Source organism: Prionailurus viverrinus, chromosome D3, assembly GCF_022837055.1.
Source record: "Prionailurus viverrinus isolate Anna chromosome D3, UM_Priviv_1.0, whole genome shotgun sequence".
NCBI lineage: Eukaryota > Metazoa > Chordata > Mammalia > Carnivora > Felidae > Prionailurus > Prionailurus viverrinus.
The window spans coordinates 36725669-37014026 of NC_062572.1; the positions used below are offsets into that span (position 1 = coordinate 36725669).

The window sequence follows — 288358 nt, forward strand, 5'->3', positions numbered from 1 at the left end:
TCAAACTCCCAGCAGGAAGTGACCCCTATTGCTTTTTATTCACAATTCACTGGCAGAGACCACACCCAACTTTGACCGGGGTGGGAAGAGTGATTTTTATTATGTGCTCAGGAGGACACGGAATATTCATGAAGAGCTCTCATGACTAACACAACCACACTCACATCTACCTCAGTTTTTATTAGCAATACCTTGCGGGCACTGCCCGGGCGTCTAGCTCACAAGTCAACAGGCACGGACCCAAGACAAGACAGGGTAGATGAGGCTGCTGCCATCGCTCGAATGCCCTGAGAGTCTTCTAGTGAGCCGGAGTTAAAGTGACTCCTTCTACAAGACGCCATAGAAGACGGAAGGCTGGGGGAGCCCTTATTCTGAGAGCACCACATGGGGTGGACGGCCATGTCCTGAGGGTCAGGATGGATGAACTCCTTTCCTCCCTTTGGTTTTCTTTCCAGTGAAGTTTAGCGTGGTATCGCATTAGATACAAACACCAGTTCAATGCGCAAGAGTCATTGAAAATAATTTTGAATCTATCTTGGAAAACCCCAAAGGAACATGCACGCATAACCTTGACAGTTCTTAAAGTTCTTCTCACTTTCTTCCCTTTCCTCACCTTTTCTACCTGGAGAAACCTTATGGATATTTGAAGACTCTTACCGAAGGGATGGGGAGGTGGTCCTCCTAGGCCATCCCCCCTCCCCCTCCACCCAGGCAGAATTAATTCCTTTTAGGTGTTCATTCTACACTTACACATGCTATTACAACCCTTATATTGTGTTAGAATGTGACGTTTATACAGTCATCTTATTTCACAAAACCTAGTGCCAGGCACTATTCTAAGTGCTGAACAAGCATTATCTTGTTTACTCCTCATAACTTACCTAGTAGGTGATTACTACTATTCATTTTCTTTCTCAGAGGAAGAAACAGGCTCAGAGGGCACAGGTAACTTTCCCGAGGGTGTCTGGTTAGAAGGTAATGGAGGAGGATTTGAGCCAAGGAAACTGGATGCCCTTGACCTGGTCATGAACCTCTTGGGAGCATGTATGTCGCATTTATGCTTGTATTCCAGCAGGCCTAGCCCAGTCCTGGGTCATTAAGACTGTTGTATTTTTTAATGTTTACTTTATTTTTGAGAGAGTGTGCGAGCAGGCGGCAGAGAGATGGGGGGGGGCAGAGGATCTGAAGCAGGCTCCGTGCTGACAGCAGCGAGCCTGATGCAGGGCTTGAACTCACCAACTGTGAGATCATGACCTGTGCCAAAATTGGATGCTAAACCGACTGAGCCCCCCAGGCGCCCCCTTAAGACTGTTTTTTATTATTATTTTTTAACTTTTAAAAAATGTTTTTATTTTCGAGACAGAGAGAGACAGAGCATGAGCGGGAGAGGGGCAGAGAAGAGAGGGAGACATTGAATCGGAAGCAGGGTCCAGGCTCTGAGCTGTCAGCACAGAGCCCAACGTGGGGCTCGAACTCACGGACCGTGAGATCATGACCTGAGCTGAAGTCGGATGCTTAACCGATTGAGCCACCCAAGAGCCCCAAGACCGTTTTTTAAATGAACGAGCATAATATTCAAACTTGATGGACCATAACTTATTAGCCTGTTTCCAAATTTTGCTGTATAATTTGTGCTGCCATGAAATGTATTTTACAAATACATTGATTTCATTGAGGTTATCTGGGGGGTAAATGCACCGAGGTGAAATGACTCAGGAAGTATAAACAGTTTTATAGGTAATTGTTTATTGCTTAATCATTCTCCAGAAATTCGGAAACTAGAATTATAATTCCACCAGCTGTTTTTAGGTGCGCCTATTTCATCAGCGTATCGGATGAAATCAGACCTTTGTTTTTATTTTAATCGTTTCAAAGTGTATTTATAGCGGACCTATGTGGGCCGTGGTTGCTGAGTGATGAATTGTTCCAGGATTACTAGGGATTATGAAGCTTGGACTCCTGGAGCCATGCTGAAGTGTATTAGCTCTCTGGGAAGTTACAGAAGCTTCTGTCATTGGAATGGAGTGGCTTCTTTCGATCTAATGGATGGAATTTGGCCTAGGAAAAACAAAGTTGGCTCGCTTTGTGTTCCTATCCCATCCTTGTATTTTAGAAAGACAGCGTGTAAGTAGGGGAGAGGGGTGGAGGGAGGGAGGGAGAGAATCTTAAGCAGGATCCATGCTCAGTGTAGAGCCCGAAGCAGGGCTCAATCCCACTGCCCTGGGATCATGACCTGAGCCAAAATCCAAAGTGGAGGCTCAACAGACTGAGCCACCCAGCCACCCTCTATCCCATTCTCTTAGATTAGGTTGTTCAGCACCTGTAACTGCCTCCCCAGCCCTCCCCTCCCATCCCCATGTCTGGGGTCCTCAGTTGTCTCTCTACAGAGCCGAGCCACTTTTATTCATTGACAAATGATCGATAATAGCTCAGAAGTGCCAACTTCCTTCTGAAGGATCAGAACTTAAAAACAAAATGCAGTGCAACCAAATGGGAATATGAACCTTGCTGTGTGATTCTGTGCCCTGAAGGGATGGGAACCAAGAGGGAAGACCGGTTCTTCTGGTTCTCCCTGGCCCAAGGCCATTGGCGGGCCTGCTGGCCCAGCCTGAGAGGCAGCAGAATGCACATGGGCCTCCTTCGGTTTTTATCTGAACAACTGGGGTATATCCCGGAGTCTGGCAGTGGGGCCCTGCAGAATCCTCAGCAGCAGATTCTAAAGCCCAGTTCTTGACGAGCAGCATATGGTGATCGCGGCGGTGGAATCGCTAATAATAACAGAAGCAGAATAACTGGACAAACCACTATCCAGGCTTCTCTGGGTCAACACAACTGCCTTTTACCAGGAAGCCTTCCAGCCTTGCCCTGTTTTTATCCTTACGTCACAGTAACCTTCTAAAAAGTAACTCTTCTGCTTTAATATCTTCCAATGGATTTTTTCCCCCACCTAGTGGAAAATCTTAACCCTTTCCGGTGGATCACGGGGCCTCTCCCAGGCTCCCTGGTCTCTCCCTCTTGTTTTGGCCACAATGGCCGCCTTTCGCTTCCTGAAACACACCGGGTCCATGCCCACTCCTCATCCCCACTTTGCACCGGCCCCTCTGCCCGGCAGACAGCCCAACAGCTTCTTCTTGCTCGGGCCTCTGCTCAAACGGTATCACCCCAGAGAAGCCTTTCCATTACGTTCCATCACACTCACACCTGCGGGTTCACATCACTGGAACAGCAGCTCTGCACAAGGAGACACCTGTCTTCTTCTGCTCACATCTGGCGTTCGCAACTCCGAGCAGAATATCTTGCACACGGAGCACCTTGATCCTTACAGGCTTGGGAAGTAGGTATTATTGTTGCTCTTTTTCAAATGAGTCTTCGAGAGACGGCCTAAGGTTGCACTGCTTTAAGTGTTCAAACCAAAATTCAAATCCAGACTTTTTCCACTCCCAGGGCCATCTTGATTCTAGTGACCCAGGATGTAGGAAAGACTCAGCGCTCTCAGATTCACTCGAACAGCCAACCGGCTCGCTTATGACACTCAGCCTGACTTCTTGCTAAACTGGTTTCCAGGGCCCATGGCATTCAAGGAAAGACGTGGAAAGGACTGAATGCAAATGGAAGGAAAGCGAGACGAGCAGAATGTGTACTGGTGGCCTCGTGCAACAACTACGCGTCAAAGTTAAAGGCGCCCACGTGCCTCCATTATGTAAGTTGACTGATTCGAGTCTTAATTATGCACGGACTCTGTCCTTTTGGCAACCGGGGAATGCTTCAGGTTGCTTCGAATGACCAAACCGTTTCCTTTTAGAAATAGGCATGTTAGCATCAGCTGATAGGAGTGAATAAACAACATGTGGTCCATCCATACAATGTGCGATACAATGGAACAGTGTCCAAGTGTGAAATGAATGAAGGCCTGATAACACCCTACAGTGTGTATGCAGCTCAGGAACACTATGCTGATTGAAAGGAGCAGGCAGAAAGGGCCACATGTTGCGTGACTCCATTTACATGAAAGATCCTCGACAGGCAAGTCCAGAGAGACTGAGAACAGATTCGTGGGTGCCAAGGGCTGGGGGCCCTGCCTGCCAAATGCCTATTTCCTTTCTGGGGGGCTCCAAATGTTCTGGGATTAGACCACGCGGGTGGCTGCACAACGCTGTGAATGTACTGAATGTCACCGAATCAGTCGTACACTCCAGAACGGTTAAAATGGTAGATTTTGTGTTAGGTGTATTGTACAATTTAAAAATAATCCGTGCGTTAGAAAGTGATAAGCTGTACTTCTCAACTACTTTTTGAGCAAAAGAAATATGCTGAACTCTGGCAAGTTTAATTCAAAAGAGGCCGAAACACAAATGTACTAAATAAAAATTAGAATTGTGGAAAGCACAGGTCTTCTTGTTAAAAGCCCAGGTCGAGGGCAACTTGATGAGAAGTAGCCAGGCTGGTCGTGACCCCGCGGGCAGGGCATGCTCAGTGTGTGAGGGCTGCTAGCTGGGCTCCAGGAATCTGCTTCTGGCTCTTTCCTCAGGACATAAAAGCAAATGGCACATTGAGGATGGCTCCTGGAGACATAAACGGACACTTCCTGCGGGGCCGGCCCCTGATGCTACCTGCTCTCCTTTCAGAGCCCAGCATTACCCACTTAGCTGCCTCCACATTCATTTGGACAGGAGCATAGAACAGGATTTCATCTGCTTACTGTCTTGCCTTCGCAGGAGCTGGCGTGCTTCCACAACAAACGGACTCAAGAATCCATACGCGCAACTATTAGAGAATCGGATGGTCGGAGAAGTTCCAAACTGGCTTTCAAGGCACTGGCACCTCAAGGCTCTGGATTGTGACTGCACTTGACGCTTTGCTTACTCCGGGGTCGGCTTCCAGCCTCTTAAGCGTGTCATTGCCCTAGTCGGATGTAGTTATTACACTACTTCACAGCTCTGCTCCCACTGTTCATCCACCCAACAACCTCTCCTGCCTTCACGCTGAAATCCTGCCCTTCCTCGAGGTCCAACTCAAGCCCTACTTTATTTAGGATTTACACCATAGCATTTAAATTTTTTTTCTTTTTTTATGTTTATTTATTTTTGAGAAAAAGAGAGAGAGAGTGAGGGAGGGGTAGAAAGAGAAGCAGATAGAGGACCTCAAGTGGGCTCTACACTGACAGCAGAGAGCCGGATGCGGATCTCGAACTCATGAACTGTGAGATCATGACTCGGGTCGAAGTCGGAAGCTCAACCAACTGAGCCACCCAGGCGCCCCTACACCACAACATTTTAGCATTTTGGTGCAATGCTTTGAAGTTTTATCTCCTCCAACCAGATAGCACGTTCTCTGTGATGACCAGACCTCTCCTTTTAACTCTGGGCTGCCCTGCGGTCGTATACAGCCTTCACTGTCTGCCAGGCACCTTCCCCTCTATCCTGCTAACCCCCTGGTTCTCCTTTGCTGGGTAAATGTGTCACCGATTGGCTCAGGGCAACACGTGTGAGTTTCAGGAGACATAGATTTATCACTCCTGGGGCTTTTTGCTGGAGCTACCGGGAAGAGATCTTCTTTCTCCAGGAGTTGGGAAACTCTTCCGGGGGAGTCGCCGGGGACCCTTGCAGCTGGCTCTTGGGGTAAAGCCGTACAGAGGGGAGCAGAGCCAGGAGACAGAGCAGACCCCTGATGGCACCGTTGGAGGCTCTGGCTTGTGACTGCACCCAATGCTAGCTAGCACTTTCCCAGTTATGAGTACCAACAACTCCCCCTCTTCCTGCTGGGTGGTTGCTTCCAACTGGAGAAAACGCTAATGCACCTTCCAGCATTTACTGTGGGCACAGGGTAGGCACGAAAGTAATGTTTGTTTGCAGCAGAATATTTTTTTGCATTGAAATGGTTATTGTGGTAAAAGACACATAACATTCGCCATTTTGATCCCTTGAAGTGTAGAGCTCAGTGGCACTAAGTACATTCAGATTGTTGTGCAACCATCACCACGATCTGTTTCTGGAACTTCATCTTCCCAAACAGAAACTGTACCCATGAAACAGTAAGTCCCTGTTCTTTCCTCTCCCCAACCCCTGGTAACCTTTATTTTACTTTTGGTAACGTTACTATGTAATGTGATTACTCCAGGTATTTCGTATAAGGGGAGTCATACACTATTTATTACTTTTGTGACTGGCTTATTTCACTTCACGGCCTTGAGATTCGCGCAGGTGGCAGGAGGCATGTGCCACAGTTTCCTTCCTTTCTAAGGCTGAACAGCAGCCCGGGGTATGTGCAGACCACATCTTGTTTACCATTCATTCACCGATTTGGCATCCCGGCTGTTTTCCACCGTTTGGCTTTGTGGATAATGCTGCTATGAGCAGGGGAGGACAGATATCTGTTCAGGTCCCAGCTTTCAGTTCTTCTGGGCCTACGGCCACAACCGCGGGATCGTAGATCATCTTGCTGAACTTCAGGAACCGCCGTTTTCCACAGTGGCTGCACCATTCTGTATCCCCAGCAATACTGCACCAGGGTTCCAGCGTCCCCACGTCCTCACCAACGGTTGGTATTTTCCATTCGGGGGGGGAAATATTTAGCTTAAAGATGGAACTTTGGTCACATGGGAACACAACTTACTCTGTTGGCCAGTCTAGAGAACAGCACTGTCGGGTCAACGGAACACCGAGGCCAGAAGCTTCGGCCTGACGTAGTTCTTACCCTCTTTGGGAGCATCACATCACCACCTTGCAGACCCCTAGTGGGTCGCACACTGACAGGCTGGGCTACATCTCATGAGGCAACATCATCCTGGTGAGTCGCCACCCCCGCTTTCTCAAGTTGGGGAGAGGCAGAGAGGCCGGGCACCTTCCGGCTCGTGGGTAAGTTTCCTCACACCCGCCACCATATTTTCAACAAGAACGAAGGTGCCTTTCATCAACCTCAGGGCACTCTTACGGGGAACAGGGAAGATGCGGCGTATCACGCACGTGCCGTGTGTCCCCAGGGAGATGTGCTGGCCGCTGTTGCCTTTTTTACATGACCTCCCCTCCCCCTCCTTCCCCTGGCTCCGGAAAACTGTCAGCTTGAGCCCTTAGGAAGGGATGGAGGGCATGTGAAACACGAGGTCCCGGAACAGGCTGCCATCTTGTAAAGGCTTTATTTGCACTTCATCATTGTCTCACACAGACTCCGAGGCACGATCCTTTGATCCAGATTGGTACCCTTTTCGTAGTGCTTTTCCTTAAACAAGAAAATCTGGGGCAAACACCGTATACTGCCAGTTCATCTTTAACAATAATTTAAAAATGCCACTGCCGTTGTGTCTCAATGCAAGAGGACAACGATAAAAGTACAGTACGAGGGATTCACAACGTGTTACGGTGGGACAGAGGACTCACACTTACGCGATGGTTGAGACCACACAGCAGTGTATGTACATGCACCCCAGTGCTTCGAACCCGAAGACGTGCAAGTCGAGTAGAGTATGTGGATTATACAGCGAATTCGGTAAGCCCAGCTGAGGACTCTGTACCTTTGCAAAAATGCTGACGTGTACCCCCTCCTGTAGAGAGGATATCTGTCTCGTCGACTGGCTTCATGGCTTTTTCACTACAAAAAGTTCACTGAATCACACAGTCTGAAGCATTTCAAAAATTCTTAAAAAACAAGAACACTGACAAAACAATATTAACTTAAAACACTCTAATTCAACGTGGAAAGAAACCAAACCGAAATGTAACAGTGCAAATTTAACAGAGAGGCAGTCAGTATTGAGAGCAAGGGTGTTCAGAATCTCTTAAAATGTACACCTTTAAAACTTTTATTTTTTTAAATTTATTTATATCTCACCTAGCTTTGTTTGTTTGTTTGTTTGTTTAATATACTGTGTGTAAAAAAGATGGAGACAAAAATAGTTTTCTGAGCTATGAAAAAAATTAAGTTATTACAGGCACGTTTACGGTTTCGTTCTAGAAACATCTCAGGTTCACAGGTTGGACATTCAGCAGCTGTGTGTGTTTTAAGAAACATTCTTTGACCTTGGGAAAGCTGGATCTCTCCTTGTGGGCGGAGCTTGGTTGATGACGACGGTGTGGTTACGCAAATCGCGGGGAATCGGTCCCCAAGAACCCATGCAAACTTGCACTCTCGTCATAGGTGTGACTTCTCCCCGGGCGGCTCCTCTTCTCCGAGCTCCTCCAAGGAGGCTGGGTCTCCGGGTGACTGAGCCGCTGAGGCAGTGGGGGAATGTGAGGCCCAACGGGACGGAGGGCGACGGTTTGCTGGTCTCTCGGGCCTGGAGAAGCAGGGTTCTAGGGATGGAGCTAGTGCGGAACAAGGTAGTTCCTTCAAAGCCGAGAAAGAAAAAGACACGGTTACTCAGGCTGACAACGCCTTGCTGGGACAACTCTCCCCACACACTTCTCAACAGACTCGGTTACATGCAACGGACCAGGGGTAACTTCAAAATGTTCTAGTGTGCCGGGAGAGAATAACTTTAAATGGCAAGTGAAAAGTTCCACACGGATGATCAACGACACAGTAATGGGAACATACCAAATTATGATCAAAATATGGCGACGCCGTGAGATGGGTATGTTTACGCAGCATCTTCAGAATTGGGCTGGAGCCTCTGGACGGTGGGGAAAGCCACAGGCCACCTGGTCATAGCCTGACCCAGCTGACCCCATCCTTTTGGACCCCCCCCCCCCGAATGATCTATTAGCCACAGTGACCTGGCCCTAAGAGGCCAGCCTCCCTGTGCTTTGGTCTGTCGGAGGCCCGTGAAGAGACAGATGATTTATCCAGCTATGTTAACAACGAGACTCACCTCGACGTGAACTCTGCTAGTGTTTATTCCCAATAGACTGGCAGTGGGTTCAACAAACCCCCATGGAAAAAAAGGCTGCGGGCAGAAATTTTAACTTCGGTCTGGTTTTCTCTAATGGCTGTTCCTTGCTGCAGCACTTAAAAAAGTGGCATCAGAGCGTGCTTGTGCTTCTGTCACAGGCATCCTACGCCCTCGGAGAACAGTTCCTGCAGGACACGCCCAACCATGGTGCGAACCCCCTATACCACTTCCTCTCCAGGGCTGCTCTTCCTTTTCTGGTGTTAACGAACGTGGAGCTACTTGTCCCCAGTCTGCAGGACAGGAGACACGGGTGCCCAAACTTGGAACATGCTGGCGCACGGAAAGGTGGTGCGGTGTGCAGAGACAGTGAGTCCCACAGGGTGGAACCCGTCCGCCCCCGTGACACTCACCCAAGAAAAAGCTGAGATGGCAAACCACTGCGATGAAGAATGACAGAGAACACAGACTCTCAGAGCCGGTCAGGAAAGGCGTCGGAGGGGTGACAGAGATGAGACAAGCAAGGGCAGAGGCCAGGATGAGGAAGGTTAATCCACGGAGCAGGGGAGTGACAGTGGGGAAGAGACTGGTGGGCGATGTGGATGGGCGACGTGAGGAGGAGGGGGAGCACCGGCCTGGTGCTCCTGGAAGAGCGATGGAGTGAGGTGGTCCCTGCCTCCCTGTGGGCTCGGCAGAAAATGGCGTTAACCTTGGCGACTACTCCTAGACGTTTCCTGCCTCTTTGTGACCGCGAGCGTTATAGGACAGGATGGGGAAGCCTTGATTAACAAAGCACTGTGCTGATGGGAGCCATGACAACCAGAAAGACCTCGCCCACGAAACGGCCTGAAATAGCTGAAATGCAAACTAGGCAGGGTGAGCTGTCCTCACCTCACCTCAGCCCTGTGCACGGGGGTGGGGGGTGGGGGGATGCATGGCTTGGGAGATCTGCCACTGATTTGTCTTTTGGTGTCTCTGCTCCCGGCATTGTAAGAGTTGTGTGTGGGAGTGTGTGTTGTGTACTGTTTGCACTGTGTGTGTTGTTTAGCGTCTAAGTGTATTGGGTGTGTATGCTGTATGCGCGGCATCGTGTTGTGTAGGTGTGTTGTGTTGTACTGCTGTATATGCGTGCACATTGTGTATGTGTGTGTTGTACGTGTATGGACGTATGCTGTGTATATGTGTCGTGTGGCATCTTGTATATAGGAGCGTCGTGTGCTGTGTATGGGTAGGAGTGTGTTGGGTGTGTTACACGTAGGGGCAGCGTTGGGTGTGTTACACGTGTTGAATCCTGGTGTGGCTGCTGCTATAGGGTTCTTCCAACACCCCTGCAGCCTGGAGGGCTTTTTATTAGACGGCGTGACACGACTTTTTCACTAGCATCTGGCTGCAAGCCCCTACAGGAAGAAACGTGTGACCACGAGTTCAGGGGAATGAACTTTGTCTTTCGTAACACGCCAGCACATGCAAGCAAACAATCCTGTCCTTCTCAGGGGGGCCCCTGCAACGGGCGATGTGACCTTTTATCTTTGGAGCATGCTTTTAGTCTTTGAGGGGGCCAGCTGCACTTTTGGATTTAGCAGTCCGAGCGCTCGAGTGGCCCTGAAGGCAACTCTGTGAGACTGTTCTTTGGAGCAAGCGATGGCTTTGTCGTTGAGTCATCCGACAAATATTAATTGAGCGCTTGCTATGTCACCTACGGTGACCACCTGGAAGGACAAGATACGTTTGGATTTATTCCTTCTGAGGTGGTTGTAGAAAAACAGGGCAACGCCTCATCGCGTTATGGTCACCCCTCGTTTTGGCATCTGGTGGTATATGTGTGCCTGCAAAATACCAGTGAGCAGATGCAGGCCGAGTGGGAAAATACGTGGCTCCCAGACCCCCGCAGGCTAGGCCTCTGTGACGGAGACAGTGCCCTCTCCAGCCAGGATCCCTGTACCCCTGGAAGCATACTGGCTGCAAACTGCACAGGACAGCAGAAATCTCAGCAGCATCCCTGTAACCGTCCTGCACAGTGAGCAGTCGGCACTCCGTGAGCAAATGGGAAGGTCTACGCCTGCCAGTCTGTCCCTGAAGATGAACGCCAGGCCGGCGCAGGCGGTGGGCTCTACGGACAGGGAAGATCTACCTGGCATGATCTGGCCTTGCTTCTGAGTGTCAGATACCAACCCCGAGTTACACAAGTGACCTTTCCAGACGGTGTGCAGCGAAGGTAGAAAGCACTTACGGCGTGTGGCAGGCAGGGCTAGAGTCCCCAGGGGGCAGTTAGTAAGACAGTTTGGTTCTGGACGGAACAGACAGAGAAAAGAAAAGAAAAGCAAGTAGGTTGGAAAGTATTTTTTAAAAAAAGAAGAACAGTAAAGGTTTCAAGTCAACAAGCCCAGTGGCAGTTCCAGGGACGGCTACGAGGAGACACGCGAGGGCCGCAGAAGCGGACAGGTGCACGCCCGGTTACGCACGTCTCTCTCTGCATGGGTCTAGTCGGTCCAGAGCGCAGAGGGACCCTCACCATGGAACAGCAACAGACCTCTCCCTCCTTTCTGCTCTTCCCTGATTTGCCCTTCAGCATTTCAGACACCCATTGGTGTGCCGAGAGAGAGAAATCACACGACTGCTGTATTTGAAACAGAACATTAACGGCTGTTTGTTTTAGTCACAATGATCATGTGACCACTGCTCACACTGAAGATTTCCTCTGGTATGTTCCACTAGACACGGGAGGGAAGAACAGCACTGCATTTCCAGATTATTCTTTTCCTTCACAGAGAATGCTTCTCTGCAAGGTAGAACTGGAGCCATGGTTTCAAGGGAAAAAGAGGACAAATAGAGGTGCCTGGGTGGCCCAGTCGGTTGGGCGTCCGACTTCGGCTCAAGTCATGATCTAACAGCTCTAACGTCAGACTCTGTGCTGACAGCTTAAAGCCTGGAGCCTGCTTTGGATTCTGTGTCTCCCTCTCTCTTTGCCCCTCCCCTGCTCACGCTCTGTCTGTCTCTCCTTCTCTCCCAAAAGATAAATCCACATTAAAAAAACTGTTTAAAAAATCAATTAAAAAAGAGGGAAAACGGAGACATGGGGTGGAAGCAAGAAAAGACGGGGAGATTTCCCATCATGCCTCCGGCCAGGGATGCCCACATCCTCCCCGTCCCTTGTGCAGGCGTCTGAGGGAACATTCAGGGAAGGGTCCACAGAGCGGGGCACTCAGGGCAGGCTGGCAATCAGCATTAGTCCTGGTGATTTGGAAATGAAAGCCCGGAACTACTTACTACATAAAGGGGTTTCCAATGGGCTGAATACAGTAAGTCAAGTCAGACAAGGACTAATTCCACTGGAATCTAGAACACACAAAATTCCAACCGAAAAGGGAAAAGAGCCTGCAAACATTTAATCTCTGCCAGTGAGTGTTCCACACAGGTTCTGAATCCCCGAAAATGTGCTGTGCTCCCTACCAATTGGCCAATCACCTGTTTGCAGCAAGCTCAGCCAGGGAGAAGAAAATCTAAATGGGAACTTGAGACACGACCAGAGGGGCAAGGGGCGGGCATAGCTCTGTGCTGATAAAACCATTTTCGTGCCTTAGAACTGTGATTTACCCATGAAGCAGTTGTCCTTTTATTATCATAGACGGCTTGGAGCATTCACTGCAACTCAGAGCCCTTTTCGGTTCTTAAAAATTAATTTCTAGTTACTAATATTACTGGGCACTGCAGACATATCCAGTTAATGCTCTGGGACAGAGCCTAATTTCAACTGATTCCTCCAGAGCCCTAAGAAGGTAGGACATTCCCACAAATAAACTCTCTGCAGTAGTGAGTCAGAGTCACTTACCTGAGGGCCCTGGAGGGTTGGGGGTTAACAGAAGCCCACAGCAGACACAATTTCTCACCCGAGAACACTCAACCATGGTATTTGTTCTTGTCAATACTATCACCTATCAATACAACAACTATCACAGAGCCTCATATGTTTGAAACATGGCCGATATGCTATCAATATTGAGTTGAATGAAAGGCATTGCCATTTCTGTAGGTCGCTGGCAATTTGACATGGTTTGACCTACCTCAGATTTAAACTCTGCATTCTGGGTTGAATACTCCTTGGTGGGTTAGACTGGGAACCATCCTTCTCCCCCAGAGGGAAATGTGGGGCTATAGGTGATACAGGAGATACACCTGCCCCTTCTCCTCGCCTGGGAAGCCAGGGCTGCCTGGGCTGTGGCAGCAGAGCAGTGGGGTAGCCCAGGGAGCGTATTTCTCTCCCCTCAGACCCATGCCGTCTGCAGGGGCTGCCTTGCTTGGAGAACGGGTATGCGTATCTGGATTCCACGCCTTGGAGTCCGTCCATCCAGGCTGGTGGTGAGTGAGCCTCACCCTCAAGTCTACACGTGGGCTCACTGGCCGAACAGTGTCTCACTGAGGGTGGAGAGCACGTGCTTCCTCACGGCATGAGGCTGGCACCCTCACCCTTCCAGTCCCAACATCACCGTCAGGTTTTGTTTTGTTTTGCTCATTCTTGAAGTGGAAACGAGGTGGAAATGAGGATTGTTTTTTTTTTAACGTGGTTTGGTACAGACATACTATATGTGGACATGCATTGGAACAAAATTCAGGGGTGCCCGGGTGGCTCAGTAAGTGTCTGACTCTTGATTTTGGCTCAGGTCATGATCTCACAATTCGGGAGTTTGAGCCCCACGTCGGGCTCTGCGCTGAGCGTGAAGCCTGCTTGGGATTCTCTCTCCCTCCGCCCCTCTCCCGCCGTCTCTCCCTACACACTCTCTCTCTCAAAATAAATAAAATGAACTTAAGTAAAAAAAGAACAAAACTCAGGGGCATCTGGGTGGCTCAGTCGGTTAAGTATCCGGCTTCAGCTCAGGTCATGATCTCGCGGTTTGTGGGTTCAAGCCCCGCGTCGGGCTCTGTGCCCGACAGCTCAGAGTCTGGAGCCTACTTTGGATTCTGTGCCTCCCCCTCTCTCTGCCCCTCCCCTGCTTGTGCTCTGTCTCTGTCTCTCTCAAAAATAAATAAACATTAAAAAAATGTTTTAAAAAAGAACAAAATTCAAGGTCGACTGATTGGTGAGTGTTAAGGGAGATGTAATAATAATCACGTAATAGTAACAGCTGACAATATGTGTGTGGTCATATATAACATGACGATAATAAGTGAGGCAAAGGGGAATAGTAACAATCACATTGTCTGAAGACAGGATTTTGATCATATCTGTCTGTCTCACCTGGTTACTGCTAGGGAGATTCGTGGTTGCAGAGGGTACGGAATTTGGGGGGGCACAGAGGACTGCTATTCTGTACTGAAGCCAGCACTGGAACCCAGACATTCTCATACGTTCCTGCTGAAGGACGTTCTAGCATCCATGCCACCACACCCGCTCCGGCACACCTCTTGTGTTACCGTGGCTAAAGATCTGGATGGAGCACACACTTCACACACACACCTTTCTAGGACACAAATTCACAGAGAAAGAGGGCGAATTATAACCCCCCCGCTCCACCCCGTGAAAAGCCCAGATGGACAGATGAGCATCCATCACTTAGACCAGGGGAGAGAACCTGAATCAAACCCTGAGCTATGTCTTTAAGAGAAGTTCATTTTAACTGTCCTCAGAAGATCGCTGAGGACAATAATATGAACTTTTCTTTAGAAGTGGCTCGGGGCCTGTGTTTCTGCCTATTCCAGTCTCCCATAAACTCTGTATCTTGCGAGCTCACAAGAGCCTGTTATGGACAAAGATTCTTGAAGTCAGATGACCTAGCACAATCCCCGGTTTACATGTGTTTTCCTGACATTTAAACAGAAGAGCTAGTAGGGTGAGGGTTGGAATACTCAGCCTCATTACCTCGATGGACCCTGGTTCAGCTTTGACCGTGTCTCCCATGTGGCTGTCACTGTTAAGACCTGGGGGCCCATGGGGGGCCTGTCTCCTCTCCTCCTTTAAGGCATGCTCCAACAGCTTCTTGTGGAGGATCCGGGCTACGTTCTCGGTGAGTGTGTAGCCAGGGGGAGCGGATAAGTCCTGCCTCAAGGGCGTGCCCTCTCCCCCGTCCTCCCTCCACGTCTCTGAGCCAGCCCCGATGGGGCTCGGGGACCGTCCCCGGGAATCAGGGCCGGTGTCCTGGCCTGGGCCCAGCTCTGGCCGAGGTTCTGCTGAGCGAGACCGACTGCCAGCCCGCGTCCCCTTCTGGAAGGGGTCCTGCACCACAGGGCTGTGGTCGATGATGTTGAAGAGGCTGGAGAGGCCATCGTTGATGGCTGTGTGCACGGGGCTCTCCCTTGTGGTGGTGGAGCGGGCCCAGGCTGACCCGCTGCACCCTTTCTGGGCCAGCCCCAGGGAGGTCCTGCTATTTGGCTGCTCAGCTTTGGGGAGGGGCTTCCTCTGCAGCTTGGGAGACCCGTACTTGGGGGAACAGCATGTGCGTTCGAACTTGGCCTGCACCTTCTCGATGGCGGGGGCCACCTGCCTGCTCCTAAGGCCGCGGGAAGGAGACGACGCGGGCGTGGCACCACCCCCCGCCTTTGGCGTGAGACACTTGTGGGGGCTGCTGGTGATGGCGCTGCCACGCAGGGCTTCAGTCTGCAGGCCGATGTTGATGGTCTGGACGGTCTGTGTCCCTGTCGTCCGGGACCCGTTGGTCTGGCAGGCCATGTCCTTGAGAGGAGGCTTGGGGGGACCAGAGCATATGGCGTTCCTGACGGAGAAGGCCACCTCCTTCATGTCATCACTCATGTTCTTGGAAATCTGTAGGCCGTGCAGGGGGGACGCAAAACCCAGGGGGGCGCAGAGGGCACTCTCGAGGGGGCGCAGCCCTCCCTCCACGAAGTCTCGGGGGTGTCTGGAGGGGGCGCAAGGCCACCTGCTAAGCACATGTTCTGAGGGGCCCCCCTTTGAGTCTCCAGTGCCCCCCCTGGCTCTGCTTGTGGGAAACGGGCACTCGGGCTCCAAGTGGCCCTTGCCCTCGCCGCCTGCCACCGCGATGCTGTCCATCCTCCGGACCGCGGGTGGGCTATGCAGTACCCGCAGCCCGGCCTGCTCGGTGCACACGTGGCTCCTCAGAGGCTGTTTCCGGCAGTGCTCGGGGCTGGTCATGGTGTCTGTGGTCATGGTGACGCTTGTGGTGAGGTACCAGGAGGAGTCGGGGAAAGACTCGGCACCGGCCTCGTCCCCTGCCCGCCCCCCCTCGGTCCTGTCTGCCCAGGGCTCCGGGGGCCTCTCGTCCCAGCTCTTGCTGTTGAACTCCTCGATGTACTTCAGGTCGTCAGGAGACAGGGGCGGGGTGACGTCCTCCTTGCTGCCAGCAGCCGGCAGGCCCTTCTCCGGCAGGAAGGGAGAGACGTCCATCAGACGCTGGAATTCGGACATGGAGGACACGGACACAGCCCTGGGAAAAGGGGGAGAGAAGAGGGCATCAGCTGACCCGCCACCCCCTGACCCCGTGCGACAGGCGACACACGACACACGCGTCCTGCCCACCAGACAGGTGCCTGTTGTGCGTCAGTCTCCACCACCCGAACAACTGGGACACCTTCTAGCTGCTTTCCTGAGCTGCCCCCTGTGGATGTTTAACGGACTCTTTGTGGCTCTGGAGTTGTTCCAGAAGCCTTGTGTTAGTCAGAATTTAATACAGGTGACCCTCAAATACTATGGGAACAAGTGGGAGGCTGGGCTCCAGGGAAGTCAGAGCTAAGCTCCAAACCCACTTTGGAATGGTTTCATTTTGGCCTGTGGATGCTCCACAGGAAGAGGGAAACCTGGCTGATGAGTGCCTTCAATTTCTAACCTACCAGGAGTTTCCAGAATTCTAGGCATTGTGGCAGGTGCTCGTGGTAGGACAGGAACACAGCCCCGTCCTGATCCCACACCAGCTAATGGCATACGGGCAGGGGGTGGACACCACAACATCAGAGCTATAATCCCAAGTCCTGCTCACCCACCGGCCTCATCCTCTACTGGATGTGCTTCTCGGGAAGCACGGGGGACCCTGCAACAACACGGAGGTTAGGGGATCCGGCCCTCACGCAGTCAACATCCCACATATAACTTTGGACTTTCCCAAAACCTAAGTACTGATAGCCTACTGTCGAACGGAAGCCTTCTCGATAAACAGTCGATTAACACATACTTTGTGTATGTATTAAAGGCTGTATTCTTATAATAAAGGAAACTAGAGAAGAGAAGATGGTATTAAGAAAACCATGAGGGGGCGCCTGGGTGGTTCAGTCGGTTAAGCGTCTGACTTCAGCTCAGGTCACGATCTCGCCGTCTGTGAGTTCGAGCCTGCACCAGGCTCTGTGCTGGCAGCTCGGAGCCTGGAGCTTCAGATTCTGTGTTTCCCTCTCTCTGCCCCACCCCCGCTCACGCCTCTGTCTCTCTCTCTCTTTCTCTCAAAAGTAAATAAACTTAAAAAAAAAAAAGAGAAAAGAAAACCATGAGGAAGAGAAAATACATTCACAGTAGTATACTGTCTTTACTGGAAAAAATCCACAACTAAGTGGAGCCGTGTAGTTCCATCCGTGTTGTTCAAGGCTCAACTGTACCAAGCGTAATCTGCAGAGGCCAAACGGAAGATGTGGAAGGAAGCAGGGAAGTGGAAGGTGGGACAGATGTGCACATAATTTGCAAATACCGCTTCAAACAGAAATTCCATCTGGTCCTGTCCAAATCTACCAACAGGGTTCAGTTGTCCCTTCCCTGTCTGCTCCCTCCGTTAGGGCCAAGCCTACTTTTTGTTCTTGTTCCCTTCCGTATTCCTGGACAAGAGGAAGACTCCCTCGGACACACAGACACACGCCAGGAGGGTAAGGACAGGTGAGTTAAAGGAACAGCCGGTTTGGGATAAGTGCGGCCTGATCGATGTGGATTTGGATGTAGATGCCTCAATATATCAGCCCTTTCATTCTGTATATTTCTATTTGGTATGAATTTACCGACCGCCACCTGTATGCCCGGGCAGGCCCTGTTTGAAGTGCTGGGGATTCCAAAATGCTAAGACAGGAGGTTGCTAGAGTGCTCAGGCAGCTTGTCAACCCCCTACCCCCACCCCCCAGGGCAAAGAAGTGGTGGCCAGGAAGGAGGCTTGGGACTGGCTGTGCCTGCCAGCTCAGGCCTGGACCCCCTGGTTGGAAATCCCTCCTGATGGGGTAGAGGGGAGGGAAGAAGTCTGCAGATTCACTGCCTCTGCAGCTAGACCACTTTCTCATGGGACATACTCCTATCTGCACACCACGAACAGAAGTTTAAATCCCTAGGGTTCTAGACCAGCACAGGTGCTGCCCAACGGGTCCCAGGTGGAGAGTACGTGGGCCACCCCACTGCAAAATCCATGCATGATGGGGAGGCCAGAGTTGGGGTCTATGTACCACAAGGACTGGCCCACAGAACATGTAAAGCTCTGGGTGGCTTTGCCCTCACCCTGGGGTCACATGCTCTTGGGGTCGCCACCCTGGGGTAAAAGAACAGGCTACAAATGATAGCAGTAGGTCTTCTACCTTGTTATTTCTCACCAGACGCAAAAGTGGGTGGTATTTTTTTTGTGTGTGAGAAATAATCTATAAACTCTCCCATGGCCCTGTGAATAACAGAAAGCTGGCTATACCTAGCATTGAAACTAAAAAGAAACAAGAGGGGATGGGTTGATTTATCACTAGGGGTACTAAGCTTTCCGGTAAGTGTGACTTCCCTCTTGTTGCCTCCGGTCAGGTCAAGGAGCTGCTGAATTAATAATGAGCTTTAGAACGCTTCTCACTGCCGGCCGGAAGTACTCTATAGGCACTGAAACCCCAATCCTTTCTGCATTTCTCGGACATGGCTTGTCTAGCCCCCAATTTCTGCCCATAAAGGAACTACCCTCAGAGTTAAGTCAGTGGCACCTGTGTGGGGACTTTTTGCCTCAAGGGTTTGGATGGATATCGTGGAACAGAGGTGATGTGGCTGGAGAAAGGGGCCGCACCAGCCTTAGCAGAGGGCAAGGTGAAACAGATATAAAACGAGAACACATCTGGAATACACGCCAGTGCGTGAAGGCGCACAGAACAAAGTATGGAGGGAAGACACGAAACCGCTAGAAGCAAGAGGGAAAAGGGGAGGATGGGGAGGACACATGGACTTTCTTACCTCGGACATTTTGATGTGTAAGTTTTAATAATATCTCTGGTGCTGTGCTATTTAAGTTTTAATTTAAGGTTAACTTTTTCAAGCATGCATGACTTTTGAAATTAACAACAGCAATTAAGCTAAAAAAAATAAGAGGGGAGCCTGGCTGGCTCAGTAGGAAGAGCATGCGACTCTTGATCTCGGGGTCACGAGTTCAAGCCCCATGCTGGGTGTAGAGATGACTAAACAAAAAAAAAAGTTTTAGGGACACCTATGTGGCTCAGTCGGTTAAGCATCCGACTTCAGCTCAGGTCATGATCTCACGGTCTGTGAGTTCAAGCCCTGTGTCGGGCTCTGTGCTGACAACTCGGAGCCTGGAGCCTGCTTGGGATTCCGTGTCTCCTTCTCTCTCTGCGCCCCGTCCCTACCCACCCCCCACCCCCCATGCTCTCTCCCTCTCTGAAAAATGAATAAACCTTAAAAAAAATTAAAAAAAAAACACTTAAAAAATAAGATAAAATCTAAGAGCTCCTGGGCAGGGAGGAGCTCTGTGAAGGTAGCTGAACTTTGTTGACTCTTAAGTCTGTGCCAGGCATTGCTTTCCGTATAGTAACACATTTAAGCTGTAAAGAAATTGAAACACCTCCTGTTTACAGATGAAGAAACTGAGGCACAAGGCAGTTACCTAACGCACCCCAGGGCACAGAGCCAGTGAGAGGCAGGAGTGCATGTGAAACCAGGCTCTCACTCTCGAATGCGGCCCTGGACTGTCCGAGAATGACCGGATGAGACAGAGCCTGAAGGACAGAAAGGCACCTCCGTGGTCTTGGATGGTTTGGGATGAACTGATACAGGGCAAAATGCGAAGGAGGCAATAATTCATGGACTCGAAGTTTACAGGAAAACCAGGGATGAGGATATCTGGAAACTGCGAACTGCCCTGGGGAGAAGTTTCCTGTGGTGGAAATAGCATGTATTCATCTATAAAGAAAAAGCGCGTGTGTGGGGCTGGGGGCAGGGGCTGTGTACGGGAAATCTTTGTACTTTCCGCACAGTTGTGTATTTTTAATGTTTAAAAATAAACAAGTTTTGCTTGGATGTGTTGTTTCAGATACATCCTATCACCTGTATGACCTAAAATATATCATAACTAACGTCAGCAAATCACTTACTTTGTATTTACTTCAAAGTTCACTGTTGGGAAATATCTTTTTTCTTTTTTCTTTTTTCTTTTTTTAAGTAGGCTCCACACCCAGCAAAGAGCCCAATAATGAGGGGCTTGAACTCATGACCCTGAGATCAAGACCTGAGCTGAGATCAAGTGTCGGACGCTTAACCAACTGAGCCACCCAGGCGCCCCAACGGCCAGGAAGTATCTTAATAAATCCTCCTGGGAGAGCTTCAAGTGCACGGTATATAAAATGTCTCACAGCACATCAAGAGGGAGTCTTTCCAGACTAAATGACAAGAGAGGGGTTTCTGTGGACTTTTCCAAACCCACTGAACACAACATTCCTTTCTATACACAACGCACACCTGTAACGGTTCTCACCATGACACTAACGCCCACACAAGTACAGCATGTCTCTGGCTTTTCCGTGGTGAATGATAGAAAAGAACCATATTGATGAAATCAACAATAATAAAGCCACTACTTATTCGGAAGTCTTACTTTAAGTCATTTTGAAGACCTTGTTATCACGACTGCAGTGACAAGAGAGAGTTTGAAGACCAAGAGGTTTTCATTCCAGTAGCCTAACTACTGTTTTCATCAAGCTTTCTTACCTTTGAAGATTTCCCTTGTGATTTTCTTCTTCCTATAAAGAAGAAATAAGATCGTCTGAATCAGTTAATACTGGCTGCCTAGGCACCTTCGATGTGCTAAATTTCGGTCGGGAGAGCCACTGCCCCCCCAGCCCTTCAAGGTACGACAATAAAACCAGAACCCACAGGGTGATGAAGGATTGGAGCTCCTGCAGTCCAGGGAGGAGCCCGTGTGTTGAGAAAAACTGGCTTTAAACTTCACCATGAAGGAAGTGGCTCTTCTGCGCTTCCTCAAAGGACTTCTAACTACGTAAATTTCAAAGCTGGCTTTTGTAATGACCTGAATACATCTGAATGTGTGTGTGTGTGTGTGTGTGTGTGTGTGTGTGTGTGAGAGAGAGAGAGAGAGAGAGAGAGAGAGAGAGGAGGAGGTGGGCGAAGGGAAGATCGGGCCCCAAGAGAGGAAGTTAGGAGACGATGTCCCTTGGGCTAAGCCTCACTGTAGAAGTTGATGCAACCTCCTTAGGCGTGAGCACTTTCTTGATTGTGAGCGTGGCCATTCGGAATGAGAGGTGAACTTACAACGACTCCCACTTTGTACCCATCAATGTGGGGCCGCGGTCACTCTGGAGCTGGGACAGGGCAGGCTCCCGACCCTGGTCTGCTTTCTCTCTGCTGTGTGGCTGCACTGTGGGGGTTGCTGACAGATCAAACAGGGTGGCATATTGGTGATGTCATGCCACCTGACTACATACCGCTGAGAAGGTACTTGACCTCACAGACACCTGACTCACAGTGTAACTGACCCACATTTCAACACTACTTGACGAGAACTCTTTGAAGTCTGTTAAGTGTTTGGGACAGGTTCAATGACAGGTACAGCAACTCTTAAACTGACCCACACGTACTAATTCCTAAAATCAAACCCGGTTTTAAAACCTAGGTTTTGAAAAGGGGTAACCAGAAAAACCTGATGCTGCACCGGGGAAATTTCAGCCCAGTGCTTACCTCATAGATTTGCTGATCTAATTGACGCATGGCTTCTAAGTGTTGGATTTTTCTTCCCCTTTGCACAGAGCAAGAATTTATAGTATGTCATTGTTTAGTGACACTCACTAGTTCCCAATGTGAGTGCTTTCTTTAGAACAGATTTTACTGTTACCAGCAAGTTTAGAATCAGAAGGCTGCTATGATTTAAAGAGAGGCTGAAGACCTATAGTTCCCAGATTGAACTGTCTCCTCCTGTGTTTCACTGTACCTGCTCACGTGGGACACCTTTCATTCACAGAGGACACAGTCCTGCACATTCAAACCCGAGACGCGGTGGCAGAGTGCACGTGACCACAGCACATGCTCGGAGCCTGGGGTCAGGATCACCAAGCCAAGCTCTTGGTATTGTGAACGTTTCCTGTGTACTCAACTCAGAGGCTGCGATGTGCAAAGCCCTGGAGCCTGCAGACCCCACGGCCAGGTTTCCTGACAACCCCGGGGTCCTGCAGCAGTTAACCGGACCCCAAATCCCAAGCCGACCTGGGGGAGGCAGTTCCTGAACTCCCGCTGGGGCCCGCGGGCCGGAGGCTCCTCTGGCTCGTCATCCAGGGACAAGGCGTCCAAGTAGAGATTTTCCCGTGCTGAACACCTGTCCGATTCCTTCAGCTTGGACAGCGGCCGGTCTTCAAACGGGGTAGAGTCTGTGTCTGCGCAGGGCCACATCCCCAAGGGGCGGGGCATACGGGGGCTTCCCGGGTGGGCAAAGGGGCGGATGTTGCCTTCTTTTGGATCACAGAGGAAGCTGCCACTTCTCCGGGGGCTGTTTTCTTTCTGCAACTTGAGCGTTTTAAAGATGAAAGCAGTTAGCCTCACCTTTCCCTCTGTTGCTCTCCCTAAGACCACTGCTTCTCCCCAATTTGGAATTACATTTGGGGCCACTGGAAAGACTATGAGAAGTATATGTTCTTAAAGGTCTGACCCTAATTCCAAAAGTAACACGACATTACAGATGCTTTTATTTAAAAAAAAAAAATCACAATTTTATCCGGACTGGAAAATCTGCATTAACTATACACACAAGCCAACTCCTTCTGACGAGAATATATATATTCCTATGTGTAACTTGGAGTACTGGATATAACTTGGCGAACTGCTCACGGAAATTATACATTTATTTAAAACATTGAACACTGTTAAGTGACATATTTAGAACTCCCTTTATACCTTCAGAACTTAAGGCACACTCAATGGAAAACCATCAGTGGCAGCAAATTTCTGAGGGTGAATTTGATTTTCCTAACCAGCAGGTTTCCTAATTATAATACTGTCATTTAGGATGGGTCCCCGATGTCACCTAAGTGATCGAACTGGGTTGTAACCACTGGGTGTCAAAAGCAACTTCCACTTTGCTTGAGAGGGTTAAAGCTTAGCTATAAAGTCGATTAAAGATCGGATCTGACTGAAAACAAGAAAAATATGTCACATACTTTAGAGCCATACTTTTTTTTTGCCTGACTTGAGAAACTCGGGAACCCCCGGAGTTAGGGAGGTCTGAGTTGGAGCCATTGTCCTGTGCCTTGCTGGTTTCCTCAGCTCAGTGTCGTCATCTGTGAAATGGGGACAGCACGGCTTCCTGCTGTGGAGGGGCCACAAGAAAGGCGAGCCCACCAGGGGCCAGGCCCATTGGACAGCTCAATGCTTGTCAGCAAGACGACCACCACTGACCTCGCTCGGGCCTGGCGCACTGATACACGTCTTGCCTGTTTCTGGCATTAGAACGAACAACCTGGAGCCATTTAGGAAGGGAGTCAATGTGAATTCACAGCGACAGGCAGAGAAATGGTGTGCAGAAATGGTGCTCACTCCCTGGAGAAGCCCTAACGGACGGCTCCCCCCCGGACTCTCTGGAGCTTTCCTCACCGCCTTCCTTCCAAAACAGCGCAGAAAGCGTAACTGAGGCCTGAGGATATTTCCACCCACGTGTCTCTGCCGGGGTCTTTGCTGGGTGACCTGCTCACACGCTCTAGCACGTTGGCTGCTGTTCTGAACAAGAAAACTATCTGAAGGGCGAAAGTGACATTCGGATTTTCCGAAGAAGAAAGATTTCCAGTCCTCAAGTAGGGTGCCAGGAAGTTCCAAAACTCCCTTGGAAGCATTAATTTTTTTTTTTTAACAGCCCATTTCACCAGCTACACCTCTGGGTCCTCACTGAAGCCTTCATCCATGAGCAGGAGGTATGTGTGGCTTCTGCATCGTCAGGAACAAAGTCACGTGCGAGAATGGGGACAAGGGGACTCTTCCTCATTTTTAGTAATTTCTGAGGCGGTGGATTATCTTCAGTTTCTGAGAAAGATGGAGATGCACATAGCCAGAGCTTAAATTCTAAGAGTCTGAGGCCGGGTCACAGCTGAATTAGCGAACAAGCCAATCGCTCTGGGTTTCAGCTACGCCCCTGTGCTCTCAACCCCAAGACACAATTCTTCTCAGTTCTCTTAAAGATGCTAGCGTTTTCTTTAAAAACAAAAAACAAGAACAAAAAAACCCCAAAACCCAAAAACAAAAAAAAAAAACACCCAAAACCAAAAAACAAACAAACAAAACAACAAAAAAGGAAAGCTTTTTTTTTTTTTTTAAATTCATCTAACGCATGTCAGCGCAATTGAGTTTCAACACGTGATCATCCCTAAGCTATTCTGGGTGAGAATTAAAACACAAGAATCACATTCGAAGCTGTAAATGTGCTCCGCGGGTGTGTGTGAAGGGGAGGAAAGAATGACTAAGGAGGAGAGCTCTGAACCAGCACATTTCTAACTCAGCAAAGTGGGAATTCAAAAATAAACCCAGGCGGCCAGAAGCAATGTATACTAAAGCTGGGAAGTGTTAGGTTTCCTAAAAATGATCTGGAATGGGTTTAGCGGGAGGTATCTGCTGTAAGATGCCTCTGGGGTGTTGTAATAGAATAATGGGTCCTTAAAAGGATCGGGTTTCTAGGAGAGTCATTTCAAACCAGCCATCAGCACCTACTGTACTTAGAATCCTGCAGCAGGACAACTTTTAGTGCAAATAGAAAACGGAAAAGCTTTGTATTTCAAGTAATACAGGAAACAATAAACCTTCCAAGGTGTCACCTTCCCCAAACGGTCAAAGGAAAAAAAGGTCACTTTGTGAGCAGGTTTTAAAAGAATGGCCTTTCAGGGTGTAGAAGCCGCTGATTTAAGGAAGTTACTGGAAGGAGAACGGAACGACACAGGGTCCTTCCTTTAGGTCTTTAGTACAGCGGCGGGTCCTATATCATCTGCGTGTTAACTGGGAACTTAATTCTAAGGAGAAATGTAGTGTGACTCCATAAAAGTTAACTATCACCCAGTCAAATCTGGACCGGGACAGGAGACGTTGATAAGATAGATGATATGTGTTATATGACCTTAACCACATTCCCACAGTCATCCATCATATAAAATGCCTCATGTGGCACAGAAATTATGTCGGAATTTAATGACACCGGACGAGTATGAAGCATGTGTTCTGAAAGTGGAAAATGGATTTAGTGTCACTTCCTTCACCAACTGTGTTAGGGTGATCACAGTCAAGGTTACGTGGCTCACCAAGTAGTCAAATGTCAAGAGCATACGTTATGAAGAATGTTCACTTCTATTTCTTGTTCATCTATGGAATGCGGGGCTAAACATTCAATGAATGATAAACAAAACTTCCACGCATACACACACTTCAGTCACTTTCCTCTTTTACGGAGAACGCCTATAACTGCTTTATCTAATTCTCAGGATTGGGCACCAAGGTTTATAAAATTGTCTTTTAAAATGCTGACTATTTGTGGGAAAAGGCCAGATTTATTTTTGAAAGCCACAACCGCATATCTGAACCATCATTCACTGGCAACAAATCCTCTTCTAAAAACAGCAGTGAGATCATTGTACAAAGCCGGTGGGAGCCACCACACAGATTTCAGGAACAGATGACTGCCTGGAACCCATGTGTCTTGCATCCATTACGTTCAGAGACGTTAACCTTGAGGACTGAAGTTCTGAGGCTGTCGGCTTGGTAGGACTGCTGCGGTCTCGACACGGAATACGGACATGAGTCGGAAATGGGGTTCAGCAAGCACATGCCCGCTTTTATCTTTCAAAATACAGTTTCTTAAAATGGGGCACCTGCACTACTCTGGTCACGAACTCTTCAAAAGCTCAATATCATCAGATGTCTTACTATATTTTCCCTCACTAGGAATTCTTCCTTCCTCCAGGTAAAACCCTAACAGCTTGTTTAAATGATAGCCAGGGTGTGACTTCTAAAAAGCAGCAATGCCAAGACCAAGGAGCCCATAGCTCACAGCCAAAGGGGACCCCAGAGGGGCCATGGCAGGGATCGTGACGGCCTTACTGTGGTACAGGTGGGACACAGTGAGTGCTCCTTGAGGGAAGGCCAAGAGGGAACCTCTCCGGTAACAAGGTGCCTGGAGTTACAGAGATCCTGGTTAGCTGAAGCTGGATGTGATAAATCAATGACCATTTTGCAAGAATACATGCTATTTTTGCTCTTGCCATTTCCACCTAACAGCTGATCCATTCAGGAGAGCACAGGCACACAGGGGATTTAATGCAGAAGATTCTTCTCAAATGATGCATTTCTAGGCCAAACAGGAAGTGGTCACCTTTCCTTTGATAGAATTTGGGGAATTTTGAAAGGAGCCACATCAGATATCAGTATGGTGGCTCAGTTGTGTGCGTAATCAGATCTGGGAGGAACTGTTGCTCCTTTTTCTCTGCACTGTGCTTTCTTCTCAACGCTTTTTAAAAATTTTTTAAAAAATAGTTTTATTTATTTTTGAGATAGAGAGAGACAGAGTGCAAGCGGGGGAGGGACAGAGAGAGAGGGAGACACAGAATCCGTAGCAGGCTCCAGGCCCTGAGCTATCAGCACAGAGCCCAACGCGGGGGCTGAACCCACAAACCATGAGATAATGACCTGAGCCGAAGTCAGGTGCTCAACCGACTGAGCCACCAAGGTGCGCCTCTTCTCAACGCTTTCTGAGCCAAGGGCTCCTGGTTTGTTTGTTTTTTTTTTTAGCTCGTTCACCTTCTCTCCCTCCCGGACAGTATACAGAAACTAACCCTGGCCATTGCACCTGCATAACACAGGTACCACATCTTGGAATGATAAGAGCACAGTTTTCAAAAGGCTCCCACATAAATGCCAGCAGTATGGGTATTTGTAATAGAGTAATGTTATTTTTCCTGAACTTGGCTTCCTATTGATTAATACGTTTCCTTGAGGCTTCATAAATTTATAAGTGTGCCTGGCTGGAATAAATAAAAAAAAAAATACACATATGCTATGTAAAACTCCATCCAGGGAAGAATTCCAAGCCTTCATCAGTTTAATGAGAAAATTTAATTTGTGCATCACTCAGGCATGACCCCAACTATGCAAACCGTCCTAAGTCTGACGCAATGTAGACTTATTTTCTATCATCTGCAAGGTAGAAAAACAACTCCCCATCCCCCGCTGAATTCATCTGGGTGTTGGAATCATTTGTTTAGCTGAAGGCAATGAACTACCAGCTCCCTCTCTGACTACGGTCCTACCTGATCCCAGCTCAGCAAGATCCACAGCAGGTGCAAACAGCCTGGTTTCCAACTTAATTCAGCAATTTCTTTCCTAATGGACAGCAATTCCATTCAAGTTGGAGCAGTGACTGTGACCACATCTTTAGTGGCCAACTTCAAAGGTAGTTTGCACCTTGCAGGAATCACCTAGTAAGACCTGAAATAACCTCATCTTTCAAGTTTAGTCTTTAACTTCTTTTAAAATGCCACCCACCCCGCCCCCGCCCCCAGCCCTGACCACAGACCTCCCACACGTATACACACAAGGAAGTTACCCACAAGCTTTGCGATGAGATCTGTGTACTAGCAGGGCCCAGTCTGGATCTCCCACACTAGAAATTCTGCTATTTTTTCCTCTTCCTTTGGAAGCCCGTGGAACATCCTGATGTAGTAAGGACCTCGCAATAGGCTGATCTATTTTTTTCCCCTAAGTGCTCCGATTTCCAGGTCAGTTTAGTTGTCTGTACCCTCTTCCCTGTTCGCGCTCCCTTACCTGTTCTATTCTCCACAAGAGCTCCTTCTTCTGCCTCTCCCACTCCTGCCGGTCTCGGTCTAGACGGTCGAGAAGCTCCACCTTCTCCCGGTTCCAGTTCTTCTCGCTGTGATGGATCTGCCAACGCAGGTCCATAACCAGGCCGTGACTGTCGGCGAGGAGCTTCTGGTGCGTCTCCCTCTCCTTCTTGAAGGCCCCTTTGCTGTCGGCGGAAGAGCCTGGTTCTCCCAAGTTCTTCTCCGTCTTCTCTTCCAGCTGGGAAGGAGAAAAGACTTAGACCTTAATCCCTGGCCAGTCTTGTATTAACAGGGGAAGAACATCTCAGCACGTTTGCATATTGTCCCTGGAGACATGTTTCAGCCCAGATCTGACCAGTCTCGTGGAAAAAACAATTTTCAGTTTTAAAGTCCTAGTTAGGAGCATTTGACAGAGTCACACGGAATGTAAAGCAGTGAGTCTGCTTAGCTTCCTCTCATCTGCTTCTCAGCTCCACTTCCTGACTCGGTTACCACCCTATCTTGTCTTCCTTCTGCAGAGTTCCTGGAGGGCAGGTACATGTCCCTAAGTCCTCAGCCCCTGTATGGACACTGGTGATGGAGTAGCAGTGGGACCTACCAGTTCACAATAAATATCCGTTAAACAGCCATGAGATTAAATACCAAAAACAAACAATCAAAGAAACTTCCATCTAGGGGCGCCTGGGTGGCTCAGTCGGTCGAACGTCCAGCTTCGCCTCGGGTCATGATCTCGCGGTTCGTGGGTTCGAGCCCCGCATCAGGCTCTGTGCTGACAGCTTGGAGCCTGGAGCCTGTTTCGGATTCTGTGTCTCCCTCCCTCTCTGCCCCTCCCCCTGCTCGCACTATCTCACTCCCTCAAAATAAATGAACATTAAAAAAAAAAAAAAAACTTCCATCTAGACATATCATATTCAGACTGCTCAACACCAAACAGGAAACCTTGGAGGCAGACAGAAAAACATACCACACCCAGAGGTACACAGACACGAATGACAGCTGACCTCTCCTCTGAAACTATTTGAGTCAGAGGATGATGGAACAACATCTTTAAAGGACTGAAGGGGGAAAGGGTCAACCTCGACGGACTTCAAAGCTCAGCAACAATATCTTTCAAAACTAAAGCAAAGATGCTTTTTAAACAAATTAAAATAAAAAAAATCATTGCCAGCAGACCCGTGTTTCAAGAAATGATGGAGGAAGTTTTCAGGCAGAAGGATTACGATACTAAGAGACACTCTTACTTATACACACAAAAAATGAAGAACACTGGAAATGACAGAAGTACAAATAAAAACTCATGTTTCCCCTATTTAAAAACATTTTTAAATGTTTATTTTTGAGAGAGAGAGACAGACAGAGAGAGAGAGAGAGAGAGAGAGAGAGAGAAAACGAGTGGAGGAGGGGCAGAAAGAGAGGGAGACAGAATCTGAAGCAGGCTCCATGCTCTCAGTGCAAAGCCCACGAACCGTGAGATCATGACCCAAGCCGAAGTCGGATGCTCAACCGACTGAGCCACCCAGGTGCTCCCAAACTCATGTTCCCCTTTTTAAAAATCTATTTATTTATTTTTGAGAGACAGAGAGAGAGAGAGAGAGACAGAGCACAAGTGGGGTAGGGGCAGAGAGAGAATGAGACACAGAATTCCAAGCAGGCTCCAGGCTCCGAGCCGTCAGCACAGAGCCCGACGCGGGGCTCGAGCTCACAAACTGTGGGATCGTGACCTGAGCTGAAGTCGGACGCTCAACCGACTGAGCCACCCAGGCGCCCCTTAATTGCTTTAAGGTGTTACTGAGTGCCTAAAGCAAAAACAGTTGCAACGTGATGTGTGTTTACAGACCGTGTAGAAGTAAACTGGGGCAACAACAGCAGAGGGCAGGAGGAAGGAACTGGAAGTTTACTGTTGCTGCAGAACATGATACATTTTAGCCAAAGATTAGCCAACATACAGATGCACGTTTTCCCCATTCCGGTTCGGCAGACCCCCGGATTTTATGGATGGAACCATGTTACTCTATTCAATTCTACTGGGCTTCTAATCCATCCTCCTCCTTGAAGTCAGGACAATCTTTGGCAGAGGTAAATCCAAAATGCTTCACTTCCGTGATACAGTCGGGATTTCTGTTTCAATCTTTTGCACATTCTTCCTCTCCCTCATAACCTGACTAGGTGCGGCTCCTCAGATGGACTATGCTCCTTTCTTCGTTGTGCCTTTTTTTGTCTGAAACATCCTTTCTCTCTTTTCCCCTGTACCCACTCTTATTCATCTTCCAAGACTCATGCTAAGCAGCAGCACTTTCATGAACACCCCCTCCCTGAAACCTCAGGCTGAGGTGTGGGCTCTGCATCCCCCTCCCTCCCCCTGGCAATGCCGTGTATAGGCCTCGTGGGACACTTATCACACTATTACAAATTGCCGCCCTTGTCTGGGTCTCCCACTGCACTGACGGCCCCTTCAAGAAACATCTTATTTGATGGCATCTAGAACAAGGTCTGAGTTGGGAGTTAAGTGAAGGAATCACAGACTTGGGCATTGACACCACATGGCCTTCACGGAGAGAAAATACTTAGCTTTTGATAGAATTCACTTGTTTTGCTTTTAAGTAGAAGAGAGTAAAGACGGGGGGGGGGGGATTATAAGTGAACCATCCTCGGTCTGCATTCACTGCTTCCTGGGCTGCAATTGTGTCAGAACCTTCTTCAACGATTTGGGCGGAAGATGAATCTTCACCTAGTGCCTGCCACCTTGCTTCTGGGTTTGAAGTCCTATTTTTATTTCTCAGTGTTATTGACTTTTCCCGAGGCTTTATGTGTAGCACACGTGTGGGTGGCTGCCAGGTTTCTCTAAAACAAAGACGAAATATTTTGAAATCGGCTCATCTCAAAGATTAGGCCTCCTTTCTTTAGCTACACCTACACTTACATCTTTGAAAATATTTAGCTTTCTCCCCCACAAACATATTTTAAAATAGGCTTAAAGAGCATCCTTACTCATTTTTCCTCCACTGCGGACGCTCCAGGCTGTGCACGAAGATAAACAGAGCATCTAGTAAGACTCTCCTACCGGGCAAGTAGACAGGATTCATAACTGGGTCGGCAGCTCCGCCAGCCTGGCCTGGTGCTTCGGTTTTGCTATGCTTTGCTGCTTCCTCTGCAGAGAAGGCTGTGTCTCTGCTCTACCTAGGGCTATGAACCTGATAGCGATGCTCCCTTGGGCCAGCTGGCAATGCAGTTGAACTTGTGGGTACCAGGGAAGCTGTTTGCTTTTGACATGACAGGCCCTTTCATCTCTTATCAAGGCCATTTGGAAGATGTCTCCATTCTGGGAAAATTTCTTTGTCTTTCACGACCTGGCCAATTCATATAAAATTTTAATTAGTTTAAGATCTGCCTCAAAACAGGGCCTAGAAAGTAGATTATCAAAGATGCACAGATTTCCTCCCATGATGATCAAGGGGCTGGAAGAGATCTGGAGAAACAACCTGAGCGAGCAGACTCTGGGCAGGAGGTGACATTGCTTTTAAGCATTTCCAGGGAGAAAACACTTAAGAAAAGAATGTTTCTGGAGAAGTCTGACCTTAACAACCATGGCCCTGGTCTAAAGTCTCCAAAGAGTCTCTGCTCTGTTGGGAGGGTGCAGGAAGGACCCTGTTCTCTCCACTCGAGCACTGAAGGCTCCATGATCTGAGACCCGACACTTCCTCTGGGCCTCCATTTCCTCCAGGGGAGATAAGGACACGGAAACTGATCAGACCTCCAGGGCACGTAGTGGAAGGTCTACAAGCTCTTTTCAGTATTTGGAGAAATCTAAAGGAATGCACATGTTTTCCTTTTCCAGAGATAACTAAGCCACAATCTGCATTTTCTTTGTTCCTGTCTGAACTGTGTCAGCGTGTTCTGATCACCACTTCACATTGGGCCATCCTTCGACGGGGCTAAGTACCGCCTCGTTCAGTGCAGAATGGGAAAATAAATGCTACTGGCCAAAGGCGTTCAGTGGAGACTGTGTTTCCTTCTCGGGAGAGGGACTGGGAAGGGGGACGAAGGTGTCTCGGAAAGGCTGGGAATTAAAAGAAAAACAAACCTTTTTTTAATGTTTATTTTTGAGAGACAGAGAGAGACAGAGCGTGAGTGGGGAAGGGCAGCAAGGGGGGGGGGGGGGGGAGACACAGAATCTGAAGCAGGCTCCAGGCTGCCAGCTGTCAGCACAGAACCCAGAAACTGCAAGATCATGACCTGAGTCGAAGTTGGATGCTTAACGGATTGAACCACCCAGACGCCCCAAGGCTGGGAATTTTAAGGAGCGAGCGAGCGAAAAGAGCGAGCTGGCAGCTGTTCCAGGCTTTCACCTCGGAGTCGATGATCTCTTTGGACAAGAATCACCCTGGATCCGAGGTACTGTGCCTTCTCCCCACCGGGCCCAGACAACGGAGGCCCCACAGTTGGGGCAGGGGAGACCCCGCGGGCAGGTACCTGTTCCAGGCGGCACTTGAGCGCCGCCCACTGCACGTCCCAGGCGGCCTTGTCGCTGGCGTACTGCTGCTGCAGCCGCCGCCGCGCATGCTCGTCCTCCCGCAGCTCCGCGTGCAGGTCCTCCAGCAGGGTCTTGAGCGCACCAAACAGCTGCTGGTTTTCCACCACCTGCAGGGGGGAACATGGAGTCGGGTCTGCCAGTTCGTGCCAGGGTTTTCTTTAGGTCCGAAGAAGAGGGGAGCCTAGCATCAACGGGGTGCCGGGCTGTGTCCAAGGGGGCTGTTGCGGTGGGTGTATGTAGAGCAGGTGCAAAGTCTGCACGGTTAGTGGGACGCAGCCAGGGGGTCCCCCTGCTGCCAGCTGTCAGGCTCCTGGGCCTAAGACTCCTAAAGGCCTGTCGGAATAGGAGGGAGGCTGGCACTCAGGCTGGTCCTCCAGGCCCAGAAGCAGAAGGGAGGAAGCTGCAGGAGGCCACGGGGAACCCGGAAGCCGGGGCTGCGAGGACGCTACATGTGACTTCAGACGTCCAAAGCTGTGACTGGGGATGCAGCTCTAGCAAGATCTGAACACTCACCGACATATTCCGTCATTTTAATACCAGCCACTGAACCAGAAGGGAATAAAAAAATAGGCTCTGTGTCTCTTATAAGCACAGCGTGGTCATACTGTGTGGCTCGTATGGATCAGTATGGCCATGTGGGGAAGGGCATGCTGAGCTTTCATAAACAAAGCCAAAAGTGAACGCTTAACTTGTTCGTGAAGGCTTCCTCATGGTCCTCTGAGATAGAATCACTGTGCCCCTCCTTTCTGCTGCACCAACAGCATGAATAACCATGGCACCTACTTGTTTTCTCGTGCAGCCCCTGATCACTCCACCGCCACGGTAAAGTACACGGGTGGCGGGCGGGAGATAAAACTTTACCCACTCCTGATTTCCAGTGTTTCACACAGTGCTCAGCCTGTGGGAAGTACGCAAACAGGTCTCATAAATGAAAATGGGATTTTTATCCCTAATCTGCTTACACCTAACTTAGAGATTTTATATTTTCTAAAATCCACCCTGCCCTTTGGAGGCACTTTTCAAAACCATGCTGGCTATCTTAGTACATTTTGGCACGGACACTATACCAGAAAGGTTTGTCTAAGTGCATTAAATCCCGAATCAATTATGGTACCTGGATGATAAAAGCCCCATGAGCTCATCTCTTTCAGTTGGGCAGAAAACACTTAGTGCATCGTGAGCTTCCAGACTGTCTCCGGGCCATCTTGTTTGGTGCATTTATGAGGCAGGTAGAATTAAAGCTCTCTCAGTTCTGTCTGGATGCAGACCGTCTCGACTTTGGGAACACAGGACCCCTTATTCTCAGAGCAAATCCCCCCTGCTTGATAAACCTCTCATGCCAAGGGCAGCAGGACACTCACTACTCCCAGCTCTCCTGCATCACGTGGAGAGTCCGTCGTGATTCTAAAACTAGTTAATCCCCTAAACACATGTGCACATAGATAAAAATGGTCAGCCACATTTGGGAAGAATTTAAGATACTTTGGCTATATGTTTGGATTTAAATGAAGTTGAGTTAGAAAAGAGAAACTCCTGGGGTTCCTGGGTGGCTCAGTTGGTTATGTCTCTGACTTGGGCTCAGGTCATGATCTCGCGGGTTGTGAGTTCGAGCCCTGCATCGGGCTCTGTGCTGACAGCTCAGAGCCTGGAGCCTTCTTTGGATTGTCTCCCTCTCTGCCCCTCCCCCGCTCTCTCTCTCTCTCTCTCTCTCTCTCACTCTCTCTCTGTCTCAAAAATAAAATAAAAACATTAAAAAAAAAGAGAAACTCCTTAACATTAGCAAATTTATTACTGAAAACTCCCCAGTTCTCCCTGTAAGTTGTCTGAAGTTATATGTGGTAGACTTTCAATTGGGTAGAAAGGCCTATTTGTTACCATTTATTGCTCTTTCATTTTTCTCTCTTTGAACACCAGGTTTTACTTTAGTAGCCCTGAGACTGAAGCCATGAAGGGTACAGTTCAGTTAACATTTTCAAGATTCAGCAACTAGAGAACCTTCTAAAAATCCTACACATTCCTTCCAACCACCTGAATGTAAGAAAATTATTACTATACTCAGCGAGATGCTCAGGATATATGTACAACTATAATAAATAACTATAATAAATCAACTTGACACCAAAAGTACTTAAAAATTATGTAAGCACAGGTGAGTGAGAAGAGGTATTGCAATTTTTTTTTTCAGAAATACACATCCTTCGGAGTACAGAATTTGTTTGAAAAAATTTACTTATATTTTATGGTAGATTCGTTTGGGATTTTCATCTTTGGAATTTAAGTTTAAAAAATATATACATTACTACTTTTGGGCTCCCGGTGGCTCAGTCAGTTGAGTGTCTGACTCTTGATTTTAGCTCAGGTCTTGATCCCAGGGTCATGGGATCGAGCTCCACATGGAACTCCACACTCAGCGTGGAGCCTGCTTGGGATTCTCTGTCTCTTTCTCGCTTTCCTTCTGCCCCTCTCCTCTACTCATGGCTTGCTCGCTCTCTCTCAAAAAAACAATCACTACTTTTTAAGTCTAAGCATTTTAAGCATAAACTAATGGTAAGAGGTTTGATCCAGTCTGAGTAGTCATCTCATGCTCGTGGAAGAAAAAGCAGAAAACTATATATTCAATTCTTATATGTAATGGATAGCCCCCTACAAACCCCACTTTGTGAATGTAGCCAGCCGGTAGGGTTCTTAGCCCCACACTAAATGCCTCTGACAACATTAGGACCAGAACTTTGTGGTCCTCGAAAGCAGGAGGTCACATTAATAGTCCTTTTGCAGACTGAAATTTTGGTTCCTCTAGAAATAAGTACTTGCTGCCATTAGCAAATATCAGATTAAATAAAATTAAGCCTTAATGTTTTCATGCACATTTGGGTCAGAGTGATCAACATAATGTGCTGTTATACCAGTATAATATTAATCATCATGGCAGGAGTTCAAAAACTGCTTTGGGATGAAGGTGGCCAAAGGGAGCAGGAGAGTCCACAGGATCAATGTCATTGATACTCGTTATTATAATCACCCAGGAGCAGCATGTGATATGGCAAGAAGCCAGACTAGCTCTCAGCCATTGGTGCACAACGCCAATGATTGATGTCCAAGAAAAAACTTCTGAAGACCCAGATGGGCCTGATGCTTATCAACTTTTCACAACAAAAACAAACAAAAACCCCAAGCCCCAAACCCAGTAATGAAGAGTAATTCTAATTGCTTCTAATGGGTCAGAGGGTGTGCTAAGATCGGGTATGCTGATCATTCACCTGCATGATGTTATTACTTGCTTCTTGCATCAGTGCTAGGTGCGTACCGTCACGTTCCCTGTTACAGAGGAGGAACCAGAACACGCAGCAGCTAAGGAACTGCCAGGCTCTCTTTGCTAGGAAGTGCAGAACACAGACTGCAATCCAGGTCTGTCCCACCCAAAGCTGGACAAACCGAGCCAAGATACTTAAATTCTGACATTATATTCTACCCAGGTTTTTGTTGTTGTTGTTGTTGTTGTTTTTTGAAACGTTGCCTAAGAGAGCCACTTAATCTCTAGGAGCAATTTCCATCCTCCATATCAAAGGTAATAATATTAGTGAGCCATCCTGAAAGAATGCTTTAAAGTTACTTGTGTTACTTTTTCTCCCCGCGGTGGCCCTTGCTGGGCAATGTTTTGGGTAAAAAGATGATCCTAATCAGGTTAAGAATGGAATCAAGATTCTCTGGTCCGTTTAGAGGTCTTTGGGTGAAAGTCTTCCTGGATACAGACTTTTTGGAAACTTCTGTGCCAGGGGCCCAATTACACAACCTTTTAGCTTATATATCTGTTAAGCCTAGGCCAATTTCAATGAAAAAGGCCAATTTTTCAATCTCTTCAAGATCAGCTTGTTGGCTTTCTTACAAAAAAGCAGGAATAAGATGGCTCCACCATTTCCTTTTCCTTAGGCTAAGGGCATTTGAGCCCTTCCAAGTTCATCTCTTTTGGGCAAGCCTTACCATAATTCCAAAATTGGGATCAGGAGCTGGACTGTGCTATAAAGTGTTAAACTTTATACCAGGTTCAAGGTTGGGCTTCAGCTAATTAAGGCTGCCACCCAAATATACAATAAGCATTAATGGAAAGCGAAGAGGAAGTTTCTGAGAAAGGTAACACACCAAGATATTTGTGATGCAATGCCAGCTATTTGATAAAATCGTTCCTGCGTAAGATTTCTAAGATCTGTGTTTCATAATTCTGTGAAAGAGCTAAGCTACCATCAGCCACTTTGCCTGTATCAGAGCCATTAATGCTGGAGATGAGTGTAATCTAACACTGGAACAGATACATTGTTCTGTTCTGTTGACCTGCTGCTGAGGGCCCACCCACAGAATGCCAGATGGCCTCCACTTCCTATTCATTTAGGCTCCTAGACATAGGCAGGGAGTTCCAGAATGCTGTGGTAGCTGCCCTTGACCCCCAACACAGGGAGGCATAGGTCCTATTTCATAATTACAAAGAGGGACACCTCATACACTATTCAATAAAGTAACCCCTCTACCGGCAAGAGTCCCAAGACAAGTCCTTTACTGTTTGATCAGACAGAAAGGATACATGTACACATCCAACAACATTTTACTATTAATAAGCCATTTGTCGTCCTTACTTCCATTGTTCCATTTGGATTATTTTTAAGATTCTTTTCTAAAACTACCATCCTCCCACAGATGAAAGAGAAGGCGTCACTGAAGACTGGCCACAAAAACATAATCTCTGATGGAGGGTTACAGAGATGAGAAATTCATGTTTGTACAAAAAAGTCGTTTGTCCTTTGGCTGAGAATATGCAGGTGATCCGGGCCACGTGGGCTCTGTGCTGCAGGTCACTGTAATTTTCAGAGAGGTTCCCAAGAATAAATGTGGGTTTGTGAAGGAACCGATGGACATGTATTCAGTAAGTTATAAACCCAGAGTTATCAGCCAAAGGCTTCAAAGAAACCGGGGCAGGTCTGATGAACATCAAGTGGCCAGATGGGAAGAAATCACTTAGTAGCGAGGTTTAGGGTTTGTTGCACACGTAGAAAAGTATGTCATAAACTGCTGACCATGGCTAACACTGGGGGGGGGGGGGATGGGGACTGAGAGAGTCCTTTCCTGAGTATCCTTCAGCATTTGTGGCTCTTCCCCTCCTGCATCTGTGCTATTTGCACAGGAACAGAAACAAACAAAAACACACAGCAAACATGAATTATGTTTCATAATTATAAGCTCTGGTCTGGTTCTTTTTTGTTGTTGTTTTTAATTTATTTACTCTTGAGAGAGAGCAAGCAAGTAGGGGGAGGGGCAGAGAGAGAGGGGGACAGAGGATCCGAAGCAGGCCCAACAGCAGACAGCAGAGAGCCCAACATGGGGCTCGAACCCACGAACCATGAGATCATGACCTGAGCTGAAGGCAGATGTTTAACCGACGGAGCCACCCAGGTGCCCCTAGTCTGGTTCTTTTTATAGAGTTGCTTATCTCCTAGGTGAGGTTATACAGTTGCAAAGTCCACAGAATAAACCATGGTACAACATACAAAATTGAAAGGTAAACGTGATTTAGGCTCAAGAGGAGAGCTTCCTTATTAAAAAAAAAAGCGGGGGAGGGGGGTGCGTCTGGGTGGCTCAATCGGTGTGTGTCCGACTTCAGCTCAGGTCATGATCTTGCAGTTTGTGAGTTCAAGTCCCGCGTTGGGCTCTGTGCTGACAGCTCAGAGCCTGGAGCCTGCTTCAGATTCTGTGTCTCCCTCTCTCTCTGCCCCTCCCCTGCTTGTGTTCTCTCTCTCTATCTCAAAAATGAATAAATGTAAAAAAAAAAAAAAAGAGCAGATCACAGTCTGACATACAGGCCCTGTCTGGCACAGGTGCTCTTTTGGGAAGTTTCTGCATCTTGGGCAAAACAGAAAAGTGGGTACCTAGGTGAGTCGAAGTCTGGGAGGCCCAGGGAGCCAAAGGCACTGACTTTTACTTAGGATGGCTCTTGAAGGCCCTAGGCTCCAAATGAGTCCTGGACCAGTGAGTGACAAAGGTCCAGGGAAACAGATTCTACTTGGTCCTAAAGCTGGGTCCCAAGGGAGGCTCTTCAGTGACCAGCTGTCGTTGGAGACCAACATGAAACATAATTTCATCAGATCTTGCTCTGAGTTTTAAATCAGGTTCTCTATATTTATACTTAGATGTTTTTTTTAAGTTTGTTTATTTTGAGAGAGAGAGAGAGAGAGAGACAGAGAGAGAGAGAGGCAAGGAAGGGCAGAGAGAGAGAATCCCAAGCAGGCTCTGCACTGTCAGCACACGAACTCATGAACCGAAAGATCATGACCCGAGCCGAAATCAAGAGTCGGATGCTCAACCAACTGAGCTACCCAGACGCCCCTGTACTTAGATGTTTTAATAAAGAATATTATGCCACATCCCTGGAAGAAAAAGTGACTTCTCTTTGAATAAATTAATCCAATTCACAGGCGATTACCTATTAGAACCACATAATTCTGCCACTGTTAATCCCCTTGCATTTAAAATCTTGATTTGGGGAATTACTAGTAGATGAAGCCTTAGGTCTCTAAAGCTTAACATAGTGGCAAGCTTCCTGGAACTAGGTGAGAGCTATCCAATAAGCTCTTGCATGTTTTCCAGTTCTTCCAGAAGGCCAGGCGAGCTAAAAGTGCTTTCTGTTCTCGAGGACAATCGGGTTCCTGCTACTAGATCACTACTCGTGTGACTACAAGATCAGTTAACAGGGAACATTCACACAGCTGAGTATTTTCCAACATGATAATTAAAAACATTTTTTTTAACGTTTATTTATTTTATTTCTGAGAGACAGACACAGAGTGCGAGAGGGAGATGGGCACAGAGAGAGGGAGACACAGAATCTGAAGCAGGCTCCAGGCTCTAAGCTGTCAGCACAGAGCCTGACACAGGGCTCAAACTCACGAACACTGAGATCACGACCCGAGCTGAAGTCAGCCGCTTAACCGACTGAGCCACCCAGGCGCCCCAACCTGGTAATTTTTTATGAACTATTCCCAAAGTTGACTCGATACATTTTACCTCTTTGGACACGATGCATTTTGCCATTTACTGCGTGCAACTGTGAGAATGTTCACTACGACCCAGAGCGAAGACCGAGGCCTGGGAAATTGCCTTCCTTGGGAATATAGCCTTGGGAAAGGAGTCAGGCCACGTTCCCCGTTCTGATTATCACCTTGGCAGGATCTCAGGGTTTCTGCAAAGGGCGCGGCTCTCTGAGACACGTGTTCTTTTTCTTGCAGGCAGGCTGTCCAGCTAATACCCATGCCACGAAAGGGAGGCAGACCCGCTAACTGAGAATGTTCACTCCCAGGCAATCAGCTGTCATACAGTAGAGCTCATTAATCTTCTGTCCTCGGATGGACGGCATTGTGCACTTAACTGCTATGGACAGACGGGTCCATTAAAGGCAGTCCTGATACTGCCCGTTGGCACCCTACCCCGCAGGCCCCCCGTGTGCTTCTAGCGCAAACTGTACAAAGTGATGAGCTCTTGCAAGGGGAAGAGCTAGGAAATCAGCTTGGGAAGGACGAGGCAAAGCGAGATGACACTGAAGTACACTGAACGTGAGGTTCCAGCTGAGTGACTCTGCATTATTTTCCACCCAAGGGTAAAATTTTCCATGAGAATTGTTTCGAAAACCAGATGTGTTACATTTTTTTCCCTTTTCCTAACCATTTGGATGCACGCGTGGGAAACACCCAACGCGCGATCTCAGATGCGGCAGGTTTATGGCTAAGTAGTAATCAACAGATGTATTTGGGCTAATCACAGATACTTTATAGAACGGACTGACAACATCTCTTTTAAAAATAATACAAGTGGTAGGTTTTAAAGGATTATTCGCAAAGGAGTATTTTATTTTCTAAACAAATCAATTGCTGGAAAAACTCACTCCATGAGCTAAAATCTCCCCAGGGACACTGGCATAACGACAAACTTCCTAATAATTGTAATTAAACGTTCATCTGAAAGTATAATCTCTTTCTCGAGTCATAGTGTTCAGGGAAAATGAAGGACGGATGGGTGTGCATAGAAAACAGCTCTTCAGTTGTGAAAATCTGATTTGACTGTGGAGAGAAAGCCGACGCAGGGAAACACACATATCCCTCAGGACTGTGCTCAGACATCACTACTTTTCCTCATTTGGATTTGAGCCAAAGATCTGATGCCAGCCCTCTCCCACTTGACCCCTCTGTGGCTCTGGGCTGAGGGAGGAGCCGCAGCTGTGGAGTCCAGTGCACAGGGAGTGCCCACAAATGTCAGCGGCTGAGTGGTGACAGCCACACCCGGGGTAACTGCTGTGCTCTGGGTCCACCCGTCCCTGCCCCTCACCCCAGAGCCAGGGGTCTAGGGCGTGGGGCTTTGGGTTCTGCCCTGCAGAACTGTCAAAGAAGCAACACGGGGTCAGAAAGGACTCAGTCCAGAAAGCCTGGGGGCGAAAAATCTTTAACGCTGGATGCCTCCTAGGGTCTCAACACTCTAAACCCAACACACATGCTGTTTTGTACAGAAGCGTGAAAAATCTGGGTGGCAGGAACAGTACCTTTTGGTTTATTAAGCAGGGGCTGTCTGCTTAATAATTAACAGACGTGGCATTTGGCAATATTTAAATTATTTCACATTATACACTGAAATCCCACCTCACTTTAATGTGCTTTCATTTTTTTTTAAATTCATTTATTTATTTTGACAGAGAGAAAGAGAAAGCATGAGTAGGGGAGGGCAGAGAGAGAGGGAGAGAGAGAGAGAGAGAATCCCAAGCAGGCTCCCCATTGTCAGTGCAGAGCCTGATGCGGGGCTTTATCTCACAAACTGCGAGATCATGACCTGAACTGAAATCAAGAGTCAGATGCTTCAATGACTGAGCCACCCAGGCGTCTGTCCCCATGCTTTCATTTTTTTAAGTCTCATCAAATATTTTTACTTCAAGTGGCCCAAAAGGAACTTAAAACACTTTATACATGTTTAGGAGTAAAAAAAAAAACTTTCTCTTTCCTCCTTATGCATCATGTTGCCACGTGAGTGATGTTTCTGATGCCTATTCAGCTAAACCTCAACAAGAAAAGCCCTGTACATTCTGGCCACGAGGAGGGCGCTGCACTCAGTACTGTCTCTTCCTGGGAAGAATGGTCAACCTCTGTAAAGCCACAGATCACTCTACACACAGCTCAATATTTCCCCCTTTTCTCCTTCTCAGGGACGTTTGCTGACCTCTCCAACTGATCTGATCCTACTATACTCCTTGTGTATACATGTACGCCTAACAAACTAACGGGCTGACCCTGAAATAAAAGACTTAATGATAAAATTTCTAGCACGAATGCAGCTACCAGGCGATCACAGGCAGCCAGAGGAGTTTCCTGCTCCCTGGAACACCAGCACATGAAAAAAGATGACACACACATAGACTGGCAGTCTCCTCTCCCACGTGTGGGTAGAGTGAGGGGCTGGGACCTCGGCACCCACCTGCTTGTGGAGCTGCCCCCCATGCGCAGGCTGCAGCCGCGATCCGTGGTCACCAATCTGCACAGGGGAGTGTGGAGAATGCTCTCCCATCGAAAAGCCGCAGCCTGGACCATTGTCGTCCCGGTCTGGGCTGTCCCCCTTCGGGTCTCCCTGCTCTCCAAGCTCACCAAGCCTGGGGAGGGTCTCTGGATGCTCACTCTGAAAACAGCAGGAGACAATAATCACAGCTCCACCCAAATCCTTTGCTGTGCAGCCTGGTTTTTATTGTTTGAGGATAATTCTCCACTTTATGGCTTATCAAGTCTTGACTTCTTAGCCTTTTCCCAAATGTGCTCATTTAGCCCATTTCATGAACTCACTGGCCACCTTCTTCATTTATTTATTTATTTTTTAAATGTTTATGTATTTATTTTTGAGGGGGGGTGGGGCAGAGAGAGAGAGAGACAGAGAATTCCTAATAGGCTGTTAGCACAGAGCCGGATGCAGGGCTCAAACCCACAAACCATGAGATCATGACCTGGGCTGGATGGTCAACTGAGCCACCCGGGTGCCCCAACCCTCTTCCTTTGAACAGCACATAACGGGTGCCCAATTGGTCAGCAAAGATTGGAAATTTTACTCTAAGTTATTTTGGCAATGACAAATTCTATGATTTATAAATGATTACTCATTAAAGTTATGGTTTTACAAACTAGAGGAGGAACTCCAAAGGACTGATCAGAAGGAGACTTTACAACTACTTCTAGGTTTTGCTTAATGATGGTTTTCTCGGTCATGGCTCTTTGGAAGCAGGTTGAATTGATTTTGGAAGACTTTCTTCCCTCCTGGAGGAGAGAGAATCCAAGTATCTTCCCCTTCCTAGGATGACTGCAAACTATATACACTGCTCACTAAAGTAAAAGCAGACAAAAAGTTCCTGGGAGTCTAAAGGAAACCGACACTTATGATGCCTTGAAGCCCCTGACACAGGAGTCATGGGTGCGCATGCTCAGAACCTCAGTGGTCCCAGCCCTGCACGCATCAGAAGGCAAGGCTGGAAGGAGCCTGCAGAGCTCGAGGTCACACTGGCTTAATCAATAAGACCAATCAGAAAGGAAGTGGCTCTGTCCTTGTCCTGGGATGAATCTGGGAATATGGAGGCACAGGAGGGAGCAGGCACGTGCCCAGATTCTGAGGGCAGCAAAAATCTGGCCCATCTGGAGCTTATAAAACGGCATTGGCAGGACGGGCTCTAGCATTTAGGAACAAAAACCAAAATGGAAAGAAGAGAGAAAGATTTAGAGCTAGGTTGGACAAACCAGCAAGGCGGAACGAGAGATGGGAAGGGACTCCAGGTGACAATGTCCATGAATCCATAGATGAGCGGCAAAAGAAATGGCAGCAAAACTGTGCTGCGCGATGGAGCCATAGACCAGGACTCTGAAAACAAGGTCAAGGGGCGCCTGGGTGGCTCAGTTGGTTAAGCGTCCGACTTCCGCTCAGGTCATGATCTCGCGGTTTGTGAGTTTGAGCCCCGCATCAGGCTTTATGCTGACAGCTCAGAGCCTGGAGCCGCCTTCGGATTCTGTGTCTCCCTCTCTCTGCCCTTCCCCACTCGTGCTGTCTCTATTTTATTAAAAAAAAAACAAAAAAAACAAAAACGAGGTCAAAGGACAGCATGGGATTCTTGGTCTAACGTATAACTCGACAACCTGTTGCATTTCCATGGCCTGCAGTGGACTTGATAAAATAACGTGAAATGGCAGAGGGTGACTCTGTATGTAGAAGGCAGAGGGACAGCAGTGCCTGGGGGGCAAGAACAAAACGGACGCAAATAAAACGAACGCTCTGGGCAGAGGTACCTCCGTGAAATCCTCGCCTTCCTCCTCCATCTGTTTCCCTTGCCGCCAGAGCTTCAGCAGCCACCTGAGTTTGACGTAGAAAAGGAAAATGTTCTGCTTCAAGGAACGGAGCTCCTGCTGCATCAGATTTCTCTCATCACTCCAGGTTCGCTCATGGAGGGTGTTTTGCAAAGCCAGGCTGTGCATTTCTAGCTCTTTCCACCTCAAGGCGTAGAGGTGCTCCTCCTCCATCTTGAATGGAAAAAAGGAGAGAGTGTGACAGTGGCTCTTCCCACCTGCCACCCGAGCCAAACCAAAAGTCTTTGCAAACTGCCGTTCAATCCTTACCATGTTGCACCTGGGACGTGAAACACGGAAACTCCTTGAGACGTGTACTAGTTATAAAAACCTCAAGGGTTTTCCGATTCAGAAGCAAACCCTATATTTCAAAGTAAGGGGTTATAATCAATTTTCATTGTCAAGTCTCTCGGGGTGTTTTTAGTGGTCTCTAAACTTCAGGAAAATGGTTTTTCGGATGTACTACCTGCAGCTGATTTCCATGCAGATTCCATGTGCCCTCTGGATGTGGGCTTGCACACAAAGGCACGCTGGGATTGTAAAGGGGGAGTAGGTGGAGATCCTTCCCCTTGGCTTCCTGAGCCTTCTGGCGTGCACACCCCCAGCAGAAGGTGGAGACCGCCAAGCTGACGGAGAGGCCCGCAGAGAGCAGGCGGGCGAGGCAGGTCGGGGAGCAGGGATTTCTCTAGATGTGAGGTCCTCTGCTGCATACAGTGGTGGGCAAACAAGAATCTGAAAACCTGCTGCCACACTTAGGACTTCACGTTCCTATCAGTTATGAGTGACCCTTAGGGAAAGAAAGCATTGCTGAAAAGGAAGTGTTTCCCTTTGCTATGCTAAGTTCCTGCTTTTCAGCATGGGTACAGGCACGTTACAAGCAATAAACCATCATTATGTCGATAATGACTAAGTCAAGGGGTGTGAATAAAATCTTATTGCACAGATTGGGGCACAAGAATAATATCAATAGTAGCTAAAGTGACAGACGGGATGAAAGCTTTCTGTTCCACAGTCCGAAAAACAAGCTTTAGGATGCCAGCCTTGTTTTGAGCTGTCCTCTCCCGCTTTAACACGCCCCCTGGGCCAAAGATCAAGGCAGTGAGTTTTGTTTTGTCTCACTTTCCTAAAGTGCTAGATTCGTGCGCAGAAACCGTGGGGATGCGACAACGGCTGCCTGAGGTCCACGCCTGTGTGTCCCATGTGTCTTCAGTGGCTTAAAGCCACTGAAGAGAAGCAGCTCTGGGAAGGTCCCGGGTCTGCGCACAGACTTGCGTGGCCAGTCATTGTACTGGATTTTTTTTGCACTCAAGCTGTGATAACACAAAATAGTGGTGATTTAATTCACCACCTTGGCAGCCTCAGAGTCCTCCCTCCCAAGGGTTCTCTGCCCCGTGGGCACAAGAGCAGGACAGAGCGGGGAGAGGGGCAGCCTCCCACACTGGACATTCACCGTTTGCAGTGTTATCTCAGGCCATCGACCGACTGGGGAGGCTTCAGCACCCTGGGCCGCAAAGCGAAGCTAACTCGGGATGTGCAGAGCACCTAGCTCAGGGCAGGTACGCCAGAGGTTCTAGAGTGTTAGTCAATGGAGGCCGGTGGGGGCGGCTGGGCGGGGGGGCTGCTCTGTCTGCTATTCTGCAGCCTCCTGCCAACGTTCCTTCTCAGACTCTGACTTCCCCAACGTCCTGGCTGCCTCTGCCTGTCTCATGAAGCCAAGCACTTCTCAAGTCTCAGGGTCGGTCCTCTGCCCTCAGGACACGTTAGGAAATACTGTCCCTTTCCCTCTGAACAAGCCTGGATGACCTCTCACCCCCTCCAAGCTGCAACACACTCCTCTACCCTGAATCCAAGTATGAGGCACACCCGGGGCCCTGGCCATTTTGCTATTAGCATCTCCAGGATGGACTCACTTCTCAAACATGATTTTTGGTGCAGTTAAAAAAAATTTAAAAAAAGGGAAAGTAAGTTATTTAGGAAATAAATGCCCGTGTCTGCTAATCCTTTCTCTTAGCAACTCTGGTAACGGATTTAACAGATAAAGGATGATTAGCCAGGTTATTCTAAAATAGAAGAGTTAATGAGGCCGCAGCTCAATTAATGGCAGGTTTTTGAAGACAACCGTTTAGGGTGAGCTGCTCAAGTTTCTACCAGAAAGCTTACCACATCGAGAAAGCTTACAAATCTGTGGGGCAACAAAAGTTATGGACACACTTTTCATGTCCAGATGCATGAAGGCCCTTATTTGATTTTCCTTTGCTGGCCGTGGCTGCAGGAAAAGGTAGATTCGATGTTCGGAAGAACTTCCCGCAGACCACAGCGTAAATACAGGCAAAGCACGTTCTAGAAGAGAAAGGCAGACAGTTCTCTTCATGAGACGTCTGAGGGGCCGCTCAGTGGCGGATCCTCCAGCCCCGTGAGTCCAGGAGCCTGTGCACGACAGCTTTCTCTCAAATACATCCTGCCATCTGCCTCCAGGGGCTGCGCAGTCAAGAGACCTGGTTGTGCTGAAATCGCGTTACATATTTACCTTACGAATCCTGTCTGTAAATTTCTCTGTCTCCTCTTGATGCAGTCTGGCCGCCTGTGCAAGCTGACCCTGCAGCTCTTCTAGCGATATACTCTGTTCAGGTAAAACAGGGGGGCCCCTGAGCTGATCAGTGGGATAAAGGAAGGGGTTTAGTGGACGCGAGGACTCTGCCTGACGTGAAGACGCAGGACAGACATCTGCACAAACCGGGGACACACACGGAGCGACACAGCACGTGCGGGCGCTGCAGCAGGGGAGTGAGTCTGGGGCAGCTCCCCCAAGATCCTGCCCTGGGCTCTTGTGTCGTCTGTGACGGAAGCCGGGATGCCCTCATCTCTCTCCTGGGAGACAGGTGCGTCGCGGTGCCTGTGACCCGAACTTCGACCACCATGGTACCCACCAACCAGGCTGAGACCCAATTAGTCTCTGCTACCACAGCAGCTTTTCAAAATGCCGGGACGGTCAGAGCTGGCAACTCTGATCGAGTCAAACGTGACCACCTCACATGAGTCGGTCTCTGGGATTCACTGCCCGGGTTCGTTCTAAGCTGCATAATTGATTTGCTCATACGCTTTCTTAGTAGAGATTTTCGTGCTCAGTCCAGAATGCCTTTTTCTTTCCTGGGCAGCGGTAGGCTGGATGCTCAGGATAACTGGGGTGGGGGTGCCCAGAAACACCGTCTCAGCCATTTCAGTTGCACACAGTGCCTACAAGGAACTGCACAAAGTTATGCTTATTACATTTTAGGTTAAAAATAGTCAAAGGAATCTTTTTTTTCATGCTTCTCATTGGTAATGTCTACCTACTGGTACATGCTTCTCATTGGTAATGTCTACCTACTGGTACAGCCTACCTACTGGTACAAATGGCAACGATAGAGAAATCAAAGCTACGATTTTTGAAAGAAACTGTATTTTTTTTTTTTTAGAGATGAAACAGTTACATTAAAATCAGTGGGGGGGTTAGCTATGATCTTGTATTAACCTGGGTTGACCATGTGCCTCCAGATAGTGCGTGTGTGTGTGGAAGCCAGCAACAGAACATAAACTTTCCTTTCCTTGGGGATTCCTAGGCCACTGGGTGACAATCAGTTCAAAGCCTAATCTTGGTGAGGCTGGCTCTCATTATGGTTATGTGAGGGAGACATCATGCTGGTCGATAAGCTTCCCTCTACCAGCAGGCAGATGTCTCTCCAGTTGAGCCTCACACAATGTGCAGCCCTTTGGAGCCCTGGTTCATTGCTTTCTCTGCCTGTGTTGGACCCAAGGCCCTGTGTCCTGTCCCCATGCAGCTATTAAAACCCAAGGCTCTGGCTTACCAATCAATTCTGGCAACTATCCCCCTAACAAGCTCACCCAAAAGCCAGAGACTGCTCTAATGTTCTCTTCCGAAATCAGTTCCACCCCTTGAAGATTTCCCCAAATTTCTTGGGAATTCAGCTACATATTTAAAACGGCATTTTTGGGGCGCCTGGGTGGCGCAGTCGGTTAAGCGTCCGACTTCAGCCAGGTCACGATCTCGCGGTCCGTGAGTTCGAGCCCCGCGTCGGGCTCTGGACTGATGGCTCGGAGCCTGGAGCCTGTTTCCGATTCTGTGTCTCCCTCTCTCTCTGCCCCTCCCCCGTTCATGCTCTGTCTCTCTCTGTCCCAAAAATAAATAAAAACGTTGAAAAAAAAATAATAAAACGGCATTTTATTCTTTATGCAGCACTTAAAAATTTTTTTTTAATGTTTATTTAAAACTCTCTTGAGAGAGAAAGAGAGAGAGGCAAAGCACGAGTGAGTGAGGAGCAGAGAGAGAGGGAGACACAGAATCTGAGCAGGCTCCAGGCTCTGAGCTGTCAGCACAGAGCCTGACGTGGGGCTCAAACTCACAAGCCGTGAGACCATGACCTGAGCCGAAGTTGGACGCTTAACTGACCGAGCCACCCAGGCGCCCCTACTTTATGCAGCACTTTATTCAACAAATATTTACTGAGCACCTATAGTGCTTGGCAGTGTACTGAGGATTTAGGAGTAAATAAAGCTGCCCCAAATCTCTGCCCTCATGGGGTATCCCTTCTGACAGTTTAGGTATTTTGCACAGGACTGCTTTCAGGTGACCCAGGCTACTCTCCTCCCAGCTTTACTTTTCAGTTACTCATTAGTCTGTACATTTAAAATGTAAAAATCCTCCATGTTTTGATACATCTAATACTAGCCTGAAGCTCAATATTATTAGATGTTGAAATAGGCATCCTAATCAACCCTTTTAAGAAAATCAAGTATCTGTTAGTTTAGTTTCTATAGTATTAAACCAAACTAGTTAGTTTGGTTTTAATCTTAATAAGTCATGTACAGGGGCTCCTGGGTGGCTCAGTTGGTTAAGCGTCCGACTTGAGCTCAAGTCATGATCTCACCATTCCCGAGTTTGAGCCCTGCGTTGGTCTCTGTGCTGAACGCTCAGAGCCTGGAGCCTGTTTTGGATTCTGTGTCTCCCTCTCTGTCTCTGCCCCTCCCCACTCATGCTCTGTCTCTCTCTCTCTCAAAAATAAACATTAAAAAAATTTTTAATAAATAATGTACATAAACTTTTGTTTGTTTGTTTATTTATTTATTTATTTTTTAGAGAGAGAGAGAGAGAGTAGGGAAGGGGCAGAGAGAGAATCCCAAGCAAGTTCTACACTATCAGCACAGAGTCCGATGTGGGGTTCGAACTCATGAACTGTGCACTTATGACCTGAGCCGAAATCAAGAGTCAGACGCTTAACCAACTGAGCCACCCAGTTGCCCCTACACTGTTTTTATTTCAAACAAATATATGAGCCTCATACTTCAGCATTGTTTGATTAAAAATGCGTCCCTCTGTTGGAGCCGCATCTTTGAAGTGTCACAGAAAAGGACCCGTGATGTCCTATGACATTGTTTCTCTGGGGCACCTGGTTTACCTACAGTGGCTCTGTGTCATCTGTGGAGTATGGTCAACAACGGAAACTCCGTCCTCTTCGTCTATTAGGAGTTTTATTTTTCTTTACTGTCCATTTTTGCTAATGGAATCTTAAAACTCCTACTGACAGCTAACTGTTCCTAGCTGGGATGCTGTCACTCCAAATTACAAAAAACAAAGCACAAACATGCTCTGGTCAAAGTTTCGGTCCAGAATTATTCTACCGTCACATGACTGCATCCAGCCACATACATTTGGAGGAAGTGTTCACATAACACCTAGATCTCTAGAAAATAAATACTTCATCACCCAGTTCCCAAAGTGTTCATTCTAAAACCTGTCCTTTGCCCACTTACCTAAGGTCCTGATTATACATCCAACAAATCTGTCTGGAGCTCTCTGTGAAGGCAGTCTTTTGAAACAAATACCACCCTCACTTGGTGCCAAGGCTATGGAGACGTATCAACCTTGACATCACAGCTACTACCTTCCCTGGCAGTGTTCTGAAACCCACCGCCCACACTTTCCCCCAGATGGCTGAGTCCACACCAATGTATACTGCTCATCTCCTGGACGTCTTTAGAGAAAGTGGCTTATAAATCACTTTCCACACTTAAGAAGATACTTGCATTATCTCGAAGCAAAAAAAAAAAAAAGTAGGAATGCTTCTCATTATAGAGACTTTAATACTAGCAATGCTACTTAAATATTAGGACTCTATTCCACCTCTACCACGAGGACTTCATTTTATGGTGAGTTCCATTTTGTTTTGGCCAGTTTTGTTACTGCTTCTTCCAAAAGCCATAGATGAAGTCAGCACATGTGTGCATATACTTGGCGTAAGACCCCATGTCATTTTATCCATTATGGCTGGTATTTCACAGCTGGGGCATAAGGGGTCACAAATGCTTCATGTGTGTCATTGACTAAGGGATCAAAGGAGGAGTTGGGGAAGAGAGCCCTTTGAGATTCCTGCTCTAGAAACTCAATCCTCTGGGCCACGGGCTTGGTTTCATTTATATCTGAAATGTGACCAGTGCCCATGCTCGGCCACTTCTCATTCAGAACTATTTTTAAGGCGCCCCACACATTCCGAGCTGCATATTCTATACATTGTTCTCTCTTAACAAGTGGGACTCTCTCAGCAGGTTTGTCGGGAGCCACAGGGAGCAAAGTCAGGGGATAAATCTGGTGCGCAGTGGGAGAACCGAGCTAACATGTACTGAGATGAATAGGTATGAGAGGAACATCTGTCCTTCTGAGCTGTGAATTTTGGCGTGCCTGCATGAATGGGTTAGTGGGTATTAGTGGGTTCTGGCTTCAGCTTTCTCTGCCTGTGATCGTTTTAAGAGTGCTGGGTGTGGATGTTCCCGTCCCCTCCTAAGACTAGAGTGTGCACCATCTGCGAGGCAGGCCTTCTATTTGTTGTCACCTAGTGACAGACTCGTCATGTCCTGAAATGCAACAGTGTGAGAATATAGCTTTTCTTTTTCTCCTTCTTGGGGTTACTGCTGCTGCCGGTGGTAGTTCTGGTAGTAGGTGATTCAACCCGGCCCAAATACCCACATCTGCCTAAATAAGAATGCGTCTTCTCTTCTCTAACCCCAAATATGAAAATCTACAAGGCAAATAACATGGAAGGCATTTCACAAGTGGAGCTTGAGGAATGGATCCATTTTTTAAAAAACTTCAGCTTAAACACAGAAAGTTTCTGCCCCCCACCCCCTGCCTTTTTTAAGCTATTGATAGCAGGTATCCGATCAGCTCCCCACCCCCAAAGAGCTAAAGGAAATTCATGCAAGTATAGTAGTAATCGGCTTGCACAGACGGTAATTTCAAAGGTGACGTAAGAGGAAGTGAGACAACTCCTCGAGGCACGCCGGCCTCAGTCTTGGCCTCGTTCTAGACAGAGGCCTGTGTCTGGGTTCGCCTTTTCTGCACTTATGGGGGCATTGTGCACTGTCACACTGATGGCCTGCATGAGTCTTCACCGGGAGATGCTTCTGGGTGGGTCGGGCTGCCCTGCTCACGGACAGGAGCTCTGTGTACCGTTTCATGACAGCCTCACGGGAAAGAGGTTGCGGGCCACGGATCGGGGGATGTTTTCATTAGAAGGCTTTTAAGAGTTCTACGTCTAGCATTGTCCACTGTACAATTCTTTAGCCCAGTGTCATATTCGAAGACCAAACTAAGCAGTCTGTTAGGGTGACATCCACCCCAGGGACACAGCAGCTCTCTCAAGACCCCGACTCTACAGACAGTCTATGTTGGGTTCCTCTCATAAAAGGAAAAATGACAGAGCTATCAAAGTGGTCATAGAATAGGTTTTATCTTTTAAAAAAATACTTTAAAATATAATGTGTTTGCACATATATAACTGAATTTTCCGTCTGAAATGCCTTAGTGAATAGTCAGAACAAAGGATGCTCAAGTCCCGATTAATACTATTCCCCCTTCTGGGAAATGATGCTGCCTGGGCCTTGCCTTTCACGATGAGCTTTTTCCCTTTGTCATCAAAATTTATAAAATGAAAGGAAACTGGACAGATGTGTAAAGGAGGCAACGTACCATGCATGGCAAGAGAACTAGGTGTGCCGTCACTCACCCCAGCGATCTGGGTTTCAGAACATCCTCCACAGGAGATGGAGCTCTTCTGAGCAGTGCCCCCCCATGTCAGGGTGGGGAGAGAACTGAACCAGGCCTGAGGAGTCCCTTCGGGACCCGCCCCACCTTGAGCACCAAATACCCGGGGACTTCCTGGCAAGCCACCTCACTCTCAGACCTCGATTTTCTCACGCTCAGAATGAGGCCCTTAGCCTGAAGATCCGACATTCCCTCCTGAGCTCTATCGTGCAGGGATCCTAAGTCACCACGTGGCACCAGCTAACTCTGCTAATCTGTCTCTCACGGAGGTTTATTTTCGCACAACACTCAGTTTGATTCAACACAGTATTTTCCTCTCCCCGACGTTGCTGGTTTCCAAAGCTACACAATGCCGTGTGTGTGTATGGCAGGCAATGGGGAAGCTTCTTGACGCCCCGGCATTAAGCAACATTTCCTCAGAGTTTAACTAAGCAAGGCGGCGTGTGACGTGCCTTGAATGTTAAATGAGGAGGAAGCTGCAGTTATCCTCAAACAGCGATCAGAGAGAGCGCGGGGCTGCCTTGTTTAGCCGGAGCTATGCTGGTACAGCACCAGGAAGCAGCCAGTAAAAAATCTGCACTCCGGGGGGGGGGGGGGCAGAGGACACTGGAAACACAACTAGGGCAGCTGTGACACCCCTTCCCACCTGGCCATCTTCAGTGGCAGGGCATATTACCCTCTTTATCCATAGCCACACTTTACATTTACAGAGCGTCCAGTGCTTTTCGGGGTACTTTCTCAATAGCTCATCGGCTCTGAGAATCTACGAGTAATCACGTGAGTCAGGGGGAACAGTATTTCTCCTCCCATTTCACAGATGAGAAAACAAGAGGCTGAGACTTGCTTGAGAAAGAGCTAGTAACGGACAAAGCTGGGCTTGAGCCCAGGGATCCTGATGCCCGTGCCAGACTGGATTCCAGCACAGCGTGACCTCCCTGCTAGAAAGAGCTAGTGGTACAGTGTTAACTGCGGACTAGGAAATGTGTCTTCCTGAGGGTTCCATCCTGGAGAGGAATCATTCAGTTCTTCTGAAATGTACACAATTGTGAGGTTGCTACTGCCCAAGCAAAGCAGCATTCTCAGATAAAGACCCTGTGTGGGGCACAGGCCGATCAAAGGGGCTTACCGTGAAAGTTGCAGAGTTATAAGACACAACAATCACTAAATCTGTATTTGGGGAAACCCCCAAATAGGTGGTGTTTGCTTTCACTTTTGGTATAAAACCTAGGGACATCTTACCTGCAATTTTGGAATGAAACACACTAGAAATGATATGCTGCGATATATGCCCAACTCCAGGCCCAAAGACAGTGTCCAGAAAACGTTTTCTAAATTACAGATGCTCGTTCTTCCAGCCGGGAAGGCCCGGGGTACCTGTGATCGTCTGTGGAGGCTCCGCACAGCACACTGGGCTCCTGCTTGTTTTCTGGGAGCTTGGCCCTGACGTGTGCTCGGCCCTCAGCATGCGGGCTGCCTCCTTGTCACAGCTCGGTGTGACTCATAGTTACATTCTTCCCTCTGGGGCAAGGACCCGGATGCTGCCTTCTCGGACAAGCTGGGCCTCTGCCAAATAATATAAGGATGGTGGGACTACACAGGCTATTTCCGAAAACTGTTTTTGTTTTCATGGAAGCCTTTCAAGGGCAGTTTAAATGTGTTACCGTACGCCCAAATCAATGAGGGTAGGGATGTGACTTACTCTTACAGGACAGGGGAAAAGCCCAGACCAGAGATACGTGAGCTCAGCTCTGGGTAAGCCAGCAGCCCCGTGCGCCGACCTGTGATGTCAGGACCCACAGCTACCCAAGGCGCTGGCTGCAAGCTGAGCTCAAGGGCACAGGTGCTGCTCTACCCCAAGTGCCTCTGTGCGCATCCCTTCGTAGTCAAATGCCTGACTCTTTTGCTGAGTGAGCTTCAGTGTGCTTCCAGGAGTGAGTCCCCTGTCTTTGTCACCTCTGCTGTTTGGGAGCCACCGGGATGTCTTAGAGCTGAGCAGTAACATCCCTGCTGGGGCTGGGAAATGAAGCCTCTTGAGCTAGACCTTTCCTAACGTGGAGCAGGATGCTCTATTCCTGCAATCACCCACCCTGACCAGCAGTACCGGAGCCAGCCGAGTCATTCCTCGGGGACACCTGTCTCTCTGTCCTGGGTGGAATTACTTGGCAGGAAGAGCTTTCACCAACAGGACGGCTGACAACTGTTTCGCACAATGGAGCATCTAGGGTGTCTGGGAGCTTTGTTGACAAGAGGTTACCATGGCAACAGAGCCTGCTGAAGAGCCCCCAGGCCGGGAGCACACTCCCTGCTTCTGCTCACCGGCTGGAGCACTGTCACCAGAAACTACAGGACAGGCCACATGAGACACAGGGAAGGACAGTTTCCTCCACACCAGCAAACACAGTGCTTGGTTTTCATGCCTGCTTTTTCTACTGTTTGACACAAAGCTACGGAACACTCACCAATCAGTCTCCTATGTTTTGCTAAAGCTCCCGGCGCCCGTGGGCGGGACGATGGCCGTCGGACCCGGGTGCTGGCAGTCTGCTGGCATTCACCCTGTGCAGACCCTTGTCTTCCATTTGCATGCAATGGTTTGAGTACCCGGGAGTCCTGCCTCATTCCATCTCAGCCCACCACATCCCCTAAGGGCCTTGGACCCAGGGAGGAAACATCACACAGCCAGCCACACAGCAAAAGGAGGGGCGGGAGGGCAGGGGGTGCTGACCTCTAGACTGAAGTAGCTCTGGCCTGCCTGCTGGCAGCTCCCAGCGTCCCCATCAGCCCGGCGATGCAGCTGTTCCGGCTCTTCCCCGCGTTCCTGACCCGGCTGCCACTCCGGCTGACCTCTCAGTTTGGACTGCTAGGTGCATGGGAGGGATTTGGTTTGCTTTGGTTTGGTTTTGAATTTTAAATAAACAACAAAGGGGAAGGGTGTGGTGGTGGGGGGGGGGGCAGGGAGTGGGGCTCGAGAAAACAAAAGTGGGCAAGGCAGACAACTGAAACCACCACCAGACGAGGAAAAGCATGAACAGACACAGCGCCGTACAAGAGTGACGAGGACAGAGCCAAAATGGGGATGCGCAAGACGATGGGCGAGAGATCTGGAAAGCAAAAAGAGAATACAGAGGGGAGAAGAAGGCAGAACACTGGTTATGAGGCGCATGCAATGGGGATGCGTGAATCAGACTGAACTGCAAGCACACACCCACGAAGGATACGGAAACAAGGCTCCTCCTTCCTCGCTTGTGGTCGAGCAGCAAAAGCCATAATCCAGGAGGCAGCTGGGTCATGCACCCAAGGGCGATGCATAGGAAAGCAGTCCTTGGAAGGCCACGCCACTCCGCCATACCCTCGGCTCACGGAGGGCAGCGACTTTCTCCATCAGAGCCATCCTTCTCCCGGGGGCCGGCTCCTCTCCCCACTCTGGCTCATCTTCCAGCAGGAGCCGCTGGGCCTGGCTGCCTAGGGCTTTGCAGAACTGTACTGTGTCCCTCCAGCAATCAACCCAAGCAGGGATGCAAACGCTCCTGAGTGAGTCTGCTAAGTATCCTGACTGTGAAATGAGTTTGTACTTTGTTTTTAACTCCTCTGCTTCTTCATCGGGACAGCCGGTCGTTTGAGACACCAAAAAAAAGGAGAAAGGACGGACTGCGTCGATCCCTATCGCTTCCATTGGGGTGAGCCTTGTGTCATGAAGGAGGGCCTCTAAGCCAAGAGCAGCGGCGCAGGTTAAAAAAGAAAAAAAAAAAAAGAGCGGAAAAAGGAAAAAGAAACAAGGAAATCAAAGAAAACTCAAAAAAAAAAAAAAAAAAAAGAAAAGAAACCCAGCCAATAGAAAGGATTTGGTTGACACTTGAGGCTTTAGTACAATGCAGGTTTGAAATCATAACCAAGCAGCCGTGAGCAGAATGAGTTCAAGTGCAGCAATGCCAGCGAGAAGGAGGAAGAGCAAAACGGAGCAGGGAGGCAGAGCCAGGAGCCCCCTTACCTGCAGGTCCGGGACCAGCTCCTTGCCCAGGTTCCCGACGGGGGAGTCCCGGGATACAGAGGTCACAGTGGAGAGAAAGCTGGAAGACTCCGTGAGGTGGGGCAGGGGGGACAGGCCCTCCAGGCGCTCCCTCAGGCCGTCCCCGATCCGGTTCACCTGCTCCAGGAAGGCCTGCAGCTCCTTCCTGAAAGCCTTCATCCTCGAGTTGATGGTCCCCAGCAGCGGGGGCTCCTTCTTGCCCCCCTCGCCCGTCTCCCCTGCCCCCTGGACGCCAGACCCCGGTGAGGCCTCGCCACCGCCCTGCGGCCCCACGTCGTCCCCGAAGCCGGCGGTGTCTGTGATGAGGCGCTCCACGGTCCGCTCGAGGCGCTCGGCCTCGTGCTTTATGCTCGCCAGGCACTCGGTGTCCTCCCTGGCCCTCAGGAGCTCGGCTGGACACGGATCGCTCGCCTCCGACGGCTTCCCGCTGCCAAAGCCCGACGTCTTCTCGCACATGTCCTCTGAGTCGCTCTCGCCGCCGATAGGGCCTTCCCGTTTGGGCTGGGGCTGGCGGCCTTCCTCCCCGTCGCTCTCCTTTTTGCCCTGGTCGCTGTCCGCGTCACTGTCCCGGGGGCTTGGGGCACGCAGGCCCAGGTGGGCGGCCAGGTCGTAGCGCTGCACGTTGGACAGGAGCACCCGGTTCTCATACTGCAGTTTCAGCACCTTCCCGCTCAGCTCGTTGATCTGCAGCCGGGCTGACTTCAGCTCCTCCTGCAGAGGTGCCCCGCTGCCCACGCCCTTGCCCGTGCCGTCCGCCAGCCACCCGGGCTCCGGCCGGGGCTCAAACTTGACCTTGCTCAGCTCATGGGTCAGCTGCCGGTTGTGGTCTTCGATCTCGGATATGGACCTCCGGAGCAGCTCCGCTTCCTCCTGCACAAACTGCAGGTGCCTGCGGAGCTCCGTCGAGGACTCCAGGGAGTCGCCGAAGGGTGAGGTAGGAATGCTTGGGGCGTGGTCCCGGCCCGCACCCTCTCGCTCATACTGGACCCGCAGGTCCTCCATTTCTGCTTTGAGGCCTCGGTTCTCCACCTCCAGCTCCACGATCTTGCGGCCTAAGATGTTGGCTTCTTCCTCAACCAACTTGAGTCGCAGCTTCAGCTCGGCCTCCCTGGTGCTGGGCGGCCCGCCCGCCTCCCCCGTGGGGAGAGGGCTGTCCACGTCACCGTAGACGGCCTTGTACTTCTGGAGCTCCTGTTCCAGCTCGTCCTTCTCCCTCCCCAGCTTGGCCATCTTCTTACGCATCAGGGAGCCTTCCTCTTTGGCAAACTGAAGCTGGCACTTCAAATCGGCACTGTCATCCTGCCAGGAGAGAACAGCCCGAGAGAAGGGTTATTTGAAAATACCAAATGTTCGTGTTTTTGATGATTTCCCTTGCACCTCGCCCCCGACGCGCACACAAACACAAAACAACCATCTTTCTGTCAGTGCGTCGAGTTACAGGTAGAAGGAGCCGACAAAGCCGAGGTGAGCCCAGGCCTTCACGTAGGGGACACCGCAAAGGCCTTCGGTCTGTTGCTTTCTCACAGCAACCAAAGAAACCAAACGATTCATTTGGGGGGAAACATGCACACGGAATCCATCACACAGGTGATGAGTGAAGAGGGCAGAAAACGGAATGAAACCCAGTGTCTGTTAGCAGCACAAAGGTTCGTCCTTCTTTTGTGGGTCCAATCTGACTAATCGCGAGCACCGGTGAGAGAGGCCAGAACCCCCCACTAAGCCCCGTGTAGCAGACAGGCTTCGGTAGCTACTTCCACGTGTCGCCACTCACTTCCTCCACAGTGTGGACCTCCCTCATCTACAGTGGCCAGCAATCCACAGGTATTACCAGGACAGAGAGGTCCTAGTCAGAGCCCTGCATTCTATGGATTTGCTGAGACCCTGAGACGTGGCAATTCAGCTCTACTCCTGCCCTCGTCTCCCCACCCCCACCATATCACAAGGATGACAGAAGGATGACAACACAGGATGATAGGCAGGAGGCGGTTCTGGAAGTCGAGGTGTGGAGCAAGTACCACGTGGTTAGGATGAATCGTGGTTGCAGACCTAACACCTGGGTTACTCACAACCTTTCACCAGGCAAGGGCAACGTCCGAACTTTTGTTCTGTTCCGCTCCCTTCACTTGCTGTAACACAGCAGGAAATTAAACTCAGAAACCCAAGGGTGGAGTTAAGTGTTCCAAAACTGGAGAAGTGGTTCTCACTGGTAGCAGATTCTGGAGGGTCCCTGAAGCAGACTCTCTGCTGCTGAAAGCCCTCACTGTGTGGTTGAGGTCCAGAAGGCACGTTTTGAACCATTTGGAAAGTTGATTGTGCCTTCTCAATGCAGATCTCAATGCCTCGGAACTACATGAGCTCTGATACAGGCCTGCACAAATGTTTTACTAGGCACGTCCAGCGAATGGGAAAAATGACCAATTTCATGAATCATTCCCGTTTGGCTACCAGAAGTTTCAAAAGACTGCCGTGGGGGCAAAGACTTCAGCAAAGGCTTCCCCATCACCCTGAGAGTCTCAACAACATGGTCCATGGTAGCCATACTCCATCCGCCCCAGGGGAGGGAGAGTCATCAAACCAATCTCTAGAATACGTCAACCCTCTTGGGGAGAACGCACTTTTAGATCACTGTTTTGTGCTCAAATCGTCTAGTGGAGTTAGATGCAGCTTTCACACTCCTTCTCTGCCATGTTCTTGCCACACGCTCACCCTTGGGCAGTAAGATACAGAAATAGCCACATTGGTGCCTCCTGTCTTCCTTTTACCCTGCCTAGATCCCTCCTCCTGCACCCCAAGATCATGGAAGGAAAAAAAAAAACCCTGATGCGACAGGGAAGACTCAGGAAAAATCTAAGGCCAATCTGTGAGCCAGTGCCATATGGAGAGCAGGCCCTGGTGCTACCTGGGTGCCTTTGGAGGGACAGGCTCTCACTGCCACCCTTTGAGCAAAGGGTAAATCAGTCCTGCCAGAAGTGGGTTCCACTTCTGCCCCTTCTGTCCATGACACCGTGGGCTGATCACAGAGCCCTGGTGAATCTGTCTCCTTATGCCTAAAGCAAGATCCCCACTCAATGACAAGGTCATTGTGAAGGTCAAACGGGATAACGTACTGCACAAATTGTACATGGTAAATCTCCACAGTAGCACCCTGAAATTACCTTTCCTCTTTGTCTGAAGAGTAATTAATATTGGAAAAAGGGGTCAGTAACTCTGGCTTTTGTCTTCTTTGTGCATTAGGAGAATGATACAAATGTCACTGACAGGAGAGTACGGTATTTGTGCTCTAAGAACCCAATACACTAAGGATTTGGTTTGGTTTTGGTCAAGCAGACATAAAAAGGGTTTTTGTGACCAACTGGTAATAAAGCTGTCTGCCCACTCATACTGAGCAAAATGGATTATCATCACCGCTGGGGTAACAAGAGATCTATTTTAAAGGGCCTGCATAGAACACATAGGCTGTAAAAGACATTGTTTTTAATTCTAATACTAAGGATAAAAGCATGCTTATTTGTGGATTCATTCATTCTTTCAGTGAATATTGAGAATCTACTCTGCACCAGAAACGGGCATGTTACTTTTAAATGACCCCAGCTTCTTAAAACTTTTGAAAGCAGATCAAAAGCACCCTTTCAATTATTTGATAAACATAGATTTGCAAGAAATCTATGCATCCAAATACACAGAGAGGTCTCTGCTGTTCACATGAAGGAATGGAGTTTTAATACGCAAACGCACATACCAGTGGAGACAGATGGTCAACGCTTTGTAAATGGTTTAGTTTGGGAGTGAAAGCCTAGGATAGGAAGGCATCGCAGTGCCCTCAGCCCCAGCATTAACTTGGTAGCCAGTGTGTGTCCTTTGCCCTTAAATGATCCCATCTCCATCTTGAACCAGAGAAATTCACCTTTTGTGCCTGAAAGCGGCAGCTGATATCATGGAAGAGAGTGTCACCAGCCTCAAGGGAACCCCACCATCTGCCCACCTTGAGCCTGGGCAGACCCAAGGAGGGGCAAGACCCCCTGCTGTGACCCATGCCCTGCCGCCACTTCTGTGGAAACCTGCAGCTGGTGAGGCCTCGGTACGGTGGAGGCCAGGCCTGAAACGTGGGGATAAGGGGCAAGGTGACCTGCACAGCTCAGGAAGTTTTTGTCTCAGACCAAAATCTGAAAGTCTCACGTGATCTTCCCTGAGGGTCTCCCCCCAAAAGTTGAACCGAGAAACTGAGGAAAGGGGTAAGATCTCTGAGAGGCGCACGCAACCCGGGTCTTCCCCAGGGGTTCGGAAATGCTCAACTCTAAATGCTTAGTGTAGAAAGTCCCAGAGAGCCTTCACATCACCTCGATTTCTGGAAACCTTAAACCTCACACCCCCTTTCCCCTGCCCACCATGACCCACAAATCTGACTGAAACCAAAACCATTCCCCTCCTTCTTCTTGAACCTAGACCCCAGTCAGTTAAAGAAGAAGATTCTATGACATACCCTAAGGAGGGTCTGATTGGTAGATTACCTGATTGATAAAGTATCCAAAAAAAATCTTCTTGTTCCTTAAAGACAGAAACTACACACACACACACACACACACACACACACACACACACACACCCCAGGAATTCTAACACGATTAAAGCATGCTGCCATTTCTACCCAACGCCCATGCACTACCAGGCCTGCGACCGATGCCAAAGCAGTTTTCCAAAGAAAGACAATCTCTGAAGCCAAGGGAGTGTGTGTATTTAGCAAAAGGGTCAGACTTGCTCCCTCGGGTCCAGGCGGCTGGAGCTAGGCGCTGCGCCTGCCGGTTCCCATTGAGGGGGGGAGGGGGGAGCAGGGAGCTGGGCTTCACCTCTTCTGGGGGCACGGAGCCACTCCTTCTCATAAGATGGGGAATCACAGCCTCAGCTAGAGCAGCAGGAGGCTGGGTCCCCCCCCATCTTATCTCATAACCATACACTTTCTAAGACTCTGCCAGCATTCTGGGGGAGGGGTCTAGGCTGAATCCTAAGCTGAAGGATATCAAGCTCTGGTTTCAAGAGATCATCAGATAGCTCCAGGAACGCAGTATGAGAGCAGAAGGTCCAGTCACGCTTTCCACACGACACAGGTCCTGTGGCAGGCAGAGAAGGCAAGCACGGGACGGAGGGGAAGACACACACAGGACCACCACCACCACCAGCAGCAGCAGCAGCTGGAAAGGCCTTGTCAAGCAACAAAAATATATCGCTCTGGGTATATATTCTTTGGCTTGCAAGTCTGACGTCTAGCCAGCACCCCAAGCGCTGACTACTCACGTTCCTACCTTGCGCCGGGGTGCCGGTTTCCTTTGAGTTTTGGCTGCAGACCTGCAGTTTCCAAGGCGCTCGGTTCCACCGCTCTGCTGGACAGAAACTCCTTTCTCAATGGTACCGCGGGCGGAGGGGGAACGTAACGCATTCCCGGTGCCCGGAATATTTCTCAGACACTCCTGAGAGGCAGTGACGGCCATTCACAGCCTGGGTTACCCACAGGTGAAGGCAGTGCTATGTTCCGTAGCAGGGAAGCTGTTACCCTTTGAAGGGAGATCTTCCCTGCTCAAGAGCCAGGGAGCTGAAGCACACTCAAGGCCCGGGACACTCCAAGCCCCCAGCACAGGGACTGCAGATTTTACTTTCCCTGTTACTAGTGGATGCCAAAGTGAGGTCAGGGGAGGAGAGAGGGCAGGAGAGAAAGGTTAATCTTTGGCATTCCTGCTGTTCACACGGCCCAGTCCTCTGTGAAGGACATTCTGGGCATCAGTGAGTTTGGATAATGGCAAAACCAAAGGGGATCAAGAGTGGAGTTCACGGGGCAGGTCAACGGAGCTCTCAGTTACCCGGACTTCTTGAGTCTCTCTAATTACTACTTGCTCCGATCACTCGGGGAGCTGATGCCCCACGAATGCCTTTGTTCTCTCCAACACCTCATACTAGAGGCATTTCTTTTTTTCAAAAAAAAGGGAGGAATCCAGTAAAGCCTGTGTTGAGAAGCGCTCAGAAAATTCTGCAGGACACAAACCGTGTACAAAGAAAGGGCTACGTTTTTACCATCTTCTGGCGAGAACATCTCACTTTCAGTAAGGACAGTTTAAGATACTGTTCAGCTTACCCGTTAAACAACAACAACAAACAAAAAAGCCAATGTTCAAAACAATGCCTTATGAATGAACGAGCCAACACCTCACTAGCTGACCTATTTTACTCTGTGAATGACTGATGGCCAAAATACGTTTTACCAGTTGCGGATGCTGCCAGAGAGCCCTGAATTACACAAAATTATGTTTTGCACAGAGCCAGTCTGCTCTTGTCTTTCTTGAAGAAGTCACCAGCTTATCAGTGTGAGAAACAAAAAAGGAGGAGTTGGTGGTTTATAAAGAACATTTTCACCCCATGGAGGTTTTGAGTAAGTCCAAATTTGTTGGCAGGTAACGTTTCTTTGAATATTTTAAAGGCAATGTTCTCACGCTTTTGAGACCATTCAAAATGAGGTGACAGCCCCTCGAGGAGGTGTAACATTAGAATGATACTTCTGCTTACCTGGTTCAAGGTTTTCTTTTCTTTGTACGTTTCCCGGCTGCCTCTTCTTTTCAGGGAACTCTGAAATAGATCCAAGGGACATTCTGTTACGGGGAGGTCACGTGCAGGAGCTGGACTAGGCACACGCTGTCCCCACTGGTAGGGGACACACACAATGGATGGAGGTCCTTTTTTTCCCACGGGAATCAAGGAACCACTCAGAGTCAATGTTTATTTACTTGTTTTTTAAATATTTATTTTTGAGAGAGAGTGCAAGCAGGGGAGGGGCAGAGAGAGAGGGAGACAGAATCCAAAGCAGGCTCCAGTCTTTATTTATTTCTGTAAATCTTTATTTATTTTTGAGAGACAGAGAGAGAGTGCGAGGCAAGGAGAAAGTGCAAGCAGGGGAGGGGCAGAGAGAGAGGGAAACAGAATCCGAAGCAGGCTCCAGGCTCTGAGCTGACAGCACAGAGCCCTGCGTGGGGCTCGAACTCACAGACAGTGAACTCATGACCTGAGCCAAAGTCGGAGGCTTAACCGACGGATCCACCCAGGCGCCCCTCAGAGTCACTGTTTAAATGCTGTAGAAGAAGCCTGGCAAGGTCTCTGAACCCTAATGATTGTGTTTGGAATATTCTTCAATTATTCAGTTTAATTAAAAAGGAAGGGTGGTTTGGACGATTTGTAACAGTGGGAAGGAGAGAGGAGAGAGGTAGGTAGTTTGGGAAATAGACACATGGTATTTCTGGAGCTGCCCTGCCTTCCTAATTAGGCTTTGTTGGGGCTAATATCAAAGTTAAACGCTGTTTCCTGAGTGCCTAAGGGTAAATGGCCAGATAACAAAGTGGTAGGAAGGAAGAGAAGGGTGGTGCAGGTTTATGGAGAACACCTAATCTAGGATGCAACAGTCTTCAGCCACAGCCCCCTCCAATTCATGATTAACCCTACATCTTTAAGGTCTTGTAAGGCCATAACTTATTCATGTGAAGTGGCCTTGGTCGTGTCCTTCAGTGGGCTGGGTCCCTGCCTAGTTTCACATACAATGCAGTACACCTATGCCTGCTTTCGGCAAGATATGTGTCTGAAATACTAAAATAAAGTATGCTAAAATAAAGTATGAATACCGCAGGACTGGCGGGAAGAGCCAGAAACATCCTAGGGGGAGATAGAGGGATGTGAAACCTGAAAAGATGAATGGAATCCTGAGACAAGCCAGGAGAAGGCAGTTTGGAAAGCTAAAGACTTGGGGGCTTTCATTCAGACCCTGGTAAGCCTGCGACTGGGAAGGAGTCTCCCTGCCCTCCTTGAGGCGTGGACCTGGATGCTTGGATCATCTGGGAGTTCATCTCAAGGGTGCTCAGAGCCTCTTTGCTTCATTCCTTTGCTGCAACCCACCTGCCAAAATAGCCTAGGAAGGAGGCTCTCACACAAGTCACTTACATCACAGTCAGACCTACGGTAATGAACTCAGTTCTGTTTGCATTCAAAGTGCCCTCACTCACAGAAGGCCAGGCAGTGCCCCTCACTGGATGAAATTTATCAAACAATTAAAATTCCAGCCCCTTAGCCTCTTAGGAGGCTGGAGGCCAGAGGCCTAAAGGGGGGGGGAAAAAAAGGTAATTGAGAGAAGGGTGAGAAAGTTACAGAATCAGCAGGGAGTGTGGGCACTCCCTGGTCAACCAAGGCGGATGTGTGGAAGCTTATTTCTAAATCCCAGCTGCAGAAGCAGCTTTACTTCCTTTAGCCTTTTTGGTAAAGGCAGGGTCAAACTACAAAGAGAACCAGCTTTCTCCAACAGGTTATGTGAAGCCCGTCTTAGGGCTTGAGATTTACCACCCATAGTATGTAGGCTTTCCAAGATTCTTCATGCTGAAGTGAAGAGTTTCTTTGATTTGAATGAGCTGAGCGAGATGAACACTTCTGGCGATTTACTACAGAGGAGAGTTCCAATAAAGAAGCAGGGAGAGAAACCATTCCCAAGGCTTCAATTTCTAGGATCTAATTCCAGGACCGAGGTCAGCGCGGTGAGCCCGTGGCTCTTCGAGTCACCCTGTACCACATCACCTTCTTCCTATGAGTGCAAAGCACATTCTGCACACAATGAAAGAAAAGTATCTGGAGGTGAGATGAAAGCTAGAAGTGGAGACAGAATAATTATGGTGTTGCATTTCAGTGGGGGAGGAAGGAGCACCTTCTGTGTGAGCCCTCCCGCGGGGAGGCAGCCAGTGGGGAGTCTGGACACAGATTCCTCCCACCAGCCTGATGGGTCTTTCCCCTCGCTGAGCCCTGAGTACAACTACCTGAGTCCCGTGATCCTTCTAGAGAATCATGGAACAGGTGGGGGGCCATGGGATCCCCAACACGGATCCCAGTTAAAGGGAGAACTACAATGAAAAACAATGCAAAGATTAAAATTAACCAGAAATTGGCAGGACCTAGATGAAAGAAACCAAACAATTTTGGTGACAGATGTAAAGGAATGCTTGATGCTGATGAGAAGACCCTATTTGATAGAGATGTCACATTTCTCCCACATCATTGTTTAGTACGATGGCGTTTTAACCAAATTCCTCTCTTTCCATATATTTACTGCAATGTGTATAAAAATATAATATACAAACATATATACACGAAAAGTATGAGTGTGTGTATATACACACGCATATGCACACACACACACATATTCACACACACACACACTACTGTGTATACGTGAAGGAGGTAAGAGTGGAAAAAGACTTGACAAAATGACTCAAAAATTCATCTAGAACAGGGGTTGGCAATCTAAAGCCCTCGGGATAAACCAACCCACAGTGTGTTTTGTAAATGAGTTTCACTGGAGCACAGCCTTGTTTATTACCTCTTCTCCTGCTTTGCGCTACAAAAGCAGAGCTGAGTAGCAGTGACAAACCATATGGCCTGCAGAACCTGCAACATTTACTATCTGGCCCTTTTCCGAGAGTGTGCTGACCTCTGACCTAGAAAAATACATTGGTAAAAACAGCCAAGAACACTGAAAAGGAAGAATAATGACAGTAAGTTTGCACCCTCAGATGTAGAAATACAATATAACGGTTTGGAGCTGGTACCAAAAGTCAGATGAACAAAACAAAACAGCTCAGAGCAAAACAGCTCAGAAATAAAGTTGAGAGTATATGAGATTTTGGAAGTTGATACAAGTAGCATTGTATTAATGTTTATTTTATCTTTTGAGAGAGAGACAGGGCACAAGTGGGGGAGGAGCAGAGGGAGAGGGAGACACAGAACCTGAAGCAGGCTCCAGGCTGTGAGCTGTCAGCACAGAGCCCCACACGGGCCTTGAACCCATGAACCGTGTGATCGTGACCTGAGCCAAAGTCGGATGCTCAACCGCTCAACCGACTGAGCCACCCAGGCGCCCAGATACGGGTAGCATTTTAAAAGTGGGTGAAAGAACAGGCTATTTAGTATATGTTGGAAGAACAGCTGGCTAACACAGGGGGAAAAATCAACACCATGTATCAAAAAAAAAAAATTCCAGATGAGTTAAATATCTAGATGTACGAATTCATAAAGGAACTAGGAAGAAAAGAGATGAATTTCTGTTTGTTTTGGGAGTATATCCTTTATACACAAAAGCCAAAACATCCAAGGGAAAGACTGAGTGGATTGGTAAGATATAAAATGTTTATATATCAAAAGAAACCATTTACAGTATTAAAAAGCAAGTGGCAAAATGGGGGGAAAAAAGATGTTTCTAGCACAAGGCAGACAAAAGACAATATTTTGTAAGAATGGAAAACCACTTTAATTAAAAAAATAAGTGGCCAACAAACACATGATTACTAGCAATTGAAATAAAGTACCATTTTTTTCACGTAGAGGCTTACAGACCAAAAGACGTATGACCCCCCCAGTGTTAGCAAGGGTCCACAGAGGAAGGCACTTCATCCAGATCGGTGAGAGTGGGGACTCCCCAGCATGTCAGGTGGGCAACTCAGCCTGGTAAATGGACACACTGTGACCCAGGGATTCCACCTCTGAAAGTGACTAAGTGACGAAGTCCTGATGACTAAGTCCCTCACTCACCCAGCATGAATCCAGTATCTACTATGTTGCCTTGTCTGGGCAGCAGGGTAACAAGACTTTTTTTTTTTTTTCCTTAAGTTTATTTATTTTGAGAGAGGGAGAGAGACAGGGAGAGAGCTCGAGGGAGGAGCAGAGAGAGAGAGAGAATCCCAAGCAGGCTCTGCACAAACAGTGCAGAGCCTGACGCAGGGCTTGAACCCACAAACCATGAGATCATGACCTGAGCCTAAATCAAGAGTTGGACGCTTAACCGACTGAGCCACCCAGGTGCCCCACAAGTGTTTGTTTTTAAGGAGCTTACATGAGAGTGTGAGGAGTCAGACGATAAGAAAGTAAACAAGAACAAAACAATTTCTAAGGAAATTGGTCTAAGGAAACATGCAGAGATACGTGGGAAGGTTTATGGGTAAGAATGCTTATCACACTACCCTTGAAAACAGCAAATGAATGCTGCGGAGGGTATTAAAATGATGTTCTTGAGGGGCACCTGGGTGGCTCAGTCGGTTAAGCGTCCGACTTCAGCCAGGTCACGATCTCGCCGTCCATGAGTTCGAGCCCCGCATCGGGCTCTGGGCTGATGGCTCAGAGCCTGGAGCCTGTTTCCGATTCTGTGTCTCCCTCTCTCTCTGCCCTTCCCCCATTCATGCTCTGTCTCTCTCTGTCCCAAAAATAAATAAACGTTGAAAAAAAAAATTAAAAAAAAAAAGATGTTTTTGAAGAAAAAGAGGAAACACGATGCATTAAAAGAAAAAACGCAGGTTACAAACAGCATGTATTTTGTGATTTCAATTTACATCTAATAAAATATAAATATACGTATGTATTACATATGTATGTTAGAAACGCAGACCGGAGAAGCATATATCTCATGTTAAACAGCCTTCATCGTCAGGTGACAGAATTCTGAGGGATACTAATTTTCTTTTCTTGTGGCTTTTTATAGTCTCCAAATTACTTATGGTGAGTATTATTTCCTTCATAATTAACAAGAAAAACCCAGGAAATTATTAAAGAGGTCAGAGAAAAGAGGCTGTCACCGATCTCCGATGTAGGATTACAGTGGTGCCTCATCAGACGTTATTTGCCAGCTTCCTGGATCTCTCTTTGTATGCTGACATTTTTTTTATTAGCCTGATGTTTCAGGTATAACACACACACACACACACACACACACACACACACGTGTGTATAACCTGTATGTACATTGGCTAAAAAGACCAGGAAACCTCCTGAGGAGTCAGGGAACTGGTCAGGCACCCCATTGCACTGCAGGTTACTGGCATATGGCTCCCTCACAAGCTGTCATGCAGTCACCAGGGCCCCGGCCTGGGGTACAGTGTCCTCCTGGGCTCACTGCTGTGAGTCTCAACCAGGGCTGAGGGCTAAGTGCTTTGTATATTGGCCAAGAGACCCTAGGTATAGAATGATATCTGTGGACATTATTCATGGCCAGTGCATTCCTCTAGATGACTCAGAGATCCAGTGGAGAATCTCTTCCAAGAAACCATAAGGAAAAGAGGAAAATGTTGCCCATCAAATAAACTGAGCCCAGAATGGGGGACTTGCCTGCTGATTCATTCTACTCTTTCTTTTTAGTCTGGCCAAGTGCCAGCAAATCAACTCTCAATTCCTACTGAAAAGGAAAAAAATCTGAGTTTCTAACTCCAAATTGAAATCCATCTAAGCCTGATGCATTTGCTGAGTATTGAAAATGATTAAATAAAATATGAAGTTAGGCAACTGCTTAATGCTTCCTATTTTAAGTTAGCCAGTTGCTTCCAGGCAATTTTGGAAAAAAAGAACAAGCTCTCAATTGCTAAAATGTTTCAGAGACAGACTTGGGGCTTAAAATTTAGATTGGTAACAAAATGGAGACAAAAATTCGGATGCTGTGAATTTTGACCGAGGATGGGAAAGAGGGGACAGATGAAGGCAGCTGACTTTCAGAATTCTTACAGATCCTTCATTATTTAGAAAGTTGTCTGGGTTTTTTGGGCTGATTTACAGCACACATGGTTTTAAAATCAGAATAAGATGGGGCGCCTGGGTGGCTCAGTCGGTTAAGCGTCCGACTTCGGCTCAGGTCATGATCTCGCGGTCCGTGAGTTCGAGCCCCGCGTCAGGCTCTGTGCTGACAGCTCAGAGCCTGGAGCCTGTTTCCGATTCTGTGTCTCCCTCTCTCTCTGACCCTCCCCGCTCATGCTCTGTCTGTCTCTATCTCAAAAATAAATAAACGTTAAAAAAATTAAAAAAAAAATCAGAATAAGAAAATGAAGATGCATACACCTTATTTCTTTTCAGGAGGAAGTTACCAGGATTCTTTCACCCACATTAAAGTCCTCATTTAAGTGTTAGGAGATGGGAAAGATGAGTTACTAGCTTCTTCTTTGGCCAGAAGCACCAGGTCCGCGCTGGTGGATACTTTTTTACTTTTCCTACTCTCCACTTGCCCCTTAGACGGCCCCCCACCCCGCGACTCCCACCTCAGGGAGACTGGCTCCTGTCACACCATGGAACCACGGTACTCAGCCGAAGTCTGTGGCACCACCCTTACACGGCAGGGCCCTGGAAACACAGCTCCCCTGCCTTCACACCCCCCTTGGCCACAACTGGAAGGAAACCCTTCCTCCTTGGCTCTCTTTGGAAGAATAATGGTGATATTAACAATTACCGTTTGTTAGGCATATGCTCATGTCAAAGGCAATGCTAAACTCTTTCTTTCAGCATCTGATGTAAGCTCATCCTCACGAAAGCCTTGAGAGGATACACGGTTATCACTGATTAACAGATGAGAAAACACAGTCAGAAGTTAGGTGACGTTTCAAGGTGCCCCAAACTCAGAGATGGGGCTCCAACCTGGCCCTGAGTCCACCCCCCTCGTTCACAGTCACAGCACTGAGACCCTAGGAGCTGCCTTCTGGGCCTCTGACAGCTCAATCTCCCAATTTGTGCTGCTTTCCTTTCTATTTTCTTGAGATTTTTGAGCCCCAAACTGCTGACTCTTCTTGCACAAAGAGTCTCTCCCTTTTTAGCAAAAGAGCACAAAGAACTATTACCGGAATGGTTGCAAATTGCTATGCTCACGAGGTACTTCATGGCCATGAAATATGTGTTGGCACTGGTAATTTCTGAGGATCTGAGGCTGCAGACGGCACGGGTCCTTATATGGAAAAGGCAGAAACTATTATCAGAGGACAAAATACCACAAAGTAAATGAGGAGAAGAGGAAAATATATTGAGATGCTTTGGCCGAAGAGAAATCCAGCCATTAAAGTCAGAGCTGGTTGGGATCCCCGCACCCAAGGGGAAGAGGAGGAAGGCCAAGGGGACAACAGCCCAGCCACAGGCCACACCGTCCAGGCTACGAGGCCCACCTGGGAGGGACAGAGACCGCCCGCACACCCAGGCTACCAAACGCACTTTCTCCTGGGAAGAGAATGTGGCAACACAAATGACAGGCTGCTGCTGTTGCACGTTTGGGACACGTGACACGCATTTGCTTTGCAAATACGATGCATTTTAAACCTTAGAGACATTTATCTTGAGTCCTGGTAATTGGAAAATGGTGGCTAAAACATACAACACAGTAGTCTCAGACAAACACCACAAAATAAAAAGGGAAGAAGATAATGCAACAGTGTACATTATCATTAACATGTAAACCAAAAAATGGAAAATCATGGCCAGCGTAAGACCAAGATTGATGCCTGCACAAGAAATAAAGTATCCTTCCCCCAAATTATAGGAATCCTGACTTACAGTGTGCACATACACCCAGGCACTCAGCAACAACCAAACAGGACGTGAAATACCGAATTGGAGTCTACATTTCAGAAGCTTCTACCGACTCACTTAGTAGGTGACAAATAAATGGCTCTTAGGCACTCATAACAGTTGAAAATCTATAAAAACGTATGTTGTTTGCCAATCAGAACCGAAGATAAGGTTTGCGTCTTATAAATACTAATCTGTTCCTGGCTCCCACTGGTCTGGAAAAAATATACTTAGTCCACTGAGAGAGGCAAATTATTTCCCAGTTTAACAAAAGAATACAAAAAAGTGAGAAGTACTTTGAAAAACAAAACAAAGCCAGGGTGCCTGGCTGGTTTGGCCTGTAGAGCATGTGACTCTTGATCTTGGGGTCCTAAGTGTGAGCCCCACACTGAGGCTCATAAAGCTTTCATAGAGCTTACTTAATAAAAAAGGCCAAAAAATAAATACATATATACAAATCAATGATAATGTTGCCCCTTTTTGGAGAAAATTAATCACTCATTTTTTTTCAGGAGCATGTAACATAAGAAAATATTTAGGACTTTGTTTATCTTTCAAACAAAAGAGCACATGAATAAAGTTCTGAGTTACTTGTGATACTATTTCCTAATCATCAGCCATAAAACCCTTTGGATCTTCTAAATGGACTCTGAGTATTGTTCTAATAATAAAGTGTGCGATTATACTATTAAAATTTAGGCACACATTTGTCAAAACTCAGTGACTATAAACTTAAGATCTGTGCATTTCAATACACATAAATTACTGCAAAGTATAAGTAAAAATTAAGTTCTAGTTAACAATGTACATTTAAGGAAAGTGAATTGGTGCCTCCATTTTCAAATATGTAAAAAAAAAAATAAGAGGGGTTAACAGATTAAATCGATGGGTAAACAGATATAGGATAAATCAAATATAGTAAAATGTTAATACAGAATTTACATGGTGAGTATACAGGCGTTCACTATAAAATTGTTGAAGCTTTACTGTATGTTTGAAACTTTTCGTAGTGTTGGAAAGAAAAAAACATTCTGCGCATACATTTCCAATTTCACTGAAAACAAGTTAATACGATATTGGCTAGCCATGAAAATTTATGGTCACTAAAAATTTTTCATGACGTGAGAAATGTTTCATAAAATGCCAATTGAGCTGCAGGATAAAAAAAACAAATTTAATATCTCACCACGATTACTTTTGTCTTTGACATATTTAGAAGCAAATACACTAAAATGCTAATAGGTCTTAGCAATGGGCAGCAGCATCATGGGTGACTTTGTGTTTTTCCTTACAGGTTTTTTTTTATTTCCCTGTAACATTCAAAATTCATATATATTATGTTTTTCAAATCAGAAAAGTTATATTTTAAGGATAAGAGAACTGACCCATAATACAAACACAAATCGGAAAAGTTACATTTTAAGGATAAGAGAATTGACCCCTAATACAAACACACCCACTAAACCTGTGTTGATTTGGCTGGGCTCCCCCTTCGGATGTACCTTTGGCCCTCAAGTGAGAAAGAAAAGAAATTAAGCTAAGGGATTAGCTCCCAGGCAGGATTAGCTGTGTCCTGCTGGAGATCATCAAATAGATTTTCACACAGAGGACAAAGGAGGGCCTAATGGACATCTGGGGACAGCAAATGAATCTGAGATTCTAATCACCTTCCCCAGCTGAAGGCTTCCTCTTGGAGAGGCTCCCCGACCAGGCGGAGGCTGACCTGCTGACCCACGTCTGTCCTGGAGCCCTGTTATCTGAGGAGCTCGGCTCCATTAATCATCCGCCAAAGGCTCTGAAATCTCAAAAGCATCCCTGGGCTGGCATTCTGCACGAAGCCAATCCTTTCCCGTTGGTTAAATCATCTGCAATTCTCATCTCCAAACCAGAGCAATTTGGATTTCCACCTCTAACACCAAGGCACGGTCTTGAGTGACTTAAGGGGAGAGTGGAGATGCCTGCCCCACAATTTCATGACTTCTATGGAGCCGAAGCTCTCTCCGTTCCCTGTTAGCCTGCACCACCATTCAGGGGACTGCAGAAGATTCAGTCAGGCGACAGTAAGTGAGCTGCAGGGTGGGGGCAGGATGCCACTTGCTTTTGCAGCAGGAGAAATCCCTAGGGCCCCAGGAGCTGTGGGGACACTGTTGGAAGGCGCAGGCCAGCCCTGCTTTCTGAGGTGGGCCAGCCAGTAAGCACACGGAAAGAAACACGCTTCCAACAGGATGTAATCTGGGAGGAACGTCACAGCAGGAATACTGGCCCTGGGCTAAGGACTGGCACAGAGCAGAGCAGAGGGCAGGCCCTGGGCAGCACAGCCCTGGGTTCAGGTGAGTCACGCTTTCATCATCTGTGGTGCTGTCATCTGTAAACACACGGGAAAGAAGCTTGACGCCCAAACCATGGGTATTTCTGCTAGCATATCACGTGGATGAGACAGAACACCTGCAAAGGCCCCGCTTCAGTCCACCGGGCCCCAGGCTCTGACAGGGACGGTGGCCATGTCACAGAGCCCGAGGACAGAATGGGCTGTTATGTGGACTCGTAACAGCATTTTGTTCAGATGGCTCCTCCCGGGGCCGTATATAAATCCATTTGCACAGTCAAGCCAGATCCTAATGGCTTCTGAGTCGACAGAGGACAAGAGGGTTACTCAGGAAGCACCGTCTGCCTGCAAGCTTGTCCTGCCTCCTGCTCTGATGCAGCTGCAGGGCCACTGCCCGCTGGGGACATCACTCATCTCTGACAAGCCTGAGGGCCTGCTCCTGACCCCTGCCTGTCCCGGGATAAGAGCAGATCTCCCTGGTCTCTCCAACCTTCAGATCCTCTGATTTCTCCTGTTCAGCAAAATCACTCCCACTGACAGCAGCCTGGGCTGGGAAGAGCGTGGAGGAGGAAGGGACATCATATGTGCCCACAGCACATGCCCACAGCACATGCCCACCTTACTGCTCACACTCTCCAGGATGGACAGCAGGAATGGTGGTACCTCACTTCCCAGAGGAAAGTGATGCTGGCAAAGGCTACCTGATGCGCCCAAGGCTGTAGGGCAAGGAGGCTATGCCTCACTTTGGGGTGTTCTCTCTGAAGCGCACGGATGAGGCCACTGACGGCTCAGCGACTTGGGGCTTTGCCCAAAAGCCATCTGTTCAGATGTCTCTGGCCCTCTGGGGGCACCACAGCAAGTTCGTGCACTTGGTGTCGCAGCACCAAGTTTCCATCCACCTTACGCCTCCAAACCTTCTGCAGGTTTCCAGAAGGAAAGCCGCGGTGAAGCGCCGGCCCCTCTACTCCCGCCTTCTGTGCTCCTGCCTTGGCTCGGGGACACATGCTTGGCCAATGCTGCACAACTACCTGGGGCGCCACAGCGCTTCAGAAAACCAGCTGACGTCCACAGAAAGACCAAGTAGCCTGAAAATGGGAAAATGCTGGTGGAGAGGCCTTTTCTCATCCCAGCAGACGTCCACTAACTTTTTCTGCACGCCACACAGCTCACGCTTCTGCAGGGCTTTGGTCACACGTCTCTCTACTCCACCATTTCACCCTGACTCTCCTTGTAGAGATTTTATGTCTTCCTTTTATCGCCTGGAGTACTCGCACCTGAGAGATCTCAGAGTTGAGTGTGCAATTTCAATTGGTTTTAAAAAGCTTTCATAGTTTGGCTTTAAGAGAAACTTCGAGGGGTGCCTGGGTAGCTCAGTCGGTTAAGCAACGGACTTTGGCTCAGGTCATGATCTCACAGCTTGTGGGTTTGAGCCCCTCATCGGGTTCTGTGATGGCAGCTCAGAGCCTGGAGCCTGCTTCGGATTCTGTGTCTCCCTCTCTCTCTGCCCCTCCCCTGCTTGGGCTCTCTCTCTCTCAAAAATAAATAAACATTAAAACATTTTAACAGAATAAGAGAAACTTTGAAAATTCACATAAGACTTTTGTGTTCCAAAATTGGTCCACACCTTCGTGAATTTTTAGTTTTCCAGCAAGCATGTGAAAACACGTATGTTATGTGTGTAAAAGGAAAGGTGAGTTAAGCATGGGCATTCATGGACAAATCTAGGTGCATCACTCATAGACTGTGACCCTGTACTCGTTTCTTGAGCTCTTGGTACCTCAACTTCCCTATTTAAAAGCGGTAATAATATTAATACCTATTTTATATAAAGGTTTCTCGTAAGGACTACGTGAAACAACATGCTTAGTAAGTGACAACCGTGAAAAACAAACATTAGCTAAACCCCTATGATTCTTTTCTTGACCAATATTTTCAATGGCTAATCATCTTTTTTTCCCCTCAGAGTAGAGAGTAAAAGCCATTATTACTCACTCCAGCTTTCTTCTGTCTGCAGGAGCAAGCCAATGTTCGCAAAACTGTCTTTTTCACTTTACAAGAGAAATGTGCTTGAAGTGTGAACTTTTTCAACTGTGTGCTTTCTGTATATTCTTTTTTTGCATGTGTAATGGAAATTGGATATCTCAGAACTTTAAATTCTATCACAGGTCACATAAAATCTGTTGTGAAATATCTTGCTATTGTCCGTTACCAAGTCACAGAGGAAATTTTAACTGAAAAAGAAATTCTCTCTGGGGGCGCCTGGGTGGCTCAGGTGGTTCAGCATCCAACTCTTGATTTAGGCTCGGGTGATGATCCCAGGGGTGTGGGATCGAGCCCCCATGTCAGGCTCCGTGCTGAACTGAGTATGGTGCCTGCTTAAGATTCTCTCTCTCTCTAAAGTAGAAGAGGGTGAAGAAGAAGAAGAAGAAGAAGAAGAAGAAGAAGAAGAAGGGAAGAAATTCTCTCTCCCATGGAGTGGACGTTACTTCTATCATTTCAGGGAGGTGAGTAGGTCAGATTTTCCACAGTGCACTTACGCACGCCAAGAGACACTGGCAAAGGTACATAGGATGAGTCGAACCACGAGGAGAAAAGTGAGGACACCTGCTCTCCCTCACCGTCACATCCTATCAGAGACTCCGTCTCAAAGGGAGGCCTCCTTTTGTTGACTGACAAGGTTTTTCACTGACATATTAACACAAAGTGAATAATAAGGTTGAGGGAGATCAGCTGAGCCGAGGGACAAGTGACAGCACGAAGCAGGGGACAGGGAAGTAAAGAGAAAAAGGATTATGAAAGCTCTACCACACGACAGCTTCTGTCTGTGGTTTCAGACGGAAACCGAGAAGCACCTAGAGTGTGAAATGAAATGTTCTGGAAAGACCTCCTTGTTGGTCATGGCATCAGCCAGATAGATGCGCAAATACAGAAATCTCATCTGGATATAATCAGACATCCAGTTGGGAAAAAATGAGAAAAGAGAGATTGTGCACTTTCCAGGCCCTCAGGGCAGGTCGGACCCCCGTGTCCTGCTCTGGCCCCATGTGGGAGTCCTGCTGGCCTGCCGCCTGTCTGTGCTGCGAGGGGCCCTCCCCCTGGTGTGGTTCTTTTCTTGGACGCTGTCTCCCTCCTTCTTATTTCTAACCCCCCGATAATGTCTGGGTTTCGGTTCTCTGTTTTCTTCCACAAAACTGAAAACGGACACAAGGCCTGGTCACAAGATCTCCTTCACTCTGGGCAGATATTGTACATGTTGTTAAAAATTGGGACGTTTTGAATAGGCCTAATTGTGAACTCACATTCTAGGGTAGAGATGTTCTTCGTGCAGTTAGCAGGTTATTTCAGGCTACATAGAATGTAGAAGGCCCTAGCTACAAAAAAATAATTAAGAATCACACTGATAAGGAGGAGAAAGTATACACGGAGACTGAATTCTAAGGGAGCACAGGAGCAGTGACAGCGGTGACAGGCGGGCGTAGACACAGCCTGTAAAGCCCTGCGGTGGGACAGGCTTTCCGTGCACATCCGGCTTAACCTCCTGTGTCATCTGTTTTATGCATGGTCGTCTCCACTTTTCACCTGTCTTGAGAGCCTCAGACCTTGTGTCTGTTACTCACGCATAAGTGGTGATACCAAGTGGTATTCTTCTCCCATACCCTGTACCCCATCTGCTGATACCTTCTCATTCCTCCATCTCGGCTGCCAGTATTGCTCTAGTCTTCGTCCCTGCGGGGGGTTCGGGCAGCCCCCGTATCTGTCAAGAACAGAAGCTGCGCGTTTTCATCCACCCCTCTTCTCTCCTTACCCCACAACTGTAACATCCCATCCATTGCACATAATCTCTCATATTTGTCCTTCTCTCCTGCAGCTAAGAGAAGACTAGATCACCTTGGCCATTCTGTAGGCAGTCTCCTTGGTGGTGATGCCCCCCTCTTAAGCCATGCTCAACTAGTTAGAAATGTTTTCTTGGGCTGGGGGGGGGGGGCACAGCAGTATTTCCATCTTGTTTACACTTGTGCATTTGCCAGGTGGCTGCCTCGGGGGAGGGGACCACAAGCTTTGTGTCTGCAGCCGCCACAGGCACGAGGGCAGATCTAACTACCAACATTACACAACACAGCACCAGAGATGCTGTTCAGGCAGCAAATGGGCGTCATTCACTGATGTGGCCTTACCCTTTCTCTTTGAACATCTCAGCCTACAGACAGGTACCTTTTAAAAACACTAATTATCACGGATGTAAATGGATATTTGCACAGTAATGTTTACTGCATCATTATTCCCAACGGCCAAGAGATGCAAACGATCCAGGAGCTGAATGGATAAACAAAATATGCTATGATCCCACCATGGAATATTAATCAGCCACAAAAAGAAAGGACATTTGTGTGATACGTGGATGAGTCTTGGAAACAGGGTCGGTGAAATAAGCCAGATGAAAGAAAAAGGAAAAATATTGCGTGATTCCACTTATATGGGATCCCTAGATTATAGGCAAATTCGTAGACAGAAAGCAGAATAAAGGTTACCAGGGGCTCGGTGAGGAGGGAACGAGGAGTTACGGCTTACTGGATGCAGAGTTTCCGTTTGGGATGATGGAAAGTTCTGGAAATAATGGTGACCGTTGTATAACATTGTGGATGTCTCTAATGGCACAATTATACACTTAATAAGAATAAAAATGGTAAATTTTACATTATGTATATTTCAGCACAGTAAACATATATGTATCTGTACCTAAAATGGTCTAAGAGCCATTAACAAAGCACTCCAAATAAACCTCTATGGATTGTTATAGCTTATACTTCGATGTCACTATAAGATCCCATGATTTATCTCACTTTCCATGTGTACAATACTATAGATTCTCCCTCTCCTTTTATGGCCAAGAAGCTAAGATTCACTAGTACTGTTTTTAATCTGTAAAATACACATTCAGATGGATTCAAACTGTTTATAAATGTTTTGAAGGCAGCTTTTAAACAGTGACCAAAGCTTTAGCAAGTTGTTTTCTCAAGAGGCCTTGCTTTTTTTTTTTTTTTTTTTTTTAGCAATGGCACATTTAAAAACTTTATTATATCACCAAAGGTAATTTTTCCTCTATTGGCATTTTAAGTCCATACATTTCAACCAACTATTACATGCATGTTCACTTCATAAGAAATACAGGACTTAATTTCTCTGCAATCACAACTTATTTGTGGGGGAAAAAATCTAAAATTTACCAGAATATTTGGATTTTTTTTTTTCATAGAGATAGAAAATCTTAAAACTTGTTGGAAGCGATGCAGGAGTACCTTCCACAATACTTTATGTCTGTTTTCTGCATATACACTCAGAAAAACATTGCTTCTTGTGGAAACGTGGGAGGAAAAAGGAACGGAAGGAGAAAGCCGTTGGAAAGACTGGAGGTAAGACCGAGGGATGAGACCAGGGAAAAGGGAAAGCATTATGTTCTGTTCCTAGATAAGAGTTCTAGCTGAACAGTTTCCTCATCAGCCCCTGTGTCAACTGAGAGGTCAGGACCCTGACACTTGCTTTCCGGTGGGTCAGCAGGGCGACAAAACACCCCACAAAGGATTGCCAACCACCGCGTCAGGTAGGTTAGCAGACATGCTGCTTGATTCTGTATCTAACAACTTGTTCCAAGATAGCCAAACACCTTATATTCGAGATCTGTCCTCCTCACAACGCCTCAGTGGGGTCGGTGGTCTTATGTGCATTTTGTAGGTGAGGGAGAGAAAGTAATTCACCTGCCCCCACAGGTGGGACTTGAACCCAGTCTCTCCACAGAGCTGAGCTGCCTCTCTGCTGAGGGGGCTCGGGAGGGGAGGGGTCGGAGCCCCTGGCAGGCAGCTCCCCTCCCTGCTGACTGTGCTCACATTCCAGGTGGACTTGTGAGGTTGGCCCACGTCCCAGAAGAGAATGTGACAAAAAATAGTGTTGTGCCTGTGATAGTTTGGGGGCCCCAAAGGGGGCGAGGTGGGGGCTAAGTACCCCTTGCCCCACCAGAGTCGCTTCATGTTTATCTGTCCTTCATCATGGGAGCCGAGCTGGCCTCTGAGGACTCAGGGCCCCTACAAGCTCAAGCCCTTCAGGGCCCCCTACAGAAGTTGGAACCCCAAAGACCTTCCTGTCAATCGGGACACCCACAGCTCCCCACTGTGTCTCCCACTGCTCCCTCCTCATGCCAGGGCACCCTGCAAGACCCGGCTCTAGGGTTCTCTGGGTTACTGGTGGGCACAGAAAACCTATTAGAATAACAGTTTCTCATTTATGGACACTACTCTCCTCTAGAAATTTAGGCCAGTTACCAGCTTTTCTAAACACCCTGGGTTTGAGAGGACAGCCTTCTTTTAAGGATCTCACCACGGTGTTCTGCTTTTTAAACCTCCTGCCTTTCCAGGAAACCGCTTCCACATTGTGACAGATGAGAACCTCTCAAACTGCCCCCCCCCACCCCGATCAGAAGGGTCGCAGAGGGTCCTGGGGGTGGGGGAAGCGGTCTCATATGCACTAAGGGCACAGAAAGAACCCATCCTCCTGTGCGTTCTTGGCTGCATGGAAGAAATCATAAGCGACTCGTGAACCTCAGGGAGTGTGTGTTCCAGCAATCCGTGGGGTCAACAGTATTCTTTCAGCATTCCTCCTGTGCCGCCAGAGACCAGAGAGGGCCTGTGGATGGGGACAAGTACCGAGCTCCAGGAAGAATCCTGAAAACATCACAATTTTTTTTTCTGCCTGGAGGAGAAGCAGCATTGTCTTTTAGCCCTTTTACCACACAGATGAGCTTTACAGAGCGGGCGCTCAGCAGCCTGTCAGGAGGAGTTTAAAAGCACTCGATGTAATACGTGTGTGTGATCTACTTAAGTCTTTCCACTCAAAGTCAATTCTCCTCCCAGACGGATCACAAATGCAGAATTACAAAACAGTAACAGCGCCCCTTAATACACTCTCCAGACCTCTCGGCCTTTTATTCTCCTGTTCCTCCGTTATTACTATCCTGGACTGGTATTCTGGAGGAGGCATTTCAACTGTATTTCACTGCCTGCAGCAAGTGGAGAAAAAGAGGAATCTACAATGTTGGTATATTCAGCCCTCTTCATCTCCGTTTTGAAAACCCTGCATCTGGTTCCCCGGGCTATCAGCACAATCTGCAATAATTGTTTTGTCTCTTTGCGTCACTTAAGATTGTCTACCTGTTATGTGATCACAAACACCTAATAACCAAGAATTTACAATTCATGCAGGTCCCTGGCTCCCGAGAGATGAAAGCGTGCCCAATACAAAATAGGCATCAACAATTTGCAGAAAAACTTCCACTGGGCAAAGTAACCCAATCGTAGCTCAAGTAAGACCGGACTTCTACAGATTTAGCAAGTCTTAGGAGTTTAACTAGCATCTTAAGGCAGAGTGCCAAGCTCATCACAGATGAGATTAATCAACCTGAAAAACGTATCCACTGTCTTTAGCTCAAATCGTACAGATGAAGAAAAACCCAGGTGATGGGCACCGCTGTAATCTACGGAAAAAAGAAAACGTCATGTGAAATTATCTTCACCTAGAAAATGTAAAGTGAGCCACGGTTAGGTAACTGGGAAAATCTCTCCGGTGTTTTCTGGCATCACTCTTGAGGGAAGGCTTAGCAGAGTGGGTGCCACCATGCAAATTATGAGTCACCACTGAAAAGACTTCCTTTTACCTTTCTTGGATGAAAAGCTGACGAACCAGTCTTTACACCCTTGTTTAGCCAATTCCATAGTTATAAAACCAGTTCAAAAAAGAACATCTCTATCAAACGAACAGGTGCATTTTATTAATAACACTAAAACCATAAAAGTAGAAAATGACAGTATTTAATACAACAAAAACACATTCCTTTTAAAGAACTATGGCACTTTATCAGACTGCCTGTATTAGAAGACAGTATTCCACTGAGCTATTGTGATATATAAGAAGTCTATATTTGATCTTCATTGGTATTTGGTCTTTCTTGGAATTTCCTAAATGATTAGAGCAATAAAGATGGTCTTGACATTCATAATAAACTCCTGTCAACCTGAGTTGGTGTTAATGAGGTGACTTTTGGAAAGCTCCTAGATCACCTAAGGATGGGGGCCGATCACTAGAAGAACCACCTAGATAATCGGAGAACTTTCGGTCCCATCCCCAGCCCTTCAGGAAGGAGAGAGGGCTGGAGACGGCCAGTGATGGAATCAACCATGCCTACATAATGAAGCCTCTGTAAAAACCCAAAAGGATGGGGTTTGGAAGGCTTCCACGTGGGTGAACATGCGGACAGAGCATGGATGCTCCTTGTCCCCCCATGTACCTCGCCATTCATAAAGTATGTGTGATCTAGTAAGTAAGAGATTTCCCTGAGTTCTGTGAGCCGCTCTGGCAAACTAATCACACCTAAGGAGGTCGTCGGTGGAAGCTCTGCTCTATTGAGGGATGGTCACAAGCACAGGTGGCAACTTTGACTTGCAACTGGCGTCTAAAGAGGGCAGAGGGCAGTCTCGTGGGACCGTAGGACCGGATGTGTTCTCCAGGTAGACAGTCGGAGCTGAGTCAGTTGCTTGGTGGTATGGGAAAAAAAACCCCACATGTCCGAACTGGTATCAGAATCAGAGCCTCACAAACCGCTTCAAAAATGCCAACAACCTCTTTTTACTCGATGTGTGTCTCCAAACATACCTCTGTGTTCTGCAATGTTTCCTGGGTTGGAACCTGAAGGCCTAACTGTTTCCCGTCACACGCCCTCGGGACTTCCAAGATCCTCCATGGGCAGTACCGCACTTCACCTGTTCCCAGGTGTCCCTGTTCCCTGGCCTTCTCTAGGTTTGTTACTGACCTGTATTTCCTGTGAATCACTTGCTACAAAGTCTACTGGGGGTTTTTACTGGTCACTGGGACACACATCTTTACTCTTACGGTGCCCGTTGGCTATTGGGGCATCCTCAGGGAGAGAGTCCCGGGGACATGAAAGGTTTCCAGGGACATAAAACTTTCCCTGTAGAAGGGAAAACTTCAAACAGTAAATAAGTGGAGTTAACCATTATGGGTGATCATGAGGTTCTAGACTCCCGGAAGTTTGGAGTCTAGTAGGAGAGCACGAAGATGGCCCACAGGCCTCAGGAGTGGGAAAGCTAGCATTTCTAATTCGCAGTTACTCTTTTAGAAAACATATCGTACTTGTCCTGCCTTCTTTTTTTTTTTTTTTTAATTTTTTTTTTCAACGTTTATTTATTTTTGGGACAGAGAGAGACAGAGCATGAACAGGGGAAGGGCAGAGAGAGAGGGAGACACAGAATCAGAAACAGGCTCCAGGTTCTGAGCCATCAGCCCAGCCAACCCCGACGCAGGGCTCGAACTCACAGACCGTGAGATCGTGACCTGGCTGAAGTCAGACGCTTAACCGACTGCGCCACCCAGGCGCCCCTGTCCTGCCTTCTTAAATGAAACTTACAGAATACAGGCCAACCTTGTCCTCCTATCTGGGGCTCTGTTACCAACTTTTGTGGGGACCCCGCCGTGGGTTCTCTGGCTGACTATACCCTAAGGCCAACACCATCCCCTCAATTATTAGGGCGTCAGTGGAGCCTTTCGTTCACCCCGCTCCGGCCTGTCCCTGCGGGTGTCAAATCAGCTGGGGGCTGGGGTACTGACCTCGGCCATTACAAGCAGTGGGAAATCCAGCTAATATCAGGACAAAGGGCTCCAAGAGGAGAGCTTGCCCACTAAATGTATCCCTTGGCATTCCAACAGCTCCTTTGGGGCTTCAGGCCTTTCCTTTTCTTTCTTTTTTTTTTTTTTTAAAGCACTCTGGGATTTGTGACCATGTTCCAGATGTGTAAAGCTGACAGCACCTGAATTTCAGGTAAAGAAATTCTCATCATTCACAGTTTATCTTTTCTCCCTCTCCTGTTGTCTCTGAATGTTTCTTTTCTCCAAAAAGTTTGCCTGTGTCCTTCTGTATTGCTGACACTCTACAGAATGAGAACCTCAATCTCTTGCCGTTGATATATACAATTCTTTTTCATGGCAAGTTACAGCTGAAATCTCAGTGTTCCCTAATGGAACTGTGACAAGGGCCAGAAGTCACCAAACTGCCTTACGACCTCCCGAAAGCCTGGTGACCCTACAAAAGGGACCACAGCACTCAGGTGCTAAAGCCTGAGCATCCCACCCCCCGGGACAGAGCTGTCTGCTCTCGCTCCTTGCCTGCTCATTTCTAATTCTGAATACAAGTCTAACAGAACAGATGAAAAGAGTCATATTTGTGTGAGGTTTTATGAGTTGCTGTATGACCTCTACCTCAAGCCCTGTTCCACGCACAACTCCCTGTGAGCGCACTTTCTGTGGACTTTAGAGGACTGTCTTCTCTGCAGAAGTGGTAGTGTGTCTTTCAAAGGTGTCTTAGGCATTAAAAATAGTCATGACCCATCACAAAATAGGTCAGGTCATCCTGGGGGCCCCAGAGAGATGTCCTGGAATTCTAAGCAGCCATGTTGGCGTCGGGAGGATTTTCTGGGACAGAGCTGGTCCCAGGAAAAGTGAGGAGAAGGGCAGGATGTGCCCATCAAACGTCCTTGGTGGAAACGAAGCCTTGCTCAGCTGCAATTCTTCCATCAAGGGTAACAATCGCACTTGCTGCAAGCATCAGGGCTGCAGAAATTTCTTGGCCACCACCCACCACTTCCTAAATTTGAGTTTGATAAGCAAGGTAATCAAGGACTGTAGACTAGTTTTTCTGGCCCATGTGATACTTTTCGTCTCAAATAAATCCTGGTTTACAAAACAACAATAATGACAAAAACCAAAGCCCCAGGAGCACTTGCAATCCTGGGTTGGGGTCAGAAGGGTCAGAGGCCTGAGTCCTGGCCCTTGTTGTGTGACGTCAGGCAAGTCCCTTGGCATTCCCGAGCCACGCCCTCCCGCAGGTAGACCAGTTGGCTTTAAGACAGCACGAAGGTTGAGTGGGGAGTGGCCTATGGCGCGGGAGCATCTAGTGTTGCTCAAATGTGCTGTATCCTTCTCCAGCAACCTCCACATAAAGCTACCTAGGGCCTCTAAAGTAATGTTTTCAGTGACTTTCAAGTGAAGTGCTTCCCTCCCCAGTAGGAGCAAACGGTGAACTGGTTACTCAAAGCCAAGGGAGGGAGATTTTTTGATACTGTCATGTGGAAAGGACCAAAGAGCTGGGGCAGAATTAGGGAGAGTTGGGTTTTTATTTTTCACATGAGCTCCCCCTGCAAACTTTTTTCTTCCCACCAAAAAAGCCCAAAAAACGAAACCCCGTTTCCATAAATACTCCTACGCTTGGCACATCAGAGGGACGGAAGCACAGAGAAATGAAGAAAAAGAGAGCATGGAAGATATAGAGACCCGGCGGGGAGGGGGAGGCAATATCCAGTAGCGGGCATCTTGCAGAACTACACGCACCTGTGTTATAGCAGTTGGCAAGGGTAGTGGCTGCGGCTACAGGAATACATACCAAGGAAGGAATATGTAACCATTCTCGATTTAAAATGTTACAAAATGATTTGGTTTACTTTTCCCTCTGACATCATTGGTATTTTATTATTGAGCACTTGATAGATTTACTTCGATTGTTCCAGGTAAGCCTGTCTCATTATTCTAGTAGGTTACGAAGCCAAGGGCAAGGCCTGAGTCATCTACTGCCTCATATTCCCAACAGCACCTGGTGGAATGCTACACACTCAGGAGACATTTTATAGGTGACTGTTTAAAAATAAGAGAGAAAGGAAGTGGGGGAGACTTTTTTTTTTCAAATAGTTGCTTCTCATGGTCTGTAGGAAAAGCAATAGAATTTTCAGGTTTGAAAGAAGAATTCCTATATATTTTAAGTTTTAAAAATACATAGGCAAATTAAAGGCTGTGAAATGGTTCTTTCTTAAACAGATGCAGATTTTAAAACTCCTCTCAGATTTCACCTATAACAAACATCGTGATGCTTAGGTGTTTATATCATTAGAAGACCGTCTCCACGGGTCTCTCACATTTCCACACGTCTTGCTGGATGTACCAAGGATGCAAGGCTTGGACCAGTCCTTACCTGGACCGTTTCCCAGGACTGTGCTTGCAGGAAGCAACCTCGAAGGATGAAGTTGCATCTTTCTCTGCAACAAAGAGGTGTGCTTACCGCTGCTATGAAAGTGCCCCCCGCACGCCGCGCAGTGTTCCCCAGCTGCAACACAAGCCCACTGTGTGCACAGCATCTATCTGGGCCCTCTGGGTCCTGCCCCTTGCACTTGAGGGCAAGGGGGGGCCGGGCCGCTGATGCTGCCTGATGCAGCCTGACTAAGAAAGTCCTCTCTGACACAGGAGTCTCGTGTCTTCCATCAGTATCCCTGGAACAGGAACAGGCCAGCTTAGCTACTTGTAACTTTGGTAAAAGCAAAATGCAGATCTGTCAGTATCTTATTTCAAATAATGTTGGAGTGTCTCCAGTTGACTTTACAGTTGAATAAAGGAAAACTGGGTTAGAAGGCCACATGTTTATAACGATGGAATTTAGCATCTGATACATATACAGATATTTAGTATGTGATACATATACACATAGGTATTTTTTTTAATGTTTACTTATTTTTGAGAAAGAGAGAGAGAGAGAGACAGAGAGCGAGCATGAGTGGGGGGAGAGCATAAAGAGAGGGAGACACACAATCCGAGGCAGGCTCCAGGCTCTGAGCTGTTAGCACAGGGCCCGACACCGGGCTCAAACCCACAGACTGTGAGATCATGACCCGAGCTGAAGTCAGGTGCTAAATGGACTGCGCCACCCAGGCGCCCCTAGTATCCGATATTTTTTAAAGTGATTTTAACATTTTGTAGAAACTGTCCAGCCTACCTTGGGTTCTGCTACATCCGGTTCTGTGTGTGCACAGAAACTCCTGTCTGGGACATGCACATCTACCCAGCGAGGCATCCTTGCCTGACCAGTTGCATCTGGCTTATCTGACTCGACTTTCATCTCTTCTTGAGCCCCCCCCCCCCCCGCCCCCATGGCAATGCTGAAGGCAAATGATTTTGTAGCCTAGGAGTCAACAGTAAAAACTGAAGTGCAACCAGCCTCTGCCTCTGGCCTGGGACCACCCTTCCTCCCCATAGCAGTAGGTCAGGATGGCCATGTTGGGTATGGCGATGCTACATACCTTTGGCTGCTTGCCATCTGTGTTCTAAGACCTCCCACATCCTGGTCGTCTATGGCCCAGCTTATCCCTCACTCACGGTTTACTGAGCACTGCACGAAGCCCAGCGCCTCCTCACCTCCTCCCTCTAGCGTCAGGGGCTATGTGCTTCCTCAGATAGCCTACATGCCCAGCAAGAGGGTGCCTGCACCCCAGCAGCACTTTCACAACACTTGATCGGTGAGTGGATCAACTTGTCATCCTTTCTACATCTCTACATTGGCGACACTGTTCTTCAATATGCCGTTGGGTTTAAAAAGTGGGAAAGCAAGCAGCAAGTAAGATTTTTAAACAGCCCAAGAAACTCAGAAGTGCACTGTGTGTGTGACATAGAAACGACAGCACATCTGAGACTGGAAACATCCCCACTCTTTGCTCAATTTGCTATTCTGGGTGCTTTCCTCGGAGACAGAGAGCCAGATCTGAAAATTTCCTCCGAATCAAAGGTGGGAAAATAAGTACCAGTTGCTAAAGTAAGCCATAAAACTTAAAAACTGATTCTCTATTTCAAAGCTACCAACTATCAGCTCTCTTTCAGTTATTATGTAACTAGAACACGAAAGCTTAAATGTTAGAAAAGTTTAACCAACTCTACAAAGCTACCATTCAGTACTTCTCATTCGCAAGTGATCTTTATGAAGCCATGATATTTACACATCTTGCTCAGAATCAAAGTACAGACAGTCCCCGACTTATGATGGCTTGACTTAACGACTTTTCAACTTTATGATGGTGAGAAAGCGCTATGCCTTTGGTAGGAACTGTACTTTGAATTTGCAATGTGTGCCTTTTCCTGGGCTAGCGATGTGGGATGATCCTCTCCTGTGTGCTGGGCGGTGGCAGTAACACAGTGCCTGGTCAGCCACGCGGTCATGTGAGTGAATGACCAGCATGCAGCCATTGTTGGTCACTTCCAGCATAGTATTCAATCAATTACATGGCATGCTCAATACTTGTTATAAAATTGGCTTTGTGTTAGATGATTTTGCCCAATGGTAGACTCGTATAAGTGTCCTGAGCGCATACAAGGTAGGCTGGGCTACACTGTGACATTTAGTAGGTTGGGTGTATTAAATGCATTTGCAATTTATGATATTTTTACCTTATGATGGGTTTATTAGGACACAGCACATCGTACGTGTAGAAAATACTGGAGGATGTTTAATTTTATCTCGCTCTCCAACTCAACCCTGACCTCGGCGTCTTTTCCCAAATCAGCCCCCTCCTCTCTGTTGACAAGATGTCCCAGAGATTCAAAGCACTGGAATCCTCTCAAGCTCTCCCCTTCGCTTCCTTTTGGTCTTACAGGTTCATTCACAAGCCTCCTATGAAGATACCTCCACTTTTATCATTCCTCCTCATCTTCAGCTTCACCACCCTCACAGCCAATTGACCCAGGTCAATGAAACGATTTTCCAAAGAGAATCCCACTGACTCCGTCTGTCCCAACTCAAAGCATTTCTAATCTAATACAGTCTCAACATGACAACGACCAAAAAAAAAAAAAAAAAAAAAAGGATATTTTTCATTGTGACGTCTCCCTCTTCTAAAAAAGCTGACGGCTCTCTTGAGCCAGCAGCCAACCTCACTTGTGCTGCGCCTCCCCCGTATCTCACCCCAACACCTACCCCAGCCTGCTGTGGATCTATGGGATTCAGAACAATGAGAAACTTTGTCCTTGACTGCTTAGGGGCATGTAGCAAAACCCCCAAGAACAAAAAGCAATTGTTTTTTACTGTTCATTTATCGGAAGGAAGCATCAAAAACAGCATCGCGGTGAGAAAACATGATGCAAAATTTAAGCTACCTCGCTACAAACCAACATCAACCTATTCTGGAAGGACTGGGATGGCCAACTTTTGAGACAGCCCAGAACAGCAGCAACAGCATTACCAGTATCCCCAGAAACACAGATAAAATATCACGTGACACTCTTGGGTGGCCACTGAAAGAGGCATGTTTAACGTCTCTGCACACAAAACTCAAAACAGAGAAGCAAGCAGCTGGTAGAACACCCCTCTGGAGCCTCCTTTTGACAAAACACACACAAGCTACGGCCAAACATGTCAAAAATTCCTTACAAACATTCAAGTCCAAGTGCAGAGTCAGCAGCAGCTTGAGCCTTACAACCTTTTTGTTACACAAATATTCTCTTCTCCAGAGAATCCAGACACACACAACCCATGAACTGAGAAACATGCACTTGGAGCATGAAAACGCTCAATCACACGTCCATACCCACTTGACCTGCTCTGGGTCTGGTGCATGGAGCATCCGCATAGCCAGCCCTCCCAGAGCCCGGAGGGACGGCGTGGGGACCCTCAGGGCAGACCTGGCCAAGGGGCCCGCTGTGCAGTGATGTGGCACCCCCGTCCCCCCCCCACAGCTGTTTCCCACGACTTTCTCCCGCTCCACGTCTCATATGTCAACATACAAAGAGAAGGTTGCAGGCCTCAACCCCAGCAAAGCCACAGTTGACTACCTTGTGGCTCCCCAAAATAAGTGAAGTTTTACAGGCAAGTCGCTTCACTGTAATGAAGATAAAGTACTTTAATTAGCCAAGAACCTCTCAAGTCAGACGGGTAATCTGATTATAGCTGCAATGCATTCTGAAGGCATGTTAATAATCTCTTACTGACTCCTCCCACGCCTAGAAAAAATGTTCTCAAACCTTTCGCAGAGCAGTGTCCTCTGGATTCATTCATTTGGGGTCCAAGTTCGTAACCCCATGGAAGAGCTGGTGGCACTGTAGAGCTCCCCCCTGTCCTCCATGTGATTAGAGGACAGACACTCCCTTCCTCACCCAGCCGGCCAGCCAGAAGATGAGTACATGCGGCCCCTGGCACTGGGTGCCCAGCCCCTCGCCAGGGCCACAAAGAGCGGCAGGTGGGACCCCGCCTGGGAGGAGGGCACGCTCCAGGTCTGGGCTCGCTCCAGGCCGGTCTGGCTTTGGCAGTCAGATGCACAGCCAAACAGCTGACAACAGCTTTAATATTCCCTATAGATTACCAGAAACAGATTCAAAATATATTTTTGTGTCAGCAAATCTTTACTTCAAACATCAGAACAGGCTGAAGAGGTAGGGATCATTGTCTCTATTTTATAGCTGCCAACGCTGAATTTCAAACAGTCAAGCAACCTGCCCAAGTCACATAGTTATGAAGTGACGGAGGAGGATCCGATGTCTGAATGGCGCTCTACTCGGGCTCCCCAGCACCACATGCTGAGTTCTAGCGGAAGACATCGTTCCCATGGGTATTTAGCAGGTGGCAAAAGCCTTTACTGGCTCACAGACCTGTCGCCATGGCACCTGCCTTGGCCCAGGCTGCTCTGCCCATTTAGATCACTGCAAACAGTGTCCGGACCACCCTCTCTCTTCCTGTGTCACTCCGCTGCCAGTTAGCTTCCAAAGATATGGTTCTGATAGTATCATGCCCCTTAGGAAGCCCTCCTGTGGCGCCCCACTGCCTTCAGAATAACATCCTACACTCTGAGCCCAGACAATAGATTCATGTGGTCTGTCCTTAGCCAGCTTGTCCTGTCCAGTCTCACCTCTGGCCACTCTGTATGCCACACCCCTTTGTGGTCTCACGTGGTCTGACTCTCCACTTCTCCTTCCAGTGCTTCCTTACTGTGATGTGACTTAATTACTGGTAGGGGCTGCAGCCTGGACCACTGCATTTGGCACATCAGCTATTTGTGCTATGGCACATCAGCTATCTTCTCATGGCTCTTCAATGCCTTTATGAAATAAGTTTGGAGATGCTGCACGGGAGAGAATGTCCCAGAAATGGAAAACGCTGCTGGATGATCAAAAGCTCCACCTTTTGCTGCTGCCAAATAAATAAGGTAAGTGGCCAAATATCTCAGAAGGTCATCTGAGGCAAGTCCAGGGTCGCCATTTATAACAGGACTAAAAGTAGAGATGAAGCATGACATTGTGAGGGTGGCATCACATGCTACTGGGGCTAACAGAGGACACTTTGCTTGTCCTTGCGCGTGAGAAAGTGCTTTGAAAGAACTAAACAGCCCCTGAGAAGGAGCTATGATCACCTGTGACGTCTGGCCGTAAGATGCAAGGATCTATGTCGATCCCAGTTTACGAACCATTTGGCTTCCCTCGTCACCAAAAGTCTTGCACTGAGTACAGTGATTCCATCCCAAAGACAGAAGTGACTGACCCTGACCTGATGTAAAAAGAATAAAATTCTGGAGGTTCCTGGGGGGCTCAGTCAGTTAAGCGTCCGACTCTTGGTTTCAGCTCAGGTCGTGATCTCATGGTTCAGGGAATCAAGCCCCACTTCGGGCTCCATGCTGACAGTGTGGAGCCTGCTTGGGATTCTCTGTCTCCCTCTCCCTGTGTCCAACTCCTGCTCGTGCTCTCTCTCAAAATAAATTAAAAAAAAATTTTTTTTTAATCTGAAGAATCTATACCAGTATATCAGTAAACTTCCCTAGTTCTAACAGAAATATATGTTATATATATTATATATTTTCATATATCTTATATGTTTATCAAAACACATGTATGAAAGGCATAGATCTCATGCATTAGCATCTGAAAATGTAAACTAGCTCTATCGTTCTGTAGCTCTGAATTTTTATTCATCCTCAGTTATAAAATAAGTTTCCATCAGCGATTTTCGTCTTCTTTCTCTTGCTTATGTTTGGTTTCATCAAGCTTGTTAAGATTTTTGTTTAATATTTTCTCCATTTGGGGGTTTAGTTTATTCATTATACGTATTGTACCCAAGTCATAAACTATGTCACTAACTGTCAATAAAAAGCAACCAGAAACCATGGGGACTCTTAAGGGACTTGAGTAGAAATGTTTATAGTTCCAAAAAAATTATGTTCTATCCACTTACTGTGTCTGAGCCAACAGTTAATCTGCTGGTGATGCCAAGAAGGTCCTGCGCTCTCAGCTGGGAGGAAAAGGAGCTGTGACCTGCCTGCTTGGGGGTGCCATGCCAAGGAACCTCGCCCTCCACAGGTCCTCACCCTCGACTGGCTGGTCTCGGCCGCTCTGCTTTCGTTTGCATGCAGCTAGGAATTCATGCATGCGTGCACAGCAAATACTCATTAGAGTTTCACTATGTGTTAAATAACACCCAGTGTGATAGAGGCAAAAATGAATAAGACAGCACCTGCCTTCAAGGAGCTTAGGGTCCAGCAGAGATATTGAGACCAATGCCCAAAGAAGAACAAAACAGGGCAGAATGTGATGATGGCTCACATTCTGAGAGCACTCGCTTCCAGCTGGGATCCAGGAGCCTCCTCCGGTAGGGACTGGAGGGGAGAAGGCCCCACAGAGGTAGCCAAATACAGAAGCTGCAGTCCTGGAGGAGACGTGTGCAGGGGGTGTGTGACACACGTGATGGAGTGTGGTCACAAGGGCTCTTGGGAAGAGGGTGGGAGACAAGGGTGGAAAAATCTTGGGCCAAGGGGGCCTAATGCCAGGCTAAGAAGTTTACTTCACTTGCCAGAAAGCAAGTCCTCAGTGACTTGGGAGCTTGCAGGTGACTACTGTGGGAACCGTTTAGGAAGACCTTTGTGCAGCTTTGTGCAGAACTCAGTGGAGGGGCAGGAGGAAGGCAGGGCCCATCACGGGACAATTTAACAGTTTGGGCGTGAGGCTCAGACAATGGAGCAAAAGGGGCAGAACCAGGGACGCTGGGGTTCTGAGGGTTTTGCTTTGGGAACTGTAGACCAGGGGTACCACCGGCACGATAGGGAAGTGAGGAAGGGGGGCTGGCGTGTGGATGATGTCCAACTGGCTCTCCCGGCAACCTGAGGGAGGCCCCTCTCTCCCTCAGCAGAACCTTGGGAGAGGAACATGAGGGAGAGGCGGTGAGGAGCAGAGGCCCAGGACAGTGCTGCTCTCTCCAGGAGCCATTTACGGAAAAAATACAATAAAATGAATTATTAAAAAGAAAAGAAAACAGAAAATGCAAGCCCTGTGGTTCCGTGCCTAGATGTCACGGCAATGTGGAATTCCTACAAGGATTTCTAAGGGCTTTCTCTCAATTTCTGTGTCTGTTCCAGTGTTGTGAATTGAACGGTGTCTCCCAAGAAGATATGTTGAAGCCTTAATCCCTACTGCCGGTGAGTGTGTCCTTATTTGGAAATAGGGTCTTTATAGGTACCATCAAGCTAAGATGTATTCATCTGGACAAGGGTGGGCCTTAGTACAACACTGCTGTCCTCGTCGGAAGAGAAGAGACAGAGACAGACGCACAGAGGGAAGGGGCCCTGGTAACATCAGAGGCAGAGATTGCAGTGTGGTAGCCGTAAGCCCAGAAATGCCCAGGAACACGAGAAGTGAAGAGGGAGACAGGGAATAGATTCTCCTCTAGAGCCTGAAGAGAGAGTATGGTCCTGCCAACACCTTGATGTAACACTTCTAGACTCCAGGTCTGTGAGAGAATCCATTTCTGGTTTTGAAGCTGTCCAATTTATGGCGCTTGGTGATGGCAGCCCAGGGAAACCCGGAAGTACCTGGGTGGACTGGCCGGCACCGGAGACCTGCTGGGGAAGGTCTGGGGCTCTGGACCTCGTCAGTCCAGAAGGCTGGCCGTCCTCCCAGACTCCCACTGGAAAGAGCCAAGCCATTATGGATGCTCGGGAACAATGGGCTTCGTGATTGCAAATGTGGCCCGAGTCACAAGGCCCAGTGTTAGTGGAAAGAAAGAAACAAGCAAGTCCACATCCCAAAGCTAAATCTTAAACAGCCTCCCCTGTTCATTCAGCTTTTGTCTCCTTTCTCTGAAAGCAGAAAAATATCCTTGTTTGCATTTACAGTAAGTCTCATTAGGACAGACTTTTCCCATGGGAAGCCCAAAGAAGTCAGCCCAATTAAAAAAAAAAAATCCCATTGAAGGTACACTGCATTCTCAGGTCTTTATTCATTACTATTGGATACAATGAGATAATTATCTGTGTACTCATCCCACGTCAATAACCTGCACTTATCACTTCAGGGGCTCTGGGTTTGGCCACAGTGAAGATTCCACTCTTCGGCGAGTGAGCAAGTGCAGGGAACCTTCCCACTGGGTCTGCAGATCCCTAAGGTGTGGACACCTTGAGAAAAAGCTTCTTTCATGAGAAGGAAAACCAACGAATTTATTCCCAACCTTATTTTCCCTCCAATCAGGACAAGGAATCCTGTGGGAAGGCACCTGCTTTAACATGTCCAGGTTTTTCTGGATTGAAATTGCGTGTGATCCCCCTTTCCACCCCTCACCCCCGAATAACAACTCCGTGTATATATCCAAGGCAGTCCACACATGTCACCTCCAGTCCTCACCATAACCTGGCTAGGTAGGCGTGAATGACCCCAATTAGAGAAGAAAATGTCGACCTCCCAGAAAAACATCATCTCCACTGGAGACATGGGGAGAAAGAGGTCAAGAAAACACCTGCCAATGCGTGAAATAGATAAAAGGGAGAGTAGACCGATCATGAGGAGTACTGAGTAACGTGTAGAACTGCTCAATCACTATACTGTACATTCGGAACTAATACAATACCCTATGTTAATTATACCTCAATTTAAAAGAAAAAAACACCTGTCAGGTGGGAAAACCAATGCTGTGACCCCCTAAGTTCCACACAGTGTGTTGTTCCATTACTTGTGACACACGTGCTGACCCCCCGTCTTTATTTCTTCAGAACACAGACACGTAGAAGTATTTAATACAAGATAGTGCTGCCAGATCTGATCCTGAGAGGGCTACCGGTTTCCTCCAGACAGAACTCTTCTGACTAACAGGGCCATAGGGGACACTAGTCTTTTGCAACCTGTAAATGTGTGAAATGCTCCCCCCACCATGGCAGCGGTTCTCAGGGAGGAGCAGAAAAGTCCGAGTCTGCCGAACTGTTTGTTCACAAGCATCCACACGCACCCACACCTGTTCAGGATTCATTGATCAGAAGGGGAATGTGTGCAGTTGGCTAAACTCCCTGATGATTCTGGGACACGTCCCACTCTAAGTCGAGACTGACTACCCTAAGAAACAACCCAACAAAAGATGCTGGAACAATGTGTTACCCATGAGGGGTAAGGGGAGGCGGGGGGGGGGGGGTTGTGTGGGGAGGACGAAAAAGGCTCCCTCATTCACACCCTACCAAACAAGATAAATCCCATTTGGATCAAGAGCTTAATTGCGAATGTTGGCAAACCTATAAAATCATACGAAAATATGTTCATGACCATGACCTACCCGGTACCATGAAGAAAAAGACTGATAAGTTTAGCCACATTAAAATGTAAACGTCTGTTCAAAAGACATTAACTACACGATGTGGTGAGCATTGCGTAATGTATAGAATTGTTGAATTGACATGTTGTATGCCTGAAATGAATATAATGTTGTATGGTAGCTATATATACTTCAATTAAAAAAAAAGATGAAAAAAAAATTGAAAAAGATGCACCACAAACCAGAAGAAGACATCTTGCAGCGTCTGCAAACTAAAGCCCCAAGAATTTATCACCTCATTCAGAAGACTGGCAAAAATTTTAAGTCTGACCGTAAAAGAGTTGACACGGATATAGAACAAACAAAATTCTCGTAAGCTGCTAGTTACACATAAGTTGTTACAATCACTTTGCTAAGCCATTTGGCATAACCTGGTAAAACTCAACTCATGCAGAGGACCTGAACAGACATTTGTCCCAAGAAGAGATGCAAATGGCCAATAGGCACATGGAAAGATGCTCAACATCACCCGCCACTAGGGAAATGCAAGTCAAAACCACAAGGAGACACCTCTTCACACCCGTTAGGATGGACACTATACAAAGATTACACAATAACAAGTGTTGGTAAGGACGCCTAGAAATTGGAACTCTTGTGAATTGCTGATGGGTAAAATGGTGCAGCCACTGTGGAGAAAAGAACAGTAGATCCTCAAAATATTAAAAACAGAATTGCCATGTGATCCAGAAATCCACAGAAGTGAAAGTGGGCCTTGAATTGACACCTGTATACCCATGGTCACAGCATTATTCACAACAGCCAAGAAGTGGAAGCAATCCGAGTGTCTGATGGATGAATGGATGAACAGAGTGTAACATATACATACAGTGGGATGTTTTTCAGCCTTAACAAGAATAAAATTCTGATACATGATAGAACATGGATGAACCTTGAGGACATCATGCTAAGTGAAATAAGCCAGGTAGGAAAGGATAAATTCCGTATGATCCCACATGTATGAGAGACCTAGAGCAGTCAAATTCATAAAGACAGACAGAAGAATGGTGGTTACCAGGGGCTGGGGGAAGGCAAAATGGGGAGTCACCGTTTGACGGACACAGAGTTTCAGTTTCGCAAGATGAAAAATGTTTTGAAGATGGATGGTGGTGATGGCTGTGCAATGTGAGTAAATTTAATGCCACTGAACTGTATACCTAAAAATAGTTTCAGTGATAAATTTTGTGTATATGTTACCAAAATTTTTAAAAATGAAAAAAACAAATTGGGGGCGCCTGGGTAGCTCAGTCAGTTAAGCGCAGACTTTGGCTCAGGTCATGATCTCGCCATTCACGAGTTCGAGCCCGGCGTCAGGCTCTGTGCTGACAGCTCAGAGCCTGGATCCTGCTTCAGATCCTGTATCTCTTTCTCTCTGCCCCTCCCCGCTCATGCTCTGTCTCTCAAAAACCAATAAATGTTAAAAAAATTAAAAAACAGCAAATTGAACACGTGCACACCTTATAGCCCAGCACACCTACTCCTAAGAATACTTAGTAGAGAAGTTACAGTGCTTGGGAACCAGGGCACAGCAAGGCATGTGCACAGAAACATAGCTTTGTAATAAAAACAACCTGGAAGCAACCAAACAACCAAAAAGGCAAAGATAAGAGATCCTCACAATGGAATGATGGAAAGCAGTAACAATGCGTGCACTCCAGCTACACACATGAGCACAGCTGACTATCAAAAGAGTATGTCAAGTGACATCGTATGTCACAGAAGAAGATCTACAGGGCTACTTCACTCCTTTGCTTATTCAAAATAAGCAAAATTACATGACACACATGTTTGGGACACATACACAGTCGGCAAAATACAAAGAAAAGCAAGGAAAAAATCAACACAATCCACGATGATGTTGAGGCGACGGTGGGAGATAGTCGTACGTGGATTTTCAAACCCACTGGTAATGTTCTATTGCCTAAGATGGGCATTCTTCTTCCATTCTGCTTTAAATTGGACATATGTTTCAAATTTACATATAAAAATGTTAGAACGTATAAATACACTTATGTACATATCCATAGAAATACATTGTGTTTATATATAATGTACATGCTTCAAATACGTTACGTTTATATATAACATAGTTCATAATTGTTTCAAAAATCATCTAAAAAATTAAGATCAATGTTTATAACTGAGAGGCTCCAAGTCTCAAACCCTCTCAAATATTAGGAGGCATGAAGGATTCATTCCTCTTATCCTTCATGTGCAGCCTGGGCCGGTGCCCACGGGTCACAATATCAGCAGAGAACCCCAGACAACTGCTAGACAATCTCAGTGCCCCCAGACTTCCCATGCACAGGCTTCTCATTGACATCAGAACAAGAAATCATGGGGCTGGGTTAGGGGATGAGGAACTCTTACCAATGGATCCTCGCAACAGATGGAAGGAACAGAAAACAACACGGGGGTGACCCGGCCTTTAACAAAGGGGGCCTGGAGCTATTCACAAAACCTGACAGATATCACGCCATGGTTCAAATGGGACATAGACATATTAGAATTCATACACTCCAACCAAAGTATCCAGACTTGTTAAAGGAAAAAATAAAACAGAAAGAAGGAATGTGTCAAAGACTAAAAGATACAGAAATATGGGATTCAGCCCTAAGCAGCGAGCGGCAGGAGCCAGAACAAGGAATGGAAACCAGGAGAACTATTTATCTCAGAATTTCCACATAAATCTTCTGGTGTGTGTGAACTGGGTTAATTCGCAATAAAAATCAGGCTCTAAGAGGATGAAAAAATATATATGTATAGTGTCCCTGAGAGAAGGAAATCAGGAGCTACCGAAGTTAAAAGAGCTTGCAAATACCAACGATACTTCAATCAAAAAGGAACTTCTGGAAAAAGTATTATTGCTTGTGTCACTGGAGGAAAATGTGAGCTAGCAGAATGGTATAATGGAAAAAGAATACCAGACAGGAAACCGGAGATCTGATAGGCAACTACCCACACCCAGCACATGGCAGAAAAAGTACTAATCTAACAACTCTGGGTAAGAGTCCCAGCTCTGCCACTTGCTAGCTATGTGGTGTAGGGCAGGTCTGGTAGCCACTCTGAACTTCAGTTTTCTTATTATAGTGGGAACACAAAAATGCCCACTTCAATGCCTATGTCATCTAAGATTAGACAAGAACTTGGGAGCATTTAATACCCAGGGGTACAGAATAAATGCTATGCCCCAGGCCTCAGTTTCCCAAGTATGCAACTACAAGAAAGAAGAAATGAGCTCTAATCTCATCGGCTCTATAATTTTGTTTCTCTACTGTGGTAGGCAGAATAATTCTCCTCCTCCCCCCAAACGTCCACTTCCTTACTCCAGGGGATCTGTGACTGTCTGAAGCCGTATGGCAGAAGGTAATTAAGGTTGCTAATCAGCTGACTTTAAAATAGGAAGATTATCCTGAATTATCCAGGTGGGCCCAGTGTAATCAGAGGGACCTTAAAAATGGAAAAGGGAGGCAGGAGAGAGAATCAGAGATGATCTCATCCTGCCATTGCTGGGTTTGAAGATGGAAGAAGAGGGTTTAGGCCGAGCAAGGCGGATGCGCCCAGAAGCTAAGAAAGGCAAGGAAACGGATTCTCTCTTCACGCCTCTAGGAAGCAATGTAGCCCTGCAAAATCTTCACTTTTAGCCAGCCAGGCTAAACTTCTGACTTATGAACTACAGTGCTGGGAGGTAATGAATTTGCATTGTTTTTAAGTCACTCAGTTTGGGGTAATTTGCTACCTCAGCCATAGGAAACTGATAACACCTGTCTGTGATACTGTCTGACCTGTGCTTGGGACTGGACCTATATGGTGCTGAGCAGGAGAGAACCATGCAGGAAAAGGAAAGCACTCTAAAACACTAACACACTAGTAATGTAATACGTGATTACATTTATCAACCCATTTATATGCGTTATAAAATTTGCATGTGAATATATACACATATGTGGAGATTGATTTATTTATTTATTGACAGAGAAAGAATGCGAGCGGGGAGAAGGGGGAAGGGGGCAGAGAGAGAGAGAGACAGAGACAGAGACAGAGAATCTTAAGCAGGCTCTACACTCAGCATAGAGCCCGACTCGGGGCTCAATCCCACAACCCTGGGACCATGACCTGAGCCGAAATCAAGAGTCGGATGTTCAACCGACTGAGCCACCTGGGCACCCCTGGATATATTTTTAAAACTCTGTTTAAATTTTACTAAACTGCTAGAATGGTGTTCTGTCCTGAAAAACAGGAAGATATCACTGCATCAAGGTTAGAGGATCTCCTCCAGCTTCTCCACCCCAGGCTTTTCCAGCTCCAGGCTCCACCCAAAGCAGTTCAAAGTAACTCATTCAAATCTCCCAGGTGGTTTTAAGTTCATAAGATGATGTGCTCTTGATTGTGATAAGTACAAAAATAATACGAATAATTTTTATTACCAACCACAAAGGAAATGTCTGAGGCATACAGGGGAATGAGTTGCATATGCATCTTGAAAATCCACAGCATTATCACTGCTATACTTGCTCCCTGCAAAGTCAAGGTTTTGTGAGCTTTGCTAAGGGAAACTGCATAAATTATGGGCTCCTTGAGTGTGTTATTATATGCTCCACGTTTTCTGTTTGCAAAATAAGGACTTCAGAAATACTAAATGTGAGTATGTGTAGATATTCAGAATTTGCTTTAAAATACTCAACATAAGGGGGGCGCCTGGGTGGCTCAGTTGGTCAAGCATCGACTTCAGCTCAGGTCATGATCCCGTGGTTCGTGGGCTTGAGCCCCTCGTTGGGCTCTGTGCTGACAGCTCAGAGCCTGGAGCCTGCTTCGGATTCTGTGTCTCCCTCTTTCTCTGCCCCTCCCCCGCTCACACTCTGTCTCTCTATGTCAAAAATAAACAAACATTTAAAAAATTAAAAAAAAAATAAACTACTCAATATAAAGGAAGGGAGGATAAAACAAAAGGAGGAATAGATAAAATAAGGCAACATGTTGATAATGGTTGAAACTGGGTGAGGACTATTTGGAGGTTCGTTACACCTTTCTCTCAAATGCTGTCTATGTTTGAAACTCTCCATAATTAAAGACAATTTAAATCAGGTATGCTTCCTACCTGCCAACATACTCCCACAAAACTGGGGCTGTGTGTCCCGTGAGAAGTGGCTTTTTGCTGCTCTAGCAGCCCAGGTGTGGTCCCGTAACAGGGCACTTTCCTGCTAGGAGAGCCCCTGAGAAGACAGGCTGCAGCTCTGGGGGGGCAGGCTGAACCGGCAGAAATGAAAGCAGCTGGAATGGGGACAAGGGTCAAGGGAAGGAGGCCCTTCTTAAAGACACAGCTTTACTGGTGTCCACCAGCTTTCACTGAGACCTAAGCCTTCCCGACACGGTGTGGCTGGGCCATGGGAACTTGGGCCCAGGCTTCCAGCTGCCTCAAGCCAGCTTGTTCCAAGGGCCATTTAACTCTCCATTAACTTGATTTGATGAGCTCCTGGAAGGCCACCAAGTGCACTGAGAAATAAACTCCCGAACAGCAAGCACATCAAAATTTACCGCATCCATTAACTGATATGTGAGTCTGTACTGCTTGGCACGAAAGCAAATCATTGCTGTTTTCTGATTTCCCCTCACGTCCACCCTGCTTTGTGTGTGCATTTCTATTTAGCTGTTATTCTATTTATTTTTCCCATCCCCTGATTTTTTTTCCATAATCTTTTTTTAGTTATGCCTGTTGCTATCACGTCCATATACTGGTCGCAGCCCTGATCAACACTTCAAGGCAAAAATCCTCCGACCCACAAACCATCCACTCGTCCCACTTCAAAAGGTTCACAAAACCGAGTATCTTCATGCATAAGGCCAGAGCAGTTGACTGGGACTCAAGAAAAGTCCTGACCATGTCACTTAATCATTCTGGGCCTTGGCACTGTCCTGTGCAGAAGGAGATAATCTAGGGTGCTTAGTGAAGAGAACACTGCATCTGTGGGGAGAAGACACAGAGGCACAAGATCCGTCTTGATGCTCAGGTTTTAACTCCACTCACCAACTATAAGGGAAACAACTGTCCCAGGTGTCACCCTGGTCCTATGGATACAACAACGAAGACCATAGTCTCTGCCTGATGAAGCTTAGAGCCCAGAAGCTATGTGGCTTTTTAAATAAATGATCTAAAATGAAGTTCTTTAATCTCCTTGGGCTTGGGGGCATCTGTCCAACGGGGGATAAAACAATCGAACAGCTTGCTGCAAGAGCTATCAAGTGCAAATAAAACCAAAGCATGAGGGGCCCCTGGGTGGCTCAGTCGGTTGAGCGTCCGACTTCGACTCAGGTCATGATCTCGCGGTCCGTGAGTTCCAGCCCCGCGTCGGGCTCTGGGCTGACAGCTCGGAGCCTGGAGCCTGCTTCGGATTCTCTGTCTCCCTCTCTCTCTGCCCCTCCCCCGCTCATACTCTGTCTCTCTCACTTTCAAAAATGAATAAATGTTTAAAAAAAAAGTTAAATAAATAAATAAAACGAAAGTATGAATGAAGTACTAGCCCGAAATGGCCGTTACCTTATTTCTCAAGGATTTCTCATACCTGAGCCAGTTCCTGCTTCCCAGAATGCAGATGCATAAGAGAACTCTAAGGATTGGGCTGTGGTTTGTGGAAGAACCACCTCCATAAAGAGAAGTGAGTAAAAAGAGCAACGTACAACTATTTCTTTCCTAACCAACTGCTAAGACAGTTTTGCTTCCAAACTCACTCAGCAGAATGGGCTCTAGGAGACATTAACAGGTTTCCCAAGTTGTTTCCAACGGTTTTACAACTCGGAGAAAGGAAATGTTACGCTCATCTCTTTACAATCATAGATATTTGCAGCAACCCTACGTACGGCCCTTGAACGTGCACACAGACCTCCCTCCCTCCGACGGGAGACTTGGGGTCAGACGGTGCTGTGATGCTCTCCCTGACCCGGTCAGTTCCTGAATTACTCTGACCTCTCTGAATAGAAGACAGATGCTGACGTTGGTCTCTGGAAAATGTATCTTAATAACATGGAGAAAACATCCCATCTAGGATAAGATGTCTTATAATCACCATAGATACACACAGGGATTTCTAAGGGAAAGTCATTCACGACTCCGGCTCAATACCTTTCTGCCGTTGCCTCTCCCCCGCCGCGCACAAGCGCATGCGCACACCCCAATCTTGCTGGAGGACGTGCTTCCGGCTGGAGCAGACCCCGCTTGCCCCTTACTGTTGTCCCAACGCTTTAGCTCCCACATTTCAGTACTTTTTTTTAATGTTTATTTATTTCTGAAAGAGCACGCGTGAGCAGGGGAGGGGCGGGGACAGAGGATCCGAAATGAGCTCTGCGCTGATAGCGGTGAGCTGGATGCGGGGCCTGAACTCACCAGCCATGAGACCGTGACCGGAGCCAAGCCGGGCACTCAACCGACTGAGCCACCCAGGTGCTCCCAGAGTATGTTTTTTGGATAAACACATAACATACACTGAAACACACCATTCCAGACTTCAAGGATGTCTTCTTGGAGCTGAGTAGGCTCTCACTTTAATATAGCATCTGCTGCTAAAGGTTCTATGTGTGGTTTCTCACTCCATCGGGCGTGGTTTGCTGATGTGTTATAGAGCCATTCGGGGTAGAAGTTAGCCCAGAAGGACTCTGCGAGTCCCCCTTCGGATTGCCAAAGCATTGTGTTTCTACCTTGTACATGGAATAGGTCAGTCTAACCAGACTTTAAAAGGCAGTTCGTGGGCAAAACTGTGTATTGTGTGGAAGGATAGGAGGGCAATCTCAAAAGAAAGAGCTCTGCTTCCTATTCTGAAAGCAAAAGAAATGCCATGTCTTTGTTCTCTGCAAATCCTATGAGGTCAACTAGACCTTCACAATCTTCCCCAAGGTCGTTTTCTAATTATTAGTGTTCATTGGCCAACATTTCTCAAAATATTAAAGACCACCACCTCAAAAAAATCATGCTATAAACCCAAAAGGATCCACATTAAGGGTACAAAAAGACTATAAAAAATAATTTTGCAGGAGAAGACAAAATATTGCCTTCCTTGCTCTTTCTGTGAGTTTCCTACTATATGTAAATGGGGACAAAAATACATCTGTGATACCTATAACTTAACTAGAATAACTTAACTAGAGTGCAACTTCAGCTCAGGTCATGATCTTGTGGTTTGTGAGTTCGAGCCCTGCATCAGGCTCTGTGCTGACAGCTCAGAGCCTGGAGCCTGTTTCCGATTCTGTGTCTCCCTCTCTCTCTCCTCCTGGCTCGCGCTCTGTCTCTCTCTCAAAAATAAACATTAAAAAAAAAAAGAAAGAAAGAAAGAAACTAAACTAATCAACTCAGAGCAGAGGCAGAATATGGGCCCCCAAGCTTCTCAATCAGATGGCTGCCAGAGAGAAAGGAGTCCTCTAATATGGAAATGAGAGACCAGGCAAGACATATTTGGAGGGAAATGCCATTAAGCCATGACATCGCTGACTAAACTGTTACTTCTTGAATAATACTGAGAGAGAAATGAGAAAAGTGAGAAATGTGTTTTTTAGACTGGATGCACTCCAGTAAGAGTTACATGATGGCTGTCTCAGAGAGCCTGTGTTTAGTGGATACAGATTTTAACTTCTAAAAGCTCTGACTGAAGTCTTTTGCTATAGGTCTGTGCACCATTAAAGGTCCGGACAGACAATGCCAAGCTACTGGACCCGGACATCAGGCAAATACACCTTGAACCAGGCAGGCTGTGCCATTACACTCGAGTGATCCTAACCATAAGAAATGAGGAAAGTGCACTAATGTCCCAAGAGGGATTTACATTGAGACTCCTCATAGTAACACTGCAGCAGTAACAAGAAAATCTTAAAAGGAACCAGAGGGAGAAGTCATATTACTGACAGGGAATAACAACAGGTTAACAGTTATCAATAGACACCCAAAAATAGATACCAAAAAATAATGGAATTTTACCTATAGAAGTACTGAGGCAAGATCAACTGTTAACCTAAGATTCTCTACCAAAATAAATTATTATTTCAAAATAGAGGCAAAATAATGCTATTTAAAAAAAATTTTTTTTTAACGTGTGTTTATTTTTGAGAGAGCAAGACAGAGCGCAAACAGGGGAGGGGCAGAGAGAGAGGGAGACACAGAATCCGAAGCAGGCTCCAGGCTCTGAGCTGTCAGCACAGAGCCCGATGCGGGGCTTGAACTCATGAACCATGAGGTCATAACCTGAGCTGACATCGGACGCTTAACCAGCTGAGCCACCCAGGCACCCCCCCCCTTTTTTTTTAGAAATACAAAGGTTTCTCTTAGAAATGATCTACTTATGCTTGATGAAATAACACTAAAAGATGCATTCTAGCAAGAGGGAAACAGAATCCAGAAAGCAACTCAAGTTGGTAAATGTAGATCTAAATGGTGAATCAATATCAGTACTTAAAAGAAAAACATATGGAAAGTTAAGACTGGGGGTGGGAGGGTGGGGAGAGTGACCCTAAATGTCAGCAAGTCACAATGTTAGAAGGAACTTTTCTCCTTTAGGAGAACGGTAAATACACTTTAAGAATGTTTAGGGGTGCCTGGGTGGCTCAGTCAGTTGAGCGTCCAACTTCAGCTCAAGTCACGATCTCACAGTTCGTGAGTTCAAGCCCCGCGTCAGGTTCTGTGCCGATAGCTGGGAGCCTAGAGCCTGCTTCAGATTCTGTGTCTCCCTCTCTCTCTGCCCCTCTACCACTCATGCTCCGTCTCTCTGTCTCAAAAATAAATAAACATTAACAAATTAAAAACGTTCATTACAATTTCCAAGGCAATCAGTAAAGGAACAGAGAAAAGATGTAACTTCCAAACCCACAGAGGGAATGAAAAACAAGTCCAAGGTGTTTGACAGAAGGCAGGAAGGTGTAAAAAAAAAAAAAAAAAAAAAAAAAAAAGTAAAAACATGGTAGCAGGAAATGTAAAACAGGACAGTAGAATTAAGTCCAGCTATAAGTACAATCACAATACTCTAAATGGAATAAATGCACCTCATTAAAAGAAACTCAGATTATCACACACACACACACACACACACACACACACACACTCACACACAGACACAGTTGTTGAAAACATGACTTGGAAAAGCTGAAAACGAGAGAAAATTACACCAGCGAAAAATACCTAAAAGAAAGCTGATGTAGCAATACTGATATCACACAAATTGGAATATAAAGCAAAGGCATGAGCAGGGATGAATAATATATTTCATAACAGGAAAAGAACAATCTACCAAGTCATAATAGTCATGAATTTTTATGCATCTAATAATAAAGCAGAGACCACTTCCCCCAAACAAAGTCACCTTCTTTATTTTACTTAAATGGCCCCCAAAAGCAACAGACAAGAAAGCCAGCCCACTGGTCAGAGGGCCCCACTGGTGGGATGGGCCATGTCCCGGATTTAGCAGCAGTTTCTAACCTGCAGGTGGTGATGGAGCCCTGAGTGGTCCCAATTCTCGGGCAGTTCTCAAGGCATCAAGGGCCGTTTTCCTCCTCAGTGTGTTACGGGACTCAAATCCAATCAATTTCTTCAGAGCTTAGAGGATGACGAAGGGGATTCAAATTCAGGGAGACACCCCCAAGGCCAGCTGCCCTGAGTTAGGCACCTGGGTGGTGTCTTCAATGACTTCTGCTCAATTCACCTGCTGTCAATTAAGTTCTGAAGACAGCTCCCCTGTCAGCCAGCTCAGGCCACCAGGGCCATGGCGTCTGCCTCACACCGCCGGGCACCTTTCTTTGTCCATGCTCCAGAAGCCGTCTAAATCAGCCGCAGTCTTTTTTTTTTTAAGTTTATTTATTTATTTTGAGGGGGGAGGGGCAGAGAGAGAGAGAGAGAGAGAGAGAGAGAGAGAGAGAGAATCCCAAGCAGGCTTCTTGCTGTCAGTGCAGAGCCTGACATGGGGCTCAAACCCATGAACCGTGAGATCATGACCTGAGCCAAAGTCAGATGCTTAACCAACCGAGCCACCCAGGTGCCACCCAGGTGCCCCTAAACCTGCCGCAGTCTTTAAATACAGGCAGAAATGGCATTACTATAGGCCACTTCTTACTGCTTTCTTGAAACATAACCTTAAAACTCATTAACTTTAAACTTCCCTGTCTGTTTAAACTCTTTACTACTGAATGTCAAAACAGAGCCTAGTGCAAGAACTAAACAAAACTCTTTATAATGAATGCCAACTACCTTACTAAGTTTAGTTTCATCTCTTTGTTGTCTTTAAGAAAGTAAAGGAGAAACTTTTATGTGAACGTCTGGCCTCCCAAGACTTTTCTGCCTTGCCGGAGAGAATATGAAGGGCAGTATTCAGTACAGGTCATAGGACTACTCTAAAAAGGTGCTAAAAGAAAGTCTTCCTTGGGGCACCTGGGCGGCTCAGTCGGTTAAGCGTCCGACTTTGGCTCAGGTCATGATCTCACCATTCGTGGGTTCAAGCCCCGCGTCGGGCTCTCTGCTGACAGCTTAGAGCCTGGAATCTACTTCAAATTCTATGTCTCCCTCTCTCTCTGCTCCTCCCCCGCTCATCCTCTGTCTCTCTCTCTCTCTCTGTCCTTCAAAAAAAAAAAAGAAAAAAAATTTTTTAAAGAAAGTCTTCCTTAGTCTTACAGGAATGTTTTAAAATCCCCCTTCATGTTTCCTTAGGTACCTAACTCAAGTGGAAAGTAATTTGGGCATGAGACATAATAGTGCTTATCCAAGAGAATTAAAAAATATATGTGTGGGGCGCCTGGGTGGCTCAGTTGGTTAAGTGTCTGACTTCAGCTCAGGTCATGAACTCGCGGTTCATGAGTTCAAGCCCCGCGTCGGCTCTGTGCTGACAGCTCAGAGCCTGGAGCCTGCTTCGGATTCTGTGTCTCTCTCTCTCTGTTCCTCTCCTACTTGCACTCTCTTCCTCTCTCAAAAATAAATAAAGATGGGGCGCCTGGGTGGCGCAGTCGGTTAAGCGTCCGACTTCAGCCAGGTCACGATCTCGAGGTCCGGGAGTTCGAGCCCCGCGTCGGGCTCTGGGCTGATGGCTCAGAGCCTGGAGCCTGTTTCCGATTCTGTGTCTCCCTCTCTCTCTGCCCCTCCCCCGTTCATGCTCTGTCTCTCTCTGTCCCAAAAATAAATAAACGTTGGAAAAAAAATTTTAAAAATAAATAAATAAATAAATAAATAAATATTAAAAAATTTTAAAAAATATGTACCTGCCATATTCCACTGATTTTAAGATACACATTTTAGCATTTTAACATCTCTGAACTCAGGTTGCATGCTTTGATCTATGGCATGCAATGTCTTAATTTAAGTGGCAGCATGTTTTATTTGCTTTTAATGTTACACGTTTTCATCGATGACGGTAGCATGTGGTTTGTCAATGGAAATGGCTATTCCCAGACTGATTCTGTGACACAGGGTTAAAAAGTGAGGTGGATTCCATCCTTTATCTTCTTTATTTCTTTATTTTGTATGTACAGAGCCTTAATATGTAACAGTGGGCATGTTTCTGCGTTTCCCACACAAGCCCCCACTTCTCTTCCGGAAAGGGAAAGGCATTTTGATTAAAAAAAAAAAAAGTATTTGCTCTGTCCCTTATAAAGTCAATGTTACCCTTTGGTGTGAGGTCGGGTCTGCCATTTACAAGTTGTGTGACCTTGTAAATTACTTAACAAGTAATTTACTTAACATCACTGAGGCTCCATTTTCCCCAGTGAAAATGGGTCTGCCCCGCCCACGCACAGTTTGCACAGTTCACCGGTTAAGGTCAGAAGGAGGTAAGGTTCTCGGAGGAGCACCGAGTGCTCTGTCTGGCACCCAGGCAACCCAGGGCTGGGAGAGGTCCTCTCATCTGTCCTGTTCCAGAGGCTCTATACACCAGCTTCTCCCCACTGCCTGAAGCAGAGTGAGCTCCCCGGGGTTAGCAAACCCCCCTTCACCTCTTCCTGCCATCTCCTGCCAACATGTTCTAACACCCGCCAGGGCAGGTGAATAAAACAAAATCCCAGCACTGAAGTGGCTTGGTTTGAGGCTCAGAGGCTGATGGAGGCCGGCAGGAGGAAGGGAGAGAGAAACTGAGACAGGAACACAGCCGCATTCTAATGAGGGCTGCAGTCCCAGCGCTGCCCTGGAGTAACAGAGCCACACACAATCAGCATAACCTGAGGCACTCGAAAGGGGTGCTCTCTGGGTGAGTGAAAGGGGAACACAATAGAAGAGGGGGAAAAGCCACACCGGGGGTGGCGAGAGGGGCAGGTTAAAACAAACCGCAGACAGACTAAGGCCATGGTCATGCACGCGCTAGAATCTGGCCTCCGACCTGTTTTAGGAAAACTGTAATTAATGGACAGGAAGCCACACGGTCACTGCCCTTTACAACTTCTGCGGTCACAAACATACAGCGTGAGGCTGTGAGTTGGCTACCTCACTAGAGCAATTACATGCTGTAGCTCAACTGTCCAAGGCCCCAGGTTTGATGGAAAGAGGTCGCTTCAAGGCCTCATCTTCTCAAAATGCCTCTTCTGGAAAGCTCTTACTTTACCCTTCTTAACCTTCCAACCCGAAGCACCTCTCCTCTGTGGGAAATAATTAGCCGTGATTATGGAGATGCTTCAGACACACCATGGTAATGACCACGGCGGATCTCAAAATCACCCGGGAAATTTTAAAAAACACGGATGCCTGGGTCTCACTCCCAGAGGTGGTGTTGTAACTGGCCTGGGTGTCGCCTGGGCATCAGGATTCTTAAAAGCTCCCCAGGGATTCTGCTGTGCAGCCAGGGTGGGGCGTCACGGGGATAAAGAGTTCGGCCTCTGCACATACTGGTGAAAGGGACCTTTCACTACCTAATAAGAGCGGTGGTGCAAGACGTACCTTGTCAGAACCTGCCCTGAGCACTGCTGCGCTCTAATCCTCCTGCAAAGAAAAGACCCACATGTCTACATGATCATTTCAAAGGGCACCTCTGAAGAGGTCTTGCAAGCAGTAGAGAGCAAAGGCAGATATGTAATGCCCACCTCCGACCCTTCTCTTCACAGAGTTAGAAAACACAGGCCAGCCCGCCCTCCAGAAAACAGAGGAGTTAACCGAGCTCTGGACTTCTAGGACTTGAAGCCAGATAGAGTAAGAAGAGAGACAAGAGAGCTTTCCTAAGGTGCTAGAACAAAACTTGTACAGCACCCTCCCAATCCTGTCAAACAAATCCTTCTTTTAGGAGAAAGCACCTGGTACTGTGGTAATGGCCAAATGTATCCACATCATGATTACTCACCGGGGTCAATCACGACTCTTCCTCTGAAGCTCCCGGGGAGGAGGCGGGAGGGGGGAGTTGGAGGGAGAGGTGTCCTGCTTAGTTTTTCATTTGCTTATCTCTCTAGGTAGTGCTCCACTGGGGGAGATTTTGGCCCCCCTCCTAAGGGCATTTGGCAATGCCCGTAGACATTGTCACAAATGGGGGAGGGGCTGTTCCTTACATCTAGCAGAGAGAGGCCAGGAATGCTGTGAATCATCTTGCAATGCACAGGCCAGTGCCCCACTACAAAGAATTGCCCGACCCAGAATGTCCATAGTACTGAGGCTTAAGAAACCCAAGTGATTTCAATGTGTGGGCCTTCTACGATGGTTGTATGACATCTGGGTCGCATCACTTAGGTGACCCCATGAGTAATCTTGCTTAAAAATAACTCCAAACCCAAACCAAAAATCTTAACACAAGGAAACCCTGGGAAACAAACATAAAACTCCCAGCGTTGCTTCAAAATCGAAAAGCAAAAGAGTGGCCTGGCCCCGCCCCTACATGGGATGGGTTAGCCAGTGGGAAAACTGTCTTCAGTTGACAAAAGAGAACCTTCCTCAATTAGGAGTATTTAAGGCTCTTGATCATCAAAAGTGTTTTCAACACACACATTAGGCCAAAACAGAAAGACAACTGTTGCATACAATGACATCATCTTTAAATCCTACTTTTCTTATGATTTACAAATATAATAAATGGAAGAATCTCAGAAATTATTTCGTTTCACTCATTTGTGAGAAAAGTCGTTATGAAGGCCCATGAATAAACACAGGCCATCAAGCATTTGGGAGCCTCTTCACATCTCTACTGTGTGGTCACTGAACCAACCACAGAGAAATGCCTGGTGCCCTGACGCCCCACCACTGGCTTCCCCAAACTGCCTTCCTGCTCACTCCACACCTCTGGCCAGAGAGACGAATCCGTGTGTGATGGGACAGGGGTCTACTCCAACTCTTCAGAATCAAGTACGTGGGGGCGCCTGGGTGGCTCAGTCTGTTAAAGTCTCTGACTCTTGATTTCGGCTCAGGTCATGATCTCACGGTCATGGGATCGAGCCACACATCAGGCCACTCACTGGGCATGAAGCCTGCTGAGGATTTTCTCTCTCTCTCCCTCTGTCCCTCCCCACCCCCCCCCCCCCCCCGCCAGTCGTTCTCTCTCAGAGAGAAAGAAGGAAAAGGAATAAACACAAATATGCTTGATATAAATAAACATTGCTTTGCCTGGGCAATCAGCTCCCATCAGCATCCAAAAGTGAACAGCAACCAAACTCAACTGCCAACCACCTGATGCCCTTTTCTCCATGCCCTCCTTCTGGTACAATTACTGTGGGTCATGGGAAAGAGCACCTGCGACGTTGGGGAAAAAATGAGAACCCAACCATCCCAAATGAATGTTCTTTCAGTAAAAGGATGAACCAACCTGCACAAATAAACCATGAGGAAAAGTGCCCTGGGAATGGTTAGGGTCTCTCCTTTCTCTGAGGCTCATCAGAGGTCAGACAATGAGGTCAGAAATTCAAACACCGCTTGATCAATTGCTCAATAGCAAGACATCCTGTATGCTTGTGTAACGATACAGAAGTATACCTTGGTGTCTTTTCAATGCTGAGTAATTTTTGATTCCTAGGGGGAAGAATGAAAACTGCTTATCTGGCTCATAATCATAGCACTCAACATATGATGACTCTCACTTGAGTCAGAGAAACACCCAGAAAGTACACTCAGGAAATAGATAATACCATGCAGGATTTCTAAGCACTCCTATTTCTCTGACTTTGACTCTGCATTTGAAGACAAGTTACCTAAATTGTATCGCATCAGCGACATGGCTTCTAGCATATAAGTCTGACAGACTGAAGTATCAAATGTAAATTTTGAAAAGAGAAGTATTTTTTTATTTACTCCCAAAGCACACTTGATGCATTTAACATTCTAGTGAAGTCTAAAACAGAAATATGTGCTCTGTCTATATTTTGATTACTTTTGAAGACAAGCAATGTGAACACAGTGTCTATTTCACTGCAATTCACAAGTTCCAGCCTACTGTTCACACAGCAGCGGGCAGCATGTTTCAGCGGCACACCCCGCATTATAAAAGATTCCCGTATGCCAAGAAAGGTTCTATTGAGGGTAGGGGAGAAATAGCTGGGTCTCAGATCTCTGGGGGAAGTGACTGTGGCCTGCAGACCAAAGGCTGCTCACACAGACAGCATCGCTGCTTCTGATATGGCCATCCCAAAGGGGCCATCCTCTGCCCTGAAAGACCATCTGAGCATTGCCCACAGTGCCTGTGGGTGACAATGCTGCAGTAACAGCTACAGAAGAGCCCATCCAGCTCACAGGGGATAGCTGGGTGTGGCAGGACCCCAGTGGTGGACACCCTGAGCCTGTCTGAATACACAGGAAGCTAACCAACAGAAGCTTTCCTCATCACTAACCAGACAGGGTGATATCATGACTCACACACAGTCACTGTCAAAATACTTGACCTAGAGTGCAATTACTGGTTTGTATTAACTGTCCTGAAGTAATCATTTACAGACTCAGAAATTCCTCACCAGGAGATCTGCAAATATGGTGTGGCTCTTTCTCAAGGAGAAATAGAGATGATGAAACTTTCACTCATTCAACAAATATTTACTGAATGCTTGATAAGGGTCGGGATGTACAGACACACATATGTATCCCATAAGGCAGAGATGTAGGTGTTCTGAAATGCCACTAAGGGACCCAACGACACTCTCAAACCGCTAGCTGGGGCAGACATTGTACAGGGAAAGCACTTTCAAGATCTATACCGCTATGTAATCAAGGCTTTATTAGCAGAGATCAGTGGGACAGAACAGATTACCCAGGAACAGACCTACACAGATATGTCCAACTGAGTTTTGACAAGGTGCAAAGTAATTCAGTGGAGGAAAAATAACCTTTTCAACAAATGGTGCTGGGCAATTAGACATCGTAGGCACAAAAATGAACTTCACCTAAGTCTCATGCCATATCCTAAGTGAATTCAAAATGGGGCTATTGATTTGAATTTAAATGTAAAACATAAAACCATAAAACATTCCAAAAGCTAGGAGAAAATATTCAAAACCTAGGGCTAGGCAAAGAGCATTTAGAATTGATACCATAAAAGGAAATATTTATAAATTGAACTTCATCAAAATTAAAAACGTATGCCAGGAGGGAGAAAGACCCTACCGAATGGATAAAAGGCTTGGAGTGAGAGAATATTTGCAGACCATATCTAAAATACAGAACAAACTCTGAAAACTCAACACCAGTCTAAACAAAGAACAGTAAAATAAACAAGCAATCCAATTAGAAAATGGGCAAAAAAACATAAAGAGACTTTTCACCAAAGAGGAAATACAGATGGCAAAGGTCATGTAAAACTATGTCCAACATCATCAGCCATTAGGGAAATGCACATTAAAACCACAATGAGGGGCGCGCCTGGCAGGCTCAGTCGGAAGACTGTGGGAATCTTGATCGCGGGATTCTAAGTTTGAGCCCCACATTGGGTGTACAGAAGACTTAAAAATAAAATCTTAAAAATAATAATAATAAAATAAAACCCCCATGAGAGATCACCTATCAGAATGACTAAAGTAAAAAACAGTGACAACACCAAATGCGGGTGGGGATGCCAAGAAACTGGAGAGCTCATTCATTGCTGGTGGCAATGTTAGATGGGACAGCCCCTCCGGAAAACAGTTTGGCACTTTCTTAAGAAAACAAAATATGCGGGGCACCTGGGGGGCTCAGTCAATTAAGCCTCTGACTTCTCAGCTCATGATCTCATGGTTCATGTGTTCGAGACCTGAAATCAAGTTCTCTGCTGTCAGCACAGAACCCACTTCAGATCCTCTGCCTCCCTCCTCTCTGCCCCTCTCCCACTCTTACATGCTCTCTCTCTGAAAAATAAACATTAAAAAAAAAGCAAAGGAAATATGCAAATACTGTACAACCCAGGAAACGAGCCCCCTCAGGCAATTATTCCAGAGAAACGAAGACTTATGTTCCCACAAAAACCTGCACACAAATGTTCACGATAATTTTATTCACAAAAGCCCCAAACGAGAAACAACCTGGGTGTCCTGCATCTAGCAAACGGGTAAATGCCAGAACACCTTCATATATTACCAGGCAGTGAAAGGGCACCAACAAAGGCCATGCGCAACAATCTGGATGAACCTTTGGAGAACACTGCAGAGTGAGAAAAGCCAGTCCCAAGAGGTTAATCACCGAACGATTCCATGTATATAACAGTCTTGAAATGACAAAATTTTGGAAAGGGAGAACACAGCAGCTGCCAGGGATGACAGATGGGGGTGGGGACAGGAGAGAAGTGGGCGTGGCCCTAAATGGTCAAGGTGAGGGATCCTTGTGATGGAACTGTTCCACAGCTTGACTGAATCAGTATCGCCACCCTGGTTATGATACCAGACTAGACTTTACCACTGGAGAAAACTGGGTAAAGGATACACGGGACCCCTCTGCATTATTTCTTATAACTGCATGCCAACCTACGAGTCTCCAAACTAAAATTCAATTAAAAAAAAATACTATACTAGGGGAACCTGGGTGGCTCAGTCGGTTAAGCGTCCGACTTCAGCTCAGGTCATGATCTCACGGTTCATGAGTTCGAGCCCCGCGATGGGCTCTGTGCTGACAGCTTGGAGTCTGGAGCCTGCTTCAGATTCTGTGTCTCCCTCTCTCTCTGCCCCTCCCCCACTCATGCTCTGTCTGTCTCTCTCTCTCTCTCTCTCTCTCTCTCTCAAAAATAAATAAACATTAAAAAAAATACCATACTGGGGGTGCCTGAGTGGCTCAGTTGGTTAAGCATCCAACTTTGGCTCAGGTCATGGTCTCACCATGTGGTTTTGAGCCCCATGGCGGGTTATGTACTGACAGCTCAGAGCCTTCGAGCCTGATTCGGATTCTGTCTCTCCTTCACTCTCTGACTCTCCCCCGCTCACACTCTGTCTGTCTGTCTCTCCCTCTCTCTCAAAAATAAACAAGTATTAAAAAAATTTTTTAAATACTATACTAAGACCTATATGAACTATGTTTCCAATTCCATATGAAAAATGAGCTCTACCTCTGGGAGTTAGCATGATGGAAACTTTCTCCCTCTGCTTTTCAAACTTTCTCTAGCAACCATGTGATGATTTGATCATATGAGAATGTTCAGAGGTCAGAAGTGTTGCAGGAGGCTTCAAGGAGGAGATGGCATTTCTGGAAGACTCTTAAAGATCGAGCAGCATTTCAACAGGGAGAAGAGGCATCCTGGCACAGTCCTGGGGATAGAATGGCAGGCACCTCCAAGCTGGATGGGAGGCGGAGGGGCCTGGGGGGCTCCCATGGGAGCAAGTGGTAGGGCAGGTTGGGAGGCCTTCGCTCACTCTCTTCAAAGACAAGTTCTGCTCTCCTTCTTCCTATAATTTTCTCAGCAGAGATGAAAGAAGCAGCTTCATAAATACTTCTAAAAGTAGAAATTAATTTTATACAGAAGCCTTAATGGGTCAAAGAAAGACACGGGTGCCCTTCCTCACCAACCCACCAGAGCGGCTTTCCTCCAGCAGCTTCCCCTGAAGACCCCAGTCAAGCTGGCCTCACAAGTGCTCGCCTCCCACTCTGACCTGGGAAGCCGCCTCTTCCTTCTGGGCCTGTAGAGAAGGGAGGAGGCGGGTCTAGAGCTGAGGAAAGAGGGAGTGGAAAAGAGTTGCTGGGAGTCGGGGAGACCTGGCGTAGCCGCCATTCATAACCCACCCAGACCTCGGTTTCCTCGTGTAGGTGATAGGAAGGCTGGCCCACTCATCTCCGGGATTCTTCTGGCTCCGACATTCAGTAGGCCTGAGGTCCCCAGGCCTGGGTCTGGCCACGCGTGCCTTCACACCTGATCACAAGACAGCCGTCAAATTCAGTCACTCCTCCCACCGCCCTTCCTTTGTCCTCGCCACCATTTTCTTTTCCTCCAACGTGACAGCCACACCACGTGGAAGTAACACAGTCCTCTGCCATAAAACTTAACAAAGTAACTTAACCTAAGAAATGAAAGCATTTTGAAAACTCTAACCTGGGCAAGCCCCACCTCCCCGCCAGCCCCTCCAGCACAGCGCACCTGCAAGCAGCAGCACAAGCCTGCCCCGTGCACGTCCTGAGGCCTGCCAAGGCCCAAACGAGACCACGCCCAAGAAGAGAGCGTAAGGACCGCTGTCTAGTGGGTCCTTCTAGAAGACCTTAAGATGAGCCCTTCTTGATTTGGACAAGAAATGGCTCCAAGTGACTGTGAGTGGCCAGAAGAGACTGTAACGGGCTCTCCCTCTGCCTTTCCAGCAAGTGTGTGAAATCAGCCATTAGTACGATTTGTGGTTGTTGAACGGAACACACACACCCTCTTTCTTCCCAGACACCAAAACTGTTCCATTTACAGCTTAAGCACTCACAATTATTTATGCCAAATCTTCCTGCAGCTGCTGCCCTGTTCCTAATCCTCCCCAGCCTCTGAACTCTGGCCCAGTGTTTACTCCCTTGGTTGACATGGCTCTATTCTAATCCCATCCCTGCCTCCTGGTCTCATCAGAACGTGCAAAAGACCATTTCCCTCCAGACTCCTGTGCAGACATTGCATGTATGTGTACATGCACACACACAGGTACATACATTTGCACATGTGCATACACACACACACACACACACACACACACATACACACACACAAACACACACACACACACACACACCAGACTCTACTCATGCTTTAGTGTTTGGGAAGAAGACTTAACCAGACACCCTGATTCTTCCCGCTCCCGCCATCATCCCATCTCACCTCATTATTAACTTAACAGGCCAGCTCACTGGGATATCATTCAGGGCACTGCAGTTCTCCCCGCCTCCTATTCTCCAGTTAGAGTCACCCTGCCCCCTTAACTCATGAAACCAGCAAATGGAACCAGATGCTACTTTTTTCCTTCTGAGGTGTCTTGGAGAGCCTGCCAAGCTAACACACAGAATGCCTGCCTGTATCCCACGCCCTGCCGGCCCTGCCGTCCACTGCTGACGGGGCCGGGAGCGAGGCCCTGACTGCACAGCAGCTGCCAACAACTTGGTCAGTGTCCAAGGAGAGGCCCTGGCATGGGGACTCTGCCCAAAGATGCTTTACACTGGCTCACTTAAGCATATCTTTTTCTTATAAGGAGGACCATAAAGTCTGGAAACACAGATAATGTTTTATTAAACTATAGTGTAATAGCAATAAACCATTTATTATGTTTGTACACCAATGTTTCCAGACTTTTCAGCCGCCTGATAGTTTGAATGTGATGACACACAGAGAAAACTCCTCGCCCACTGGTTGAGAAAAAAGCAGAAAGACTGACTGAGTCTTTTCAGGCTGCTGTAACACAAATATTATGGACTGGGTGGCTTAAAGAACAAATCCTTATCTCTGATCAAATTCTGATGGCTGGGTAACCTAAGACCATGGTGCTGGTATGATAGGAAAGGAAAGGATAAAATAGTCAGAGAGGGAAAGGTTAGGCTCCGAGGTCCCTGAGTGGGGAAAAACATGTATTTTGGAACAACGCTGGGAACTTCTGACCACAGCAAAGTCCCTTGGGTGTAAGGTTACTCTTAAGACTGTAATCACCTACCTCCCTCCCCTCAGGTTCCCCTCAGTAATTTGACTAAAGACCTAACTAAAAATAAGAAGTAGACCATAAAGTGTATGACCCACAAGGAAAGGCAGGCATGGCCATAGACCACCCCTCCTACAATGGAAATGAGCCAATCAGGAATGGATAACCCAGCACCTGGAGCCATCAAGCCAAAAAGGGTAGAACTTGAGAAGGAACAAGGGGGAAGCGGGGTGGGGACCAGAACCTTATAAAACAAAGTCCCTTGCCTGTAGTCTGCCGGCACTCACTTTCGAACGTCCCCTCTCTGTAAAGAGAGCTTTCCTACTATTCTTCCTTTCTAATCTTATACTCTAATAAACTTTTGCCTGCTGCTCATTTTGTGTCCACCTCTTCATTCTTCGAAGTGGTGAGACAACGAACCCTAGGTATTGAGGTAAAAAATCCTACAACGCTGGCAGATTGGGGTCTAGTGAGAACCCACTTCCTGGTTCACAGACAGCCATCTTCTCACTGTGTCCTCATGTGTAGAAGAGGCAAGGGAACTCTGGGATATCTTAGATAAGGGTACTGATCTCATCTACAAGGGCTCCAACCTTCATAAATCAATCACCTCCCAAAGGATTCACCTCCTCATTCCATCTTATTGGGAATTAGGATTTAACATATAAATTGGCAGGGGGGCGGGGACAAAAACATTCAGTCCCTGTCAGATACCTACAGAGAAAGAATACAGTAAGTAGAAGCCATGATGTAGCTGAATCCATGAGAAAAAGAAAAAAGAAAACCAGGGCAGATGGGAACTGATGAGTAGCAAGGTGGAAGGAAATGAACCAAGAGGCGGGGACAAAAGTGCTGAGTCATTGAGTCATGACCTGGAAGACCACTGGGGTTACTTGTGGCACTTGAGAGCTGCTACTGGAAAGCTTCTGCTGAACCCTGAAGGATCACATCCTGTTTTGGCAACATAGCACACTGAACTATCACGTGCCCTCCCCCCCCCCCCAAAACAGCTAGAAATGCTAAAGAAAACATAAAAAGCAGAAATTTGTAGACAGTTGACTCGCATATACACAAAAGGAAAATTCCCTAGTGTCAGAAATGCATAGGGGATTAGGGTGTGGAGGGCAGGAGGGACTGATGGAAGTTATCACACCCAGAAATAAGCCCTCAAAGCCAAGGGTGTAAGAAGATTCTTCAATTAATGCGCCCAGACAACCCACTGAAGTAAACTCAAAATCACTCAGTGAGGGTGAGAGCAATAAGCTTCTGCTTAGGACACTGGGTGGTGAAAAAAATAATCTCCTTTTAAGTATAAAAATCTTTAGATGTACGCCACATACAAGTCTGATATCCATTTGACACAACGCATTTGGCACACAAGTCCACAAGTCCCAAATTAACAATTATATTTGGACCAATAATACTACTGAGGCATCTGGAAAAGACTAATGCAAAATCTCATCGGAAAGCATGTCAACAAACTTCAGGGAATTCCCACTAAGAAGAGCTCATAAAAAAAAATCCACTTTAGGGGTGCCTGGGTGGCTCAGTTGGTTAAGCCTCTGACTTCAGTGCAGGACATGATCTCACAGTTTGTGGGTTTGAGCCCTGCGTTGGGCTCTGTGCTGACAGCTCAGAGCCTGGAGCCTGCTTCTGATTCTGTGTCTCCCTCTCTCTCTGCTCCTCCCATGCTCATGCTCTGTCTCTCTCTCTGTCTCTCAATAACAAAATAAAACGTTAAAAAAAAAATCCGCTTTAAAGGGAGAAGTAGATCTGACAAACACAGGGATTAGTAACATCAAGAATTTAAGACAATGGAACAAACTGAAAGAGGCTATGACTTTAAAATGTTTCAAAATTTAAAGAAGAAATAACAGAAGATGAGGAAAAAAGAAATTTATGAAACAGAACAAGCTAAATTTTAAAAATACTAATAAAAGTAGACTCACTGAAATGAAAACTTAGATGATGGGGCACCTGGGTGGCTCAGTCGGTTAAGCATCCGACTTTGGCTCAAGTCATGATTTCACTGTTGGTGAGTTCCAGCCCAGCGTTGGGCTCTGTGGTGACAGCTTGGAGCCTGCTTCAGATTCTGTGTCTCCCTCTCTCTCTGCCCCTTCCCCACTCGTGCTCTGTCTCTGTCTCTCATAAATGAATAAAAAACATTAAAAAATTTTTAAAAACTTAGTGGATTAATAAAAAATTATTTTGTAAAGAAGATAATTTGTAACTTGACAAGAAATGAAAAAATTATTCAAAATATAGCACAGAGAAGTAAGAAGGTCTTAAAAAACAAACAAGGACAGTTAGGCAAGATGGAATATAGAATAAGAATGATCAACAGAAGTTCCCACATGAGACTAACAGGAATTCTGGAAGTAATATAGAGAACAGAGAAGAAACACTATTGAAAATTATTCAAAGACAGAACTTTCCAGATTTCATTAAAGACATAAACAGATTGATAATGATTATTTCATAAAGTATAAAAATAAATCTAGATACATCTTATTGAAACTACAGAACACCAAACATAAAAAGAAAAGCATAAAAGTAACCAGAAGTAAAGACAGACCATCTACAAAAATGAGAATTATCTGACAGCAGCCCTCTTGATAGCAAAATAGAGCCAAAGATCATGAAAATACTGTCTTCAAAGTGTTAAAATCCTATGCCTGACTAAATATCTTTCAAGGCTGGGGATGACATAAAAAAATTTTTAGAAGATACCATTAACCGAAAAAAAACTACTCAAGGATATGTTAATAGATCAATAAGAAGAAAAGTGAACTCAGAAGGAAGGAAGGAAGGAAGGAAGGAAGGAAGGAAGGAAGGAAAGAAGGAAGGAGTAACACTCAAAAAGCAATGATGACACAGTGGAAAATGTGTAAATAAATCTAAATAAGGATTAACTATTACATTAGCCAACTTATGGGGAAATGGTTTCAAAAAGATGAAACTATAATGATACTATGTAATAATAGTATGAAATATAGGAGTTGATTGAGTTGAAGCTTTTCTTTTATTTAAAAAAAAATTTTTTTTAACATTTTATTTATTTTTGAGACAGAGAGAGACAGAGCATGAATGGAGGAGGGGCAGAGAGAGAGGGAGACACAGAATCGGAAACAGGCTCCAGGCTCTGAGCCATCAGCCCAGAGCCCGATGCGGGGCTCGAACTCACAGACCGTGAGATCGTGACCTGAGCTGAAGTCGGACGCTTAACCGACTGAGCCACCCAGGTGCCCCGAGTTGAAGCTTTTCTAAGATGCTTACATTATTCAGGAGAAGAATGGAGGTAGTGATTAGTTTTAGATGTTAAGTCAAACATGCATGTTAAATATGTAAGAGTAATTATTCAAATAATACAATGTACAAATTCTTAAGCAAGAGACATGAGAATTAAAAAAAACTCAATCAAAATCAACATTAAAAAAACAGAAAAAAGAAGCAAAAAAAGGCATGGAGTTTAAGAGCATAAGATACAGTGATAAAAATAAATTCAAACACATCAGTGACCACAATAAATGTAAATGGATTAAATTCACATTTTTAAAGAAGATATTATCAGATTACATTTTTAAAAAGACAGCTATAGACCATTCACAAGAAATACATCTAAATCATAATGCCATAGAAAAACAGAAACTAATGGAAATCACCAAAAAGCTGTACTAGGCAAATACTGACCAAAAAAATATGGTATACATGATAAAAGCAAAGTAGTCTTTATAATAAAAAAATAAAGGAATACATTAGAATAAAGAGATCATTATCAAATGATAACGGGAACAATTCATCATCAAAAACAGTTCTAAACTTATGCATTTATATTCAAAATATGCAAGCAAAATTTGACAGATTACAAGAAGAAAACTTAAATACAAAATTATAACAGGTGATTTTAACATACTTTTATCCTAAATAGATATATTTAGCAGACAAAACTATACAGGATATAAAATTTTTGAACAACGCAATTAACAAACCATCTAATAAAATTTTTCCAAATTGCAGCAATCCACTAATGGACTGTAAATTAAACTTGTAACCACCATTTAAAAAACAGAACTGAATAGAATTGAAAGTATCAAAATGGATCCCATATGGCAAAGATAAGCATTATTTTGTGAAACCTTTATGTTTGTGTTTTTGAATGATGATACAAAATGTACTACTTGCTGTGAGTTATAAAGTTTGAGTCTTCAAGCTAATGGATTTAAAGTCTTTGCCCCAAAATTGGAGCTTACCCTTTCCTCTCAAGCACTCGAGACCTATTCACAAAATCTGAACCGTTTACTAGGCACAAAAGAAATCTCAACCAAACCCAGAGAATCAATATCATATCCTGAATGGTACTGAAAGATGTCCCATGAGAGCAATCTGACTGCTAGTTAGTTCTCTGTGGCTTCATTCAACAATCCCTAGGGTGGATGAGTAAAAGAGGCAAAGGCAGTCCAAAGATACAAACTTCCAGTTATAAAATAAATAAGTTATGGGATGTATTGTACTGCAGAATGACCATAGTTAACAATACTGCATATTTGAAAATTGCTAAGAGAGTAGATCTTGGAAGTTCTCATCACAGGAAAAAAAATTTTATACCTGTGTTTAGTAATGAATGTTATCACCAGTTATTTTGGTGATCATTTTGTAATATATACAAATATTGAACCATCATGTTATATACCTGAAACTAATGTCATGTTTTAGGTCAATAAACCTATACCTTATACCTCACGTATACCTTATACCTTATACCTTGGGTATACCTTATACCTTATACCCAATAAACTTATACCTCAATAAGAAAAAAAAAATCCTCATTGCCTGGAACGATCTAGAACATGTCCCTGTCCCTTGCAAGTGCCAACTAACTGGCCAGTTATTACTGTGTCTAACATATAATAACATATAACAAGTATTCAAAAATTTTTGGTAGAATGAAATACTGTTCAGAGGAAGCACTTGGGAAATCTTTAAGAAGCTGAAACCAAGCTAAGATTAACTACTTTCAGCCTGTTGAGATGTTCCACCATAGAGTTGAGTACTAGAAGAAATATATTCTCCAAAAAGGCAAAAATGTTTCGGGCCTGCACAAGTGGAGGAGTATATGGGTGTTGGGTGCACAGACCATGATGTGAATAGGCACAAGGAAGCAGGAGAGCAAACTAGCTAACCAGAAGGGGCAATTCCTCATGGTTTCATATTGCCAACCCTCTTTTTTTTCAATATATGAAATTTATTGTCAAATTGGTTTCCATACAACACCCAGTGCTCATCCCAAAAGGTGCCCTCCTCAATACCCATCACCCACCCTCCCCCCTCCCTCCCACCCCCCATCAACCCTGTTTGTTCTCAGTTTTGCCAACCCTCTTTAATCATCTTATCTATCAATGGAGAGAGTGACTTTTCTAGGACCCACTCTGTTAGTTCAAAAGGGACCAAAGGGCACAGATTCTTCTCACCATGCTCTGCTGCCTTTTATTTCACTCCAGGGTGTACAGCAGTGGAGTGGGAAAACCAGCTGGGAGACAGGGATGGTCCCCAGCAGGAAGGGTCCTCTGTGTCACGCTAAAGAGTCACACTGTCAGATTTAAGGGAATGTAGAAGATAAAACAGAGAAGGGAGAAACTGAAGTACCTGCCTTTAACGTGTTGATTGCATAGGGTCAGCCCTCGAACAGTCACTTGAGAGAAGACCAAAGTATGGATAGAACAGAGGGTCTAAAACTTTCCCTAAGAGAGCAAAAGCAGAAGAGCAGAGCCTCAAGCACAAAACAGGTGATCTCAATGTGCACAGTAAGAGAGGTTTAAGGAGAAGTGCCATTGCTTAAGCCCGAGTGACTAAGAGGACGGTGGCACCATTAGTACAAATGGGAAAGACGAAGGAGATTCACGTGGGGATGAGGGTGGCGAGTCTGTTTCTGGATACTCTGAGTTTGAAGTGCGAGGAGAAATCCATCATGGGGAAGTCCCCCAGGCAGCTGAAAAGGCAGTCTGAAGCTTTAGAGAGAAGCCTCAGCAGCAGCCCCAGAGCAGAAGGGGCACAGAGATGAGCTATTTCATTGTTCTCTGAGGTTGAGGGAGGCAGGGGCGGGGGGAGGACACAGTCCTCTGCAACTACTTCTGTCACGTAGAGATGCGTGAAACGCACGAACTCTCCTTGCCTTTTCCAGAATGTGATTTATCCATTTACGAAATTTCGGAGGTGAAATTTACTACCGAGCAAAACTCAAGATGGAGAAAATAGTATCCTCGCCTGGAAGCAAAGCTCATGGCGTATTCTTTTCTGGCATCGGTAAAAGGAACCCATTCCTGGAGACCACACCTGGCACTGTGCAGTAAATACCTCCTCTACCACCTCTGAACCTTGGATCGCCTGGTCCCATCGTTCGCTGCCTCCAGTACAAGTCTTCTGCACCTACCCTCCTCAGACTCCTGTCAGTTCTTACAGTTCGTTTAGAAGCCTGGTGGAAATAAGCAGTCGTACCAGGCTGACTGCACCTTGGAGGTAAAATACCGATGGCATTCCAATCGAGCAATTTCTGTGAGTAATTTTAACCCACAGTGGAAGGGACAGGCTGGCCCTGTCACCTCCTCTGTATACATCCAGCCTGAGCCAACATCACGGTCTCTGAAGATCCTTGCCTCACCCTTGCCTGGCTTTGAACGTCAGCAATCATTTCTTCTCCCTCAGGAGCTATTTGTGACCTGATGCCAAGTCCTAGGCGAATCCACTGACGTGTGCAAGAGCAGCTTTGTTTGCTTTAAAGATATTTATTTCCTCATTTATGTGTATATGTAACTTATATACTTATAGGTAAGCAGACACACATGTAAAATTTATAAAATATATTCCTAAGATATTTTCTACACCGTCAAGGTAAGGCTCAAACTGGAAATTTTGGGAAAAGAAACTATTATGGCAAACCTTCCGGCAAACTTAGGTCAAAGGAGAAAGAAAGGGGGTGCCTGGGTGACTCAGTCAGCTGAGCATCTGCCTCTTGGACTCTCGATTTCAGCTCAGGTCATTATCTCATGGTTTGTGGGATCAAGTCCGTCATCGGGCTCTGCACTGACAGTATGGAGTTTGCTTGGGATTCTCTCTCTCTCTCTCTCTCTCCCCCCTTCTACCCCTCCGCTGCTCACATGTGCGCTCTCTCTCAAAAATAAATAAACTTGAAAAAAAAGAAAAAGTAGAAAGAAGTAAATTACTAGTAGAGGTAAAAAGACCCACAAGGAGAGGAGAAATTCCCCCAGTCACAGGGGTAAGTGTATGTGAAAGTTAAGGAGCAAGGGTTACCCATGAAGAAAGAACATTCTCAGACTCTACCCCCTCCGCTGGGAAGCTCACTGTGTCCCTAGGCAAGCTGTGGTCACCACAGCTCCACGTTCTTGTCCTTCATTCACTCCCCCACCCTGTGATTCCCTGATGCCACCACCGCCTAAGTGCCAGGCACTGTTCTAGGCACAGGGACCCCACAGTGAACTACCCAGACAAATCCTCTTCCCACACAGCTCAAGTTCTGGAGGCACATTAGTGAAGGCAACAAAGAAATAAAACCCGTGGCATTTTCAGACAAGTGCTGCCAACATACAAGTAATTGACCAAAATCCATAATGTGTCAGACGGGAAGACGGATCAGGACGGCCAGGGTGGAGGCAGGGGCAACTTGAATATGCAAGTGTGGAGGGGAAGGTGGCTGAGGTGAGATGTCAGCAGAGACCTCAAGGTGAGGGACTGAGTCCCAGGGGTATGGATCCCTGGAAAAAGAATGTGGGCTACCATCCCTCACTCCCAGACTCAAGGAACAGCAGGGCACCTGACTGGCTGTGAGGGGATGGGGGTGGGGAAGTAGAAATATCCACATGTCAAGTTGAACCGTAAACATCTCAGTAACAGAGGCTGTGCTGCCATATTCCTAGCTGCATCCCCAGGGCCTGGTACGGGGACTGAATTAAGTGTGGGCAGATGCATGGCTGGATGGATGAGGAATGGTTTTGTGGACTTCCTTATAATGGAAGCCAACAACAAAACAGGATTTGCAGTACTGTATGCAAAGGAAACACACACACACACACACACACACACACACACACACTCATTTTCTAGATCGCTGTGCTAGAATACATTCACTCCCTAAAATAAAAAGAAAAGAAAAACCTATATTTAAACCATATTGGCGGGGCGCCTGGGTAGCTTGGTCGGTTAAGCATCCGACTTCGGCTCAGGTCATGATCTCACGGTCCGTGAGTTTGAGCCCCGCGTCAGGCTCTGGGCTGACAGCTCAGAGCCTGGAGCCTGTTTCAGATTCTGTGTCTCCCTCTCTCTCTGCCCCTCCCCTGTTCATGCTCTGTCTCTCTCTGTCTCAAAAACCAATAAACATTAAAAAAAAAAAATAAACCATATTGGCTGAATAATAGCTATAGGGGGCATACGCCTATTATCTGTTTACACAGGTTTAGTAGATAACCATAACATATTTTCCAGCTCATTGGAAAAGAAGACTCAAGAAAAAAGCTACTGCTTAATTTTGTATTCTAGTAATAATATACTCCATTTGGGCCCATAAGAGGAATTAATGGCCAGCTCATCTGAATGGAAATTATAAAAAAAAAAAATAGCTTTAGACCACGGTTCACCAAGCCTTTTCTGTAGCGGGCCAGACAGCAAATATTTCAGGCTTTGCAAACAACATACTGTCTTTGTCACAGTCTTCCCTGCTTTGTTGGGTTTATTTTTGTGTGGTTGTTGTTGTTTTATAAGGCTATGAAAAATGTAAAAACCATTCTTGGTTTCTGGGCCATACTAATAAACCATAGTTCACCAAATGGGACACCTGGAGTCCCAAAACCCCCAACAGTTAAACCCAAGAAAGAAATCCCCATACATTTTGGGATTACCTCTTTCAGTCTCTCCAGCTCATTTTGGAGGGCCTGCTTGGATATTTCCACTTCAATCATCTGCTGTCGGAGACTTTCGTTTTCATCTTCAGCTTTAGCACGCTTTTCCTCCACGGTTTCAAGTTCGTGGTGCAATCTAACAGATACATCTTTGGCTACCTGTATCAACCAACAGAGATAGTCATCAGAACGGGAAGCTTTCTGCGTGCTAAAGGCACATTCGAACAACTTTTGAGGCAGAATCATTAAGTGATATGATATCACAGTAAAGGGCAAAGACCCTGGCAATATTAACAAGCCTCTCTTTAAAGGAGGAGGTATTAGTTTCAAACATGAAATCCACATTATGAGCAAGGATACAACCTTTTTATCTGATTAAAAGGCTACTGTGAATAGCCCTACCTCCTTACAGAGTATCACCAAGAATGCCAGTTCTGCCCAGGCACACATGCTTTAATGATAAATTAGAAATAATAGTAACAATAACAATAACCAACCAACCAACCAACCAACCAATCAATCAATAGTTCTGTTCCCTAAGATAATACTAAACCCACCTGCTTTAAAAAAAAAAAAAATCAAAATAATCCTGTAAAATGATACGGTCAAGTTTTAAATTGTCTACAGTAGTAAAATATCTGAATGTTAAAAGCAGCTAAACATTTTTAACCTTCTAAAAGGAAACAAGGAAAGATTTTGCAAAAGAAATATAAATCACCCTTACATCCCACTGAATGACATTTTGCTAGGGGTTTATAGATTTGATAGAATTACAAAGATTCTTTTCCTGTTATCATAATGAAAGGCGAAATGAGATTTCATAAGTGCTCCCATAATGAGGAGGACATTATGCATTATTCACCTCTTGATAAATGATTTGATAATCACGGCACAGGAGAAGCCACGCTACCCATGGAGAGAGCAAATGGTAGAAAGTCTGGAATTTCTTCACCTCATTCCCACTTCTGCCAGTGCTTCTCAAAAACACCTTAGACAATTAGCTTTAGACGATTAGTTATGATCCTCTCTCTCCTTCGGTTAAATCAAACCTCTACACCTGGGTTATGGTCATTTCAGGTTTCTGCATTCTAGAAACTTAAGTAACAATAAAAATGTTAAGTGATTATAGTCAACCTTTATGAGTGGCCTTTGACCATCACTGAATTGATAATCAATAGATTTTTTAAATATTCCAAATTTTAAGAAGGCGTTTCTGTATAATTCTACACAACTGTCAGGCTAAGTGGTGGATATCAATTCTTTCATTTTTTTTTTTTAATTGTAGATCCCTTATTATGACTTCTTTCCCTTACGTTTTGAGATTCCAGTTCATATGGCAGGTTTAAATCTTGGCCTGTCAAAGCCAAATGACTACACATTCCCTATAAGCCATAAGGGGAAGGAAGAATGTTTATGCTGGCATCTGTTGAGAGAGCAACACCACCGGAACATCAGGACCCTGTGTGAGTGGGTCTGAGGGCTGCAGTCTCAGATCTGTGATCCCGCCCCTCCCCTCCCCCTGCAGCCCCTTCTGGGAATAAGCCGCCCTTCAACCCTGATCAGCTCACTCACCTTTAAATCCTGCTCCAGACTCCGGATGAGCTCGCCATCCACCTGACCAGTCTCAGCCACTTTCAGACTCTTCTGCTCTGCTTTCCTGAGGCGGTACTGCAGGATTCGGCAGTTTTTATTAGCACGGTCCAGCTCTCGCCGAAGCTCCTGCAGCTGGTAAACATCTTCCTCTAGGTAACTGTCTCTCATCTCTTCCATCTCAGCACGGAGTTCGTCCAATTCATCCTACGCAAGCCAGATGGAGTTGACTCATAAGCCACCAGAAAAAGGATGGTGTCTCCTGTGTCCCCCTGCTCAGCAATACTAAATATTAACCACCTGTACACTCACCCACCGGCTTATGGCCACACCTGTGTGACAGGACCTCTGGAAATGGTCACACAAGACAATATCCTCAGATGTCTATTCAAATCTCATGGATCCAGAGGCTAAAAACCAGGATGGATTATTCACTGCAGCCTGCCAGCCTTATTCCCCTCCTCATATTTTCTTACATAATCAGAATCATAAATGAAATCGGCTCTGCAGATAACTAAACCTTTAGATTCACACCAAACGTTGACCTAAACTTGTATCTCTAAGACACAATCTAGATGTCAAGAGGAGTTGGACAGAGCCTGCCTTCAAAGGACATAAACTTTAGTGGGGTCGTAAAACGGAAATGCCCTGGAATTGTAACATACCTGCAAATGTCTCTAAAAACTCTGTACCACCATACAAATCTCAGCACTGACTATGTGACTCAATTTCAAAGGTACAACCTTTTGCATGATGTCAAATACACACTGGGGTGGTGTTTTTCCATCCACCTGGGCTTTACTTCCTATCTCCACTTGATTCTGGCACCAGCATGAAGACGCCAGGAGGTTCAGGACCTTCAGCATGAAGGTTCAGGAGAAACCCAGGAGTGGTTTCTGGCCCTCCTCTTTCCCTCCCATTCCACAGTCATTCCAGTGCTCTCAGTCCAACACAGCCACAAACCTGCAGGGCGCTCTCTTACCTGTGATGGCTGCACACCACTGCTAGTCCCTGCCTTCATCCCTCCCAAGGGAGCAGCTGCACACATAGGCAAGTTGTGTGGGGCTCCCTGCCTCCCCTTTAGCCCATTCTCCACCCGGAGTTATCCTCTACTATGGAACTCAGACCATACCCCTCAAAGCCTCCAGGGGGATTCCCACTGCGCTGAGAAATGTCCTCCCCAAGGGCCTCCTTCTTCCCTGCCACACTGCTGGTCTCATAGGGCCAGGACTCCTGGCCCTCTCTGTTCCTCCCCAGCTTTTACAGAGCTCACTATCACATAAGCCAGAAGGTGCACACACAGTGCCTTCCCTGACCACCCATCCCCACCAGGTCTCTAATCCCTTGCCTTCCCTGTTTTCTCTCCATCTCTTACCACCACTGGCTAAAAGTTATTTGTGCTTCTTCCTATTCCTGTCTGTGGCCCATACTGAAATGTAAGCTCTGGGAGGGCAGACCCCTTGTGTGTCTGTTCCTCTGCATTCACAGCGCCCAGAGTAGTGTGAGCCACGCAGCAGGCCTTCAATAAGTATTTGTGGGAAGAACACACATAAACATCGGTCAATACCTACAAAGACCAAATCGTAAAGATGACCAAAATCTAACTTAAATGCACCCTTGCGTCGTTCCAGTCTTGTAACTGAATCACGAAAAATTTTTCCCAGACCCACAGATGTAGCTGCAATATGCGAGACAGAAATTCTATTGAAATAATTACAAAAGATTTTAACGAGGAGTAATTTGGAGGGTGGGAGATTAAGAAAAACATTCTAGGAATTTTCTTGATTAGTTTGGTAACTGATGGTTTAAATGCCTCCAGACTAGGATACACTCAGTCTTTCCCATTTGTTTTGTTCAATTAACACTGAGGGTCAAGGCAAGAAACTCTCTGTGACACGGACACCTTAAGTTGTCAGGTCTTGGCCTGCTATTCAGTTTGTTTCTGGATTCTCTCTACCCTCGCTAATCCTGCATTTGTTCTTAAAAGCAGAGATTTACTTATAATAAAGAACAAGAGTTTCCCAACATCAAAGCCTCAGGTAGACAAGAAATTGACCAGAAGGGAATCTCTTGAAGAGTAATTTATCCTGGAAAAGATTAAGTGTAAGTGTAACAAATAAATTGGGAATCTGTATGGAAAAACACAAATTGGCACAGACAGGGTAAAGACAGCTGTCCAGGCAACTCGATCATACGAAGCCGTCTACTGGAAGGAACACAGGTGTGGTATCTCATACCCGCAAACCTCAGTCTATAGATTCTCCCTAATCTGCCCACACTACCCTAACTAAGACAATGACTTACTCAACTGACTATGACTCCAAATTGAGCTTGTCTGAATGGGCTACCAAGAAGAACGGATGTTAAAGAAGAAAGCTTTGCCACTTCCCAGTGGTCACATGAATAAAATGTCTTTTCTTCTCTGCTTCTGAGTGTTCTTACAAAATTTCTATAGCAACAGTCACAACCCCGCTAAAAACATAGGATGCTCTAGTGTGCCTTAAAACAGGTAAATATTAACATTGAAAATGTTGTGAAGTATAAGCAAGTTTTTTTTTTTTTATGTTCTTTTTTCCTTCATGGAGATCTCTTCCTGTAAGTCTCGTTCCTCGTCAGAAAATCTGCTGGGACTAGGAGCTCATGGACCAAGCACAGAAGCCAGTCAGTTGATCTACATATATGAACGGGATGGACAGGCTGGGCTCCTCGGGGAACTGGAGAACACAGGTCTTTCGGGAAGGTGCTTGCCAACCTCTAGCAAAGAAGAAGTTGGCAGACTGACGCCCAATCCGTACGCTGAGGCTGTGATGCCGCTGTGTGGGAGCCTTGCCCTTGACCAGACCCATGCTAGCGGAGACCAACTGCAGACTGCAAGCTTTAAAACAGGCCTTATGGATGTCAATCTTCTAGTAAAGATTAGGTGACTGGTCCTGAATCTTCAAAATCAAGGTCAAGTTTTCCTCAGGTTTCACCATGTATATGATAAATCTGACTTTCAGAAAGAGCCTATTCTCCACACTTGTGTCTGAGTACAGTTAAAAGGAAATTGTTTCATTGGGTAACTAGTAAAAAAACAGTTCAATATAAGCAATAATCACAACATGTATATGCATGCATACAAATATTCAGTAACTGTGGCCATTCTGTTCATGGAAGGAAGTGTCTGTGATCATGTTTCCTTCTAGAAAGCTTATCTATAAAAGCCAAAGTCATTAATGCCTGGAATTACCTGTTACTCAAACAAAAGTGTTTAAAGTGTGATACAGCCATAAGAAAACATAAGATACAACTTCCAGGGATAAAAATGTTCTCTAGTTTTCAAATTTTGTACCGGGGGGGACCCTCATCGACCCTAATATCAAATGCTGGATGTCATATAGATGTGTAAACAACCACTACAAGCTAAAACAAACAAACAAACAAACAAACAAACAAACAAACAGTATTTAGGGGCTAGATGAACCCACACCTCCAAATCATTCATTACTCCAGATGTAAACAGCTAACATTTTTTGGCATAAATAATCACCAACATTAGTTGCACTGAAAAGAAAATTAGGGAGAGACTATAATTGCATGTATTTGAATCATTGCTTTTATAACTCATATGTTATCTAAATAAATATTTGTAGAACATAAGACATCCTTTTTTCAGTATTTTCCCTTCATTACTAAACCTGCCAGGAACATATTACCCCATTTCATAGACAAGGAGAGCAAACTCATGCTGGTAAATCTGTCCAAAGCCTCATAGCTAACAAATAGAAGCTAGACTGCAAGCCCACATGTTCTTTCCAGTAAATACTATAAATTATTTGCAACAACCGGGACAAATGGAACAATAATACGCTTTAAGTCATACTTTAAAAAACCTGCCATAGATGTGAAATAATAAAGCAAGCGAAGATTTTTAGATCTTGACAATTGTCAATGTGTGAGTATATCCATTATCTCAATTGGTCCTCAAAAAAAAAAAAGAAAAGAAAAAAGAAAAAAACACTGCAATGTGCAGCAAAGATATTAATACTCCCATTTTAAAAATGAGGAAATTGAGATTCCAAACATTTAAATGGCTTTTCAACACTAGTCTATTGCAGAGATGGGACCAAGGCCAGTGTTTCAACTCTTTTCATAGTGCCTTGAAAAAAAAAAGCAGTTTTCAGGTTCAGTGAAAAGAAGTTACAAGAAAAGCAAATTATAAACCGTGTAAGCTGGCAGCAGACATTTGAAAAGCAAAAACTGTGATTATTCAGATTAGGGTCATGATGGATAGTGATTTTCAAGCTACCATTACATTAATTTTCTGACAGCATGCCCTAATTTAGAATACATTGTATTACAGAACCTTAAAAATGTCTGCCATTTAAATGTTTAAGAAAACCAAATCAAGCAGAACATATAATGTTTCTGGCAAATATAATTTAGACAGAGTAAGTAAAAGTAGAAAATTGCTGTTGTTTTTTTATACACAGAAACTAAGAAAAAACTTGCCCTTAATCAAGTTTTATATTGAATTAACATCAGGTCTGTTGCATACCTCACTAAAAAGCTAATTTAGTTTTAATTAAATCTATTTTTCAAATTTCATATATAAAATGGAATCTTGAAGTCATGCAAAGCTCCCCAACTACTCCCCTTTGCCTGCAGATAACAGATCGAGCCTTATTACATACATCAAATTAGAGAAATAATGAGGCACCATGTGCGCACTAGAGTAAACCAAGATTAAATGACACACATTTCAATGAAAACAGTTTTACCCACAAATAAAAACTAAAAACACAGTGGATACTGAGTGCACCGTATCTGAACTTAAGAGATGCAAACTCTTGATCATACTGATAGTTTTATTCAAATAATAGCCTCCTTTAAGCAACCCGAAATCAATAACTAGTTCTACATTAATATTTTAATAACGTTTCTTTAAACAGACCCAATTTGGAGAGGGGGAGCAGTCGTCTGGCTACTGTTGAAATAATCCCATCTTCTGGGAGTTGCAGACAGAAACTATTGTCTGTCGTAATATACAAATAATCCACCTCATTTCCCTCTGGACAATGAAAATGTTCTCTGCACAGTCCCAGCTGTAGCTAAGAAGGCACAGGGGCCGCTACCATTGTTTACCAAGTGACAGTTCACCCAGCAGCTGATGGGCTCTGTTTGTCCTGGTCTACATTATCTTGCCACCTAAGATTATTACAGCCGCTCTTTTGCAGGCTGAATAAAGAATGGGCGTGGAAAGCGGAATGTCAGGAAAGAATAGGAACACTGTCCACTTTAACCCTTCCAAAAGAAAGGGAGAGGAGGAGCTCAACACTTTAGCTGTTCAGAACTGTGTTATTCTTGCCTGTGAGTGTCTCCCTTCTGGGCCATGCTGAGCACCTGGAATCCAAGCAGCCCAATTTAACAAAACCATTTCAGAGCTTGAAACTCAAAAGACTACTTCCGGTAAGAAACAGGCTGGTAAGGCTGGATCAGGGGTGATACACTGCAACCTATAAAATAAAAAATGACCTTACCAATCATCTCCTTTAGGGAATCACTCCTTTCAAAGGATCGGATGTTGCTCGCCCTGGTAGCTAGCAGTGACTTTTGTTTTAACCAGAAATAATTCTTCGGGAATAACAGAGAAAGCAGAGCGAAAATAAGCAACCCTTCCCCCCAGCCCCACCTGCATCCATCCTGCAGGGCACTGGCATGTTTGGAGAACACTATTTGGGCACATGCGGAGGGGACATTGTGAGCCCATCACCAGTAATTCCAAAAGCGTTTTGGGGGGCACCTGGGTGGCTCAGTCGGTTAAGTGTCCAACTCTGGCTCAGGTCCTGATCTCACGGTTCCTGGGTTCAAGTCCTGCCTCCGGCTCTGTGCTGACAGCTCAGAGCCTAGAGCCTGTTTCAGATTCCGTGTCTCCCTTTCTCTCTGCCCCTCCCCCACTCGCAGTCTGTCTGTCTGTCTGTCTCTCTCTCTCTCTCTCTCTCTCAAAAATAAACTTTTAAAAAATTCAAAAAAAAAGAAAAACATTTTCAAAATAGGTCAATAAATTCAACTGATTAAATTCTCCTGAACACCCTGTGGAAACAGAGGACATAATTAGTATGTTCACAATGAGCACTAAGGCTGGTCCGATTATCTCAGAGCACTTGGGCAAAACACGGCAGTGGCAGGCAGGTGGGCAGGCAGAAACACACCAGCCGCGTTTTGTGGATGCTCTCAGCACCGAGAAATATGCCTGGGTTCAATTTGAAAAAGGAGCAAAGGCCTTTGGACAACCGAATTCAACTGCTCACCTGAATTTCTGAAGACTTCCAAATATATCTAAGTTCATCGGGAGTAAAGGGACAAGCCTGCTTCCCTGCCTGTGTTTTCACGCAAAAAGCCAGCCACCTGGATTGAGTAGTTGTGCATTTTTCATTTAGTCAACTTGGTGCCCTCTGATGAAGAAGAGATAGCAGGGCCAGGGACACCCCAAGCAGCTCCACACTGCACAACCGAAGGTATGTACGTCTCTGTCGATATCTATTTTAAAAAATACAGCAGAGTGGCTAAAAACCAAGAGAATTCCACTTGAAGGTCTCCATCAGTAAGACATCCGCCTATGGTTTCGCAGGCCTGATGATTCTGCTTGATTACCCTTTGGTCATGCTAGCTCAGGAAGTGTGACAGTCTTGTGCAGTAATGGTGACAGAACTGACTTGGGAAAGAATGTGGCACTTATCATGGTCACAGTCCTCCAGGATATACCAACGTAAAGTGCCCGGGCCAAGTCTCTTCTTGGTAGGTAACATTTGAATAGAAGAATGCTCTGTCTAATCACAAGAGTTCTGTACCACATTCTCTAAGAAAGCAGATCAAGGATGCACATTGATCTACTGTGAGAAAAAAAGCAACCAAAGCAACCAAAGGTAAGTTTCAATTTAGAAACTTGCCCTGTGCCAAGGCAAGCCTCCTGCCTCTGACTCCTGAGGTCACTTGTGCTCACAGCCCCATTGTGCACAAGTAGGCGCGCTCACTGACCTCTAGAGAAGTCTGCCAGGATTGCTGTGTTTTCTCCCAAATTGAACTATTGTAACTTAGCTTCTGGGTAACGAAACACGTAACTCACACGTATATTTGTGAGCATACTTCTGGTTTCCCAGCCTCTTTCAGAGCTCCTCTACCTCCTGCTCTCTCCTGCTGACAGGGGAAAGGCTGGGAGATGCACTCAGGCAGAGTAAACGGTTGGCCGTGACACTTTCTCCACAGGAAACAGCAACTGAACATTTCCCACAAATTAAACACTGTCAGTGGGATTTATATGACCATCTGTACACTGGCTAGTGGAGAGGGGTTCATTATGGCCCTTTCGCCTAAAATGAAAAGAGGCCCCCTAGGAAAGTTAAACATTGGGAACATTTCAAGCTAATAAAACAACTCAAAAGCAAGCAGTATACGCTGAGAAAAGCAGGCTTGCTGGGAACAGGGATGCAGCCTGGTGCAGTGAAAACAGCAAAGGCTCCGGGGGCGGAGAAAATAGAAGCTGTACCTCCTAGCTGGATGGCCTTGGGCTGGTCATTTAAGTTTTCCGGGTTCTCAGCATCCTTGTCTGTGAAACTGGGGTTATAACAAATATAACAACAATTATACCCTATGTTGTTGTGAAGAATCACTGAAATATCAAATATACCACATCAGACTCCAGGGTCAGACACCTACTTCATTCACAGAGGCTCTACCCACGTGAAAAGATAAAGCAAATAAACAGTCACCTCAGAATGAACTCTAAAATGACTGTTGCCTACCTGAAGATCAAAGATGCGATGAGAAACATGTTTTACGAAACCCTCAATTTTCTGTCGCTTAGCAGGTCGTGATTTGGATAAACACCATTTAATCAGAAACACTGGGGGTCTGGGATCATGCTGAGAGCTGGAGCTATAACAGAACAAGGTAATCTTTCTGGCCCTTAGGGAGTTTACATTTGCTGAAGATTCACAAAAGCGGCGATTTCAAAATGGAGTCGCATATGCTATCACTGCCCTTTCTCTTCAGCACCTTTGAAAATCGTTCTGTTGTCTATTACGTAAGAGTGGGTGACACAGGCAAATGTACTACTTGAAACATCTTACTCCCAACTCCCAATCTGGTCTCACCTCTCCTCTGCCTCACTGCCACATCTTTGCAGACAAAACAACGACTGGGCTCATTTGGGGAGAGCAGCTCCTGATAAGAAGTTTAGGTTCAGAATACTATTCTGTCAGCAGTCTGAACTTCACACTTAACCACCTTAAAAGGGCATGCCCCTGGTCCCACTGGCCAAAGCCTGGGCCTCATCTGGATACATTCAGTGTTTGCTGAGAAAAAGTACAAGTCACATCACCCAGATGAAGGAGGGACATCCACTGGTTTGGGAGATATATGTTATCATCTTAACAGAAACGTGAAAAGATTGGTACCGCTGTAGTTATTCACTAACTTGAGCACTACAATAAATTAAAACAGTTGCCCCCCGTACTACCCCCCTTATTTTCTCTCAAGTCACTTCAACTGTCTTGAACCCCATTCCCCCAACACTGTAAGTCCTCTGTTCTGCAGGACCAACCTGACCTCCTCTTGGGAGAAAAGATGGAAGTCAGATCGAGTGCCCCAAAGCTAACAAGACCAAAAGGCCATTGCTAGCTAGCAGGCCCGTAGGAAAAATCCTCAGAGGTAGGGGGGCAGAGGTTTGCAATTCCCTCAAAAGTGCTGGAGTGCTGGGGGAAATCAAGCGGTCTCTCCTGACACAAAACACCAGCTTGTGGACGCCTACAAAGGACAGGCAGGCCAAACCTGCCAACTCCTTGTCCCTCAACACAGGCCACCCTCATGGGGCCCCTGAACTTAAGGTGTATCACCGAAACACTGGGAGCACCCCCCTCCGAGAAAATAGAGGGGGTCTCACGTTCTGTAAACGCAGGAAAAGCATCTGGCACATCCGCAGCCTGGCCCACTGCAGGCTCCAGAACCTACACGCACCTGCCCTAGGCCGGGACCAGAGCTCCTTGGCTAGGGGTAGCCAGATCCCACAGGTGAGGGTGTGCATGTTTTGGCCCCACAGAGAGTCGGCTGTGTATCCAAAATGTGATTCTGGCCACCTCTCTCCCGGCACATCAACAGAGGCAAAGACGTCAGCAGGAAGAAGCAAGACTTCAAGAAACAAGAAAAGCTAAGTGGGGTGGGAACCCGCCAGAACCCACAGGTCTTGCTGCTCCTTCCAGAAGTTTTAGCTTAAGTTCCCAACGCCCAGTGTGTGCGGGGGCGGGAAAGTGAAGGGCAGAAGAGAGAACGGGCTTGTCAGGACCGGGCAGGCAGGGCTCGCGGGTCCCCGCCCGCACCCAGACCTTTCGGGGTGGCCTCCGGGACACCCGCGGCGGAGCCGGCTGCTCACCTTGAGATAGTCGTTCTCCGAGCGCAGCTCCTCGATCTCCCGCAGCAGCTCCTCCTCCACCGCGGCCGCCGGGATCAGTCGGGTCTGCTCGCCAAGACCGGGGTCCTTGGGGATCCCGGGGACCGTTCGCTCGAACGGCGCGCGTCCCCCGGCATCCTCCGCCACACCAGTTCCCAGGGACCCCGCGGGGACCCCGCCCGGGCTGCTCCGACCCCCGAGGCAGGCGCCGGCGGCGGGAGGCGCGGCAAGGAGCGCGGGGGGCTCGGGGCTGCCGGGCGGCACCCCCCGAGCCGCGGGGCTCGTCGTAGCGGCTCCTCGCAGCGGTTCCCGGTCGCTGGAGCCCGTGCCAGACTCGGCGTCGCTGCTGGCGGCGGGGAGCAGGCGCTGCTCGTCGGACAGGGGTTCGGAGGGGCAGTCGGAGAGGTCGGAGCTGCTGTCCGTGTGGCTGATGCGCGAGCCTGGAGCCGGGGAGCCGGCCGCGGAGGTCACGGCGAGGATCACGGCGGGGATCGGGGCGGCGGGGACCGGCGGCCCGGCGGCACGGGCGGGGGGCGCCCCGGAGCCGCGTTTGGCTTTGCGGCCCTTGGCAGCGGCGGACAGCGGCTCGGTCCCGGGCGGCGGCGGCGGCCTCCCTGCCCGGGGCAGCAGCTCCCCGGGCGCCGTGCGCGCCACCCTCCTGGGGCCCGGAGCGGCCTTGGCGCCGCCCGCTGCCCTGGCCCCGGCTCCCGGCGGCGGCTTGTCCTTCGCGCCAGGGGCGCCGCCGCTGCGCCGAGAGAGGCGGCCGGGCGCGGCCAGGGTTCCTGGCGAGGGCGGCGCTTTGCCCGCGAGGCTGGGAGAGCGTGGGGCGGCGGGCGCCTGGGCTCGGCCCGAGGAGGGGGCGGCCAGGGCCGGGCCGGACGCCGGGGTCCGGCCGTGCAGATCCTTGAAGAAGGGTCTGGCGGGCGAGGGCGCGCGGTGCAACCGCCTACGCTCGGCCAGCGGGTGGAGGTGATGGTGGCGGTGGTGCTGGCCGGGCGGCAGCGGCTTCGCCTCCGGGGTGCCGCCGCCCGCGAGGCCGTTCAGCGTCTCCATGGCCGGGTCCCGGGCCGCGAGCAGCAGCTCGGGCGGCAAATGCTCCGGGCGGCGGCGGCGGCGTGCAGCCTCCCCGCGCGCCCGCTCATCACTGTCCCCAGCCCCGCCCGGTCTGCGCCCCGCGCTCTCGCGCCGCCGCCGTTCCCCGCGCACCCCTGGCCCCCAGGATCCCAGCGGGGCTGGCGGCCGCCGTCGTTCCGCTCTCCCCTCGCTGAGGTCACTGCCTCTCGAGTTCACCCGGCACAACGGCGCGGCGGCTCCCTGCCGCTCGCATCCCTAGACGCTGCGCTCCGGGCTCGCGGGTCCGCACACCCACACTCGTCCGCTGGCGGCGCGCTCCCCGCTCCCGCGTCGGGTTCCCCGCCCACGGCCGCCCAGCTCCCCGCAGCGCCCGCCAGCTCGGGTGGGGAGGAACTGCACGCGCGCTCCCCCGCCTCCCGGCGCCCTGCGCCCAGCCAACGCGTGCGCATGTCCCTCCTCCCGCCAGCCGGCGGCGGGGGTGGGGGCTGGAGGGCAGGGGGGCGGGGCCTGAGCTCCGCGGGCTCGCGCGCGGGACGCGGCCCCCAGCGTTCTTCGCCCTGGGACCCTCCTTGCTTTTTGAGGCTCTAAGGACAGTGCCGAGAGCTGGGGAGGGAAGGAAGTAGCAAGGGTGAAGTGGGGTGGCAGAGAGGCGGACACTGGCCACTTGCGGGCGACTGGATGTCCGGGAGACGTGAGTGGCCCCCTGGGTGGTGTGTGCAGTGGGGTCCCAGCCCCCCCTCTGTTGTTGACCAACGGCCCCCACGGGCCCCTCCATCCAACCCTTGCCCCCTAGGTTCTCCTAGTTCCGTCCCCGCTGTCTTCTCACAGCTGTGCGCGTAGTCCCCACACTCCTCTAAGGACTGCTGGTACCCTATGCAGCTATCGCGTCAAAGCGGGCACCGTGCTCTACAGTTGGCACCCCCTGTGGCCTCCGGAGCTCGGAGAAGGAGGAGCTGCCGTAGAAATAGGAGAAGCAGCTCGCCAAGCTTGGGGTCAGAAAGGGAACTCACATTTATAGTTCCGGCCGCGAGCCAGGCGCTGTTAGACACTCCATAGGCATTGTTTTATTTAATCCTCACAGCAAGCCCGAATTGGAATTACTGTCTTCTTTAAGGATGAGGTCACGGGAGCAGGGAGGTGAAGTCGGTGCTTTAGCCAGTCCATGGCCGGGTCGGGATTCACACAAAGTCTGTAGAATTCTCAGTCCTGCCACGGGTTGAGTACCGGTTCTGCCCCTTGGGAGTCTAACGTGGGCCACCGACCTTTTCGAGCCTCAGTCCCCTTGCCTGTATAATTAGAAAATACCGCTACATGAGCGTGGTGACGATTAAATCAGCAGACGTGAGAAACGCTGTGCAAACTGTAAAGTGCTTTTCAAATATCCTTGAGTCCCGTTTTTGTCCCAGGCGTTGGGTGTTGAGTGCTACTCAAAGGAGTAAGGCCCAGCCCCTTGTCTAGACTTGGCTTTGCCAGGAGGCAAAGGAATAGTCAAGAATTACAAGTTGCTGTGGAGAGCATTTGCCCCCCACCCCTTCCACCCGAACCCTGCCTGGGAAGATGGGAGTTTTCCCACAAGGATGGGCTGTTGTTGGGTGGTTGTCGGGGATTTGCAGAGCAGGGGCTGTAGGTGAGATATCACTGGAGGGCTGGTGGGACCATATACGCTGTGGATAATATCCTAAAGGCTGGGCCAGCCTTTGGAGGATGGTGAATATGGCTGATCTTATTTGCCTGGAAAGATCCCAGCAGTGGCAGCAGGGAGGAGACGGAGAGCCGTGAGCGGGAACAGTCAGTGGCTGTGGCAACACGGTAGTGGTAGGGGTAGAGAAACGGGGATAGACTTGGGAGGATACGAGGAAAACTAGGCTCCAAAGTCTATGATCTTAACCACAAATTACCCTACTTAGCCGCCTCCTTCAAAAAAGGCAGGAGAAAGTGCTTTTTTAAAAAATCACTGTAAGTCAGGAGAGTCATACGCCCAGAAGACAGCCCGTCGGCTTCTCCTTAGATGCCGGCAGTGATGCTGGGCCACGTTCTGTGGCCGAGCTCTGAGGGCACCGAAATGCTGACCTCTCTGCTGCTGTTCATGTTTTTTGAGCCATTTACCTGGCAAGTGCTCTGAATGTGTGACAGCACACACAGAGTATAATCTGTACTGAATCTCCTTTGACGCAATGTCTGCTAATACCACAGCCGTATTTCATGGAGTATTTGAAGAAAAAAAGAGACTGCAGAGAGCAGCGGGAGGTGCCCAGGCCCGGCACCCAGGGATAGCCAGCTCTCCCCTAGAGGGCGCTCCAACTCTCCCCTTCGGGTGACCGGCCTTTAATCAGAAACTGGCTGTCAGTCCGGGAGCACAACCTATTGTGTAATTCAGGGGCCAGGACCTTCACTTAGAACTTCCTCCAGAGACCCAGAAGTCTCCAATACCCTACATTTCCGAAGAATTGTGCCCAGGACTCCTAGCCCAAGTTCCTCATACCGTATGTAATCACGCAAAAGGCCACCGTAAAATGTTCCAGTAAGTTAGTGTTCCAAAAGTTTTAGCCAGATGACCGTACTATTTGTACCAGCTTCCCTTTGCCTCAGATAAGAAGTCAAGCAAAATTCATACCCTGAATTATTAGCCTGGCAATTGTTTCTGCTGGCCCTTGGCAAGAAGGCATTCAGTAATGCTTTCTTTTGCCAATATTCAGTACGTTACAGGTATAAAAAAGATATCCTCTTGCATGAATAGATGTTTTTAAAGTCATGTGATTTAAAAAGAAAATTTTTTTGTTCCATCAAGTAAGTCTAAAGGTGTTAGGGGGTTACTATTTAAAGAAGCCATAAGGTGCTGTATTCTGGAAAACAACAACAAAATCCCACGTGGGGATGTCTGTTTGGATCCGTCAGCTCTCAGACCCAGTCCTGGCCTTTCCCTGCCTGCTCTGTACAGGGGAGGGAACAACTGATGAGGTTGGTTTTCCAGGTTCCTGGGGTGGCCGACTGGGCGAGGCCCGCAGAGACTGGAGTGTAACAGCAAGGGAGAAACCAGGGTTATCACCTTCTCTCTCTGCCTCCCGTGGCTTCTTCAGAGTGGCCTGGTCTCCTTCGTGCACTGGCTGACTGGGTTTCTCTCAGCTTTCACTGGATGCCCCATGGCTTCTGGTAACTTCGCCACCGCCTGTTGCCTCTCAGTCAAGGGTGCTGGTGGTTTCCTGTGGTTGCAGATCTCTGGGTTCCTTCACTGTTCCCGGTTGGGCTCTCGACTCCTCCCCCTTTCTGTAATCAGTTCCCTGCATTATAAACCCTACGTTATAAATACTTGCACTCCCTAGATACTTGCACTCTCTACCAACGTTCTGATTTTCTCATTCTTTTGCAGAGGCCTACTGCATGCAGCATCGTTGGTGTGGTACGTAATTTGGTATGACTGTATCCATTGTCAAGGAGCAGTGTGGGATAGTGACAAGAGCTGAAGCTTCCACACCAGGGAAATCTGGGTCCAGATGCTGCCTAAGGCATTAGCACTCTCTGTGCCCTTGGGTAAGGAAGGTATTATTATCACTCTCATCATCACCATTATCATTTAATACCAGTGGAATAATCAATACTCTTTAAAATGTGAGCAAACCAAACTTGGAGCAAAACTTAGAAAATCTAGTATCGCCACAGTTATATAAAGAGATACGAATATTTTTAAACCTTGTTTGACTCATAGTGGGAATAATATGACGTGGGACTGCGCTTCTTTTACTGCTCTGGATGCACAGGCAGAATTATATGCAGAATTTCTGTACCCTCAAAACCTTGTCCAAACCTAGGGACATCCACTTTTCCAGTGTTTTCCCTTATTTTAATACAAAAGTGCATTTAGAATATGAAATCATTCTTTGCTTAAATCATCAGAAGCAATCCTCTTTGAAAACAGTGGAAAAGCCGACTCTTGATTTCAGCTCAGGTCATGATCTCGTGCTTTGTGAGTTCGAGCCCTATGTCAGCCTCTGACAGCACAGACACAGCTTGGGATTCTCTCTCTCCACCCCCCCCCTCTCTCTGCCCCTCTCTCACTCATGTGTGAGCTCTCTCTCTCTCTCTCTCTCTCTCTCTTAAAATAAATAGACATTTTTTAAAATGCAGATTCTATGGCCACATGCTCCGGAGATGTGATTTCAAAGGTGTGGAGTGGAGCCCTGGAATCTGTATGTTTAACAAATACATTTGATGCAGGTAACTGTCTGACCACATCCTAGAAACCCTGTGTTGGTATTTCTAGCACAGCTCTGGGTGTCATATGCTCATCATTTGCATTTCCTCCTGTTCCTTTTTGAAACTCCTTCCAATGCTGAGTGTGAAGTTCCAGATGACAGACGTGGAAAGACCAAGATAGAGATGTACTCTAAATCTGAACTGGAGACAACGTCCCACCAAAGTGCTGTCCAGGGGCCAGTCTTGTGGGGAAGGAGGCAAATCTCCCTCTCCTCTGAGAGCTAGAGGAAGGACATACATGAGGGTAGAAGGGAGGGCCTTTTGCCCTTGACCAGTGGTTCTCAATGAGTATAGAAGCACCTTTAGGGGCATTCTGGCGTACTTTTTCTTATCTTGACAGTTGGGTTGCGGGGCACTTGTGGAATTTAGGGGAGGGGTCAGGGATGCTGAATGTCACAGTATGCCCTTGAGAAGAATTGTTCCACATACTGTCCAACTTCCAAAAGCCCTTCTGAAACATTCACATCGGTTAAAAAAACAAAAAACAAACCTGTCACTATCTGAGCCTAGAATGTGACTGTCCTAGTCCATTTGGGCAGCTATCACAGAATACCATTGATTGGGTGGCTTGTAAACAACAGAAATTTATTTCTCACAGTCCTGGAGGCTGGAAGACTGAGCTCAGGGTGCCTGTGTGGCCAAGTTCGGGTGAAAGCTCTCCCTGACTGCAGACGGCCATCTTCTCGTGTCCTCACATGGGGTCACGTGTCTGGTGTTCTCACAAGGCCAACCCGTCTGGGGTCTGTTTTGTAATAGTACTAATTCCATTCATGAAGCCTCTACCGAACCGAGCTAATCACTTCCTGAATGTCCCACCTCCTGAGACCTTCACATGAATTTGGGGCTGAGAGAGACACAAACATTGGACGATAGCACAGTTTTACACATAAATGCAACGCTTCTACATATAAAGCAGAATTTTTAGCGTTCCCATATGTACTGGATTTTTTAAAAAAATTTTAAATGTTTATTATTTATTTTTGAGAGAGAGACAGAGTACAAGCAGGGGAGGGTTAGAGAAAGAGAGGGAGACACAGAATCAGAAGCAGGCTCCAGGCTCCAAGCTCTCAGCACAGAGCCCGACGCAAGGCTCGAACTCACAAACCGGGAGATCATGACCTGAGCCAAAGTTGGATGCCCAACCAACTGAGCCACCCAGGCATCCCTATACTGGATTTTTAAAAAAGGAATGAAGCTACAATAGAAGTCATGGCTGACAACTTTTAGATTTACAATGACTTCTTCGTCTTCAGTCATTCTGTCATTGATGGCAGCACCACTTAAAGTACATGAGTCATCACCATAACCCACCTGTATTTGTGTTTTAGCAAATTGCTTCTACGTGTAGAATCTAACTACCTCATTATATGTATTTTCTAGTATTTGTACCTAAGCCTTATATATATGTTGAAATGCAGATTATTTTGTGGAGCCTGCTTGGAGTTCTGTCTCCCTCTCTCTGCCTCTCTCACTCAAAAAAAAATAAACATTTAAAATGAAAATATGTTTAGTGGAGTGATACGCATAAAATGATTCTCATTTGGGGAGGGGAGGGAGGCGCTGTGCACTGACCGAGTTGAGATCCACTGTTTCTGTACGGAAACAGGTAAGATGTGTTGGGGGGTGCCCCCTAGTGGTCGGTGTTGTGACGGCATCCCTCCCCCAGCAAGGAGAAAATGAGTCTGGAAACGTTGGTAATTCTAAGACTTCCTTTCATTAAATGAGGCAGTGTTCCCTTATTAAAGCTTTTGACATGTTTGCTAAACTTACAATTAGAAATTTGGGCTTCCTTTTTCTGGCAACATAACTGCTAAAATATTTTTTAAAAAATTTTTAATGTTTATTTATTTTTGAGACAGACAGAGAGAGAGAGAGAGAGAGAGAGAGAGAGAGATGCTGGTGGGGGTGGGGCAGAGAGAGACAGAGACACAGAATCCAAAGCAGGCTCCAGGCTCTGAGCTGTCAACACAGAGCCTGACGCGGGACTCGAACTCACAAGCAGTGAGATCATGACCTGAGCCAAAGTCGGAGGCTCAACTGACTGAGCCACCCAGGCGCCCTCCAAAATATTTTTAATTATTGTTTAAAATTATTTTGAGATTCTAAGCTTCACGCACATGGAAAATACACTGTTAAATAAGGGAAACTAATCAAAATTCTCTACCTCTCCTCATTAGCAGCATGTATACTCTGAAAAACTCAGGGAAATTAATATGTTATGTTTGTCTCCCTTGATTTAGAACATTCCAGATTTCACTATGCAGCTTCTGAAATGTACAGCATGTGTGTGTTTGCTTTTATAGTAATTCACTATTATTTACATCTCTACTTACACAGTTACTACCTTTCAAAACAGAAATGGGGATGTGAAATAGAAGATGCCAGAAACCACTTTATCTCACTGATTGGCTTTCCCAACCACAGTGCTCTTCTTTCCATATAAAATAAGAGTTGTTTACATGGAAAGCAAAAATAGCACAATGGATTTATAGAGGGCTCCACAGCACATCGTACTTAGAAGTTTCCTGATTAATTCAGGAAATACAACACTACGAAAGTTCACACGTATGAATACATTCTGATTACTATTTCTATGTAAACTTACTGTCAAGAGAATTTTACCCATGAGGCGATATAACAATGTAAGTTCCGTACCTGATCACAATGATTTGTTCTTTTACCTTGGACAAAATAGTTCAGTCTTCCTGGACCTTTGAGGCCTTATCTGTAAAATTAGAGAGTTGAACTTAAATAAGCTTTAATGAATGTCCCAGCTTCATGAATCTGGAGGTTGAGGTGAATTTGCCCATGCTATTTTAATTATCAACATGGGATTATCTATAGCAAATTGTAGGCCACCTCTGTTCATTCTCAGACAAAATGTACCACCCAATATAAACCAATTTTAATAGGAGGACAGTATAATGAAAAAGGTTCATATGATGGAATAAATATGACAAATGTTAGTCATGCATATTCTTGATTACCCTATCGGGGCAGACTATTGAGAGTTAATCATGTTTTTTAAGTGGCCTTCGGTATTGCTTAGAGTAAGTCCGTTTCACACTTGCCTCTTTAAATGCTGCCCACGGGATCTGAGAATTTGAAAAGCAGGTAAGAGGCATTGGAGAGAATCGTCATCCTGTCCTTTTGTTAGTCCCTAGTTAGGAACCCCCAGGACAGGGACCACTGGTTGTTATTCTAAAGCAGTCTTCCAGTCCATAATTAGGAAGATCGTAATCAAACCATAGAATATTTGAGAATGAAGGGGCACCATTAATAATTACATGAGACAACAAGCATGCACTGGACCTGAACAGGTGGCTCAGGCCATAAGGTCACTCTATGACTAATGCACATTCCTCAAGGTAAGAATGTCTCCTGATTGGAGCAGACTGACTCATTCATGTCAACCTACGCTAAGAAGACATGAACTCTTTTTGTTTTGTTTAACTCTTTTAAATATAATTGGCTAGAAGACTGTTGAAGAATCTCCATAGCCTGCTCATACACTCAGTCATTTATACACACATCCATTCAAAGATTATTTATTGAACACCTTCAAAAATGCCAGGCTATATATAGCTATTGGGAATAGCAGTGATGAAAAGAATGGCATCTGCCATGATGGGGCTCATAATCTCATATGGAGATTATTATAAGAGAAAAGCTGTCCCTGACATCTGGACCTGGCCTCCACTATCACCCAGGCCTCCCTGTTCCCTGGGATCTGGCCCAGATCTCAAAACCAGGCCATGGTATTCTCCCATTAAACATAAACAGTGTCACAGAGGCTCAGCATCAGACAAGGCCACTCTGGGATCGTATGGGTCAAGACCAAAACAAGAACACTGCCCCAGTAGTCCCGTGTGAACAAAGACAAAACACGACCACTTTCTAAACCACTCAAATGCTCAAATATCCCTCTCTGATCCCTAATTTGAATGACTGCTGCTTCTTACCAATTGTAGCTTCAGCCTTGCTCCATCGTCCCTCCTTCTATAAGATTCATTAAGATACCCATTCAGAAATAGCCCACTTCCTGACATCATCCAATCAATAGCAAAGTCCCACTTCACTACACCCTCCCCCAAATCACCCGAGACCAAATCTGGGTTTTCTTTCACACCCTCCTACTGAAGGCTCCTGGGTTGTCCTTTCTCCCTCACTGCCATGAGCAATAAACCGGACTTAGCCACAGGGTGTTGCCCCTGGTGAACGGATAATTATGATGGCCAGCATAAGGCAAAGAATCAAGCTGAAATGGTATATGGTATTCACTCTGTGTTTCACAAATCTATGACTATGTGAAACATAACCTTCGTGCTTTAACGTGTCTTGTTTGTCCTTGAAAAGGACTATATAAATATTGAAAAATCATTATCTATTTAAAGACGACAAGTCTCTGAGCACCTCAACCTCCTTAATAGCTGCCCAGATCAAAACCTACGGTGGAGATGATGCTGAATAGAACTCCAAAAATTGCTTTTGTTCTTTTTTTTTTTTAATGTGTATTTATTTTGAGAGAGACAGAGTGCAAGCAGAGGTGGGGCAGAGAGAGAGGGAGACACAGAGTCCGAAGCAGGATTCAGGCTCTGAGCTGTCAGCACAGAGCCTGATGCGGGGCTCGAACCCACATGCCATGATATCATGACCTGGGCTGAAGCTGGATGCAACCAACTGAACCACCCAGGGAACCCCCCACTTTTTTTTTTTGAAAGAGAGAGAGGACGCAAGTGAGCAAGGGGCAGAGACAGAGACAGAGAGAGAGAAAGAAGCAGGGCTTACCAGAAACGGGGCTCGAGCTCACCTGATGTGGGACTCAAATTCACAAACTGTGAGATCATGACCTGAGCCAAAGTCAGAGGCTTAACAACTGAGCCATCCAGGCACCCAAATTGCTTTTGTTCTACAGTGACATGAGTATCTTAATTTTTCCAGCAACATAATGCCATTTCATAATCTACGATGCAGCATTCAGTGATTTCATGAACCCGCAATTCTTTTCTGCCATGCAGCTTAATTTGTTTACTTATTTCTGTTTTCTCTGTGGGGTGCTTCTCAAGTATAATCAAGGAGTTTGGAAATTTACCAAGTAATGAAAAAGGAAATAATCATAGAAGCATAGAATGAGGAGATAAATAAAATAAAAATTCATTGCCTAGTCAGTATTTCAAAGGAATGAAACACAGTATTTGAAGGTTTTCATTGTCTTCGTCCTGAAAAAGATAAGCGAGATAGAATGGAATGGGCTATCTTTAAAAGTACAACGGCAAGTTCTCTGGGAGAGCGTTGCCTATGCTGAAGGCCGTGTATCCAAAAATGCCACAGAACAGATTCTGGTCTGGGCAAAGGGTTCTCTTTCAGCTCTATAGACGTATTCTTGGCTGTCGTCCACGGAGTGTAACCTTCTCAAGTACAGAGCCATAGGGCAATACAGAAATCATCACACAGTGGGTATGTAGTGTATCTCTGCCTATTACCTAACTAACAGAACTCACCACTGGAGCAAGTAGGTGTCAAGAAGGAAGACAGCTAAGAACTTACAGAACTGGAGAAGCGCAGGAGCTCCCATCATTACTATGGCTTTCCTTCTGGTCTTTATTCTTCAAGAAGACAAAAATAGCATCTTTGTTGTTGTCTGGTATCGTGAATATTCCACATGCTGAGAAACATTCTGCACGGATCATGATTTTATTCAATCATAAAAGTTGCCTTTCTTTTTCTTTCCTTGCTCCCACTCTTCAAAGGCTCTACAGATGCATCATCAAGGTCAAGGGAGTTGCCACTTGTAACTTAGAACAACATAGCATTGTCGTCTGTTTAAATCCCTCTTCAGGGATGATACCCTCCCATCTATTCATTCTGCAAGATTCTAGAATCTTAGACAACATTCTATCAAGTAGAACCTTCTGGATTTCATTTTGGCCTTATTCACTGAAAATTATGGAGTCCAAAGCTTTCGTTTATACTGCTTCTATATATACCTCCAGGGCAAGAAAATGGATGAGAAGAATGGTTATCTTATAGCTTTTCAAACAGAAACTCATTACAATCTCAGTTAATGAAGCATGGAGAAATCAAACTCAAAGCATCAGCATTTACTACCTCCTAGATGCCTGGAACTTTTCAAAGTGAATTACAGAGCAGATTCACACCCTTTAAAGAATTTGTAAATTCAGAAACGGCTGGGAGCAGGTGAGTATTTCTGCAAAATTTGAGAGGTGTGGATCTATGACCCAGGAAGCAAGGACTGTGGCATCCCCAGAAGCTTTCCTTTTGAATCAGGAGCTGCTTTGGCCAGGACTTGCGTGGTATAGTGTTCGCAGAAGCACGGATGGCCAAGGACCTCTATCCTATTATTTACTCTTATTACTTCCTGGTGTTGGCACTTCCGCAGAAAATGTTGACGCGTGACATCAAAGGCAAAGAGGAGATCCGCAATCCCTAGTTCCTTCCCTGCTCCTCCTAAGCTGAGGGAAGCGAGCGTGGGGAAAACGTGCAAATATCAAGGAGCAAAATCAAAACAGCCAAGTTCATTTGGGGTGGCGTAGGTGATTCAAAGCGCGGTGAACATCCGCGGCGAGGTCTTGCCGAATTACTTCTATGGGAAGGCACGATGCAGTGGCTGGGAGCTGGGGCTCTGGTGCTAGACCCCAGCGTGGCCAACTTGTATCCTTGGGTAAGTTACCCGTTCTCTTCATGCCCCTGTTTTCTTATAATAATGGTGCCTAACTCATAGGGCTGTTGGGAGGATTACAACCAGTAACAAAACAAGTAGTACCGCGAGTATTAAATACTGTTAATACATACAGACAGAATCATATTATTCAGCACCCCCGCAAGACCTGAATCAAGATTAGCTATTGCTGGGGGGGGGGGGGGGGGATGGAGGTTTGAAGTAATGTATCATGAATTCAAGATACCAGCACCTCTGAGTGCATGCCCTCCAACCAGCTTTGTGTTGGTAATTTAACTTCCTGTATAAATCCGCTAAGAATGTGCTTGAAAAATATAAACAGGTATTCCAGTTTGCAAATTAAAAAAAAAATTTATATATATATACATACATATATATATATATATATACACACACACACAAGAAAGAAAACATGCAGAGGGAAGTAATTACGTCTGGCAAGTCTTGATGGTGGAGGTAGAAAATGAGGCTTCTCGCATGGATCAATGGGCCCTAGGTATGCGTGTTCTCTCGGTTTTACAGATGGAGAAACCGAGCAGCAAGGGAAAGGGGTACTTCAGCAAATGCCACCACACTGTTTAGGGGCGGAGGCAGGCTTTGCACTCAGAAGTGCTCTGTCAGGGCACAGCCACGGCCACGCCTTGAGCTCCCTCGCAGCATAAACAGCTGCCTTCCCTGCAGGTGGGGTGACCCGGGCGTGTCAGGCACCCATCGGAGCTGCTGTGGACCTTTCCGAGGGGTGACAGGGAGCTGACTTTGCAAGATGCACAGAGGACAGATCTGCTAGAGAGACAACTGGAAGGGAAGAACTAAGGGTCGTCAGGCCGATGATACGATATCGCCTCTGCTTTCTGGGTTTAGAAAGCCAGGAGCATTTCTGGAATTTCCATTCATGAGTGAGATGATGGTGGAGGGAGAGTTTTATATGTAGCAGGAATCAGAGGACTTTGGGAGCGCGTGGAGTGCATACAGGAGAGATGAGTTCTGCTCAAATGAATTCTATAGAAGTTAGAAATTGAAAAGGTGGGGAAACAGCCTGTCCCTGTATGGTGATCTAAGGAAGGGCTGACCTTAAGAACCTGAAAAAAATTGGCTCTTTTTCTTCTTTTATGTTGATTTACTTTCGAGACACACAGAGAGAGAGAGACAGAGGGAGCGGGGGAGGAGCAGAGAGAGAGGCAGACACAGAATCCGAAGCAGGCTGCAGGCTCCAGGCTCTGAGCTATCAGCAAAGAGCCCAATGCGGGGCTTGAACCCACGAACCACAAGATCATGACCTGAGCGGAGGTCGGACGCTTAACCCACTGAGCCAGTGAGGTGCCCCCCACCCCCAAATTGGCTGTCTTTAGGTCCCTTCAGAAACTTAAATGTGGCCCCGTGAGAATGTCATTTGAGAGGAGCAAAGGAAGAAGCAATTAGATTCTTTGAGACTTGGGAAAACAGAGCCCATTAAGGCACGAGGGAAACGACTTGTGATTTTCCAGTGTCCATTTGACAACACCGCTGGGTTTGGAGTTGTTTCCCGTTGTGCTACACGGTGAAAGAAACCACGGACAAGCGCCAGCCCACCAAGAATGCTCTTGGGTTGCATGTGCTTGCTATAGGATGAATAAGAAGCATGCATTTGGTCCATGCCTTCCAAACCTGTAAATATCTCAGTCTCAAACGTTTATTTGAGCACAGAGGCAATGTGGTCAGATCCAATCCTGACTTAACAAAATGCCTTGCGAGAACCCTTAATACTAGTAATAGCATCCGAGATGTGAAAATCACATCTTCGGGGTGCATGAGGTTTTCGATGATTTTCCATGCGTGTGTGGAATTGACTTAGCTTCTTGGGTCACAGATTTGGATGTTTTTAGCTCCTTGTCTCCCATAGCATTTTTCCCACATTAATGACTAGGGAGACAGTTGCCACAATCCCATCCCCCTGTTTGTCTGCTTTGGAGGACGTTGATTTTCACTGGAAAATAAAATGAATGAAAAAGAATGGCCAGGAGCATGTCCCTGAAACTCTGCCTGGAAGGCACCTTCAGAGGACAGAGGAGCGAGCAGATGCTTGCAAGAGGAGAAGCCCCTCATCCGTGCCGCTTTCCTGATCCTTTAAATTGGTTCTGGGCTCCAGAATGTTTGTCTTCTCTTTCTGCTTCCCCAAAGATCCGTAAGCCAATCAATTCAGAGTATGTCCTCCTTGAACAAGTTCAATATGCTAGGCACAGCCGCCACCCATCTCCTTCATGGTGCCGCTAGCTCAGCCCTGACCTCCACCCTGCACACTGTCCAAGCTGTCTGAGGTCCTCTAGGTCATGACGATCCCCATTTCCTGTCATTGCAGGCTCGGCCGGCTTCAGGACACAGCACAGGAGCGGAATGCTGAACCAGGGTTTATGGCATATGAATTGCAACATTTCCATATTTTTCCTGCACAAACAGCCGGGACCAGATTGTATACACATTTCAGGGTAAGTCTGAGAGATGCCCTGCTAATCACTAAGAAATTTCTTGAATAAAGGAGGAATGAATCTATTCATTCATTCATTCATTCATTCATTCATCCAATACTTTTGCTCTACTAAAGTATAAGTACTCCTCTCCAAATATGTAAACATGAATGTTTCCTTTTTTGATTTTGGAAAAGTAAGGACGGAGAATATCCCACATCGATTGCTGCTAGATACGCTGCAAATCTCCCATGGGGGGGAACATGGAAAAGAAAATCGTAAAAATATTTGCTCCTGATTCACAATGTTAATAAAAGCTTTGTTGCTATTTAGACAGCCTGGGAATGGAATGAAATATAAAAATCTTGATAAGAGTGAATTTGGTTGGGAACTAAATAGAAGACTTTATCTATTTATCTATCTATCTATCTATCTATCTATTTATTTATTCATTTATTCAGTAGGCTAAACACCCAATGCTGGGCTTGAACTTACTACCCTCAGATTAAGAGTCACATGTACCAGTGACTGAGCCAGCCAGGCGCCCTGAAGGCTAATTCAAATTGTAGAGAACTTACAGTTATTTTTACTGAAATAATCGGGACACCCAACCTTGCTCTGCCCCTGGTAAGCAAAGAATGACCTGCAAATGTCCCGCTTTGGGACCAGACTGACCTTGGGGCTGAGATCTCAGCAGACCACAGGGGATCTTGCTAGCTGAGTGAATCCGGGCAAATTGTGACTGAACTTCTCTCTATGTAGCTTCCATTGTCCGCCAACAGCAGGACAATCATAGCGATAAAATACTCCCCCAAGGGCTGTTGGGAGGGTTAAATGAGATATCGTACGCCAAACCTTTTGTACATTCCAAACACACAGACAAGTTCCAATTAATTAGCCGTGTGACCTTCTGGGAAGTCACTTAACCTCACCGGTTTCAATTCTCTCCAATTCTAAATTCTCTTTCCAAACAGCCTCCTTGGATTGTAGAGAATTGTAATTAGCATATCCGGCACCCGCCTAATTTGTGCCAGCTCCCGCTATCACTGCAATTATACTGTTTATATGTAAATGGCACCTCAAGTCCCTGAATGGTGCCAGTGCACTTAGCTAAGAAAACAGTGTCTAATCTTATTGACACGCCTCCTTTCCTTAGCAAATCTTTGTTCGCTGGGAACTCAAAGGTACACTTCTGAGCAGCCCCAAGGAACTGACAAGGTTGAAAAAACTGCAGTATGAATTCTCAAGGTTTTTCTTTGGTTGAGTGTTGGGAACAGAAATGACCCTACACATGCATAGTACCCACCTTCCTTTAAAAGTGTTATCTCGACGCTAATTCTGTTTGGATGGACTGTTGCAATTAGCTCTGACTGCCACTTGAAGCATTTTTTTTAAATTTTTTAATTTTTTTTGAAGCATTTTTAAACTGAGAGGAAATTTTAACTGCCCAAAATCACATCAAGATGTGTGTTTATGTGTGTGTGGGGTGGGGCCGGGGGGTAGGATGGAGAACACGAGTATGCGTCCAACAGAAATCTGTATAGTCGGAAGGTTTGACTGAATGAGTCTTAGAATCTGCTGGTTGACTCCATTTCCCACCCAAACATCTGAGTCAGCCCTAGTTAAGGCTCATTCATTTAGCACATAAATTTTGCCAAACACAGAGAACACAAAAATGACTAATCACTGCTTTGGGCCTCAAAGAGTCTCATTAAGGAGCCAATATACAAGCAAGGATGATGTATTAAGATGTGTTAGGGAAGATGGGTGCTGCCATGGGGCGCAAAGGAAAGAATAAACAACCTCCCACTGATGAAGGTGGGAGGGGGCTGGTGAGGAATAGTCTAGAGAGGAGGCGACCATTTTTGTCTTTTCCAACTTTGTGTTCCCCCAATTATTAAGGTTTCTTCACTGTTCCTCATTCTGAAGAAAGATGCTAGCTCTTGCCATCTGTCAAGTCTAAGGCCTCCTGTTTGGGGACATGACATTGTCCCCAAACTAAATGTGTCAGTGGGAGAGCCGCATGGCTAATAACTACAAGCAAAGCAGAGTTTTGCTGACTTGTTTGGGCATGTTCCCTGGAAGGGGAGACTCAGCAGGGCCTATTTGTCAACCTCCTCCTGAGTGGGGAAGCCAGGGCTCACCAGCAGCTTGGGGTTCCTATGGGTCATATTCCCGAAGCCCCCCCGCCCCGCCCCAGTTTATGGTATAAACAGTGGGTGGACTTTTCACGGGGTCCACCCAGTAAACTTTCAAAGCCCTTGTCTTTAGGATAATTTATTCATTGGAATGAGGCCATTCCTCATGTGCCAAGAAGAATATGGAAAGGTGGTTTCTGCTTAGAGTCTCTCCACTCCCAATACAACCCAACCCAGAGGTGGTTCTTGAAAGTATCCAACAACCATCTTTATGAGCTTCAGAGTCCCCGGGGCAGTCGTTCTTCAATTTCCCATGTGTCAGCATCACCTGGCCCCCACCCCCAAGAGTTACCTATTCAGTAGGTCTGGGTTGAACTTGAGAACTTGAATTTCTAGCAAGTTCCCAGGTGAGACCACATTTTGACCACCACTGCCTCAGCACAAGGATTGATTGCTTCCTGCTAAAGCAAGCTTTTCAGACAATTTAAGTATAAGATTTAGTGCAATCTTGCATGGTTAGATGATTAGACCAGATGTCATAAGAAAAAGGTGTTTGTTGAGGCGCCTGGGTGGCTCAGTCAGTTGAGCATTTGACTTCGGCTCAGGTCATGATCTCACAGTTTGTGGGTTTGACCCCCGCATCAGACTCTGTGCTGACAGCTCAGAGCCTGGAGCCTGCTTTTGATTCTGTGTCTCCCTCTCTCTCTGCCTTTCCCCTGCTTACATTCTGTCTCACTCCCAAAAATAAATAAACATTTTTAAAGATTCAAAAAAAAAGAAAAAGATGTTTGATTAAAGATCACCTTTGTCTTGGGGCATCTGCGTGGCACAGTCAGTTAAGCAACCGTCTTTGGTTCTGGTCATGAGCTCGTGGTTCGTGAGTTCAAGCCCGGAATCAGGCTTTGCTCTGACAGTGTAGAGCCTGCTTGGGCTTCTCTGTCTGCCTCTCCCCTCCTCTCTCTCTGTCTCTCTCTCTCTCTCTCAAAATAAATAACTAAACTTAAAAAAAAGAAAAAAGATCACCTTTGTCTCACTTGGCTGAGTGGGTGGATGACAGGTTTCCCAGAAGCATTCTTCATTAAAGTTTATCATGAAATTGTTTTATTTTTTTAAATGTTTATTTATTTATTTTGGGAGAAAGAGTGCACAAGCAGGGAAGGGACAGAGAGAGAGGGAGAGAGAGAATCCCAAGTAGGCTCCATGCTGTTGGCACAGAGCCAATGTAGGGCTTGATCCCCTGGACCATGAGATCATGACCTTAGCCTAAATCAAGGGTTGGATGCTTAACCAGCTAAACCACCCAGGGGCCCTTAATTTTTTTTTAATCAAGAATGCTAATTTCTTTCCAGAAGAAGATTGGGAATTATATCATACAGACTTAGATTCCCAGATTGGGTTAAGCCCATATATTCTTTTATACCAGGAACACAAGGCAAAACCTCCTTACATAAATAGAAGGTAGCTTTACTGAGGATTCAATCTCCTCCCTCAGGTCTCTAAGAAAGGAAATGGCATCACACCACATTGCACTAGAAAATCAGAGTTCCTGCCATCTACACAGCAGTAGAGTTCCTTGTCTGCCCTTCTCTCTGCAAGCCATCTGTCTTGGCTCACTTGTAGTTTTCTCTGCGTCTGGCTTTAGTCTGTCATAGCTTGAACTACGACCACATATGGCATTGCAGCTCTGTTCCCATAGCTAACCGACTCCTTTTGCTCCTCCTTGTGTTCCAGAACTCCCCCCGAGAGAAAGAACTGACTAACCCAGCTTGAGCCAGGGATCTGACCAGACCCAGTGGGGGTTGGGGAAATGCTGCCAGCTCCAGGGCCAATGGCCCAGCGTCCTTGACGGGAAGGGGAGTCTGGGTAGGGAGGCAACGATGGGTGTGTGCAAGTGAGCCATATACATCCTACCTCGAAGCTGTGCATACGTGGCACTCCACGCATAAAGCATCCGGCTAGACACTCAGTAAAGATTAGTTTCTTTTCTACCTCATTGTTCTTCTGGAAAATTCATCAGGAATTCAGGGAATGAGGTAGAAGATTCTGGTTAGCTGTACCATGTCTAGCAGGAAAGCATAGGGGGGATGGTCTTCTGAACCCTTGCTCCCCCCACCCCCCACCCCCTTACTGGCTGCACAACTAGTGTTATCTCAAGGCTCAGTCATGTTCTCAGTCCCGGGGCTCCACAGGAGAGGCAAAATCTTCAGGTCTGCTAGCTCAGGACACCAGGGAATAGTCACACACCTCTCTTTCTTCACACTTCAGGAAAGTGTGACCATTTGTCAGAGGCTTTCTTTTCGCAGCAAAGGTGACAGAAAAATTACGGGCGTTGCTAAAACACAAAATTCAAAGGAGTAAATGTGAGGATATAGTTTGCTTTATTTGATGATTCACGAATCGGCAGCAGCCCATCTTCGCAAGTAGGAAGGAGGAGTTAAACAAAATGGAACCTTTTAGAGGCAGGAGGGGGCAGGGACAAGCAAGCCATAAGCAAAGGAAAGGATTGTTTCAGGCCAGGTCTCCTTCCTTTAAGGTCTATCGGGCAGATGACCTCACTAGTACTGGTCAGGTAATTCCAGGCTTATTGGTTTAACTTCCACTCCTGGGAGAGGCTGAAAATGCAATTAAGATAGGTGTTATGTCTGGCTTCACTGGCATGGGGCTCAGCACAAGTGACTCCATTTTGGACCTCTTGTTTCTTTTCTTAACAATGTGTGAGATTGTACCTTCATCTGAAGTGTCTAAACCATATGCTTAACCGTAATCCAAAGGTTTGAATAAATATGTGGATTTAATAGCATGTATATTATTTTTTGCCAATTTATGGGGCGGGGGGGAAACCCTTTCATAATTCCAACAGAGACGATGGCTCTTAATATTAACATTAAGGGTTTATAAAAAATATAACATTTAATTCAAGTCCCTGTTTGGGCATGTTCAATTCAAGAAGATTTCTTACCTTTTCTCTAGTCCCCTCCGCTCCTTCTTTCTTTTGTTATTTATTTATTTATTTATTTATTTATTATTTGAGAGAAAGAGTGAGAGAGCACAAGTGGGGGGAGAGGGCAGAGAGAGAGAGAAAGAGAGAATCCCAAGTAGGCTTCATGCTCAATGAGGAACCTGACACAGGGCTTGATCCCATGACCCTGGGATCATGACTTGAGCTGAAATCAAGAGTCGGACAGTCAACTGAGTCACCCAGGCTCCCCTTTTGTTTTATTTTAAATTTAAATTTTACCAGTATTTCTAGGACTTCCTGTCAGTAGAAGCCGTGTTTTTACTGGTATAGTTTTGACCCGTCACGACCTTAACACCAAAAGGCAAGATGACAATCCAGTGCCACAGTAAAAGGTCCCTCAGGACATTCTTGTCCCACTGTGGTGCTTGCATCTCTCACTGCCGTAAGACAGCAGCCAGGGGCACGGACAGCACCCTGGGAGCTCCTGTGTTCACAGTGCACCTCTGGTCTATTCACCAAGGCAGGGGGCAGGCTCTGTGGGAAGAGTCACCCAGGTCTATTTTAATGTCAAAGTAGTTGCATTTATTTCTGTACTGCAGTAAACTGTATATCAGTTTAGCAAGGATCATTTCCTGAAGGTACAAAAAATTCTTTTTTCTCAGATTGTGTCACTTACAAGCAAACTACTCTTCCTTGCCACGTGTCAAATCGACCATTGACTAACTAGGCACCATAAGAACATATTGACATTATTTCCTTTGGGAATTCTGTCGTTTTTAATCATTTTCATGTTGGTGGGAAAGAAAATATTGAAAGCATATTTCATTGTATTTACCCTTATTAGAGGGCTTCCCATATTCACAACCAGTAATTCCTCAAAGAACTTAGACACAGAAACCACCAAATGAAAAGTTCAAAATAAAAAGTAGCCCTTTCTTCTTCAGGTTGGCTATAATTTTTCAGATTGCTTAGCCAAATTATGGAAAATCATATTTTATCCAGTAGTTATAATGAACCTCTGTGCTCCCGCAGCAACCTCTCCATTTATCTTCTCATATGTTTTAGGAAGAAAAGCTTTTATCCAGCATTCTTCCCTTCCGTGTTTTGTTTGGTTTTCCTGCTTTGAACTGGATCTGGAAACGTCTTCTTAATTTGAAAATAACCTTTTCTTTGGAACTACACAGCCGAGGTTCTCAAAGCTTAATGTTCATCAGAATCACCCAGAGGGCTTGGGGGCGCCTGGGTGGCTCAGTCAGTAAAGTATCCGACTTGGACTCAGGTCATGATCTTGCAGTCCGTGAGTTCGAGCCCTGTGTCAGGCTCTGTGCTGAAAACTCAGAGCCTGGAGCCTGCTTCAGATTCTGTCTCCTTCTCTCTCTGCCCCTCCCCCACTCATGCTCTGTCTCTCTCTATAAAAAAATGAATAAACATAAAAAAATTTTTTTTAAATAATAAAAATTAGGGAAGTCAATATTATATTCAAAATCTTTGTCACTTTTTTTCTACAGATCAACAAGAGTGTTTGTAGACTATTGAAAGGTGGATTTATATATAAGACTTATTTCCCATTGAAGACATCAGATTGGAGTCTTCTGATGAAGACATCAGATTCGAACTGACAGCGCAGAGCCCGACACGGGGCTCGAACTCACGGACTGCAAGATCATGACCTGAGCCGAAGTCGGATGCCCAACCTACTGAGCCACTCAGGTGCCCCGACCTCCCTACCTTTTAAAGATGAAAGAGAGGTTTAATTACCCCTAAACCTTCCTACAAGCCCCCTCATCCCTATGCAATTTACTTTTCATGTCTTGCTGTATCCCACTTATTTATTTTTTATTTATTTATTTAAGTGTTTATTTATTTTGAGAGACAGAGAGAGTGCGCGAGCAGGGAGAGGGACAGAGAGAGAGAGGAGAGAGAAACCCAAGCCGGCTCCACGCTATCAGCACAGAGCCTGATGTGGGGCTCGATCCCACCAACTGTGAGATCATGACCTGAGCTGAAACCGAGAGTCAGACGCTTCACCAAATGAGCCACCTAGGCACCCCCATCCCCCCACTTACTTATAAATACAAGTTCAGCCTCCAGGTAAGGAGTCCTCTTTTCCAAACATAGAAGTTCCTGAAGAAAAGGGGAAGAATTAGCTTCTGTGTCCCACTGGCTTTGCCATTTAGGGCCATGTAACTCTGGGTGCAAGTTTCAAGGGATAATGAAAACTATAGCTTTGGCCTCCAGAATTGAAATACTTTTTGTAATTGAAATACTTTTGTACTGGGAAAATGGCAATTGTACAAATGAAGGATAAACAAAATCTCCTAAGTGAAATATTTTCTTCACCAAATGAAGTTTAGTCAACTACTAATTTAAAGCAACATTTCACATCTTCTTGTATATCAGCGAGAAAAACTGATAACACCCATAATTTTCATTTATAAGTGCAAAAATGCAGCCCTGTTTTCTCAAACTTATTAAAGTTGATAACTTTATCACTAACACCTTCTGGATTAAAACTGTAACCATCCAGGGGCACCTGGATGGCTCAGTCGGTTGAGCGTCCGACTTCGGCTCAGGTCATGATCTCACAGCTCGTGAGTTCGAGACCCGCGTCGGGCTCTGTGCTGACAGCTCAGAGCCTGGAGCCTGCTTCGGATTCTGTGTCTGCCTCTCTCTCTGCCCCTAACCCCCTCGCATTCTGTCTCTGTCTCTCTCAAAAATAAATAAACATTTAAAAAAAAAAACTGTAACCATCCAAACACAGGACAATTAAGTAACCAGAGAATATTTAGACCAGAAATAGGAGACAACAGTGTGAACGAGGTAATCTTTTTCTACCATGAATTACAAACATACAGAATGAAAGTTGAAGAATATGTAAGGAAAATGGCTTTATTTAGTTTGATTAGACAAAAAAAAATCTTAATTTGTTTTTAAATTAAAAACGGAGAACACCAATTCTCCGCAGAGATTTGTTTCCATTTCAGCATAACAAAGAAAATGTCTCTTTCTCTAGAGGGAAGAATGGCGGTTTGCCAACAGCTACTGACACTGGGGTCCAGCTAAGGTCACGGTTCTTCAGCTGTGATGTGGGTGCCCTATGTGTTCTGCATCCCGGACCCCCACCTGTAGCCCTCATGGGACTTGGGGGGTGAGGGAACCGATTCCAACAAGAAGCTCCCGCTGTATGCTGGGTCTGGAGAAATACACTAAGTCCACGAAATGGGTGCCGTCTTTTTGGCCAAGACGACGGAAGGGTGACAAGTCCCCACACCCCTTCTGTGCCACTGTTTAGGAACTGTATGCCTGCTCATGACTCCATTGTGAAGCCCCTTTTGATTTATTTCGCCAACTTTCTATATTTTATGTTTGTAGCAATTCTTTATACACTGTGTATACAAGACCTCTGCCATTTAAATGTGATGCCATATGGTCGTGTTTGGAGATACACAAGCATAAATATTGTTTTAGAGTATGGTATTTAGAGACAAAAGGACACAGATCATAAGTGTACATCTTTTTTTTTAAGTTTATTTATTTCCAGAGAGAGAGAGAGAGAGAGAGAGAGAGAGAATCCCAAGCAGGCTCCCTGCTGCTGGCACAGAGCACACTGTGGGGCTTGAACCCACAAACTGTGAGATCATGACCTGAGCCGAAATCAAGAGTTGGACCCTTAACCAACTGAGCCACCCAAACACCCCCTTAAGTGTACATCTTGACAAATATCACAAAGTGAATATGTCCAAGTACTGTCCAAGAAATAGACCATTAGTAGCGCCTCAGAGGCCTGCTCAAGCCCCTACAACCTACAGGCGGCCCCTCTCCTGACTCCTAATGCCACAGGTTAGGTGGACCTGTTTTGAACTTTATATACTTGGAGCCATTCAGTGTGTTTCCTTTTGTATCTCGTTCATTTTGTTCATGTTATTGTTTGTAAGTTTCCTATAACACACTGTTCTATGTGGTTCTATTTCATTCACTCTCATTGCTACATGGAATTCCATTGTAGGACTGCCACCACTTAATTATTTATTCCACTGTTTGTGGTCACTTCCATTGTTTACATTTGGGACTATAAAGAACAACACTGCCGTGAACGTTCTTTGATGCACATGTTACATGCAGTTCTGTTGGCTGTAATTTTAGGAGATAATGCAGAATAGGTTCTACAATGGCTGTACCAGATTATATTCCTACCAGAGCGTATGAGTGTTTCTGTCCCTCCCACACACGGCACGGTTCTTCCATTTCAACTTTAAAACCAGCCTAAGTTCCAATAATCACACACAGGTCCACGTAGAATACACGCATCATTTAAACTTTGCATGGAACTTGCTGCTCTCTGTCTCCGTCTCTGTAGGATCAGTGTAATCAGTATTTGTTTTAAAATACTTAAATTCTGGGGCACCTGGGTGGCTCAGTTGATTGAGCTTCTGACTTCGATTCAGGTCCTGATCTCTCAGTTCATGGGTTTGAGCCCCACAACCGGCTCTGTGCTGACAGCTCGCAGCCAGGAGCCTGCTTCAGAGAGCCTCGCTCTCGTTCTGCCTCTCCCCCGTTTGTGCTCTGTCTCTGTCTCTCAAAAATAAATAAACGTCTAAAAATATTTAAATTCCTAGGTTTGGAAGGATAGATGTCATTGACATGTCCCATTCTATAGGGTCGTTGTTTCAAATTATTAGGTCGTGGACTCCTTTGAGAGTAAACCTTAAGTCCTTTTCCTCTCTAAAATGTATTTATGCACAAATGCCCAGAAACGTCTACCTGAACTTCTGAAGAGACTCACACCCTCAGAAGCCCTTCAGTTCCTGACCTCCAGATCAAGGATTCCCTCATAAAGCACTGACATTAGCCGAGTAACTGCTCTCAAGAGATCTTCCGTTTCTTACTTCCTGCCTTTTCATTTCCCTCCTTTTCTTCCAGTGGAGCAAAGTTCCAACTTCCTACTTTGAAGGCGTCACACCTCATTTCAAAGAGACCAGGGACCGCCTCATGCATGCTCACTGGCCTGGGGAGCGGGAAGGCCTCTTGCCAACAATCTCTTTATTATTCTCTCCTCTTCACCAACCTGCTGCCTGTGGCTCCCTCGGGTGGCGTCAACTCACACACATCCACCGTGCCCCAGTCTGACTCCACACCCTGCTGCTGGCTGTCTCTCTTTCTCATCTCCAGTCTCCAAGAAGGAAACATTCTTCCCCAATTTCCACATTTCCGGGGGGAAAATAGATCCAATCTGTCAAATGGTGCCAAGCCCCATGCATCCCTGATTGTTAGAACCACCCGGAACTCTGATGCCTGGCCCCATCCCAGTCAAGTTATATCAAGGTCTTGGGACAGAGGCCAGGCATCAGTGTATCTTCCAGGTTTCTTTGGGTAATCCTGATGTTCAGAGAAGGTTGAGAACCAGTTGTAGAGGCTAAGGGCTGTGGACAGACAAACGATATAAGAAACGTTTCATCCAAATGTATAGAAGAACCATTTTGATGTGCAAAGTATGAGGGAATGAAAATGCTCCTGAGAAACCTGGAGAAGATTTGTCTGCAGCAGTCCATTAAATTCAGAACACTTGGAGCGATGAGCTCTCCACATGTTGTCCAGGCTCCCCTTTAGCCAAGAACAGAGACAAAAACTGAGGTCTTCACCCTCCCACTGGCTTACTGGGTTTATTTTTTTTTAATTATTATTTTTTTAGTGTTTATCTTTGAGAGAGAGAGACAGACAGACAGAGCACCAGCAGGGGCGGGGCAGAGAGAAAGACACAGAGTCCAAAGCAGGCTCCAGGCTCTGAGCTGTCAGCACAGAGCCCGATGTGGGGCTCGAACTCACAAACTGCGAGATCATGACCTGAACTGAAGTTGGACACTTAGGCACCCCTATTGTTTTGTCTTTTCAAAAATTAAATTCTTAGCGTTAACGTTTTTGTTGTTAAAATAACGCATACTCAACAAAGAGCAACTTTTTGAGTATGCATTACTCACATAATTTAAAATAGGGGGGGTGCCCAGGGCAGCTCAGTCAGTTGAGCCACGGACTCTTGATCTCAGCTTAGGTCTTCGTCTCGGGGTCTTGAATTCAAGCCCCGTATTGGAGTGAAGCCTACTTAAAGAAATTGATAATAACAAATTAAAAGAGTTGCTGAAAGAAATGCTATTGTTAAATGTAGTCCCTTTGACTTTTTCTCTGTTCATGTGATTCCTGCATTTTTGGTCAAGCGTCGTCATTATTACACTATATTAACTGAATTTTCTGCCTTTTTCCTTAAATTCTAACGTAAGTGGCTTTTCTGCCTATTATATAATGTAACTTGAAAATATATAATCTCGCATTTATTTTTTTAGCATTATTTAAAAATATTCTTTCAAAAAACCCAAAATTAAAAAGAAGCCCATACAATAAAATAAAACAATTTTTTTTTAACTTTTTCAACATTTATTCATGTCTGAGAGACAGAGAGAGACAGAACACAAGCAGGGGAGGGGCAGAGAGAGAGGGAGACAGAGATCTGAAGCCGGCTCCAGGCTCCGAGCTGTCAGCACAGAGCCCGACGTGGGGCTCGAACCCACCAAAACATTCTTTCTTTACTAGGAAGCCACAGAGGAGACCCTTTCCCTCCATGTGTGAAGTCTCTGTTCGGAACCACAGATAGCAAGACTATGCGGTTGATTTGAATCTGAAAAGCTTTTGCTCTCTTACTTTCTCAGTATCTCACTTTTTTATTTTCTTTCTTTCCCCCCATTTTCTTAAGTTATAGGACTGGGCTGCAGTAGGGCACCTGCTTCTCATTGGCTTGTACCTTTGGACAACGTACTAACCCTGTCGGTGCCATCATACCCGGGGCACCCGGGTGGCTCAGTCAGTTACGTGACTCTTGATCGTGGCTCAGGTCACGATCGCACAGTCCGTGAGTTCGAGCCCTGTTTTGGGCTCTGCACTGACAGCTCGGAGCCTACTTGGAATTCTCCCTCTCTCCCTCTTTCTCTGCTCCTACCCCACGCATGCTCTCTCTCTCTCAAAGTAAGTAAATAAACTTAACAAAGTAAATGAGGATAACAGCGGTACTTACCTCTTTGCCATTTATGTGTTTCTTTGCTTTAACAAGCAAGTATTTCGCATGCAGGATAAGCCAGATACTGTTGTAGACACTTTACAAATACTAACACATTAAATAACAGGGTTGTGAAGATTATACGAATAAAGTCACAGCGTAGCACATGCAGCCAAGAGCATCAGTATCCTCTGTCTGCTCATCCATTTCTTTCCTCTGGATTTTTGTTCATTTTAAAAGTATCACTGCTAGAGGGGCGCCTGGGTGGCTCAGTCGGTTAAGCGTCCGACTCCGGCTCAGGTCATGATCTCATGGCTCGTGAGTTTGAGCCCCGCATCGGGCTCTGTGCTGACAGCTCAGGGCCTAGAGCCTGCTTCGGATTCTGTGTCTCCCTCCCCTAAGCTCCTCCCTTGCTCACACTCTGTCTCTCTTTCAAAATAAATAAAGATTTAAAAAAAAAAAAGAAAGAAGTATCCCTGCTAGGGGAAAGCAGAGGGAGAACAGCCAGCCTCCTGGTTGAGCAGAAGTTTTGAAGGATGTGCAGGAGTTTTCCATCTAAGGGAACAGGAAGAGAAGGCAGGATTGCAGGAGGCGGCATGGCCCCAAGTTTCAGGAGTGGTGAGGAAGCCAGTGTGATGGAGAGTCCAGGAGATGAGATCAGAGATGAGCGTACTTGCGGGAATGGGAAAGTTTACGGAGACTGGAAGCTGGCCTCGGATGGCCAAGGAGAATCTCGGGTTCCAATCAAGCTTCCTTTCTCTAGGCCATTTCTTTTTAAAAACAAAAAGCAGGGGCGCCTGGGTGGCTCAGTCAGTTAAGCGGCCGACTTTGGCTCAGGTCACGATCTAGCAGTCTGTGAGTTCAAGCCCCGCGTTGGGCTCTGTGCTGACAGCTCAGAGCCTGGAGCCTATTTTGGATTCTGTGTCTCCCTCTCTCTCTCTCTGCCCCTCCCCCGTTCATGCTCTGTCTCTGTCTCAAAAATAAATAAACGTTAAAAAATAGAAATAAAAACAATAAAAACAAAAAACAAAAACAAAAGAGCTTTGTAGAAATATAACCCACATACGAAGAATTCAGCCATCTAAAGTATATCATTTAAGCGTCTTCAAGCACATTACAGAGTTGTGCACCCAATGCCACAACCTTACACTGAAAACACTCTTATCGTCCCCAAAGGGAGCCTCATACTATCCGCACTATTTCCCTAGTCTCCACCCTCCCTCCCAGCCTCCGGGAGCCACTAATCTACCTTCTGTCTCTACGGATTTGCCTACTGTGGACGTTTCCTATGAAAGGGATCACACAGCATATAGGTCTTTTGTGGCTGGCTTCTTTCTTCTTTCACTTGGTGGAATGTTTTCAAGGCTTATCCATGGATACTGCCTGTATTTCTTTTATGGCCAAATAATATTCCTTTGTAAGAGTAGATAATATTTTGTTTATCTGTTCCTCAGTTGATGGACATTTGGGTTGTTTCCAGTCGGGGGCTGTTATGAATAACACTGCTGTGAACATCCATGTACAGTTTTTATGTGGACGTGTTTTCATTTCTCTTGGATATATATCCAAGAGAGTAGAATTGCTGGGTCAAAGGGTAACTCTGTGTTTAACCCTTTGAGGAGCTGCCCAACTTTTTTCCAAGCCACAGCACCATTTAACTACCATTGAACTCACAGCTACTATCCTTTTGTGAGGGTTCCAATCTCTCCACATCCTTGTTAACACTTGGGTATTGTGTGTCTTTTTGATAACAGCCATCCATATCGGTGTGAAGTGGCTTTTCGTTGTGGTTTTCATTTGCATTTCCTTCATGACTAATGATGCTGAGCACTTTTTGATCTGTTTGTTGGTCATTTGTATGTTTTCTTTGGATAAATGTCTATTCAGCTCCTCCGCCCATTATAAATTGGGCTATTTGTCTTTTCATTGTTGAATTCTAAGGGTTCTTTACATATACTGGATATAAATATTTTTTCAGATATGATTTGCAAATATTTTGATACAGACAGACTTCATTTTATGGATTTTTTCACTTCCCTGATGGCATTGTTTTTTTTATATTAATACAATTTATTGTCAGATTGGTTTCCATACAATACCTAGTGCTCATCCCAACAGGTACCCTCCTCAATGCCTTGATGGCATTGTTTATAGCACAATTTCTTAAATTTTGATGATGTCTAAAATTACCTATATATTTTTTTATCTTGTTGTTTATGCTTTTGGTGTCACATCTGAAGCCATTACTAAAGGTCATGAAAATTTTACTCCTAAGTCCTATCCTAAGAGTTTGTGGTTTTAGCTCTTAGATTTAGGCCTGTGGTCCATTCTGAGTTAATTTTTGTGCCTGGTGTAAGGTAGGGGGTCCGGAAAATTCTGGATATCCCATCAAAAATGAAGGACTTGAGTATTTATTGCTAAATGAAAAATGCTGGGGCGCCTGGGTGGCTCAGTCGGCTAAGCATCTGACTTTGGCTCAGGTCATGATCTCACGGGTCATGATTTCACGGTTCGTGAGTTTGAGCCCCACATCGGGCTCTGGGCTGACAACTCAGAGCCTGGAATTCTGTGTCTCCCCCTCTCTCTGCTCCTGCCCTGCTCACGCTCTCTCTCTCTCTCAAAAGTAAAATTAAAAAAAAATTTTTAATGAAAAATGCTGTAGATTTTTGACCCCTGTACTTAGATTTCAGTGCGAGAACTCGGGCTCATTATCTTTGAGACAGGTAATAAAAAATAAATTAGTGCTGTTCCTAGGAAAAACAAAATAAAACCCTCATCTCTCCATTTACTGATTATTTTCTATTTTTCCATCTTTAGTTCTCTCTTTCTCTCTCCAAATCCTTTCCTTTTCTTTTTCCCCTTTCTTTCCCACTCCTTTATTGTGTGGTAATATTATAAGCACGTTCAAATATTAAGGAACACACACACACACACACACCCTTGGTATAAAAGGGAGAACTGCATAAGATCCATCACATAGATAAGAATGATTTTATAAGTTCAGTGCAGATTCAAATATTGTACTCTCCAAATCACTCATGTTTGCTTTATTCCCCTCAGCAATGCCTGGCCCTTGAGGAAGAGTTGATCTCAATGACCCCATAGTGGCACCCACTGAAGCAGCAAGAGTGAGACACCTCCTTCACTTTGCCCTCACTGTTTTTCCTATGCCCAACCACCTTGGCTTTTCCTCATGCTTCTTGGTACCTCTTGGGTTTGCTCTCACTTCCGGAAGCCCAGCCCACGAGGCATGGACCCCCGGCTGCCTCCACAGAGCACCACCCACATCGGAGCTCAGTTGGGCACTGGGCTCTTGCAATCCTTAACTCGTTCGTTGTTGTCCTGGGTATGAGACATACATATATTAGCCTCCCTTTGGACCAGTATGAAACATCTTCTCCCTTGGATTCTAACTGTCCCACAGGGAGCGCTGTGCATTCGTGCTGCCCTTGGCCTTGAAACCAGGCTGTGCTCACGAGGGGACATTCAGAGGTGGAAGGGGGCAGCAGTTGTTCCTCCAGGGGACAGAGCGGGAACTGGTGTTGGGTCAGGGCCAGACTGGCAGACCAAGCCTGGAATCCAGCACCTGCCGTCCAGAGTTTTGTGCCTCGCACGCCCCTAGTGTTCTGGGCAGAACCTCTCACACCGGCAGCAAGTGCACGGAGTCTGGTGGCAGGGCGCTGAGGGTCTTGGAGCCAGGCCCCACCCTCGCCCAGTAACCACTGGTTCTGGGGCCGAACAAACCACAAGACCTGTGTGTCTGTGGGTCCCCATGTCTAAAATGAGAATACAAAAAAAAAAAGTGCCCGTCTCTCAGGCCGTTGCAAGAATTATGTCATTTCGTACACAGGATGTGCTTAGCATAGCACCTAGTAGCTAAAGGTGTTAGTTAGCTGTTGTTATCACACAAAGCCAAGCGGGAGGAAGGCTGGGCGGGGAACTAGGGGTAGAGAGAGAATGCGCGCAGCTTCCCTGCTCTGCTGCGCCCACCCTGGGACCCCGCACTTTACATACAGCTGGCGCACAGACTCTCTCCACAGAAGCCCCGGAGCCAACTGGCACACAACAGGGCAGAGAAAGGAGCCGCTGTTGCCAAAGCCACAGAATAAAGACTTAGCCTGCTGTCAAGTGCCGAGGGATTCCTTTTGTCCAGGCACACTCTCCCCCGCCCCCTTTCAAATGAACATGAATAAACGGGGTATCCGAGGCCTTTGTCCTCCTCTCAATCCCTCCCGAGCTCAATGCTAACCTGCAGGCTCTTGGGGACCTTGGTGCAAAGAAAGGTGGTCGAAGTTAGAAACCACCGGGCCCTGCACGGTTACAATTCAGAGCACGTTATTATTACTTTTAAATCGTTTTCAAAACAAAAACGCTCTACCTTTTTTTTTTTTTTTTTAAAGAAATGGGCACGTGTTTACACAGCTTAACCAGGCTCCCCACAGAGGCAGCAGGGGCAGATCTGTCGGCTCCCGTGGGCTCCGTGGGCTCCGTGGGCTCCGTGGGCTCCGTCCTCGGGATGTCAGGTGGGCGGTACAGGGCCCCAGCATCTCCTCGTTCACCCCCATTGGATTAACTCTCTGTCCCCAGGGGCGAGGTCACCCGGAGCCCAGCTGCAAATGCAAATGTGTAATGAGAAAGGGTGCAGTCTTCAGTCTCCATCAGCCCGTGTGTGCCAGTTTCCTAGGTGACAGGCGCTGCTGTTTTCCAGGGTAAGTTCTCAGGGAGGGGAAGGAAGTAAAAAATTGGTAAAAATGAACTTGACCAAGGAATTAACCCTTTTAACTAAGAAAGCCTGACCTCCAGCGATCACTAGGAATTGTGGACCCTATTTTAACACTTTCTACCTCCCCTGATCCTTCTTCCAGTCAATATCATCCATTGCAGTGATGGTTGTTCACCGATTTATTATTCGCTTTGTATTAATAGGTTAAAAAAAAAAAAGCACGACTGCAATTTGTGTTTTCACAAATGAGTTACATTCGCTTTCTGTGTAGTGATTAATGCTAAACGGTCTGTCTCAGAATTATAAAGAAGTAACGATTCTTCCATAGCCCTGGAAGGTTCTGGCTTAAATGCATCTATGTATCCATCGGTACACCTACACAGAAACACCACAGCCAAATACAATTACATAGCTTGCCTGCTTTCCTTCCTTCCTTCCTCCCTTCCTTCTTTCCTCCTTCCTACCTGCCTTCCTTCCTTCTTTCCCTTTCTTCCTCCTCTCTCCCACTTTCCCTGTCTCTCTTTCTTGCCAGATATATTTATCATCAGCAAACATTCATTGAATGTTTGCTGTGCATCAGACACGCATTTTGCAAAGAGTAGATGTGCCCTGCCCTCAAGTACTCAACAGTCCAGCTGGGGATACAGGCACCAGAAGTCATTATGACCCATGTCAAGCAGCTTTCACCAGCCTGTGGAGTCAAGAAAATCACAATTCCCAATTCCTGTTCTTGCCCCCACCTCCACCCAGAGCCCAGCTGGGACTCCCCACGGTGTTTCCTCCCCTCCGCTCCCGTGTGGCTGACAGCTGAAGCAGGCTAAAGGAACAAATAAACGCATGAATGAAAACATAAATATGGTCCAGCCGCATAGGTCTTGCTGTAAGTGTGAAGGTGCTCCTGAAAACGCGCTCGATTCATTTGAGATCACATGTTTTAAAATCCAGAGAGGGAGCTTACTATTTAAAGCAATCTGATAGTGAACCATTTTGCAAAGCACGGAAATTACCATCATTTTGTAATGACTCCGATTAACCAACTTTATTTCGTTCGGATTTTCACATACGGCTTTTTCTTCGAGTACACCGTTCGCATGGTACCCACCAGAATCCTCCAGGAAGCCATGTAGAATCTGAGCCAGGCAAGAGCCAAGGTCAGAGAGCCCCACTTGGGTGTGCCACAGATCCCTGTCAAGGCTCCTCTTTCCAGAAGCTGGTCCAGCCTGGGCAGCACAGGGGGTAGGAGGGACGCTTAGGAGTATTCACAGCCCAGCTTGGGGCTCTTGTTCCAGCCCTGGCAAAATCACTATTATTCCTCTTTTCATGCTTTACAGTCATCTTTGAAGAGCCTCCAAATGGCCAATAATAAATCCTTGGAAGCCAAGGGCCTACCCCGGGCTCTTGTGAGGAGAGGCCGCTGGGCCTGCAAGGTGGTGGGGGGCGGGGGACAGATGCAGAGGAAGGTGAGGGGGAGCCAAGGAGGATTTGTGAGGGCAGCGGGACGGCAAGAACGGATCCAGCCTGTTCTGCAGGCTTGGCTGCCTCTCAGGGCACCGGCCCTTCCCTGTGGCACCAAATGGGGGAAGTGTGAACAGTCCCAGCCAGGATTCATCTCAGGACCTCTACACAGACGCTTTACCCTCCTCACAGTCTTACAGATGGGAGGAGATAGAGGCTGCAGGAAGCCCACTGACTTTTTCAGATTCATGGTTAGTCAGGCGGGCAAGCTTAAAACTAAAATAAAAATCTGTTCGAGTTCAGGCAAGGCCTCTTCTTAGTTACAGTCAGTAGACGTTGTGAGCTGAGCTGGCTTTTTGGTCCCCAGACAGGCAAGCTACGTCACTGGCCATCCTGTCTCCAGCCGCTACTTGTTTCGTTTACAGCCTGTGAGGAAACGGCATCTCTGTTTAAGCATGGTTATTAATATCGGCATCATTCGTAGCTAAGTCACAGGAGGGGAAGAATAAGCCCTTTTTTGCTTCGCGATCTGTAAGTGCCCAGACAACCCGTCGGATCAATAGGGATTTTTATCTTAAGGTCAGACTGGCGGCTGCTGGCGGCTGAGGCCACACAGGACCAGCCCAGTGTGGCTGCCTCCTCCCCCAGCTCCCTGTCCCTGGGCGTTGTCCCTGGGCCTGGTGATATTGACATCTTTTGTTACAAAGTGGTTTATAAATGATTGTGGATCCGTCCCTGCTGTGTTCCAGCTAGTTTACAAAGAAGCATTTGAGAGACCACGGGGCTGCTAGGAACCCTTCCCTATGTCTACAGTGTCAGGGCGGCAAGATGTTGAACACGCAGAAAAAACTCTCTGCAAATGAGACAACATCTGACCAGATTTCACCCCTCCAGTGTCTCAGAGTGCTTCTCCTCTCCCTGCCCCCCTGCAACCCCCAACCATCCCCCTGCCTGCCAAATCCAAGGCCAAGTGGACACCGTCATTTCAGCTTCTGTTCCGGACTTTTGAATGTATCTACTCTGAGGACAGAGCGAAGGCTGGTTTCCCTGCGGGGGAAATGCCTAGAACGTTCCGGGAGGGAGGGGAGGGGGCTCACCCGGGCAGGAGCTTCACCCTCACAAGTAACCGCCAGGACAAGCGAGCACAGAGAGCGGGCAGGATCCTGCCGGGACTTGTAGGGACCGAATGGGGTTGTTTCCCCGTAGTGCTGAGCGAGGGTCTGCTGGCTGGGCCTGCGCTCACTGCCTCGGCGGAGCGCACCCCGAACTAGCTGACTCGGCAGGTTGCTAGTTGCCATGGCAACCCGACAGCCTCCGGGAGACCGGCAGGGTGGGGTTCTGCCCGGCAGCTGCTAAACTCGCGCAGGGCGGGGTGGGGGTGGGGGTGGCGCCCTAGGCTCCGCCGTTCCAGAAAGAGCTTCAAGTGTATGTGGGACTGACGGCATGTTTTCCCCCTCATGAACAGAAAAAATCATAAAACGGTGGCGAAGGAGATCCTACAAATGGCAGAGAGAAGCACCAGGACACCTGTAAGGGGCCAGCTGCTGGGCATTAAAAGCGAAGGCGTGGAAGAGTGAGAAAACAGTATCAGGGTGGAGATTAAAATCCTACCCAAGGAGAATAGGCCAAGAAAAAAAGCAACAACCTGCATCTTTTGAACCAAGGGAGAAAGTACAGGAAAGAGGCTGAGGCAGCTCCCTCAGCCCCCGGCCTGGGGCAGTGAGTGACAAGGAGGGGCTGGGAGCGACCTTGGCAATGACAAAGCACGGCTTGTGTTAGAGACCGAATAGCGGCCACCGCCCTCAGCCGGGAGCACACCGAGAGTTTTATATCAGCGCCGGCAGATGGCTAGAGATTTTGCACTGCCTTGAATTTTAAAGTATTTCTTCGTATGAAATCAGACCTCCCTTGTAATGCGAAAATGGATTTAATTTAAGTGGCAGTTTCAAGCAGTCATCACAAATTATACCAGGCACAAAATGCAAAAAGAGTGTCAGGATGGTTTTGAGCAGGAACGCTCTATTGTTAGGTTAGCCAAACCAGCAGATGCTCACGGCTTTTGTCAAATCTGATCTCCCGGTGACCACTCTTATCCACTGGTGAGACCTAAACTATTCGGGAACAGGGGGTGGGGGGCAGTGGGGGTGAGTAGTTGGCTCTCAGTGTTGAAGTAAGAGGACTCAAAGAACAGCCTGCCAGGAGTTGCAGACATGGGATTAAAGCCTGAATCGGGGTCACCACTGAGATAGTCTTCCTGACTATCTCAACAGGCTAACCTGGAAAAGTCCTAACTCTTGATCAACAATGGCCAGTATTTGCTTTATAAATTCGTCTGGGGCGCCTGGGTGTCTCAGTCCGTTAAGCATCTGACTTCGGCTCAGGTCATGATCTCGAGGTTCATAAGTTTGAGCCCCACGTTAGGCTCCGTGCTGGTGGTGTGGAGCCTGTTTGGGATTCTACCCCGCGACGCCCGCCCTCCCCCCACCCATGCCCCTTCCTCACTTGTGGTCTCTCTCAAAATAAATAAACTTAAACATATTAAAAAATATAAATTCATCTGAATGAACCTAAGTGTTATTGTTTCCAAAACAGTGAAACAATGCTAAGACTCTGTTTAGTACCAGGTTGGGCTCACTTTTTTTTTTTTTTTAAAGTTTATTTATTTATTTTTGAGAGAGAGAGAGAGAGAGGGAGGTAGAAGGAGGGAGACGGAGAATCCCAAGCAGGCTCTGAGCTGTCAGCGTAGAGCCTGACACGGGGCTCAAACTCATGAACCGTGAGATCATGACCTGAGCTGAAATCGAGAGTCAGACAACCGACTGAGCCATCCAAGCGCCTGGACAATCCCCCAACTTCTAAGAGGCCAGGAGAGAACTACCTTTCTCTCCTCACCTCCTGTTTCTTCTTTCTCTCGTTTACCTCGCAATGGCCTCGCCAAGCACTGTCGCTGCCTGACCCCAATTGCCAAGAAAAAAACCAGAGGAGAGTTACTATCCTCACATCCTAAACCTAATTACTACCTAGCGCCATCACATAGCAAGAGAAATCATGCTGTATTTCCAAATGGCCTAAGTTAGAGCATATCTCTCCAAGGTATTCTTGCCAAGGTTACACACTCAAAATCTCCCTCTTTTTTTTCTTCTTCTCGGAAAAGTTTATATACTTCCAGCCTCTTCGTTACTCATGCTGTACGTGACATTGTTGTGTCCTCTTTAAAATCCTTTCCCCGTCTGCAGGGGCTATGCCACCTTGTGGAAACCGGCCCCTTGGCTATCCCTTGCATGCTTCTTGAATTCCTTACCCATCACTCCCTTGCTGTAACCCTCCCTTTTCCTCCACTGCTCCTGCAATATATGCCCACAGCCAGGAGTCACAGTCTGAGTGTGGTCCGGGGCCACAATTTACAAAGCAAACGCCAAGTCAGTTTGGAGAATAAAATCGTGTTTTTTTGTTTTGTCTTCCTTAAATGACCCAGATAAAAAGAATACAAGAAAGTTTACCGAAAGAATTATCTTTAAAACTATATTACACATAATCTCTAACACCTCTTTATGCATAAAAATGTTCAGCTTTGGATTTAGGAAAATTCCCCTGAATTCAAATTGAATTCATTAGGTCTGTTCAAATTACTGTTAAAATGTAGGGCATAATTTTAAAGATATACTTTCCCTTTCTAAATTATTCCATATATTCACATTATGCCTTTTATATATGGTAGAAAGCATCAAAGTAACAAAGACTCTAATTTAGAAATAATGGTACTATTTGGAGATGTTAACCAGCAGGGTGTTTTGTTTTGTTTTGTTTTTTATCATTAGTCCTCTGGCTCCTCCTAATGGACAGTTTTCATTATTGCAGAAGCACTTCAGAGATTATCCAGGACCCCTAAGATATTTCATTGTTTTATAGTCCAAGTAGTTTCCCTAGGGGTTTGAGGTGGCTTAATTAATTGCACACTATAATACAGTAAAAACAAAAAAGAAATTCTGGCTTACAATGTATTCAACGACATCCCTTCACTAAAGGTAATAATGGATTCCACATGAGATTTCCTAACGTTCCGACGTTAGTTGAAGACATGACTTGAGTACAAGGAAGATAGTTCTGGGAGTCAAGACAATGGGTTTCTCTACGCAGCTCTCCTATGAGCTGTTTGACCTGGGGAGTAATACGAAAAAAAAGGAATAGAGAGGGTGACTTTAGAACTGTGTGTCACAGATTTTTGATAAAGTTGAGCAGCAGATATTTGAGGCTTGTGTTCAATTTCAGCAGCTTGGAGTGTGGGTAATTTGTGGAGCTGGTTAAGAGCAATCCATATGTTTTAAAAGCACCAACAGATGGTAGGGCTGCCTTCATTTTTTGGTGCAAAATAAAAAGCCTAATGAAACCGCTAGACTGAATGGATGGCCATCCAACATCATTCTTGGTATTCGATTTATGCGCAATCACTAAATACTTCTGTTGACTTTTCTGAATAGGCCGTGGTAAGGTATTTTCGGATCAGTCATGGGGGAGATGGGGAAGGAAGTGACTTTTCCTCTTCTGTTTTCTTCTAGAATATTTGTAGTTTCAAATGTCCCATTTAGGGCTGTGATCTATTTTGAGTTAATTTTTGTATAGGGCGAGAGGAATAGATTGAGGTTCATTTTTTGCATGTGGATATCTAATTGTTCCAGCACCATTAATTAAAAACGCCCTAGCCTTTCCATTGAATTGCCTCTACATTTGTTGAGAATCAGTTCACCGTATATGTGGGTGTATTTCTTGACTTAATTCTGTTCCATTCATCTCTATGCCTATCCTTTCTTCTCGGCCATGTCTTGATTACTGTAAATGTATAGTTAAGTCTTGAAATCAGAGTGTGCGTTTTCTAACTTTGTTTTTCTCCAAAATCACTTTGATTAGTCCAGTTCATTTGATTTTACCTATGAAGTTTAGAATTAGCTTGTTGATTTCTAAAAAAAAAAAAACAAAAAAACAAAAAACTCCTGTAAGGATTTTAATTAGATTGGTGTCCAATCTATAGATAAGTCTGGGGAGAGTGGACATCTTAACAGTATTGAGACTTCTAATCCATAAAAACAGTAATGTCCCCATTTATTTAGATCTTTTTTCTTCAGTCAAGATTTTGCAGTTTTCAGTTTATAGATCTTGTACATATTTTGTTAGAATTGTGCCTAAGAATTTCTCAGCTTTTTTTTAGGAGGGGTGCTCTGTAAGTGGTATTATAAAATTCAATCTCAAAATGTTTATTGCTAGCATATAAAAATACAGGTGATTTTTATATATTGACCTTGTATCTTGTGACCTAGCTAAAGTCTATTATTAGTTCTAAAAACTTTGTTGTAGATTCTCTCTGCATTTTTATGTAAACAACCATGCTGTCTGTGACTAGAGACAATTTTATTTCCTTTTGTTACTTTTTCTTGCTTTATTGCAGGCTATTACCTCGAACATGAAACTCATTAAAGAACAAACATCCTTGCCTTGTCCCTAATTTTAGAGGAAAAGCAGTCAATGCTTCACCGTGAAGTATGATGAAAAAAACCAAACTCTGTTGGTTTTTTATACGTGACCTTTAGCAAGTTGAGAAAGTTCCCTATTTCCTCTGAATGAGATTTGGCAGTTTGTGTTTTCAAGAGATTTGTTCATTGTATTTGTTACATTTATAGGCATAGAGTAGTTTATGGTGTTTCATTATTCTTCTTTTAATGACTTTAGTGTCTGTAATGATGTCTCCTTTTTCAGTATGGATAACTTGTTTCTTCTCTCTGTATTTCTTAATGAGTTTGGCTAGAGGTTTATCAATTTTGTTGATCTTTTCAAAGATAGGTTCCCCCTTCCCATTTCTTTAAAGTTTTTACCATGATAAAATATATATAAATTTACCTTTTTTTAACCACTTTTAAGTGTACAGTTCAGTGGCCTCAAGTACATTCACATTGCTCGGCAGTCATAACCACCATCCAATTCCGGAACATTTTCATCCTCCCCAACTGAAACCCTGTACCCATTAAACACTAACTCTCCCCTTACCCCAGAACCTGGTAGCTGTCATTCTAATTTCTGTCTCTATGAATTTGACTACTCTCGGTACTTCCTATAAATGGAATCATATAATATTTGTCCCTTGTTACTAGCTTATTTCACTTGGCACAACGTTTTCAAAGTTCATCTATGTTGTAACACATGTCAGAATTTCCTTCCTTTTTAAGGTTGAATTAACATTCCATTTTATATATGTACTACAGACCATGTTTTGATTATTCATTCCTCCATCAGTGGGCACTGGGTGGGTTACTTCTATCTTTTGACTATTTTCTATAATACTGCTAGAAACATGGATGTGCAAATATCTGCTTTCGCCTCTTTGGGCATAAATCCAGAAATAGAGTTGTTGGATCGTATGGTAATTCCATATTTCACATTTTGAAGAATCACCATACCACTTCCCAGAGGCTGCACCAATTTACATTCCCACTAGCAGTGCGTAAAACTGGCAGTTTCTCCACATCCTTGCCAACATTTGTTATTTGGGTTTTTTGATGATCGCCATTTTAGTGGGTGGAAGTGATATCTGATTGTGGGTTTGTGTTGCATTTGCCTAATAACTTTTTTGGGGTCCATTTTTAACTTGGATTGTTTATTTTTTGTTGTTGAGTTGTATGGATACAGTTTTTGGTTGATTGACCTTTTTCCTATTGTTTTCATGATTGTGATTTCATTGGTTTAGGCTTCATCTTTATTATTTGCTTCTTCTTCTTGCCTTGAGTTTAATTTGCTTTCCCCCTCACTCCTAGTTTCTTAAAAACTTAGGGGCGCCTGGGTGGCACAGTCGGTTAAGCGTCCGACTTCAGCCAGGTCACGATCTCGCGGTCCGTGAGTTCGAGCCCCGCGTCGGGCTCTGGGCTGATGGCTCAGAGCCTGGAGCCTGTTTCCGATTCTGTGTCTCCCTCCCTCTCTGCCCCTCCCCCGTTCATGCTCTGTCTCTCTCTGTCCCAAAAATAAATAAACGTTGAAAAAAAAAAAAAAACAACTTAGATCAGCTATCCAAGACCTTTTCTTTTCTAATATAAGCCCTTAATAATTTAAATTTTCTTCTGTGTACTACCTTAGCTACCTTCTGCGAATTTTGATATGTTGTATTTGCATTTTCGTTCAATTTAAAATGTTTTTAAACTTCCCTTTTGACTCCTTTGTGACACGTGAGTTGTTTAAAAGTGTATTGTTCTAACTAGAGATTTTACAGATATTTTCTGTTATTGTTCTAGTTTAATTCAGTTATGGTCAGAGAACATATTGTATATGATTTCCTTTATTTTATTTTTTTAATGTTTTTTTAAAAAATTTATTCTTGAGAGAGAGACAGGAGACAGAACATGAGCAGGGGTGGGACAGAACAAGAAAGGGACACAGAATCCAAAGCAGGCTCCAGGCTCTGAGCTGTCAGCACAGAGCCCGACACGGGGCTCGAACTCACAAATGTGAGATCATGACCTGAGCCGAAGTTGGACGCTTCACTGAGTGAGACATCCAGGAGCCCCAGTATATGATTTCCTTTAAAAAACATTTTTTAAGTTTATTTATTCGATTATTTAAGTAATCTCTACACCCAATGTGGGGCTTGAACTCACGACCTCAAGAAATCAGGAGTTGCATTCTCTTCTGACAGCCAGCCAGGCATCCCTGATTTCCTTTCTTTTAAACTTGCTAAAGTTTGTTTTATTTGAATGATGTGTATTTGAAAAGAATATATACTCTGTTCTTGGATGGAGTTCAAGTAGGTCAAGTTGTTGTTGAGGTCTTTGGTAGCCTCCCTGATTTTCTGTCTACTTGTTCTGTTGATTACAGAGAAAGGAGCATTGACATCTCCAACTACAGTTGTGGATCTGTTTTTGTTTTGTTTTGTTTTCTCCTTTCAGTTTCCAATTTTCCACTTTCTCTCCAGCTGCTTTTGGGGAGGGGTGCTTTTCCTGTATTCTCCCCCCACCCCCATCCTCTCTCCACACGCAAAAGCGGCTCCCTGCCCTCCATGGCTTCTCTCTCCCCAGGTTCACCTCTCCACGCCAGGTACCTGCTGAATTCTGTGGTTCAGGCTGTGTAGATTGTTGTGCTAATCCTCAGATCAGTTTTCTAGCTGTGCAGGATGGTTTAGTGTTGGTCTGGCTGTATGCAACGGACACAAGACACACAAAAAACTTCCATGCTGTTCCGCCATCTTGACTCCTCCCCCCTTTCTCCTTTCGGTTTGATCAATTTTGGGGTCATGTATTTTGAAGCTCTGTTGTTGGGTGCATACAGATTGAAGGTTGTTGTCTTCTGGTGAATTAATTCCTTTATCATTACATAATGCTCCTCTTTTTTCCTGGTGATATTTCTTGTTCTGAAATCTACTTTTTCTGATATTAATATAACCAATCCAGCTTTCTTTTGATTAGTGTTTTCATGACATACTTTTTTTTTTTTTTTTACCATCTTGACTTCTGAATTATTTAAAGTGGATTTGCTGTAGACAGCATATAGTTAGATCTTGGTTTTTTATATAACAATTTTTATCTTTTAGTGTGTAGGTTTAAACTGTTTGTAGTTAATGCAACTATGAATATGGTTGGAATAAATTCACAATCTTGCTAGCTGTGTTCTGTTTATGTTTGCTTTTTAAAATTTTTATTTATTTATTTTGGGGGGGAGGGGCAGAAAGCGAGGGAGAATCCTAAGCAGACTCTGAGCCACCAGCACAGAGCCAGACGTGGAGGTCAAACGCAAAAACCATGAGGTCATGACCTGAGCCAAAATCAAGAGTTGGAAGCTTAACCAATTGAGCCACACAGGTGCCCCTATGTTTGCTTTTAAAAGATATTTAGGGGTGCCTGGATGGCTCAGTCGGTTGAGCGCCCAACTTTGGCTCAGGTTATGATCTCAAGGTTTATGAGCTTGAGCCCCGCATTGGGCTCTGTGCTGACAGCTCAGAGCCTGGAGCCTGCTTCGGATTCCGTGTCTCCCTCTCTCTCTGCCCCTCCCCTGCTCGTTCTCTTCTCTGTTTCTCAAAACTAAATAAATGTTAAAACAAGTTTTTAAAAAATAAAAAATTAAAAGATATTTAAAAGCCGTGCTTGTGATGTAATCACACTAGTGATTTTTAGGCAACTATGACTATAAGAACACAAGCTTTTTGGGCCATCTTCCCCTTGGAAGGAAGTCAATTGCTCATTGAATAGTTAATACAAATAGATAAGGAACATGTTACTATATATTTAACCCAAAGGGTTACTAAATCTTTTCAAAGACTGTGAGAGAAGACAGCAAGGAGTCTAAATACTTAGGGCTTGGTCTCACCTCTACCCCCTTGTTAGTTGTGCAGGTCTGGACAAGTTCCTCATCTCCTCGATGCTCAAATGGATGAAATAATACTACCAGCGATCAGAGCTTTCTCTGAATCCTGGGTAGAGTTGGGAAAAACAAATCTCTCTACTTGGGGAAAATACTCAGATGGGATTTCTGCATGTGTTTGGATGATGAAAGGGAATTTAATAGATAATTGTAGTCAAGTTGAGAATACGTTTTTTAAGACCGAGAATAATTAGAATATAAACACAAATCAGTGACTGTTATAGGAATGCAAATGAGAAACTATGAGGCTTCAAATAATGCAGGCTGGAGAGAAGAGTCAGTTCAATGGGACTTGAATATCAATTGGATACAGAGGATGGAAAACGGAGAGGTCTAGGGTCACTTTCAAGTTTCGGATTCGAGAAATTCGGGAGACAGTGGTTCTTTCACTGAGATACAGAATACAGGAGGACAGGTTAGAGGTGCTGGCTCGCAAATAGAAGGTGATACCAGTTTTAAATTAACGTCAGTTGAATTCGAGGGGTCTGTGGCAGACCAGGGTGGAGATGTCAGTAGGTAGCCTGGTTCACGCATCTGCGGCCGGTCTAGCCCAGACCTACAGACTTGGAAGCCATCAGCATCCACGTGGGGGTTGGAGCCATTGGCACGGGTGAGCGTATACACTGAAAAGCGGGCTGAGGACGGAACCCTGGGATATTTGTGCGGATGCTTTCAGCTGTTAGTAAAATCCCAACTCAAAGTGGTATAAACCGCTATCATCTTACATGGCAAGATGACACAGTTAACTCAGTGGCTCTAAAACATGGATTCTCGGGGCGCCTGGGTGGCTCAGTCGGTTAAGCGTCCGACTTCGGCTCAGGTCATGATCTCGCTGTCCGTGAGTTCCAGCCCTACGTCGGGCTCTGTGCTGACAGCTCGGAGCCTGGAGCCTGTTTCAGATTCTGTGTCTCCCTCTCTCTCTGACCCTCCCCGTTCATGCTCTGTCTCTCTCTGTCTCAAAAATAAATAAACGTTAAAAAATATACATATAAAAATAAAAAAATTAAAAAATCATGGATTCTTTCCATTTGTCTCATCTGCCTTCTTTCTCCGATATCTTGACTGGCCTTTAGGGAGAATTTCGTTACGGGTCCAAGATGGCCGCCAGCATCCCTGAGGACGACCAATTGCAGAGGCACCAGAAAATCGGTGTATGGGTCTCTTTTTAAGAATAAAAGCCTTTCTAGACTTGAACTTCATGGATTTGAACTCGTTTTTTGGCCTTAGTCCCATGCCCATCCCACTCACTAGGCAAAGGGATGGAGTTATGGTGGGTGTGCACCAGTTAAGATTCACCCCCATGGCTGCTCCTGGAAGCACGTGGTCATTTGATGCCTGGACAAAATGAAAGAAGTGAAGAAATGACTGTTGGATGGAGGCCCCAAACCTGCCACTCCCTGGGAGTAGGACACCTTTAGCCGAGGAGTATGCTCAGAAGTATTCTGAGGACACTGATGTTAAGGGCCACAGAAGCCAAGAAAGAAGAGATTCTGGAAAGGTAACAGGATAACAATAATAATTAAAAACTAACCGGTGAAATTGGAATACGATGTGTAGTTTAGTTAATGGTGTCGAGCTAATGTCAAAGTCCCGGTTTTGATAACTGAGCTATAGTTACAGAAGATGCTATCATCAGGGGAAACCAGGGAAAGGGTACATAATGACTCAGTGCTATTTTCGCAATTTTCTGTCAGTCTAAAATTATTAAAAAATAAAGGCTTTATTTTTATTTTATTTTTTTTTAAAGTTTATCGATTTGTTTTGAGACAGGCAGAGACAGTGTGAGTGGGGGCAGGACAGAGAGAGAGCGAGACAGAGAATCCCAAGCAGAGAATTCCCAGAGAATCCCAAGAGTTCGATGCCAGGCTCGAACTCACGAAACTGTGAGCTCATGACCTGAGCCAAAACTAAGAGTCTGACGCTCAACCCACTGAGTCACCCAGGTGGCCCCAAAATAAAAGGTTTTAAAAAGCTACAACAGGGGTTCGGATTCTGTGTCTCCCTCTCTCTCTGCCCCTCCCCCGCTCATGCTCGGTCTCTCTTGCTCTCAAAAATAAAGAAAACATTAAAAAAAAAAATTTTTTTTTTTTTTAAATAAAGCTGTCACAGGGGTGCCTGGGTGGCTCAGTCTTGTTAAGTACCCTACGCTTGGTTTTGGCTCAGGTCATGATCTCACAGTTTTGTGAGTTCGAGCCTTGTGTCGGGATTCTCTGTCTCCCTCTCTCTCCGCCCTATCCCCACTAGCACTGTCTCTGCCTCTCTCAAAATAAATAAACTAAAAAAAAAAAAAAAAAAAGTTACAACAGTAATACTAGTTGCAGGGCCAGGATTATTATAGGAAATTTACGGATACACACTCACGTACTCCTCATAACAACCCTCTGAGGTCGCTAGTACCTCATAAATCCCCATTTCTCAGATGAGGAAACTGAGGCACACAGAAGCTAAGCGATCTGCTGAAAGATTGCCAGCTGGCAGGCAGTCTGGCCAAAATTCAAACCCACCCAACCCAGTTTTGGAGACACGTTCCTCACCACCATGCCACACTGTTGCTCGGGAGGCGGTCCCACTGTCAGGGCGACCTAGAAACTGTGTTACGTCACGGGGTCCCAACCCAAGAGGCTCTCAGTGCTCAGTGCTGTAGAGACATCCGCCATGTTGAGGGCTGTCCACCGGGTTTAGTACAAGCGGGTTGTTGGTGACGTTTGGTGGAGAGCCGTGTGGTAGTGACCTGTGAGGTGAACCCGAGACGTCAGAGCAGAAAGAGCGAAGGTGACGGGGTCCCACAAGAGGAGCTGGAGAGGTGAGGGCTCTGGCTGGGGACAGGGGAGCGCTGTCCCAACAGGGAAATCTGAACTGACTTAGGTCCAGGGGACACACTAGCCGCAAGGGAAGGCTGGAACCCACGGGAAAAGAGGACACTGGGTGGTGGACGGGACTCGCCTTCTGTGCACACCCGGGAAACACATCTCCCTAGAGCCTGGGGTTCTGTGTGGAAGGAGGAAGCCCTCCGAGGGGGAGGGCTGCCCGAGGTGGCCGAGGTGCCTCTCGGCCACCTCTGTCGCAGCCTGGCTGAAGTCAGACAGCCCAGGGCCAACTGGGCCCGGGTTGTCTCTGCTCTCGTTTTCTTTCTAAACCTTTTCCGGCCTTAGTTTCACGACGCCCCTCCAGATACCTAAGTGCCTTCCCGCTCGCAGCTTAGTTCAAGGCAAGATCTAATACCCAGTTCTTTGTACTTGTCGAATGACAGACTACACGAGTTTGGATGGAAATCCAAACTAGCAAGGTTCATGTATTAAAACTGTGCTTTGAATTATGGAATGAACAGCTGTTTCTCAGCGTTAAAGGGCATCCCAACAATTTAGGGTAGAGATCCTTAATGGGTTGAGGGCCCCTGACCTAACAGTGGGCTTAACGAGCTGACCGGAAGGGGAAAACTGAGGAGGCTGGAGGGCTGAGACGCACGGAGACCAGTCTTCCCAGGGGAGCTTCAGAACTAGCATCCTTATCGGTCTTCAAAAACCAAAACCAAAACCAAAACCCACATTCTCCTCTGATACAATGAAATGTACTCGAGTCATAAGCATTTATTGAACTGTATTTGGACCAGCATCAGAAAGATGTGATTTTTTTTTTCTTAAAGAAATCTGGTCAGGGGCGCCTGGGTGGCTCAGTTGGTTAAGCGTCCGACTTCGGCTCAGGTCACGATCTTGTGGTCCGTGAGTTCGAGCCCCGCGTCGGGCTCTGGGCTGATGGCTCAGAGCCTGGAGCCTGCTTCCGGTTCTGTGTCTCCCTCTCTCTCTGCCCCTCCCCCGTTCATGCTCTGTCTCTGTCTCAAAAATAAATAAACGTTAAAAAAAAAAAATCTTTAAAAAAAAAAAAAAAGAAATCTGGTCAAATCTAGGGATTCTACTGCTAACTCTTGCCCACTAAGATTTAAACACCCAGGCCCTGCACTCCGTCAGGGGCGGGATGCAGCTCTCACGGCTTTTGGGAGCACCTGCTGTCTTTGCTGGGTGTGCACCGTGAGGAACCTTTCACCCCCCTGGACTTGGGCGTTGAGTGGTTTTCGCCAATGGCAGATGAACCGGGGCCGTCTACCCTCTCGGTTTGTCCAACGGTTGATTTAAGCCAAAGGAACAGAGCTGGCTGCTCTACAAATGGATCCGACTCATCAGCTTACCCTTGCTAAAAACACGAAGGCAGCTTTTCAGAACTCTTGTCAGTAGCAATTGTAAACTTATTGGAATGAGACATGCTTTACACGCGTGCAGACAGTTCAACTACATTTCCAGTAATTACCTTCTATCATGAGAACAGGCTTGATCAAACATTTACAAGGAGCGGCCAAGGAGCTATTGGAATCGCCAGCAGGGCTATGTCGTCTTTTTCCAGAGCTTCCCCTGGGTTTCTGAATATACTGCCTGGCCACCAGGCCACAGTCGGCTCATTCTTGAGGGCCGGGGAGGAATACGCCCTTACCTCCCCACACCTTCCTCCACACTGACCCCGGCTTCTCTCTCCTCTTCTTCCCTAGGAGTCTGTTCGTTGTTTAACGGTGAAGGCTCTGCCCTGAACTCCAGCTAGTCGTCTGTCTCTTGTACTTGAACTCAAGGGTGAGGACTGTCCCATCCTCCAGACCACCCAAGCACCGGGCCACACATGTTGCAACCATGCAATGCATTTCAATTGTGCTGGTGACACCATTGCAACTAAGTAACAGGCCACGTATCATATCCTGACCACCCTGCACTGCAATTTGTGGGTCCAGTTACAACGCTGGATGATAAATAATCCATTCAAGTACGTTTGCTTTCTCTCTCCCCCATAATGCAAGTCACTCTTGGGGGAAAAAAACCCAAACAAACTAACGTGAGGTATTCTGTGTTCTAGCTAGAGGCAAGCTGGGCTAGCTCTTGTTAAGTCATCAACTAATACTACCCCTCAATTTTAATATTCAAATTTAAACCATTAAACAAAACCCACCTGCCACTGTGAAAGAGGCACAACGAGGGAGGAGGCAGAAAAAAGGAAGTGATGAGGATTTTCACACACAGAATAACCGCGTCGTTCCCCTGCTGCATTCGAAGTAATTCACTCACTGTCAATTCTCCACGAAGCAGGCAAAATCCGACCCTGTTTAATACCTATTCCGCAGACTAGAAGCAGGATTTCGTGGCCTTACCAAAATCTACAGATCTTGGGGCTGTAGGTGATTTTTATTTGGCCTTTTGTGACTTTATTCTTTTCTGTCTACACGGACCACTGAAAATTCATTTTACACCAGTCTCTCTATTCCTCTCGGGTTCTGAGACTCGAAGGAGCGCTCACCTAGGACAATGAGCTATAAGAACATAATGCATTATTTATAGATGTCTTTTAAAAGGAAAGTTCTCTTTAAAAATCACGAAAGGGGTGTCTGGGTGGCTCAGTCGGTTAAGTGTCTGACTCTGGCTGAGGTCATGATCTCGCGGTTCGTGGGTTCGAGTCCCACGTCAGGCTCCGTGCTGACAGCTCGGAGCCTGGAGCCTGCTTCATATTCTGTGTCTCCCTCCCTCTCTGCCCCTCTCCCACTCATGCTCTGTCTCTCTCTCAAAAATAAATGAACATTAAAAAAAATTTAAAAAACATCGAGAGATACTGAGTTTCAGTTTCTCACATGATGGCAAGACTGGCCCCTAGTTAAGAGATCTGCTCACAAAATTGACATTGAATAACCAACCCTTAAAAAATTGTGGAGCATTATGGGGCGCCTGGATGGCGCAGTTGGTTAAGCGTCCGACTTCAGCCAGGTCACGATCTCGCGGTCCGTGAGTTCGAGCCCCGCGTCAGGCTCTGGGCTGATGGCTCAGAGCCTGGAGCCTGTTTCCGATTCTGTGTCTCCCTCTCTCTCTGCCCCTCCCCCGTTCATGCTCTGTCTCTCTCTGTCCCAAAAAATAAATAAACGTTGAAAAAAAAAATTTAAAAAAAAATTGTGGAGCATTATAGTATAGGACACTTCTAGAAGTCCTAGTCTAAAATCCTTATTAGAGAAAAGCCTTAAAAGCATACTGAAAAACGAGAGAAAATTTAATGAAAGGCAAGAGCTACCAACCACACTGAGACACCTTGCGAAGTCCTGCCTTTAACCTCCAAACTATCTTAGTGAACAAGAAGGGCGCTTTTGTGGATATGTAACAGCGGACAGGCACGGATGCGGGAGCTAAGATTTAGTTGTAAACATAATAGGCCACAGATCACTGAAGAAGCCACAAATGCCCGTGGCAAACACATTTTTTTTCTCTTAAACTCATCTTTGAGCACGTTTCCTGAGACCCCTCCCAAGTACTGTGTCCTCCTCTAGTGGCCAGGAAAACATGGGAACCAGGCGTTTTTAAACCGAGGGATTCAATACGGGGAATTGGCCACGTGGTTAAGATGCTAATTCAACAAAGGAGCTCTCCGGTAACCCCATGACACACAGCTGAAGGAAGCAGCCACTGCTGCCAGGGATGGGGGCAGCGGGAAGGAAGAGGGGATGTCGCTTCAACTTTGAAGGTCAGAGGAAGGGTCCCCACAAACCTGGCCTGAGCTTCTGAGGAGGGCGCTGCCTGCCCGGCAGGTGCGGACGCAGAACTGGGGCAGGACCCGCTGGCCAGACATCTGAGGAGGGAGTGAGCAGGTGCTGGGATGGTCCAGACCGTGGCTCCGCAGACAAGATGCCAGAAAGCTGCCGTGTGGTACAGGGAGCAGGCAGCCAGAAGGCGCAGCGTGGGCTATTCTAGCCGGGGGCTGACGGGATGGGAAAATGGCAAGCAAATCCCGCTTTTCTCCTCCCCAGTCCCCTCAGGTCTCTCCCATTAGCCGGTGGGACACAGGAGAGCTTTCCCAATGGGGAGATCTGAGCTAATTTAGGTCCAGGGGACACGCTAGTCGCAAGGGACAGCTGGAACTCACAGGAGAGGGGACACTGGAGGAAGAGGAGGGTCTGGCGAACGGTCCTTTAGAGCCCCAGCCCCACATCACGGAGCAGAGACACAGGGAAGGCGGTGCAGTAACAGGTAACTAATCCACACAATCCAGGACTGACTGTTGGATGGTAAAAGGTACAAACGTTAACAAGAGTATTTTCTTGAGGGAAGTATATAATATACATATACATAAGTATATACATATACATATGTAATATAATACATATAATATATATGTATATATACATATACATACATATATACATACATATATACATATAACATATGTATACATATACATACATATATACATATACATATATCATATATACATATACATACGTAAGTATATACATATATATACACACACACATACATATATATATGTTTTAAAGGGTACAGTTCAATGGCATTAAGCACATTCATATTGTATCTAACCACTACCACTATCACCAGAAGCTTTTCATCTTCCCAAACTAAAACCGTCCCCATTAAACACTACTCCTCATCCCCCCCCTCCCCCGGCAACAACCATTCTACTTTACTGAGGGGCAGAGGGAGAAAGAATCTCAAGCGGGCTTCACGGTCGGCACGGAGCCCAATGTGGGGCTCTATCCCACGACCCTGGGATCGTGACCTGAGCCAAAATCCAGAGTCAGACGCTCGACCAACTGAGACACCCAGGAGCCCTACCATTCTACCTTCTCTATGAATAGGACTGCTCTAGGTTTCTCGTATAGATGGAATCCAGTCCTTTTGTGCCTGGCTTATTGCAGCTGGCAGAAATGTCAAGGTTCGCCCATATTGGGGGTCAGAATTTCCTTAGTTTTTAAGACTGAATAATATTCCGTTCCACATACAGACGACTTAGGTTTATCCATTCATCTGTTGATGGACGTCTGGTGAACAGTGATCCCCCCGCTTTGGCTACTATGAATAAAATTATGAACACTGGTGTTTAAGTATCTGTTTGGGTCCCTGCTTTCAACTGTTATTTTGGCATGCACCTAGAGGCAGGGTCAAACTGTAGATCTACGTTTTAACTTTTTGAGAAGCTGCCTAGCCATTTTCCACAGCAGAGGGTCCCATATTTTTCTCCTCTAAAACCCTCAAAAGATTAAGATGTGGAGTTTTTTAAAAACACTGTCAGATGCACAATTTGTAATTACACCAATAAATGCGGCAACTCACCTCTCATTCATAAATACAAAATTTTATTTGCACTTCATTAGTGTAGAAAGACCACAATGCTTTTCATATCACAACACTCAAGACACGCCAAGTTATTCAAATACATAATTACTTATTTACCTTGACTAAACAAAACAGTGCAGTTTAATAAAAGATATACCAAAGGTAGAGTTCACAAATCCATTATCAGACCAAAAAAAAAAAAAAAAAAAAAAAAGGAAAAAAAGAAAAAAGAAACACAGTCTAGGCTTAATGGGAATAAGCTTCACCATAAAGGGGAGAAGTTTTACCATTACAAAGGTATAGAATGTTCAGGTAAATACATGTATGTTCTTTGATATAGTAAAATGTATCTCTTTAAAATTCCTTTAAACAGGATTTGTTTAGGACAGCAGCGTTGTTTTAAAATCTTCTTCTATAGTTTCAAAACCACTTCTTTCTTTATTGAATCTTTGTAGTTCTTAAAAGCACAGGGTATGTCCGTTAGGATACCATGAAAGGGATTCTGCGGCTGCAGGCCCAAGTCGACCCCTACCCTCTAACCAGCGACACTCTACCGTGACGTAACATCAATAAATAACCCTCGATGATGGCTAGGAACGCAACTTTGCCTGCGGCAGAAATACTCCCATACTTCAGAGATGCTACGGCTGGGGGGAAAGGTCTTGTGCATAAAGAAAAAGCACTTATGATAGCTTTTTTTTTTTTCCCAAAAAGTCTTTAGTTTTACAAATTTTCTTTAAAACAGTAAGCGAAGCACCACTTTCTTTCTTCTTATCAGAATATCTTCTGTCCTCCTAACATAATTAACGAGGACAATTATATTATTTATTTCAAGAAACATTATACCTTTCATTTCTCCCATTCTTCATATTAGAAGTACTATGCTTCCCAGTATATGTACACTAGAGGCTGGGATAATGGATGAAATGTAATAATTTGGAGGGAAATGTGGAATCGATAACCAAAACTTACCCAGGATTGCATATTTGCATATTTACAAGTTAGTGTGTAGCTCTGACTTGGATTACAAAGTGCGAAAGGAAATTGTCAAGATGATTGTAGTGCAGAAGAGAACATTTTCCCCTTTCCAGGAATCACTTCCACTTTGTCTCCAAAGTAGCAAATCAACAGCATCGAACGTGTGGTCGAGGTGGAGGCAGTTCTGGTGGAATCTCGGGTTCTGGTTGTAATGAGAGGATACTATTGGACAACTCGTTCCTTAAAATATCCAGAGGCATCTTAAGGATAAAGAAAAAAGACAAATAGTATTTAACCATGCAGTGTGTATGTAAGCGCTCTGCAAATTATATAAGAAAACAAAGTATTTTTATCTGTATTTTTTTTTAAGTTTATTTATGTATTTTGAGAGAGAGAGAGAGAGAGAGAGCGCGTACAAATGAGCTGGGAATGGGCAGAGCCTGGTGTGGGGCTCGATCTCCGGAACTGTGAGATCATGACCTGAGCCAAAATCAAGAAGCAGATGCTCAACCGACCGAGCCATCCAGGCGCCCCAGAACAAAGTATTTTTATATAAAGATCTCCAATCATCAAAGTTTAATTAGATGTTCAAATATAAAGGCAAAAAGTGAAAAGCAGGTTCAGGATACTTCGTGTCACGGCACTAACACTCCCCAGCTTACATCATACCCTATGGTAAAAGAAACCAGATGGATCTCACGAACATATTTTCCCAGAACCTAGTAATAATGGAAACTTGATGCATTAGTACAGAAAAAAAAAATGGTTCTGCATTTGACTATGGTTTCTTTCACTAAAGAAAAAACTTCTCTTGGCAATTACATAAACAATGATTTTATTTATTTAATTAATTAAAATGGTTATTATTTATTTTTGAGACGGAGAGAGACAGAGCATGAGCGGGGGATGGGCAGAGAGAGAGAGAGAGAGAGAGAGACACAGAATCCAAAGTAGGTTCCAGGCTCCGAGCTGTCAGCACAGAGCCCGACACGGAGCCCAAATCGTCAACTGCAAGATCGTGACCTGAGCCAAAGTCGGACGCTCAACCAACTGAGCCACCTAGGCGCCCCTGAACAATCATTTTATTAGAAGCTTCTGAATTATGCTTGAACTAGCAGATTATATGTAGTAATAGCATATACACTTAACACTAAACAAATCTTTGAATGTAAGCCTACAAATGCTTGAAGAAATTGGTGTTCAATGAAGCTATCTAGCAATTTTTCTGCAACTGAGCATCACGGAAGGCCTGAGTAATGGAATCATTATGCTGGGGAGCATAGCACTGAGGGGGAGGCAGGGCCCAGGGCTTTCTCCTCCCCGAGACACCCACAAGCTCCAGGAGGTCCCCACTGTCTTTATCTAATTCTTGTGGGAAAATGGGAAAAAAAGGAAAGCAAATGTCACATAAACATGGCACACCTGCTCCAGTCACTTCACCAAACCACGTTTAGGGTTCAGCCAACCTGGGCACCACACTGGACACGGAGAGGCCCTGGGCAGGACACGGCTGTCACCACAGCTGGATGCCTCCAGCCGAGTTAACCACCTCACCTGGTTCTTCAGCCCCCGAATAACTACCCTAACTGCCCTCTCTAAAACATCACAGAGGGAACAAAGAATTTCAGATGAAATATTTTCCGGATATTTTACCTTTTTCAGAATGTCATCAACCAGCTTCAGAAATATTTCGTCCACGTTGAAGTTGTCCTTGGCACTTGCTTCACAGAACCGCATCCCAGTTATCTGCTGTGCGAACTAAGAATACAGATTCATTTTTTCCTGTGTGGGGTGCCACGTGGTCTCATGTGTGGCCAGGTGGCCTGGGACTGGGGGAATCACAGCTTTTTGGGCTCCCTCTTTCAGGGAGGGGCGGGCCAGAAGGTTTGTGAAGCCCCGTTTAAGCTCAGAGTTCACTGTGCCCCAAACCCCTACATGATAAGTTAACAACACGAAACAAAATCCCTGACGTGATGACGTGATGACGTGCTGCTGGGACCTTCAAGTCGAATTACTTGCCCGAGTTTCTAAAACTGCAATGCATCTGACATTCAAAATGTGAGTATCACCGATTCCCTAAGGAAGGTTATATAATACATGAGAGTAAATCATGAAAGCAATTTTACGGCTTAGGAAACGTTTCTCTGTAGCAAATGTCAGAACAGATAATAATGCAGTGTATACTGATGCGGACAATCCTCTCCCCACTTCGAAATGCTTTCTAAAGCCTCCTGCTCCTTCCAATCCAAACAACTGAGAAGAATGTGACTGTGTTGTTTCATAATTTAAAGAAATTATTTAAAGACAAAAAGTCTATCCACTGCTAAATGCAGCGTGGACAGTGACGTCCCTTCTGCTCCCCACATCTCTCACCTTCTCTCCCTGCTGCCTGGTGATTTCTCGGTCAGTTTCACAGTCCAGCTTATTTCCAACTAGGAGAAGTTCTGCATCCTCTGAGGCATACTGTGGAATTTTAAAAGAAGCTCCATTTCAACGATGGGCGGTCATACACGGACAGGAAACGTAAGCCAACCTGCTCTGTTGCCACCATTACCTGTTCATCCCCTCCCCAAATCTCTGAGCAGATACCCTGTCCCAGGCAGGACTGGTTCAGGTGGGGTCTAAGACGTCCTCACAGGGCTCAGGGCTTTAGAAAGCGATGGGGTAACAGGCATTAGGAACCACAACCTTCTGAGCCTTTGACCAGTAATTTCTAAGAATCTCTTCTAAGGAAATGGCTCACAAAACAGGCACAGCTCTATGCTTAAGATGGTCATCAACTGAAGAGAGTCCGACAAAACAGATGGGGAATGAAATAAGTCAAGGTACATAAAAAGAATGCAGCCATTAAAAAAACAAAACAAAACTACCCATGCTTCAGAAGAACATTAATAGGACAGGAAGGCTGGCCTGACAGAATATTCAGGGAAATAAGCAGGCTGTAAAACTACATGGAATATGGATTCAATTTGGTTTTTCAGAATGGTGAAACTTTTTTTTTTTTTTTTTTAAGAGAGAGGGAGTAAGCAGGGGAGAGGAGCAGAGGGGGAGAGAGAACCTTAAGCAGGCTCCGTGCTCAGTGTGGAACCCAACGTGGGGCTCATGACCTGGGATCACGGCATGAGCCGAAATCAAGAGCCAGATGCTCAACTGACTGAGCCACCCAGGCGCCCCGCGCCCCCAAACTATACATTTTTAAATTTACTTTCATGTTTGATTCCCCGAATTTTTTATTGTGACAGGTATCATTAATCCCACAATCAGGAAAAAAAAAAGTTAAGCTACAGTTCTAAGTTTTCAAAAAATATAGGTACGGTAGGACCTCTCTTCAAAAAAGACTAAAGTCTCTTGAACAACTCATTTATTTAATTTTGCATATTCTACACAATTACTTGAGACAGGTTTGCGGCAAAGGCACCTGAATGGTGTGACGTTGGCCTAGTTACTCCAGGGTCTCCGTCTCCTTATCAGACAGTGATGTATGGGTAGCAGGACAGTGCCCACCTGACGAGGCTGGTGAGGAGTGAGCGTGGGAAATACTCAAGACAACAGCACTTACTCATAAAGAGGTACGCGGCAAGAGTCAAGTATGAAAGAGGGGAGAGCATTAGATCTCAAGACCCCAGCAGACTCACAAACTGAGTACCTAATGGGGCCCTGAGGCTTGAGGTCATTGCCTCTCAGTCTACGGGATTCACCTAGGTTCTCAGAGGAAAACAAAACACCTACCTTATCGATCATCTTCATCCATTTTGGCAAATCGTCAAAAGTCTCCTTCTTAGTGATATCATATACTAGTATGATCCCCTTGGCACTTCTGTAATAAGCTGAGGTAATGCTGTTGAATCTCTCCTGCCCTGCTGTGTCCCTAAGAAACAGCAAAAATCAGCTCCCAAACAACAACCAGAGGGAGCAACTCCACCTTCCAAAGCAAAGGGAGGCTCTTCCCCACCCCTCTGCAGGCTGATTCTAGTCCCATCCATGCACATGCATCATTATTAGTGGTGAGGAGAGGAAGTTTTTCTGAGTTAGTTACATTCAGACAAAAACATAAGTCCCAACTTCTCTCAAACCGAGGTTTTAAAAATAAGAAAAACAATGTGTAAAAGGACAGAAGAGCTACATCCTCTTCAAACCCTCTTGCTTTTTAAAAGTCATCTCTGTGCCCTGTGTGGGGCTCGAACTCACAACCCTAAGATCAAGAGTTGCGTGCTTTACCAACTGAGCCAAACAGGTGCCCCTGCAAACTCTTCTAACCGGCATCAATGGTTGTATCTGATTTTGTAGAGAAGCTGACGGAGAGTCCATCACTAGTGAAAAATATCATAAACTCAGGGTAGTTATTTTCTTAATCCTTCTAAAACAGAACAAAGGGTCAAAGGGGAAGGGAGGAGACATCAAATAGGTTTGTAATACAATAAAGCTCGTTATTGTCTGCTACTAAAGCTAAAGTTGTATTTATTCTCCAGGCTGAAGTCGATCATTTCAACATAAAGGATGATGTAAGCTTACTAATAGCGTATAGCAGCTGGCTGAGACATATTTTCTCCATCTAATAAGCCAAGAAACTGCTGAAAACCATCATGTATTTATGAATGAGCCCGACACAGCAGGGCTTCTGATGGGGAGACGAATGTCTTTAAAGACAATCCATAATTTAGCTTTTCCCAAAGAACCTGAACTCACAGCATACTCCTGGGGGTCACGTGAGACAGGCGGGTCATGGTGTACTAAGACGGGGGCAATGCAGCGAACAAACAAGGTTCTTCACTGCAGGGCCATTCAAGGCCTCCACGTGACTTTGAGAGGTGGTGAGAACGTGCAGATTTTCCCAAATGCAACTGATCAAAGACTACTTCCCTCCAGGTGCGCTTTGTGGGGCTGTATCCCTAAAATACTCTTTGGCAACGGGGTTGTAATTTATGGCTTTGTTCAGACTGGCTTCACCACCAAATTAGTTCCCATTAGCGATGGCATTATCATGCCAAATAAACAAAAGAGCTTGTTGGCAAATTCATTTTCGCATGAAGCAAAGCCGTTTGCTTTGTTCCAGAGGATATAAGAATCCCCTGCTGCTTCTGACTGGAAGGCCCAAGAGGGCCAAGGCTGGTCTGTTTCTGTCCAGCAGGGTCCGGCAGAATGCCTGGTCCACAGCGGGCCATCAGTAAGCCTATGCTGAACAAAAGGTTACCGATTTAAAGTGTCGACGCTGACGCCACTTCAAGGCAAAATAAACTTTATTTTTTGACCGAGAAATGCCAAACAAAACTGGAACATTGAACAGGACAGATGGGGACTGAATTCTTCAAGATTCCTAAGAAACCCTGAAGACCACACTAATAGGCACTGCACCTTGAAGGGAAGTGAGAAGGAATGGGTTCAGATACCATTTCATTTACATGAGGAATCAATGAATACAATTCTTTCTGGAATCCTACATATATAGGGGTATAATTAATACTTATGAATCAACAAAGAGTTCAGTCTTTCACGGCATGGTTTTCCCAGTCTATCACAGTTATGACTTGATCAAATTAGGCCTTTTTGTCTTTTAAAAAACACATTTTTCTACTTTGAAAAGTAGAATTGTTAAAACAATATAGCTACACCATAAATTTAGCAATTAGATTTAAGACCTTCAAGGAACATTTTGGGAATTATGTAGTTTAATAAGCCTTTACTCTAAGCAACTTTAATCTGGCTATTGAGTGTAACTCAGCTGACATTAATTTCTATGGACATTCGATGAATTAGAGTCTAGACAGTGGGGGCTCAAAACCAGTGAAATTAGAGATAACAGACAACAAAAAATTACTTTTATTTAAGGTGGTAAGAAGACTTGGCATGAAATCTACTCTCTTTTTAAAGAGTTTTGGGTATAAAATATAGTATTGTTATCTACAGGCACAATGTTGTACAGAAGTTTCTAGAGGTTTTAATAAAAAAACTAACAGTTGAAGAATAGGAAGAGTAAAGGGCATTTTTGTTTTTCACCTTTTGAGAGAGAGAGAGAGAGAGAGACAGAGGGAGGGAGGGAGCGAGAGAAGATGCACACATGTGGGGGAGAGGGAGGAAGAGGGAGGGAAGGAGAGGGAGGGCAAGCAAGAATCCTAAGCAGGCTCCAAGCCCAGTGTGGGCCCAACATGGGGCTCCATCTCACAATGGTGAGATCATGACCTGAGATGAAACTAAGAGTTGGACGCTTAACCAACCGAGCCACTTGGCCGCCCCTAAAGGGCATTTTTCATAGTTAAAAACACCTGTTGCCTGAGCGCAGTTAGCAATGTTCAAAACATTAAGAAATTAGCAGTCTCTGCTGGCTTTAAGTCAGACACAAAAAAGAGGGCAGACCTCAAAATGCAAAATCTGAGGCAATCATTCCAACACAAGTAAACGAACCAGTAAGTTCATTTACAAAAACCCCAATGAGGAAACATTCATCAGTTCACCACTCCCATTTAATGTCATTCCTTAAATTCCATCTTTTGCCTCGCTCTGAATGCTTGAGGTAGAAAAGCACCTTCCTTTGAGAGACTGTTCCGTATTTCCAAAATACGTGGCTTGTACAAATTTGTTTTCTTTTCCTCTCAAGCTCCTTTGCTTATTTCCCCTGCTAAATTGTCGGTACCACATATGGTCACAGAATAGGGAAATAAAATGCCAATGCAGTTCAACAAGAATTTATTACATACCCACTCTGCACCAGTACCATAAAAATCCCACACAAGTTCCTGCTTCTCAAAACCGCACATGCTAATAAGACACCAATGCACTGATCGTGCTTTTCTCTTTCTGTGAAGATGCAGAATCCTACTATTTCCCCTCTTTATCTCCATAAACCCGAGTTTTCATTACAGTGATAAGGAGCTGATTTCTCGACATTTACAGTGTATTATTGCAGGGAAAATTGTCACCTGCTGCAGCAGGAATATGAGGTGATCATTTCCCTCTCTGCTTTTGGTGCAAACCGAAAGATTCCTGCAATTCTGTTTCCCCAGTTTCGTAATACAACTGTGCTTTGAAAATTCAAAGATTCTTACTTGTTGTATTTAATATATCCACTTAAAGATGTAATTAGGAATTTGCAGGGCAAGGTCCTGCAATGTGCATGAAATGTCCCATCTCTTCCAAGCAGAGGATGAAAAACGAGTCTGATGTTGACATAAGAATGCTGGCAAGATAGACAGGGATGATTCATTTTAATTCTGCTTGCCTAAAGGTAGGAGACAAACGTCATAGTTCCAAAGTCCATTTCGACACAAGAACTCTAAGTCCCTGTGTATGATCTTCAGGATGGCATTCGGCATTCGAATGTAAATTCATGAACCTATATTCTAGTCGACACATTTTATTTTAGCTACACTTATGTAAAGGTCTTTTACACACACACGAAAAAACATTTTAGATGCAGAGATGAGAAAATGGTCCTTTTTCTGACCACGGAGAATCAAGGAACTGAAAAATGTGGCCATGACATAAAAACGTGGCATGAAAGTGTGACGATGCCGTCCGTAGATTTTGGTAACTTACACTTTTAGGAACCTACGGTTAATATTTTCTCAGATGGAAATCGTCACGAAAAAATGCACTTCTTCCAATCAGACCTCTATGAAAATCGACTGGGAATGTCCATGGACTGACATTCTAGAAAATCAGAGCACAGCTATTATTAGCAGAGCACAGGCTACTGAGGCTCTTTGAAGAGCCCTCTCCAACTACACTGGCTCCTCCTGGGCCCTCAACTGACAGTAAAGTGGTGACAGCATGCCCGTGACAAAGCAGACATGACAGCAAGAGTACAAGCACCGCTTCTAACTCTGAGGTAACTCGTGTTATTACTTTAATTTTTTTTTTTTTTTCAACGTTTATTTTTGGGACAGAGAGAGACAGAGCATGAACAGGGGAGGGGCAGAGAGAGAGGGAGACACAGAATCGGAAACAGGCTCCAGGCTCTGAGCCGTCAGCCCAGAGCCTGACGCGGGGCTCGAACTCACGGACCGCGAGATCGTGACCTGGCTGAAGTCGGACGCTTAACCGACTGCACCACCCAGGCGCCCCTCGTGTTATTACTTTAAATCGTGAACCACGACTCCAATACTTCCTTTCTATCTACTGCCTAACAACGAAGAAAATGTTTAATCCTTTATGTAAAAAGCTTCAGAAGACAACAATCTTACTTTGAGTGTTGTGTGATTAACAAGTGGCAGGCATTTTGTGGATACGTTATTCACTGTTGAAAACCCCTTTGGGAAAAGAGAGGTCCTTCCTCACGGACTCATTGGGATATTCCCTGTGTGAAACCTGTAATCAACCTTTAAATACACTCACTGAACCTCATTTTCCTCCCTCAGTTAATAGTCTTCGAAAGAGTCAAGGAGAAGCAGAGGAGTGGCTCTGGGAAACGTGGTCACATCCCAAAGAAACGTGGTTCCTGGGTGTCCTGTACATTTCCCGAACTGCACTCTCTCGCTTTTCCCCGCAGGGTGGGGCGAGTAAGGCGAAGCCCTTTCAGATCAGATTCAAAGGCGCCGTGGTGAAATTCCAGAAGTACCCAATGTCAGCAGGCACAGAGTCTTAGTGGGCTGAGTTCCAGGGAGGCATAGGACATCTGGACATACTTTTCACAGGTCAGATTACTACTGCCTGAGATGAAAACTGAAATATTAATACAGTAATTAAGGTATGTCTTTTTAGATAGGCCCTGAGGTCATCCCTTAGACACTGCTGTCATTCAGTAAGCAAGCTTCAGACATTCTAATATTAGCCACATAAGCCTTTATTCAGGATAAAGTATCCTTCAAAAAGTATCTCCCCCACACGTGCTAGGTACAGAGGTAAACATACTCTGGATGATTTTTTTTTTTTTTTTAAACTAGGCTTCATGCCCAGCACCGGCTTGAACTCACCACCCTGAGATCAAGACCTGAACTGAAGTTAAGATTCGGAGCTTAACTGACTTAGCCACCCAGGCGCCCCCTGGATGATCCTTTTAATAACGGTCTTTTACCTTGAGAAACTTAACAGAAGACCATGGGGGAGGGGAAGGAAAAAAAGTTAGAGAGGGAGAGAGCCAAACCATAAGAGACTCTTAAAAACTGAAAATAAACTGAGGTTGATGGGGGGTGGGAGGGAGAGGAGGGTAGGTGATGGGCATTGAGGAGGGCACCTGTTGGGATGAGCACTGGGTGCTGTATGGAAACCAATTTGACAATAAATTTCGTATTAAAAAAATAGGGATTGCAAAAAAAAACCCAAAAAACAAAAAAAAATGGTCTTTACCTTAGAGAGCTTACAATCAGAAACAACAGCACGTGTGAAAGATCCTCTGTTAGCTCCAGAGTTCAAAAAATGGGCAGCAACGTACAAAGTTTGTGGACTTTCCAATCAAGGGCTAATAAAATATATCCACGTTTTTTTGTCATCAAGTATTTAGACAAGACTGTTCATGTTTCGAAATCAAGCCAATAACCCCCAAACCCAAACCGGCCTTGAAGTGGGGGAGACTCGCAGGAGACCAAACGAAGACATTACCTGGGACGCCTCCAGGAGGCGGCAGTGCGCTCGGCTGCAGCCGGGCCCCACCCAGGGCACGGGTGAAGGATGAAGGCATGGCACTAACACTCAAGCATTAGGTGACCGATGATGCCACAGATGAGGCAGCAAGTAACGCGGATGAAAAGCAAACACACACATGGTGGACAAACACTCAGAGCTGAGCGGACCTGCAGAGGAGTTAGTAGGCTGAGTACACAGCAGCTGTGATGTTAAACACAAGAGGGCGGTCTCGAACCCCTCAGCGGTGCCACGTTTAAACCGCCACCAGATCCGCGCTGCACCCCGCAGGTCGGTCTCCCGGGGGAAGGGGGGCGGGGGGGGGGGCGGACAGCTCCCGGCGCCGCACAGCTGTGACACAGCTGGCTCGGTCGCCCAGGCGTGGTGCCGCGACAAAGGGGCTTCTCTCCAGAGAGTGGCCGCGGATTCACACCCAGCTGGCACCCGTGGGGCTTACGTCACGTGCCGCCAGCCACGCGTCCAGGGGGAGCATGCGTGTCGCACTGCGGTGCTCACGCTCTGCCCGCCCTGGGCAGCCCCCCAGCCTCTACGGGGGATCTGCCTTGAAACTGCGCGCACCCGGTTAGGGGCGTGCTGGACTTTCCTTGCGGGCGATCAAATAGTAACTGGAAAAATGTGAAAACGCGCATTTGAGCAATCATCTAAGCGATGACAGTTTTGCTATTATGTCAAATGCTTTGAAAAGAGGCATCGAGGCTCCAATCATTAAAGTTAACAGTGTTCTTTCACCGCTCCCCATGTGCAAATGAAATATGAAATGGGCAGACATTTCTAAATTTCCTCATTGTTCATTTTATTTAAAGATGAGCAAAGGAGAGGAAAAGTAGGAGAGGCAAGCCAGCTTGAACAGTTAATTGTATTAGACAGGCGAACAGACTGTGAACACACATGGTGTTACTGGGTGCACATCCCCACTTACCAGATCTGTAATCTGATTTTCTTTCCTCTTAGCTCTACGGTTTTGATTTTAAAGTCAACACCTGTAAATAGAAAGAAAGAAAGAAAGAAAGAAAGAAAGAAAGAAAGAAAGAAAGAATAAAATGCAGTTTGCCATAAAAAAGAATCCTGTGTGTATATTTTGTATCATTATCAGTAAGACAAAAAACCTGGTGTTACTAAATCCCAAAAGGAAAAGCAGAAGTCCACCAATGTCTATGATGCTCAGTCTATATTTCCACATACAAGTGTACAAAGTCAACTTGTGTTTTACAACGAAGTACCTACATGGTATTTGCTGATCGTAATATGATTTATTGCTACCACAGTTTAGCATAAAAGCCATTTAGAAATTAGCAATTACGTGAACAACTGAATGGCTTTAAAGAATGATATATTGGGGAGAATTCTTACAGGAAGTGCTGGAAACTGAATCTTGATTTCGAATAGCCTTAGTCTGGATTTAGAAATCACTGCTTGAACTCTGTAGCATTCACAAAGAAGTCAGTTAATATGTAAACATTACTTCTTTATCACATTGTGAATAGCATGGAACAGGAATTATTTTTAAAAAACTTACTCATAAAGGTTAACATTCTCAATTGTAATTTTGATTCATTTTAATTCTGAGCAAACTGTCATGTATCACTCACTATCCTTTCCTAATTCAGCCCTTAAAGCTTCAGCTGATTTAAACCAAATTTTCATTTGTATATGTAACCTTATACAGGTCTCAGTTATAGAAAACTTGTACATTTCCAAACAATATTTTTTTTTTACACACTTTTTTAACTGAAAAAACAAATCAAAGTGACGCTCACTAAATTGGAGAGTCAGAATTACTCCCTACGGGAACCACTTCCTGCTTGTCTCAGGATCCAGCATCACAGTGCTGTCAGGCCTCTAATGGGCAGGGGCCCATGTCCTCCAGTGAGTGCTACAGGACAGCATGGGGGTAAGGACCCTACTCCCAGGCTCTCCAGCTCAGGGATTTGATGCAACACTGCAAAGTCAGATGATGTTCTCAAGGTGAAGTGAAAGACATGTGACTGCGTTTTATAATTAGCAACACACTGCAGACACCAGTGCAATACCAAAGACATGTTTACAACCTGGGGAGGGGGGCGGGGCACCAGCCCTTGGTCTGTACAACAAAGTTGCAAGAATATAAACAGTCACAAGAGAACAAAGCTAGAGAAATACTCTGCATTTCAATTCTTAATCTCTTATACCAGACATAATTTCAAATGTCACTGAGAAAAAGCTGGTTAATTCAATTTCACTTTCAGTTCTGGAACTGATTTGCTCTTCAAAGTCAAATGACACTCTAAACCAGCCTAGAAACAGAAAGCATGTTTGTGCATTACCAATATCTTCGGAGTTCCTGAATGACGCAACCACAGGGAAGAATGTAACTTAAAGTGATACTCTACAAGGCACAAAAAACAGCCTGGAGATATTTGCTAATAAATTCTGATTTTAAACAGGCACAGCTTAAAGACAAAACACTGGTCCTCCTGATATTAGCTAAAGTTAGGGCCTCCCCACGTTGCTCGGTGACGGCAAACCACAAATCAAATTCAATTTTTGTCATGACTAGTATTCTACTTTACTTGTTTCCAGTTTGAGGTTTTGTTGTTGTTTTTTTGTAAGTTTCAGCTAAGGGGGCTGTAACTTTTGTAAAACGTGTCACAGTGGCTGCTACTTTATTAAAAAGAATTGGCAGATGAAACTTCTTTTGTGAGCTCTGCTTCACATCAACTAAAAGAATCCCTTGAAACAGCCAGAGTCAATAATTTTTGTTTTGATTAGGCTGTTTTTGCTTAAGGATTATTCTGAACCCGAACATGTCAGACACCTTCTACCTACTTGAACGATTTATACAACTTTCACAATCCTACACCAGGACTCTTTTGTAACCACCAAGTCTAATGAATACGAGTAAAAGCTAAGGCTGTTAGTGTTCAAAATCAGGAAATAAGTGGTAATGTTATCATCACGTGATTATAAACAGGTTACTGATTTTAACAGGACAAGAAAACAAAGATGAACCCACAGCGAACAGGATTAAGAGTCTGTTGAGCCAAGAAGACATCTATCTAGTTTCGGGCACATGGGTGGATTGGCTGGTTGAGCGTCCAACTTCAGTTCAGCTCATGATCTCATGGTTAGTGGGTGCCAGCCCTGCGTCAGGCTCTGTGCTGACAGCTCGGAGCCTGGAGCCTGCTTCGGATTCTGTCTCCCTCCCTCTCTGCCCCTCCCTTGCTCATGCTCTGTCTCTCAAAAATAAAAATAATGTAAAAAACAAAACACACAAAAAAGACTATCTAGTTCTAGTGAGTTGCTTAATGACAACTTCACTAACAACAGAAAAATAATCTAAATCTAAAATCCCATTAAAATAGCCCTCTCTCTTAAATGCAATATCCTTTACCACATTTAACAGCCACTCAGTAGCTTGTAACAACTGGAAACTTACTCTAACTTATGGCTTGGAAACACATACTTGTATCAGAGTATACAACCATTTCTAAGAACATTACATCAAGTCAAAAATCTCTTAAGGTTGTCTATCTTAAAAATTTGCATGCCACAGAAATTATAATGATCCTTAATAGAAGATATTAGGTCATCCGTAGCCTCAGATATTCAGTGATTCATTTTAGGAAAAGTCAGCACACAGCTGGCCTTGAGAAGGAGCTCCAGGGACCAAGGTTTATGAACAGGTAAGGGACAAAAAGAATGGCACGCCCATTTCCAGCCCTTGCTGAAAACCCAGTTTCCTACAGGTAACTTGACTACCAGGGGAAGCAATCAGCCCTACCATCGGTTGATGGGGACAGTCTCTGCCCTCAAAGGGCTTAGTCATACTGGCCTAAATCGACACCCCATGCAGCTGGCAAAGAAGTGCCTTTCTCTGTTCTCTCTTCTTAGAGAACCTCCTTGTCTGCCCAGAAACCTCTGACAGCCCAGTTGATTCCCAATCTGAACCCAGCTGCCTGCCCCACAGTCCCATCTGTGTACGGTGTTCTTGGACCTGAACTTTCTCCTGGCCCTTATCACAACATTCCTTCTTTGCTGTTTGGTGTCTCCCTGAGGGCACAGTCATGCCTGACTCCCTACAGCCTAGGACACTGCCTGGCACACAACAGCAACTGGGTAAATCTGATGAATGAAAGCCACCCTCTCTTCTCCATCAAATACTAGCTACGTAAGAAGAAATGCTGACTATTTTGGGGAAAAATTAAGGAAATTTATGACTGTTTAGCAAAAACAAAACAATAAAACTCACACAAAACACTATAGAAGAAAGGAGAGGCAGATGTTCTGAGTGTCTGGTGCCCAGTACCCATAGGTCATTCCAGAAACAGAGTATTTCGTTTCTCCTACAATTCTTATTGTTGACGGTAAATCCTTAAAAGATGGGGCAGTCTTTTTAAAAAAAAAAATTTTTTTTTTTTTAACATTTATTCATTTTTGAGAGACAGAGACAGAGCATGAGTGGGGAAGGGGCAGAGAGAGAAGGAGACAGAGAATTGGAAGCAGGCTCCAGGCTCCGAGTTGTGAGCAGAGCCCAACGCGGGGCTCGAACTCACAAACCCCGAGATCATGACCTGAGCGGAAGTCAGACGCTCAACCGAGCCACCCAGGCGCCCCGGGGCAGTCTTAATATGCTTATAACTTCTCCCTCCATACACCCACCCCAGGGGATTATTACGGTAATACTGGATTCAGACACTTAGACAGGAAGTGGTCCACTAAGTGAATTACTCTAGCAAAAGCAGCTTACTTTTCTTGAAGCTTGCTAATGCTATGAGAGTCTTTCAAAAAATATTTTAATCAGGGGTGCCTGGGTGGCTCAGTTGGTGAAGCATCCGAGTTTGGCTCAGGTCATGATCTCGAAGTTCATGGGTTCAAGTCCTGTGTCGGGCTCTGTGCTGACAGCTCAGTGCCGGGAGACTGCTTTGAATTCTGGGTCTCCCTCTCTCTCTCTCTCTCTCTCTGCCCTTCCCCTGCTCATGCTCTGTCTCTCTCACTCTCAAAAATAAACAAACATTAAAAAAAATTTTTTTTTTACTATTTTAATCATAAAGAACACAGGTTATATGTGGGCTATATAGGGGCTATAATTCCTATAACAATGGGCACAGATGGCTCTCTTTGAGTCACCACATCTCCTTGATCTTGTTTTCTTTTTTAATTTTTTTTTTAACGTTTATTTTTGAGACAGAGAGAGAGAGAGAGAGAGCGCGCATGCAAGTAGGGGAGGGAGAGAAAGAGGGGAACCGAATCTGAAGCAGGCTCCGGGCTCTGAGCTATCTGCACAGATCCCCATGCAGGGCTTGAACTCACGAGCCACGAGATCATGACCTGAGCTGAAGTCGTATGCTCCACCGGCTGAGCCACCCAGGTGCCCCTGGAGTCTTGTTTTCCTTTAATAACAATGATAGTGGACGTCTGTCAAACGCTCTGTGCTGACATGGGATCCTACAGCAGCCCAGTGAAGTGAGCACTAGTGTCCTCCTTTTACAGAAGGAGCCACCAGAGTGGAGACAGGATAAGGTATTTGGCTGTTAAGGTCATATCCCATGCTAGCTAGCTGAGTGGCAGACCTTAGATTCAAATTTGTAGCATTGCCCGCAACGGAAAGTTGTTATGCTAAGAGTCAGATGCGCGAAAACAAAAGGAAAGGTTGTGAAATGTTCTGTGAATGACCCAGAACCACACTGATGGAGATGTTTAAAGAACAAAGCCTAACTTTACACTTGGTCTTCTCTGCATTTGTTTCCCATAAATCTTAGCAAATAGCATAAAGGACTGGCATAGGTATGTACTGCTGACACGAATTCTAAGATCCCCTTAAGGCAAAACAGTTCTAAAACAGGACCGTATTTCTTCCTGCTGGGCCACGAGAGGTTACAAAAGTGAAAATGGCAAAAATAAACAGAAGCTTCTTTCTTCACATTCCTTTCCAGAAAAAAGCTAAATAAATAAAAGCAAAAATAACACCGTGGTCCACACCTGTGATTACAGCCGAATGGACTGCTCTTTTTCTTCTCTGCCCTGCTTCCCTCCCCCTCCTCAAAGATCTGATTTTTCTTTACCTAACACTTTTAGGACGTTGAAAGATTTCACAGACTTTGGAATTAAGTCTCAATTCAAACGGTGGCTGTCATGTTACGGACACTTCATAATAACTATCTTAAGTTCATACAGTGGCGTTTCTTCCAAGGACATAGATTCTATACAGGGTCATCCAATTTGGGACATGGTCTTTCTACTAAGGGGGAGGATTTCCAGTGTTTTCATGGCGCTGAGTGAGAAAGTAAATTAAGGAAGGAGTCAAAGTCACACAGAGGGAGGTACATTTAACGCTGGAAAACAAGTCACTTGAATGCATGTGGGGCCAGTCTTCTGCCTAAACACCACCGGCCAGGGAAGAGTACAACCTAAGTCCCCACAGGAAAGCACCACATAAAGAAAAGGGTTCAGTAACATAGAGACTGAGTGCTATGACTATAAAACACTCTGATCGGCTCAGCAGCAGGTACTGTTAGGAACACAGGAAAGTGATGGTAGGACATTTAAAAAATGCTTATCAGGCCTGAGGACATCAAGCATCCATCCTAGGAGTAAGATCTGCTTCTTCCTCCTGCAAAGAAAGACCACACTGCATCTCGCCATCCCTGACACACGCAGCACAAAGAGATGGCACTTGGCTGGACACCTGCACCACGAACTCCACGAGGCAGGGAGGAGTCCGAGGCGATCGCTTCAAAGGAGAGGCGGGGAGGGAACGGAGCGCGTGCCCCACGGAGCCCGTCAGAACCGGCAGGCGGCTGCATTTTCGCGAAGTATATACATTTAGGAAAGCACTTCACAGAAAGGGTCTGTTCCCTTCGTAATAAAAAGATGAAGAACCCTTCTATGCTGCTTCCTACGCCTCAGGCACTATTCTAAGGGCTTTATGTCCATTAATTCACTGCAGTGTTTGCACTTGCCAGTTTTATGAGGCAGATATTATTGTCCCCATTCTACAGATGAAAACACTGAAGTCAGAGGGGCTGGGAGCTGCCCAGGGCCACTGAGCAGATGAGTATTAGAGCACCGATTTGAACGCTGCGGGTGGCTCCAGGCTACACTCTTACCTCACCGGGGCAGCCTCATCTGATAAGAAAAGGAGGGAAAGGCTGCAAGATACAAAGCTATCTTTCACGGTAAAAAAGTTCTGCATTGCTAAGGAAATATTTTTAAAAACTAAGTGAGGTCTGCTGGTGGCCTTGGACATGCTGCTCCTGCCCCAGGAAGCCTTCCTGTGCTCCCTGGTTACAGACACACATACCCCTCTCTCAAAAGGTGGGGACAACAGGAAGAGAATACTGAGGGAGGGGAGGAGAATCTGAAAACAAACAAACAAACAAAAACCAACCAAAACCTTAGACGATGAAAAGTGGATCAGTAGTATTTTCTTCATGTGCAAAAAACCATTAACTTGACTACTATTCAGATTGGGTCCATAAAAATGCTGGCACTGTCAGATGCATTTTGCCCTTTAGCCAGGTCATGTGTTTACATTTTGATTTTCATATTCACCTGTATACATTTCGGTATGTATCTCTAAAGGATAAAGATTCTTTCTTGGGACTGTTTCATCTATGAGACACTTTTTTTTGCATCTATGGTACAGATCAGGAGGAGATGGGAACATAACTGACATTTATAATCGTCCCTTCCAAGCCAGGTACCTAAGATATTTCATCTCCATTTATTCCTGCACGTGAGACGAGAAAAGCGTGCAAGTCCTTCTTATTTCTTTTCATGAGTGCGGAGACAGAGATTCAGTAGCTCACTAAAGACACACAGACAGCTTGTGGTAGAGGCAGGACTCACATCCGGGACCCTGTATCCACCTTTGAAATCACACCATTGGGGTGGGAGGCAGAGAACATTGTCTAGAAGGAGGAGTGGCCAAGGAGAAGGTGGAGTGCTTTCCTTTAGAAGTGAAAATTTGATTGTAGGTGTGATGGGTTAGCAGTCAGCCAGGAGGGGGGCTCTGGGTGCGGCACGCCTCAAGAGGGAGAGGAAGCACGTGAATGACAGAGCTCCTGGTTTACAGAGGCCTGTTCCATCACCGGGTCTCCGCTTAGAGGGTCCTGGATCCTAAATTAAGGTGGGCAAACCAGGAGAATTTGATTCGTCAGCTACTTCCGCCAGAAGCCCGCTTGAGGTGGAAATAGAATCTGTTTGGTTTTAAAACGAAGAAGGCATTACATAAGCACCACAAACCAAACATTGGAGGCTGTCAGATTTGGAGGGGAAAAGGTTTTCAATGGAATCGAGTGTTCTATTCAGCCGGTGTGTTTTCTGGTTTTAAAGGATAAGGGGTTTTTGACAAACATAATCACATTCAATTAAGGGCACTATCTGAGGTCCGTAGTTTGGTTTTCCAAATGTCAAAGATGTGCGATAAAAGGACAAAAGGAGCATAATCAATTTCTTCCTCTGTTGAAGTACAACAGCATATAGCACTTTACCTCTTTTCTGAGGTTTTATTGTGGCTCTTTCCATGACTCACCTGCCCTTCTGAAAAAGGACAAGCCAGGTAAGGAGGTGTTAGCTTTGTGCCCTTTAGAATAGCTAGCAGAATGGTGTCTTACAGAAAAACAGCCTCCCGGATAACACCTACTGAGTGACTAGGCTATACGAAGCTACATTTTCTTTATAAATTCCAACAAATGCTTCATTAGAACAATGTATCTGGCACCCAAGGCTGGAGAATAATTTGGACTTAGCAGTTCTCAAAGGAACCTACTCTGCCTTCTGAAGCCAGTTCTAAGATCTGCTAACAGATTGCTCCTGGCAGATTCCACGCGGCTGGAGGGAGAGAGGCAATCTCTAAGAATCTGGATCTCTATCATGCATAATAAAACCTTTCGTCTTCAGTGCAGAACAGCGAAAGAAAGGCTGAACGCACTTAAGCCTGGTCTCTAAATAAATTTTTATTCAACCTGAACAACCAGACGACTAAATTTCCATATTTTCTTTGAAAGCTAACTATTCCACAAAAAGGGACGTACGTGCTCTGCACAAGCCTATCCGTTTGCACTGAGTTCATTAAATAAATCAAGCTAATGACAATGCATAGCATCTGCTGGTATAAAAACGAAATGTTAACCATTTGCATCTGTTCCTCTCACACTGACATCTCCCTGAGTCATCGTGTTACATCATTTTGGCAGAGGAGTGAGACAGCACTGGAGAGGCTCGGTGTTGGGCTCTTGGGGTGGGAATTCTGGACAACTCTCCTAATTCTCTTCTAAGTGAAGCAATTAGGCAGATCAGCCATGGCATGGAAGACTGCATATGAGCACACAAGAGCAAAATAAAATACACCATTTGGAATTTTAATCCGGTATTAGATGCTCATTCTGGGATTTCCAGCAAAATGTCTGACCTGTTTCCAGAATGAAGTACAAGCAGCTTCCGAGCAATGGAAGCAGCCGTTCCATTGCTTCCAGGTAAAGCCGACCAGACCCCTGTGGGCTGCATTTGCTCCATCATGTCCCCTAACATTCAAGGCCAGACCCACAAGAGCCGCTTCTGCAGGGGACTTATGCCCACCTGTTTCCTGATAAAATGCAGCCACCTACCTGTACCACTAAGCTTCCCTGCCCATGGAACAAGCATCCTCAGTGCACCTTCATCTTAACTCTGGACAAAAGGGAGGAGTCTGGCAGAGAGAACACAGGGACCGTGGCCAGTAACTGGGGGAAAACAGGCTTCAGTAAAGCGCCATCATCTATGACCAGTCACTCTCAGGGGCCAGCCTGTGAAGTCTGATGTGTTGATGCGCAATGAGAAAAATGAAGAGTGGTGAGGTTCTCGGAACTAAATTCAAAGAACTTTTTAATCCTGATAGTCTATCTTTCCTTTTTTTTCTCTCTCTCTCTCTCTCTCTTTCTTTCTTTCTTTCTTTCTTCTGAAAAGCTGCTGACAGCAATTTAAAAAAATGTCTTTACCTGGCAAAGTAAAAGAACTGGCAATCCTAGGTTGGCTTCCAGCACTCTAGGGGAAATTTTACTGCCCAGGAAAATCAGAATTCTGTTCTAGACGGCCTTACTCCTACTTCTCCTCCTATATTCATATATTCATATGTATGAATATATTTGAATATATATGAATATATTTTATATATATATACGTATAAAATGTTGGAACATTTTAATAGATATGCAAAAGGCTGAAGATGCTCGAATGATCGAATATTTAGGTAAGAAATACAATTCGTAGAGCATACGTTAAAATCCAGAAGGCAAGTGACAAGTGATGATAGTGGCATAGTTTCAGAAAAGTCAATTTCATTGATACCATAGATCAATGACAGCACTATCTTCACAGGCCTGTAGGGGGCCTCGATTAAGTTGTGAAGGACTTCATGGTGTTTGATTTGGAGTCACAGAATTTTCACAAAGCAAAGTAACTTTAAATTTCCAAATAAGCTAAGGAACGGTTAGAAAGAACTCACTTGTAGTAGCAACCCTGGCCCTGATCACTTGCTGACCAGCTGTGACAGGTGGGTAAGTTGCTTACCTCTCTGGGCCTTTGCCTCCTTATCTGTAAAATGGGGATACATTTCAGGATTGCTGTGAGGATTAGACAGTGTCCCTTTTGCTGGCACATAGTAAGTGCTCAACAAATAGTAGCTACTAGTAATAGAATGTTACATTTTATAAGCACAGACAACTAAATTACTTATCCAAAGTCACAAGCTAGTTACTGACACCTAACTCAAAAGCCCAGGTTCCTCATTCATATGCCAGTGTTTTCTCTAGAATCCACTGTTGTCGGTGTGGGGGTGAAGGTGGGTGAAATCATGTCAATTCAAAGTTAACAGTTTCCAACAGTTATACAGAAATAAAACAAGTGCTGAGACATATAAAATTTAATTGATTTGTTTCCTATATGTCAGATAGTTATAAATTTCTATAGCAGAACTAACTTGTTTCTATTTCCTTAAACGTCAAAAAAACTCTACTGCACTTTTTAAAGGACCTGTCAAATTATGCTAGTTACATCAGATTAATTCAATTCCATGAGTACAAAATCCCACTTGAAAATAATACTCCATCCTAGACAATTTGCATTAAATAAGTCAATTAGTAAATAGTCTTTCTAGCTTTTTATACCCTGGTGAACTTTGTGTTTTTTAAACCAGAACAAAAAAATCAACATTTGCTCATTTATAATTTTATGAAATCCCTTGGGATTTCAGCTACAATCTTATTTCTTTAAAATTTTTTTATTTTAGAGAGAGAGAGAGAGGAGAGGAGAGGGGCAGAGGGAGAGAGAGAACCTTGAGCTCACAGCCCGACACAAGGTTTGATCCCACGACTTCAGCGTCATGACATGAGCTGAAAGCAAGAGTTGGATGCTCAACCAACTGAGCCACACAGGCACCCCTCCACTACAATCTTTTATAAAAAGTTCAAGTGAACCTGATTCTCTGTAAAAAGGCACGCATGGAGCCACTCCCGTAGATTCTGAATTACAGGAGTCCTTCACTTTAGTGACCCACCTGGGCTGGCGCATGCTCAGAGACTCTTCCCTGCCATGCTGTGGGGTACGGAGTCATGAGGAGCACACATCTGCAAGCCCAGACAGGGTAAGGGAAAGTCCTCGGTGGAAGAGGCTCTTTCTCTACGTGGATCCAATGTTACTACTGAAACTTGGAAAACTGGCCTCAGAAGCACAATTAGCTATGAGCTCACCGCTCAGACGTAGGCCTTCAGGTCAGGTGACCACAATTCCACACCACACCCAACACGACATTTAAACATCACTTTTCTTTGTGTGTGTTTCTGTTTTAAGTTTATTTATTTACTTTGGGAGAGAAAGAGACAGAGAGAGAAAGTGAGAGTGAGAGAGAGAGAGAGAGACAGCGCACTAGTGGAGGAGGGGGCAGAGACAGAATCCCAAGCAGGCTCCTTTGTGTCAGTGCAGAGCCCGATGTGGGGCTCGACCCCACTAACTATGAGATCATGACCTGAACCAAATTCCCGAGCCAGATGCTTAATGGACTGAGCCACCCAGGAACCCCAAAATACCATTTTTCTAAGGCAACTTGCAGAATGAAGCATTCCGATTAGGAGGAAGCCTCCCAGACACAGCCCTCTTCTTAGGTTCCCCCACTGGAGGGGCTTCCACTGTGCTCCTTGAGTATTTCATACACATTTCCACCACTGCTCTTACTAACAGGGGCATCTTGCTCCCCACAGGCTCTGAGCCACTTCTGGACAGAGACGGTGTCCTGCTTACCACTGGGTAGCACAGTACCTCACACCCAGTAGGAGCTCAGTAAATGATCTGATAGCTGGAAGGAAAAAAAAACACAGGCAGGGATTGCAGGGGGAGAGGGCAGCTAGTTAGCATTCTTCAGCTGTCTTCATACTCTGGATCAGACCACAGGTTATTAACTTTCTGTGAACTTCCCACAATTATTAAAAACTTATCGAGTCAAGTACTATAGGCTATGTTTGGAAGAAACAAAAACCCAACTGCACAAGGAACCCTGTGGTGGTGGCAGCGTGGGAGACATGTGAAGTGTGTATATTTGTTTGTTAAGGGGACAGAGAACCAAACTGCCTGGTTTCCTTGCCTCCTGTTTCTTCATCATTCCCCAATAAATATCCTATGTAATCCTGCCAAATTAGTTTCGCTGTCTCCATGCCAATGCTGTATTCAGAGGCCTTTCCAGCTCTAGTTGCTACGGGATAAGGCCCATGCTCTTTAGCATGGCAGGCAAGGTCTGGAAGCTTCAAGCATTATTCCCAGGGTCCACTAATGAGTCTTTTCCAGAATGTGTCTGTGAGATGATGATTTATACTAAGAAATATATATTTGGTCTTTGTCCCCATTCCAGTCACAGAGCTCCTAGAACCCTTGGGCTTTTCCATGGAGAAAATTATAAAAGTATCTTTTGGTATGTTAATGAGGTGACTTCTAGACCGCTCCCAGAGGTGACTTTTAGAATGCTCCTCACCAAAAGATGGGGGCTGGTCAACAGAAGAACTAAGTGATTAGAAGGTTGGAACTTTTGTCCCCCACCCCAAGGAGGGAAAAGGGGCTGGAGACTGAGCCCAATCACCAGTGGCCAATGATTTAACCATGCCTACAGAATGAAGTCTCCATAAAACCCAAAAGCGCAGGTTCCAGCTTGGAGCTGGTGAACACGTAGATATTTGGGGAGAGTGTCATGCTCCGAGACCACATAAACACCGGGCCCCTTTCTGAATCACGTACTTTTATGACTCACTGGTAATCTAGTACACAGGAAGTTTCTCTGAGTTCTGTGAGCTGCTCTAGCAAATTAATCAAACCTAAGAAGGTGGCTGTGGGAGTCTCTGATCTACAGCTGGTCAGAAACACAAGTGAAAACCTGCACTTGTGACTGGCTGTGAAGAAGGGGGCAGTTCTGCACAACTGATCTCTTAACCTGTGGGAGTGGGGGGTGATGTTCCACTGTGGCCCCTGCTTAGAAAACCCTTCTTCACCCCTTCTCTTTCCCACTCTAAAGTACACCTTTGTCCATTTCCTAAACACCCCCTCCGCCCACGCAAGCCCTCATCTAACCACCTATAATGCCTGTGCTGATTTCTCTTTATCACACGGTACAACCCTATCATCCCTCATTTTTATATAGTTTGAAGTGTGCAGCCATAAAACACTGATACTTCTGAATTGCTTTTAACTCTATTGACATCAGGTACTAAAATAACCATGTGAAACCTCATTCGATTGTTCAATTCTTCTACATGATCCAAGACTGGATATTTAAAACGGGTATAGTTATGTTACTGAATTTTAATATCATGGTCCCAAGGGCGTCATTTTAAAAACAAACGGTACAGAGAGCACAAATATTTCTCAAATAATCTATTCCAAAAAAGCAGTAAGGGAAACACTTCTCAAAGGCAGAACAAAAAAGACAACATGAAATTTGGGGGGGTTAATTGTCCAATAAGACACTGAAAATGTAGTAATGTCTTGTTATAGGACGTTTAAAAAATCAATTCATCCCCAAATTCTACCGTGGTGGGTACCACTAGTTACAAAGCTAAATACGTGTAGAAGTATGTGGGAAGATACTTTTAATTCTGTATTTCACATTTTAACACCTGTCAATGTTTCTTGGACCTCTGGACCTCCTTGGGGAAATCCTGTATTGCCCATCACTGAAGATGACTGCCCTTTACTTTGAAGAATTACCTCATCTATGGGGTTCCCTAGCTTTGACAGCTTTAAGGGGTTTGCCACAGGAACAACTTCTACCCACACCAACCTGACCAACCTCAAGGCCAACTCCTGTAAATCCAACTTCATTTAAAAAAACAAAACAAAACGAAACAAAACAAAAAAAACCTCCCCTGCAGTTTCGATTTTAGATCCCGAGGACAAAATACTTTCTGACCTGGAGAGTTACTGTATTTACATCACCGTTGTACTTCACCCACCGGGAGGACCCTGGCACACCCCTCCCCATTTCTGCAAGACCTAGGGTTACGGGAGGTCATGAACAAGTACAGCTGAAGTCCGGCTGTCCCGCATTCACAGTTACTACAAGAAATTTAGTGTAGTTTTAGTCTTAATATTCTCCCCAGATCCTCCACAGGGAATTTCAAGCTTCATTATTTCAGCGCATCAGAAAATGGGAGTTCAAAATTAGAAAATAAGCCCTGGTTCTCACAAGGCACTGCTAAGGCGCCAGAATTGGCTATAGATGACCCACTTTGGCTATCTGGCCAGGGGCACAGCTTCTGCACTGCCTGCCTGCTTCCCACATCGCATTACCTTTTTTCTTGGGTGAGTAATGTAAGGGGCAGGAGTTTCCGTGGAGAGATTCTCACCGTCCCTGATAGCGGAACAGGACCAATGTATCACCCTGGTCTCATGACCGGCTCTTGGGGGGTGCGAGAGGGGACGCTGGTTCAATAACCAGCTCGGATCAGGGACGTGGGAGGGGCGTGAGGGGTCTGTGCCGCGCGAGGATGGAGGGCCTCGAGGCCCCAAGGGCAAGTGTGCGTGGAGACTACACGAAAATCTCGGCCTGGCTTTGGGAATAGGATGGAGGGGCTTCCACTGGGACCGCCCCTCCCCCTAGATTTCACCGAGAAGCCCATCCTCCAAATGCAAGGCCACCCAGCTGGATAGGGAAAGGCTCACGGACGCGAAGAGAAATGAGGCCGGCAGGGCGCAGGGCACTAGCCCTGGGGACCGCGGGAGGGCAGAGTCTGCGGCGGAGGGGCCCAGCTGGGGTCTGGCCCAGCCCCGGCGCCCTTACCCACGGTGGACTTGCAGGCTTCGCAGAAGGTGTCGTCGGTGAAGCGCTCCATCAGGCTGGTCTTGCCCACGCCACGGGAGCCGATGATGATGACCTGCAGCTTGAAGTCGGCCGGCCTGGGGGGCTGCTTCCTCCGGCGAGCCTGGCCTCCCGACAGCGCCGGGGAGCCCGCGCCCAGGCCGCCGCCGCCCCCGGCCCGCCTCTGCAGCGCGGCGGCCGGATCCATGCACGCATACGGCTCCCGCTCGGCCCGCCGCCCGCCGCCGCCCGCTCCCGGGCCGCGCGCCCCGGGCCCCGGCGCCCCCTCGGCCTCCGCCGCGCGCCGGGGGTCGGCCCCGGGCTCGACGTCCGCCCGCTCTAGCGGCCCCGGCAGCCCGCGGATTCCGCGCTGCAGCTGTGCCTCCGGCCGGTCCCCTGCGCCCGCGTCCAAGCCGCCGCCGCTGCCGCCGCCGCTGCCGCCGCCGGGAGAGGAGGAAGGGAAGCAGCTACTCCGCAGCAGCGGCAGCAGCATCCCGGACGAGGAGGGGCAGGAAGCGCAGGCGCGGGGCGTGGCGGGGCGGGGCGTGGGGCCTGCGAGGGGCGGGCGGTCCGGCGCTCGCTCGCCTCCTGTCGGCGGGAGGACCGCGCGCCCTGCGAGCCGGGTCTGCCGTTGCCGGTTTCTCCTTGTATGCACCTGTCTTTGCTGTCTTGTATCCCCGCTGTTCTGTTTTCACTGCTCTCCCCCCCTTTTTTTTTCTGTCGACTCTGTTTTCTTCTCTTACTTCTTCGTCCTCCCTTCTTTCCCTTTATCACCCGTCCTTTTTCTTCTTTCACTAAATCCAGTCCCCAAACACCATGGCTGTTTATTAGCCATCTCTCCCCCAAACCTGTTACATTCTCAGTGTAACGTCTCCCAAATTACTGCTGCAAACTCAAATGTTGCCGGGACTCTCGCAAGTCCCCCGAGTCAGGCCTTGTCCGTCACACCTTGCCACCTGGAGGCTCCTGGGCCTGGGCCCAATCACAAGCCAACCCCCCTGTCTCCCCATGGTAGGTAAACTTCTTCGTCTTTCCTTGTCATGTCTGTCTTTCATAGGAAGAAATGTCGTGTCTTTTCCACAGAAGACACACGAAATCAGGTATTTTTGGCCCAGCTTTGCTGCCTCACTCAAAGTCCGGAAGTTTTTATTCCATTTAACTTTTGATATAAATAAATGGCATGCTTCTTTGGGGGAGAGGGTGAGACCTCAAACAGTAGTCAGAAACTCCAAGATTGACACTACAAAACTTCAGGAATTATGGACTCAGGCAGGGTGTTTTGCCATTTCTATTTGAAAGGATTTAAGGATCCAGAAAATCGCTGCGAGGGATCCCTTGCCAGGGATTTGTTTAGTAAATTCCTTAGCGTGAACTTGAGCGCCTCAGAACACAGGGTTCTAAATATGATAGGACCTGGCACATTTGCTGAGAATGATCAGGTAACCCACCGAATTTCAGCTTTATTTAGAACTGGGTCTGGTAATGCGTAGTACGTGTGGATGTTACCCCACAAACCTGATTTGTAAAAATCTTACATTGCCCACAAATTAATTGGAAGTTTACATTTATATAAGAGTCCTTAGCTTTCCAAAAGCAATCACTATTTTTTCTTTCTTTCTTTTTTTTTTTACTAGTTCTTAGGACACTTAAAATATGATTGTATCTCTATAATTTTATTTTTTATTCTTTAAAAACGTTATTTATTAAAAAAAATTTTTTTTTCAACATTTACTTACTTTTGAGAGATGGAGAGAGACAGAGCATGAGCGGGGGGGAGGGTCAGAGAGAGGGAGACAGAATCTGAAGCAGGCTCCAGGCTCTGAGCTGTCAGCCCAGAGCCTGACGTGGGGCTCGAACCCACAAACTGTGAGATCACGACCTGAGCTGAAGTCAGACACTTAACTGACTGAGCTACCCAAGCACCCCTATTTTCTATTTACTTTTGAGAGAGAGAGAGAGAGAGAGAGTCGGGAGGGACAGAGAGGGGGGGGGGTGGATCTGAAGCAGACTCAGTGTTGACAGCAACCAGCCCAACGTGGGCTCCAACTCATGAACCTGAGATCATAACCTGAGCCGAAACTGGATGCTTAACCAACTGAGCCACCCAAGGACCCCACATCTCTATAATTCTAAACACAGCTCCATCATTCACAGTCAAGTGACCACTTTGAACTGTGGACTTCTCTCCTCTGTTTTAGGAATGAGAGTAGTGACACCCCCCCCCCCGCCCTTTACCATTTAGCAGTGTTGAGAAGCAAGTGCATCCCTCTTGGCAAATGCATGGTGTCGTCAGTCTTGACATCCATACCATACGTTGGTGGGAGTCCATCCTGTTCTTTAGTATGTCCTGACAGGCATGTTGTTGGTCACTGATTCCGATGCACAGCTGGCATCTTTGTAGTGATCTGTGGGCTCAAGAGCTAGCTGGGGACTTTGTGCTCTATGCGATTATTCATAGTTAATATACTGTGGCAAGGGAATTTTGAGCTGTTGGGGAAATGGTGTCATTTAACTAAATTGTGGTAACTGGAATTTCTGCTTATCAGAGGCTGCAAAGAGAGTACTGTCTATACCAGAAAGCATTCATTATAAAGAGGGTGGGAATCAGATTGCGTTATTCTTCCCTGCTAGCAGAGCTCTGCGATTTGTCCAGACACTCACACTGCTCTGTGAAATCATGGGCTTCAGGTAAAGCTTGCCCAAGCATCAGGAACAGGGGGAGAATGTTGTTTTATCTCAGTCAATCACTCATATTCAACCCTCCTTGCCAGTAAGTGGCTCGGGAAAGGGCATATGACCAAAGGCTGGTCAATGAGAAATTCACAGAAATCTTCGGGAGGAAAGGGCTTCTGGTGAAAGGTTTGTAGCTCTTCAAAAAAAGACCCAAGGAAGGGATCGTTCCTCTTCTGCCTTAGACCCTTTGTGTGAAGGCTATAATCCTTACAGGAGTTTCTGCCGTCTTTCTGTCTTGAAGACAGCTGGCTGACAGGTTGTAGATGGCCGAGTGGAGCGATGTGGTTGGGAAGGCACCGAATTAACCAACCGCGGAGACAACCTGCCCCCACCCCATCTAGGAACATTTTACCCCACGATGCAATGAATCCCGTTGTTGTTTAAGACTTTTGAGTTAGGTTTTTTCATATTTGGGAGCTGAAGGAATCTTAACAAATAAAGGAATGCCTGCTTACAAATACGACATTATAGAGGTAAGCTTGAATCAGCCCTAATCTTTTTAAAAGAACGTACTTTATCCATAACAAATTACCTGTAATGTGCCTGGCAACTGCTCATGACATACAAGTATTTCATGTTCCTGCTGTTCAGAATTGGGCTGTGTGAGGGAAGCTATGAAGGGAAGGCAATAGGCAGACTAGCTAGAGAAGATTACCAAATGCAATATATTTCCCCAAATTGGAAGCCAAAGTAACATTCTGTTGGACATGAAGACTGATACAAAAAAAGCATCATCTAAAAACTGAGAGTAGACCCAGGTTTTGTGGGGCTTGACAATTTTAGGGTCCCTTTTTAAGTTTTATGGATGCTGGCAGAAGACAGGAGGTTCATGGGTCAAAGTCATGGACACGTAGAGAAGCAAGCAGGTCTCAGTCTTGTTCCTGCCAAGACACAGTTTTTCCCCCTCCATTTCTGTTGAGATATAATTGATATATAACCTTGTTTTAGTCCAAGGTGTGAAACATAATCCTTGGCTACTTGTATGTATTGTGAAATGATCACAACAAATTTACTTGACATCTATCACCTCACATGGTTATAATATTTTTTCTTGTGATAGTTTTTTAACTCTTCTAGCAACTTTCAAATATACAACACATTATTGTTTTATTTTATTTTTTTGATTTATATCCAAATTAGTTAGCATATAGTGCAACAATGATTTCAGGAGTAGATTCCTTAGGGCCCCTTACCCATTTAGCCCGTCCCCTCCAGGAACCCTCTGTTTGTTCTCTGTATTTAAGAGTCTCTTATGTACAACACAGTATTGTTAACTACAATCTCCATGCTGTACATTACATCCCATGACTTACTTGTTTTATAATTGGAACTTTGTACCCTTTGACCCCCTTCACCTATTTCACCTTAAGCCCCACCTCTGGCAACCACCAATCTGTTTTTTGTGTCTTTGACTTTTGTTTTTTTAGATTCCACATATAAATGAGATCATGCAGTATCTATCTTTCTCTGACTTACTTCACTTAGCCTGATACCCTCAAGGTCCATCTTTGTTACTGCAAATGTCAGGATTTCCTTCTTTTTAAAGGCTGAATTATATTCCATTGTGTATGTGCATGTAGCACATTTTCTTATCCATTCATCTGTCCCTAAACACGGGGCTTGTTTCCATGTCTTGGCTATTGTAAACAATTTTGAGGAACTTCCATACTGTTTTCCATAGTGGCTGAACCCATTTATATTCCCATCAACCGCGGAATGCATTTTATTAGTTTCCCTTATCACTTTATTATTCCCAGCACAGTGGGCAGCATGAATGTCGTATTCACATCAGTTTCTTCTGTCCCCAAGCCCCACAGGTGTTGTGGGGCTGGGTCCAGGTGGATGCTGTGCCGAATCGGGTTTGCACCGCAGCGGGAATCCCAGATGTTAATGGGGCTGCGAGCAAGCCTGCCAGGAGGGAGTCGTGTCGATTACACTGGTCAGCAGACAGGTCCTCCTTCTGTCCTGAAGGGAGCCAGGATCTCATTCTTCCAAGGTCATCTGCTCTACAAACATCCCTGAAAAGATGATCAGGAACAAAAGTCAGTGCCCCTGCTTCCAAGATCTACAGAAGCACAAGAGACCCGTGGAAAATAACCTTCCAACAAAAATTAGGTAAAAAGTAAACATTTTTTTCTGGATGATAAAATAAATGATAATTCACAAATTTAAAAGAGCTGACAAATGCTCTGAACAAAATTTCAAAACTTGGTATTTTCATTCATTAATTGCCTGAATCACGTCTGTAATTTTTTTTACATTTATTGACTGCATACATCTGATTATATTATAATACTTTTGTAATATCGCTTACAGAGAGAATTGAAAGGCAGTCTTTCCTCTGGCATGGTTGATTGGAATTTTTAAAGTTTTGTTATTGGTAGCTGGAATGCGTAAAAAACATGTGACTTAGTATCCAGAAATATTCTCTTTGTGGTTCTGCTATAGGCTTATGTCCTGCAAACACAGGAATCCTAATCGACACCAGTTTCATTAAAAAAGGAAACAAAATGTATCATGTGTTTACTGTCTACACTTCACTATTAAGTGCATCCCTTACTGGAGAGGATTCCACGTTGCTTGGGCACTGAGGAGGACTGAATTTTCTCCTTATGGTACTGCACCTGTCACTTCCCCTCCATTGTCTTATATATCGTTTTTTTTTAAATGTTTTTATTTATTTTTGAGAGAGCATGAGCAAGGGAGGGGCAGAGACACAGGAGAGAGGGCACAGAGGATCTGAAGCTCTGTGCTGTCAGCTCAGAACCCAGTGTGAGGCTTGAACTCACAAACGCATGAGGTCATGACATGACTGAAGTGGCTGAGCTACCCAGGCACCCCTGTCCACATATTTTTGGTGCCAGCTTGTAGGACATGTTCTCATTGCAATATGACTGACACATGGGGAAGTGTGATGGAAGCAGAGAAGGCATAGGAAGAGCCAACAGCCTTAACCAATTACAGTAAAGTTATTCTCCTCCAAACGTTATAGACGCTTGCTTATGAGAACACAGTGCTGGGATCCTTCCCAGGCCTCTGCAAATGAAGGGTCCTGAAGCTTAAGCTTCATTACTTAACGATAAGTCTGCAGCTGCATAAATCCCAACTCCACACTTATATACTAACCCAAGTCGAAATAATCTTTTCCTTGTCATCACTCAGTTAAGATGAATAAATGTCTCAAATATGAACACGTAAAATATATTTACACTTAAAAAAGGAACCTGTTTCATATCTGAGGATTCTGTATAAGAGTTTGTTGACAAGAAAGAGGTTGAAATTTACTGAAGGAATAATCAATAGAGCCAAACCCTGGAAGAAATGGGAGACTGAGCCCTGTTCCTTTCCTCAGGAAAGCGGGGTAATGGGTGATGATCAACGCGTTTACAAGGAAGAGAGAAGAAAAGCATCTCAAGGATGCCCAGGACCTCTTAACCATCACTATGGTTAAATCCAAGTCCAGATCAAGACCTTTGGAAGCCATAAGCTCTGGAGAGTATGTCGTCTTCCAGTGCCTTCTCTGTATGTAACGCAAAAGACAAAGCAGAGGAAATTTAATACAAATTTAAGAAAGGTGTTAGGGGTTGAAATGTGTGTTCCAAAAAGTTATGTTGAAATTCTAACCCCTGCACCTCAGAATGTGACCTCATTTGAAAATAGGGTCGTTGCAGATGTAATTAGTTAAATTAAGATGAGGTCATACTGGAGTCGGGTGGGCTCAGATCCAGCATGACTTCATGTGAAGAAGAGAAGAGGCACAGACACATGAAGGGGAAGGTCGTGTGATGACTGAGGCGGAGATTGATGTGCTAAAGCTGTAAGTCAAGGGAAAGAAAAGATTGCTGGCAGGACACCTGCTGGAAGAGGCAGGGAAGGGTTCACCCCTGCAGGTTTCAGAGCCAGCATGGCCCTGCCTGATTTCCCACTTCTGACCACCAGAACTGGAGAGAGAATCAATTTCTGTTGTTCTAAACCGCCCAGCCCAGGGTCCTTTGCTGCAGGTGCCCTAGCAAACTATAGTTGATCCTTGAACAGTGTGGGGGTTAGAGGTGCTGATGCTCCCCCCTTCCCACACAGTTGAAAATCTGTGTATGACTTTTGCCCCCCGCCAAATCTTAGCTACAAATAGCCCACTGTTGACTGGAAGCCTTACTGATAACATGAACAGCCAACTAACACATATCTTGCATGTTATATGTATCTACGGGATTCTTACAATAAAATAGGCTGGAGAAAAGAAAACGTTAAAAGAAAATCACAAGGAAGAGAAAATATATTTATAGTACTGTACTGTCTTTATTGGAAAATAACCCATGTTATACATGTATATATATATGTATACGTATATGTATATATACATATATATACATGCACACACACACCTGCTCAGTTCAAACCTATGTTGTTCAAGGGTCAGCTGTGATGTGAAGGACCAAGGGATTCTGATTTTTTGTCATGATTAATTATTTCAATGCTTTTTTTGTTTCTTTCAGAAGATATGAAATTCTTCCCTAAAACTCTGCTCCTTGTCCATCTTTTTGGGTGCCTCTGATTTCCTGATGCTCTAGGTACAACCTTGGTATGCCCTTGTATTTGTCAGAACTGAAGTTCTTTTCTCTCTGATCCCATAAGATTTTCAGTGATGGACTGTTGTCACCAAGACACTAGTCCATGTTCTACCTTTAGGACTCAGTTCTGGGGTAAAGCCAGTTACTGCCTTGGAATCCCAAGAACCAATCTGGCTGAACCCGTGTTGCCCCTAGATGATAGAAGTGCCCTCAACACCAGGAAGCCTTCACTGCTGGACATAGTAGGTCCGGGGAAAGTGACCAACAATAGAGCTAAAGGCACGGTCAAGGTGACTTGTGAGGATCGGTGTCTACCCCACCCCATACTCTATTGCCTATCACCTCTGTACAGTTTTGACAAATAGTTATTTGACATTTTCTCAATGTTATGTCAAGTGCTGTGCAAAAGCAGCTGAGAGACAAGTCCTCTAGTGGCCTCTTCTAATTCATGGCCTTTCCATGTCAAAATCCTGCATTTCCTCTAGAAAGAACTTTTAGAATTTTGGAAGATCGTCTGGCCAGAATGAGGTCACATGCTTTGAAACCAATTGCCAGCAAAGGAAATAGGTCCATCATCAAAGGTTACCTCTTGTCCTGGGTATATTGTCAGTCTCCATGAATTACTGGGGGAGAGCTGGACACCCGAGTGAAATTAGGGCTTGGGTAGCAAGGAAGAAGGTGGGAATGGATGTTGGGTAGGCATCCAACAGTTCCTACTGTCAGTGCCAGCCTCAAACATGGCAGCATATTGGCTGCTCTCCTTCTATGCTTGTGAACCCACCTGTCTGTGACTTCACCCCAGCCATCCGGTCCTAGCAAGAAGGTCCTGCCTGCATGACTGTCCTGTCTTCCTTCTGCTCTGGCATCCACTCTCCCAGTCCTAGGTTTCTGGCTGACACAGCCCTACTTGTAAGGTAAGGAAAGGCAAATGACAGCCTGAGCTGGATAATAGGACCCAGACAAAGATAGAGAGATAACAAATGCTTACCACATGTTTTGGGACCAGTAGGGGTCAGGAATTTTGGAAGAAGAGACACACAATCAGAGGAGATTAAATAACTCATTTATTCAACATGCTTAAATCAATCACCTCTTAAGTGCTTGGGCCTGGGGGCATAATCCTGGACAAGAGGATGCAGTCTCTGTGATGGACATTCCCAGGGTCACTCTCCGACCTTTCCCAGTCTGTTCTGAGCCCAGGAGGTGACCTGTCCAGGATGCCAGGACAGGCCTCTCACCCTCCGGCTTCCAGGTGGGGTTTGGCCCATTTGAGGCAACAGGAGGAGATCAGAAGTGGGGAGAGAGCGAGGGTGAGTTCTTATTCTTCAAGTTCCAACCCTGTTGGATTACTACGGGTCACCTACGTGTCTCTTAATGACATGCCATCTGCTCCTTTTATTTTGCTTTATCACTATGTTAGTTTTTCCCACACGAAAATATTTCCAGTTGAAATTTTTAGATACTGCCTTTCATTTGACCTGAATATTTTTACCTGCTTGAAATGGCTCAACTGGAATAATACGCTTGTCTCCATTTTATTATTTAATAACATAACATACTATTGCAGTTTATGCTGCCTAATAAAGTGATCCTTAGAATATGTGTGTGGGGGGTGTGGTGTCAAAAATGGGGAATCTGGGGGCGTCTGGGTGGCGCAGTCGGTTAAGCGTCCGACTTCAGCCGGGTCACGATCTCGTGGCCCGTGAGTTCGAGCTCCGCGTCAGGCTCTGGGCTGAAGGCTCGGAGCCTGGAGCCTGTTTCCGATTCTGTGTCTCCCTCTCTCTCTGCCCCTCCCCCGTTCATGCTCTGTCTCTCTCTGTCCCAAAAATAAATAAAAAACGTTGAAAAAAAAATTAAAAAAATAAATAAATAAAATAAAAAAATGGGGAATCTGAACATTCTGGTAGTTACATACAATGGAGTCTACATTAACATCTTGCACTCTGGATTGTGAAAAAAAGTTACACACACACATATACACGGTGCTTCAAAAAACGCAAGTGGGTACTTTCAAAAGCAACCACCTTTTGGTCAAGATGTTTTATTATTTATTTGTTTGTTTGTTTGTTTTAAGTAGGCTTCACACCCAGTGTGGAGCCCAGGTAGGGGCTTGAACCAGCAACCATGAGATCAAGATCTGAGCTGAGTTCAAGAGTCTAACACTTAACCAACTGAGTCACCTAGGTCCCCATCAAGATGTTTTGTTTTGTTTTATTTTATTTTATTTTATTTTATTTTATTTTATTTTATTTTATTTTATTTTTTAAGCTTATTTATTTATTTTGAGAGAGAGTGCAGAGAAGGGGAAGAGAAAGGGGGGGAGAGAGAGAGAGAGAGAGAGAGAGAGGGAGAGAGAGAGAATCCCAAGCAGGCTCCTCACCGTCAGCGCAGAGCCCAATGAGAGTCTCCATCTCACAAACCCTGAGATCATGACCTGAGCCAAAACGAAGAGGCAGATGCTTAACCGACTGAGCCACCCAGGTGCCCTGTCAAGATGTTTTAGATGTGAGCTTTTTTCTTCAAAGGAAACAAATATGGATGATATGCTCATTCTCCCTAGACAGTTTACTGCATCGGAATCATTCCATTATTTTATGTTTTTTAATTTGTTATTTTACCACAATTCTTATATTTTTAATGTTTTTATTATTTATTTTTGAGAGAGACAGAGTATAACTGGAGGAGGGGCAGAGAAAGAGGGAGGCACAGAATCCGAAGCAGGCTTCAGGCTCTGAGCTGTCAGCACACAGCCCGACGCGGGGCTCAAACTCACAAACTGCGAGATCATGACCGGAACTGAAGTCGGAGGCTTAACCAACTGGGCCACCCGGGCACCCCTGAATCGTTCCATTATTAATCAGAAGTTCTGCAACGGTCTATTGTTTTCCATCAATTAGTGGCTTTTCTTTTTGACAGAATGAGATGCGTGTGATGGACCCTTCTTTTCTTTCTTCTTTCCAACCTCTCCTGCCTCCTTGTATGTAAATGAGCCGAAGGTGGCCATGGTACTATGGTCCATCGGTTGTTTATGTGTTCACATCAGCAGAGACCCATTAGCTCAAAAGCCTGAAGGTGGCAAATAAACTCTTCTATATCCAGCTGTTTTAACCATAGCCTCAATGAGTAGATTTTTAGCCATTTAGATCCTGCTTGCTTTGTATAGCCCAAGAAAATGTGCCTAATTTCTGCTAGCCATGGATCAGGTAAACCAGGACTATGAAGACCCCAAGCTGCTCTTTGGAGCTCTCTGATCCAGGGACTCTGTCCAGAGACTCTGTCCAGCCATGGAAGACCCCTTTCTGATCCTCTTATTGCCCAGGAGCTCCCTTGCTGAGCTGGGGTCTCTGGACAGTCTCCTGCCATCAGACACTTCCTCACATGCAATGCAAAAGCCCGATGACGCTTGCATGTGCTACTGTCACCTGGTGGTCATGTCTTTTTCCTTGATCATCTCTGAAATTCCTTGAATCCCCTACACTTCTATCCAAAAACGGTCCTCTGTTTTTTCTTGAGAATGTCAAGTATCTAATCAGGACAGTACACCTAACATCACAAAACTCAGAAAGTGGGAACTACAGGGTGGCTCCCAAATGTCTGTGTAGATGGCTCTAGTGATGGCAGAAAAGCTAATGACTGCATTTTGATCTTGGCATAATATGTGGAAGCCTGAATGTAGATTTCAATTGGAAGAAGAAGAAGAAACTGAAAAAAGGCGGAGCTCAGATGAAAACCTGGACAGTTACCTAGAAATTGTTTCTTGTTTAAAATTCATGCATAGGGGCGTCTGGGTGGCTTAGTTGGTTGGGTGTTCCACCCTAGGTTTCAGCTCAGGTCACAATCTCCTGGTTCATGGGACCAAGCCCCATGTCGGCCTCCAGGCTGACAGCGTGGAACATGCTTGGGATTCTCTCTCTGCCCCTTTCCTGTTCATGTTCTCTCTCTCTCTCTCTCTCTCTCTCAAAATAAATAAATAAGCATTAAAAAATTCCTACATAAAGGCAGTAGAAATATTTCTGGCCCTCACAATCTGGAAAATCACAGAGCAAGTTTTGCTTTAGAAGAGTAATTACCTTTGTCAGGAATTATTTGATGTAGAAATCTACTCAAATTATCACAAGTCAAAAGTAGAATTTGTTGTCTTATACCCCAAAATGGGAGGTACAAACAGGCCCCATGATGAGATACATTTAGGAATTGGAAAGTCAGAAACAGAGTGTCATGGGCTGATTTGTGTCCCTCTCTAGATCCCCCCAATACAGAAGTTGAAGTCCTGCCCCCCAGTATCTCAGAATGTGACTGTGTTTGGAGATGAGGCCTTTAAGGAGGTGATTAAGGTAAAATAGGGTTATATGGGTAGGCTCTAATTCAATATGACTGCTGTCCTCATCAGAAGAGGTTAGGACACAGACACACAGAGGTAAGACCATGTAAGGACACGGGGAAGAGGCAGCCATCTACATTATAGGCCAGGGAGAGAGGTCTCAGGAGGAACCAACCCCACCAACACCTTGCTCTTGAACTTGTAGCCTCCATATATTTCTGTTGTTTAAGCACCACCCCCCCCCCACCCCCAGTCCTGGGACTTTGCTATGGCAACCCTAGCAAACTCACATACACAGGTCACTAGATTATGAGTCCCACATCTGTGGTATCCATAACCTCTCTTATATGCTCACCTCAGTTCCATTGCCCCGTTTATCTGCATCTACAGACGTCTTTCTTGGATTTAGTGCACATACGACAAAGATGGTCTTGCCACCCTTGGTTCCAGATGATTACTCTCAGCTCCAGCCTCAAACCATTTTCAGTCTCCCAAAGAGAGAACCTGACTAACCCCGTTGGGTCAAATGTCCATCCAGGTATGACAAGAGCTATGGCTGTTGGGGTAGGAGGGTGGAAACCTGGCCGTCCCAATCTGCTTGAGATGTCCGCAATGAGTAACCCTCAGGTACAGGGGCTGGGCTGAGGCAGGTGTCCCAAGGAGTGAGCTACTGTAGTTGTTATAAGCAAATCTTAGAGATGAAAGTGTAATCGTCAGACAAAGCCAGCACAATATGGTCCATTGGAGTGGCCCAAACTTTTAAAAAAAAAATTTTTTTTTAATGTTTATTTATTTTTGAGAGAGACAGAGACAGAATGCTAGTGGGTTGGGGCAGAGAGAGAGGGAGGCACCGAATCTGAAGCAGGCTCCAGGCTCCGAGCTGTCAGCACAGAGTCCAACATGGGGCTCAAACTCACGAGCTGTGAGGTCATGACCTGAGCCGAAGTCGGACGCTCAACGACTGAGCCACCCAGGCGGCCCTGGCCCAAACTTCTTATATCCTCTTTGTCTAAACTGGTATGTGGACAATGGAACATAATGGTGGGAAGACATGACTCCAGCAGCTTATTCCAAAAAGGCTGGATGCCACATATAAGTCTGTGAAGACTTTAATCATGAGCAGGGAAAGAGCAGGACTGAGCTTCTCTCTCTCATTCACGCACACACACACACACACGCACCTACATCTGCATACACGTGCACACGCACACAGTCCTCAGCTGTCATTTTGTGATGTTTCTCTGCTTTAATACTGTCCTTGCGTTTCAAACACAGTCAAATGCACACACCTGGGGGCAGAATGGAAAGGAAACAACCAGTGTGCTTTTGTGTGTGTCTTGTAAGGGTAGATGAAGATCCTACCTCTAAATAAGGATGGTCTCATGTCCCTGGAACATTTTACCTAAGCAAGTATACATGCTTTTTCTCAAAAAAAAAAAAAAAAAAAAAAAAAAAGGAAATTTAGAAAATGTAAAGATACCAATTGATGTATTCGGTTTCAGGTTCCAGAAATTGAACAGGGACAAGCTTTAGCAAGAAAGGGAAGTTGAGTTTTAGGCTCTGGGCATGGCTCATGGAAACCACAGAGTAACACAAATGGAGCCCGGGACTGAACGGGAGCCAGACTCCAGCACCTTCAGGATTTTCTCTCACCTCTCATCCAATGCCTCCGTCGGGTGTCAGTTCCATGGGATCTCTCTTGTTACCTGTCTCTGCTTCCCAGTTCCAAGAAGAGGAAAAGGCTATCTGCAGCTCCCAGAAAGAAAACATATAAACTCTCATCTCTTTTTCCATTTCCAAAGTCATAGGGAAAGCCTCTGGTGGTCCTGGCTTGGGTCTGTGCTCCACCTTTAGACCAGCAAAGAGCAGCAAAGAAGGCGGCCCTCGCCTAAGAACAGGACAGCTTGATGTAAACAGATTCATGGGCCGGGGAGGCCAATTCCAGAAAAGTGCAGAGGGATGGTGGAGATGATGTGGTCTGTGAGCTGGGGAGACAAAATTACAGCCGTCTGCTTCCACAAACAGGCAGAAATGGGGAGAAGACTTATACCACGTAGAGATAACAGTTGGAACATTTGAATACTTTTTTCTTCTTTTCACTGAGAAAGGACATTTTCTATCCACACTTTAAGATAGAAACAGTGGTAGGATCGTGTGGGTGTTTCTAAGTTTTCTTTTCTTTTTTTAAAAATTTTTAATGTTTATTTATTTTTGAGACAGAGCATGAGCAGGGGAGGGGCAAAGAAAGAGGGAGACACAGAATCCGAAACAGGCTCCAGGCTCTGAGCTGTCAGCGCAGAGCCCGACGCGGGGCTCGAACCCACGGACCGCGAGATCATGACCTGAGCCGAAGTCGGCCGCTCAACCAACTGAGCCACCCAGGCGCCCCTCTAGGTTTTCTTTTAATATTTTTGTGTATTTTCTAAGTTCTCATGTGAGTCCACTTTTATCATTTGTCAAAAATCACTATATTTAAAAAGTAATAAGAGAGTATTTCAGGAGACATCACATTTTTTGAAGTTTTATTTCTGTCTTCTGAACACTTTCTCACCGGTGCGCTGAACAGACTTGATTCATGGGGTGCCATCATGAAATAATTTTATCTTGTCTGTCCCTGTGCTTTAATATTTGTTCAGTGGGACTAGTTTTTCTCCATCCCTGGATAAAAACGCAGGCAGCCTGATGGCTTTGGGTTCACTCCTAAGTAATACAAATTGTCTCAGTACAGAAATGAGGATATCCAGTCGCTGGAAGGTTTCGTAACTCAAACTTGATTCGACTGAGGTGTCTGTCCCTTACCAGGTAGGAAGCCTATGGCTGAGAGACCTCCAATGTTCTGTTCTATTTTTTTTTTTTCCCAAACCTCGTCCCTTTGCTAGCCATGGCTTCTGACACCTGCAGGATTGGGGTTACCTGGGGATAATGGGGAGACAAGAGAAGAAATGGTCTGTATTAAGCTGATACTGTCATGAGCTGGCTTCTTGCTCTCTGGTGCTGGCAGATTCCGTCTCATGAGCCATTGTATGAGTACCTCAGGAGTCTTCCTTCAGCCACCCACCCAAGGGGGCACCTCCCGTTTGCAGTTCCCTAGTTGGGGGTGATGATTTTCTTCTGGTTCATTGTTTGTGTTTTGCCCAGAGCTATACCTGCCACTGTTTGCCCCTGCGGGGGGCTCTCTTGGACAAGACCTGACCAGCAATGGCTTTCTCATAGGTAGGAGGCGTTCATGCCCATTTGCAGCACCCCCACCCCCAAACAGCCACTGTCCCTCCCCTGGGCCATTGGTGGAGCACAGCATCCCTCATTCTTCTATATTTCTACAAGTGGCAACCAGACACCGGTCTCCGGGGTCGCCACTGCACGGGACACAAACTAGGCTCTCCCGTAATGCCTTTCTCAGCAATCGAATTGAGGTCAGGTGTTCCCCACCACTCCCCCAGGGGCTGGGACTTAAAGCACATCAACAGCTCTCTCTATAAGTCCTCTGGACAAATCCCCCCAATCTCCCCACATTCTGATCTTCAGTGTAGGCCAGGATTGCAGTTTCTCACCACTTACCTTAAAAGCAGGCATCTTTATCTGGAAGCTCAGTTTGGCCTATGATCTTCCTGATGTCAGGGTCTCAGCTCAAACTTGCATTTTTATATCCTCTAATACACTACAGAATGCCCCCTCCTCTTTAATTTTAAGGGAATGGATGGATAAATGAATGGGTGAATAAATAAATAAATAAATATTGCTTTATCCTTGAAAGCCTTTTTTTTTTTTTTTTTTTGAAAATTTTAAAATGCAACAATGCTTTGCTCGCCCGGCATCCATTCTTAAACATCACACATCTGAGGGGTTATGCGGTACTCTGCTTCAGAATTAACACTGGAAATGATAATACCTTTCATTTATGTAGCACTTTCGAGCTGGAAAAAAAAGAGTGCTTCCAAATTGCTTGTTTCTGTACTCAACTTCTCAGAATTAGGAGACATAAAAGAACCATCAGAAAAAAGACAGAGCCGTGAATAATGTGTCCCTTTGTGTCTGCCTCAAGCTTGTAAGTAAGCAAGAAAGTGCACGAGGGATTTTAAAACTTTGGAAGATTTGCACCTCAATCGAGATTACAGTTTTTGTTTTCCTTTCTTTTCTTTTCTTTCTTTTTTTTTTTTGAGAGAGAGAAAGAGCGCGTGAGCTGGGGGAGAGGGGCAGAGGAAGAGGGAGAGAGAGAGAATCCCAAGCAAGCTCCATGCCCAACACGAAGCCCCACTCGGGGCTCAGTTTCATGACTGTGAGATTAAGACCTGAGCTGAAATCAAGAGTCGGACGTTCAATTGAGTGAGCCACCCGGGCGCCCCTACAGAGTTTTTATTTTTAAGCAGTTTCTACAATCAGCGTGGGGCTTGAACTCACAACCTCAAGATCAAGAGTTGCACACTCTAGGGGCGCCTGGGTGGCTCAGTCGGTTGAACGCCCGACTTCGGTTCAGGTCATGATCTCACAGTTTGCAAGTTCGAGCCCTGCATCAGGCTCTGTGCTGACAGTTCAGAGCCTGGAGCCTGCTTTGGATTCTGTGTCTCCCTCTTTCTCTGCCCTTCCCCCACTCACACTCTGTCTCTCTCTTCTCTCAAAAATAAATAAACATAAAAAAAAAAAAAAAGAAGAGTTGCACGCTCCACAGACTAAGCCAGCCAGGTGCCCCGAGATTACAGTCTTTTGTATGGTTCAGAAATTCTTCCAGATTTACTCATTGATGGTCATACTATTAAAAAAAAAAAACAAAAACAAAACAAAACAAAACAAAAAAAAAACAACAACAACTAGATCTTTCTTGTTTTTCCCTGAAAGGAAGCATTCCAATTTGAAGATTAATCTCAATGATGCTGTATTTTAATAACCGAACACATTTGAAGATATTAATGGCGTGTCATAGGACTGCTCTCCGGGCGACGCTCTCAAGGAGTGTTTTATACTTGTGGTCATGAGACCAAGTGAGGCTGTCCTATGCAGGGTGTTTGCGAGGAGGTCAGGGGCCAGGCCACTCCGTCTCACAGACAATATATGTTTCTTTCACTGCCACCTTAATTGCACTTCCAAAGTCTGAAGTCACTGCTCCTTACTGGGACTAATCATTTTATTTGGAATAATGCCTTCTTAATGGTGGAGCTGTGGCTTTCTGCCTCAAAAAAAAAAAGTGCAAATTAAAAAAAAAAAAATCTCACCTTCTTCTCTTTTTCCCTTTCTCCCTCCCCCTCTTCCCTCTCCTTCCCCCTGTCTATTTTGTTCTCTGCATAAACCACCCACTCCAACTTTAGTCCAACTGAAGATGTGCATCTTAGCATTTGCTTGGTGACTGAGCCTCTATTTTTCCCCCGCTGGGGAGAGAGGGGCGTAAAAGCACTGGCGGTCAGAAATTAAGGTCTGCCTCTTCTTCCTATGGTCCTTCCTCCTGGTGCCTGGACGGGAGGCACAGAAAATCCCCTGCAGCCCCACCCACACGTCCAGCCGTGGTCGGAACCGCAGAAAGCCACCCGGCCTCTTTGAGGAAGTGGGCTAACCTTGGTCTTTTTCTTCTGATGACTTCTTCAATTTCATATCTCTGACTACATAGCTAAGAAATACACTGAGAGAATATGGGTTTCTCTAGCAGTAATATGGCGCCTATAAAAACTCTTAGTCCTGGAGTCAGGGGTCAGGGGGCTGCGCTGTATTCTTTAGCTCACGTCAGGAAGGATGCCGCATTGCTATGACCTCCCAGAATCCGCACCCAGGCACGATCCAGCCGGCCGGACATTATGGCAACATTTTTTCCTTTCAGGGCTGCTGCACCTTTGAATGTGACCTGGGTCTTCCCATGCAATGTTGCTTTATCATCTAATGAATGTATCAGTTTATGCAACAAACAAATGTTACTGAGTAAGTCTACCAGACACTCCTGTGTTAGCTGATTTAAAGGAGGTTTAGAAAAGGATCCCCGCCTTTTGAGAATTCACAGTTCAGGAGAAAACACGGGTCTCCTCTGTACCTGCCTACCACTCCCAGCACCCAGTGTATTGAATGTATTGAGTACAAATGGGAAAAATTCTAGCTGCCTTTGTAAAATACGGGTGTTTCTGATTAGAGATGCATGCCGCGAAGGGGTAAGAATCTGCCGCTTTGGTAAAGATTTTAGGGATCTCATGGTTTGGGGAAAGAAGGGAAATCCCGTCTAAGCAAAAGGGAAGTGGTTGCCCCTTGCATCCTCTACCAGTTAAAAAAACCCACCAGAAACCCCCCCCCCCGAAAGACAGGGCCCGCGGTGAGACTTTCTGGATTTTGGATACAGCACATGCCGCACTGCTCTGATCTGCTTATTGTATGACTCAGAAGGCTACCAGGTTTTTAAGTTTACTCATCTATTTTGAGAGAGAGAAAGTGAGAGTGGGGGGGGGGGGCAGAGAGAGAGGAAAGAGTGAGAATCCCAAGCAGGCTCCGCACTGTGGAGCGGGACGGGGAGCTCGAACTCACAAACCGTGAGATCATGACCCGAGCCGTAGTCAGACGCTTAAACGACTGAGCCGCTCAGGCGTCCCACAAGGCTACCAGTTTTAAGTGAGGGCTCAGAGCAGGAGAGAGTTCTGGAGAAGGCCCAGGCCAGCCTTCTCCCAGGCCATTTCACCCAGCAGAACTGATGATATTAGCGGTATCCGTGGTGGATAAGGAGGCTGGATGACAAGTTCCCCCACTTCTGAAGTAAGGAGGCTGGATGACAAGTTCCCCCACTTCTGAAGTAATGCCATTCCACCTGCCATTTGGAAAACAGCTCTTGGTGTGCTCTCGGGTTCTCGTGGAGACTGACTTGCTCGCTAACCAGAGATATACCCAGTGCCTGTGTGACCGGAGCTGACCATCATGAACTGGTATGTCAGACCCACCATGTCACAAGCTTAGAAGGCAACGCTACATTCGAGATCGGTCCTGGCGGGCTCAGAAGACGCAAGTATTACCTAAACAGGTGGCCCGGAATCTCAAAATAACAGCCTTGCGACGATAATGCCTGCGCCCCAACTGAAACCTGGGGCTTAACAGGGGTGGGGGTAGGAAGAAGGCTTCCCCTCGCTAGCTGGCAGAGGAAGCAAAGATTCAGGTGTGGCTTATGGATGCGTTATCATGATATTTTGGAACTGGGCATGTCGCTACACAACAGCTCTGTTCACGAGTGGCCTTAAGGATAGTGCTGAAGGAAAATCCGGCCGGGGGCAGAGCTGCAAGTGACATTCTTCTTTGTTCCCTTGTGTGGAGATGCCGTCGGAGGGATGGGTAAACATGGATTTCTGGGCAGTGGCACAGGACTTGTTGACTGGGGGCCAGGGAGGAGCAAGACTCGAACTTCAGGTGAACTAGCAAAATGCAAGGTCTTCAAGGTGTACAGATGGGCTAAAATACAGTAGAGACGCTATTCTCGCATGAACAGGGTGTAAGAACTAGAAGGTCTATGACCTATCCACTTAGAGATGAGACCCAGAGCGTGATGCGTAAATAGTCCTGTGTCATAACCTCCCGTTAGCAGGAAAAGCGGTTGCTTAAAACCTACTATCAGGGTAACAGTTTCAGACGGCTGAAAAATTGTTGCATCTGCCTTGAGTGAACTTTATTCCTGTAGGATGGAAATTGACTTGGGATTTCATAGAACTTATAGAAGAGGTTTCAAAACTGCTTTGTGCCTTCTTATTTTTTTTTTAAATTTTTTTTAACGTTTATTTATTTTTGAGACAGAGAGAGACAGAGCATGAACGGGCGAGGGGCAGAGAGAGAGGGAGACACAGAATCTGAAACAGGCTCCAGGCTCTGAGCGGTCAGCACAGAGCCCGACGCAGGGCTCGATCTCACGGACCCGTGAGATCATGACCTGAGCCGAAGTCGGACGCTTAACCGACCAAGCCACCTAGGCGCCCCGCTTTGTGCCTTCTTACAAAGAAATATTTGTTTATTCGATATTTACATGTGTTTATTTATATGTCTCTTTTGAGACATGCTTTCATTATACTCTAGCGGCAATGTTGCGGGTGACCTTCACCCGCCTGAACCATTTTGGTGGCTGCCACCATTTACTAACAAGCAGCCGAGGGCCCTGTGTGATTACATTAGCTTAGGAAGTTTCCCACACAAGTAACTGGCAAGGATTAGGGTCCTGGGCTTGAAACGGCCAAAGAGAGAAATGGTGGGGCTGCCAGAGAAACCTGATGAATCCAAAGTAGCCAGTAAAACTGGGGTTCGTTAGAAGTAGTCAACATCTGGGGCGCCTGGGTGGCGCAGCCGGTTAAGCGTCCGACTTCAGCCAGGTCACGATCTCGCGGTCCGTGAGTTCGAGCCCCGTGTCGGGCTCTGGGCTGATGGCTCAGAGCCTGGAGCCTGTTTCCGATTCTGTGTCTCCCTCTCTTTCTGCCCCTCCCCCGTTCATGCTCTGTCTCTCTCTGTCTGAAAAATAAATAAACGTTGAAAAAAAAAGTAGTCAACATCTATACAAATACCCAATTTGTTGTTATAAAATAGGAGTAATGAAAACAGTATAGTGCTGGTATAGGGATAGACAAACAACGAGGACAGAACAAAGATCCTGGAAACATGCGTATGGATATTTGATTGATGACACAGGTGCACCATAGGACAGTGTGTTTTCCCACCCCAGACCTAGGACAGTCGGGCATCCACATGGCCACGGAATGAAATTAGACCCTACCTCACACGATCCTCCAAAACAAATTCCAGGTAGATCAGGGACTTAAATGGTAAGACAAAACTATATGTGGCTTTATAAGTTCACTTGGGAGCAAATCTGCATGACCTTAGAGAGGAGAGATTTCTTGTGCAAAACACAAAGAGCTCTATGCATACAGAAAAAAATTGATACTTTGCATTTGAAAGGAAGGATTTCTGCACATTTGGAGTACCTAAAGAATCATTGTAGGTAAGAAAAAGATGGACTGCCCAACAGAAAAAATGGGCAAAACATTTAAACATTTTACAAAGAGGTACTGCAAATGTCAATGACCTTTAAAAACCTTTTTTTTTTTTAAAATGTTTATTTATGTTTGAGAGAGAGTGAGCACAGGCAGGGCAGGGGCAGAGAGAGCGGGACAGAGGATCCAAAGCAGGTTCTGCACTGACAGCAGCGAGCCTGATGTGAGGCTTGAACTCGCAAACTGCGAGATCATAACCCGAGCCAAAGTCAGACGCTTAACCGACCGAGCCACCCAGGTGCCCTACAGATGTCAATGATCTTGTGCAAAGATGTTCGACTCTTTTAACAATTGGTGAAATGCAAATTCAAACCACCCAGCAACCAGATGGGCAAAAGTGAACTTGTACTGCAATACTCTGTCAAATTCTCTTTTTCTGGAGACTGCCCTATTCCAGAGACCCTCTGTTTTACCTGTGCAGAGAATAAATCTGTCTTCTGTCAGATGGGAGAGGGAGGTTTCCACTGCATAGAATTACAAAAAGGGCTGGGCCTTTTGTTTTTTAATTAAACATACAACCAATTGTCCTCACCTATGCTTTAATTCCTGAGTCCTTTGGAGGAATCATCGCTGTGTATCATGTTTCTTCTCAGCTTTCCCTGCTGCTGGCTTAAGATCCAATTTCTCTGGGTTTACTGAGTAATTTATCACTCTTTCATCTGTTTCTAGAGACTAAATTTTGTTGTCTCTTTTTCGTCCTTGAGGGATTATTACTTAAAAAAAAACAACAAAGAAAAACCTAAACCTTTCTCGTCATTTTAGTGGGATTTTGGGAGGAAAAGAATGTCTACAATTGGATATAAATTAATTCCCTATCTCTGAGTCAATGTTTTAGACAGTTGTTTGTAAAATAAGTTAGGAAAGGGGTGCCTGGGTAGCTCAGTCGATTAAGTGGCTGACTCTTGACTTTGGTTCAGGTCATGATCTCGAGGTTCGTGGGATCGAGCCTGCTTGGGGCTCTTCAACTGACAGCATGGAGCCTGCCTGGGATTCGCTCCCTCCCTCTCTCTCTCTCTGCCTCTCCCCCTCTCAAAATAAATAAATAAACTTAAAAAAGTTAAAGAAATAAAATAAGTTAAGAAAGAATCAAAATACGGTACCTCTGACCCAGTTGCTCATGGTCAACAGAAGAATAAAGCGCTGCACACGAACAAATGATTTTATCCATTTGTCATCAAATTTTCTGTCATTACTCTTTTCTTACTTTCTCATTTCAGCCCTCACATGGAGGAAAGCTTTAATGGGGGCCTTGAGCTGCGTGCCGGAAAAACCGCACCAGAATCAGCCAGATCTGAAGTAATGCCATTCCACCTGTCGTTTGGAAAACAATTCCTGGTGTTCAGGGTGGACTCTGGTCAGTCTCAGGAGGACCCTCCCTCTGGAGTGATTCAGAGGAAGGGAAGTTTCTCTTTTTTTGGAAGTATAGGGAGGTCACACACTTGTTTGAACTATAATTTGGATGTTTATAATAAAAATATAGTTTATTTTTACTGATCTGGCCTTCCCGCATAGGGGATGCAGCCAAAACTTTATTCAGTTTGGCCCAGTCCACTTTGGAAATGTTTGACTGTTTTTTGTAATATGCGCGGTCTCCGCAGACCTCCCCAGCCCCTACTTCCTTTCCTTCTTCTCTGGTGTTTGGGTTAGTGGAAGGGCTCACGGGGGCTTCTTCACAGAACAGGGCCTTGGGGCTCCTGAGGTCTCTGAGGCAGAAATTCATGGCAAAGAACTCTGGCCCATTGATTCTTTTGGCTTCGGTGATTCTTCCAGGAAGCATCAACTACCTCCTTTTGGCTGGCCAGGCCCTATCCTGTTTCTCACTGGTTAATGAAACCTGGTTAATGAAACTCCCAGATCAAAGACAAGGTTAATGAAACTCCCAGATCAAAGACAATGTTCAGGCAGCTCTCTGAGTCCAGGCCATGCTAACCCACTCGCCCATGGAAAAGATAACCTTTTCCTCAAGGAAAATCATACTATTTTACATACTTCTCATAAAAATACAACAAGCAAGGTGCCTGGGTGGCTCAGTTGGTTGGGTGTCCGACTCTTGATTCAGCTCATGTCATGATCCCAGGGTTGTGGGACTGAGCCCTGTGAATAGCTCCTTGCTGAATGTGGAGCCTGCTTACGATTCTCTCTCTCTCTCTCTCTCTCTCTCTCTCTCTCTCTCTGCTTCTCTCCCCCACTCACGCTCTCTCTCTCTCTCAAATAAAATTTTTTTAATTTAAAAAATACAACAGGCAATGATTTCAAAATCACACAAGTCAAATAAAGGAACACAAATCACAAAAAACTTAAATGATCTATAACAATAATTAGAAACATCAAATCATTAGGCTGTAATGAAGATTTTCATGGATATGAAAATCCCTGTATGAAATTCCAATGCATAATTGTTCCAAGATACTGTTTTCCAGAAATGATCATTAGATTTTCTAGCGACACTGTAGATCCCGAGTAATTTTTTTAAAGATTAATTTTGATCTCTCTGTCCCAAAAATAAATAAACGTTGAAAAAAAAATTTAAAAAAAAAGATTAATTTTGAGAATCTATATTCCCCACAGGCAACTGAAAATGGCAAAGTTAGATATATGTTAGGAGCTTCAGAAATATTCAAATGTGTCTGGTAAATTGATGTTGCAAATACATTGCAATTCTTCAAGAGGGTCACATTAAATATTAGAAAACCATCCAAGTTCTTTAGCTCCTCATGTCAATATCCCATTAATTTAACATTCCTTACCATCTTCCTCAGCCAATTTCAACTGTAAACTGAACATAGTTATAAGAATGCATGCTTATTGTATTCTTCAAATTACATATGCCTTCCAAACAATGAAAAGGTTATATTTTCGATATTATAAAACTTTCTTTTGAGGCTATTGTATCTAATATGGGAAAAAGAAAAATTAATTTTGAAATTGAGTTTGGGGTCTTAAATGATGGGGTCTGTAGTCTAAATGAGTATTCTTTTTTCTAGAATATTCCATATTTGAGAAGTTGATTTCATGTCAGAAGACTGCAATTTGTTCCGCCTAAATAACATTAAAAGAAGTAAATATTACTGCATTTTTCTTCAAAGAATTTCCTAATCCCTCTGATGCTTTCATGGGCATGAGTGTATTACATTTTTGTTACTGCATCACTTTGCTTATAATGCCAATTTCACTTTAACTATGATTTCAAAGGAATACTGGGTAAATACAGTTGAAAATAGCCATTTAAAATACCGTAACTCAGGCTTGCATTCTAAAATGTGTACCTTTCTTTATGTTTTCAACAATTTCTAAGTGGGTTAATCTGAAGCCTGATGGCATCCACCCGCCTTCTCACTGAAGATTTAATGGTTTCAAATTTATGCTTGGCAAATGTGTTCTTAATACATCCAATATTTACTGAAGCAGCAAAGAAGTTGTACAGTTCTCAGATATTAACAAGAATTCAGTGTTGTCAAAAGTTTTTGCTCCAACGTTCACTGACATATTTGAAAATGTGCAAAACAAGGAATATCGAATGCCCTAGAATTTTTGTGTATGACTCTGCTGTTGCCTCCCATTCTATTTTTTAGGCATATTTATGGCCTGCAAATATTTCTCTCTAAATTTGAATTTGGTATTAGAATATGCATAAATCCTCATCAACCATGTCATCTGTTGGGTAAAAGCCCACAAAATCTCTTCACACAGGATATTTGCATCTTGGAAATCCAGAAATCAATAATTATCTGTTCTCCATATGGGCTTTTATCTAAAACAACTGGGTAATATTTTGCATTTCTTACCTTATTCAAAATGATTTTACGCACCACACCTATTGTACTTCTATGGGGTTCTGTGTTTTAGTCCCTAAATAATGTGTAATATTTTGCATTGATCCTTGTATTCTGCGTAAATGTTCTGTTATAATGTTTCAATTTTAGTCATGGTTTTTGCCAAATGGAGAAAATTCCCCCATCACATTCATAAATGTTCTTAGATCACCCTTCGAACATTAACAAAGCTGTATCATATATATTATTCATTCAGTGTGCCCATAATCTTTTCCGTTTTCATATAGTTTCCATCCTGTTGCGTGGACACAGTACATTTTTTTGCAAACGAGTTTTTATTTTTAAATACTTACTGTGGAAGATGTTTTTGAAAATGTGCATTTCACTTATTTCATGTTTGGCAAGAACCCGTGACAATTGCTGACCACGTTTGCAACCATTATCATTCTTCAGTTGATTGTTTTCATCCCTAAAGAGTTAGCAATATAGACAATATACTGAATTTTTGCGATAGAAAAAGTAACAAGGATACAGTGATTTCTTTCCTCCATTTGGGAAGAATTTGCATGTAATGGGTTTCTAATCTTGCTTCTTGAACTAATTTTAGTTGGGTAAACTCTCTTGAGGTGGGTAATTTTCAACAAGAAGTTCTGGTGTGTAAAGTTCAAATCCTGCGAGCATGTACTTGGATAGGTGGAAAATATATTCGGTTTAGTGCATTTTCTAAAAAAAAAAAAACCTCTTGCAGTTTTTCTTGAAATGCGTCAGTAATGGTTAATATGGAATTAATGTATTTGACCACACCCTGCCTATCAGTGACACAGCCGTGTTATAATTTCCTTTGGAGTTGCTTTATTTTATTCTCGCATTTTTTACTTACTTTCTTAAAGATTTACTTAACAATCAAAATAATTTAATGATTTATGTTTTTGTTTAGTGGTCCTAATGATGAATAAAAATTTTTCCTGCCATCTCAGAAGGAAACAACATAATAGTTTAGCATTTTATCTTAGAAGTTTTAACTTTTAAGAATAACGTGTATTTAACAAGAGTCTCAATTTTAACAGCAGTTAATTTTTTACTGACAAAATTTTTGTAATAGCAAATTACACAATTGCAATATTAAAACAGATCATTTGTGGATGATTAATGGTAAATAAAAATTTTTTCCTTAGACATATACATCTTAATGGAAGTATTGTAGATTTAAATTGAGAACTCAGGCCTACCATTTTGGAATAGTAAACAATCACCAGATGATTGAAATTGCAACATAAAATGCAAAATTTAGTCACGGCACTATTACCAATACAGAATTTTAAAATATTTTGAAAGATCGTCCCAGATTAGCACATCAGACTGGAAAAAAGCTCCTTTTTTAAAAGCACAAGTTTGTTTAGATGGGCTAGATGATCAGGTCTTTGATTATTGACTCATTTCCTCTGTAGAAGTTAATGAAGAATCATATATATTCTACAGTCTACAAGCCACTTTTCTTCTATCAAAAATGATGACCATATACGGATTTTGTTAAAACAAGACACATTACTGCCATCTCCTGGAAAATTGTCATAATAATTATACAAATTGCCCATCTTTGAAGTGTACAAGGTGTAATACAGACATAAACAATCCACGATAATAAAGACGTTTCTCATGTGAACAGTTCCTTCTTGAACGTGGTGTCCTGTGTAGTGCACAGCTTGAACAACTGTCCATCTCGTTCTTAGTTACCTTCTGGGTCCAGTCACATGTTTTTCTGAACGCCTTCTTTGTTAAAAGTGTGACTCTGAGGAAGAAAGTCGGAGTCTCACTTAGGAAGAAATGTGAGTAGGCAGGACACTGCTGACTCTTCTCATTGGAAATGCATCTGTTCATCTGACCTGTCCCCAGCCTCATCCTGGGCTGTTCTACATGTACATTGACTTGTTCAATTTCTGCTGTGGCTTCACAGGTTAATTCCCTTAGTTTTCAAGCCCTTTAGCACTGAGTCCCTACCTACTGCTCAAGCTTCATCTTTCTTCCTTGTACTCTTGCTCCCGAGTCTTCACACATGCTGACCCCTTTGCTTGGAAAATTCTTTCCCTTTCCCCCTTGCCCTGCAACTTCAAGGCCTTTAATTTTTAAAGCACAGACATAAGCTGTCCTAAATCCCTACATGTTTTTAGTCCTATATTAGAAGTAAGATAAATATATTCTTATCTTATAAATTGTGAACAAACAATTCTCGCATCCAACAATTTCTGTAGTGAATGGGTTTTGGCAACCCAAAAACATTTTGGAAATCCAACGAAGGAAACTTTTGGCAGCATGCATGGCAATTCTGAAATAGAGAAAAATCTATTGAAATTTGTACTGGGGGCACCTGGCTCCGCTTAAGCCACTCAGTTAAGTGTCTCTTGATTTCAGCTCAGGTCACGATCCCAGGGTCATTGGATCGAGCCCTGCATTGGGCTCTGCACTGAGTGTGGAGTCTGCTTAAGATTCTGTCTCTCCGTCCCCTCTGCCCCTCTCTCCTATTTGTGTGCTCTCTCTCTCTGTCTCAAGAATAATTTGTTTTAATTAAAAAAAAAATCTGTATCGAGGGGACAGAATTTCAAAACACGAAACGGCATATAGCAGGACAGATTGAAACACTCTGACATCAAAGGGCCCGAATACAGCCGTGATTACCAGAGGGCAGTGGGCTCCAGGCCCAGAGGAAATTAGGCCAGAGGAAGCCGCGCTCTGGGAAAGTAAAAACAATGATTACAATCCAATTATGAACTCCCTCCTGAACCAGAATTCAGGCATTAACTACGCCCCTCCTTTTTGGCTGAAGCCCACGCCGTTCCCCAACCCTTCACCAAGGTCACCGTGGCACTGACCTGGACAGCGCCCCTGAAAACTTTGCAGCTTACTGACAGTGTGATCTGAAGGTTTTATTGTTTAGATTGATTTATAGGCCAGGATGAACTGCTGAGATCTCTAATATTTTCAGAATTGATGCCAGATTCTAAGAGCAATTCTATTTAAAAGAAGATCAGGAGGTTTGTGCTGGTTGATTTAAATCTATCAGTGTCCCGCCCTTTGAGGCAGTCTAACTCTTTGCGGGAGGGAGCCTCATGGTACCTTGGACGCCAGCGCAAGGCCCTTCTGGGTGGGAAGGTCGGAGGTCCTTCATAAATACACGGCTGGCTGGACAACTGTGCTCCTGACCTACACGCGTTTACGGACACGTGATTTCAAGACGTGTGGACACAGACCACCCGCAGAGCTGGTGCAGCTCCAAGACTGGAAAGAATGAAATCTCACGAAGACTGGGAACCTGCAGGTCACATAGCAGCCAAAGAGATCCCAGCACCCGGCTTCGGCCAAAGTGTGCCCAGTCAATCAGAAGCAAAGAGGTAAAAGGGAAAGACACACACTTCCTCTAAGGAGCACATTTTCAGGCTACATCAACGAGCAAACAAAGAGAAAAACGAACCAGCAGCGCCTTTGAAGAGGGGAGGTAAATTTGTTGCACGAATGGCCTCAGGATCAAAGCTGGTCCCCCAGGTCTCGAGGTCTCAGGAAGCTTCATGTGTATGTCAGGCTCTGCAGGTGAATGGTTTCCACTCTCCGTTTCTCCCTTCATTTCCTTTCTCATTTAGGTAGCTTTTATTATTTTTAATCAACGTAACATACGGTCATTGTAGCAAATACAATATATTTTTTATTATTCCCCATTAATGGAACAAATATTCAAAGTGACAAATAGAAAGGTAGAAGTGGAGGCAGGGAAGGGGAGGTGAGAGGGGGAGAGAGAGAGAGAAAGAGAGAGATTTATTATTTAGTGTTTCTGGATTTATCTGCCATAGACACGATCTCTTAACTGTCATGGAAACAAGGTTTAGTGTTCAAACACTCTCCCTGCTTTCCTTTCTCTCTCATTATCCTATACCTTCTTGGGTTAAATTATACTAATCATAACCAAATTTGGTTAAATTATCCTACCGTTTTCGGTATCCTTGCCTCCCCTGGTCCTGTCTTTTCCTTGATCAGCCCTCAAGTCTTGAAGCCCTCTGATCAAGCCCTCAAGTCTTCAAACTCTTCACGGTTGGGAGTCTTTTTGTATTTATCTTACCAATATTCAGTGGACTTTCTGGGAACTATTTCTTCATGTACTGTGACACTATTTCGATGGGTAATTTTTATTTTATTTATTATTACTTGTAAAACAGTTTATGTATTCCTTCTTGAAAGAAAGGGAGTGTGAGTGGGAGAGGGAGACAGAGAATCTGAAGGAGGCTCCGCGCTGTCCGTGCAGAGCCTGACGCAGGACTCGAACTCACCAACCATGAGATCATGACCTGAGCTGAAGTTAGATGCTTAAGTGACTGAGCCACTCGGGCACCCCTGGATGGGGTTTTTAAATCCACACAGGCATAAACCTTCAATTATTTCTCCTGCAATCAAAGAACAATGTTATATATCAGCATATCGACAAGGTCTCTGGCCAAGTATATAAAGATACTAAACTTTAATCTTAACCTTCTTTTTTACCCTCCACATTAGAAATTGTACTATCCAGCTCTAAAGTGGAAAGTCCAGACTGTTTAAGCTTCAGTCTATATTGCTGAGTTGTATCACCTAAGTAAATTGCTTGAAATCACACGCCTGGCCTCGTCGGTATTATCAGTTCATGAAGAAAAATTTTTATGTTTTTTTTAATTTTTATTTTTTAACGTTTATTTATTTTTGAGACAGAGAGAGACAGAGCATGAACGGGGGAGGGTTAGAGAGAGGGAGACACAGAATCTGAAACAGGCTCCAGGCTCTGAGCGGTCAGCACACAGCCCGACGCGGGGCTCGAACTCACGGACCGGGAGATCATGACCTGAGCTGAAGTCGGCCGCTTAACCAACTGAGCCACCCAGGTACCCGGAAGAAAAAATTTTAAATACCTCATTCCTTTTTTTTCAACAGCCAGGCAACTCAAGGGCATAACATTTGTCATTAACTTTAGCGCTATTTTTCCCCCAGTCTTCTCAGGAATCCCGTGGTTCACACCTGCTTTTGCTCTAGGGAATGCAACTTCTTTGGTTTTGTTTTTGTTTTAATCTTTTTTTGTGCTAGAGAAACAACAACAACAAAAAAAAATTTTTTAACCGGAAATCATTATGTTAAGCTTTTTCCAGGAGAACTCATTAAGTTCTACCAAAGGGATCACAGTCTTAAAAATGATGTGACAGCTTCAGGGGTTGCATAGTTTTCTTTGGCAAAGTTGATACCAGATGCCCCACTACCCATTGGATGGTCTTGCTAGGACTTAGTGTCCCCATCTGTATGTGACAACCATATGTATGTTCATCCTTCCTGACTCCTCTTAGGGATTTTGTGTTTGCACTTCTCTGTCATGGTTATTTATGGTGCTGACTAGGCTCGTCAGTGGAAGGCAACTATCAACAGGGCAGAAGAGAAAAGATACACATACGATCTGGAAGGCGATGGAAAGTGGGAGGTGGGGCAGAGACACAGAGAATTGAAGAGTCAGCATGGGCTGGAATTCTGGCTGTAAGATAGAAACAAGGTTCTGAAGTTTGCCTTGAAGTTTGGGACTTGGGATCTTTGGATGGGTAAGGAATTCTAGAATGTGTTGCTGCTGGGTGTTGTGCAATTTCATTTTCCTCTTTGGAAGTGGGACTCACGTTTCTCATAGATGTAACATTGTGCTGAAACAGGAAGCATGACAGGTTGTAAACATTGTCCCAAATTCTTCCCATTTATGTTAAAACCAGTTTACTGGATAATTTTGCAAACACGTTTATAGGCACAGCCCCCATTGCATGGAGCGGGGACCAGCTGTCCCAGCTGAGCTTACCTCAAAATGTTAAGCCTCAGAATTGTGAACAAATTAATGATGGTGGTTTTAAGCTACTAAGTTTTGGAATGATTTGTTATGCAGCAGAAGCTAACTGATACAGGCAAGAACAAGAAGGTTCAGCACTTCCTAAGGATGTTTTGAGGTGGTGATGTCTGCCTGGTGCATAGATGTGCTTACCAGCTAGTAGCCTGTAATAGTCAGAAATAGCAGGGATAGTCAATTAAAGGGAGAAAACACTGGAGAACTTTAGCAATGTTAGTGCCCCTAGAGCTATCTACTCCAACCTGCCTCTGCCACCAGGCCCAGCTGGTCCTGTTCTGCCTGATGGCTCCCCGTGGCAGAGATCCCCAGCTCTATTGTAGCCCATTACATTTAGAGAGCTCTGATTAGTGACATGCCCTCTCTTATGTTTAGCTAAAAGCAACAATGGTGAAAATGAGGAACTTATTTTATTTTTAGAGTAATCCTGAGTCCAGAGAAAATGTAAAGTGAAGGAAGGAGGCCCACATTCCTTTGAACTACCTCTTCCTTGTCCTCTGCCCCGAGAACATCTGCTTGGTTCCCAAACTGTGAAAGCATCTTTCCTTGGGATGGCTCAGTTAGCTGGTCTGCAGTGATTCAGCTAGCACCTCACCAAGGGTGGAAAGTCTGGGTGGAAAGTCTGGGAATCTGGGCTGTGTATACAAGATGAGACAAATATGGCATATCGTATATGGTGTGATATGGTATATGGCATGATATGGGGTATGGTATATAGTATAGTATACCACATATGGTATATATGTGGGCAGAGCAGGGGCCCTCATACCCAGAAAGTCTGTGATATGACATGATTTTCTGTGCTCAGAGGACAAATTGTACAAGGTTTATGGCTACAGGAAGTTCGTTGACCTGGGGTGGAATCAGGTACCATCCTCAAAATCAAACAGTGGAATGAGTGGGCTTTTTATTCGTTCATTCATTAATTCATTCATTCAGCAAACATTTACTGAATTCCAGGTTCTGGGTATTCAGTGACCAAAATATGAGAACTATCTGAACTCTTGGAGCTTCTATTCTGGAAGGGACCATAGCCGATGAAAAAGTTACTATGCAACATGATTTGGGGGCATAAAGCAGAATGAGGAGCTGGAGAGTGTTTGTGATGCCTCTTTAGATAAGGTGGGCAGGAAAGGCTTCTCTGAGGAAGTGAAGTTTGAACAGGATCCTGAGTGGAGTTTCCACCCGCAGGGACTTCTGGAGGAGCACTCAGGCCGAGATTGAGGTGCATTGGCCTCAAGAGGGCACCGTGGGCGGGGCTGAAGGGTGGATTGCAGGGATAGGGATGGTCTTGGGCGGGGGCCTGGGGTGGAAGCCAGGCGCCTGTGTATCACACGCAGGGCCTCCTAGCCAGGGAGAGAACTTTGCATTTGATTTAGGGCCAGCAGGATGGGAAAACTCGGCAGATTGAGGGCAGGGGAGTTACTCGATCTGATTCACATCCTTACGGAATCCCCCTGATTGTCGTATGGGAAACAGAAGATTTGGGGGAGCCTTAGAAAGGCAGAGCCGGATCTGGGAACTAGAACAGTGGTGGCTCTACAATCGGATGACCTTGACATGTAGCTTGACCCCTCTGAGTCCTGGAGCTGTACCCCTAATTGGTGCCGATAATGGTACCATTCACCTCATAGCGCTGTTCTTAACAACTACTTTTTGAGCAGCTGCTCTGTGCCAGCCACACTGTGAGGTGCTGAGCTGTAGCGAGGGCTGGATAAGGGATGCACGTGAGAGTCCAGCATGCTCCTAACGCAGCAGAGTTCAAGAAATGGTGTCCGTGGCTATTATCTTAACGATTATTCAGTTAGCGTCCCGGTCCGATGGAGGAAGCAGCTCTGGGTCTCATATCAAGGGCAACAAAGACACACACTCCTGGACAGGAATCCCTCGGGGTGTCCCTCATTCCTGGAGACTCAGGCCAGGGGCTATGGAAACATTGGCAACATCCCCGCACCCGGTTTCTCCCCTGCCCCTGGCACCCTGCCATTGCACTTTTACAATTCTAAGACTTGCAAAGTGACTTGCATTAATTTGCCTTGTTTTGGTGCATCTTAGCCTTTGAACCATTAATCTTTTAGCATGTGATCTTGACTTCTTGTTGTCGCTCTTGTATCACTCACCTCATTGAGTCAAAATCGGCTTTTCTGTAGCTTCCAATGTGCAGAAATATAGAAAGAGCGGTTGGTTGGCCTTGGTATCCTCAATCTAAGGGTTACGACAACATATTGTGTTGCGTTATTGTTTATTGGATGTATTAGTAACACGGCCTTAGATGAAATCATACTAAGAGGCGCTAGTTTAGAAGGAGTATATCTTTTTAGACTTTATTTTTAATTGTGATGAAATGCACACAACATAAAAATTATCTGAACTGGGGCGCCTGGGTGGCTCGGTCGGTTAAGCATCCGACTTCGGCTCAGGTCATGATCTCACAGTCTGTGGGTTCGAGCCCCGCGTTGGGCTCTGTGCTGACATCTCAGAGCCTGGAGCCTGTTTCAGATTCTGTGTCTCCCTCTCTCTGTGACCCTCCCCCGTTCATGCTCTGTCTCTCTCTGTCTCAAAAATAAATAAACGTTAAAAAAAATTATCTGAACTACTTACTATACTATATATACTACTTAATATAGTATATATACTACATATATTTACTCTATACGCTACAACCATACTTGATTGTATAGTTCAGTGGCATTAAACACATTTGCACTGCTGTGCAGCCACAGCCACCGTCCATCTCCAGAACTCTTTCATGTTGCAAAACTGAAACCCTGGTCCCAATAAACAACAACTCCCCATTCCCTCCTCCCCCAGCCCCTGGCATCAGCACTCTACTTTGTTTCTCTATGACTATGACCAACTCTAGGCCCCTCATATCATTGGAACCATACAGTGTTTGTCCTTTTGCGACTCGCTTATTTCACATAGCAGAATGGACTTCAGGTTCATCCGTGTGGTGGCCTGTGTCAGAATGACTTTCCTTTCCATTTTTAATTTTTTAAGACTTTATTGAAGTATCATTGGCAAATAAAATTTTAAGATCCTTCAAGTGTACAATGGGATGATTTGATAAGTGTAGACATTACGAAAAGAGTCCGGTCATTGAGTTAGTGGACACGTCCATCACCTCACATATTTACTTTTTTTTTTTTAAGGTGAGAACTCTTAAGTTCTACTCTTTTATTAGCAAATCTTACTTACACAATACAGTTTTATCATGTATAGTCATCACGTTATGCACTAGATTCTCAGAGCTTATTCATCTTACAACTGAAAGTTTGTACCTTTTACTACCTCTCCCTATTTCCCCACCTCCTCAGCTCCTGGAAGCCACCATTCTAGTTTTTTTCTAGAGTTTGACTTTTTTTTTTTTTTTAAGAGTCCCATATAAGGGATATCACCTAGTATTTGTCTTTCTCTTTCTGGCTGATTTCACTCAGCATGATGCCCTCCAGATTCATCCATGTTGTCACAAATGACAGGCTTTCCTCCATTTTTTAAGGGAAATAAAAATTTCCTTCTTTTTAAAAAATGTTTATTTTTGAGAGAGAGAGAGAGAGATCATGAGCAAGGGAGAGGTGGGGGTGCGGTAGAAGGAAACAGAGGATCCAAAGCGGGCTCCACACTGACAGCAGAAGCCTGACGTGGGGCTTTAACTCAGGAACCGTAAGCTCATGACAAGCTGAAGTCGGATGCTTAACTGACTGAGCCACCCAGGCGCCCCCTCCCCCCAAATTTCCTTCTTTTTAAATGGAATAATATTCCATTGTATATATACTATATTTTTTTTATTCATTCATCCATTGATGGACACATTGGTTGTTTCCATACTTTGGCTATTGTGAATAATGCTTCAGTGAACGCAGGGATACAGATATCTCTTTGAGATAATGATTTCATTTCCTTTGGATACATACCCAGAAGTGGAATGGCTGGGTCATATGGTAGTTCTGTTTTTAATTACTTGAGGAAACTCCGTACTGTCCCCATAATGGCTGCACCGATTTACTTTCCCATCAACAGTGTACAAGATACTCTGTTGTTGAGAATTCTGCCTTTTCCCCATTAAATGGTCTTGGTATCCTTGTCAAAAATCATTTGATCCTATGTGTGACAGTTTATTTCTGGGCTCTCTGTGGTATTCCTTTGGTCTACATATCCACTTTATTCTAGTACCACACCCTTTTGATTGTTGTAGCTTTGTATTAAGTTTTGAGATCAGAGAGCTTGGGACCTCAGCTTTGTTCTTCCCTTTTTAAAAGATAGTTCTTGGCTATTTGGGATCCTTTGGGATTCCATATGAATTTCAGGATGAATTTTTCTGTGTCTGCCAAGAACATCACTGGGATTTTGATAGGATCGTGGTGGATCTATAGGTCACTTTGCGTAGCATCATCATCCTAACAATATCAAGTCTTCCAACGCATGAGCACAGGCTGTCTTTCCATTTATTTATGTCTTATTCAATTTCCTTCAGAAATGTTTTGTAGTTTTCAGTGTACAAGTCTTTCGCTTCCTTGGTTAAATGAATTCCGAAGTAGTACATTATTATTTGATTCTGTTGTAAATGGACTTGTTTTTTAATTTCCTTTTCAGATTGCTGATAGTGTGTAGAGACACAACTGATTTTTGCATGTTGATTTCATATCGGGCAACTTTGATGAATTTAATAGTTCTAACAGAGTGTAGTGTGTGTGTGTGTAAAGAATGTAACTTCTTGAATGATTTTAAAACCATCTTCTCCCTATCTATTAAAAGGCTGTGCATGAATGCTCTCACATCTAACAAAGACTGAATGCGGATGTGTAGAGAATCCTGACCACTCCATGCCGGTGTCATAGAAAAAGCATATCACACGATTGCGAAGTGTGCTTTGAATCTGTCAGTTACACAAAACCAAGTGTAAATGGCTGGTATTCCAGGTTGAAAATGTTGACAGAAGAGCGGAATATTCCAGAGGTCTTTTTAGATGTTTTCAATTTGCTCAGCGTTAAAACGTGATCTCTGAATAAATTTCAATTGTGCTTATCCCAACATGTCAGTAATTTCACAGAAAAGGGTAAATGATGTTTAGCAGAAAATTGCTTTGCTTTGTGGGATCTCCTGCCACACCATAAATGAGGTGTAAATAGTTTTCTAGTTTGGGAAAAACAGTGAAAAGACTTTCCTCCTTGGGAATGGAAGTTACCTACTTTCGAAGTAATTGGAACGCCTGCCTGAAAACATGATAATCCGAGAACGCAGAGTTCAGAGAATTTCTGCAGTGTCAAATTAGAGCTGCAAATGGAGGCTGTGTGTACTGGGCGATACATATAGCTGAAAGGAAAAGGATATGATTTAAAGAGGGAAATAGCTTGCAGCTGCTTCCACCGTTTAGGGGGATGGGGCCAACTCCTCTCTGTTGGGCCAGCCCTCAGGGTGGCCGAAAGGAGGGGAACAAGGTAAGCAACGGTTGCCTGTGTTGCTCTGGACCCAGAACAACCTCATCTAGGCCCCAGGAGTGTGCACTTTGGTGTTATCCCGAACTAAGCTTCCCTTGAGATGGTGAGGCCAGGGATTAGAACGGGGTCGGGGGGTGGGGTGTGGGTGGGGGGGGTGCGCGGTGGACATATGCATTACACCCTGTAACTCATCAGAGGCTGCAGAAAGCAGATCAGCAGAACCAGTGGCTTCTCAAGCACGCGGTTGCAGTAAATCAAAACCCTCCCCCTTCTTCCTTGGACTAAGGGACAAATTACCACTGAGCTCTTTCCCAGACATCCCCCATGCCCTGCTCGTGGAGCAACCAGACCCCGCGTGGGCCTGCCTATAATTATTGTTTACTTCCATTTCTTTGGCTCTGTCTCCTTTCAGTCCATTAACATAATGAGAGGGTCCCGTAGCCAGGCAACTGGGGATGGAACAGGTTCAGTTTAGACTCTGACTCACTGTGTTTCATTGGCTCAAACTCCAGTTGTGTCTGCCCTTGGTTTACCTCTCTTCTGTAGACTGCAAACCAGTCCCCAGTTCTGCCAGGTGACTCTCCCTGCCTTTGCTCCTGCCTTCACCACTTTATCCCCCAAACCCAAACTCAGGTGGATCTGTGTAATCTTCCCTGAGTATACAGACGACCCTTTTGTTTCTGCTCATCACTGCTGAGGACTTTTCCTTTCTCTGTGCAGTAGATTGTCCTTCTGATCAATATTGCCCATTAACATCGACTCCACTTCGTATGTCTTTCTAGATAGTTTTACCCCTATAAAAGGCAACAGGCTTTTAACTTTTCCCTCATCTGTTCATCTTGTTTCACTTCTTTTGTATAATTGTTTGACTTCCCCTTGTATTATTCCATAGCATAAAAAAATATGATACCAACTATTATAATTCCCTGTTTGAAACGATGTAAAATATTAACTGTCCTGATCCCTTTTTCCAAAAGGAGACACCCTTTTAACCATGCTAAGCATGCATGCATGATGCATCTGGAAAGATTATCTTTTGACCATCATCGATGACTTTAACCACTTTTTTATCCCGTGGTTCTAAAGGGGGCCAGATTCTTATTTTTCCTAATATATTTCTTCTATATTTTTAAAAATTTAAAACAATTTCAAACTTAGAGGAAAGTTGTAAGTACAGAACAGAACTATTTTTTCCCAAGCCATTTGAGAATCCTTTGCCCCTACGATGGCCCATCTCACCCAGATGTATTTGCTATAACCAGTATCTCTCCTATGTAACTATGGCCATTCAAATCAGGAAATTAATGTGATGCATCATTACCATCTAATCCTCAAACCTTCTTTACATTTTGCCAGTTATCCTAATAATGTTCTATAAAGCAAAAGGATCCAATCTAAGTCTTGCATTACAGGCAGTTCTTTATCTCTTCAGTTTCCTTCAATCTCGCATAATTTCGGTCTTTCCTTGATTTTATGACCTTGAGGATTATAGGTGAGTTATTTAGTAGAATGTCCTTCAATTTGGATTGGTCTCTCATGATTAAACTCAGATTGTGCATCTTTGCAGGAATATCATAGAGGTGATGCTCTGGTCTCATTACATCCTTCCATGTGGCTCATTTCAGTTTCTCTCATTACTGGTGGTGTTTACTTGGATCACTTAGTATGGTGGTATTTGTCAGTTTCCCGCTCTAAAGTTACTCTTTGTTTCTCGTAGTAAATACCAAGTATTTTGGAGGAGAGTTCTCTGATTCTATGTAAATATCCTATTCCTCATGAAATTTTCAAGTTACTTATTTTGTGATTTATATGGACATGGACCTGTGGATCCCACTTTTACTCAATGGTTTATAATCTGTCATTATTATTATTATTACTATTTGTATGCTCAGAAATATGCCAGATCTGGTCAGTGGAAACCCCTTGAGGCTGGCATCTGTGTCCATTTGATAGTTCTTCGAGTACCACCATACTTTCTGGCACAAGAAAAGATTTCAGGGTCATCTTGGACTTTTCCTGCTGCGGTGCTAGAATCGGCCACTTCTCCAAGGTGCCCTGGTTCTTTTGAGTGGAAAATGGTATTCAGAGACCAAGACGTGGGCACTAAATGTGCTCATTGCTATTGGGATATTTGGTGTTCCCAGCCCTGTCTGTGCACAGGGCTAAGGCACGTATGTGTGTATGTTCACGTGCACCTGCACAAACCCACATGTACACTTGCATCTATATTTATTTTGGTACATATCTTTATGTCTTGAAAACCTCTAATTCCACTCAAGAAACAATGCTCCTGCTGGGCTTCTCCCTTTTCACTTCTCCAATGGCAAGAAATCTGGTTCCCATTATCCTCAGCACAGCTGCTTATTTGGTCAGTTTCCCAAGCTGTGCCCAACTTTGCGTCGCTGCTGCCTCTCCCACCTGCATGCCCGTGCAGATACCCTTCTCACCCTACACCAGGCTGGCCCCCCCAAGCACAGGGCCTTCTCATTCTACTCCGCTTTGATACCCTGATCCAGGTCAGCCTCTGTGGGAGACATGTTCGCCCTTCTCGGACTCTGGCTCTGAGGGAAACACATTTTAGGCACTCCCCCTACCTCGGGCAGACACCCACTTTGCTTGGTTCAACCTAACGTGTTTTGGACTTTACTGTTCAGAGAGAGAAAGAAGAGAAGAGAAAGAGCCCCTGCGTGTATTTAGTTGTAGCGTCCACCTGCACAAAATGCCAACTTTCTTGACTCTTGGTCACACGGTCTGGAGGACAAATTCCATGGCTTTTACATTATATACACTTTTGCATTATATACACTCCGGAGGATTAAGGGTAAAATTCTGACCGATTAAAATGGCCTCCGTCCCCTGGAAGAAACAGAAGCCACTTGTGGCTCAAAGTATTGTAAATAATTGACTCCTCTTGTTACAACTTTGTCCTGGCAACATTTGTCAGCACTGCCCTCAGCTTCAGGCAGTAGGGCTCCTTCCCTTCCCTGGAGCTTCAGAGTCTCACCCTCATCTCCTCCTAGCCATCACCTCCATCTCCCTCTGCTGCCACACGGGGTGGGGTCGTGGGACCAAAGGCAAGTGCCCACTTGGGGCCTGTGCTTCCTTCTCCTCAGCTCTGTTCTGAGTACCTGGGACCCTGGATTTTCCCACCCACATAGCCTGCTTGTGGGGCCTGTACCGGCTTCTTTTCCAGGCCAAAGTGAATAGCATCTTAACTGCATGCACCCAGGAGTTAGACAGTAGCCAAGGGGTGGCTGTTTGGACAGGGGGGATAGAAGCTGGGTGTGTGGGCTGAGATCTCTAGACTGGGCATCCACGAGGCCCCTTTTGGTGCAGAGTGAAGCTGAGGGTAGACATTACCCTTCCATCAGGGGCCATTCTAACATGTTCCCAGGCGTCTGCTCTGATGACCTGTTGTCAGATCTGTCAGGGAGACACCTGTTGTTAGGGTCGCTACTCCAATACCGAGAAGCACTCTAAGAGGGTCGTCTCTTTCCTCGAAGGGGCAATAACTGGTAATAGCACTCAGACCCGGCTGCACTTTGTCGGCCTCCACTTCTGTGGGGTTCGAAGCGACCTGCTTGCAACCAGATCCTCTATGCACCGTATCAGGGAGGGCTCCCAAAGTGCGGCTATTTGGGTGGCCAAAATATAAGAAGCTATAGTAGCTTATTTATTAGCACGAGTCACTAAGGTTTGCTTAGAGGAAACCCACATTTCTCAGGGCCCTCTCGTTTGTGCCAGACAGGTGATAGCAGCGCTGGTCGTGGGGAGATGGGCCCGTTGACAGCAGGCCGCTTTTCGCACGTGTGTGCGTCTTGCTTGGGAGAGGATAGGAGAGTTAAGGGAGACTTTGATTACCCAGCACAATTCAGAACGAAAACATTTCAATTTCCTCCTGGCAGATGGAGTTTGGGGACCCTGGTATGCGGGGAGAGAAATGAGGAAGGGTCAGGAGAGAGGAAGGGTGGTACTGGGTAGACGTAAGGAAATCAACCAACAGAATTTAAAGACAAGGATGTTCACCAAATAACAACAACCCTTTTAATACCTATATGGTGCAGGTGACGAGTACAAATCATCAGAATCATCTTTAGAATATCTCCCTTTCGGGGTGTCTGGGTGGCTCAGTCAACTGAGTGTCCGACCTCGGTTCAGGTCATGACCTCACAGTTCGTGGGTTCAGGTCCCGTGTCGGGCTCTGTGCTGACAGCTCGGAACCTGGAGCCTGCTTTGGATTCTGTGTCTCCCTCTCCCTCTGCCTTTTCCCTGCTTGTGCTCTGTCTCTCTTTCAAAAATAGATAAACATTAAAAAATTAAAAATATTAAAAAATGAAATAAATAAAATATTTGCCTTTCTGCATTCATGAATGTATTATATGCCATTATTACTTAAAAATTCTTATCTCCTGGCTCTTTTTTTAAAAAAGTTGTGATAACAGGGTGGCTCAATTTATTAAGCATCTGACTTTGGCTCAGGTCATGATCTCGTGGTTCGGCTTTTGGGCCCTGTGTTGGGCTCTGTGATGACAGCTCCGAGCCTGGAGCCTGCTTCACATTCTGTCTCTCCCTCTCTCTCTGCCCTCCCCTGCTCGCACTCTGTCTCTCCCTCTCAAAAATAAATACACATTAAAAAAAATTTTTTTTAAGTTGTGATAACAACTTGCACTTATATCTTTATGAAGAGTCTATACGTTTAGTATGCATGGAAAGTCGAATTTCTATATTACCTTTTAAAGTTAAAACAACCAATCATTTCTTATTTCACTTGCAAAATAATTTTTGGGGGGTTGGAGGGACCACGCATTATATATATCCAGAGTTGAAGACAATGTGCACAATCATTGATGCTTATATTAATCATAACAAAATCTGTCGCCTACAGGGTGGCTCTAAGGGTACTAAGCATACTCGACTTAATGTAAGCAAAAGCTCGCAACAAACATAGTTTCCTATAACAAATGCCTATAATCTCAAGGTCATATGTCAATATACCTTATAACTGTCTTTCACAAATCTTTCAATGAAACAGGAATGCTCTTTGCTCTTTTAGGTAAACTCAACTCTGTGATGAGAAGATACAAAATCCATATAGACTTCACTTAGACTTTATGGTAACTTGCATGTGAATCCTTCCTAACCCTCTTCTCTGTCTTTCAAAATGAGAGACAATGGGTAACGTGGGGCTTTGCCTTCTCAGAATCGCTTGTATCTACAGCTAAAAGTTCCTGCTTAAAACAAAGAGAAAACAAAAAAGCAGACAAAAACTTGGGACCTCTGGGGTCAGCTACCTTTTTAATCCAGATTGAATAAAAAACATTTGGAGGATCTGTTTTGAGTTTCTCCAAGTATCTCAGGTGATACCCACAACAGGGCTGTGTGGCACATGTCAGGGACATACTCTACAAAGATAAAGTCGGGTTTAGTTTCTTTTGGAAAGTGATGAGCCTGAAGATGGGTGGGCACCCATTACAATGAGTGCTGGAATCAGGAACCCAGCTTTAGCTAAAGCCACTGTATTGTGCACTAAGCCGGACTTCCAATTTGATAAGTATGACCATAAACCAGTTACATACATCCTCAATGGACTGCTACTTTATTTTCATTATATGTCGAAAAATTTCTTCAAAAATGTACCTTTATATTAAACTTAACATCTATAGAACTTTTTTAAAATGTTTATTTATTTTTGAGAGGGAGGGGCAGAGGGAGAGGGAGACACAGAATCCAAAGCAGGCTCCAAGCTCTGAGCTGTCAGCACAGAGCCCGACGCAGGGCTCGAACTCATGAACCACGAGGTCGTGACCTGAGCTGAAGTCGGATGTTTAACTGACTGAGCCACTCAGGTGCCCAAGTATCTATAGAACTGTTAAATCCTAAGTGCAACTTGGAAAGAAATCAGCAACAGGGGGAAAAGTTAGTTGATTCTAATAATTCATAATTTTATTTCTAACAATATATTTTTAAAAGTTTCTATTTACAAAAAAATTTAATATTTATTGATTTTTTAGAGAAAGAAACAGAGAGAGAGAGTGGAGGAGGGGCAGAGAGAGAGGGAGCCACGGAATTGGAAGCAGGCTCCATGCTCTGGGCTGTCAGCACACAGCCCAATGAAGGGCTTGAACTCACAAACTGAGAGATCATGACCTAAACCAAAGTGGGACACTTAACCGACTGAGCCACCCACGCACCGCTTGTATTTCTTTTTTTAATGTTTATTTACTTAATTTGAGAGAGAGAGACAGAGACAGAGACAGAGAGAGATTGCGAACAGGAGAGAGACTGAGAGAGAGGGGGTAAGAGAGAATCCCAAGCAGCTGAGAATCTTCCCACTGAGAGAGCAGAGCCAGAGGCAGGGCTCGATATCACCAACCATGAGATCATGACCTGTATATTCATCATATTTCTAACAATATTGTTTAGGTATTCATTGCTTTTAAAAGACTTCAGGGCTCAAATAATGATCTACAAGCAGATGGAATGAGTTCTAGAAATAAGTTACAAATATTAATGCAAAATTCTGCCAGAGAAGTAAACAAAAAAGTAGAAAAATAGATGTTTTTTCTGAACATATAAAATATTTGTCCTCTTCTTTTGAAAAAGACATCTTAATTTATGTCAGCAAATTGTATGATAGTGTTGGGAAGCGGGAGGGTGTGGTGATTCGTGTGGGTTTGCACCACCTTTGACCTTGGCCCTCTCTTGGAAATAGATTACCCTGCCCTGTGCAAAGGAAGAGAATTGATCTCAATGAAGAAGCTACAAATTAGACAGCATGGTGCTCCCATAGCAAGATACGAAGGGCAGTGGATATTAATTCCGTTTAGGAACTGATGCAAATAAACAGTACCTCCAAGACATTTCAGCTGCCTCCAACAGCCACCGAAGCATGGTTAATTGTTTTTGTTATAATAAGCCTTTACTCTGGTATCAGGTGCATAATTTCTTGACATGTTACATTTGAAACACAATATTACAATTCTACTTAGATTGACACAGCTGGATCAACTTCATTTTTCCATTTCATTCAAATAACCACAAAATTTCATGATTGACCAGAGGATTAAATTAGCCTAATGGACAAGAACAGAAGAGGCATTTCCCTCTTTTATTTCTTTCTCTAATAGAGTTATATCTAATAAAGGCATTAAATACGAATTTTCAAAAACCACCATCCTGGAATGACACATTGACATAACTTCGTGAACAAGCGTCTGTCTTTGAGGGTGATTTCTGTGATTATTCAGTAGAGAATTTGGCCACTTTTATTTCATAGGACTCATTTAGTAAATTTCAAGGTTATGTATATGGTACCTAACAGCTGGTTGATTGAGCTAATTCAGAAAAAAGAATAAGCCAATTACCTTAGGGACAAATTAAATTTCTTTCACCTTAACCCATTGTTAAAAATAGGACATTAGAGTCTGTGTTCTGGTCCTAAAATAGCACAGCCTAGAAAACTAGGCAGGAAAAGGGGTTCACATGCATCACTGTTTTTACTCATGTGACAGACATTTCCTTCTTCCCTGGTCTTTTTAAATTGGAGCCTGTCCCTAAATTTGCCTATGACCATCCCTGCATGTCCTGTTTGCTCCCCATGTGGACTCCTGGTGACTGAGAGGAGGAGATTATAAGGCTCAATATCTTAAAAAAATGATTTTAAACTTAACGATGTTTCAGGTTTGGGTTCCCACAAGCAGTCACTGAGATGAGAATTTCTAGCTGTGTGATTTACTGAGGATGTGCTCCGAGGAGACACTGGGACAGGGGTAAAATGGGCAGAAGTGTGGTGGAAACCAAGCAGGGGTATGATTGCAGCAATTCTCACAGGAAAGCTTTGGCTATGTGTGCAGGGCAAGGGAGCCGGGCGTATGTGCCCTGGGACTTCAGTTATTGGCTAGGAGCCGCCCAGCAGGATGCAAAGTCCCAACACCTCCAACTTGCGTAGTGCGGGGAAGTCCTCTAAGGAAGAGTCATAAGCTTGGGCAATCCTGAAGCCAGTGAAGGGGGGCTCTGAGGATACATGTCCTGAGGACAGTGCCCACCACAGTCCACCCCTTGTGCTGCCAGGATCCACCTTGTCTCACATTATGTCCTCTGACTTCTCCTGGTTTCTTCATTCTGGCGCTTGGTCATAGTTTCCATAGCTTGGAGCAGAGTATATCCTGCTGCTGCAGGGGTCACAAGACATATATCTATGACCATCACCCCTTCCAGCACTTCTGTTAGTTTAGGTGATTATTTGTGGGTCACTGACAATGTTCCCCGCAAATGGAATTAAAGAAACTGGTCACATATTGTTAGATATAAGGCATCGGGAACACTTGGCTATTACCTGAACATTAGAGTCAAGATGATGGCATCCAGAGGGAAGAAAACAAGCTATGGGATAGGTATCCCTTGTACCACTTAACAAAGCCCATTTCTTTCCCATCTGCCACGACTTATAACAGGCAAATGTTCCAGAGTTTTTGAAATAGTTCAGCTTTAAACCCCACTTCTGAAATGCCAACATTTGAGCTTCTAAATGTTATATTTTATTTTTTAAAAAATTTTTTTTTTCAACGTTTATTTATTTTTGGGACAGAGAGAGACAGAGCATGAACGGGGGAGGGGCAGAGAGAGAGGGAGACACAGAATCAGAAACAGGCTCCAGGCTCTGAGCCATCAGCCCAGAGCCCGACGCGGGGCTCGAACTCACGGACCGCGAGATCGTGACCTGGCTGAAGTCGGACGCTTAACCGACTGCGCCACCCAGGCGCCCCAAAATGTTATATTTTAGTTGCCTCTCACTCACACACCACAAAAACCCTCCCTTTGACTGTTGCAGGTCATTGCTACCAATTGTGGCCAAGCAAAGTGGCCATGTGACAGAGCAGCAGCCACAGGAAGCAGGAGCAGAGCAGGTGGGCAGGGTTTGGAGAGCTGAAAACCAGCAGAGTTTGCGGAAGTGAGCATAGCAACATCAGCACCAGTCAGGAAGACACTTGCCCGATGCCAGACAGGGTTTCATGGGAGCCATGGCAGGGCCCGATGTCATCAGAAGACTGGGGAGGAGAAAGGAAGTGTAGGGGGCGCTCGCGTGTTCTAATTTTTTTTAACGTTGACAGAGAGAGGGACAGTGTGGGCAGGGGAGGGCAGAGAGAGAGGGAGACACAGGATCCGAAGCAGGCTCCAAGCTCCGAGCTGTCAGCACTGAGCCCCATGCTGGGCTCAAACTCACAAACCGTGAGATCATGACCTGAACCGGTCAGACACTCAACTGAGCCACCCAGGCACCCCAAGGGTGCACACATCTTCTAAAGACAAAAGCAGACAAGTTCATGGAACACTGGGAACTCAGGTGTTCTCTGAGGGAGACTCCTTTGCAAACCAGTTGCTGGTACACAGCTCTTGTCTCCTGCCCCCACCAGGCCAGGCTTTCTGCTTTGATAGAACTATGATTCAGCACGTCGTCCTGTCTTCATAGGCTGGAACAAGTCACACTCTTTATCTGTGTTACTTGCACTGGCTTTGTATTAACGACACATCTTGTGTCACACCCTGGACTATGAGTCAGTCACAGGGTCTTCTTGGCCTCGCTCTCCTCCATTCACTGAGGTTGGGACCATTTGCCGGCCCATCTGAGGAGGAGGTGTGAAGCAAATTACCGTAAACCATTAAAAAAATATAAAGGGCCAGCACGTGAAGCATTACACACTGTGAATTATGAACAACAATGACTATGTCGGGCCAAGTAAATTGTGTCCTATTACAGGGAATCATTTCAGACAGATGATTTGTTCCTACTTGAAAAATAGGCTGAATATTTTTTTAGAAGCAAAAATCTGCATTATGAACATCTTGAAGTATCTAGAGATGTGTGAGGTTCAAGGGTTTCTTTTATATTTATCAGGTCACATTAGTATTTCAGTTAACCAATTTTGTTGAGTACTTCCTATGTGCTGGGGATATGGTAACCTGATGCCATCTCCCAGTAGCACTACAGAAAGTACCAGAACACAGGCAACGTAAATAATGGCGTCAGGGAGCTGATGGGGAAGCTGTGCACCTCCCCCACTATTTTTTTTTAAGTTTACTTATTTATTTTTAGAGAGGGAGAGAGAGAGAGAGAGAGAGAGAGAGAGAGAGAGAGAGAGAGCACAAGCAGGGGAGGGGCAGAGAGAAGGAGAGAAAGAATCCCAAGCAGGGCACAGAGCCTGATGAGGGGCTCAACCTCACAAACTGTGAGATCATGATCTGAACCGAGATTGAGTCAGATACTTAACTGATGGAGTCACCTGGGCGCCCCCCCAACTCTTTTTTTAAAGTTTATTTTGAGAGAGAGAGAGAGAGAGAGAACATAAGCAGGGGAGGGGCCCAGAGAGGATCCCAAGCAGGCTCCATGCTGTCAGCGCAGAACCTGATATGGGGCTTGATCTCATGAACTGTGAGATCATGACCTGAGCTGAAATCAAGAATGATACACCAACCAATGGAATCACCCGGGCTCCCCTGAACATCCTCTCTTAACTTTAAGTCTTCCATCATATGCTGAAAAATGCCCTCTCCCCTTTCCCCAGTTGCTCTAAGATATCTTTGCCCCAATCCCTAGAACCTGTGAGTTGAACATTACCTTATTTGGAACAGCCTTTGCAGGTGTGATGAAATTAAAGCCCTCGAGATGGGAGATTATCCTGGATTATCCAGGTGGGCCCTAAGTGCAGTCACACGTATCCTTATATGAGTGAGGCAGAGGGAGATTTGTTGCTCCCAAAAGACAAGAGCAAGTGAAGATGGGGAAGGGTTGGAGCAACATGGCCACAGACCAAGGACCTGCCTGTAGAAGCTGGATTCCACCAGCAGGCAAGAACCAGATTCTCTCCTAGAGCCCAGAATATCTCCCTTTGATACCCAGAGTATCCTGGATCCTGAAGAAGCAAGCCTAGAAAAGCCAATAAGAGGGGACATTCAGATCTTTAAGGACCTGTAGGGACTGTCCAGGTGGAAAAGACATGGCAAGGCTGTTTAGGCAGGGGGCCCAGTATGGAAAAGTCAAGCCAAAGATCACAAGGGCTGTTGCCTCTTCTGGGGAGGCCCTCTGTGTCCCCTCTGCCCACCTCACCCCTCCTTTCTGGCTCAGTGGATCTCAAATGGGGCTGATTTTTGCTCTTTCCTCCAAGGGACGTGTGACAGTCTCTAGAGATGTTTTAGCCATCATGACCTGGGGGCTCCTACTGGTATCTAGCCGGCAGAGGCTGGGGATGCTGCTAAGTATCCCGCAAGGCACAAGAAGCCTCACTACAGGCCAAAACGTAGATTGTGTTGCAGTGGACACACCTGCCCTAGCTAATCGCACCTATTGCGAGGTTGCATCTCACTTCTTGCAGCCCTGACGAGGTCAGAGCTCTCGCAGTAGCCTATACTCCTCCTTCACTTGCTCCCTCACAAGAACAGTGAACTGTGCAGACCAGAAACTCCTGAAAACAGGGCCTGGGATTATGGAGCTCAGGAATTATCCACTGAGTGGTGGTGAACAAGCAGGGCATTTTGGAGACAGCCAGGAGCCCAGTGAGGGAGGCTAGTAAGTTGGGAAGGAGGGAAGGAGTTCCTGAGATGAGACAGCATGGAAGGGTCTGAGGGCCATGGGATGGGCTTACTTGCCAGTTTCCTTCCATGCCCTCAGAGACTCCTGGTGCAATGAGGCTAGATCTCCTCTGTCTTAGAATGGTGGTGTTTGTGGCCCTTCTTAGGGTGCTCTTGCAGGGGTCTAGGTGAGAAATGATGGGGAGCGTCAGGCACAGGCAGAAATGACGGGGCAGGTACGAGGAATGTGTTGGTGGGAGAGTAGGTAGGACAGTAGAGGATCCAGTAGTCATCCCCTGGATTTCAGAGAAGAGAGGGAGGAAGAGAGAGGGAGGACATCTCTGAGTGTCTGCAAAGGGGGATGGTATTTGGAGCAGTCTGGTGGGAGAAGGTGGAAGAGGATGGTGAGGTTATCTGCCTACTTCTCTTCTACTTCTGTTTCCAACGGATCAAGATACTCTCCATGGGGAGCTGCTTCCCTGAGTTCAGGAGGCATCATCTGCTCCTCACTGCTGATGCAGGACATTAGATCCTTATGGTGTGGCATTTTATTAAAGCCTAGAAGAGGAAAAGGAAGTGAGCTGGGGGGAGGGGCAGGTGGGTCATGTGGACCCAGAAGAGAAAGAAGCTGGGAAGGTACACAGGGTGCACGTCCCATATGGCAGGCAGGCCAGTCCTGGCTTACCTACGAACCAGTCTTGTGACCGTGGCCAAGTCACCTGGCATCTCCATTAGGATCCTCAACCACAAGGGATAGGCGGGGTTAGATCGTCTCATGGGTCCCTTCAGCTGGGATTGTCTGCCTCTGCAGAAATGAGCCTTGTTCTGACTGCCGTGTTTCTGGGGGTGCTTAGAAATGATACTGGAAAGCCAGGCTTTCAGCAGTCAAGCTGCTGGCAGGGAGAGAATTCTCTTGGTTTAAGCAGAGATTTTGAAAAAGGGATGGAGGGAGCATTCATTGCCTTTGTACCCAAGGGGAAGTATTACTTTCACCCGGAAGGAGAGGAAGGGGAACCGGCTTCAATGATTTCTTTGTCCTCTGAGAAATTTGCTACTCACACCCATGCAGCAGCAGTCAGCAGTCACCGTTGGAATGAATCTGAACAAAAGTTACAAAATAAATAATTACAACCGGCTGCAGAAGGAATCTAATATTGTTAAAAATCTCTCAAGCGAAAACACCGTCATGTATTTGGATCTAATTGCCAACAACAGATAAGCATTCATTCATGTGGGCATCTGAAACAATGGTGACTTGGGGTGGAGGAGGGGGAGAATGTGGTACTGGGAGGCACTGGATGATTACGGCTACTTGGGGTGGCTCTTCTTCAAGTCAGATCAGGAGAAAAATATTGAAGCATCTGAACTGCACACAAGGTCTGGAATCACCCCCAGCAATACTGGTGCCTGGAGAACAGATGCAGTCTGCTTTACAGCGAGGGCCAGTGATTTCCTGGCCACGAGTTGCCTTCACCAGCAGGACTGCCTGTAGCAATTCCACTTCCTGTGCTGGGCCCAGGGTGCTACATCGCACGACCCAGAGGACGCGGTAAAAATTAGATTCCACGCAGGAATGTGTGTTTGAAAGGGGCTCTTGTTTTCCTTTTCTGTGTGTGCTCATCCCATCATGTTAAATATTTGACAGCAGATTATTAAAGTGCATATACTTCGTCACTTTCAATTAGGATTACCATATTTAGCAAATATAAATTCAGGTTGCCCGGTTGAGTGTGAATTTCAGATGAACAGTAAATAATTGTTTGTCTCAGATGTTGCATGGACATAAAAAATATCCATCGTTTATTTGAAATCAAAATTTAACTAGGCATCCTGTGATTTTAAATCAGAAAACCCTGTTTCAACTATAGTATTTTTTTTGCATGTACAAACATTTGTGTGTGTGCAGATATAAATATATTTTTCCACATAAATGGTAGCATATTGCACACTATTCTGTCTTGATTTTATTCTTTAATAATGTATCTAATAGATTACTATTTATCAGTACACATATACCTACCTCATTCTTTTTCATAGCTACTGAATAGATTACCATAGACACTTAGCCATCGATAGATATTTATGTACAACTTACAAATTTTTTAAGTCACATGGGGCTCGACCTCATGACCCCAAAACTGAGAGTTACGTGCTCTACTGACTAAGCCAATCAGATGCCCCCCAACTTAGAATTTTATGGTCACCAAATAATGTAAAGCCTTTTTATTTGTGCTACCTTCTCTAGGAAAGAGCTAGAGAGGTCTAGGGAAGACAAATATGGCCTTTGTTTTGCTATCCAGTTGCTGATGGAAATGCATCATTCAGTAAACAGTTAGCAGCAGTCATAATCGTCCCCTTAGAGCCCTGCACGGTCCTGCTTTAACATGGACTGGTTGCTCTCCAGGAATATACACAGCATATTCTGGGTTTTGTCTTCACTGCTGTCATAGGCTGGATCCATTGTTTCCTGGGTCCGATGTCTTCATCTTTCTTGGTTTATACTCTCACTTTTTTAGGAGAGCATTCTCTAGGAGTTTTCTTACAAAAACAGCTTATGGAGTAATATTCTAGGTTTTTGCATGTTCGAAAAGATTCGATTTTGTTCTCATATGTTATTGATAGTTTGGCTTGATACAGAACTGTAATTTGCAAATATTTTTCTTTCAGAATTTTAAAGAAAATATTCCGCTATCTTCTAAATTCTGTGTTATTATTAAGAGGCCTGAAGCCATTCTGATTTTTTTTTAATATATCTTGTTTTTTCCTCTTTCTTCTTTGGAAGCATATAGCATTGTTTCTTTCTGGTGATGAGAAATTTCTTGAAGATGTGCCTTAGTGTTGGTCTTTTTTATTAATGGTGCATGGCTGTTGATAGACCCAATAATTCTAGAGACTTCAATTAAAGTTCATATTTTTTTGTATTTCCTGGGTAGATTAGTCCCAATAATTTTCCCTGTTCTCTTATTTTAGAACACGTCTTATTAGGATATTTGACTTTTGGGAGATGAATCTCTAATTTTCTTATCTTGTCTATTTTCCATATTCTTGTCTATTATACTTCCCAGGAGATTTTCTTGATTTTCTCTCTCAAACATTTTAATGAATTTTTAAAATGTTGAATGTTTGTGCTCACTTCGGCAGCACATATACTAAAATGTTGAATGTTTAAAGTGTTGAATATTTTATCAGTTGGGATAGGCTAGCATATCTCAGTGACATCAAATGACAAAGGTTCCTTTCTAGTTCAAGCTACACATCCCTTGAGGGTCAGCATCGCTCTGCTCTGCATTATTGTCCCACTGAGACACAGCTGATGGCAGGATTCACACCTGGAACATGGCTAGTCTCCTAGCAGAGAGGAAAAAAAAGGAGCATATGCAAATCACACATTAACTCGTAAAGCTCTTTCCTGGACAGACACTGCTGCTTATGTTTTAGTGACCAAAGCCTGTCCCATGACTAAATCTGCCATTCATAGGGTAGGGAATTATAGTCCTCCTTCAGGAGGGGAAATGAATATTGTGGATAATAGCACATTCAATCACACATGATGTTTTTAAAATAGCAAGATTGCATTCTTGTTTTCTGATTCATCCATTACTTGATTTATGGATTTAATATCATCTCAAAGCTCTCCGAGGACATTATTTACATTTTAATTTATATTTTAAAGTTTTTGCCTGAAAAATTATTTCCGCTGGTTCTCTTCTTTTTTCCATTTGTTTGTTTGTCTTTGCCTCCATACAGTGGGCTTTCCTCGGATGTATCGTGATCCTTGGTTGCCAAATCAGATTTAAGAGTAAGTCACTCGAAAGAAGATTGGAAGTTGAGGAGGCTTCTCTTTTGAGTGGGTAGCAGATATCTTGTCGGGGCCAACAGTTAGTCTATGGAGGTTGTACCAGTCCCATCGGGAAATAGGCGGCACTTAAGAAAGGGACTGGGAGAGAATTTAACAATAGAGTTACAGAAAACAATGGATGGTGAAGCACTTGGTGTTTAGGGAGCCATTATCATTTGACACCTGAAGAGACCAGGGAGATTAGAAGTTTCTGAAATCTGATAAAACTTAAAGCGGTGGGAGAGGGGTTTCTCAACAGGAACTGTTACTGTTATGCCCAGAATTCGCGATCCCCAAAGACCGCCAGGGAGCCGAGTCCGATATAAAAGCAGAAGAGCCTTTATTCGAGCTAGCTCGAGCTCAATCCCCTACCTGCACCGACGCAGCCGTGAGATACAGGGGAGAGAGAGCGGGTTTCAAAAGGACAAAGGTTTTATTGGGGCCTGGGGGCAGTTGGTGAGGTAATGGCTGTGGCCTCAGCCCATTGGCTGGGGAAGGGTCCGGGTCCTGTTAGGCAGGTGAGCGGGAGGTTACTCAAGGGGAGGAGGCGTGGTCAGAACAAGATGGAGTCGGCCGGCGTAGGCCCGCCCTTTCATTATTATAGGTGGGGGAATGCAGCATGCCAACTCTAGCCTGGCACGAAGGGAGATAATAAATACTCCAACCATCTCTCCTTTTCAGTGTTCCATGCTCATGCCAGTGCACCCCTAACCCAGCAGGACCCACCCGGAAGCCAGCAGAAGAGAGACCCCACATGACACAGTGGGTCGGGGTTTTCCTCCTGAAACAGAACATAGAAGAGGGAGGAAGAGGCCAGATCTGAAGGACCAAGTGGAGAACATCTGGCACAGAGATCTTTTCTCTAGGGGACAACTCAATGTCTCCAGCAGGGAGTCCTCCGGAAGCCTTCTCAGGGTGAGCACCTGGCTTCCAGGCATTTCTGCAAAAAGGGTGAGACGGGGAGGCTGGGAGGCTGGGAGACCAGTTATTCTGTATGAAGGCTCTCCTCTAATCCCGTCCTCTCTTCTCCATGCCTCAGCCCAGCACTCCACTGCATCTTCTGCCCCAGGTAATAGGCTGCTCAGGGGATGAGCCAGTTCCCTTTCTGTTGTGTAAATCCTTAGGATGGGGCTTCCTCCCCTCTGCTGGATCAGTTACCACTTCTCTTCCAGGCTGTTGTTGAAATTCCTTGGTTCTGCTTACATTCCCTTTTTGATTTCTCTATTTTACTGGGAAATAATACTACTTAACCTTTTTATATTTATTTTAACGTAAGGACGTTCTTTGACATTGTCTATAACGTGCTGTACAAAAAATAAGTAATTAGAGTAACAAATATAATATGCTGACGTATTACGCTGACAATAGATACTGATATACCCCACTCTCAGTGGAATATATTCTAAGGATGAGGGAGAGAAAGAGAGAGAGAAAGCAAAGAAATTATAACCTTGATATTGTATGGGTTCTTTCTAAGGGTATTGGCATTTTAAACCCAAAACTCTTTGGGTGTGAATTATAGACTGGAACGCATGAGGAAACATATCCACGTTTTAGGAACCTTTCAGTTGAATAAGTAGAAGAGGGGAAGGTGTGGAAGAACACCGTGTTGGTCGATCTGATACTATGGCTTTAGACACCAACAGTATCTGTGTTCCTGTTGTGAAGTAGTGACAAGTGCATAAATTCACCAAGCAGGATTCTTGCCAGGGATGTTTGACCTAAATGTCATCACAAGGAAAGAGACAAACACAGAGTGTAGGACGTTTTGCAGGGACTCTTCAGAGGACGCGCCATCATGAAGAACAGAGAGCGGTGAGGCGATGGTTCTATATTAGGGGAGAATAACAAGACATAATACCCAATGCAAGCATGTGAACCTTGACTACATTCTGAGTTGAAAGAGAACACAAAGGAAGGACGCCATTGGGACAGCTGGGGAGGTGGTGTTAGATTATTTAGTTGAATTACATTGTTTTTTTTAGGGGTGGGAGCAGGGTTGTGGTTGAAACCAATTACACTGGTTTTTTAGGGGTGGGAGCAAGGCTGTAGGTAGCCCACACCCTACTTTCCAATGGTTTGGCAAGAGGAAGGCGAGAGCGTGCAGAGGGAGAAGTGAAGTGGGCTTGACAAGGTGTCAGCAGGTGATGGATTTTAGGTGTGTTCACTGTATCACTATTTTGAAAGTTCAAAATAAAAAGTGAATGAATTGTAAAAACGTGCTAAAAAAAACTTCTAGCTTTAACATTCCAAACAACAGTTGCAAGAGCATAGTTGTCTATTCCGTCCCCCCCCACCCCCTCCCCCCCCACTTTCTAGTAACCCAAGTGAGCTTTGCTTTGTGAAATCAATAATACGTGACTGAGGCACACTGAAGGAAGAGAGGAAAGGTAGGGAGAATGTCCTAGAGCAATAGCTCTGGTCGAGAAATGCAACTCGCTCTCCCGCTGAGAGAGTTTGTTCAAAAAGATGGCTTCTTGCAGCTTCACCTTACTGCTCCTAGATGCCAACCACCAAAACCCAAGCCACCTTCCAGTCCCCTAGAAAAGGGATTGCCATACACTTCTCTGTGAGAAGAGGCAGGAAGCCCAGGGACACAAGCATCCCTCTCTGGCACAGGCCAGTCAGAGCTCTCAGTCAGAGGATGCTGACCCAGGATTCAAAACCAGAAACTCTTCCTATGTGTCTGGAAAAAGGGAGAAGCGAAAATTCTTCCTTGACATGGGGCACCTGGGTGGCTCAGTCAGTTGAACATCTGGCATTGGTTTCAGCTCAGGTCATGATCTCAAGGTCATGAGATCAGGCCCTGCATCGGGCTCCACACACACAGCGTGGAGCCTGCTTAAGGTTCTCTCTCTCTCTCTCTCTCTCTCTCTCTCTCTCCCCCTCTGTCTCTCTGCCCCTCCTTGACTGGTGCACATGCTCTCTCACGCTCTCTTTCTCTCTCCCTGTCTCAAAATAAATAAATAAATAAATAAATAAATAAATAAATAAATAAAAATCTAGACATGGTTTCAACTTCTGCTTATCACTGAGCGGTGGCAAACAGCAAGGCATAAGATCCCTATCTTCATATTCATTTTGTCAGGCTCCCCAGGGATGAGAAACAAACATAAGAAAGGGTAAGAACAATGGGTGGTCGGGATATCTAGCTGCTGGAGCAGAAAGCGCCGTCTGCCCTCCTGAACTTGTTCCAGCCATTGGGTTTTCTTCTACTTGCCTGTGAGCCTCTCTCATAAGTGGGCGCTCCAACACCTGGGGGTACTAACACCCGACACACACCCTCTAAAGAGCTTACAGCACTGGGTGAAGTCACTGCCTTTACCGAGGGCTCTAGAACACCCAGTGGCAGCTGACCACAATCACTTCCCCTTCTGAATAGATCGTGCATACGAAATCACATTTGCCACAGATAGGACGGCACTGTGCACATATACGTGTTAATTACCAGGCATGCATATACTTTGGCACATTACAACGGGAAAGAAAGGGTTTGGAATGGTTAATATTGATCAGTCCCCATCCCTGATCTCTCTGAAGTTATGCTTGCAGCTTGCAGACCCGGCCACTTGTTTTTTTTAGAAGTGGTTGTGACAGGGCTGGTATAGACACATATGCCAATTTGCAGATACAGATATGATTAAAATGGGCCTATAGACAGGCTATAGACAGACATACAGGTGCAGGTGCACATATGTGTGTCGTTTAGAATAGTAAAGAAAAATGGAAGTTAGCTCCTGGGTATTTGTCTTTTCCCAGTGTATCTGACTCAGTGCTTCCTCTTAGTGAGGGCAACAGTCTTGAAAAACTATCCTGCACGGAGGTTAGAGAGGAAGGAAAGGAAATGGGGACTGATAACCTCTGTCACCCTAAGTGTTCTTCCGGGTGAACTCCCAGGGTGGAATGGTTGGGTTAAAAGGGTGGCTCATTTTAATTGTAGAACTGCCAAATTATCCTCCGACAATGTCATAAAGATTTTCATTCCCACCAGCAATGATAAGAATATTCTCTCTCCACACCTTCGCCAACCATTAATACTTATAAAATAACAACAACAAAATAATAATTTCTTTACAATGGACGAGAATTGTATTTCATTTTTTAAAGTTTTCATTTCCTTGATTCCTGATGAAGGGATTAAATAGATATTTAATATATCTATTGGCCATTTATACTTCATTTTCTCTGGTTTTTCTTTTTCTTTCCTTGTTCATTTTCCTTCCTACTAGACTGTCTTTTTTTGATTGACTAGAGGGAATTCTTTACATATATGCAAGATTAATATTTGTCTGTCATAACCGTTACAAATATTTCATCCCATTTGTCACTCGTCTTCAATTTTGTTTTGGTATATATTTTTTAGTCACAGAAGTTTTAATTTTTTTTTTTAACGTTTATTTATTTTTGAGACAGAGAGAGACAGAGCATGAACAGGGGAGGGTCAGAGAGAGGGAGACACAGAATCCGAAACAGGCTCGAGGCTCCGAGCTGTCAGCACAGAGCCCGACGCGGGGCTCGAACCCACGGACCGCGAGATCGTAACCCGAGCCGAAGTCGGCCGCTCGACCGACTGAGCCACCCAGGCGCCCCGTCACAGAAGTTTTAAAAATGCTTTAAGGGTTAATCTAGGAAAAGCGAATGTTGCTTCTAACCTTTTTGTTCTCTAAAACTAGAAAATTCAAATATGATTGACTGAAAAGAGTCATATCTTCCAGTATAAGCACTGGGAACCTAGAAAGCCAGCATATAACTCATGGCACCATCTTGCAAATCTCAAGCGCATCTGACACTTTCATGTTGTCTACATAAGGCTCTTGTCATCAGTTAGCTAATGAGCGACAGGGGCATGCTTGGCTCCTTGGAAATCCGAGGCTCGTAGTGAAGAGCAGAGGGCTTCCTATGAGAGTCTGGTAGGGATGCCAAGGCACTCACAAACACATGGGGAACCATCCAGGTGGCCAAAATCTGCTGTACCATAGGTCATTGGGGTACGCAAATTCCACTGTTAGAGCCTACTTTGAACAGAATTAGAGAAGCGTTGTTTTACTCCGTCTTGGCTTAAACAACAGGCATTTATTTCTCACAGCTTTGGAGGCTTGGAAATCTTTTTCTGTTTGTTTGGTTATTTATTTTTGAGAAAGAAAGAGAGAGTGCAAGGGGGGAAGGGGCAAAGAGAGAGAGGGGACAGAGGATCCCAACTGGGCTCAGTGCTGGCAGCACAGATCCTGAAGGGGGGCTTGAACTCATGAACCTGAGCTGAAGTCGGATGCTTAACTGACCGAGCCACCCAGGTGCCTCCTGGAGGCTTGGAAATCTTAAATCAAGGTACCAGGCAATTCAATTTCTCGCGAGGGTTCTCTTCCTGGCTTGCAGATGGCTGCCTTCATGCTGTGTCCTCACATGGTCTTTCATTGGTGTGAGCATGTGGAGAGAGAGCGCTGGTCTCTCTTCCTCTTCATATAAGGGCCTACTTCCTACTGGATCAGGGCCCCGCCCTTATGATCTCATTTAACAATTACTTCCCTAAAGGTCCTACCTCCAAATACAGTCAACGCTGGTAGTTAGAGCTTCCACATATGCGTCTGGGGCAAAGGGAGAGACACAATTCAGTCCACAGCAAGAGTGGATCTCCTAAGCAGCCTCGCTGAAGACTGCCTATTCATGATCCCTGAATCAGAGGAAGTGGAAGTTGGGAGATCAAATATTTTCCACCACTTCCAACATGGCCATAGAGAAGAGGCACCCGATCCACTCTGATACCTCCTTCAGAGAAGAGGTACACAATCCACTTTGCTTCTTTCTAGGGAGTCTTGACCTTAAAGCACCGAAAGGCTTGCCCCTGCCCAGAAAATTTTCCTTTCTGTCTCCTTTGTTCACTTTTTCTTGCTCTATTGGATTGTTTCTCTTTTTCTGATTGGCCGAACTCCTGCCTCACTCCCCAAGTCCAAAGTATAATGTTCATGTGTCACCTAAGACACACTACAGAGTTGTCCAGTTGGCTAACATACGGTGTATACAGTGTGCTCTTGGCTTTGGGGTAGATTCCTGTGATTCAGCGCTTACATACAACACCCAGTTCTCATCCCAGCAAGTGCCCTCCAAGGCAGGGCAGTCTTAAGAGTGGCCCCAAGATGCTAGCCTCTCTGAGGCTGCCATTCTCATATTTTCTCGCTTGTGCTAAGCTTGCTACTGAGCCTACTGCTTGGGCAGCCCCCCAGCCTCATCTTGTTACCGGCATGGGATACAAGAACATGCTCATCAAAACAGTGCACCAGTTCTCCTCTTCCCTCTGTAGAGAAATTCTAGACATTAATAAGATATTTTATTTACAGATCAATTGTCTTAGGCTATTTATTCCTCCCCATGTCTTTAAATGAGTCTGACTCCTCCATGCATCATGATTGATGCCCAGTAAAAATGGACCTTGAGGATTCCAGCCCCATTTGGTGAAGTTGCCCCTGCAGCAGAAGCTGTCTGTGCCCTTGGCACTCAACTGTTTTCCAAACATGCAACAGCTTCTTACTGAGTCCTTGTGATTCTGCCTGAGAGTTTTCTCAGTCCAGGGATAGGCTAGACCTGCCAGGAAGTTAAAAGCTGTGGGAACAGCTCTCAAGCAATGACAAAGAGGAGCTCCTTGCCCTTTGGATGGGACAGTGCTAAAGCACAGTCTATATCAGGGTTGGCAAACTTTTCCTGTAGAGTCAGGTAATAAGTACTTCAGTCTTTGGGGGCTAAATGGTCTTTTTTTTGCAAAGAATCTCCTCTGTTAAAGGGTAACAGGCAGCCGTAGATGCTCTGTAAATAAAAGGGCATGACTGTATATCAAGAAAACTTTATTTATGACCACTGAAATTTGAATTTCAATAATGTTCACATCTCATAAAACAGTATTTGTCTTTTCATTATCTTTCCTTTTTTTCAGTAGGTTAGAAGTGTTTTATTTATTTATTGTTATTTAAATTCAAGTTAGTTAACATACAGTGTAGTCTTGGTTTTAGGAGTAGAACCCAGTGATTCATCTCTTTCATATGACATCCAGTACTCATCCCTAAAAGTGTCCTCCTCATTATCTTTCAACCATTTAAAAATGTCAAGACCATTCTTAGCTCATGGGCCATACAAAAGCAGTTAAGCTTTAGTGGGCTGGATTCAGCCATAGTTTCTGATCCTAGGTCTAAAGGATCTTCCTGGGGGCTCCAGTGAGATAGAGCCCATTTGCTTCTATTAGCTTCTATTTGCTTCCGTTCCTTCCTGCGTCTCTGTGCCTAATCCACTGGAATCACCTTTCAAATAAGCAACTTGCACTCAAATCCCTCTCAGGGTCTGGCCCTGTTCTTAGATCTTGGATTTTCTCCTCTTTTCCCCTCCCCCAAAGTTACAGACCATAGAACTGCAGAGAAGAGCAACTGTAGCTCCCAGACGCTGTCCCTCCCTGCCTGCCTTCCCCACCCTCTTTTTTTTCTTTTTTCTTTTAGAGAGAGAGAGACAGAGAGACAGAGAGACAGAGAGAGAGAGTAAGCATGAGTGGGGGAGAGGGGCAGAGGGAGAGAGAGAATCTTAAGCAGTCTACGTGCATAGTGAAGAGCCCAATGCAGGGCTCAATCCCATGACCCAAGGATCATGACCTGAGTCAAAATCAAGAGTCTGATGCTCAACCAACTGAGCCACCCAGATGCACCCTGCTCCCCTTTCTAGGTCACCTTGCGCTTGTCCTGCTCATCCATCTGGCCAGCTGCCGCACCTCTTCGCTCTGTATTCCATTTCCCCAAGCATACTTTAGTGAATAGGATTAAGATGGTCCTTCTCTGATACCACAGTGCTTTCATTCTGCTGGGGAAGGGAGAAGAGCAAATCTACAATTATAACCAGTGAGATCACCAGGATGGGTAGCAGGGCACAGGAGTCAGGGAGGATTTATGAGACCTTTCTTAAGCCTTGTTTCCTCACCTGAAGTGGGGATGATAACAGCTCATCCTTTATGAGGCTCTCAGAGAATAAAATTGATATCAAAAGTCAATCATGCATTAGAGCGCAGGGCACACAGCAGGCACTCAGGAAGTAACTGCTGTCATTAATAGACAAATAATGTTCTAGGAACTCACAATGGAAGGCTCACAAGTGAAGGTCAGCATAGTCATGGGAGAGGTAGAGGTGAGTGGGGCAGGACTGAGGAATGAGCAGTGTTTGGGTTGATGGAATTGGGAAGAGAAGCACTTCACAGTCGGCGTATAGTGTGAACAAAGAGATGAGCCACAAATGCCCAACAGAGGAAGCCCCAATAACTAATCTAGCCCTCATTCCTGGAAACACAGACCAAAGGAGAAAGTGGATCAAGCAGCTGGGACACACTTGTTGAACATGCACTTAACAAGTCTCTACTTCTATCACAGGCAGTATTCTAAGTGCTTACTGGATAATCTCATTTGATTCTTACAACAATAATTAGACCAGGATTAATACCACCCCATTCTACAGGGAGGGAACGTGAGGTTGCAGAGAAGTTAAGCATCCAGTTTGTCTACCCGCAGCAACTCTATTGCCAACTGCCATGCTATGATGATTCTGTGGCATTCAGGAGAGAGGCTAAGCTAGACTGGGAGCTCATAGATGGCATTCTGAAGGAAGTGATGTCTATGCTGATGTCTGAAGAAGGAGTGGAAGTTATCCCTGGAAAGGGAGACAGGCAACACTCAAGGCCATATCGTATCCTATGATTCAAAGGCACGTTGGAGGCAGCAGAAATAGTTTTGTCTGGCTGGAGCAGAATACTGGAAAAACATACTGGGGATGAGAGAGGAAATCACAGGCTAGAGGTTGGCTCATGAAGAACCCTAGAAACTCGGTTAAGGAATCTGGACTTTATCCTATGAAAATAGAGAGATTTTGAAGGCTTTCGAAGAATAAAGATTTCTTTCAGTTTCGTTTACCAGACTTGCTCTTGGTGTGCATGGAGAGTAGACTGGAAAGGGACAGGACTGGAGGTAGGGGTGTTAGTTAGGAGACTGTTGTGGCTTTCCAGGCAGGGGAAGATGGTGCTGTGAACACGGGGAATGACAGCAGGGACTGAGAAAGAATGAATGGGGTGAGAAAAAAATACAGAATTTGTAGGACATGGTGATCGATTGGAAGTGGTGAGGGAAACAGAGTTGAGAGTGATACTTCGATTTCTTCCCTGCAGCTGTGGACAATGGTGTCTTTCCCACTAAAGGAAGAGTCAGGAGCAAGTAGGAAGACGGGAAACCCTAACATAGGTGCTAGCAAACCAAAGTGTGCATTCTTCCATTCATCCGATAAACATTTATTGAGTGTAACCACTTACTGTTTAGAGTTAAGGCAGCTGAAGAAGTGTGGTTTCGAACCTGGGGAAATATGGGCTGAAGAATTGTGTGTGGTGACCCAAGAGTCTAGAACAAATAAATCCTTCTGCCTAATAAATGTGATTTAGCTTTAAATGAAAGGAGAGTACTGTGGCTATGTTGAAAACATTACTGCGTCACTGCTTTGCAAGCATATCAAGGACAAAGCAAAACACCTATCGCATCATGATCACCTTTGGCAAATGTACAACAGTGAAGAAAATGATAAGTGATTTTAAACACCTCTGATTTTGAGCAAGGACTGCAGCAGCTGTGGGAAACCTGCTGATGGAGGCAAAGGCTCCAGTAAGGCCAACAAGAACAACCATTCGTGAGGTGGGTGTCAAAGGTCAGGCTCAATGTGCAGATGTTATTCCTTAGAGAAAAGGCATGGCTAATGGTCACATTTTCCACTTTAAGACTAACATCTGGGCTTTGGAGTGTGACTGTTTGCAGTGACAGAGGACAATCATGTGATCACTAGGAGTCAGGGATTCAGCCTTAGTTATATCTTCTATGCTCTGAAAAGTCAGGCTGGGTGTATTCCCGAAGCCTTTCATGCAGAAGCAAGCATTCTTCAACCACTAGCTGGGCTTATCTATTCAATGGGGGATTTCAAATGCATCTTCTGACAAGTCTGAGCATACGTCTTCCGAAAAATCTGAGGACATGCCTTCTGAGAAAGCTATGTCTTTAGCTATAAGGCAATGCTCAATGATGATATTTTCAGCTCTCAGAGCCTCAATTCCACAGAGAGTGTCTTTGGCCATAAAAGGATCTGGATGCATCACTCTGATATGGCAGAAGACAGTTGCGACTTCTCACAGATCCTGCGGTTTCCCTGCTCCGACGTTATCAATGTTCAAGGAAGTCTCCTTCTGCATACAGGGGAAGTTTGACTTTAGCTTTGTTGGCAATATTCTGGCGTTTTAGGGCCTCAACTCTGTGTAGCTCACCTTGAATTTCAGCAGAAACCATAACCTTTATCAGCGTGAGGAAGTGCTCCTTGGCAATGAATGATGCAGATGGCTTCATGTGGTTAGGCGTAATCTCTGGCGGAGCTGTCCACTTTGCACAGCCACAGCTACATGAAAAACTGAGTTCGAGTCCTGGTCTTTCCTAAGGGACATGCCCTGAAAGGAACATGGGATAAGGAAATGCCACCTTTTCTTTGCTGGGGAGATCTCTGTGCTCAAGAACTTGTTACCTCCTCAGTCCTGAGGATTGTTAAGAGTTGCCCACACTTAAGTGGGAGGGGTTTGCTTGTGACTACTTTGTTCTTTGGAAGTACCACGGTCTTTATTTTAATTCTCTATGGGAATTTACTTTTTTCCATACTGTATATTTGTCTCTTTGTCATGGTTTTAAGAGGCTCACTTCCCACGGCTGTGATGTCAGTGAGGTGCATGTCCAAATCAGAAGGGAGGGTAATCTCCGTGTTACCTAGGGAAGCAAGAGGGGAGATAATTAGTATGAAGTCTTCAGAAATGGAGTCAACTTGAAAAGAAGAAGCACTGATAAATAAATTAACATTTAATTCATATATTACAGCAAGTAGAAGATAATCGGGAACTGTAAACTATAAGAAAACTTCATGAGACTTCAAAATTTTTAAATAACTTATCAACAGGATTATTTAATCCCTCCTTTGATGTCTCTTCTTTTTAGTGAGTCCTGAAAGGTGAAATAAGAGGTACTGGGAACAGCATTCTTTCTAAAGGACGTGGGGTTCCAGAGTACGCATTCTAGACGGAACAAATGTGCTCAGTTGGACAATAATAATTCCCTTACACCGTAAAGCTTGAGCCCATTACAGCTAATACAACTTTCCCATCTACAGTCTTCAGTGATTCTCCATTACCTCTTGAGGCCATTAGGGGAACTATTACCATCCCCATCTATAGATAGGAAAATCAAGGATCAGGGAGCTCCTGGAGGAATCATAAGACACTCAAAATGGGTAATTTGAAGAAAGTTTAATAAAGGGACTGTTTTTCAATGCATGGACAGTGTAGGGGAACAGCAACATCTGGGAGCTGCTACCCTCCCTTCCTCTGAAGATGCAAAGGAAAGCAGTTTACAGAACCCAGAGCATGTAGCTCTGGGAGAGGGCTGTCCAACTGGAGCTTTAGGTAGAAGAACTCAGCCAGCCACCGCAATTTGTTCAGGAGTACATATTCTGTTCTCCCTCTCTTTGGCCTCTGACCTATGGTGACCTCTCCCACGTCCCCTCCACTTTCTTGGCTGACACTAATCAGAAGCCAGACAATAGCAGAGCCTGGTTGATGCTGACCTCCCAGGTCAGCCTCCGGGGCACAGAGCAGGGTAAAGAAAATGTGAGTGGGGCTGGAGACAGTGGAAGACGTCCTGCAGAGATGGTTCAGTGATTTGCTTGAGGCTAAGACAAGAAGGTGCAGACTCATAGTAAAAACTTAGTTCTTTTTTTTTTTTTAATTTTTTTCTTTTTTTTTATTATTTTTTTTATTAAAAAAAATTTTTTTTTTCGACGTTTATTTATTTTTGGGACAGAGAGAGACAGAGCATGAACGGGGGAAGGGCAGAGAGAGAGAGGAGACACAGAATCAGAAACAGGCTCCAGGCTCTGAGCCATCAGCCCAGAGCCCGACGCGGGGCTCGAACTCACAGACCGCAAGATCGTGACCTGGCTGAAGTCGGACGCTTAACCGACTGCGCCACCCAGGCGCCCCTATTTTTATTTTTTTCTTGAGTGAGAGAGAGAGAGAGAGAGGAGACAAAGCACGATTGGGGGAGGGGTAGAGCGCGAGAGGGACACAGAATCTGAAGCAGGCCCCAGGCTCTGAGTTGTCAGCACAGAGCTCAATGCAGGGCTTGAACTCACAAGCCATGAGATCATGACCTGAGCTGAAATCGGACGCTTAACCAACTGAGCCACCCAGGTGCCCTGGTAAAAACTTAGTTCTTAACACTCAGACGCTCTTTCTATTGCATCTTCTGGAGGAGTAAAGGAGAGTTAATCAGAGTGTGAATGTGGCAGCAGAGATTTCTCTTGCTTAAATTTTCTATGAAGATGAAAATGACAATGCATTGCTAAGCCTACGGTTTTAGGAGTATCTCGACATGGTCATTTAAGCCTCAAGAATTCTAAATGGAAAATGGCTTTAGGCAAGTGATAAAGAGAATGAACATAAGCAGCACAATGAGCAGCTGGTCCATCATCTTTCACTCTTTCCTTTTCGGTTTCCATTAAAAAATTAAAATTTGAGAATTATTAGCAGGGAGTACAACCATATGTGTCATTTTTATGGCCAATGGAGGCAATAACACTCTCTTAGCTGGTTCACCTGAAGAATATAAACTGACCCACACTCTTAGGTCTTCCGGAGCACATAAGGCTGTAACGAGATCAAGTCAGTTGCTGTAATTCAAAGTAGAAGGTTTGGAATCTTACTAAAATTCGATTGGTTCCTGAAAATCAAAGTTGAAGCCCATTCCTTTTTAAGGGTTTCCTGTCTAAATATTCATGTACTACAGATGACTTTTGGTGCAATTGTTATACCCAGATCAAGACTTCTCACTGCCTCAGATTTTAGGAGTATCTTAGCATGGTCATTTAAATTGCCAGAGAAGGCAGGAAGTTGACAAGTGAGAATTACTTTAATAAAACTCGGAGTGTTAGCTTAGATATAAAATTCACTTGAAAAACATATGAGAAGCCATGTAATGGGTATGGGCTATTTCAGACTGGATCCATTATTTTTGGGAGATGGTTGAGCCACTCGAAGAAACAAACACACAAATAAATAAACATCAGGTTGAAGGGATACAATGGGGAATGAAGACCCATTTGGAGAGACCAAAATCTCTAAGATGAGAAAGTGTAGCCCATGAGTTCCAATGACCAGACCTGCCACTTTGTAGCTGTGAAGCCTCCAGAAAGTCATTTCACTAATGAAGGCATTGTTCTCACCTGTTAAATGAGAATAATCACATTTTGGTCTATCTCACTAGCAGTTATTAAGATCAAATGAATTCAGGGATGTGAGAGTATTATGCAAAGTATTTTAAGCTGAAAAAACTAAGATATTATTTATGCTCAACTCAAAGCAGTTTCCCCAGAAGGTATAGAAATATACGCTTCAAATCTGGAATCCCTAAATACCCAAGTGTTTACTAGCATGAGTGAAGTTTCAGGGTGCCCTCTAATAAAAAGTTTCCTGTAATCATACGTGGCTGAGGAATGTGTTTTTGGTGTGTAATACAGACTTATTCTTAAATCTAAAATAAGCAGAGGCACATTTTCTATTAATGATCAGTATTTGGCTGCCATATTGGGAGCTAGGACAGACACTCAGACTCCGGTTCCAAATAAGAAAGGACTGAGGAACCACAGTATCCTCAGAGAGGTTGTTTGCACTGAGAAGAGGTAAGGTCTAGACCTTTGGAAAGAACTGTAGAGCCATCCAGTTGGGGCCAGAGCGAGGATTTGGATGAAGGATGTGGCAGCCTCCACAGTGGATGTGGCCAAGCTGGTTGAACCCTAGGCCTGGCCCTAGTCTGATGGATCTTGGATACTTGGTCTTTCAGCTGCTTTCCCAGCATCAGTCCTGCTTCCTAGACAAATCCTAGCCCGTTTGTTGCTATATGCCCTGTCAGAGCCCAACTGGAGACTGAGAGACACATTGATCCCTCCCTTACTAGACAGAGTCTTTGCCTGAAGTCCCTATGTTCTCTAGCCTACCTTGATCTTGGCCACTGACAGGGAACCCTTCTCCATTTGTTCTTTCAGCCTCATCTTTAATTTGAGGAAGAGCAACTCTCTCACATAGGAGCTGTCCCTGAGATCAGCCCGTGGAAAGGCTCAGTTCCAAACTCTTCCCACCCTTTCTTATATTCTGTCCCCATTTTATTTCCTTATCCAAATCCTCTTAAGCTCCCAGATGCTGACTGGCTCATGCTGCTGATCGATATTTTTTGCTTTGCTTTCACACTCAGAAAACTAAGCGGAAATTGAAGGTTTGAGTTTTTGGAGGGAGTTGGGAGGGGGCTCTGGGGAGGGGAGGGGTGGGCTTTGCAAGCTGCCTCCTCCGTTTCTTCAGGAATGAGATAATATCAGCAACCCCAAAAGGGGAAACAGGATAGGAGGGCTGTCTTTGATAGGAGGAGGTTCAGGTGACACACGGCAAACACACTCTGTCCTGTAAAGGTAGTTTCGTAGATTTTAAGGTTTTAGGTGTGCCCTATGGCCCTGTCTCACACCAATCATCCAACCCAAGATATAAAAGACTGGTTCAAATGCACTGGTATGCTTTATCTGTCAATGGCACTAATCTAGCATCCTATTTTTAATATATAAACGGAATTCATCCTTCTTAGTACAAATTATTGCAGCCCATAGGATGGAAGCATCTGAAGCTGGAGAACAAAAGGAAGATGAATCTGTTCAGCAAGATTATATTAGAAAGAAGAGATGACATTCAATTTGAGATCATGTCCCCGTTCAGAGAGATGTTTCTATAGTCGTCAATGGCGCATATAAAGCAGCTGTCTATAGCCGGTATAGACACTCCTCACCCTGAGGTCTCCTTGCAACTGGGGGGCCATTGGTGAATCCCTTCTACTACATGCATCACTGTTGGCATCATTCCTCAAAAGATGGAGCAGAACAAGCATGGGGAATTGACAAGAGCTATCGAAGCTTGATAGACGGAGTATTAGGGGGTACTTGGTATCATAGTTAGTGTGAATACAGCCAATAAACAAAATCGTAGCAAATCAAAGCAAGGCTTCCACTGGAAATTCAATGATTGGGAATACTAACACTCTTGTCCTGCCATGAAGCTGAATTAGTCTTTTACAAACGTTGCCTCCTGGAAGAGATCTTCCAGCAAACTAAATGTTTAAGCCTGCTATAAATTTATGCCTAATAGAATACAACATTTCTTTTCTGCAAAGGAGAACAAAATGATCCAGTCCATGAGCAGATAGAAAAGTGAATTGGAGTTTGGCGTTCATGCGAAGTACAAATAAAGTCATAAAATTAATGTGTGGTGAGAGACTGGCCTTTATGACAGTGTATAAGAAAATCCACCAATAATAAATTTGCTCAAAGGATAAACTATTTTTTTTTCTGCCTGAAGCCCATCAGGCTGTCATCTTGAAATGAATATTTATTAAGGGAATAAAATAAAAACATTTTAAATCCACTAAAGGAATGTGTCTAAATACACGTGATGACAAAAATACAATAATAAATGATGAGGTGGATTGGAATTTTATTTTTTTATTTTTATTTTTTAAGTTTATTTCTTCTGAGAGAGAGAGAGAGTGCCAGCAGTGGAGAGGCAGAGAGAGGGGGAGAGAGAAAATCCCAAGCAGGATCTCCCTGCTTTGAGTGCAGAGCCTGATGTGGGGCCTGATCCTATGAACCATGAGATCATGACCTGAGCCAAAATCAAGAGTCAGACACCTAACTGACTGAACCACCCTGGTTCCCCTGGATTGGATTTTTAAAATAACTGAATAAATCATATTCTTTAGGACAAATGGGTTAGGAATATGTTTTTAGCATCTAATGCACAATTTTTAAATCAAGATATGAAGCCAGAGAAGAAAGAGATGACCAGTTTTTGGAAATGGGATCTCTGCAGCTGCTTCTGAAGAACCTTAACCCGTCAAGGAGCAAGATGCTGAGGCTGGTGCCCCAGCTGTATGGTGTGCTAGAGGTTCCTCATGCAGACACCTCTGCACACCTGCTACAGGGCAGCATCCTCTCTCACACTGTCCATGGTATTGCTCCGAGACCCTCACCTGGCAAAAGTGCCATCACTGAAAAATAGGGGTGCAAAATGAGATGGTCACTGAAGTGTTTTGGAAAAAGGGAGCTAAGACTCAATAGACAATGCCCTGCTGCCACCCTGGTCTTGGCCTTCCTTCTTGCAAGTGGCTTGCACCTCCTGATGGTGTCCATGGCATAGAACTGGTCATCCTGGCATGCCCAGAACTGGCCCCAGCTGTCCATGGGTGGGAGCAGACCCAGTGAGACCTTCTTCCTCATAGGATAGGAGTCTCTTAGCTTATGACCTCATAGCTTAGGAGTCTCTTCCCATGACTCCCTAAAAGCCAATTCAGGACAATTTTTCTCTTTCCCTGTGCACGATGGGTAACTGCTGTGGAGATGGGAACCAATTTCTGGAAGCAAGAAGGGCTTTTATAGATCGTGTGGCCTTGAGCAACTTGGACAGAAAGAACCATGTTGGCCATGATTTCAAATGGAACAGGATCTATAATAAGTTGGAACTTCCCTGCAGAGAAACCACTAGAAAAAAATGTTCAGTTGGAGCCATTTATGAGTATGTGCTTGTTAGTTTTACTTTTATTCGGCTCTCTCTTTTAGCTGCTAAATTCCAAGCACCTTGGTTTTCCTTCAGAATCATCTCTTCTCCATTCCTTACCCTCTGCCCTTAATTCAGGCCTCAGCCTCTCTCCCCTTTGCTGCAAAGTGGTCAACATGCCTTCAGGTCTCTTTCTGTTTCTGAAAATCATGTGCCATAGATCACGTGTCCAAAACTCCTATGGAGGTTTCTGTCGCCCACTTCCATCAGGCCCTGGACACTTTGGTCACACTGCCCCACTGCCCTCTGGCCTTGTCCCCCCCCGAGCTCTCCCAGCACCTGCCTTGCACTAATGCACACCCAGCAGTTCCCTCCTGTATGTGCCTTCCTTCCCTTTCTCCTCTGCCAAGAACGCGCTCTGTCCCCTCCTCCTGTCCCTTCTGGGAAGACTCTTCTCTACCCAACAATCACACGTCTCAGGCTTGCACATTGGTTTTCTCACCTTCCACTTAGCTCACGTCCAGGAAACTCTCTGGAACTTTTGAAAATCGGTTTCTGAACCCAAGCCTGTGGTCTGAAGAGGACAGTGTTGTGGTTGCTGTCCTGGAGAGTCTGAGGGATGTCTGTGTCCACAACTCTGGCCACACCTGGGTGTATCTGAGAGCTCTGGAGGGCAGGATAACCACACCTGGTCCAACAGTCATGACACACTAGCTGCCCATGAAAAGTTGGCTGTGTTAAGCTTTCAAGGGGCACAAACCAATTGGTGGGTATCTGCAGGCACAAGACGACATTTTTAAGGGCTGAAAACTTTGGCCAACCTCGTAATTAGCCCCAAGTGGCACTTTGTTAGTCAACACTGACCTGGTCATTCACTTTCATCCTCCATTACCCTTCTACAATACTTTCATCTCGAATAATCAAATTAATTGTTCCTGTATAGACACTGGTTTGCCGCTGGAACGCTTCCCCTCCCTTCCTGACAAGAATATCAAGGTTTTGTTGATTTTGTTTTGCTTTGGTATTTTAAAACTATCCTTTCCTTTGCTCTCAGCCACGTGGTTTGGATGGGACTGACCCCACCTTCAGGTCCAGGGGGTCAATTAGCATATTCTTGTCTTCTAGCTCCAGTGACTGGGGATGTAGTTCAGGGAGAGACCCAGTAGTTCCCTCTGATGACGGTGACTCATCCAGGAGTGGGTCCATGACCTCAGCTTGTCTGTTCACAGAGAACCTCAAGCCCACTTCCGGGAATCATGGTACCTACATGCTCTATTCCGAGGCTCAATAGTGTGAGGATGGGAGGCTTGGAGCTGCTGTGCCATAAGGGGAGTGCCAGGAACTGTACTAGGGGTTCACTGAAAACTGGAGAAGTTGTCTAACGAGTGGATGTGGCGCTCAGAGATGGTTATTGCAAACATTGTTTGAGTCCTGGATCAAGCTCTGCCTGAAACCAGTTTATCCCTGGATTCTTCAGTTACATGAATTGAATGCTGCCTTCTTTGGACCAAGTCAGTTAGACCAAAGTAGTTTTCCATTACTTGCAACCACAAGTAACCCGAGGTTCTTCTAATAATCACATTTGTTACTGTTTCTCTCAATTTTCTTGCTCTCTGAAAGATTAGTCACCAATACTCAGTTTTCTGCCTTAGTTTCTCACTCTAGTGTACTGTGCTCATTCAGCTATATTGCTTACGGGTGCATTTCTCATGCCTGTAAAGAGCTTCTCCATGTACTTGGAACTTTCTTGGATCAAAGGATACTTCCCACATTTATAAAGCCATAATGTTCCCACTCATATTTGCAAAATTCTACAATTCTACTAATTGAGCAAAATTGGGAGAGGTCACTAAAAGGAAACAAGGCAAATAGTAAGTAAATACTTGCACGATATCTGTCTGGCAGGTGTGCTCCAGTGTCTCTGTGCGGATTTCTTGCAGGGATCCCTCCTTTCAGAAATCCTCCATCTACCAGCCCTTAAGCCCCACAGGTTTGGGTATGTGACCCAGGCTAGCCAATCAGAATCCACTTACCTGGGCATAAGTGATTGGTTCTGAGACGGACACATGATCCAAAGAGGCCCTTTCAGTGTATTTACTGGGATTTAATATTCAGTTACTGGGATTGTACACTAAGGCAATATATGCTAGCGTTGCTCATTACCTTCCCCAAGATGCATAAAGGAAGTTATTTACAGCAGGAGGGAAAGAGGTCAGTGGGAAAAGGAAGCTGAAAAGCAGAGCCAAGAAATTGAGAGAGGCAATGGAATGAGAGGGAGGGAGGGAAATGAGATATAGCCTCTGGATTTAGTTAAAACCATTATACTTGTCAACATTTTGTTTACATGCAGTCAATTCCTCCTTTTGCCTTTTCTCATTCTTTCATTCTTTAGTGTGTCCTTTCTTTTCTTTTCCTTTGTCCTCTTCCTCCTCCACCTCCTCCTCCTCCTCATTCTCCTGCCAGTTCTGTTCATTTGCCTGGAAGGGAAAAGTGGCTTAAAAAACATATTTTCCTCACTTCCTAATTTTAAAATTTCGTGAATGGTGTCATTAAAGCATTAAGGAAACCGAATGGATACTCATCAGGCAGTTCTCCCAGTACAAGGGGCGAGGTAATTTAAATGCATAAGTACTTTTTAAAAAAACAAACATCCATTTACTCACCATTCAGATGAACACATGCATTAACATTTTGTCATGTTCTCTTCAGATCATTATTTTATTCAAGATATGAAATATTATAAAGTCTTTCTTCAGAAGGAATTTCTTCTGGTGAATTCCCCTTTCTACTGAAACCATTTTAAACTGGTTTTCTGTCACTTAAACTGGAAAGAGTTTTTACTAATAAATATACCTCTTGTCCCATGTAAGACAAACAGCTCTAGAGTTGCCATCTGTTTGTATCTCCTGCTGTGATTGTGTCTGACAAGTTGTTGGTGCATAACAGATATTCAGTAATGGTGGCAAATGTTGTTTAACTACATACCAAGTCACATCGTTGAAACAACTACATTTTGAGGAGTTCTTACTATTTTTACGGGGAAAATAAGAATGTTTTTTATGATAACAGGAAATTTTTTGTTGTTGTTTGTTTGAATTTCACAGGTGGGCTTTTTTTCTGTTTGAATTTTAAAAAGCAAAAAGCAGTGTTTCTCCCACCAAAAGCACAGGTAGCAAAAGAAAAAATAGATAAATTGGACCTCATCAAAATTAGCATTCTGTGAATTAAAGGATGCCATCAAGAAAATGAAAAGGCAAACCATAATATGAGAGAAAATATTTACAAATCATATATCTGACAAGGGATTAGTATCCAGAATATATAAAGAACTCCTACAACTCAACAGCAACAACAAAAGAACCCGATTCAAAAATGGGCAAAGGACTTGAGTAGACATTTCTGCCAAGAAGACATCCAGATGTCCAACAAGTACATGAAAAGATGCTCAATGTCACTAAACTTTAGAGAAATGCAAATCAAAACCACAATGAGATATCACTTCACACCCGTTAGTATGGTTATTATAAAAAACAAATCCATGGGGCGCCTGGGTGGCGCAGTCGGTTAAGCGTCCGACTTCAGCCAGGTCACGATCTCGCGGTCCGTGAGTTCGAGCCCCGCGTCGGGCTCTGGGCTGATGGCTCAGAGCCTGGAGCCTGTTTCCGATTCTGTGTCTCCCTCTCTCTCTGCCCCTCCCCCGTTCATGCTCTGTCTCTCTCTGTCCCAAAAATAAATAAATGTTGAAAAAAAAAATTAAAAAAAAAAATAAAAAATAAAAAACAAATCCAACCATGATAAAAAACCCAGACAGAAAATAGCAAGTGTCGGCAAGGGTGTGGAGAAATTGAAAGCCCTGTGTGTTGCCGGTGGGAATGTGAAATGGTGAAGCTGCTGTGGAAAACAGTATAGTGAGTCCTCAGAAGTTTAAAACTAGAATAAACATATGATCTAGCAATGCTACCTCTAGGTATACAGTCAAAAGAATTGAATGCAGGAACTTGAACACATACATACACCAACGCTTATAGCAGCATTTACAATAGCTAAGAGGTGAAAGAAGCCCAAGTCCATCAATAGATGAATGGATAAGCAAAATGTGGTCTATACATACACTGGAATACTATTCAGCCTTAAATGAAAAGGGAAATTCTAACACATGCTACAACATGGGTCAACCTTGAAGACATTATGCTAAGGGAATAAGCCAGACACAGAAGGACAGATACTGTACGATTCACTTCTATGAGGGACCTGGACTGGCAGGGTTCATAGCAACAGAAAGTAGAATGGTGGTCACCAGGGGCTGGAGGAGGGGGAAATGAGGAGTTAGTGTTTAATGGGTACAGAGTTGCTGACTGGGAAGATGAAAAATTCTAGAGATGGATGGTGATGATGGTTACACAACGTTGTGAATGTACTTACTGCCACTGAATTGTACACTTCAAAATGGTAAATATTGTTATGTATATTTTACTACAGTAAAAAATAAAGCAATGAGAGGCACCTGGGTGGCTCAGTCGGTTGAGCAACTGACTCTTGATTTCAGCTCATGTCATGATTCCAGGGTCGTGGGATGGAGCCCCACACTGAGCTGCTGGAGTCTGCTTAAGAGTCTCTCTATCTCTCTCCCTCTGACTCTCTGTCCTGCATGCACACACTGTCTCTCTCAAAAAAAAAAAAACAAACAATAATTCTCAAAGCAAAATGATAGAGACAGTTGGTAGATTAGTTGTTGCCTGGGCAACAACTGGGGGGTGGGAATGGGGATTAACAGTCAAAGGGCACTAAGATGTCATTGAGGGTGATGGAAAAGTTCTAAAGATGGAAAAGTTCTAAAACTGATGATGATTATACAACTTGGAAAATTTCCTGGAAATCATTGAATTGTACACTTGAAATGAGTAAATTATAAGTATGTAAGACATATATGTAAGATACGCTTTATAAGGCTGTGAAAAACCAACACTGTTTCTAGAAATCGCTCACAGAAGAATCCTAGTTCTAGAAAACTAGGTCTTCCAAAAAGGTCACCTATGTTTGGGAAGCACTGTAGGTATTTCCCCTTGAGAGGCTTACAAGGCACCTGAGAAAACAGAGGTCTGAGAAGGGGCGTGGCAAAGAGACCCACTCAGCCTATCCTCTCTCAGAATGTCCTAGATGTGTTTCTCAGAGACCCCTCTTCTTCCCTCCAGAGATCTCATTTACATCCCTCTGTCTAACCGTCTTTGGAAGGCATTTCAGTAAAAGCTAATTGACATTAAGTAGAAATCTCTTCGGTTGGCAGGCAGTTGCTTAAAGTCACTGTAATTGTTCTGAGTCCCTGAAATCACTTTCTCTGCATTGCCATCTATGTAACCAGAGGGGATTATTCAGCTCAGCAAGTGCGAAGAACAGAGATTGCCTGAATGCTTCATCAGATTGCGTCTCTCTGTGCCACCAAAGCCAGTAGTTCCCAGACAGATGTGAGGCACCCCACCCCTGCCACGGGGAGGAGACAGGAAGAGGGGAAGGCACTCCCACAGCCTGGCTTCCTCTAGGCACTGGGCTGCCCCCACTTATTTCTCTGGTAGTACTGCCCTAGCTCTCATCAGGAAAATAGACTTTTCTTGAGAGGCTGATGGATAACAGTCCAAGGAAAAATCTTAGGTAGAAACTTCTAGAAACTTCTAGAGGGTCTTGTAAAGCTAGCTAAAGAGAATTTATTACACACCCACTGTATGCCAGGTGCCATACTAGGAGTGTCCCTATGTCTCATTTAATCCTCTTGGAGCTCCTGTAGCAGGTAGTATTCCACTATTTGGCAGGTGGGGACCTGAGGTGTGGGGGTTAAGTGATTCTCTTCTCATGTCGGGTCACACAACCAGGCTTGTGTTCTTCCCATGACACCACATATTGAAACTCTGGCCAAATGCAGCTCAAGAAAGTTACAGAGAATGGAAAACAAGGTAAAAAGATGGTATTTACAGCACATTTTTGGCAGAAGCTCCTGGGTAATGATATATGAAAAACACACACACGCGCACACACCATTACACAGTTAAGGTTGTGATCAGGTGAGTGGCCTGGGGCACAAAGAGGCAGGAGAAGGGTGGCTGTCCTGAGAGGTCTTCAAGGTGGGGAGTGGGCCAAGGAGCACTTCTGAGTCAGGCAAGACCCCACAATGAATTCGCACAGAGGCAGGAAGAGCTAGTGACAACCACAGGCCCTTATCTCTAGGGCTCGGAAACTCACAGGAAAAATGAGAATTCCAGAACAGAAAGCAGCACAGGGTGACATCAGCATGTAAACAGGCCAGCAGTGCCTTCAGCCAAGCCAGGGAAAGGGTGGGGTTTCCTGCTCTGTCCCCTGGCCAGTCTGGCGACCCTGCTGCCTTGTTGAGGCAGGAGGTCAGGCACTGTCTGCCCTCACTCCAGGAGACTGCATGCAATGTGCTAAGATCAAGGCCAAACGGAGCTTCTTGGTTCCTGGCAGGATGAGATTACTGGGCTTGGTACCAAAGGTTCCAAGGTTACTGGAGCTGGCAAGCCCCTGCACAATCACTGACCTGTGGTTAGAGCTGGGTCCCTGGGAATCACCACCATCTTGTAATAATGAGTAATAAAGCCGTGAGCACATCACATAAACTGCCTCATTTAACGCAAGCACTGAGACATCTCTGAGGTAGGTATCGTTGCTCCATTTTCTGGAAGCAGAAACTGAGAGCATACAGAGGTTAAGTAACGTGTCTGAGTCTCAGAGACAATAGGTAGTAGTAGTGAGCCCACGTGTCCGTGTATAAAAGCTATGCTCTCAACAGCTCACAGACGGGGCCAAAGTTCTGTGCTTCACTTCCTCACGATGTGAATAGAAGTACTGAGATCCTTGTCAATCCTTGTCCCTGTTTTGAGAACTGCCATCTGGCTTTCTGGCTCCTGAAGGACCCCTGCCCAGGACATTGGCTCTCCCACACATCAATGAACAATTCTGAGGGTCTTTTAAAAATATATATATAACTTCGATTGCTGTCTTTTCCCTACTGGAAAAGTAATTATAATGTTCCTAAACAAAAGAAAAAGGAAAAAAGGAAAAAAAGAAAAAGGTAAGCACTAAGAATAAAATGTGGATCACCTTCAATACCTACAACTCAGCAATAATGAAAGCTTATCTTTGCTTTAGACTCGGAAGTGATTTTGTCTCCTAAGTATGTGTATATATTTACAACAATGGATTCACATTATGTTTTGCAATCTTTCTTTTTTAACCTATCTACGTAGAGAATATTTTCTACAATATGCAGTGTTCTACAGCATAAATTTTAAGGCCAGTCTGTATTTTGCCATTATAAGTAATCTCTTATTTGGGGATGGTCAGGTTGCTTTTAACTTTTTCACTATTATGGAAAATTATTTAATGAAGATTCTGTAATGAGATCTATATGCATATTCATGAATATTTTCAGATGATAAATTACCAGATATGGAATTCTGGGTTTAAAAATGTTTTAAAAATATGGTTTAAAAAACTTTATATGAAAGCAGCATACTCTCATAGCATATAATGTAGAGAATACAGAAAAGTTGAAAAAAAGATAAAAGTCGGTATTTCCATAGTTACATTTCTGTCTCCCAAACAACCATTAATAATATTTTATTTTCTCTAGAGTTTTTCTATGCATTAAAAACATTATAATCAATTTCTTTACATAATTTTGCATTCAGTAGTTTTCATTTTATGTGTGTAGTATTGTATTATAATGATAGTATATATTATAATTATAGTATAGTATTATGCAGTATAATTAATGTGTGCTCAAAACTTTTCCCCATTCTTTGTGTGTTTCACTCCTCAGTCTCAAGATTTTCCAAAGGAAAAATGAGAAGCTTCTTGAACGTTATGGATATTTATAATAAACAAACCTCCCAGGACCATTTGAGAGGCTTCCTCTGAGCAAGCCTTTGAGTTTGAGTAGGAATATGGCATGCTTATTAAAAAGATCATTCTGGAGGCTTTGGCAGGGCAGACGGAGGAAGAAAGTAACCAGGGGCGCCAGTCAGGTGAAAGTGGTCCAGGCAGGTGAAGGTGATGGTCCCCATGGGGATGTAGACAAGCTGGGTTGACTTTGGAAAATCAAACTTGCTAATAACCATAGCCATGATAGATGTGTGGTGTTGGAAGGGAGACACAGGCAGCAAGGAGTGTAGCTTGAATTTAGATTTAAATAGCTATATGGGTAGGCTGTCATTTACTGAGATAGGAAAAGCTGGAAAAGGAATAATGTTTGGGATATTAGTTTCCTATTAGTCTGGGAAGATGGAGGCTTGCTTTGGATTTAATTTCACTTTAGAACATAAGGAAATGGGTAAGTCTGACCCACCCTCAGAGTCAGCTATGTTTTCTCTCTCTCCCCCTCCTGTCTCCCCTTGTACTTTGGGGCAAATTTATCACATTCTAACTTCTACTGCTATTATTTTAGGACATGCCTGTATTATCCCTACTGGAGTTTTAAATTTGTTAGTACAGGTGTGCTTTTAATTTCCCTTACAGTTCTGT

General features: G+C 45.4%; 2 protein-coding genes and 1 long non-coding RNA gene across 10 annotated transcripts; 1 reads left to right on the plus strand and 2 right to left on the minus strand.

Annotated features, from left to right (window-relative positions):
• Window positions 1–7113: 7113 nt before the first annotated feature.
• On the minus strand, window positions 7114–137286 carry MTCL1 (microtubule crosslinking factor 1). Of its 8 annotated transcripts, none has more exons than XM_047827821.1 (16): window positions 135879–137286; window positions 126455–126679; window positions 124883–125041; window positions 62410–62469; window positions 61158–61235; window positions 55822–57159; window positions 54559–54690; window positions 46269–46361; window positions 43685–43915; window positions 41844–42041; window positions 32288–32455; window positions 27801–28055; window positions 22221–22517; window positions 20712–20743; window positions 14676–16215; window positions 7114–8319 (listed from the first exon to the last, which is right to left on the minus strand). In XM_047827821.1, the coding sequence occupies exons 1-16, from the start codon at window positions 136947–136949 to the stop codon at window positions 8125–8127; spliced, it is 6072 nt and encodes a 2023-aa protein (XP_047683777.1). In that variant the 5' UTR covers window positions 136950–137286; the 3' UTR covers window positions 7114–8124. The 8 variants fall into 8 exon arrangements, with proteins under 8 accessions (XP_047683777.1, XP_047683775.1, XP_047683779.1 ...); XM_047827819.1 differs by having other exon boundaries at window positions 54559–54693; XM_047827823.1 differs by lacking the exon at window positions 61158–61235.
• A 3115-nt stretch (window positions 137287–140401) lies between these two features.
• LOC125149660 (uncharacterized) lies at window positions 140402–157073 on the plus strand. The gene is made up of 3 exons (XR_007145997.1): window positions 140402–140498; window positions 150257–150383; window positions 156968–157073. It is a non-coding gene; the product is annotated as an uncharacterized LOC125149660 (long non-coding RNA).
• Window positions 157074–186216: 29143 nt separating this feature from the next.
• RAB12 (RAB12, member RAS oncogene family) lies at window positions 186217–212566 on the minus strand. Its single transcript, XM_047827577.1, has 6 exons — window positions 212039–212566; window positions 197684–197744; window positions 190921–191059; window positions 189565–189654; window positions 188845–188949; window positions 186217–187451 (listed from the first exon to the last, which is right to left on the minus strand). The coding sequence occupies exons 1-6, from the start codon at window positions 212547–212549 to the stop codon at window positions 187338–187340; spliced, it is 1020 nt and encodes a 339-aa protein (XP_047683533.1). The 5' UTR covers window positions 212550–212566; the 3' UTR covers window positions 186217–187337.
• Window positions 212567–288358: the final 75792 nt, after the last annotated feature.

Bases quoted from the DNA above. Each gene is read 5' to 3' on its own strand.
- MTCL1 (XM_047827819.1), bottom strand. From the start codon at position 136,949: ATGGAGACGCTGAACGGCCTCGCGGGCGGCGGCACCCCGGAGGCGAAG. The intron at 43,916-46,268 runs GTAAATATGTAA...TTTCCATTCAAG, and splicing joins TTACAGACAGGATTCGTAAG to ATGGAGGAGGAGCACCTCTA. The intron at 42,042-43,684 runs GTACCTCTGCCC...TGCTGTTTTCAG, and splicing joins AAGGCGAGGATTTCACGGAG to AGTGAGCATCCAGAGACCCT.
- RAB12 (XM_047827577.1), bottom strand. From the start codon at position 212,549: ATGCTGCTGCCGCTGCTGCGGAGTAGCTGCTTCCCTTCCTCCTCTCCC. The intron at 189,655-190,920 runs GTAGGTGTTTTG...AAAATTCCACAG, and splicing joins GGATGAAGATGATCGATAAG to TATGCCTCAGAGGATGCAGA. The intron at 188,950-189,564 runs GTGAGAGATGTG...CTGTATTCTTAG, and splicing joins CCAGGCAGCAGGGAGAGAAG to TTCGCACAGCAGATAACTGG.